Source organism: Vicugna pacos, chromosome 6 (assembly GCF_048564905.1).
Source record: "Vicugna pacos chromosome 6, VicPac4, whole genome shotgun sequence".
NCBI lineage: Eukaryota > Metazoa > Chordata > Mammalia > Artiodactyla > Camelidae > Vicugna > Vicugna pacos.
This window is the reverse complement of record NC_132992.1, coordinates 33,473,803-33,742,928: the sequence shown is the minus strand read 5'-3', so window position 1 is coordinate 33,742,928 and position 269,126 is coordinate 33,473,803. Positions and strand designations below refer to the sequence as shown.

The 269,126-nt window shown below is 49.4% G+C and overlaps 23 protein-coding genes, 3 long non-coding RNA genes and 2 other non-coding genes across 51 annotated transcripts; 16 read left to right on the top strand and 12 right to left on the bottom strand.

Moving 5' to 3' along the window:
• The first annotated feature begins 7,230 nt into the window (after positions 1–7,230).
• RABGGTA (Rab geranylgeranyltransferase subunit alpha) lies at positions 7,231–13,670 on the top strand. 2 transcript variants are annotated; one of them, XM_031678882.2, is made up of 17 exons: positions 7,231–7,932; positions 8,248–8,302; positions 8,478–8,588; positions 8,938–9,062; positions 9,249–9,436; positions 9,695–9,898; positions 10,206–10,289; positions 10,378–10,460; positions 10,550–10,651; positions 10,755–10,860; positions 10,956–11,007; positions 11,176–11,264; positions 11,406–11,494; positions 11,578–11,694; positions 12,307–12,420; positions 12,689–12,776; positions 13,441–13,670. In XM_031678882.2, the coding sequence occupies exons 2-17, from the start codon at positions 8,300–8,302 to the stop codon at positions 13,587–13,589; spliced, it is 1,704 nt and encodes a 567-aa protein (XP_031534742.1). In that variant the 5' UTR covers positions 7,231–7,932; positions 8,248–8,299; the 3' UTR covers positions 13,590–13,670. The 2 variants fall into 2 exon arrangements, with proteins under 2 accessions (XP_031534742.1, XP_015105846.1); XM_015250360.3 differs by lacking the exon at positions 7,231–7,932 and adding an exon at positions 7,943–8,099.
• A 2,387-nt stretch (positions 13,671–16,057) lies between these two features.
• On the top strand, positions 16,058–29,251 carry TGM1 (transglutaminase 1). Its single transcript, XM_006217288.4, has 15 exons — positions 16,058–16,188; positions 16,893–17,222; positions 17,371–17,559; positions 18,540–18,788; positions 19,185–19,303; positions 19,410–19,517; positions 19,914–20,088; positions 20,463–20,601; positions 20,732–20,835; positions 22,904–22,992; positions 23,486–23,639; positions 23,739–24,020; positions 24,151–24,311; positions 24,677–24,813; positions 28,865–29,251. The coding sequence occupies exons 1-15, from the start codon at positions 16,164–16,166 to the stop codon at positions 29,088–29,090; spliced, it is 2,487 nt and encodes an 828-aa protein (XP_006217350.2). The 5' UTR covers positions 16,058–16,163; the 3' UTR covers positions 29,091–29,251.
• Positions 29,252–36,714: 7,463 nt separating this feature from the next.
• TINF2 (TERF1 interacting nuclear factor 2) lies at positions 36,715–41,809 on the top strand. 4 transcript variants are annotated; one of them, XM_031678875.2, is made up of 9 exons: positions 36,715–37,243; positions 37,386–37,490; positions 37,610–37,711; positions 37,791–37,898; positions 37,994–38,090; positions 38,255–38,717; positions 38,804–38,871; positions 38,979–39,070; positions 41,536–41,809. In XM_031678875.2, the coding sequence occupies exons 1-9, from the start codon at positions 37,052–37,054 to the stop codon at positions 41,620–41,622; spliced, it is 1,314 nt and encodes a 437-aa protein (XP_031534735.1). In that variant the 5' UTR covers positions 36,715–37,051; the 3' UTR covers positions 41,623–41,809. The 4 variants fall into 4 exon arrangements, with proteins under 4 accessions (XP_031534735.1, XP_031534736.1, XP_006217349.1 ...); XM_031678876.2 differs by lacking the exon at positions 41,536–41,809 and adding an exon at positions 39,201–39,494 and having other exon boundaries at positions 38,255–38,462; XM_006217287.4 differs by lacking the exon at positions 41,536–41,809 and adding an exon at positions 39,201–39,494.
• Positions 39,892–46,474, bottom strand: GMPR2 (guanosine monophosphate reductase 2). 4 transcript variants are annotated; one of them, XM_006217284.4, is made up of 10 exons: positions 46,247–46,474; positions 45,741–45,861; positions 45,481–45,600; positions 43,258–43,341; positions 42,946–43,119; positions 42,002–42,083; positions 41,804–41,910; positions 41,569–41,611; positions 40,738–40,897; positions 39,892–40,531 (listed from the first exon to the last, which is right to left on the bottom strand). In XM_006217284.4, the coding sequence occupies exons 2-10, from the start codon at positions 45,825–45,827 to the stop codon at positions 40,342–40,344; spliced, it is 1,047 nt and encodes a 348-aa protein (XP_006217346.1). In that variant the 5' UTR covers positions 45,828–45,861; positions 46,247–46,474; the 3' UTR covers positions 39,892–40,341. The 4 variants fall into 4 exon arrangements, with proteins under 4 accessions (XP_006217346.1, XP_015105850.1, XP_072818957.1 ...); XM_015250364.3 differs by having other exon boundaries at positions 46,298–46,467; XM_072962856.1 differs by lacking the exon at positions 46,247–46,474 and adding an exon at positions 46,016–46,224.
• Positions 46,475–46,617: 143 nt separating this feature from the next.
• On the top strand, positions 46,618–55,864 carry NEDD8 (NEDD8 ubiquitin like modifier). The gene is made up of 4 exons (XM_006217282.4): positions 46,618–46,840; positions 54,594–54,641; positions 54,810–54,892; positions 55,495–55,864. Exons 1-4 carry the CDS (start codon positions 46,823–46,825, stop codon positions 55,589–55,591), a joined length of 246 nt encoding a protein of 81 aa, XP_006217344.1. The 5' UTR covers positions 46,618–46,822; the 3' UTR covers positions 55,592–55,864.
• A 134-nt stretch (positions 55,865–55,998) lies between these two features.
• MDP1 (magnesium dependent phosphatase 1) lies at positions 55,999–58,083 on the top strand. 3 transcript variants are annotated; one of them, XM_006217280.4, is made up of 6 exons: positions 55,999–56,717; positions 56,830–56,890; positions 56,962–57,072; positions 57,411–57,518; positions 57,614–57,699; positions 57,874–58,083. In XM_006217280.4, exons 1-6 carry the CDS (start codon positions 56,681–56,683, stop codon positions 57,963–57,965), a joined length of 495 nt encoding a protein of 164 aa, XP_006217342.1. In that variant the 5' UTR covers positions 55,999–56,680; the 3' UTR covers positions 57,966–58,083. The 3 variants fall into 3 exon arrangements, with proteins under 3 accessions (XP_006217342.1, XP_015105854.3, XP_072818960.1); XM_015250368.3 differs by having other exon boundaries at positions 57,614–57,709; XM_072962859.1 differs by lacking the exon at positions 57,411–57,518 and having other exon boundaries at positions 57,614–57,709.
• A 272-nt stretch (positions 58,084–58,355) lies between these two features.
• CHMP4A (charged multivesicular body protein 4A) lies at positions 58,356–61,977 on the top strand. Its single transcript, XM_006217277.4, has 6 exons — positions 58,356–58,631; positions 60,011–60,160; positions 60,247–60,424; positions 60,834–60,948; positions 61,118–61,253; positions 61,675–61,977. The coding sequence occupies exons 1-6, from the start codon at positions 58,601–58,603 to the stop codon at positions 61,731–61,733; spliced, it is 669 nt and encodes a 222-aa protein (XP_006217339.2). The 5' UTR covers positions 58,356–58,600; the 3' UTR covers positions 61,734–61,977.
• Positions 61,978–62,872: 895 nt separating this feature from the next.
• On the bottom strand, positions 62,873–65,479 carry TSSK4 (testis specific serine kinase 4). Of its 4 annotated transcripts, none has more exons than XM_072962858.1 (4): positions 64,923–65,479; positions 64,365–64,579; positions 63,609–63,972; positions 62,873–63,229 (listed from the first exon to the last, which is right to left on the bottom strand). In XM_072962858.1, the coding sequence occupies exons 1-4, from the start codon at positions 65,145–65,147 to the stop codon at positions 63,197–63,199; spliced, it is 837 nt and encodes a 278-aa protein (XP_072818959.1). In that variant the 5' UTR covers positions 65,148–65,479; the 3' UTR covers positions 62,873–63,196. The 4 variants fall into 4 exon arrangements, with proteins under 4 accessions (XP_072818959.1, XP_031534740.1, XP_031534739.1 ...); XM_031678880.2 differs by having other exon boundaries at positions 63,609–63,990; positions 64,923–65,473; XM_031678879.2 differs by having other exon boundaries at positions 62,873–63,156; positions 64,923–65,472.
• Positions 65,480–67,130: 1,651 nt separating this feature from the next.
• On the top strand, positions 67,131–72,882 carry TM9SF1 (transmembrane 9 superfamily member 1). Of its 4 annotated transcripts, none has more exons than XM_015250356.3 (6): positions 67,131–67,559; positions 68,226–68,599; positions 69,366–69,987; positions 70,284–70,469; positions 71,376–71,649; positions 72,220–72,882. In XM_015250356.3, exons 2-6 carry the CDS (start codon positions 68,243–68,245, stop codon positions 72,611–72,613), a joined length of 1,833 nt encoding a protein of 610 aa, XP_015105842.1. In that variant the 5' UTR covers positions 67,131–67,559; positions 68,226–68,242; the 3' UTR covers positions 72,614–72,882. The 4 variants fall into 4 exon arrangements, with proteins under 4 accessions (XP_015105842.1, XP_015105839.1, XP_015105841.1 ...); XM_015250353.2 differs by lacking the exon at positions 67,131–67,559 and adding an exon at positions 67,699–67,977; XM_015250355.3 differs by lacking the exon at positions 67,131–67,559 and adding an exon at positions 67,700–67,938 and having other exon boundaries at positions 68,211–68,599.
• A 133-nt stretch (positions 72,883–73,015) lies between these two features.
• Positions 73,016–81,609, top strand: IPO4 (importin 4). Its single transcript, XM_006217279.4, has 30 exons — positions 73,016–73,301; positions 73,384–73,470; positions 73,599–73,678; positions 73,756–73,797; positions 74,232–74,361; positions 74,450–74,629; positions 74,877–74,942; positions 75,048–75,149; positions 75,236–75,319; positions 75,577–75,741; positions 75,841–75,894; positions 76,036–76,145; positions 76,443–76,551; positions 76,712–76,841; positions 77,030–77,143; positions 77,239–77,352; positions 77,581–77,701; positions 77,836–77,947; positions 78,058–78,173; positions 78,288–78,365; positions 78,442–78,499; positions 78,601–78,706; positions 78,795–78,988; positions 79,135–79,176; positions 79,562–79,687; positions 79,769–79,977; positions 80,084–80,216; positions 80,306–80,410; positions 81,082–81,151; positions 81,275–81,609. Exons 1-30 carry the CDS (start codon positions 73,233–73,235, stop codon positions 81,403–81,405), a joined length of 3,237 nt encoding a protein of 1,078 aa, XP_006217341.2. The 5' UTR covers positions 73,016–73,232; the 3' UTR covers positions 81,406–81,609.
• REC8 (REC8 meiotic recombination protein) lies at positions 81,579–87,842 on the bottom strand. The gene is made up of 20 exons (XM_072962855.1): positions 87,529–87,842; positions 87,201–87,337; positions 87,031–87,099; positions 86,765–86,907; positions 86,604–86,679; positions 86,375–86,495; positions 85,272–85,356; positions 84,862–84,941; positions 84,531–84,627; positions 84,329–84,401; positions 84,154–84,245; positions 83,972–84,021; positions 83,491–83,634; positions 83,140–83,206; positions 82,885–83,036; positions 82,676–82,721; positions 82,344–82,410; positions 82,098–82,229; positions 81,920–82,026; positions 81,579–81,814 (listed from the first exon to the last, which is right to left on the bottom strand). Exons 2-20 carry the CDS (start codon positions 87,254–87,256, stop codon positions 81,723–81,725), a joined length of 1,749 nt encoding a protein of 582 aa, XP_072818956.1. The 5' UTR covers positions 87,257–87,337; positions 87,529–87,842; the 3' UTR covers positions 81,579–81,722.
• Positions 87,843–87,931: 89 nt separating this feature from the next.
• Positions 87,932–96,600, top strand: LOC140696866 (uncharacterized). The gene is made up of 3 exons (XR_012073456.1): positions 87,932–88,114; positions 91,512–91,616; positions 96,205–96,600. It is a non-coding gene; the product is annotated as an uncharacterized lncRNA (long non-coding RNA).
• IRF9 (interferon regulatory factor 9) lies at positions 92,540–97,731 on the bottom strand. Of its 2 annotated transcripts, XR_012073452.1 has the most exons (10): positions 97,201–97,731; positions 96,291–96,471; positions 95,791–95,974; positions 95,414–95,544; positions 95,234–95,327; positions 95,059–95,130; positions 94,093–94,434; positions 93,801–93,982; positions 93,097–93,212; positions 92,939–92,960 (listed from the first exon to the last, which is right to left on the bottom strand). XR_012073452.1 is itself a non-coding variant. In XM_006217275.4 (9 exons), the coding sequence occupies exons 2-9, from the start codon at positions 96,468–96,470 to the stop codon at positions 92,835–92,837; spliced, it is 1,245 nt and encodes a 414-aa protein (XP_006217337.1). In that variant the 5' UTR covers position 96,471; positions 97,201–97,731; the 3' UTR covers positions 92,540–92,834. The 2 variants fall into 2 exon arrangements, 1 of the variants encoding a protein (XP_006217337.1); XM_006217275.4 differs by lacking the exon at positions 93,801–93,982 and having other exon boundaries at positions 92,540–92,960.
• A 138-nt stretch (positions 97,732–97,869) lies between these two features.
• Positions 97,870–107,555, bottom strand: RNF31 (ring finger protein 31). Its single transcript, XM_006217274.4, has 21 exons — positions 107,166–107,555; positions 106,935–107,081; positions 106,631–106,786; positions 106,367–106,426; positions 106,186–106,261; positions 105,777–105,954; positions 104,906–105,293; positions 104,443–104,733; positions 103,939–104,187; positions 103,642–103,827; positions 103,326–103,532; positions 101,749–101,922; positions 101,567–101,665; positions 101,401–101,490; positions 100,209–100,323; positions 99,988–100,106; positions 99,611–99,724; positions 99,423–99,480; positions 98,599–98,695; positions 98,123–98,291; positions 97,870–98,012 (listed from the first exon to the last, which is right to left on the bottom strand). Exons 1-21 carry the CDS (start codon positions 107,355–107,357, stop codon positions 97,959–97,961), a joined length of 3,219 nt encoding a protein of 1,072 aa, XP_006217336.1. The 5' UTR covers positions 107,358–107,555; the 3' UTR covers positions 97,870–97,958.
• A 745-nt stretch (positions 107,556–108,300) lies between these two features.
• PSME2 (proteasome activator subunit 2) lies at positions 108,301–111,600 on the top strand. The gene is made up of 11 exons (XM_006217273.4): positions 108,301–108,451; positions 108,761–108,793; positions 109,221–109,283; positions 109,524–109,610; positions 109,715–109,745; positions 109,832–109,929; positions 110,499–110,567; positions 110,702–110,769; positions 110,934–110,988; positions 111,295–111,381; positions 111,471–111,600. The coding sequence occupies exons 1-11, from the start codon at positions 108,404–108,406 to the stop codon at positions 111,549–111,551; spliced, it is 720 nt and encodes a 239-aa protein (XP_006217335.1). The 5' UTR covers positions 108,301–108,403; the 3' UTR covers positions 111,552–111,600.
• A 533-nt stretch (positions 111,601–112,133) lies between these two features.
• Positions 112,134–115,143, top strand: EMC9 (ER membrane protein complex subunit 9). The gene is made up of 5 exons (XM_006217272.4): positions 112,134–113,191; positions 113,321–113,397; positions 114,492–114,561; positions 114,651–114,745; positions 114,908–115,143. The coding sequence occupies exons 1-5, from the start codon at positions 112,970–112,972 to the stop codon at positions 115,086–115,088; spliced, it is 645 nt and encodes a 214-aa protein (XP_006217334.3). The 5' UTR covers positions 112,134–112,969; the 3' UTR covers positions 115,089–115,143.
• Positions 115,143–117,928, bottom strand: PSME1 (proteasome activator subunit 1). Its single transcript, XM_006217269.4, has 11 exons — positions 117,727–117,928; positions 117,118–117,150; positions 116,907–116,969; positions 116,679–116,789; positions 116,545–116,590; positions 116,334–116,431; positions 116,015–116,083; positions 115,863–115,930; positions 115,695–115,749; positions 115,535–115,621; positions 115,143–115,361 (listed from the first exon to the last, which is right to left on the bottom strand). Exons 1-11 carry the CDS (start codon positions 117,763–117,765, stop codon positions 115,281–115,283), a joined length of 750 nt encoding a protein of 249 aa, XP_006217331.1. The 5' UTR covers positions 117,766–117,928; the 3' UTR covers positions 115,143–115,280.
• Positions 117,929–120,158: 2,230 nt separating this feature from the next.
• Positions 120,159–123,586, bottom strand: FITM1 (fat storage inducing transmembrane protein 1). Its single transcript, XM_006217268.4, has 2 exons — positions 121,185–123,586; positions 120,159–120,798 (listed from the first exon to the last, which is right to left on the bottom strand). Exons 1-2 carry the CDS (start codon positions 121,448–121,450, stop codon positions 120,186–120,188), a joined length of 879 nt encoding a protein of 292 aa, XP_006217330.1. The 5' UTR covers positions 121,451–123,586; the 3' UTR covers positions 120,159–120,185.
• Positions 123,587–123,741: 155 nt separating this feature from the next.
• Positions 123,742–131,894, bottom strand: DCAF11 (DDB1 and CUL4 associated factor 11). Of its 5 annotated transcripts, none has more exons than XM_072962854.1 (15): positions 131,733–131,894; positions 130,904–131,110; positions 129,919–130,046; positions 129,568–129,692; positions 129,227–129,291; positions 128,815–128,915; positions 128,439–128,585; positions 128,174–128,228; positions 127,749–127,817; positions 127,333–127,390; positions 127,049–127,234; positions 126,460–126,613; positions 125,876–126,028; positions 124,688–124,794; positions 123,742–124,592 (listed from the first exon to the last, which is right to left on the bottom strand). In XM_072962854.1, exons 2-15 carry the CDS (start codon positions 131,056–131,058, stop codon positions 124,458–124,460), a joined length of 1,638 nt encoding a protein of 545 aa, XP_072818955.1. In that variant the 5' UTR covers positions 131,059–131,110; positions 131,733–131,894; the 3' UTR covers positions 123,742–124,457. The 5 variants fall into 5 exon arrangements, with proteins under 5 accessions (XP_072818955.1, XP_006217324.1, XP_015105888.1 ...); XM_006217262.4 differs by having other exon boundaries at positions 129,568–129,695; positions 130,904–131,271; positions 131,381–131,893; XM_015250402.3 differs by having other exon boundaries at positions 129,568–129,695; positions 130,904–131,271; positions 131,733–131,893.
• Positions 131,895–138,292: 6,398 nt separating this feature from the next.
• PCK2 (phosphoenolpyruvate carboxykinase 2, mitochondrial) lies at positions 138,293–146,719 on the bottom strand. The gene is made up of 10 exons (XM_031678871.2): positions 146,511–146,719; positions 144,014–144,259; positions 143,402–143,586; positions 143,112–143,315; positions 142,566–142,753; positions 142,080–142,242; positions 141,590–141,808; positions 139,564–139,701; positions 139,162–139,257; positions 138,293–138,919 (listed from the first exon to the last, which is right to left on the bottom strand). The coding sequence occupies exons 1-10, from the start codon at positions 146,537–146,539 to the stop codon at positions 138,465–138,467; spliced, it is 1,923 nt and encodes a 640-aa protein (XP_031534731.2). The 5' UTR covers positions 146,540–146,719; the 3' UTR covers positions 138,293–138,464.
• A 4,835-nt stretch (positions 146,720–151,554) lies between these two features.
• Positions 151,555–159,219, top strand: NRL (neural retina leucine zipper). Its single transcript, XM_072963956.1, has 3 exons — positions 151,555–151,711; positions 156,509–156,916; positions 157,837–159,219. Exons 2-3 carry the CDS (start codon positions 156,536–156,538, stop codon positions 158,239–158,241), a joined length of 786 nt encoding a protein of 261 aa, XP_072820057.1. The 5' UTR covers positions 151,555–151,711; positions 156,509–156,535; the 3' UTR covers positions 158,242–159,219.
• A 1,761-nt stretch (positions 159,220–160,980) lies between these two features.
• CPNE6 (copine 6) lies at positions 160,981–166,435 on the bottom strand. Its single transcript, XM_015250410.2, has 16 exons — positions 166,253–166,435; positions 165,651–165,830; positions 165,242–165,316; positions 165,011–165,085; positions 164,769–164,852; positions 164,588–164,677; positions 164,129–164,233; positions 163,801–163,887; positions 163,490–163,549; positions 162,762–162,895; positions 162,631–162,685; positions 162,487–162,538; positions 162,020–162,153; positions 161,656–161,892; positions 161,282–161,456; positions 160,981–161,176 (listed from the first exon to the last, which is right to left on the bottom strand). The coding sequence occupies exons 1-15, from the start codon at positions 166,418–166,420 to the stop codon at positions 161,319–161,321; spliced, it is 1,674 nt and encodes a 557-aa protein (XP_015105896.2). The 5' UTR covers positions 166,421–166,435; the 3' UTR covers positions 160,981–161,176; positions 161,282–161,318.
• A 3,181-nt stretch (positions 166,436–169,616) lies between these two features.
• Positions 169,617–186,381, bottom strand: CARMIL3 (capping protein regulator and myosin 1 linker 3). Its single transcript, XM_072962852.1, has 40 exons — positions 186,243–186,381; positions 184,696–184,790; positions 184,341–184,391; positions 184,178–184,237; positions 183,977–184,092; positions 183,663–183,760; positions 183,353–183,423; positions 183,178–183,251; positions 182,863–182,938; positions 182,697–182,785; positions 182,151–182,245; positions 181,837–181,923; positions 181,518–181,627; positions 181,298–181,375; positions 180,687–180,763; positions 180,503–180,607; positions 180,338–180,407; positions 179,785–179,866; positions 179,561–179,657; positions 179,361–179,415; positions 179,109–179,281; positions 178,785–178,853; positions 178,469–178,562; positions 178,280–178,378; positions 177,717–177,845; positions 177,425–177,538; positions 176,803–176,978; positions 175,910–175,997; positions 175,631–175,768; positions 175,283–175,346; positions 174,957–175,165; positions 174,448–174,548; positions 173,532–173,847; positions 173,048–173,176; positions 172,358–172,424; positions 172,168–172,257; positions 170,611–170,729; positions 170,344–170,524; positions 170,073–170,183; positions 169,617–169,947 (listed from the first exon to the last, which is right to left on the bottom strand). Exons 1-40 carry the CDS (start codon positions 186,280–186,282, stop codon positions 169,922–169,924), a joined length of 4,119 nt encoding a protein of 1,372 aa, XP_072818953.1. The 5' UTR covers positions 186,283–186,381; the 3' UTR covers positions 169,617–169,921.
• Positions 185,822–187,298, top strand: LOC140696863 (uncharacterized). The gene is made up of 2 exons (XR_012073448.1): positions 185,822–186,030; positions 186,250–187,298. It is a non-coding gene; the product is annotated as an uncharacterized lncRNA (long non-coding RNA).
• On the bottom strand, positions 187,297–198,925 carry LOC102535883 (dehydrogenase/reductase SDR family member 4). 3 transcript variants are annotated; one of them, XM_006217254.4, is made up of 8 exons: positions 198,562–198,921; positions 196,604–196,781; positions 192,360–192,461; positions 190,255–190,325; positions 190,109–190,160; positions 189,677–189,811; positions 189,188–189,243; positions 187,297–187,680 (listed from the first exon to the last, which is right to left on the bottom strand). In XM_006217254.4, the coding sequence occupies exons 1-8, from the start codon at positions 198,690–198,692 to the stop codon at positions 187,566–187,568; spliced, it is 840 nt and encodes a 279-aa protein (XP_006217316.1). In that variant the 5' UTR covers positions 198,693–198,921; the 3' UTR covers positions 187,297–187,565. The 3 variants fall into 3 exon arrangements, with proteins under 3 accessions (XP_006217316.1, XP_072818954.1, XP_006217320.1); XM_072962853.1 differs by lacking the exons at positions 190,109–190,160; positions 190,255–190,325 and having other exon boundaries at positions 198,562–198,923; XM_006217258.4 differs by lacking the exons at positions 189,677–189,811; positions 190,255–190,325 and having other exon boundaries at positions 187,491–187,680; positions 198,562–198,925.
• On the top strand, positions 190,342–197,429 carry LOC116280911 (uncharacterized). Of its 2 annotated transcripts, none has more exons than XR_012073449.1 (3): positions 190,342–190,866; positions 194,442–194,519; positions 197,108–197,429. It is a non-coding gene; the product is annotated as an uncharacterized lncRNA (long non-coding RNA). The 2 variants fall into 2 exon arrangements; XR_012073450.1 differs by lacking the exon at positions 197,108–197,429 and adding an exon at positions 194,616–196,651.
• Positions 198,926–221,942: 23,017 nt separating the features above from the next.
• Positions 221,943–222,015, top strand: TRNAD-AUC (transfer RNA aspartic acid (anticodon AUC)). Its single transcript has one exon. It is a non-coding gene; the product is annotated as a tRNA-Asp (tRNA).
• Positions 222,016–258,466: 36,451 nt separating this feature from the next.
• TRNAS-AGA (transfer RNA serine (anticodon AGA)) lies at positions 258,467–258,539 on the top strand. The gene has a single exon. It is a non-coding gene; the product is annotated as a tRNA-Ser (tRNA).
• Positions 258,540–269,126: the final 10,587 nt, after the last annotated feature.

The window sequence follows — 269,126 nt, the reverse complement described above, 5'->3', positions numbered from 1 at the left end:
TGCCAGGCAGCAAGCTTCTTGGCCATGTTCCCATCCCCACCAGTGCTCTGGGCAATTTTAAGGCAACATTGTCAACTTCACCAACTACCATGCAGTACCTGGCTCCCGTAAAAGAGACTAAGTCTGGCTCAAGAAGTTTTTCCAGCTTTTCAGCCCCATTTCCTGATTGTTTATCCTACATCTCTTCCCCCAGAGATGCCAGCCTGAGTCAGCACACACCACTCCCTGGGAGAGAATGGATACGCTATCGCAGGGACTTTCCCTCTAAGGCTCTGTCTTCTGGGCCCAGCCTTAAGGCCCTGCCCTTCCATCTCACTGGCCAGTCTCATCCCTCCTCTTCTCCAGCTATGGGTACGTAGTGACACTGCTGACCATCAAGGAATTTCCCCAGCCTGGCAGAAGGAACTAGGAAGCAAGGAGGAGGAAAAAAAAGTCTAAGCACTTAGAACAAGCATCAGGGACCCTAGGACCCTACAGAAGTGGTGACTGTAGAGGATCTTTTTGGGCTTTGAGTCATTCTGGGCCCCTGGTCTATCCCAGGGGTCGGATTCATTTATAACTTTGGGGAACATTCTGGTCCTTGAATGTTCTCTACCACATTCTCACAAAATTGTTGGCCAACACATGCTTGATTACCTTCCATGATAGAGAGCTCACCACCACTCATTTAGGCCCATTCCACCTTCAGACAGCTTTAATTATAGGAAAGTCTTCCCTCATAACCAGTCTACATCCACTCACTGGTCTTTGTTCTTTGGATCAAGATTAATGGAATCAATATAGCTTCTGTTCCAACCAGCAGCCCTTTAAGAGTTTAAAGACCACTATCATCTGTCCCTTAAGTCCTCTCCCCCAGTTCAACATTTCCATGTCCTCTGGTCAAGGACTCTCCTCACCATCTTGATTTCTCCCTCTGGACCTCGTAGTTTGTCTTTGTCCCTCTTAAAGTGGACCACATACTCCTAAAAGTTCTAACCATCACAGATCTGGGGCCTATGTACCCCATCATTCTGGGTCCTAAAGTTCTCTCATGCAGTTCAAAGTCATGTCAGTGCTTCTGGCAAGCAAATCTCGGGGTCGACTCCTACCAACCCTGTGCCAACCAGAACCTCTCCGTCTGCACACACTGGTGTTATTCCATCTCCCATACATCGTGCTTTTGTGCAGAGGATAATTTGGGGACCAAAAACTCAGACTCTACTTCTGTCCCTGTTCACTGCCATCCGGTCAAGTCTGGGCCCTCAGATTACATTTAGATCCAGGTTCCCATCATTCAGCATTCCTCCCAGCTACATGTTAGCTACCTTCAATTATGAGACTAGGACTATGTGCTCATCCAACATGTCACTGAAAAGTGCCACCACTAGGGACTTCCCTCCAAGTTGACAAACACACATTAACCACCATTATTCAGAGATGAATGTCCTACCAGTTACCACTATATCTACTATCCTATCATCCCATCCACAGTTAACCATTTTGTCTCTAAACCTATCCTGAGATGGAGCTGGACAGATGCAAAAGCGCTGTGATAATCACTGGGAAACCTGGTTTCCAGCCCTGGCTCTGCCACTGATGTGTATGTGATTTCACATCACCACATATCTCTGGGCCTCTGGGAAATGAGCAGGGACCAGATGATCTGTCAAGCCTTCCCTGGCTCTGATGTCCTGTTCTGAGGTGGTCAGGGTTAGAGAAAGGGTCATGAAGCAGGGGACGAGGAGGGTCCATGTTGCAAGAGCTAAGAAGTGGGCACTTCTGCTCATGTGTGGGGAAGCTTCGACCCTGCCCTTCCTGCTGCATGGCAGGTGCCAGGCTCAGCTCTTCCCCTTGCAACTCCATTTCCACAACTGAAACTGAGCTTCAGACTTCCCAACATTTGGTTTTCTCTCCAGTGTCTGGGTGCGCCCAGATGTCTAATTGCTGCTCACTCGATACCCTGTGGATCTACAGCCCCAAGATGATCCAGACCGTCATGTCTGAGTTCCCTTTAGTGCAACTCCATCCCCAGACAGCCCCCCAGCACACCCACTCCAGCTTCCCAAAGTCTTGTGGCACTTCCACACGCCTCTCTCTGTCCCCCAGCCTTGGCATTTGCTGCAGCAGAGCACAGTGGGCAAGCCAGGCGGAGGGAAAACGAGTAACAGTATCCTCCGGAATCCACAGCCAGCGGGGGAAACCAGGCTCTATTGCTTACAAGCCCTGTGACTTTGGGAAGAGTCTCAGCTTCTTGGTATCATGGCTGTAAAGCATTTAGTCATTAGCAATATTGGCTTCAAGGTCATAGAACCTCTCTTCATCGTCTGTTTCTTCCTTCGCTCTCCCATTGAGGCTTCTTTCCCCCACATCCTCAGTCCTGCCCTCACCATGGCTCTACTAAAGCTTGTTTGTAGGTCCCTCATCTCCTCCTCCTGGAGTCCCCATTCCCTGCTGGGTGAACTACTGCCGGGGCATCCTGTGCCCACGCTGACATCTTCTACCTTGACCTCTCAACCCCTCTCCAGGCAAGTATTTCTTGCTGCCTTTGGGACCTCTCCACATCAAACCAAACACATCAGAAATAGCCCTTTCCCTTCTCATATAACCCTGCTCCCTCCACCCATGTTCCAAGACCTCTGTGGACACCACAAGTTCTCAAGTCTCGCAGCTTTACAACCTGCTGGTCTGTGTCAAAGTCATTTTTCTTCCTGCATCTCAGTCCCACCTGTGACCAAGCCCAGTTTATTGTTTCTCAGAAATAGCCCTACTTTCACCCCGGCTCCGCACCCCACCCCCTTCCCTAGCAAGGCTGTGGGGCCATGGATCTGGATTTCAGGTTCTACCTAAATATCCCTGAGGATATCCCTGTATTTCTGGAACCTGTTCCCCATGCCTGTGGCTGGGAGTTAAAAATAGGAGCTCAAAGCTGTAACTCATGATTTGCATACTTCTAGTATACCTGTTACCCTGCATTGACAAGTTTCATAGGAAGAACAAAAGGAAGCATCAGTGTAAGGGAAAATATTGCAAATCATTACAAACCACCAGCTCTAGAACAAATTCCTCTTGACCTTAGTCTGGGTCAGGTGCCTCTTCTGTGGGTCTCATGGGCCCCTGCCTGACTCAAGTGTACATGGCGACATGTCTGTCTCACCCACGAGACCTGTCCTGCCAATGCAGCCCCTAACCCTGTGACTATTTACATTTAAATAAATTTAAGTTCATTAAAATTTTTTTCCTCAGTTGTACTAGCCAGCCTTTCAAGCGCTCAGAAGCCACATGGGGCTAGTGGTGACTGTACTGGATGGTGCAGATATTGAGTATTTCCACATCGCACAACGTTCTAGTCTAGCATAGGGCTACACTAGACTCTCAGCTCTAGGAAGACAGAGACAAAGTCTTTCTGGTCCCTTACCATATCCCTGGCATTCAGCACACTCTCAGGTCTGGTTCTGATGCTAAGTAAATATCGAAAGATTGAATGCACGTACTTCCACACTCTGCACAATTCCAGCCCTAGCTCTGGTATCGCCTCACTCTCCCAGTCCCCAGATCCCAGGCCACGCTTTGACTGGGGCCCTAACCCAGTACTCGTGGTCTCTTCCCTCTCTCCGAACCGTCTCTGGTCTGTGACTGGCTCAGGGTCCTAGAGGCACTGTGTGTGTGTGTGTGCATGTGTGCGTGTGTGCGCATGTGTGCGTGTGTGCGTGTGTGTGTGTTGGGGAGTGAGAGTAGAGAACGATCGGCCCGGGAAGAGGTGGTCAGCATTAAGAAACACCAAGGTTCCAGACGTCAGGAAGCTCAAGTTCAAGCCTCTGGCAATGGCCACTCCACCTCTGCAATGGGCAGACACCCAGGGTGTGGCTTGAATTCTGGTGAAACCGAGTGAAGGGCCCATCACGCAGAAAACCAAACTCTGACATTGGGTGTTTGCAGCAAAATGTTAATCGCAGGTCACCAAGCAAGGGAGTGGGAGAAAAGCCTCAGATCAACTCCAATTTGGTCTTTCAATTTGAGGGTTTTTAAAGAGGAAGAACAAAAAAAGCTGGGATTAGTCATCATCTTGTGACATTTGTGACCTTTCTTAATTGTAGTTTCGGGAGACAGAATATCTCTGGTTTCTACTCTGGCCAGGAGGTCCATGACTTGGGGGGGTCTGTTAGCTCTTCTTGCCCTGGAGAAACAGCCCGAGTTTGTCCATGAATGATGCTATCTATAATAGCGGTTTTAGTACATTAATAATGTCATAGACAACAGCAATCTTAGTCATCTGACTCTGGTTGATCGGTGTTCAGTTAGCACAGGACTGAGGTCAGAGGGCACGAGAAAGGCAATAAAGTTTTGGATAGAGATTAATCATGAACTTGGCGAGGGAATTTGATTTTAGGGGGACTGAGTTTCACTGGCTGTGTTCCCTCTCAGCTGTGTGACCTTGAGCAAGGCACTTAACCTCTGTGAACCCTCTGTCGGCACTGTTTCCTCATTGTCAAATAATCATACTTCACAGCGGTACTGAGTATATCAGATAAGATATCTGGGCCTCAGTTGGTCCTCAGTTATCGCTTATTCTTTTCTCTACGTACAAGGCAGCAAGAGGGGAGGGTACAGCGTAAGTGGTAGAGCACAAGCTCAGCACGCCCAAGGTCCTGGGCTCAATCCTCAGTACCTTCTCTAGAAATAAATAAATAAATAAAACCTGAATTACCTTCCCTCCCCCCCCCCCCAAAAGTAAACCTAAAAATAAGGCAGTAAAATCTCTTTCTCAAACGTTAATTCAGATCGTGGCCCTCAGGCACCTGCACAGATCCCACTTACCCTACACAGGAGGCCAAAAAGAACTCCTGACAGCTCCTTTTGCCTTAAAGCAAGAGGGCTGTCACTGGCTCCACTGCCCTTATCTCCAAAGGCACCTGGTTCATTTTCTGTCTGCCAGCCAGCTAAGTCTGTTTGGCTTTCTCTCCCCCACCTTCCTGTCACAGCACACATCTGAAATGCCCTTCCTGCCCTCCTTCCAAAACCAGGCCCCGCCCTCTTGGAAGCAGATTTGAGACTCACTTCCTCTCTTAAACCTGCTTGACTCAAACTTCCCAGTTTCAAGATTGTTAATCACTAAAAAATATGTCATGCCGATTTCAGCCTTCCTCCACCCTTGTTGATTGTGATGTAAGACTGTACCTGGCAAATCTGCACCTGTGGGCACCTGTGTTCCCAGGAATCTGGGTGCTCATGTGAGTGGTTACAGAGCAGGAAGCAAGAGCAGATGGTAACCAAAAAAAAAGCAGCTGATGAGGTGGAGGGAGGGCTGGACCAGATCACACACATGTCTCTTTTGGCCACTTACTACATGGGTGGTGCTTACCAAGTTACTTAGCCTTTCTGAGCCTCCATTTCCTGGCATATTTGTCAAGAAAATTAAAAAATTACCACTATTACTATTTACTGAGCACTTATTCAGTGCAGGCAGTGTCCTAAGCACTTCACATAGATTATTTTTCTTTTAAAAAAAGTTTTAATTTTTTTTTAAATGGAGGTACTGGGGATTGAACTCAGGACCTCATGCATGCTAAGCATGCGCTCTACCACTAAGCTATATCCCTCCCCCCATGTAGATTTTTAAACTGAATCTTCACTTCAACCATAGCAGGTAGGTAACATTATTTTTCCTATGCTATTGTTGAAGAAGTTGAGATACAGAAGAAACTCAACACAAAGGTTAGGTACTTTGCCCCAGGTCACACAGCTAATAAATGGCAAAGTCAGGATGGCCACCCAGGCAGTCCGACCGCAGAGTCCATGTTCTTAACCAGTCTGCTTACTGATTCCCACATGTAATCCTGTGTGTGTGCAAAGCTCTTGACACAGTGCCTGGAACAAAGATAACCATCAACCAGCGTGGCTCGTTCCTCACTGGGACTGCGAGTACTGATGGCCAGGACAAGTGTCTCTTTTTCCCTGTAACTTGTTACAGAGCCTAGGAAAGGATAGAATACAGAGTGGGCACTTTACACATATTTCCAGCCTGATAAAGCTATGGAAGAAATATAAAGAGTTTAAAGCCATATTTTCCTACCTAGATATGTGTATTAAACATACACATGCCACATGGACACACACTTCTCACAAATATATCACAGACACTCACTCACACATACACATTCAGTGGCCACTTTGAACCCATGAAGGCTCCATCAGGAAAACTTCCTAAACTGGTCCAAGCCTCACAATCTCTCCCATCCCTGAATGCCAACAGCACTCACCATTAGGCCCAGCCAAGCCAGCCCTCACTATGTGGTGTTTTATTCATTCATTTAAAGAACTACCCAATAACTACTAAGAACCAGGGCCACGTATTGGAGAAGCAGCACCAAAAAGAATTTTTTTTAAGTTCCTGTCCTCCAGGAACTTCGACTCTCCTAGGAGATGCTGACATACAAACCAAGACTTACAGTAGGCACAGGGGAAGATGTTTTGTCATTGACAGCACATATGAAGGTCTTTTAAATCAGACTGAGGCATTTGGGAGAGCTTCGTGGAGGTGACACTGGAGTTAAATTTTAAAGATGAACAGGAGTTACTCTGGCAAAGGAGAGGGTGTGGAGGAAGGAGAGTAAAGAAGAGAGAACAGGTTAACATGCTCGGGAAACTGCGAATGCTGTACCAGTTGTAATGAAGAGTTTTTAATGGGGACAGGCAGGACAAGAGGCCAGAGCGGTAGGCAGGGCCCATGTGCCAAAAGTCCTGATGGGCTAACCTGAAAGATTAAAAGTCTTACCTAAAAAGCTGTCGGGAACTATGGAAGGGTTTTTGGCAGACATACATCATCAAATCTGCATTTCAGAAAGATTGATTCAGCAGCAGAGAGATGAACCGATGAAAGAGGAGACAGGTTGGAGACGGGAACTTTGAAAAGACTTTCAACAATCACGGGAATAAACTGAAATTCTTAGTGCAGTAGGAATGGAGAGGGTATTTAAGAGCTATTAAGGAAAAGTGGGGAGGCCACCCATTCAAATAGGAAGCATAAAAGACTAAAGCTTAGACTGGAAGGAGGCAAGACAATGATACCTTTTGACTTTTAGAGTCTGAGGTGTCTCTGCGGCACCCAGGTGATACCTATTAGGCTTGTGAACGTGTGTGTGTATACATTTTTTTCCATTATTAAAGTCTGCAAGACATCTGGGCTGGAGATACAAGTTTGAGTGTCATCAGCTTAGAGGCAGCAATTAAAACCATGAGTGTGGATGAAGTCACCGAGAGAAAGTGTGGGCCGGAAGGTCGGTGAGCCCAGGACAGAGCTCTGGGAGCTCCTACTTCAAGCAGTTGAACGCCTGGATATGTGAACATTCTCCAGGAGCAATGTGTGCAGTGGGAAAAAGTGAGGAAAGGACCCTGGTGATCACCAACATTTAGGGGAGGAGAAGGTGAACAGACAAGAAGAGAGGGGCAAAGGTGCGGGAGGAGAAGCCAGGACAGGGTATCAAGTCAAGGGAAGTCAGCTGCATCAAATGCTGCAGAGGTCAATGAAGATAAGGACAGGAAATTCCATCCGTTACATTTGGCAACTGAGAGGTGGCCACTGCGGCCACAGTGAGGTCACTGGAGCGGTGAGGGCGTGGGTTTCTGGCTGTTGGAGAAAACTTTTCAGCTGAATCGCAGTTTGAGTAGCTGACAGGAATTTCGGTCCGCGTTGCTTTCCTGGAGCACCATAGTCGCGCGTGCGTACTCTTACGCACCGCACCGGAGGGCTAACAGGGACTTGGCGTTTCCGGACGGCGCGCGCAGAGACCCCGCGCACGCGCCTCCGGAGCCCACCGGCTCCGCCGTGGGCCTTTCCCTAGGCCTGCAGAGGGCGCTGAGTCTCGGAGAGCCAGGGCGTGACGCCGCTCTAGTCAGCGCCCGGGCTCGGTGGTGGGCGCTGCAGCTTCGCGTCCCGCACGCCGCCTCCCAGTACAGGTGGGTCCGCCCGCGGGGGGCGGCAGTGCTTGGGAGCCGCGGGGCGGGAGGGCAGCGGCAGCCTCTGGGCGCGGGATGGTCCCCATCACCTAAGTGCCCCGGCTCGGGTCTGGCCCCGGCGGATCGGGCTGTGGGCGGGCCCGCACGGGTGCAAGTTCCCAGTCCGGGTGGGTGCCTTCTGGACGTGCAGTGCCTATCCCAGGACCCCTTAACACCCCAGGGGTCTCCGCCCTAGCTCGCTTGCGGCTTCCTGGGAACAGCTGGGGGCGGTGCTACCAGAGGCGGGGCTCCCATGATTGACACTTCTTTCCCCAGGTTTCACGGGCGCCACTGGACCCCTCCCCTGCCCTGAACCTGAGCCAGCACCATGGTGAGAACCCTGAACCTAGCCCCTCACCTCCGCATGCCCATGCTCATGCCCTTGCTCTTTCCCCGCGTGGCTTTGCCTTCACTGCCCGATGTCAACCTGGGGCTCCTCAGTCGGGGTTCGGTGTGTCTGCCCCTACAAAGCAGCCTGCACTCTTCCAACCCGACCATCCCTGTAGCACGGACGCCTGAAGGTGAAGACATCGGAAGAGCAAGCGGAAGCCAAGAGGCTAGAGCGGGAACAGAAGCTGAAGCTATACCAGTCAGCCACCCAGACTGTCTTCCGGAAGGTGGGGCCCTCAGAGGTAGCCCCTTCCTGCAGTGGGCCCCTTAGTGTAGCACTGAGGCCAAGAGCTGGGCACTATAGTCAGACTGCCTGGATATGTATCTGGGTTCTATAATTTACTAGCTGCATGTCCTTGGGCAAATTACTGAATCTCTTTGGGCCTCAGTTTGCCCATCTGTAAAATGGGACTGATAATTGCACTTACTATATAGGGCTATTGTGAGAATACATGTAAACCTATAAAGTTTATATAGTTTGTATAGTATCTATTTTATAATATGGCATTCACAGATTTACTTATCCCTATAGTGGGAGAATGATATGATCTTTGACCCTGCTATCTGCCTTCTCAGCGCCAGGCTGGAGAGCTGGATGAGTCAGTGCTGGAACTGACAAGCCAGATTCTGGGAGCCAACCCTGACTTTGCTACCCTCTGGAACTGTCGACGAGAGGTGCTCCAGCAGCTGGAGGCCCAGAAGTATGTAGGGGTTCAGGGGCCCAGGGAAGATGGCCCTGGCCCTGCCCTACCTCGGTCCAGGGGTAGAGGAAGAATGAGGCAACCAGGGGCATAGGCAGAAGCTAGTGGAGGGCTGGGTGCAGAAAGTCAGGGTGAGCTGAGATTGGATGTTGGAGGGCCCTGACCCCCATTCCCCTCTGGGTGAAGGTCTCCCGAGGAGTTGGCTGCACTGGTGAAGGCAGAACTGGGCTTCCTGGAGAGCTGTCTGAGGGTGAACCCCAAGTCTTATGGCACTTGGCACCACCGCTGCTGGCTGCTGGGCCGCCTGCCAGAACCCAACTGGACCCGGGAGCTGGAGCTGTGTGCCCGCTTCCTCGAAGTTGATGAACGGAACTGTACGTGCCTGCAGATTCTGTCCCTACCGACGCTCACCTGCCCCACACCCTGGTACAGGGTGTCAGTAGGGCCCAGAGTGGGGAGGGATGGCTAGGACCAGCCCACTGAGCTAATGGCACAAGGGATGGTGGAGCCAAATGCATCCTCCATGGAGTGCACAGAGGTGTTTCTTGGAATCTCCAAGGGAACTCCAGGGGTACTAGCTAGGGAGCTCTTCTTGCCCTGCTTCTGAAATGTGGTGTTCCCCACCCTCCTAGTCCACTGCTGGGACTACCGGCGGTTTGTAGCTGCACAGGCAGCTGTGCTCCCTGCAGAGGAGCTCGCCTTCACTGACAGCCTCATCACCCGAAACTTCTCCAACTACTCCTCCTGGCATTACCGCTCCTGCCTCTTGCCCCAGCTGCACCCCCAGCCAGACTCTGGACCCCAGGGGCGCCTCCCTGAGGATGTGCTGCTCAAAGGTAAACAGGGCCAGGGGGTGCTGGGGAGGGCTCTGCAGCCCTGATGCCTAGCCCTGTTCCTGAATCTGCTACTTGGGTTTATCAAGTACATACTTGGCTCTGAGGGTGCATAAGATCCAGCCCCTGGCTGCGGAGAGCTCAAGTGTCCAATGGGGAAGATAAGACTAACACATGCAGCCCCTGTGCAAGGCCAGTACATAAGTGAAACTGAAGGCTGGAGGTGCTCAGAGGACAGGGTGGGATGTTGGGGAAGCCAGGAGCCCACCAGGGTCCTAACCACAGCCACATGCCTCCTTGTCCCCTGCAGAGCTGGAGCTGGTGCAGAATGCCTTCTTCACTGACCCTAATGATCAGAGTGCCTGGTTCTACCATCGCTGGCTCCTGGGACGAGGTGAGCACAGGGGGAAGAGGCTGGGTGATTAGGATTTGGAAGGAATGGAAGACTATTTAAGGAGACCTGAGGCTGTGTCTCCCTCCAGCTGATCCCCAGGATGCCCTGCGCTGCCTGCACGTGAGCCGGGACGAGGCCTGTCTGACTGTCTCCTTCTCTCGGCCCCTCCTAGTGAGTCCTGCAGCTTTTGCTGGAGAGCATCATGGACTGTGGGCCCAGTGCTGTTGGAGTGACGGGTCTCCCTTTGTCCCTTTTGTCAGGTGGGCTCCAGGACTGACACCTTGCTGCTCATGGTTGATGAGTCACCCCTGGCTGTAGAATGGAGGACCCCAGATGGCAGGAACCGGCCTAGCCATGTCTGGGTATCCCAGGATTGGTGGGGCAAAGTGGGGGCTGGGGCAGGGCTGAGGTGGGGAGTCAGAAAAGTGGTGCAGGCCAGGTATTTCCTTGACCGTATGCTTCCAGCTCTGTGACCTGCCCGCTGCCTCCCTCAATGACCAGTTGCCCCAACACACATTTCGTGTCATTTGGACAGCAGGCAATGCCCAGAAGGAGTGTGTGCTCTTGAAAGGTGACACAGCCTGCGTCCTCCACCCCTTGCAGCAGCCCCCCATCCCTCTGTTCTTCTCATGGGCGTCCCCTCCTACCATCTACTCTTTCTCTCAGGCCGCCAAGAATGCTGGTGCCGGGACTCGGCCACAGATGAACAGCTCTTCAGGTGACGATGACATGGAAGCCTACAGACAGGGGGAGGGACTCTGCACTCTGGGCATCAGGCATCTGGGGTGGGAGGCTGGGGGCTTGAGCAGGTGGTCTCAGACTGGATACTGGGGATGACCAGTACCCTAGGACTGTGGGCATCATCCCCTCCCCCCGCCCCCCCCAGGTGTGAACTGTCGGTGGAGAAGTCCACAGTGCTACAGTCCGAGCTTGAATCCTGTAAGGAGCTGCAGGAGCTGGAGCCTGAGAATAAATGTGAGGCCCGTCCCCTAGCTCCTGCTTTTCTCAGGAGGCCCCTTCCTAGGAGGTCCCCTTGGGGAGATCAGAAAGGGTCTCCAGAGGATGGGAGCAGAAAAAGATCCAAGAGAGTCCATCCTTTTCTCACTCTCTTCTCAGGGTGCCTGCTCACCATCATCTTGCTGATGCGGGCGCTGGACCCCCTGCTGTATGAGAAGGAGACACTGCAGTACTTCCAGACCCTCAAGGCAAGTAGGATCTGGGGGAGCCAGCAAGGGGGAGGCCTGGAGGGCAGCTGACACACATTCCCTGTCTGCCCAATCCCTGCCAGGCTGTGGACCCAATGCGGGCAGCGTACTTGGATGACCTGCGCAGCAAGTTCCTGCTGGAGAACAGTGTGCTCAAGATGGAGTATGCGGAGGTGCGCGTGCTGCACCTGGGTCACAAGGTAGGGACTGCGCATGCGCCTTCCCTCACCCCACTGGCTTACCCTCCCTCTTTCTTTTGATCTGGGTGGCCTTTCTATCTGCTCCCTGGGCTTCAGCCGAGGGTCACATCATGTCCTCAGCTTTGCCTTCAGTCTCAGGTGCCCCGCTGAACATTTCTTCCTCCACTCCTTCCCTTGCTTCTCTCCCTGGAGCTGGCCACATCATCTAAAGCCTGAATAGTTTTCCAGAGATTTTTGAATCAATCTCCCCCAATCAGTCTTCCCCACACATTAGTTTTATCATGTCCCTGCTGCCCACCTTTATTCCTACCAAACCGATCCCTCAGATTCACCAGGCCCACTCCTGCCCATGTCTGTGTTTATCCCAGCGCCCTCCTTTATCCCCTGTACCTGCCCCACTCCCTCCACTCCCCGGCCCACCCCAGCCCCAGCACTCACATCCGTCGGAGCATGTACTGCCATGGGTTGTCAGGTAAGCTTCCCACCTGCTCCGTCCTCTCCTCAGCTGGGGTCCCCTAGGGCCTGTGTGGGGCACGCCGGGCAAGTGCCGGATAAGCAGTGCCTGAGGACTTTCTCCCAGGGCTCACTGGGTATCTCCTCCTGCCTCCTCAGGATCTGACGATGCTCTGCCATCTGGAACAGCTGCTCTTGGTCACTCACCTCGACCTGTCGCACAATCGTCTCCGAGCCCTGCCCCCTGCCCTGGCAGCCCTGCGCTGCCTTGAGGTAACGCACTCACTTCTCTGTCAGTGCCCTGGGGGGTCCTTTCCCCTTCCTCCACCTCAGCAGTCTACTCACCCTACAAAGAGATGTCTGGGTCCTTTCAGCCCCAACAGATGACCCCTGCCTTCCTGTCCTCTGTCATCCCACCTGACCCCAGGAGCCCTTCCATGCACTGTAAGCTGATCATGCTGGGTTCCCCAGTTGCTTGTACCAATCCCAGGCTGACAGCTGCATGCCCTGTCCTGTCTTCCCTACCCTTCCTGATCCCCAGGTGCTGCAGGCCAATGATAATGCTATCGAGTCCCTGGATGGTGTCACTAACCTGCCCCGGCTGCAGGAGCTCTTTTTGTGCAATAACCGTATCCTTCCTTTTGGGGGCCTTTCAGACAGCAGGTAGAGCGAGGTGCCACACCAGGAAGGGACAGGCAGCCAGCAGGGTGGGTGTGCTCCTTGGCGGGGGGAGGGGGCTCTGGCTGGCTAAACTGATGAGAGAGGAGAGCCTGGGGCTATATGGGGCTAGCGTTGACTTGGGCTAGGAGAGTTTTGCAGGATGGAAGTAAATGACTTCCTCAACCAGAGTTCACAAACCGGCAGCCTGCAGATGTTCTTGAGTACCACATCGTATTTTTTTAAATCAGGAAGTTTCATATTTTAAAAAAATTTAGAATTCTGATTCTTATTAAAAACTGAAAGTTAAAGCACCCTTTGGTCTAATTTCCATTTGGCAACCCTTGGCCGTTGAGTCATGGGTGCCTCTGCAGCCAGGGCTAGCTTCCCCCTTGACCAGAGTCTCCATTACTCCTTCTGGTACTGCATCCAGCAGGCCTCCTGTGCTTCCTGCCTGGGGTCCCCGCGGCAAGTGTTTGCAGACTAGAGCCTTACACCTTCCGGAGAAGCAGACAAGGTGCCCATCAACCAGGCTGCCGGGCACCAGTCCCCGTTCTTGAGGGAAAACAGTGATGGCTATACAGGAGCAGACAGGTCTGGGGGATCCCGCTGAGCTTTCCTTGACTCCTGCCCAAGGCCTCCCGCAGCCTGCCGTGCTCCAGCCTCTTGCCTCCTGCCCCAAGCTGGTCCTCCTCAACCTGCAGGGCAACCCCCTGTGCCAAGCAGCGGGCGTCTCGGAGCAGCTGGGCGAGCTGCTGCCTTCAGTTAGCAGCATCCTCACCTAAGACACCCTGCCCCCACCCTTGCCCTTTAACTTATTGGAACTGAATAAACAACGAAGTGGCCCCCAAAGGCTGCTAAGCTGCTCCCGCCACCACTGTTACTACTGCCACCTGGAAAAGAAAGGGAGAGAGTTAGGGTGTGTTGGACCCCCTCTACTTTTATTTTATGCTTAATCCTGCTATTCCCTATCATGGAGAACCAAAGCCTCAGTGTCTGGGGCAGAATCCGGACAAGGACTGGATTTGGGACTACCTTCCGGTTTGGGCCTGGCTGAGTCTAGGTTTCAGGCTGGGATCAGGTTGGGTTCAGGTTCTGGTTGGAGCTGGACTACAGAGCAGCTGTAAACATGTCCAACTGGAAGGGCTCATGAAGGTCTCTCCCGTGACCCCTACCCCTTCCAGATGCCCTCTCTGCCCTGGCTCTCCTTCCCCACAGCTGAGAAGGCTGTTCCCAGGAGGAATGGGCCAGGGCGCCCCGACTCCGCCTTCTTATAACAACACTATTAGTCCCCCGTGAATCGCCTCCTCTGGTCAAAGAGCCCTTGAAAATACTTAATCCCACTTGATCCTCACAAGCTTTCCGGGCTGAGATGACTAGGCCCATTGTACTGATGAGGAAACGGCTGTGGAGACGCGCCCAAGGTTGCTGGGCCTGAGTGCTGGGGCCAAAGCTGTCTCTGCACCTTAGTCTGGGATTCCAGACTCACGTTCTTGCTTCTGGGTTGGGCAGAGCCTGGCCTCAGCTTCCGTGGGACTGAAATGTTGTCTTTTCCCATGGTGCCCCCTCCAACACACACACACACACACACACATACACACACACACGTTGTCTTTTCCCATGGTGCCCCCTCCAACACACACACACACACACACACACACACACACACACACCCCTTGTCCTTCTTGGAAAGCCCTGAGGCACTTAAGCCTCCTGGAGGGAGGAAAAGGGAGTGGCTCAGGGGTGAGAGCACTGAGTCAAACCTGGCTGGGTTGGGGTAAATTTGAAAGACTGATGGAAACGAGAGGGAGAGAGTGTGACAAGGCATTTTCCTGGTGTCTTGAGAATCTGCCTGGGCCCACGTGTGCTCACACACATACAGACTCTCAGGGCCCTGCCCCTTCCTGTATCCATAGTGATACACAAACAGTCCCTAGATGAAGCCCTTTGGCTGACCTGTCTCTTACCTGCCTGGGATTTTGATTTCCGCTAGTGCATCCTCTGAGTGTGTTGGAGGTAGGGGAAGGGTCTGGGGCTTAGACCTGGACTGGAAAAGGTCAGCAAGGGTGTGGAGGGCTTCCTACCAGGTCCTGGAGCCTCTGTCCCCACTCCCCAAGGCACCTTCCTGCCGGATGCATCACCAAACTCAGCCTCTCTTCCAGTCAGCTTCCTTGTGTCTTCTTGCCAACCCTGTTTTCACTGTCTTCTCTTCAGTGGCTGATGGGCAGAGCTGGGACAACAGTGGGATGGAGAGAAGAGTCACCAAGAACAGGGTCCCAGCCTTCCTGAAGATGCCTGACCTCCTCTGCCTTGGGGTTCTCTTGATGGCTTCCCCAGTGTTTCTCCCAGTGTCAGGGTGGAGTCGGGGCTGGTGCCCTGAGCCAGTTGGTCAGGATTCCCAGGAAGAATTGCAGGTTGGAGAACTCTGCAGTCCAGCTGACTCTTGGAGAAGCGGGTACTCTACAGCCTGGGGAGGTGGTCTTAGTTCCCACCTGAGCATTAGAGCATAGGTGGGAGGTAGGAAACGAGATTGTTCCTACTCTGATCCCTGCCCACACACACCCGGGCCAGTCCCAAACTTGGAGGGATACAGGAAGCAGGGGGCCAGCTCACTCATGCAGGGAACTGTGGAGTAGCTAGAGGAATGAGGGACAGCTGGGTGGTGGGGTAGGAGGATCTGGAAGAGCCGGCAGGCCAGGGGCTGGCTGGTGGAGCCAGTCTGAGGGCCTGGCTGCTGATGTCACCAGTCTGTAGCTTGGGATCCCAGGACCTCCCTGGGCAGGACAAGTCCCAGAACCAGGCCCATGGGCAGTTTCATAGGGCTGAACCTGGCCTGGGCTGCGCCAGAGCCTGGCAACCGGGGCCAATGAGACAGAAGCAAGCAGCCTGAACTTGGGAACAGAGGGTCTGCTGGATAGGGGTGTGGGCGGATGGGGCAGCCTGCCCCATTGCCCTTGGAACTTCTCTACCCAGGCCAGTCTGGGAGGGATCAGCATGGTTTGGGGTTCCTCAGGCCTTCCAGCTTCAGCTGTGACAGACCCCCGACCCTGACCCCGCCCTCTCCGGAGCCCAGGCCCCACCCCGCCTCCAATCGGTTCCTCATTCCTCGAAAGGGGAAAGAGGGGTGCAGCCCAACCTCATTTCCCGCCCCTACCTCTAGACACTGCCCCCAGAGGTTAGGCCTCCTCCCTTAGAGGGAGATGGAGCAACCTCGCTTCCCCCTTCTTAACAGCAGCTTGGCCCCGCCCTACCCCTCATAAACCAGTTACTGGCCCGCCCCACACCTTCCATTCTTGCGGCGGCGTCTGTCCCGTTCCTATCAGTCCCGACCTGTTCCACCCCGGCTGCGGGACTCAGAGATGCCGTCGCCAACACCTCTATCAGGTGAGGTGCTGAGCCCGGGCGGTGCGGTCTGGGGGCCTCTCGCGCGCCGAGGCCCAGCCCCAGCAAGGTGGGGTGTGGGCTAGCTCTAGTCTGTCAGCCCGAGAGGCTGCCCCCAACGCTGAGACTCCACGGCCTGAAGCCCGGCTCCTGGCACCTCCGCACCCCGCCCCTCCTCTCAGCTCCTCTTGGGTCTTTGACCTGACGTGGGGAATGCCAGGACTCCAAGTCACCAATGTTACTCACCTGTCTTCTGCAAGGAGCCTTGGATGGGAGATCGCTGCTAAGAAATGGGTCCTTGATGTGGCTGGCTCTGGACCTCTAGACGGAGGAGCCAGCAGGTGGAGGGAGCAGGCCCGGGATGGTCTGTGCTACTAGATCTTGAGGCTGTGACAAGCGTCCATTCGTTTCCTGGGATGGGTCCTTGAACAGGTTTCTTGATTGGGCATCTGGTTTGGTGGAAGTGATGGTAAGCGGGGAAGACTCTTCTCTATAATGTGGAAGTTTCTCAGGTGAGTCTGAGAGGAGTCTTTGGGAAAGGTGTCTGGATAGATCTGAGGGACTCCCAGGGTCAAGATCATATCGTCGCGGTCATCAGGCTGGGACTGAATCAGCTCTCTGGATGGAGAGTTTCTGAGTTAGCTGACTGGTGCATCCTAGGTAAAGGAGGTCTGAACAGGTGATGAGACCCTCCCTGCGCTTTCCAGGCACAATGGACAGTCCTCGTTCGGATGTGGGCCGCTGGGGCGGAAACCCCTGGCAGCCCCCCACCACACCTTCTCCAGAGCCAGAGCCAGAGCCAGAGCCAGACAGACGTTCACGCCGAGGGGGCCGTTCCTTCTGGGCTCGCTGCTGTGCCTGCTGCTCGTGCCGGAATGCAGCAGATGATGACTGGGGGCCTGAGCACCGTGGGTCTGGCTCCAGGGGTCGAGGATCCAGCTCTGGGGGCCGAAGACCTGACTCCCGGGGCACAGACTCCCGCCAGCCTGGCTCCCGGGGCAGTGCTGTGAATGCAGCTGGAGATGGCACCATCCGAGGTGAGGCCTGCCTGTCCACATGATCTGAGAGCCAGAAGGCCTTAATGGGGCCTGAGACTCATTCTGGCATCTCTGGGGCCTGGGAGGCTAATGATGGGGGCCTGGACTCCTCATGAGGTTTCACTGATCTAGAACTCTGGCCTGGCAGAGGGTATGCTGGTGGTGACTGGTGTGGATCTCCTGAGTTCACGTTCGGACCAGAACCGCCGAGAGCACCACACAGATGAATTCGAGTACGATGAGCTGATTATCCGCCGTGGGCAGGTTTTCCACATGGTCCTCCTCCTGTCTCGACCCTATGAGTCCTCTGATCGTGTCACCCTGGAGCTGCTCATCGGTCAGTGGGACCTGCAGTGGGAGGGGTGAAGGCCCTCAGCAGGGTGGGGTGGGGGGCACTGCTAACAAGGCCCCCAGCCCAGGTATTAGGGTCAAAGGGCCATCTTTAGGCTCCGCCCTTACCCTACTCTGTGCTCTGCCAGACAAGGCAGGTGTGAGCATGTAAGTGTGTCCCCAGGGGTGCCTCAGGGAGGGTCTTGATGTCCCCATTTTCCGAAACTTGCCCTCTTCAAGCCTCCAGGGGCATCTGTCTCAAAATACTTTTTCTTTAGGTGTTTGCTACAGCATCTCCTTGGGTGTTGCTGCCTCTGCGTGTCTTTCTCCTTTCTGGGTCTTCCCTCCTTCCCCAGGGAGTGGCTCTACTCTCTGTCCAACTCTGTCTCCCTCTCTCTGTCCCCATGGCTCAGGGCAGGTGCCTCCCTCACCGCATTGCTCGGTGGCCATTGGCTACCTAGGCTGGTGATTATGCTGCTGCCGGGGGCGGGCGACTCCTCTTACCCTTTTATTAGGGCCTAGCCTTGCCCACCCAGCCTCTAATTTCCCAGGTACCCCCACCACCTCCAGCAGGGATGCCCAGGGCTCTAGAAGCTACTGCCCCAGGGAACAGGCAGGGTGGGCCTTCAGGATGTGAACTGCCCTTTCCAGGGGCAACTGGACTGAGCCAGGGTGGCTCTGCTCCTCCAGCCCAGGTGCTGGGACAGGCAGGCAGAGGGTGACGGTGACCTGGTCTCTTCTACCCACCTCTGAGTTCAGTGTCAGGGGAACAGGTTTGGGATGTTCGGCTGGAACTCTGCCCTGACATGTGGGCAAGCATCGGGTGGGGACAGCTGCTCTCAGAGATTTGCCCAGGCGATGGCCCAACTCAGGGACACTACACGCACTGGCTCGTACACATCCTGGGTGGGGCTGGGAGAAGTCCAAGTCTCCATCCCCTGTCCTCGGAGAGGCCTCACCAGCTAATCACTGCTTTCCCCACTCCAGGAAACAACCCCGAAGTGGGCAAGGGCACCCATGTGATCATCCCAGTGGGCAAGGGGGGCAGTGGAGGTTGGAAGGCCCAGGTGACCAAGTCCAGTGGGAATAATCTGAACCTACGGGTCCACACCTCCCCCAACGCCATCATCGGCAAGTTTCAATTCACGGTCCGCACACACTCAGAGGCTGGCGAGTTCCAGTTGCCCTTTGACCCCCGAAATGAAATCTACATCCTCTTCAATCCCTGGTGCCCAGGTGAGCCGACTGGAGTCAGGAGCAGGGCATGGACAGGAGGGGAGGGGAGGGCAGGTCAGGTTTTCCTTTCCTTGGATCCAGCTATGTGCCTGGGTACTTGGCCTGAGGAGAAGCCAGCCTCCCATTTTCCAGGTGAGGGGACCTAGATCCAATGTAGAAAGGTGACCAGCTCAAGGTCACACAGCCTTACCTTTCCTGGTGAAGAGCCTTGGTTATAGCCACCATCCTCCCACATCTCTGTTACGCTCGCTGCATCCTTCCTGGGAGCAGTGCTGTCAGGCCAGAGGCGTCCCTGCTCTTCCTAAGTGATCATGAGTCCTTTAGAATTGACCCAGGGGCAGGTGAGACCCAGGGAGGGGGCTGGAGAGACCAGGCATATATGTTTTGGGGGCACAGAGGACATCGTGTATGTGGACCATGAGGACTGGCGGCAGGAGTACGTGCTTAATGAGTCTGGGAGAATTTACTATGGGACCGAAGCACAGATTGGCGAGCGGACGTGGAACTACGGACAGGTACAGCTGGCCAAGCCTTGTGCACCCAGGGGCACTAGAGGCAGGTGGGGTGGGGCTGGGGAGTGGGTGCTGGTCTAGGGGTCACCTCTGCCCTTTCTCCCTCCAGTTTGACCATGGGGTGCTGGATGCCTGCCTGTACATCCTGGACCGACGGGGCATGCCATATGGAGGCCGTGGGGACCCAGTCAGTGTCTCCCGGGTCATCTCTGCCATGGTGAGCACCCTTGTATCTCTGAGCCCTATTGTGTGTCTGTCCCCTGCCCTTTCTGATTCTTCCAGGACCCCAGCCCTGTCCCGGCCCTTGCCAAGGGTATTGTGGGAAGGGGTCTCACTCCTCTTCCCTCCCATGCCTGCCCCTCACCATGTCCTTTCTGGCTCCTGTCCCAGCTCTTGTGGAATGTAGGGCCAAACCCAAAATTTGGCACACCCATCATTCACATTCCGATGTCAGACCAGGGTGGGGGGGCAGAAGGCTCTGGGAGGAATGGGCGGGGCTCAGGCTGTCACTGGATCCTGAAGTATTTAGGAGTGAGGGGTGGTTCCAGGGACCCACATGGGGGGTTCTGAGCCTCACCCCCGACTCTGCCTCATCCCATCCTGTCCTGGGCAGGTGAACTCCTTGGATGACAATGGGGTCCTGATTGGGAACTGGTCTGGCGATTACTCCCGTGGCACCAATCCATCGGCGTGGGTGGGCAGTGTGGAGATCCTACTCAGCTACCTACGTACCGGCTACTCTGTCCCCTATGGCCAGTGCTGGGTCTTCGCCGGTGTGACTACCACAGGTAGTGGGAGGACGGGACAGGAATGACCTGGGCCCTCTGAGAAGGAGGGAGGGAAGGCAGGCTCCACCTTCAGGAGCCCAGCCTAATGGTGGCTACAGTGCAGGGGCAGGCGGGGGTGGATGGTAGGCAGGCCTTCATTATCAGTAATTAGTGTTAACGACCAAGAGAGGCCTAAAGGAGAGGAGGGAGAAGGGACAGACAGGGACAAGGCCAGGCAGGTGACCCTGGCTTCCTCCTGACCCTTGTGACCCTTGACCCAGCTTGGCAACCCCAGTTGCCCTTGTCTCCCTATTATTCCTGACCTGATGCCTCACCTGCCCCCCCACCCCTGCCCTGGTCCCAGGCCCTGAACCCCAACCCTGGTTCCCCCACAGTGCTACGCTGCCTGGGCCTGGCCACCCGCACTGTCACCAACTTCAACTCCGCACATGACACAGACACATCCCTCACCATGGACATCTACTTTGACGAGAACATGAAGCCACTCGAGCACCTGAACCATGATTCCGTTTGGTGAGGCTGGGGCTGGGGCTGAGCTGCCCGTTCCTGCTGAGGACCGATGACCTGAGACGTGGATGCCGGGGGGAGGCTGGGGAGGCCCTGGGTGGGCTGCTCAGGGAGCCCTCCGTCCATGCCCATCCAGGAACTTCCACGTGTGGAATGACTGTTGGATGAAGAGGCCAGATCTGCCTTCAGGCTTCGACGGGTGGCAGGTCGTGGACGCCACACCCCAGGAGACCAGCAGCGGTGAGACGGGGCCCTGCTTGGCTCCTGGACCCCAATCGGGGCCCCTCCCCCTCTCCCCAGCCTGCGTAACAAACCCCAGTGTCCTGGATGGGGCAATCACCATGTGGCCCTTCAATTACTTTCACTTTTCTGCAGAACTCTTTGCCTAAATTTTATTTATTTGTAATGGTTACAATACTTAGATGGTTGAAAAATCCAAAGATTCAAGAAAATTCAGTGAGAGGTTTCCCTCCTTCTAGAAATACACTATTCCTGCTTACTTTTTTATTTGCATGTCCTGGAGATAATTAATGAAGGATACATATATATATATATATTTTTAAGTCATTATTAGAAGACCTGCTTAAAAGGAAAAAAAATGAATTGACTAATTGTATAGAATTGCATAACATAAAATATAAAAGTTCCCCATTTTCTCTCAGGAGGTTTCTGTTTTGTGTTGTTTTAAGGAAATTTCTGCATCCTACCCCAGACCTGACACATCAGACATTCTGGGAAGAGATTCCAGGAATCTGTATTTTTGAAAGTTCCCCTGGTGATGCTGCAGATCAGCTGGGTTTGGGACTTTCTCTCATGCACAGAGCATTAAGTCAGCAGCAGAGCAAACCCAGCTCCTGACTCCTTCTCTTTTTGACACGTATTCTCACTTTCACCAAGTTCCTCTCATGTCTGTTCCATTGCTCACCATGAGTTACAGGTACAGCATAGAAAACAATCAGGGTTAAATGGATTTAAGGGAGAAAACGGCTTCTATAACCCAGCGCGGCCCGAAGAAACAATCACTGATGGCATAACTTGGAGTCTCCTTTCCGCGATACACGTTTCTGCAAAAATTAGACCCCTTGCACCATCTCTTCTCTAACGGGTCCCTCATCCCCTTCCCACCTTAACACTCAGGGCCCGGGCAGCCCGGCATGCCCCTCCGGCGCCCTCCCCCCACCTTTTCCCCTCTCCCTGGGTCAGATGGCCCTCCCCTAGCCCACATTCTTCCTCTGGTCTCTGGCCAGACCACTCCCTCTTAATCATCTCTGTGAACAGTACCCCCTGAGCTGTGCAACCCCACAATGCCTGCAGAGCTGGAGCAGCCTGGCACAGGGCACCAGGAGACCTGAGTTCCGGTCCCCGCTCTTGGAGGTGGTGGGCTGGGCAGTATGCAGGGTTTCTGAGCCAGCCAGACCCGGGCCAGAGTCTAGCCTGATCACTTCTTAGACAAGTCCCCTTAGACAAATTCTCTGCACCTTTGGGCTTTGGTGTCCTTATTTGTAATATGAGATGATATTCCATGTAGGATGGTTGGGAAGTTCCGATGAGAAGTCAGATTAGACTGGCAGCAGGGCTGGAACAAAGTAGCTGTGCAGCAAACGTTAGCGCTTTCTACCCTCTCTGTATCCGACTGCCTTGTGCGGTCTTTGCACCTGCTTTGCCTTGCCGAGCCTGTTGCCCATTTGTAAAAGGAGACTGTAGTGTGAGGTGTTTTCTCAAATTCTTTCTTGTTGGATGGCCCTCACTTTCTGTTCTGGGTCCTCTCCTGCCAAGCCTCCTCCCTGTCAGCCTGTCTCCTCCAGAAAACCCTCCTGAGCACGAGGAGGACAGACTCTGTTTCCCACCAGCCCCCTCTCCCACCTCCCCACAGAGAGGACACAGGGGGCTGCAGAGCTAAGGGGTTCTGGATCTTCCTAGAACAGTGACCATGAGGTCATTGCTCTCCCAGCCAGCCAGCAGAGCCACTGAGGACTCTGGGTTTGTCTTGATGTACGATGAGGGGGTGGTCTTGACCTCTGGGGGCCACAGACAGCCAGCATCCAGCTTCAGCCAGTGGAGGAAGTGTGCCAGTGATTTGGATTAACAAGGCAGGCTTGTCCCCATGGTTGTCCCTGTCCCGCCATCCCAGCCAGTGACTGAGGCCACATAGAACTGTGCTGTCCTTTGTTTGCCTTCCCTGAGTTGGACTGGGTAGGTGCTGACTCTGGGCAGTGGACACGGGGCCTGGATTGGGGGGCCCCGGATCTGAGGGTCCCCCCTCAGTCTCCTTGGCTCTCTCACCTCCATGATGCCCTCACTCCCCTAGGCATCTTCTGCTGCGGCCCCTGCTCTGTGCAGTCCATCAAGAACGGCCTGGTCTACATGAAGTATGACACGCCCTTCATTTTTGCCGAGGTGAGGGCTGCGCTCCAGGGGCCTTCGTGGGCAGCCTGGGGAGACCAGGGCACTGGTGTCAGTCCTGGGTTCTCGGGTCCCACCTTCATCACTGACTGACTAGCTGTGTGACCTTGAGCAAGTCACTTAGTTTCCCCATCTGTAAAAGGGAGTTAATAATGGCTGCCATACTTCCTGTACTCAGGATCAAAAGAAATAATGGGAATGAAACTGCTTTATAAGTCATAAAGTCAGAGAATGAGCATAAGGGATTACTGTTATTAATGTAGAATACATGGCACAGAGCCTCCCAGACCAGCTTTTTCCTGCTCTCTGGCCTGTCTGGCTCAAGCTTGGAAAGTCTCCCACTTTGACTCTGCCAGGCAGCTCCCAACCTTTGGATCTAGCCCTGCCTGCAGCTCCTAGGTTCAGGGGAGGGCAGCTGGGGGTCAGGCCCACACTCAGACCCTCTGGCTCACTCATTCCGGGCTCACCCCCAACACTCCCCCAACAGGTGAACAGTGACAAGGTTTACTGGCAGCGGCAGGATGACGGCAGCTTCAAGATTGTGTATGTGGAGGAGAAGGCCATTGGCACACTCATCATCACCAAGGCCATTGGCTCCAACATGCGGGAAGACATCACCCACATCTATAAGCACCCAGAAGGTACTGTCTCCCCAACCCGGCCAGCTCAGGACACACCAAGCATTCCTGCTGAGTGCTCACCCACCCAGCTGTAACCTCACCCTTGACCCTCAACCCCAGGCTCAGATGCAGAGCGGAAGGCAGTGGAGACAGCAGCCGCCCATGGCAGCAAACCCAATGTGTACGCCTCCCGGGACTCGGCCGAGGATGTGTCCGTGCAGGTGGAGGCACAGGACGCGGTGATGGGCCAGGACCTGACGGTCAGTGTGGTGCTGACCAACCGCGGCAGCAGCCGCCGCACTGTGAAGCTGCACCTCTACCTCTCTGTCACCTTCTACACCGGCGTCACTGGGTCCGTTTTCAAGGAGAGCAAGAAGGAAGTGGTGCTGGCGCCAGGGGCCTGTAAGTGCTCCTTTTTGAGCCCTAACCCCCACCCCACCGTGGCTGGGCACCTCGGGGCTGGGGACATGGAAACCCTGGGAGGCTGTGTCTGGGGATGCAGCCTCAGTGATGCCATGCCTTTCCTCCCCAGCGGAGCGGGTGGCCATGCCCGTGGCCTACAAGGAGTACCGGCCCCACCTCGTGGACCAGGGGGCCATGCTGCTCAACATCTCAGGCCACGTCAAGGAGAACGGGCAGGTGCTGGCCAAGCAGCACACCTTCCGTCTGCGCACCCCGGACCTCTCCCTCACGGTAGTGCAGCTGGCTGGGGCCGGGGAAAATCAGAGAGCCAGGGGAGCGGGGTCGGGCACTCTGCTGGGAGCGGGCTGGCCAGATGAGCAGTGGCAGGAGGAGGTCAGGGACTGGCTCTGGGCTCTTGGGCTTCAGTTTCCTCATCTGTAAAACTCAGATCTCCTATCCCTGATTCTGTGGTGGCTTCAGCTTGGGGGTGGGTTGGAATTTCCTCTCTGGCTTTGGGGGAACCCTCTCTCAGGGGCAGAAATGTGGGGTCCAGGAGGTCTTGGTCCTAAGGAGTTCTCCCTCTCTGGTGGAGTGTCCAGTCTTCTGAGTCTGGCCAGGGTCTCTGATGTGGGGGTGGGGACTTCTTTTTTTCTCAGTTATTGGGAGCAGCCGTGGTGGGCCAGGAGTGCGAGGTACAGATTGTCTTCAAGAACCCCCTGCCTGTCACCCTCACCAATGTTGTCTTCCGGCTCGAGGGCTCCGGGTTGCAGAGACCCAAGGTCCTCAATGTTGGGTGAGTCCATCCTCTCCTGCTCTTGCCACCACCCTTGCCCGCCTCCCGGGCTACATGAGTCCCAGATTTGCTTCCTCTCTCGGTCAGGACGGTAAGCAAAGCAGCCTGGCGCCAGCTGGCAACACCTCCTGACTCAGTTCAGTCCAGCTGGTGTTTAGGAAGACTTGCTGCAGGCAGCGCTGTGTGGTGTCCCCACCCTGCCTCACTGGCTCATTAGGTAGCTAAAACCTCACATAGGAATCACTAGCAACTCATCACTAATGTTGCCCAGCTCTCAGGAGTTGAGCAGGCACTTTCAGGAATATTAGCTCATTTGGAGATCATAAGAACCCTTTAAAGAACATTAGAGGTCATTATGTGATTAGCTTCAAGTCCCAGCTCTATCCACTCACCAGCCATGTGCCCTGGGGCAAGTGACTGATTTCTGTGTCTCAATTTTCTCACCTGTAAAGTGGGGATAACAAAAATGCCGGGCTCTGAGGGTCACTGTGAGAGTCAGAGGATAGTGTGCTTAGTATGATACTCAGCACAGCATCAGTTGTTGCCAACTCTGTTGGCAGCTGTTCCCCCTTTCCAGATGGGGCAGCTGGTAGCCACAGCTCACAGGGTCTCACAGCTCCTAAGGGGCCATGGTAAGCGCCAGGCAAAGGCTCTCAGGCTTGTTGCTGGGGCAGTGCCGTGAGGGCTGAGCAGCAGCTCTGGAGGGGAGGGCCCTCACCCAAACTGCCTGGGCCTGGTCCCAAGTCAGGCAAGGCTCTCTGCCCAGCAAGTGCCCAGCAAGTGCCCACAGACCTACACATGAGGGCACAGCACAGAGGGAGAGCAGAGGAGGCTAGAGGCTGACTTTGAGATCAGCTCTCTGGGGACAGGGGTCAGCATTTTCTTTGTTCGACGCAGAGTTCGACACAGAGCACCCGAGGGAAACCAAGGGCACGTGTAGAGGGCTGGGTGGGGGATGCAGAGGGTCCCTGCCCATCCCTCTGCCCACACACAGTACCCTCTGCCTGTTGGGGGCCACCCCTTTCACCAGTAGGCCAAAGCTGGAAAGGTTGCTATCCCGATCTTTGCCCCAGCCTGTTCCCCTGGAAGATGTAACATGTCCCAAAGGAACGCACTCCTCATGTCAGCCTACAAGGGTCTCTGGCAGCTTTGAGGGTAGAGGTTGAGACTCCCAGGCAGCTCGCCTGCTGGTGTCTCCCAGATGACAGAGGGAGGTGCCCGTGTCCTGTGGGATCTCCAGAGCTGGACTCCCCTAACTCAGCAGCCCCACCAGGTCTTTGATTCTTGCCACCGCCAGGGAGTAAGGAAAGGACCACCATGCCGAGTGCTGGAGACCCGGACCCTCTCTTCAGCTGTGGGGCTTGTGTGAGTCTCCCTCCACGTAAGGCCCCAGTCTTCCCACCGGTAAGAGGGCTGGATGATGGTTTCGCAAGGCATGTCCTCCTTGGACGTTCTGTGGCATCTCAGCTGCTGTGAGCCCAGGCGGGGGCCTCCAGGACAACTGAGAGTCCTGAGGAGAGGTCCCCGAGCTGCTGGTTTGGATACATTAGATTCCAAGATGGGCGTTTCCTTTGCTATCATTTGCACATCAAAGGCTGTGGTATGGAACTGCATTATAGCATAAGGTGTGCCACCCAGCCTGGTGACTGGCCACTTAATAAACATTCCAGAACGTACTCCTCCAGATGGCTGTTGTCACTACCAAAGCAATCAGCAGGGGAAGCTGGAAGCCTGCTCCAAACACTTCTCGGGAATTTCCCCTGGAGCCTAAGTCACATTCTCTAGAATGTCTTAGGGTGGCCTTAAGGGGGTGGATGTGACTTTGGAGAAACAGCCTCAGGTCGTTGAGAACTAACATTAATTAATAAGATAAGTGAATAAGATGGATGACAATGCCCTTTCCAGTCAGAAATGAAACTTGGCTGTAAAGGAGGGACGGTGACGAGTGTGTGTGCTGCCTGAGTACGTGACTGGGTGTACGTGATGTGTGTGTGGTTTTAAATGGCTCTGAAAGAAAATCTGAGAGGGGTTTTTAAAAATGTTCAACATGGTTGAGTATGTCTGTAATTGAAGTACAATACTAATGTGGACATCTGAGTTCTGGTGTCCTTGTCAGGGAGCTGGTTTTATTACCTGTACATTGTTGCAGGCAGCTTCCAGTCTTAGAAAATGACGTGCTCAGCTTAAACTCGCAAACTGGGGTGTGGCAAAGGTCTCACCGGACACGAAGACCAGGGTAGGGAGAGATCTTGACATCCTTAGCTGGAAACTGGAAAGAAACTTCTCTTGGAAATAATCTTACAAATAAAGGCTCGGCTCTGAAATAGTACAGCTCAGTTAGAGTACAGGTTAAATAGACTTTTGAAGCCTGGTCTGAACCTAAACAACCTTCAACTTTGTATCTATGGAAAAGTGGACACAGATTAAAGACACAAATTGGTAAGCAGGCAGAGTATAGCCTACCAGTTACGTTGTAGACTTAATTTCAAGTTGTATATTATGACAGGAAGTTTAGAAATTGAGTCTGTAACTTAATCAGTAAGCTACGTATATCTATCTCCCTGCCTCCCCTGCTTCCCTTCTTCACAGAGCTTGGAGGCACCGTCAAGACCATCTTCCACTTTACATCAGAAAGTGAGGATCAGAGATGACCAGTAACTTGTCCTAAACCACACAGCTAACCGAGGTGGAAGGGGTAGAGAGTGGTCCAGGGATGCCCCTTGGAAGCAGGCTCCAAGCTACGTGCTTTGCCCCAAGGAGAGCTCATCCTCAGTGTTGGGGTGTTAGCTCAGTCCCTTGAAGGACTGAGGTGTTTGCAAGAGACTGTGGCTTCTGAGGGTGTCCCCAGTGCAGGCTCCATTGGGCAGGGTGTCAGAGGTAAGGGTTTCAGGCAGAGGCTGAAAAGAACAGATGCTGACAGGTGTGAGCAGGTGCAAATGAATGCAATCATAGCCAGGGTATAAATGCACATGCAGACTGCTGGTGGAGCTCAGAGAAAGGTGAGATTAATTTTCCTGAGGGAAGGAGGAACTCCAGGGAGCCCTTGCTGAGGAGGCAGCCCAGGGGCAAAGCATGAAAATGGAAGTGAGTTCAGGGAAGGAAGGGAGTTCAGTGGGACTGGTGGATAGGGGAGTGGTGGCGGAATGAGGTCGCGCAGGCAGGCAGGCAGGCAGGGTGAGTCAGAATGAGCCTGTGTGGCAGGTTAGAGAGCTACAGTTTCATCTGTCTCATAAGCACCAAGGAGGCCAAGCCCTTGAAGGGTTCAGTTCACCTCTGAGTGGTTGAAAAATAGAATGGAAAAATGAGATGGGAGGCAAGGAGTCTGGTTAGAAGGCTGGTGAAATTGTGGTTCCCAGAGGGGTGATCTGGGACTAGCTTTTCAGAGATCCATGGGAAGGAAGAAAATAAAGACACTGTAGTGTGCGCACACGTGTGTGTGTGTCCACCAGCACGTGTATGCTTCTCCCCCTCCCACACACACACATGTATATCAATCTAAAGATGCCAATTGCCTGTTCTTGGGATGGACTTTACTTTTTTTTTTCCTTGAGATAACATCCTGAAAGATGATGATTGTAGCAGAGGATAATTAATTTTCTTCCACTCTCTTTCTTAGCAAACCTGAAAGTATTTGGCAATACCATGTCAAGCCCCAAAGTCTCATTTTGAAGTTTCCTTGTTCTTGGAAGTCCTACAGGGGATGCGATGACCTGGTTGGGGCAGGAGTGTTGGCAATGGAGAGGAGGGGGAGGCAGTGCCGCACGCAGTCTTTGTCCAGATGTTTGTGAGAGCAGGGAGGGAGGAATCATGGATGAAGAGATTTCCAGCTCCGGCAGCTGGGTGGGTGGCCGCTGATCTGGCCTTGTGGAGGCGGCTTGGGGGTTCAGGCTGTGTCCAGGTTGGTAGGTCGTGGGTGTGGAGATTACAGCTGAGCCCAGAGATGCCTGAAGGGCTCCACCTTCTGCTCCTTCCTTCCTGGCTGCCCCATCAGTCCTTCCTCCCGACTCCACCTCCTGTCACCCCAGGCCCATGACCCTATCTCTGCCCACAGGGACATTGGGGGCCACGAGACAGTGACGCTGCGCCAGACATTCGTGCCAGTGCGACCAGGCCCCCGCCAGCTCATCGCCAGCTTGGACAGCCCACAGCTCTCCCAAGTGCACGGGGTCATCCAGGTGGACGTGGCTCCGGCCGCTGGAGGTGGGGGCTTCTCAGATGCTGGAGGCGACAGTCACTCAGGAGAGACCATCCCTATGGCATCTCGAGGCGGGGCTTAGCCCTGGGCCAGGAGCAATGGGACTGGAGTCAGATGAGCAAGGACACTGCCTCAAGACAGGGGACCGCAGCAGAGCTGCTTCCCGGGGGCTCAGGAGGGAGGACCTCACCTGGGGAGGAGCTGACCTCTCTTGCACAGATGCAAATAAACTTTTTTAATGAAGCTGCTGTTCTGTCCATCTGCCATATGCCAGGCCAAGGGGTGTGGCCCCACGGCCTGTCTTGGGGATGCATGTGGCACTTCTGATGCCCCTGGTTGTGAGAAGTGTGGCTGGCAGGTCAGTGATGGTACCGCTCAGCAGCTCTTGAGATGAGGTGTCAGGATGGCCTCCAGGGCTCACCGGACCAGTCTTCCCTGACCCCAGGGCGCTTCTACTGACCAAAGCCCTTTTGAAGCCCCCGGGGGTTGAGTGAGACTGCCCCCTCCATGGCACCCCTTGTGGGAGAGAAGGACCCAAATTCCCCTGTGACACATGTTTGAGGTAGAAATAGGCTGGAGTTCTCTCTGAGCAGCAAAAGCCACTTTCTGGTATTTAACTTCAAATATCCTTGTCTGGGGATTTTTACAAAAGTCATACCTGTTCAGTATTGAGAATTAAGAAAATACATAAAATTGTAAAGATGAGAATAACAATAATGCTCAACGACCACCAGGTGCAGAAAGTAACTGTTAACGTTGTGTTTCACATGCTGCTTTTCTCCCCCATGTAACCCACAGTGAGCATTTTCCCACAGCACTGACCATTCCTTGAAAACATCATGTTTAGAGACTGAATGATAGACTTGGCTTCCCAGCCACCCTCCTGGTCCTCCTGCATCTCTGACTGCCCTTCTCAGTCTCCAGGGCTGGTGCCTCTGCCTCTGCTTAACCTGGGGGTGTTGGGGTGACTCAGGCCTTCGCCCCAAGTGCTCTTTCATCCAGCTATACCCTGCCCAGGTGAGCTCTGCCAGTCTTGTGGTTTTAAGGATCCTTCATTCCCAAAATTGTAGGTTTTTCTTGAACCTCAAACTTGTATATTTACAGCCTTCTTAATATCTCTGTGGGATGTCTCCTAGACAGCCCAGGTGTAACACGTGCAAGTCACACTGTCCTCCCGCCGGCACCTCCTCCTGCAGCCTCCTTTACATCAGTAAATGGCAACTCCATCTTTTCAGTTTTTTTCCAAACTCCTGGAGTCATCCTCGACTTCTTTCTTTCTCTCACATCCCACGTTCAATCTGTCAGCAAATCTCGATGGTTCTGTCTCCCATTCCTCAGTGTCCAGAGTCTGACCACTCCTCATCACCCCTAGGGCTGCCAGGCTGCCAGAGCTGCCTTCATTTCTCAGCTGGACCGTGGCACCCACTTCCTAGTCATTTCCCCGCTTCTGCTCTTGCCCTTTGATACCCTGTTCTTCACACGTGAGTCAGATGAGCAGGTGGACCAGATCGTGTCAGCCCTCTGCTCCAAACCTGCCACTGGCTTCCTCCTAAGTCAAAATCTTTACAGTCTTCTGTGACTCTGCCTCACCTCCGCTTCCCCCCCGGGTCAGTCCATGCAGCTCACTGGCCCCTTCCTAGCTGGACAGCGCCAGGCACACTCCTGCTCCAGCGTCTCTGCAAGGCTGCCCTCGCCTGAGGAGTTCTTCCCCATGTGGCTCTCCTTAGCTCCTTCAAGTCTTAGCTTAAGTGCCATCACCTTTAGGCTTCTCTGCCATCCCATTTTAAAATTGCAACACCTTCCATGTTTCCTATGCCCCCTTATTCTTTATTTTTCTCCTTAGCACATGTTACTATCTAACATTCTATATATTGAATTCCATGTACCATTTGTTTATTATCAAATCTTCTCTACCAGTACTGCCCCATCCAAGTCCAAGGTACCATCCTCCCCCACTTGGAGTGAAGCCCCAGTCTCCTCACTAGCCTCCCTGCCCTGTCTATTCTCAATTTGGCAGCCAGAGGAATGTTTTTAAATGTCAGTCAGATCATGTCACCAATCTGCTCACCACCCCTCACCCTCCTCCCAGTGGCTCCTCTCCTCTCGCAGAAAAACAGCCACTGCTGCTTCACCTTTCTTCTTGTTTCTTTTGCACTTTGTTTGTTTTGGGGGGAGGTAGTTAGGTTTTCTTGTTTATTTATTTCTTTATGGAAGTACTGGGGATTGAACACAGGACTTCACACATGCTAAGCATGCACTCTACCGCTTGAGCTATACCCTCCCCCCTCTTCTTATTTCTTGAAGCCTCCACCTCAGGGCCTTTGGACTTGCCATTTTCCCTGCCTGGCTCCCCCTTCTCCTGATAGCCACGTGGTTGGCACTCTCCCCTCCTTTGAGATTTATCCTCAAATATCACTGTCTTAATGGGACCTTTTCCAGCCGTGTTATTTTATTGAAGTCTAGTTGATTTACAATGTTGTGTTAATTTCTGGTGTACAGCACAGTGATTCAGTCATACATATAGATATATATTCTTTTTCATATTCTTTTTCATAATAGATTTTAACAAGATACTGAATGTAGCTCCCTGTGCTATACAGTAGGACCTTGTTGTTTATCTGTTTTACATATAGTGGTGTGTATCTGCTAATCCCAAACTCCTGATTTATCCCTCCTCCGTCTTTCCCCTTTGGTAACCGTAAGTTTGTTTTCTATGTCTGTGAGTCTTTCTGTTTTGTAAAAAAATTCACTTGTATCATTTTTTTTAGATTCCATATATTAGTGATGTCATATGATATTTGTCTTTCTCTGCCTGACTGACTTCACTTAGTATGATCATCTCTAGGCCCATCCATGTTATTGCAAATAACATTGTTTCATTCTTTTTAGCGGCTGAGTAGTATGGCCATCCTATTTTAAACTGCAGCCCACTTCTCTCTTCATGACCACTTTTCCCTGTTTTATTTTTCTCCATAACACTTAGCCACATTCAACATATTAAATATTTTAACACTACATTGATTTATGGTGTCTCCCTTCCCCCACAAGAGCAGTGATTTTTGTCTGTTTTGGTCTCTGGTGTATGTTCACAATTTAGTGCATAGAAATGCTTACTAAATATTTTCTGAGTGAGGAAGAATTTGGCACTAATCTATTTACATATAATAATGCCTGTCATCTTCAAACAACCTCCTAAGGTAGAGTGTGCTGTAATGCCCCCTCTACAGATACAGAAACTGGGGAAAGGAGCTAAGTAAGCTGTCCAAAAATCATTGAGCAGTCTAGAAATGGATTAAAATAGGGCTATATTCTATCTTAGACTGAAAGCCGCCCCACAGAGCTCTGAATTCTACCCCTAAATTCATCCTCCTGAGTTTTTCCCATTTCATTGTTACTATAATGGCCCAGTTGTTCCAGCCAAAAACCTACAAGTCACCCTTGATTCCTCCCTTTCCTCTCCTCGAATATTCACTCCATCAGCAATTGTTATCAGTTCTACGTCCGAAATATATCTGAATCTGTCATCCTCTCCACTTGACACTGTCAAGGTGCTCCCTCCCTGCAGAACAGCCATAGCCTCCTGGTGTGTTTCCACTCTCATTACTGAATAATCTAATTTTTACACAGCCAGTGAGCTTTCTAAACTCTAAATGAAATCCTGGTACTCTCCTGCTTAAAATTTTGTATAACCGGATGAGACTGAAACCGAACCCAAAGTCAGCCATTCACCGCCTGAAAAGCCAATACTCAAGAGACAAGTGTTGGTGGGGAAGGAAAGGCCGCTTTACTCAGGAGGCCAGCAACCTGGGAAGATGCACTAATATCCCCAAGCCATCTCCAAGCTGCCAGTTAGAGGACAAAAGTTTTAAAGGAAAGTTTTGCTGGTGTACAGGCAGGGGCTACATGCAGAACAGCACAGTCAGCTCCTATAATCATCTCGAGAAATGGTCATGCAGTGGTCTGATCAGCATCATATTGATTGCTTTATGCGCAGTTAATCTTCTCCTCCAGGGTCCATCTGCTCCCACCTCAAGTTGAGTCCCTGGAATTCTTAAGCAAGCAAGACTAATTCTCTCCTGGTCAATTAGTCATTGTCCAAATAGTTCTAAGACATGCCAGAGGCAGCAGGGAAGGAAAATACATGTAAATTTTAAAATCTGTGCTGCTCAAGATGGAGCAGCTTATGCTATGGCTACATTTCCAATGCTTTCCCATCACCCTTGGAACAATCCAAAGTCCTACCTTCATCCGTCTGGCCCTGCAGCCCTCTCCAATCTCACTCCACCACGTGCCCCTGGCCCTGCTGCCTCGGCCCCACAGTCCTTCTGCTTCTCAAATCCACCAACCTTCTACCTAAGACTTGGCATCTGCTCTTCCTTCTGGAGGAGCACTCTTCCCCCAGGTGGAATGGCTGGTCTCAGCTCAGATGTCGCCTCCCAACAGAGCTCTTCCCTGTCCATCAGTCTGATTACTCTGTTGCCTCCAGTCTGTTTAGCATATCAACCTATTTTATTTCATATCCCATCTAGCGTTAATCGTTTAACACCAGAGTGGTTTTTTTTTAAATTAAACTCTGTCTATTTTCTCTAAAATATAACCTCCATAAGAGCTGAGACCTTATCTGTCTTGTTCACACCTGTGACCCAGGACCTAGAACAGGGCCCGGCACCGAGCTGCACAAGAAATGTTTGCTACTTATAAATTTAAAAGCAACAATTACAAGATGTAACTTATAATTGTTCTTTGAACTTACGGAGCAAACTCTGTTTGTTGTACTGTATTTTTAATAAAAGTGAACAAATGACATAATTTATTTGATTAAACTCTCACTCCCGGAAATATGTCTTCCCAATGTTTTGCTACTCTAAATAGAGCTGTGATAAATATCCTTGTACAAACACATAAATCTTTGTGCTCATTTTAAATTATTTCCTTATGATAACCCCCCTGAGAGAGAATTATTCTGTAAAGGGGACTGAGCATGTTTAAGGTGGCTGATGCATTTTGTTAAATTAGTTTCCAGAAAGGCTGAGCAATAACACAACAGTACCTCTTTTTATTGAACTCCCAGGAGACAACGTGAGAGCTTAAGATTTCTAACAACTTTGTAACTTGCTTCACACTTGTTCATTTTACCCTAGTCTCCTGTAGGTATCAGAGCTCAAAAACGCTTGAAATCCTCAAAAAAGAAAAACAAAACAACAATAACAATAAGGAGTAGCCAGGAGTGCCCGATGTTCTGAGTTCCAACCACTAGTCTTCTTGAAACTTTGAGCTGAAGAAGGCTTGCAAGACAAGGGGCTCCTGGGGCAGGAGACAGAGGACTAACAAAGGAGCTGTTCATGTCAGCCATGAACATATGAACCAGAAGCTGGATTAGTCACCAGTAACATAATATGTACGAGAAAGAAGTAAGCCCTTCCCTCCAGGGTCTTCCACTCAGTGCGAGTGACAGACATGTACACATTGAAAATACAGTAGATGTATACGTAGTATTTACTAGGAGCCAGGCACTGTTCCAAGTGCTTTATATTTACTAATTCATTTAATCCTTATAACAACATTACAAGATAGATTCTGGGGGTAGGTGGTGTAGCTCAGTGGTAGAGTGTGTGCTTGGCATTCACAAGGTCCTGGGTTCAATCCCCAGGGCCTCTGTTAAGGGAAATAAATTAAATTAAAACTTTTTAAAGTATTTAAAAAAAACAAGATAAATTCTGCCTGACCATGGTGTCAATAAAAGATGGACAGGATGCTATGGGGCCTGAGAAGAGAACCATGAGGGGCTTCATGGAGGTGGTTACTAGATGAGCCACAAAAGATGAAAGAAAGTCTAGTCCAAGAGGCAAGAAGGACCGAGGAATGCGCAAGGCACGAAGTATGAGACAACACAATGTATTTGGAAAATGCAAGGAGTTTGAAGAGGATGGCCACAGAGGTGCATGATAAGTGCAAAGTGGCATGGAATGTGGATGAAGATGTAAACTTAGCCAGATCATTAGAAATCCTTTGGCCATATTTTGGAGTTTGGGCATTCTTTTGAAGGTAAGAAGGAACTTTCAGTTAGGGATGATATGATCAGTTTTGCATTTCACATTTGCTTATGATGAAGGCAGTATGGAAAAGAAATTAAGAGTTGGGCTGGAGGTGGGGAAACTAGAGTTTTCTCAACGTGAGAAACAGGGAAACTGAAATAGGATAGAGGCAGTGAGAATGATAAAAAGGGGGTAGGTTTGAAGGTTCTATAAGAAGTAGAATTGATTAGACTTGGTGAGGAATTAGATTTGGAAAGGAGGGAGGACAGTTACCGGCAGTGATCTGGGTTTCTGACTCACGGTCACAGAAGAAAGGTGCCAAGCACAGAAACACAGAGCCCAGGAGAAAGAGAATTAAAAATGAAAAATAGCTTCCAATTTTCAGTCTAGCATGTAAGAAGCTTGAAAGTTCTCATTCCTGTCTTCACAATTAAGAAGAAAGATGAACAGAAAATCAAAAAGCAAGAGAAAATCTTGAACAGAGCCTGGGGGCAGTAGGGTGGGAGAGGGGACATCTTACCTACAGAGGAGCAAGGATAAGAATTACATTGGATTTCTCTTCAGAAACCATGCAAGAAGAAAGTGTAGTGAAATGTTTGATGTGTTGAGGGAAAAAAGTCTACCACCCTAGACTTCTATATCCAGCAAAATTATCTTTCAAAAGGAGTAGTATTTTCTCAGACAAACAAAAATCGAGGGAATGTGTCACCAGGAGAGATAACTTGCAAGATATGTGAAAAGAAATTCTTCAGAAAGAAGGAAAATGACATAGGTCAGAAACTCAGATCTACGCAAAGGTAGAACTTTAGGGAAAGAATAAATAAAGGTAATATAAAAAGGGAAGATAACTAGATTTCCATCCATGTCCGATTTGGGTACTTTGGGACCTCCAACTAGATGTTCCCTGGGCAGTTTAATGTATGAATCACCTCAGAAGGCGGATGTTGGGTGGAGACAGGAGCCATTCTCTCTAAGAAAAGGAATGGCCCAAGGAAAGGGTAGTTTCACTAAAGCTCTGTAAGGTAGTCAGAGTAGATAATTCAATCAACAGAAAACATACAGTGTGTCAGGTTCTGTACTTGGCAATGGAAATGGGAGACACCGGGAAGGGTGACAAGTGAAACAGTCAATTACATTAGGAGGCTGACTGGAGTAAGCAGTCAACAGAAATTCGAAAAAGGAAATCTTTTTATTAATTTAAGAACTACATGATTTTTTTTAAAAGATAAACACATAAGAGCACAAAAAATTACCCACAGTATCACCACGCAGAGAAAACCAGGTTAACAATCTGACGTATCTTTCCAGACTTTTAAAATTTTTTAAAGGCGAGCGCCCTCTCCTGTTTTGTAAAAGGAACAGTTGAATCCTTACTGGAAGCGGCGCGCCGCCTGGTTTGGGAGTTGGGATTTAAGAAACCGTTATTTGAGGGTGAAGACGAAGGAGAGGGGAGTGGCATGAACCTCGCTTTATGACCCAGACTGGGAAGTATGAGAAGGACGTGACTTTTCCGCAGGCCGCGGAGACATCCAGCGGCGGAGGGTCTCCGCCGCCCAGGAGCCGTCGGAAGCGCAGGGCAAGGAGGGCGGGGCGGCAGCGGCGCCGGATCTGCCGGGGCGTGGCCTTGTGACGCGACGTCACGCTTCCCCTGTCTGGAGGCCCATTGGTTCTCCACTCCCAGCCTTTTCCGGAGTAGGGAAACCGGTCGCAGGGCTGGAAGTAACGTAGCCTTCGGATTCGAGACAGCGGCGGCACTAAGGCAGAGCGGCCTGGTGCCAGTGGAGCTGTCCGTCTTCTTCATTCAGCCTCCAGCCCGAGGTGGAGAAAACCCCTAGAATTCTGGCGGCCTATGGGAGGGCGCAGAGTCGGGTCGCGAAGTATCCAGCGCAGACAGAAATAGCGGAGCCACTGAGGGCCACCGAAAGCCCCGCCCCTAGGAGGAGTCGGGAGGCCTCCGGGTGGAGGTAGGAACCCAAAGGGACGGCCCTTGGGGTTGAGCCCGCCGGCCATGGCCACGCCTCCGGAGGCCGGTCCCGCAGCTCTGCGGTTCGTAGCCGCTGCCAGCTGGCAAGTCGTGCGCGGACGCTGCGTGGAGCATTTTCCGCGAGTGTTGGAGTTTCTACGATCCCTGCGTGCTGCTGCTCCTGGCTTGGTTCGCTACCGGCACCATGAACGTCTGTGTATGGGCCTAAAGGCCAAGGTATTGGAGTCAGTAGGACCTGGTAGAGGGGAAAGGGGCGGGATGCGAGGACCAGTCCTGGACCGACCGCTTGGGCGTGGGAGTCGTTGGAAAAGGGCAGCTTGCCCCGACATGGGGATTCTGAGCTCAGTATCCTTCACAGCTGGTGGTGGATCTGGTCCTGCAGGGCCGGCCTTGGGCCCAGGTTCTGAATGCCCTGCATCACCACTTCCCGGAGTCTGGACCTGTAGTGCGGGACCCCAAAGCTGTGAGTAGTCCCTGGAACAAGCCCTACCTCGGTTAACATTTGGTGCAACAGAATTGCTCCTTCTCTCGGTCACTGGATCCTGGTTCCCTGAACTTCTTTGCCTTCCTTACCCTCAACAGACGAAGCAGGATCTGAAGAAGATCTCAGAGGCCCAGAAAACCTTTTGTCAGCAGGTGGAGCAGCTTGCAGAAGCCCCCATTGATTTGGCTTTGAAGCTACAGGTGAGACTGGCTGGTTTGGAAGCTATGGTGTAGCTGTTTTCGTTAGTCCTCTTCTGACCTGTTTCTTTCCCTCTTGCAGGAACTTGAACAAGAGTATGGGGAACCCTTTCTGGCTGCCATGGAAAAGCTGTTTTTTGAATACTTGTGTCAGCTGGAAAAAGCACTGCCAACACTGCAGGCACAGCAGGTTTTTGAGGACAAAACACACATAAGGGCAGAATTGGGGTAGGGGGTGGCATGTATCAAAAACCGTGGTCTTCACGCCTTTGTCCCTGTCCACAGCTTCAGGATGTGCTGAGTTGGATGCAGCCTGGAGTTTCCATCACTTCTTCTTTTGCCCTGAGCCAGTATGGCGTGGACATGGGGTGGCCACTTCCAGGTACCAGGACTGTCTAGGAGAGCTAGGAATTTGGGGGGTGGAGTATTTAGCCTGACACCTTTTGAAACAGCCCATTTGGAAGGGTTACATGGGCCTGAGGCACAAGAAAGCAGACTGAGTTGATGTGTTAATACCTTTATAAGGAGCTTTGCTTTCTTTTTCAGCGCGCTCTGCTCCTGATTCAAGGAACATGACAGGGCCCAGGGAGCAGAGTCCTCCTCAGCAACAAAGAACAGCATGCCAGGATCATCTGACAAAAGCCAGACCTAGCCTACACCTTCCTCAGGGACCAGCCTCAAGGAAGCAGCCGGAAACTGTGACTGGCCACCAGTTCAATCTGGCCCCTCTCGGCCGGCGAAGAGTCCAGTCCCGGTGGGCATCCACTAGCAGAGGCCGTAAGGAGCGCCCCACCGTCATGTTGTTCCCCTTTAGGAATCTGGGTTCACCAGCCCAGGTCTTGTCTAAGCCTGAGAACAGGGAAGAACATGGGACACACACAGCACATCCAGCAGGGGCTGTGGGCACAAGAGCAGCCTCCGCTGCAAAGTCTAAGAGTCCATCCAAGACCCTGGGGGGAAGGGAGCTGAAGGAGAACCCAGTTGATTTGTCTGCCTCGGAGCAAAAGGAGTGAGTAGAAGAGCTGCTTCTCGCTACTAGCAGCACGTGCCCTGCCTGCTCTCCTTTCACCCTGTCTTTGCTTATTCCCACCGCAGGAACTGCTTGGATTGCCCCATAGACCCTCTGAGGTTGTCATTATCACCACCTAGGGCCAGGAAGCCAGGTAGGTATCCTGAGTCAGGACTGGGTCAGACAGCCTCATCTCTTGGGGACTCCTGGGGGTCTGTGTTCACCTAGAGGAGTGCTTGGACTCTGGTTTCCTCCCTGCAGTGTGTCCTCCATCTCTCTGCAACTCTGACATTACCATAGGGGACTTGGTTTTGGACTCCGATGAGGATGAAAATGGCCAAAGGGAAGGAAGGGTAAGTAGGAAGGAATGGAAAACTGGGGAAGCGGATGAGCAAAACAAGACAGAAATGCACATGCTCCAGAATACAAGGGCCCAGGGCATGTTTCAATGATGCTAAGTTCTCCCTGCTCACTTCTCTGCAGGATTCTTTGGGAAACTATCAGAAGACAAAGTTTGACACCCTGATCCCCACCTTCTGTGAATACTTGCCTCCTTCTGGCCCCAGTGCCATATCTGTCCCTTTCTGTGACCACGTAGACAGTTCTGGGCTCCTGTGATAGGACTGGAGCGCCCGTGGCATTCTGCCTGTCTTCCTTCCTCCTCAGCTCTGCACGCAGTTCAGGAGGAATCAAGTGGAAGCCCAGGCTTGGGCTGCCTGACCACACTGCTAAAATTATTTTGTAATGCTTGATAATTAAATCTTGGATTTGTTAAAACACTGTCTTGGTGTGAAGGAGGGGACCAGAGGCTTCTGTAAGGTGAGTGTAGGTCATTGCTTAGGAACAGAACCGGCCACTCCAGGGCTGGAAGAATCTTTTTGCCATTTCCTTCCTTTCGAAAGTGTCGTTCAGACATGCCCAAAAGGGTTACCAGGACTGAGAGTCTGGAAGAGAAATTTCCTTTTGCTATTCTGAAAATATGACGTGTGTCCTGATGCCAGAATACACTTTGGGAATTCTCATGCTGCCAGGGTACCTGGAGGTGGTGGCACAGAATGGAGATATTTCATGGGGAAAGTCCTCACTGTCCTTGACTCCACTGGGTCAATGCCAACTCCACTTGCCCTGGAGCAGCAGCCAGATGCAAGCCTTGTGCAAAAAACTCCAGAATCTATAGGCATTGGGATCTCGCTTTATTGAGGTATTTTAAATATGTAAACACTTCTGAGCTTGGTAGCTATTCAAAGATCCTGTTTAATAAAATCTGATTAACAAAACATGATTCCAAAAGCCTACCTCTTTCAGACCAGGGCCAAACAGAACAATTACGTATGAATTAGCATCTTTTCCTCTTAATAATCTTCAGGATGCTGGGTCCCCAGATTCCCATTTGATTACCTTACTTCATTTTTCCCAGCCTCCCTTCCTTGCTTCCTCCCAGGGAGTGCCCTGGGCATTTTGCGTGTGCAGACAGAGAATTACAGAATTACTGCCGGAGCCCTCGGGAGAGAGAGAGGATATGAAGTGACCGAGTAATAGCCATAGAAGCCAGGATGGGGCAGGGGCCCACTTGGCAGCCCTGTGGTGGGGTGCTGGCACCCTGGGAGGGCAGAACTGCTGGGGTCTAGCTCTCGTCACTGAAGATCGGATTCACCTGCTGGGTGACACGGATGAAGGTAGTTCTCCGGCTCAGCTCCTTCAGCTTAGCTGCTCCCACGTAGGTACATGTGGAGCGGATGCCTCCAAGAATGTCTCGAATGGTATGTTCCACCTCCCCTTTAAAGGGCACCTCCACTGTCTTTCCCTCCGAGGCCCTTCGAGGAGGAAAAGCTTTCTTACCTTTCCCTTCTGGATTCCTTAAGCCCAGTGACTCTTCCCCAGTCTCTAGCATTTAGCCCAGTTCACTACTTTTCTTCTGAGACCTGTACCATCCATCTTTCAGTAGCCATGACTTCTGTCCCCACCCTACTTGGAAAGTCACGCTTTCCAGGAACCCTCAGCTTCTGGCCTCCACACCTACCTGTACTCAGCCACACCCCCAGCATACTTCTTCATGGCCATTTCAGAACTCATTCCGTAGAAGAGCTTGTACTTCTTGCCATCTCTCTCGATGAGCTCGCCACCTGACTCACTGTGCCCAGCCAGCATGCCACCCAGCATCACGAAGTCAGCCCCTGCCCCTGCCGGCACCAACCAGAGGGGAGAGAGATGAACCTGGCTCCTGTGCCCACATGCTCACCCTGCGAAGCAGCTTACACCAAATTCTCAGGCATGATGATTCCTGCACCTTCCTGTTTCCCTAGCTGACCCACAACCCAGTGCACAGGCCCGCTCTGCCCAAGCCTCTATTCCTCAATGGGCCTGACTTTTCCAAGAATTTAGAAAGAGCCTCTGGAGATGCCCTGCCTGGCTTCTGCTCTCCTTTTTGCTGCTTTCACCATTGTTTTGTCGCCTCTTTTTGTACCGTGCCCAGAGGCTCACTTCAAGTGTCCCAAGAGCAAAGGTCTCCAGCTTTAGTGTGAGCAAAGATCACCTAGGAAGCTGTGGAAGTGCAGATGTGCAGCCCCCTCCCGGAGCCAGTTTCTGTGGGTCTGGGTGGGGCTCAGGCATCTGCATCGCCCAGCAGTGCAAGGACGGTGCGGATGGTCCTAGCCCACACTTGGAGAGTCTGTATCAGAGTCTTGGGATTTCCCTGCTGGCTTGCCCCAGGTGACACCACAGGCTTCTGAGTTACTAGTCATAAAAGAATCTGAACAGCTTTCTTGGCCTTTCCTAGCCTGATCCCAGACCCTCAGAGGTGACTTGTCCTCTTCTACAGGATCCTCCTTCCATGTCCTCCCGACGTCCTTACCAAAAGCCTTGGCCACATCCCCGGGACAGCTGCAGCCTCCATCCTGCAAAGTAAGGAGCACTATGAAGAGACAGCGTGGATCTCCCAAGCTCTCTAAACAGTGTCCCAGTGGCCCACCTCAAAGCTGACAGGAACCCAGGAATCCTGATTCACCTCTACCAGAGCCTCTGGACCTGGCAGAAAACCCAGCTGTTTGGCAGACTCATAAACCCTGCACCCTGCCGTGGGGCCTTACAGAAATGATATGGCCTTTGAGGCCATGAGCAGCATCTGCACACTCCATCACTGCACTCAGCTGTGGATACCCCACTCCAGTCTTCTTCCGGGTGGTACACACAGAACCTGAGAAGAACATGACAAGGATGAGAAGGACGTTCTCCATGGTGTTTGCCACTGAAGGGGGTAGCCAGTGGTCCCCGATGAACCAGCTTACCTGGTCCAATCCCCACCTTGATGATGTCAGCCCCGGAGAGGATCAGCTCTTCCACCATCTCTCCTGTTACCACGTTTCCTGCCTGGGACAGCACCATCAAAACAGAGTGTTCTTAGGGTCAGAAACAGAGGAGGTGCAGTGCTTCCAACATTATTACAAAGAAAGGTACCTGGCTTCCCTCTACTGGGCCCTCTGAGGGCTTTTAGACAAGCCACTTCAAAGGACTCTGCTTCCCAAGCTGAGGTAAGAGGGTGAGTGGCCAGTGTCACTGTCATACTAGGGTAAAGCTGGGGTTCAGCTGGACTGAGCTCACATCTGATTTACAGTAGATTTCTCACCCCGTCCCTGCCAGAAGACCCAGACACATCCTGTACTTAAGCTGTTATGTCATGAAACCTCTGGCTTCAGGAAAAGGGGAAAGACATGGTAATGAAGGCTGAATGAATACCATCTACACAGTTATATTTGCTGTTGATGGGCAGAACAGAGACCCCCTAAATGCTGTGAAGAGAATGAGGCCTTGGCATCACTCCCCTAAGCTTGTAAAAATAAATAAATAAATAAATAAATAAATAAATAAACAAACAAACAAACATCATTTCATGCAACCCATTTAATATGACTGTAGTATCTGTCCATTTCTGTGGGCAGATGTCTGTGTACCAGAGGTATGTGCAATGCATAAGTGTTCCATTGTGGATTGGTGAATGATGTCGGGTGCTGGATTTAGAAAGTGCTGGATGTCTCAGGGGTCAGAGAAAACTGCACTGGTCAATAAATATTTAAAGTATGGAACCATGGATGACTACCCAGTGATAGGAATTAAGTGGACTAGGAAAATCGTAATATAGCAGAGGAGACACGTACTGATGTAACAACATGAATTGGCAAGAAAGAGTGGAGGAAGGAGAGGGATGGACCAACTCCAGGTAACAGAAACGTACCATGATGGTGTGTTCAGGGAAGCGCTTCCGCACATCCTTTACAAATTCAACAAAGTGTTCGGAATAGCCATTGGCCACATCCAGGCATATGTATTTCACCTGGGGAATAGCTTCCAGGATCTGTTCCAGCTGCTCAAAGTCCGAAGAGCCTGTGCCTGAGCTGGCAGCCAGATGCTGTGAGAGAAACAAGACCATCGGCATGTCAGAAGTGACCTGGCTAAGTAGCCAATGGGGGTGGGGAGTAAGGGTTGGTCCCCAGGAAGCTGAGCAAAGATTCCTGGAAGACTGGGATAAGGAAGGGATCAGTGTTACCTCAAGACAGTCAGGATTCTGGCTAGCAAACTCTTTCCACTGCTCAAGGCTGTAGTGTTTATGGACAGCAGTGAAGAGGGAGAACTGGGGAGAAGAAAGAGCCATTAAAAAGGAGAGAACATTGTCAGAGTCTCTTTTTCCAGAAATACACCATTATACTATTCTACCTGAGGGATGAAAGGACTGAAATCTGGAAAGAGCAACTTGAAGAAGTCAGTGGTTGAGCTGGGATTTCAGTTTAACCACTATTCTCTCTACAAACCCAGCAGGGCTTTTTACTGTAAGCTAGTACTTGTCAAACAATCCCACCAAAGTACTAAGTAATCTGGATTGGATTTTACCTGCCAGCCCGTACAGTGCTTCTGACTTAAAAGGTGACAAGGGCAAGCCGTTGGTACAGTGGGACAGACAGTAGACGAGAAAGAACCGTGAAAAGGCTGGACGGAGCCAGTGTCTGCCTGCAAGGTCTTGGCCCCTCCTCCTATGGTAACCTAGTACTGAACTAACCTATTTTTGGTTTCTTCTGATCCATTTACCAGCAGTAATTCAGTGAGTCTAAATGCTCACAAAATCACACAGGGTAAGGCCTTAAGATTAACAGAGCCATTAAGGTGCTACCCTTTCTCCATCTCCACTGGAGTAAAAGACACATTTTCTTGAGACAGGACCAACCTGAAAAGTCTATCTCATTCCTTCTATTTCAGTCAGCCAAGTTCAAGGATATCATGACTCACCAGACTTGTACTCCCTAGCTCAGCAAATTATAGGCAACATCCCATTTGAGAAAGGCATCCAAAGGCCGCTGTGAATGCTGGCGCTTGTGCTTTAAAAGTACAGACATGCAAACGGACAAGAGACAGCAGTTGACTGCGACAGCACAAATCTTGGAACTAATGAGAAATCCAAGGGAGTCACATATCAGCCAGCAGTAAGGAAGTGCAAATGCTGTACTCAGAGGTCATCACCAACACTACCTTGCTAAAGCCAGTACTGAATTCTGCTTTCTCAGCCACATTCTGCCATCAGCATGCTGATAGACAAAGAAGAATCACTCTAGGAGGTCAGCAGACCTTGCAGATATAGCAGCACAGGGTGGCATGATAAGCATATCCAATTACACACCAAGCTAGAGATCTAGAAAAAGATCCTTGTTGGCATCCAACCTTTTAATTATTACTGTGAGACTTGGCTCTATCTCTAAAATCGGATTTCTTCAGCACTCATCAGCAGTAATGAAAAGCCAGTCTAAACATAAAGCATCAAGACAGTCCCAGCAAGGTCCGTATATTACAGGGCATCTGTTAACACTGAAGTCAGATTCACCATTCTTTTAGTGGACAGGCCAGGTGGGCAATGGGCAACAACAGGATTCCTAAGCAGTTGATAGACGGCAGGAGAAACACAGTACTACAGCTGCATAACTATAAACCTTAGAAAAATGACAGCAGACATTCCACAGACTTACAGCAATCAAAAATAGAGAAAGGGAGACGCAGTCCAGAAGACAAACAGAGCCACAATTAGCAGCAGACTCCATCAATCAGGGCTACATGGATTAACCAGAAGAGTGTATAAGTTCTCAGGATGCCCAAAGTAACTATCTACCTTCTCAGCTACAAATACAGAGGTAGGTAACCTTACAGGAGCAGTATCTTCCATTCTGAAAGTGAACAATAACCTGTATTTAAGAAACACACATTCCATTTGGGGCACATACCTGAACCTCCCAGGGACCTAGGACTTAAAGAAGAGGAAGATTTTATTAAAAAAAAAAAAAGCATGAAAGAAAATAAGCTGCTTCTCTCCAGGATCTTCTAGTTAGGAAGTTTTGAGGGCTCAAACTGTATTTAGTTTCTGGATTAAAACAGTGAATACTTAGTATCCTAACAATGGTGTAAAGAGGGATGCATGTGATTTGGAGAGGGTGACCTGGGTGGTGGGAAAAGTTGGCAGGATATATTACTGCTGGACAGGAGAAAAGGGAAAGTTTTGTACATGTATTTGAAAAATGAGGGCAAAACTTAGCTTTGAATCTCACTAACTTAGATGGCCTTTTGACGTTATTAGGTAAAGGGGTTTTAGTACTGCAGAAAACAGTTAATTGGAGCATCCTGACTATTGACTGCCAGGGTGGACCTGGGGTGGGGGTGGGGATGCACATACCTCTGCAGTCAGCCATCAAAACTGGACACCACTGAGGAAATGACATGAGGGAAGTCCTACCTTACAGAGAACCTTGGCCATCTCAAAGGTGCCCACTGTATCCATATTGGCGGCAATGATGGGGATCCCAGTGTACATCTGCTTTGAATTCCGAAATGAAAAGGATCTTGTGAGATCCACCTGCAGATATGAACAGGAAACTGAGTATTTCATTCACCCAAAAAACAAGTATTGTAGGAGGGCAAGAGCCAGGAATTTTCCCAGAACTGGCCCACCAGGAGCTTGGGATCAAGAAAGAACAACTAAGGAAGCAGGCTCACCTCACTTCGAGACTTAAGGGTACTGCGTTTGGGCCTCAACAGGACATCCTTGAAGTCCAGTTTGACGTCATTGTCGATGTGAGGCATGGCAGGGACCTTGGGGTAGCAACGAATCTGAGGGCTGGAAGGTAGGAAAAGCCAGGAAAGGGTAGCTTAATCAATCTCTCCTTTGGCCTTAATACCACGTTAGGACTGGCGGCAGGGCCCATCCCTTGCTTAAGTTTCGGAAGATTGGGGCATTCATCGGCCGAGGCACAGTCTCTCAAAACGGTCACCTCGGACTCGTCCCGTAGTTTCAGTTACTCTTGGTGTCTCCATCCTAGGTACTATTTGTTGGGAAGAAGAATTGGGATGGGATCCTGAGTGACCCTAAAAAGGTGCATTCGTTACCCCATTACTCTTGTTTTCCCGCCCCTGCAAAGGGCAGTTTGGGGGTAAGAGGCAGATTTGAGAACGGGAAGGAATGGTGGGGTCCCATAACCAGCTTCCGGGATAGGGGTACTCACTTCCTGTCGCCGTAGTCCAGGTGGCAGTTGACCGAAGCTCCTCTTACTTACCAGCTAGCCTCGCGGAGACCCGCTGAGCCTTGTGGGCCACGCTAACAGGTTCCGCTAATTGCAGGAGAGAACGATTAACCGAGGAATTCTAGCTTCGGTAGCGGTCTTGCGAGGCCTTCTGGGTAACAGAGTTCACACACTGAGGATGCCATTGGATCCGAGGGGCAGGAGACTACAACTCCCAGGGTGGGATGCGCGGAGCTGCCCCTGGCATGATGGGAGAAGTAGTTCGTTCCACTAGCCCCGGCTCGCTAGGGACTCTCAGAATCGCAGAGGCGTCAACTCTGCTGTAACTAAACGGACCTCCTCCTCCTCCTTTTTTTTCCCCCTTTTTTTACGACGCCAGCGAAACGAAACGCCTTTCGGGAACCCAGAGAAAAGAAGAGGGGCGCGGGGAAGGAGGTGGAGCCAGACAGTGACCCGGAAGCAGAAGTGACTCACAGGCGGAGTGCTGGGAAGCGGGATCGGCGACCGCAGCGGTAGAAGCAGCAATTTATCTGTGTGCAGCCCCAAACTGAGAAGAAGATGCTAATTAAAGTGAAGGTGGGAGCACCTCCAGCCTTGCCAAGACGCAGTGGTACTAGGCTGGCCGCTGTGCCTTAAGGGAGAAGCGGGGAAGGGAAACCACGCCTTTCCCGAACCTGGAGGGGGCTGACAGCCTCGGGGCTCCGCGCGAGGGGTGATGGGAAGTAGGGGGGCCCGAGAGGGCTTTGAGAGCTGGGGGCTGGCCCAGCTAGACGACCCCGGGGTCTCTGATGTTCCTGCTTTCACTCTAGGACCGTGGCATGACCCAGAAGGAGGCCGCCTTTGTCCGGGGTCTCGCTGTATTCGAACCCTCGCGGTCATAAAGAAGGCCTAGCAGCGGCTTGACCTCCTCTTTCGGATTCTTAGAATAAGCCCTGTTTCTCCATCCTTCATGCCCAGGTTACCTGCTTCTCCCAGCCTCTAACGTAGGCTCCTGCGAGCACGGCACAAAAACATTAGCCTAGGGAACTGGGGGCTTCTCAGGGACTAGACTGTGAGCTTTTGCTAGTTGTCGCCAAGGCGTAGTATCTCAGCCGGCCTTCAGGAAACCAAAGCTGGGATTGTGTTCAGTCAGCACCTGACTTTCTGAGCCATCATCCTGGACCAGCCTCACTTCCTTGACTGAGGCAGGTTAGTTATCAGTGCCCTGGTACTTGATACTAGCAGTGAAGTTTCCTTCATCTCCATCTGAACTCCCCTGGTTCTTCACCAGTTCCCAACCCATATTAGTCTTGTCTGCTGTTTCCTCCTTTGTACCTTCAGACAGAGAGAGAAAAACTAACAGTTGATGCAGTGCAACATGAGTGTACTTCTTTTTTTTTTTACTGCTAATTAAGTCTGTTGTTATTTCATCAGCTTTTTAGTATATTTACCATGTATAATAGCTGTTAACCTCTTCAGTCCTTCTGAGCTACCTCTTAGCTAAGGAAAGATCAAGCAGCATGTTACAGGTCATTGTTTTCGAATTTTGAGTAGTGACTATAAAAGATCACTAACGTAAAATCAGTTTAATAAGCCAATGGGCCAGACGCAACAACAACAAAAAAAGAAAGATAAAATATAAATATCAGGATATACTTCTGGGTAAGGGTACTGTTTTGTGAAATTTTTATTTTTGTTTTTATGTGTATTACATACATATATATGTTATTAGTTCATATGTATTTCTCAATGTGGGTCACTGTCCAAGAAGTCTGAGAAATCTTAGCAGATGAATGCTTTTATCTTTTAGATACATATGGGTTCTCATATCCTTTTAGTCTAAAGAAGGGGTTATTACTATACTTGTGTTCTGTGTTTCGTAAACATTTTAAAAAATCTTAACCTACACACAAAATTTTTACCTCATGATCCTGTACAAACACAAAATAACTGTGTGTTATGTTCCGGTATTTTGAATTCTATTCCTAGTTAATTTCATAACCCACTGATGGGTTGAGACCTGCAGTTTAAGAAAATACCTGTGTTCTAGTTGGCTTCTCAACTTAGACATGAGTAAGAATCACCTAGGGATCTTGTTAAAATGCTGATTCTAATTCAGTGGTCTGGGTTGGAACCTGAGATTCTGCATTTCTAACATGCTCCCAAGTGATGCTGATCTTGCTTATCTGGAGACTACACTTTGAGTAGCAAGGTTCTACTTTCTTTGAATCCATTTTTATTTAGTACTTGTCTAAAACTGTCAGTCTCCTTGCCCAAAACACTTCTCTTTCCATTTTCAAATGGGTTTCTCGGTCCATCTTTCTTTTTCTGTATGTTCAACACTCTTGAAAGCAATTAGCTGGCTGTGAATTACTTAACAATTGATATTTTTTTTTAGCAGGGTTTCTTTGTGAATTATTCATTCTTCAAATGTTATTCTCCGTGTAGCTGGCTTGTTCCCTATCTCCTTCTGCAGTCCTTTGTGACTAAATCCCTTGTCAACTAAAGAAAAAACACACAACATGAGAGGTGTGAATTCAGTTTTATTTGGGAACTTACTGAGAACTATAGCTTAGGAGACAGCCTCTTACATAGCTTTGAGGAATTACTCCAAAGAGGTTAGTGGGGGAGGTCAGCATATCAATCAAGCACATATCTCGGTAGAAGGTTCCTGCTAGTCAAGAGGAACAGACATCTTAGTTAATGGTTTTAGTGCTTCTCTGAGTATGGGAAGATACAAGAATTTGGGTTTATAAAATTTTTTCCTAAAAATATCTAACTATTTAAGGCCTGTTCTGCCAATTTTCCCAGAGCACAGAGTGCCTTATTCATCAGCTCCACCCTGAGCTCCTTCAGGCTGGGTTGAAGGTCAGTGACTGCAGTAGCTAATGACTTAATTCTTGTAGAACCAGATGGGAAGTGACATTCTTTAGTTGGCACTCTCCTGATTCAAATCTTCTCTTGATACCTCATCTCTCTCTCTCTTTCTAAAATTAAATACATCATCTTCTATCTTAAGCCCTCTTTCCAAAGCTCATCTCATACATTGATCACATCAGTCTACCAGGTATCTGGAACCCAGTTCTTTATAGAGTCGTTATTCTCGTATAGAACCTAATTTTTCTTCCAATACTGATACCTCATTATGCTTGATTTTCTTTCCATTCCAGTTACTCTTATTCTCGTCTGGGGTCTCATTGACTTATGTCTTTATTTCTCTGGGATACCTGCAACAAGGTCTTCCTTCCACCCTACCCTCCTAGAGTTTTGAGTCTACACCAAGACATGGTATGCAAAATCAGAGTGTACATGTCTTCTTTAAAGTTCTTTTTCATCGTATTACTCCCTAACCTCAGATCCTACATTGATATCCTCTTAGCAAATTACTTGGGGCAACTGTCTTTACCATCTAAGCCCCAGTTTTCTCATTCATGCTTTTTTAAACAAAATAAAACACAAAATTCTTAAAGGTTTAGTTCAAGGAGTCTTTAATAACAGTATACACCCGTGTAACCACAGGATCTAGAGCATTTTCACCCCTACCCTTTGAAAGTTCCATAGGTTAGTTTTAGAATTTCATAAAAATGGAATTGTAGAATATATAATTTCTCGGTCTGGCTTCTTTCACTCAGCATTATGTCTGTTGTTGCATCTGTAATTCCTTCTCAATACCTAGTAACATTGCATTAGATGACTGTATCACATACTTATATTTGTTTATCCATTCTCGTATTGATGGACATTTGGGTTGTTCCCACTTTCTGGCTATTATGAATAGCCACAATGTTCTGTGATCATTGTCTTTTTGTGGGCTTATGTTTTCTTTTCCTTTGGATAAATACCTAGGAATGGAATTACTGGGTCACATGGTAGATATATGTAACTTTAAAAGAAACTGCCAAACAGTTCTCCAAAAGGTTGTACCATTTTACATTCCCACCTGCAGATGAGTGAGCATTCCAGCTGCTTTGCACTCATTTTTATTTTAGCTATTATAGTGGGTATGGAAAGTTATCTCATTCAGGTTTAAATTAATCACTATCGATGTTCCCTCACCGCAGCACTTTATCATTGCACCTTGTATTTGGACAATAATATTCAGTGTGGCATTTCCTTGTATATTTTTTTTTCTATTAATTGTATGTATTGTCTCCTGGTTGCAAATCTTCACTTGAAAAAGATTTTTGGCAAAGACTGGATCACTTAAATTCTTTTATATCGCTTCCCATGCCTAAAGCGGAATGTCGTGCTTAGGTTCTTCGTAGAGTAGCTTTGAATGTACCCCCGGGTCTCAGTGACCAGGTTTGAGGGAAGAAACCCAGTGTGACATGATCTTTTAAAATTGACTATAAAGCATATCTTTGAAAATTGTTCAGTTATTTTAAAACAAATTTAATTTAATAAACATATACAACAGCAGAGAGAAGAAATAATGCACCCTCTAGTTGAAAGAACTACATCTTGTGGCCAGTCTTTTTCTATTTATACTCGCCAACTTTCCTTACCTGATGTTTTAAGAAACAAATCCCAGATGGCATAGCATATGTTATTTGTATATATTTTAGTATTTACCTGTAAAAAAGAACTTCTTTTTCTAATGTAACTACAATTATTACACCTGAAAAATTAACAGTGGTTTCTCACTATTGTTGTCTCATTTGTGTTTTACAATTGAAATTTCCAGCTAGGATCCATACATTGCAGTTGGTTGATAAGTATTTTAGGCCTTTTTAAATCTGTAATTCCCCATTACCCCCTTTTTCTCATGTTGAATAATCTAGGTTGTTAGTCCATTATAGTTTCCTGTAGTTTGGATTTTAATGATTATATCCCCATGTTGTCTTTTAATATATTCCTCTTTCCTCTGTATTTCCTGTCAGTTGTTCATAAGATCTAGAGGCTTGATTAGTCTTTTATGTCTGTTCATGAGTGAGAATAATTCATAAGCTGTGTCGTGATATGTACTTCTGTCAGGTCGTTTTGCCTTCTGTGATGTTAATCATGGCCTAGATCCGTTATTTCCCCCTCTTTGGAGGTTACAGAATTGAGGGTATTCTAATTTTAGTGTTGCTTCATTTATTAGCTGGAATGCTTGAGCAGCGTCCAGTACGGTGGCCATTAGCCCACATGAGCTATCGAGCACTTGAAATGAGGCAAGTGAGACTGAGGAATTGAAATTTTATTTCAGTTATTTATCTTATCTGTATTTAATTTTAACTAAGTTAAATCTAAGAACTGAAACTTTATTCAGTTATTGGGAAACTTTTTAACTTGTTTGGAACAAGTTGGAAATGTAAATCTACTTTTTCAACTGTAAATTCTGAAATTTAAATACAGATCAAGTATTTCAGATGAAAACCTGACAGCTGAATTGAGGTGCGCTGTATGAAATACACACAAGATTTTGAAGATTTGGTCAGAAAAAAAGAACATAGAATATATTAATTTTTATATTGGTTACATGTTGAAGTGATAATATTTTGACTATATTGGGTTTAAGAATATTAAAATTAATTTTACCTTTTAAAAATGTGGCTCTTAGACTATGTAGTATTGTATGTGTGCCTTTCATTAAGTGTCTGTCGCTAATGGTCAGTGCTGCTTTACAGAGTTGTTTCCTTTTACTCTCGTCAAGGACATTGTTTAAAATTTTTTTTCTCATTTCAATATATTCATGGTATTAATGGAAAATACAGAAAAGCACAAAGAAAATAATTAAATCACCCATAACCTCAGAACTCAAGGTAAAAGCACTGATGTCTATGTCCTTTCAAACTTTCTTGAAAGCATATAAATACATGTGTGTGTTGTTTTTTGTTTTGTTTACAAAGTTGGAATTCTACTGTTATTCTAAACATTATTTGAGGATTGTGATTTTCCCTGTGTGTTTGTACCATAATTTATTTAACCCTGAATTGTTTGATATTTAGATTGTGTTTCTAGTTGTTCAGTTTCAAAAGGCTGCAGTGACCATTCATTCATAGGTATATTTTTGGACATAGAATTGTTTTCCCAGAGGTGTTGTTGCTGGGATATGCCAGATCGCTCTCTGGATACATACATGGGTTTCTACAGGCAGTTTCAGAAACAAAGGGCCAGTCGTAGAGTTTTAGATTTTATAGACCAGTAATTTTTTTTAAACGTCCTAGGGTCCAAGCATCTGACTCTTACGAGAGCAGTTCTAGGCCTTCTCTTAGAGTCTTCGGTGCTCTTTTTAAATTTTTATTATTAAATTAGAAGCAATATTTGCAAATATTCATGTGATAAAGGAATATATTTTTACTAGAAATTTAAATAGAGAGTTAGCTTTGATAAACCCTCCCCTTAGTCCTACTTCCTCTCTCAAGGATAATCACAGTTTTAGGAGATTAGTGTACTTTTAACCCTTTCTTCTATACTTGTATGCATGTGGGTATCTACATACAGAAAATAGTACATATTCATACATTCTTTAGATCTTTCCATGTTAGTGTGTAAACTGTTGCATAATAAATAGGTCATTCTATGGATATACCATAGTTTAATAGGTTTTTATTAATAGGCGTTAAGCTATTTCTAATGTTTTGCTTTTAGGAAACCTCACATGTTCCTCTTTGTATATGTGCTCAAATTTCAAGTTTTCCTCCAGCTTAGTTACCTAAAAATAGAATTGTCTAGTTATAGAATCTTTGCTTTTAAAGTATTAAGAACAAGAAGGTGAAATAATTTGTGGACAACATGGAATTGCATACTTTTCGTTTTGTCAGTTAAGAGCCTTAAAAAAATACCATATATTGTCACTGTCATTTCATAAAAGGACATTTTCACGCCTGAATATAGTTTCATGAAAATCTCCCTGCTGTCGTCGTTTTTCTCATTTTACCACAGACTATTGAAAATTTTCACACAGACCAGCTTGGGTTGGGATGGAAACTTGAGAATCACTGTTGTAATTCATTCTTTTGCGTCCAAACAGATTAATCTATAGGAATTACTCATGCATTTTTTTTTAATATCCTTAGTACTGAACCAGTTTTGTGGTTGAGAAATTAGGTCCTACTTTTCTTCATGCTGGTCTTTGTAAATAGCATAAGTAGAAACCAAATATTATTTTGTGAGTCTTCCATGGACACGTACTCCTAAGATGTATTGGGTCCAATAATACTGGGTCTCATTTCGAGATCAGCCAGACTCGGGCAATACTGAGGAGAATGCTAAATAAAACCTCAGGTTCTGGGGCCAGAGAGTCTGTGTTTGGACCCATACTCTCCTTTTGACTTCATTGGTATGCTTTTTAACTTGTCCAAGCCCCATTTTCCTCATCTGTGAGTGGTGATAGTAGCACATAGCTCATAAATACTCGCAGGATTAAATGGATTGACGCGTGTAAGACACTGCATAGTTTCGGACTCCTGGGAAGTGTTCAGGCAATGTTGGCTGTGATCATAATATGATCACTGGTGTACTTAGCCCTTCCACAGATATTTATTGACTACTTATATGTCAAACGCTGTGCTTAGTGTTTAGATTAGGGAGATGAACAGTCTCTGTCCTTTAGGAAGTTGGAGTGTAGGTTGGAGAGTTTGACACTTAAACAACTAGCTGTAATAGGTATTAAAGTGCACTGGGGACAAGTCATCAATCTTAAAGGGTCTCTTGAAGGTTTGAGAAAGAGTGAAGGAGGGCATGACAACAGGAAAAAGAGCAGAAGCACCATGCATTTGTGGTCTGGATAACTGCAGACTGTGGATGGAGCTTTTAGGAGCAAAGATGGATGGGAGATTAGATTGGATGAAGCACAACATGAGTGTAAGTATTGTGTTTGGATATCAGCAGCTCTTAGCCTATGGAAGAAGTCAGGAAGACCAGAGCTGCAACTTAGGATTTAGGTAGAAGTCTGGAGAAGATATGGGAGAATAGAATGTTGAATTTTAACATTACTTAAAAAGCTGGTCAGAGGTGATCTCTAGTGTCCTTGAGAATTCTTTGAATTATCTGAATGTTAATTTCTAGCATTGGTACATAAAGCAAGGTCCTTCTCACCTAAAGGAATAGTTTCCTCAGGACAACTCTCATTGCTGTCTTATTCAAAGGCATTACAGTATTCTCATAGATTCTAGTGGGATGGAGGTAAATGACCTGTGAGATTAAGAAGGTCACGTGGTTCACAGAATCTTGCCCTTTCAAAGTTGTCCACAAGCTAAAAATGTCTGAAACTGGGTATGGTCACTTCTGACACCTCAGATCAGCTTTGCTGAGAATGTGCATTTCTCAGAAGATAGTGGATCCCCAGAGACTAGGCCAGGATGTTTTACCTAGGAGAGAAATTGTGTATCGGGCCATAGGACTCATGAAACCCTTGCCGTTTCAGACGCTGACTGGCAAGGAGATTGAGATTGACATTGAACCCACAGACAAGGTAATGTACGCCCAGTACCTCTCCATGCCTGTCTCCCTACGTGAACATTTGTTTGGATGTGCTGATGAACTTAGACCTTTAGCTCTCATGCCATCTGCACAGTTCTTGTTCTTTCCATTTCCACGGTCCTACCCACTTAGCAGCCCCTGACTCCTTGTACCTCTAAAGGTGGAGCGAATCAAGGAGCGCGTGGAGGAGAAAGAGGGAATCCCGCCACAGCAGCAGCGGCTTATCTACAGTGGTAAACAGATGTGAGTTTGGAATGGGAATAAGGGCGTGACAATCTTACGTGCTGCCAATGAGGATCTAGATGCTGGAGGTGGAGCAGGCCTGCCTCTTTTTTGTTACCTCAGACTCTTTGGCGATTTGAGGATGCTTAGGAGCCCCTTCTCAGAATAAGATTTTTGCAGACATAAACTAAAATGCATAGAATTACAAAAGAAACAAATTATATTGAAATAGAGTTATCAAACTACTAAAAAAGGAAATCTGTGATATAATAATCTATGTGCTTCTTCATTAATACATTGAGATCCAATGGTGGGTATAACAACTACTATACTTCCGAAATATTTTCAGGATGCCTACAAATAGTTGTGATATGATATTAAAATACCTAATTTCTGTTGTTAACAGGTTACCCATATTGCTAACACCAGTGCAGGTTTTTGCCTGTGTTCAAAATTGAAAGAAATAACCAAATTTCAGCTAGGTGTTAGTAAAAAGTAAAAGTGTAATTTTTTTTTCTCATCTGAGTTCATAAATCCCCAGAGAGATCCATGAAACCCAGGTTAAGAACCCTACTTAGATTATATTTCTAATGCTTTTTTTTTTTTTTTGCCTCTTCCTGCAGGAACGATGAAAAGACAGCAGCTGATTACAAGATACTAGGTGGTTCAGTCCTCCACCTGGTGTTGGCTCTGAGAGGAGGAGGTGGTCTTAGGCAGTGATGGACCCCCCTCCATTTTACCTTCTTACCCTGTCGCTCATAATGAGGCATCATATATCCTCGCACTCTGTGGGACACCAGAGCCACTGCCCCCTCTCCTGGATGCCCAGTCGTGTGTGTCAGTTGGTGGGAGACTGTGAGGACCCCAGGATGCAGTGTTCCTAGCCCAAAGGGCCCTTGCTGGCTGTTGGGTTTTAGTTTGCAGTCCTGTGTGCTTCCCTCTCTTATGGCTATGTCCCTGGTTGTCAATAAAATATTTCCTGGCTTCCTGGAATCTTTCTTCCATTGTACAAATGTGACTGAAATCAAAATGGACCCAGGCACACACAGTTACACCAGGCTGAAGGAGTAGGACTGTGGAAGGAAATGTGCCCCTAGAGGGGTTATCAGACTCTAAGAAAGCCTACTCTCTGACTGACTCCAGAGCTAACTGTTGGCCTTTCTTCCCAACCCCGTATTAAGTGACTTCATGTTGGTAGCTTAAAATTGGCCATGGTAGAAATATAAGTCAACAAACAGTACAGATCAGTCCTTCTCCCCAAATTGGCTGTTACATATCTATCAGCGTATTACTGACATGGATGGTAGAAACTAGGGGAGTGAATTCTCTCCCATTGTGACCCTACTGGGCATTTGAGCCTGGTTCAAGAAAGGCCTCAAGGACTTTGCAGGCACTACATTCTTTTATGGCTGGAATATTGCTGAGGGCTCTGGGTTCTATACTTTGGTGGAGAGGCTGATAAGGAGAAAGGTGGAGTGAGGAGTGACAAGCTATGATGGGTCACTTTAGGTCTCAGTTGGTGAGATAAAATGAGAGGCCGGTGCCAGAAGAAAGGCCTTCCCTTCCTTGGCTTCTCTAGTTCAGTAGAAGCTGGTCAGGCGCGGCAGGGTGGAGAAGTAAGGGAAGATCACTTGGAGAGATTGAGGACCGCTGTGGTCCTGTGAGCTGTCCTTCCCCTCTCCACCACCAGAAGGCGCTCTTGCGCGGTCTCCAGAACCATCGCACCAATCCCACTTGGCGACGCTCTAGTCGCCGCTTCTCTAAGGACGGCGGGGCGGCCTCGGTGCGCGCATCCTGTGGGTGCGGGTTATGGCGCGGCTCCCGAAGCTCGCGGTCTTCGATCTGGGTGAGGGACCGCATTGGGGAATGTCGTAGGACGCTCTCTTTCCAACCCCCAGTTGCTGCTCTCGAGAACGTGCGCCCTCCCAGACTGAGCCCTCCCCCCCTTCCTCTCGCAGATTACACGCTCTGGCCGTTCTGGGTGGACACGCATGTGGACCCCCCGTTCCACAAGAGGAGGTGAGGCAGGGCTGGGGAGGCCGGGCCAGGCAGGGTCCCGCGGAAGCTGAGCGCACTCTCGCCCTCTCCAGTGATGGAACTGTACGCGACAGGCGGGGGCAGACGGTCCGGCTGTACCCGGAGGTGCCTGAGGTCCTGGAACGGTTGCAGGGCTTGGGTGTACCCGTCGCGGCCGCCTCACGGTAAGAAGAGAGACTGAAAGTACTGTCAGTCTAATGCTGAGATATGTGTGCATGAGGAGGCTTCCCGTGTAACCCCTTGGCTACAAAAATTTAGGAGGTACAAATTTGCAGGTATTTGCATATTTTTCGAATGGTACCCTCCCCTGTGCCTTTTGTTTATCAAACATTGGCTCAGTGCCACCTGGGTCAGACGCGAAGGATATGGAATTGAATAAGGGCCGAGGATGCCTACCCATCCCAGAAAAACAGCAAGTTGATTTCCCCCTGGTTAAATGTACATTCACTTCCAGCCCTGGCCTTCCGCTCTCCTGATCCCATCTTACTACACCTTTTTGCAGGACAGGTGAGGTTGAAGGGGCCAATCAGCTATTGGAGCTCTTTGACCTTGTCAGATACTTTGTTCATCGGGAAATCTATCCAGGCAGCAAGATCACACACTTCGAGAGGTAGGCGGCGATAAGAGTAGAAACAGGGAGAAAGAAGAACAGAAAGGCTGGAGGAGCTAAGAAGCCAGCGTGGTCACCCGTCCTGTCTTGCACAGGTTGCAGCGGAAGACTGGAGTTCCTCTCTCCCAGATGATCTTCTTTGATGATGAGAGGCGGAATATTGTAGACGTCAGCAAACTGGGTACTGAGTGGTGAGGACAGCCATTTGGGGAGTGAGGAGAAAAGGCTCCTAAGAGGGAAGGGGTTAGGTAGATATGTACAGGATGGAGAGTTTGCATGCCCGTGACACCCCAAAAAGGTGAGAGCGATCATGGGGATCCCTGAAGGCCTAATGAAATGTGGCTTTTCTTTCTAGGTGTTACTTGCATTCATGTCCAGAACGGAATGAACCTTCAGATCCTAACCCAAGGATTAGAGACATTTGCAAAGGCCCAAGCTGGACCCTGAAGCCCAATCTTGTGAATGAACCTCATTTGAGGCATAGAACCGCAGGAACACCAGGAGGGCATTTTCAGGTGCATTTGTAAATTATTAAAGTGAATTTCTGTGTGACAGAAGAGATCTAGCCAGTGTGGGTTGTTTCTGCTTTTTTTAGACTGTGACCTGGGGTGGGCGACTGGGAGGTTCCTGGACCGGAGTGTGACGCGTTAGACCGCATCAGGTCCTGCCTTATGAACTTGTGGCAAACCCAAGAACATGATCGCTTTGTACCCATCCATCCCCACCCCTCTCCGGAGCTCTGTCAAGGGCGTGAAGAACTCTTCCACTGGCCCCAAGCAGTGGGCTGCATTACCCGGCACATTAACCTCCAGGAAACAAAGACTTTGTTTTGGGGTGGGGGTTGGGCGGCCCTTTATGTCGTGGGAAACCCAGCTGCCGCTTTAAGAGGAGCACGTGGCTTTGAGGCTGGTGTCTCACACGTGATAGCAGTGGCCTCGCTAGCGCTAGTTGATGATGTCGCCGCGGTGCCCAAGGAGGGATTGGCCGAGGCGGGTCTCGAAGTCGTGAGCCCCGCCCTCCCGGGAGCGAGGCGGAAGCGCGCGGGCGGCCGTGGGGCGGAGGCGGGAGAGGCGAGGGTCGCGATGAGTGGTCTCGGCCGACTCTTCGGGAGGGGTGAGCTCGGGCGAGACCGGTCACCGGGAGGTGCTGGCCGCAGGGGGCGGGGAGAGACCTGGGAGATGCTGTCCCGCAAACCCCGAAGGCCCAGCGAGGCCTTGTCCCGGGCCAGGAGGCGCCGCCTTGTCAGGCTCCGTCTGCCTTCTTTCCCCCACCCTCGAGGGGAGAGTTCGAGGCCCCGGAGGGGAGGAGAGTGGAGGGCGTGGCGACTGTGCTGGCTCCCACTGTTTAGACTTGAGGGGCGAGTTTCTGGCATCCAGCCCTGTCCAGAATACTGGTGCTTACTTTATCCTGGACCACAGGCAATCCCAGCTGGCAATCTTCTGACAATCTGCCTACGTGGTGGGGGAAGACAAGCAAAGTTGGCATTTGCAGTGTAGTGTAGCAACTCCATGATGGAGAGTCTCCTAAAAACCAGGGGCACACTGAACATGCAGGCGTGGCCGGTGATGATCCAAAAAGCTAGAAGTATGCCAGGTTGGGCATTGAGGTGCTCCGTGCAGAGGTAGCTGTGCAAAACAGAGGCAGGAAAAAGTGTGGTGTATTTACGAAAATGAGAAGTTCTGGCTGCCTTGTGAGTGAGTGTGAGTGTGTGCCTGTGTACAGGTGTGTGTGTGCATGTGCGTGTGCATGTACTGAAAGAAGAGGGAACTAGAAGTGTGGATGGAGAGGTAAACAGGGCCAGGTCTGAAGGACCTTGTGTGTCTTGTTAAAGTTTTTTTTTTTTTTAATTTTATCCTGTAGGCAATGGAAAGTATGGAAGGAGTTTAAGCAGGCAAGGACCATCAGATTTTTGTTTTTAAATAAGTCTGTTAGAAGTACAGAAGATGAATGAAAAAATTGAGATCAGATTTTTTTTTCTCTAGCCCCCTGTACTTTGTTCAGTTTGAGCCTGTGGAATCAAGACCTTGAATATCTCCTAGGATAGCAAGTGGAACGGTGATTATAAAAGTGACTGAACTCTGGTGAGGGACATGATCGTGAAGAGGTTATGTATGTGTGGGTGCAGGCAGTATATGTGAAGTCTTTATACCTTCTACTCAGTTTGCTGTGAACCAAAAAAAAAAAAAAGAATAAAAAAAAAGATGGGGAATGACTTGAAAGGTAGGCTGAAATAGCAAAAGAATACTGGCTTTGGAAGTCATACTGCCACTCTTCAATTCCTGTGCAATCTCTTACTGGTTGTGGTTTTAGACAAAAATGTTAACATCTTTGTGCCTGTTTTCACATTTGTAAAGTGGAGATGGTATATTCATTGTTGAAAGTCATTTGGGGGTTAATAATAACAGTCAAGTGCATAGCATGTACTATGCGCTCAGTGATTGCTGGCTAATATTTTTCCTTCATACAATGTGGGCTGCTCCACTGGACTCCAGGGAAAAAGGAGAAGGGGCCAACCCCTGAAGAAGCAATACAGAAACTGAAGGAGACGGAGAAGATACTGATCAAGAAACAGGAGTTTCTGGAGCAGAAGATTCAGCAGGAGCTACAAACCGCCAAGAAGCATGGGACCAAGAATAAGAGAGGTAATGGGGGAGAGGCACCAATTGGGAGGGCCCAGGTGGGAAGCAGGGGCGTCTGGCTCTGATGTTCAGGGTGTGGACTGGGTCAGCTGCCCTACAGGCTTTGCGGAGAAAGAAAAGGTTGGAACAGCAGCTGGCACAAACCGACGGGACATTATCCACCCTGGAGTTTCAGCGTGAGGCCATTGAGAATGCTACCACCAATGCAGAAGTGCTTCGTACCATGGAGCTTGCTGCCCGAGGCATGAAGAAGGCCTACCAGGACATGTGGGTATGGGGGGACGGGAGGAGGGGGCCCGGGCACTGGGGAGAGTAGCTTGTGGTACTTTGAATCCTAAAACCTCTTCTAATGTGAATTTACAGTAGAGATGCCTGTGATGCCTAGACCTCTGTCAGCCTCCTTGCTTGTTGCAAGACGATCTCTGCTGGCTGGGGCATTCTAGGGAGGAAAGATGATTTTCCTCATTTTGAAAGATCCTTCAGTGAAGAGAGATCAGCCTGTCCTCTTGTCATCTTTTAGCCCAGACTTGCCTCTTTATACCTTTCCAGAGATCTCTTACCTGGTAGCCATGGATTTATCAGTCTGAAGCCACAGGCAGGAGAGGCTTCATTCGTGTGAGATGAAAAGGTCGGGGGCGTTGTTACCTGATTTCTGGGCTATGTATCCTGTTCTCAGGGACATTGACAAGGTGGATGAACTGATGGCTGACATCACAGAACAACAGGAGGTGGCCCAGCAGATCTCAGATGCCATTTCTCGGCCCGTGGGCTTTGGAGATGATGTGGATGAGGTGACTGGGAGTGAGGGGATCAGGGAGTACTGGAGAAGGCATGGGACCAGCCAGAAGGAATGCCCGAGAGAATTGTGGGGCAAGTTGGGGGGTACTCCAAAAGTAGTACGTTTTTGGAAGTAGAATTTTCCTTTCTCCTTCTTGAATGGTCTTGTCGTCCCATATCCAGGATGAACTGTTGGAGGAGCTAGAGGAACTGGAGCAGGAGGAATTGGCCCGAGAGTTGTTACATGTGGGCGACAAGGAGGAAGAACCCCCAGTCACGCTGCCCAGTGTACCCTCCACACACCTGCCTGCAGTGCCAGGTACCTGAGGCTGTTCTGTCATCTCAAGGACTTCAGAGGTTGGGACAGATATGGGGAAAAGTTATTTCTCATCCATCCTGCCTCAGAGGATCCAGGCAGAGAGAGTGGCTGCTAGAGTTGCACAGGGTTGTTGACTGCATAAGGGCACCTGACTGAAGGGTAATGGGGACTGAAATCAGGTCTGCGCTCCACTCAGCAAGCTGTATTCCCTGGTTTAGGGCTGCAAATGGTGGGAGAAAGAGGCCCCTTCCGATTTGCGCAAAGGTGCTGTGGGGATCAGGAGCAGCCCAGCAAGGCCACACCCTTAGGTTCTTTGCCAGGAGAGAGAATTCCACCAGCTCTGAGCCTTAGAGCAGGGAGTGGTTGGAAGTTGCTGAGCCTTAACACTTCTTTCTTTCTCTGGGTGTCCTTGTCCCCAAAGCTCCCAAAGCGGATGAAGATGAAGAAGCACTAAAGCAGTTGGCCGAGTGGGTGTCCTGATGAGTCTGGGCTTGTCTACCCGATGCTGCCTTTGTTGTTCGCTTTTCCTTAAGTGCCAAGTGCTCAGCTAGAGGAACGTGAACATGGCCTGGTTGGGAGGTCCTCCTGGGGGTGGTGGCGTGACCCTGCCTGAGAAAAGGGTCCTTGGCTCAACTCTGAAGAGGGATCTTGGTGTGGGAGGAGCCCCGGCTCCCTTGGCTAGCAGTTACAATGCCTCGTTCCCAATAAAACTGGGCAGATGGAACCCCAGTGCTTATACTGCCTTGTGTGCACCTGAAACTTGTCCCCTGGTCCTTGGAGCTTCATTTCAAGAAATGAATAATAATGGGAGTGATGAAGGGGAGATGGAGCAGAGTTTCCAACATGTTAACCCGCATGTTCCAGGCAGATACTGCTCCAACTTCCAAGGCAGTTTCTCCTAGAGTTGTCTAGTGCCGAGGGTCAGGAAACTGCCATCTGCTACTCATTCTAGAACCGTGTGGAGCTGTCCCTGAGTCTTTCCTCATCACTTCCCCCGAACTGGGCCTCTGCCAAGAGAGCCCCGTGATTTACCGCCCATTTTCATTTTACAAAGCCCCTTTTCAAGGACAGGGAAGGAGAATACAGAGATAAGGGGGCAAGTAGCTTTCCTTTATCCAAAACACACAGTTAATAGGCTTGGTTTGAACTGTCACTTCTGTGTGTAGGAGCTGTAACGAGAGGGGCCATGATTCACTGGGATGGTTTCAGTAGTGGTTAAGGTGGTATTTGGAGGAGGAAGGAACTGAGATATTGCATACATCCGGATACTCATTTCTTAAAAAACAAAGTGTCATCTCTTTGAACCACAGACAGGCAGAGCTGTGACCAAACAAAGCAACCAGGGCCTCTGCCCCACTGCTTGAACATTTAGAGTGCACAGAGATATAATGAGCATGTACTCGGCAAGGATAACAAAGCTTCCCCAAAGCAGGTGTTCATCTGAGCACACCTTCCCGCCTCCCCAACAAGCCACATGTGAGCTACACTGAATTACCCTGTTGATTTAACGGCTGTCAAGATGACTGGTTACAGGCTCTGGGCAGAAATCCACCTCCTACCCTCAACAGTGTTCCCTGCTAAGCTTCCTCTGAGGAAAGAATGTCTTTGACTCCACCTGATGAAACTAAACAGAATTAGATTTATTTTTGGTATAAAAGATTTTTAGCCCCAGACCCTCCTGCTGTGCTCTCCTCTCAACCCCCTCCTCCCTCAGCCACTTTCATGTATTGATTTCCAAGGACTGGTGATGATTAGTGGTGCTGGGGGGCTGACACATGGCCTCGAGCAGCCTGATCTCATGGGTGGGTTGCTCAGGCTGGAACTTGAGAACCCAGGGATCCTTGATGATGTCCAGGATGGTGGCACGCTTGCTGGCTTGGCGTAGGGTCTGGAGGACCAGGTTCTAGGGCAGGGGAGAGAGAGGTCTTGGCTGAGCTGGCCCCTCATTGTGCCACACAGGCAATGAGCAGCTGGACCTAAGAAAGAAGCAGGATAGCCCATCACACCACTCTGGTGAAAGGGAGGGTGGCCCTGATTTGACCCTTAAAAGCCTCCTGTCTGCTCAGAAAGCTAACACCTTGAGGGGTAAGGGGAGGAGGAGTTCCCTGCGGGGAATCCTTGCAGGATTTCCCTTCTGGCCTAAACAGGTAGAGGCTGAAACCTGCTTATCACTCACATCCAAGGTGGGAGCCCAGGGGTTGGCCCTAAAGCCCTCCCCGCTATTCTAAGGGAGAGTGAGGGTGTGAGATGGCTCTGGTAGGGGGAGAGCCTTCCCCAGGGTTGGGAGGTCTAGGTTGGGCATTTCCTCCCCGTAGGTCACCCATGAGGCCTCAGCCCCCCTGGGGGAGCCCGCACCTTGCATTCCTGGGAGATGGGGTAGTTGGGTGGAAAAGTGACCTCCTTCTGAGTCTCTTTCAGCAGCTTCTTCAGATTGGTGTCATCAAAGGGCAGATGGGCGACCACTAGAGTGTAGAGGATGACGCCCATGCTCCAGGTGTCAGACAGGAAAGGGTTGTAGGGCAGGCCTAGCAAGATCTCCGGGCACGCGTAAGCAAAGCTGCCACAGTAGGTCTGGCTGAGGTGGCTAAAGCAGTTCAATTGGCGGTAGGAAGGGCTACTCCGCACAGGCTGGTTAGAAGGCACCATCTTGGCGAAGCCAAAGTCCGATATCTTCACATTCTCCTGCTTGTCCAGCAGCAGGTTCTCCAACTTTAAGTCCCTACCAGCAGCAGAAAGGCTGGGGGTCAGGAGAGGGCTTAGTATTAGACCGGGAGCTGAAGGGCCAGAGATGAAAGGCAAAGAGGGAGAGACAGGCCATTATGAGGACAGGAGCAGAGGGAAGAAAGCCTTGGAGTTGTGAGCAGAACCCAAAGAGGAGAGAGGATGGTACCTGAGGACCACTAGGTGCTCACCATTGCTTTTTGCAAAGGGCTCTGCACACAGTGGGCACTTAATAAGTGTTCTTGACCAGATGATTAAAATAAAGTGGATGAATAGGCCTAGATACTGAGGAGAGAGGTCAGGGAGGAAAAAAGAGAGCAGAAAATGGGAGATATGCATAAAACCCCTTTGAGAGCCCAGAGGCCCGTGTCCAGGTGGCAGCGCCCTCACCGGTGCACGATGCTTTTGCTGTGCAGGTAGGCGATGGCCAGGGTCATCTGGGAGAACCACTTGCCAGCAAGGGGCTCAGAGCAGGCCCCATAGCGTTGGATCCACTCAAGGACATCACCACCCTGAGCCAACTCCAGAATGATGTACACTCGGGATGTGGTCTCGATGGCCTGATAGAAGTTGATGAGGTTCTTGTGCCGCAGGACCTTCATCACCTGGCCCCGGGAGAGGGACCCATCAAAGCCAGGAAGGGAGAACCCTGACTGCGCTCCCAGCCCTCTCCTACTCACTCACTGCTACCTTCTTAGAACTTTGCAACAGGATCAAACCCCAGAGGGCTGGTAGCCTAGGGACAAATCTTATGCTTTGCTCTTTTCCTTTCTGAGGGCCTGGAGGTGAGGTGGAAGGAGGCTGAATTTACATCAAGTAATTTTCCTTATTGCCCAATGAGTCATTCAGTTATGGTTTGGGGGTTTCCGGCTCCACCCTCTTCTAACCCCTTTCTGAAAAGCCTTAAGCAGCTTGGTTCCAGTTCCCTCCTCTAGCCCCCTTTCCCACCTGTATCTCACGGGGCAGGAACTTGTTAAGGTAGTCATCAGAGGCCTTCTTCTTTGAGATCATCTTGACAGCCACCATGACCTTCTGCTTTGTGTAGTAAGCCTCATACACCGTCCCATAGGAGCCATTGCCAATGACCTTGCCTACTTCGTAACCATACTCCTCCATGACAGAGCGGTAGGTCGAGGTGGTTGGTGCTGCTTCCAAGGTGTCTCCCTTCCCCATGGTGTTGGGCTTGCTGAGAGCAGGGAGCTCTGCTACTTAAAAGCCTCTTGTCTGCTCCGAAAGCCAACGCCTTGAGCTGCTGAAGGCTAGGGTACCAAAGTGAAGTTAGTCTTCAGAAGCTCGCCTGTGTAAGTCACACAAGTCTAGGATGCTGGGCTCAGCTCTCCACTAGGAACTTGGAGGGGGAAGAAGGGAGAAGCAGTTCTTTCTGTCTTTACTGGCTGTTGTTACTTCTTTCTCCTCTTGGTTACGGAACTCCCCAAGGTCCTATGTTCTGACACATCATAATTCACCTTCTATCCACCACTGGCCACAAGGCTTGAGAAGGAAGTGCAATTTGGAACATATTCATTGCTGGAGGCACCTCTGTAATCCGGTGAGACTCCCTCCATGGATCTGGTCCATTTCAACTAGTCACATTTATTGAGCACCTACTCTGTGCCAGGCAGTGTACTGAGTCCTGGAAGAAGGTAACCAATAAGGCCAGTAGATCCCCTGTGCTGCTAGCATTTAAAATCCAGCACGAGACATCTGAGTGTGAGCATATTACTGAGAACTGCAAGGTACTGTATGTACTCATGGTTAAATTTTGGTTTGCATCAAAATTAGAGCTTGTTAAAAAAATACTGATGCCCAGTGACCTCCTTCCCCAAGATCCTAATTTGGTGGGACCCAGGTATCTGTATTTTTAACAAGTTTCTGACTGAATCTGATGCACACCAAGATTTAAGAACCACTGTTGCCAGTTTGTGAATATAACAAAAAGGAGGAGACTCACAGATAGAGAGAACAAACCAGTGGTTACCGGTGGGGATGAGAGGAGAGGGGCAGTATAGGGTTGGGAGAGTGGGAGGTACAAACTTCCGTGTAAGACAGGCAAAGGATGTATTGTACAACATGAGGAATATAGTGAGTATTTTGTAATAGCTGTAAATGGAAAGCGACCTTTTTAAATTTGTACTAAAAGTTAAAAAAAAAAAAAGAATCACTGTTGCAGGAAATAGGGCACCTTTAAGATTAAAAAAAAAAGAAAAAAAAATCCTTGCAGCTGCAGTGTATAACATGGATCCAAGGGAAGAGGTGACCCAGAGACTAGCAATGTGGATGCCACGGTAATTTAGGTGAGGGGATGGGGCCTGAACCAAGGCAGCATGGAGGGCAATTTGGAGGATAATCGAGACAAAAGCAGAGGAGTCTTGGTGGCACTGAACTTATGGGGGGAGGGGGTTGTTAACTGTGAAAGAGGCCCAGATTTCTGGCTTTAATGACCAGATGGTTGTCACTTAAAAGTCTCCTCCAAAGCCATTTTCTAAGTTACTTTTCTAATTACAAAACTCATTGATTTTCTAAAAACTCAACCCTGTACTTCCTGGAATCTCACCCCCTCCTCCAGGGAGGAGGGTTGGGTCAGAGAGGGCTGAAGTGAATAAATGAAGGACATTTCAGGCCAGAAGCCACTTGTGATTTTCCACTTTCTTTACCAGGGAAGAGGGAACCTTAAGTCAGGTTCCTTACATGTTGCTTCCAAGTGGCCAAAGGAAGTCAATGCGCCAAGGGCTGATCTCCAGGGGAACTCCCCTAATAGCAGATCCCCTTAAAACAGCTGAGACAGATCAGGGTGAACTTTTCCAGAATAATCTGCAATACAAATTAAGAGATGCCCAAACACATACACACAGATAAATAAGAATAAAAACATAGAGACCAAAGCGTGTCAGGATTTTTTTTTTTTACCTGCATTTAACAATAACAGTGTCAGTCTGATCAACTCACGGGGTAAAAGAGCGAACACCCCATCTCCTTGCGTTCCTCTGCACCAGACCTGGCCCAGGCTTGCCTCTACCGCCGGACACAGACGGTCGTTATACGGTCAGGGAGGGCTCCAGTAGAGCCTTGGGAAAATAATTTCATTTACATATTTGGTTTTTGGCGGGAGGCCATTCATGATGGTTGGCAGAGCAACAGGGAGGTGAGATCCAGACTCTGTCCTAGCACAGCGACGCCCAAAGCCTCACCCCCGCCCGGGTTGGGGGCCTTGAACCGCCTCTCCGGGCTCGGCCTCGGCAGTCGGTGGCGAGTCCCATTGGTTCAGCCGGCAAACGTTTGCGGCGTCCTCTAGGTGTGGGCGCAGCCCCCGCCCGGGCTCCGTGTCCTGGGCAGTCACTGGGCGCGCGCAGCGGGCACTGCTCTCAGACATCCAACTGCAACCTCCCCGGGGACGGGCGGCTGGACCGGCGCCGACTCTTACCCAAAAAAGGGAGTTCGTGTCCTCGCAGCCAGGCCTCTAACGCAGCCCCTCTCGGGGCAACCCGAGCGTCGGAGCGGCCAAGGCCGCGGGGGAGTGGCCCTCTCTAGGCTCCAGGAGAGGAGCTTTCCGCCGAGCTGAGGGCCCGGCGGGTGAAGGCGGAAGTGGTAAGACTGACGTGTCCTGAGCTGCCCTAGCGATCGCCGGGAGGGCCCCCCGCGGGGCGAAGGGCGAGCCTCGCCTCGCGGCGTCTTCAGAGTTGGGCCAGGCCTCCAGTGGTAGAAAGCTCTTCAGGGAGCACTGAAGGGAGCCGGGCGCGGTGTCTTGCGGCGTGACCGCAGCCGCTGCGATCAGGCACCACGGTGGCCAGCCCTCGGGAGGTCGGTCGTCAGGTCCTCTCCAGGTCCCAAGCTAGCGCGCCGCTCTGAGGGAGACCCCGGCAGGAGTGCAAGGGCGGCTACGGGGCCGCAGAGGCCGCTGGCGCCTCCTCGGCCAGCCCTTCCCGGGCGGAGAGCACCTCGGGGTTGCCGCGGGAAGGTGCCGGAGGTGCGAGGCCGCGTGGAGTTGCCATGGAAACGAGCTGGGGTGCACGGGGAGGCCCCGGGCTGGCGGGCTGCCGGAGGGGGGAACCCTAGGTTGAGAGGACTAGAGCAGAGGGGGAGCCCATTGTTCGGGCTAGAGAGATGGTGTGGTGTGGCAGTGGGGAGGTGGCCTCAGGGAGGATCTGAAAGGCCAAGGGGAGGCATTGGAGCCATCAGGCTTCAGTTCGAAGGACCTGACCTGGGGTGTCATTTGATCCCTGGTTCCCATAACCTCAGAACTCCCCCAAACAGGTTCCGCCGCGTTAAGGATGACAGTTCTAGGGCACCCTCGAAGTTGGAGCTGCCAGTGGTTACCACTCCTGCTGCTGCTGCTGCTGCTGCTGCTGGGCACAGGACGTGAGCCAGGGGTGGAAGGTGTGACACACTACAAGGCCGGCGACCCTGTCATTCTATATGTCAACAAAGTGGGACCTTATCACAACCCTCAGGAGACTTACCACTACTATCAGCTTCCAGTTTGCAGCCCTGAGAAGATACGCCACAAAAGCCTTAGCCTGGGTGAAGTTCTGGATGGGGATCGGATGGCTGAGTCTTTGTATGAGATCCGCTTTCGGGAGAATGTGGAGAAGAGAATTCTGTGCCACATGCAGCTCAGTCCTGCACAGGTCAGCCTCTCCACGTTGACTAGAATTAGCCCTCCCTCCCAGGGACTAGTAACAGTGCCTTACGTTTATAGTTTTCAAAGCAACTTTATGGAAGTGATATGATTTGATTCTAACTACAACCCCATGTGGCAGGCAGGGCAGATAGTATTGTTCGCATTCAGTTGTTAAACGTACTTGCTCAGAAGTAACTTTTCCAAGACATGAATAGTAAATTGCACAGCTGATAGTAGAGCCCAGGGCTCTTGACTCCAAGCTTGTCCGTTGGTAATGAGGTGCCACTCCTACATAGTCATTTTTTTCCATTCCTACCTCTTGGCTCATGTTTAACTGGCTCCTTTACAGTCTACCTAATTTTCCCAGTGATGCTTTTTTCTTCAGTGATTCCCATCTTAGGGCACTTTTCCTTAGTCTACTTCAGAACTTCTTACACCTTGCCTCTCTTTTTGTAGGCCTTAACCCTGTCAAGTCATACTTGCTTATTTCGGAGAATCCCAGCATACTAGGGTCTAACCCACTGGTTCTCAACAGGGGGCAGTTTTGTCTCCCAAGAGACTTTTGGCAATGTCTGGGGATATTTTTGTTCTATTAGGGGGTGCTACTGACATCTAGTGAGAAGCCAGGGGTGGAGCATCTGACAATGCACAGGACAGTCCCCCACAAGTTATCCAGCCCAAAATGTCAGTAGTGCTGAGGTTGAAACCCTTCTCTAATCCAGTGGCTGGGGAGGCCTGGCGAGGCCTGTCTGACTCCTGACTTGTTTTTGTAGGTGGAACAGCTGCGCCAGGCCATTGAAGAACTCTACTACTTTGAATTTGTGGTGGATGACTTGCCAATCCGGGGCTTTGTGGGCTACATGGAGGAGAGTGGCTTCCTGCCTCACAGCCACAAGATAGGACTCTGGACCCATTTGGACTTCCACTTAGAATTCCATGGAGATCGAATTATATTTGCCAATGTCTCAGTGCGGGATGTCAAGCCCCACAGTTTAGATGGGTTACGACCTGATGAGTTCCTAGGCCTCACCCACACCTACAGCGTGCGCTGGTCTGAGACTTCAGTCGAGCGTCGGAGTGACAGGCGCCGTGGTGACGACGGTGGTTTCTTTCCCCGAACACTGGAAATCCACTGGTTGTCCATCATCAATTCCATGGTGCTTGTGTTTTTACTGGTGGGCTTTGTGGCTGTCATTCTCATGCGTGTGCTTCGGAATGACCTGGCTCGGTACAACTTGGATGAGGAGACAACCTCTGGAGGGTCTGGTGATGACTTTGACCAAGGTGACAATGGCTGGAAAATTATCCATACAGATGTCTTCCGCTTCCCTCCATACCGTGGTCTGCTCTGTGCTGTGCTTGGTGTGGGTGCCCAGTTCCTGGCCCTTGGCACTGGTGAGGTGATAAAAATTAATCTGGGATTTCTCTCAAGGGGTACAACTAAGTAGGTGGTTTGTTCAGAAAAGATATGCTGATCTTGTCGTCTGTCCAAGGTGAGGGGCAGACCTAAGGGGTGGGATGGCTCTAGCAAGGATGAGTATATTTCTGTTGTGGGCTTTCTGGACAACAGAATTGGGGGATATTGTTTTGCTGGAGGCCCTGGGTCTGGGAGAAAAGCGGCTGATTCTTCTGAAATTGCCAGAAGAGGGACAGGGGAGACCTAACATGGGCTTTCCACTACCACCCTGCAGGCATTATTGTCATGGCGCTGCTGGGCATGTTCAATGTGCACCGTCACGGGGCCATTAACTCAGCAGCCATCTTGTTGTATGCCCTGACTTGCTGCATCTCTGGCTACGTGTCCAGCCACTTCTACCGGCAGATCGGAGGCGAGCGTTGGGTGTGGAACATCATTCTCACCACCAGTCTCTTCTCTGGTGAGGACTGCCCTTGCCCTAGTGGGCCGATTCAGGGACTTAGAACACGTCGTGGAACCTGAGATAGAGTCAGATTAAGGCAATGAAAATAGACAAAAGAAACAATAAGAAAACCATTGAAAAGACAGAAATGCATTTTTTGCATAAACATTATTAAGCCCTTACTATGTGCTAGGCAATGTGATACACACTTGACATGCTTTCATCTCGTTTAATCTTCACACTGACTGTAGGAAGCAGGTAATATTGTCCCCATTTTACAGATGAGGAAGTTGAACTTCAGACTGGTTAGGTAACTTGCGTGAGATTATACTCCTAAAAAGCAGCAAATGAGGTTTCAGACTAGGCAGTCAAACTCTAGAGCCTCTATTCTCAACCATTACACTGAAGTAACACTCTTGAATTTATTTTTTGACACTCCTTTTTCTTTTGCCCCCTAGCTTTTTTTATTTTGGAAGTGGGCTACCTGACTCTAGTCTTTCAAGCCAGCTTGTCCTTTCAAAGGCAGTAGTAGTTTGTAATCTGAACCTTTTGTGTTTCCAACCCCAAATGTCTTCTATTCCATCACATTTATGTTTGAACCAGGGCTTTCTGAAAACGGCCTTAATTCAAAGGAATGTCTCACACTAGGAATCTCCAATGCTATAGCAGGACAGGCCCTTGGAGGCAGGTGGATTTGCGTCACTCTTAGGTCATTATGTAACGACTTGCTTGACCCTTAATAATGATAATGGATAGGCGAGGAGATTTCGGTAAGCCAAGGAACAAGGAACGAGACACGGAAGGGTGGAGTTGGCCTGGGAGCAGGATGTTTCATTCCTCACCCCTTTAGGTCCAGTCTGATTAAGTGCGTCCAGGCATGTAGCTCCCAGTGCTGACCCTCCCTCTGGGGGCCCATCCCTGCAGTGCCTTTCTTCCTCACGTGGAGTGTGGTGAACTCCGTGCATTGGGCCAATGGTTCAACACAGGCTCTGCCAGCCACCACCATCCTGCTGCTTCTGACGGTTTGGCTGCTGGTCGGCTTTCCCCTCACTGTCATTGGAGGCATCTTCGGGAAGAACAACGCTAGTCCCTTTGACGCACCTTGTCGCACCAAGAACATCGCCCGGGAGATTCCGCCCCAGCCCTGGTACAAGTCTACTCTCGTCCACATGACTGTTGGAGGCTTCCTGCCTTTCAGGTATCCTCTCTTTACTCCATGGCATCACTTTCATGTTCCTGACCTTAACTTTTCCCTTCCGTGCTCACCCTGTACCCTAACACAATGTCAGAGATAATCCCTGGTTCAGCTGTACCATTAAGAGATCACTAAGTGGTTCCTCCTTTCTCCAAGCAGGACTGAGCTTGAATCAGTTCAAGTATCAGGTGTCTCACTTGTAAAGCTCTCCAGAGACACTGCTGCTTTCACCGTCTTCCTGGTTTCTGAATTTAGCAACACCATGTGGGGCCTGAAGCTCATTTGATTACTCAGTCTGTTAAGTACCTCTTAGTGCCAGGCAAATACAGTGGAAAATAAAACAGACAAGATCCCTGCTCTCAACTTTCCAAAGAAGATGTTCTTGAAGTGAGAGCAGCTAATCATAGGTAAAAGAATTCCCATCAAGCCAGGAACTCCAGGGCAGGGAGTAGAATGGGCCCACTTTCCACAGTGATGCAGTAACATGGAGGGGTGGTGGCTGGATTTTGGCCTGACCACTGTGCTGGCAACGCACAGCCCTTTAATGCTGTGTATCGTGTCTTCTCTTCACAGTGCCATCTCTGTGGAGCTCTACTACATCTTTGCCACAGTATGGGGTCGGGAGCAGTACACTTTGTATGGCATCCTCTTCTTCGTCTTCGCCATCCTGCTGAGTGTGGGGGCTTGCATCTCCATCGCACTCACCTACTTCCAGTTGTCTGGCGAGGATTACCGCTGGTGGTGGCGATCTGTACTGAGTGTTGGCTCCACTGGGCTCTTCATCTTCTTCTATTCAGTTTTCTACTATGCTCGGCGCTCCAACATGTCAGGGGCAGTCCAGACAGTAGAGTTCTTTGGCTACTCCTTACTCACTGGATATGTCTTCTTCCTCATGCTGGGCACCATCTCCTTTTTTTCTTCCCTAAAGTTCATCCGTTATATCTATGTTAACCTCAAGATGGACTGAGTTTTGAATGGCAAAACTATTGTTCTTGTCTCCCTTTCTTTACGCCCCATTGATCTCTTACCACATCTCTTCTGATTGAGTGACGGAGTTGTGTGATGGCTTTGTTGCCTTCCCCTTTGCCCTTTGGGCCTTCCTTCCCCAGAGAGGGCCTGGAAATTACAAATCTCTATTATATAAGGAGTATATATTTCAACTTTTTAAGTTGCCTTTAGCTTGGGTCCTGATTTTTCTTTTTACAATACCAAAATAAAATTTATTAAGAAAAAGGATCCTGTATTTGGAGGGTTTGGTCTGGATATAGGAACTCGTGTCCTGTCGTTAAGGGCACTGTCCCATAGTAATCCGGGTCCGCCGCGGAATGTACGGAACTCGAACTCTCCCCGGAGCTTGGGAACTGTCGGCTCTGGGAACCTGTATTACCGGGGCTCTGTTTCCGCGGCTCACCCGGAGCTCAGCCCAACGGAAATAGCCGGGCCCGAGCTCGGTGTGAAGCGAGTTGAATCACCCTGGCGACGGGAGAGGCGCGGAGCAACGCCCTTTCCGCCGGAAGTGGGTTACAGAACCTCCACGTGCTGTCCCTCCCCCTTCCCGGCCCCATAGCGGCGGCTCCGCTGCTGCCATGGAGCCCGCCGGCCTGGAAAAGATCCTGCGGGAGCTGCTGCTGCCGGACACCGAGCGCATCCGCCGGGTACGGGGCAAGCGGGAACGGGCCGGAGTGAACGGGGGGTGTTGCGAGAAAGGCTTGACACTGACCCCCCAGCCTCCCCCAGGCCACCGAGCAGCTCCAGACCGCTCTTCGAGACCCCGCCGCCCTGCCCGCGCTCTGCGACCTTTTGGCCTCAGCGGGCGACCCTCAGGTGAAGCTCCTGCCCCTTGCCACTGAGTGTCCCATAGTACGCCATTGGTCAGGCCCCATTTCCTGCCCCCGGCGGCCCACTCACCACCTTCCTGCCCTGACCCTCACATGCCCGGTTCCTTATCCCAGATCCGCCAGTTCGCGGCTGTGCTGACCCGCAGACGACTGAGCACCTGCTGGCGGCGGCTGGCGGCGGAGCAACGGGAGAGGTGGGCTGGGCCAGGGGCGGGGCGGGGCCAGGCTGAGGCGGCTCTTGGGTACCAAACGTCTGCCACCTGTGTTCCAGCATCAAGTCCCTGGTCCTGACGGTCCTCCAGGGAGAGACAGAGTAAGTGCCTACCTGCTTCCTCTCCGGGTCCTAACTGGCTCCAGACTGATACCTTCCCGGGGTTTCTGCCTTTTTCAGCGCCAGGCTGGGACTTGGGGATCAGGGGCTTCAGTTCTAGATCAAGAGTGGAGGAAGAATTCTCAGGCTGTGTTAAAGACTAAAGTTCTTGAGAGTGGGCTGTGATGGTCTCCCAAACCCAAGTCAGAAGAATGGGAGTGAAATTGAGTATGAGCGAGGTCAGAACTTACCAGATTGCACAACCACGATGCTGCTAGTTTCCCTCTGAGCTGCTGTTTTATGTGTCCCAACTTGGCAGAGACCCTCTGCCCACACCTGGAGGTTTCTCTCCTGGCCATCCAACAGAGGTAGGGCCATCGTGTGCAGGGGAGGGTACTGGAGGGTGATTGGGGGTGGGGAATCTCTCCTGTTCGCAGGCATTCTGTGAGACTTAGCCTGGCCCAGCTCTCAGCCACCATTTTTCGAAAGGAAGGCCTGGAGGCCTGGCCTCAGCTCATGCAGCTTCTTCAGCACAGTACACACAGCCCCCACATCCCAGAGAGAGAGGTACTATCACATGGTTGGTGGGAGGAAGGGATCTGGAAGCTGAACAGACCATATAAGCTTCTCTCTCTCAACCCCAACTCCTGGGCAGATGGGGCTTTTGCTGCTAAGTGTGCTGGTGACCTCCCGGCCCGAGGCCTTCCGACCACACCACCGGGAGCTTCTTCGGCTTCTGAATGAGACCCTTGGTGAGGTGGGCTCTCCTGGGCTCCTCTTTTATTCCCTGCGCACCCTGACCACCATGGCCCCTTACCTCGGCACTGACGATGTGGTGAGCTATGGGCCCTCACCTTCCCTGGCTCCCTGTCCTTGGGCTTTCATGTCCTCACCCTTGCAGGATGCAGAGCTATTTCAGACACTTTCTCTGCTTGTCCTGCCTAGCAATTGCGAGGGGAACCTGTGGGTGGCTGTGTGTGGGCTCCTCCAATGTCCAGGCTTCAAGAAAGCTGCCAGTTTCTGGAGCTTGGGATTAGGTTACATCGTACTCTCTGTGATTCAGCTCATTCTGTGTCCTCCAGCCTCTTGCTCGAATGTTGGTGCCTAAGCTCATCGTGGCTGTGCAGAGTCTGATCCCTGTAGATGAGGTGAGGACATTTGGATAGGATCTCTGTTGGAGGGAAAGTACAGAAGCAATCAGCTTGGTCCACTGAAGAAGAGGATAGTAACCCTATGACTTTCCTGTCTGGCAGGCAAAGGCCTGTGAGGCCGTGGAGGCCCTGGATGAATTGCTGGAGTCAGAGGTGCCTATCATCACCTCCCACCTGTCAGAGGTCCTCACATTCTGCCTGGAGGTGAGCCCAGGGTCGGCACCATCCCTGCTGCTTGTTCTACTGGGAGTTTCCTTGTCTATTTCTGAGTCTCACTGGTCTCTGGGCAGGTGGCTAGAAACGTGGCCCTGAGCGATGCAGTACGTGTGCGTATTCTCTGCTGCCTCACTTTCTTGGTTAAAGTCAAGAGCAAGGTGAGTGCCCTCTGACGCCCATCACCCCATCCCCATCTCTGTCCTTTATCTCACTCCCGGGGCTTTCTGTCCATCTCAGGGTGTCTAAAGTACCATAGCCAAGATGTTCAAGACTTGATCTGGACTCAGCCCAGCCCTTGGCTGGGGGATTGGGAATCTCCTGCTGGACCCCCTGTGGCCTGAATGGCTGGATTTTTTAATGTGAATCCATCTTGGGAGCAGATTCTCAGGGACCCCATTCTGCCCTCCCTCTTCAGGCCTTACTGAAAAATCGTCTCCTGCCACCCTTGCTGCACACCCTCTTCCCCATTATGGCTGCCGAGCCCCCACTGGGCCAGCTGGATCCTGAGGACCAGGATTCGGAGGAGGAAGAGCTGGAGATTGGGCTGGTGGGGGAGACACCCAAGCACTTTGCTGTACAGGTGGGATGTGGGAGAGGGTCTGGGGACAGGGTGTTAGGTGGTTAGGGGAGGTTGAGGGGCAGAGGTGGAGTTCAGCAAAGTCTCCCTGTTCTTTTACAGGTCGTGGACATGTTGGCACTCCATTTGCCCCCTGAGAAGCTCTGTCCCCTGCTGGTAAGTGTGACTCTTACCCCTAGGTTTGCGTAGTCTCCTGAGGCTGAGGATGTTTGTGTCCTGGTAGGTGTGGAGGCCTGTTGCTGCAGGACCAGGCAGGCTCGTGCTGGGGTTTCAGGAGAGCACCATCTCCTTTCTTAGATGCCCATGCTGGAAGAGGCCTTGAGGAGTGAGAGCCCCTACCAACGAAAGGCTGGCCTCCTGGTGCTGGCGGTGCTGTCTGATGGAGCTGGTGACCACATCAGACAGAGGTATTTATTCCCCTGTCCTGGAGTGAGGATGGGCCGTGGGGAGGGGGACCACACCACCCACAGCAGTGCTGGTCTGTTTGTTGTTCAAGCCTAATTATCAATAGCATCTTCTTGCTGCTCTCATACGCATCCTGGCTTAGAAGATTAATGGCTACCCCAGCTATAGGGACCAGTGAGTGGTGCTCACCATCTGGTGACAGAAAGCTGGGTTTTCCTAGGGGAAACGGGAGAATAGCTTGGCCTAGGGCTCTTAGATCCTGCCTGTCAGTCTGCATCTTCTTGTCCCGCCCCATCCAGGCTGCTGCCCCCACTGCTGCAGGTTGTGTGCAAGAGCCTGGAGGATCCGTCGCAAGTTGTACGCAATGCTGCACTGTTCGCTCTGGGCCAGTTCTCAGAGAACCTACAGGTCAGCAAGGCCAAATGTGGGCAGCCACCATTTCAGAGTTCCCGCCTGTCCCAGGGACCAGCCCCCCAGCTTCATCTTCTCAGGCATCCCTGCTGCCCTCAACACTTTGGCGTGTGCCCTGCAGTTGAGCTGACTCAGGCCCCCTTTTTCCTTCCCCCAGCCCCACATCAGCAGCTACTCCGGTGAGGTGATGCCACTGCTCCTCGCCTACCTGAGGTCAGTGCCTCCCGGGCACACGCACCACCTGGCCAAGGCCTGCTATGCCCTAGAGAATTTCGTGGAGAATCTAGGTAGTAATGACATTTGGGGGTACGAGGGATGGGACGGGGCTGTAGTCCTGGCTGAAGGGGGCAGGATGTGCTGTTCCTGGAACCACTGCCTGTGGTGGGGAGTGGGATGTGGTGGGCCCGCAAGGAGGGTCAGCCTGCAGGCAAGTAGGAGACCTAGGTTGGTTGTTAGTGAGCGCCCTTTCCCATAGGACCTAAAGTGCAGCCCTACCTTCCGGAGCTCATGGAGTGTATGCTGCAGCCTCTAAGGGAACCCAGCAGCTCTCGGGCCAAGGAGCTGGCTGTGAGCGCCCTGGGGGCCATTGGTGAGTTGGAGGCGGGAGCATGGGGTTCATCTGGCACCTATGGCATGTGATCCTTGCTCACCCTCCAGCTCTGATTCTGTCCTGCTGCCCCTCAGCCACAGCTGCCCAGGGCTCCATGCTGCCCTACTTCCCCACCATTTTGGAGCACCTGCGGGAGTTCCTGCTGACAGGCCACGAGGACCTTCAGCCTGTGCGGATCCAGAGCTTGGGTGAGTGAGGAGCTCCCAGGTGGGCTTCCCAGTGCCAGGGAAGGGCAGATGCCCAGAGAAGATCGCCCCTGAGCAGCACAGGTGTCTTCCTCCCCTCCACACCGTAGCTAGGAGTAGGAGTGGTTTCTGAACTCACCCCAGCTGCCACCTCTGGTCCCCTGGGCCTTGGCTTGACTCACCTCTGGCCTAGCTTCACATTGCTGTGCTAACCAAGCCCCTCCCCCACAGAGACGCTTGGGGTGCTGGCGCGAGCAGTGGGGGAGCCCATGAGGCCCCTGGCTGAGGAATGCTGCCAGCTGGGGCTGGGCCTGTGCGACCAGGTAGACGACCCTGACTTGCGGCGGTGCACGTGAGTGAGCCCTCACCCTGCTGTGCCCCTCCCCCACCCGAGTCCTCTGGTTCTGAACCAGGGGTTCTCCGGGCTCCCCACTCCTGTCTGGATACTGCCGACAGGATGGTAGAGCTTCCACCTGCCTCCGCCAGGTACAGCCTGTTTGCAGCCTTATCGGGGCTGATGGGTGAGAGCCTGGCGCCCCACCTGCCACAAATCACCGCACTCATGCTGTCGTCACTGCGTTCCACTGAGGGCGTTGTGGTGAGCCGAGAGCAGATGGGCCCAGCGAGACTGGGGAGGCCAGCCCTGGGATGGGGTCTCTCTCCTGGGCCCAGCTGAGCCAGACTCCCTGCTGTGCCTCTCCTGTCCAGCCTCAGTATGATGGAAGCAGCGCCTTCCTCCTGTTTGACGACGAGAGCGATGGGGAGGAAGAGGAGGAGCTCATGGACGAGGATGAGGAGGAGGAGGAGGACTCAGAGATCTCAGGGTGCGGAGGGGTGTCTGCCGTTCTGGTCGGAGGAATCCTGGTTTAGATGATGGCCCAGGGTCAGCTGTGCTCCTACTGGTACCCGATCATTGCTGTATCCCCTCTTTACTCCAGGTATAGCGTGGAAAATGCCTTCTTCGATGAGAAGGAAGACACCTGTGCTGCCTTGGGAGAGATCTCTGTGAACGCCAGGTGAGCCTTGGGCTATCCCCGGCACTGGGAGCCCCTGCTAGGAACCCCTTCCCCATGGCCCTGTGTCTGTCTACAGTGTGGCCTTCCTTCCCTACATGGAGACTGTCTTTGAAGAAGTGTTTAGACTATTGGAGGTGAGTGGGCTGGTGGGCGGAGGGGTGGGGGTCAGAGGGCTAGGGGCCCTGTGTTCGCCCTGTACCCAGCAGGCACATCCTGCCCCCTCCTCGTGCTGCAGTGCCCTCACCTGAATGTGCGGAAGGCAGCCCATGAGGCCCTGGGTCAGTTCTGCTGTGCGCTGTACAAAGCCTGTCAAAGCTGCCCCTCGGAACCCAACACTGCTGGTGAGAAGCGGGTGCTGGGGCCTCTGGAAGCAGAGGGGTTGGGGAGGGGGCAGGGCCTGGTCAGAGCTTCAGCTGATCATGTCCCCAGCTCTGCAGGCCGCCCTGGCCCGGGTGGTGCCGTCCTACCTGCAGGCAGTGCACGGGGAGCGGGAGCGCCAGGTGGTGATGGCCGTTCTGGAGGCCCTGACGGTGGTGCTGCGTGGCTGTGGGAGCCTCACGCTGCAGCCCCCTGGGCGTCTGGCTGAGCTCTGCAGTGTGCTCAAGGCTGTGCTGCAGAGGAAGGTGAGCGGGGCTTGCAGGGTGAAGAGTTGGCCCAGGCCCAGGTGGGGATAGCCAGAGGTGACCTATCTGGCTTCCCCCTTCCTCTACCCCTGGGAAGGAAAAGGGGCAGGAGAGCCCAGGCTGAGCTGAGCTCCCCCTCCCCGCAGACAGCCTGTCAGGACACCGATGAGGAAGACGAGGAAGACCAGGTAAGAGCTGTGGGTGCGAACTGGGACCAGATAGTCTCCACAGGGCAGGGCAGACCGTGTGCTTGGGCTTGGCCTGGGGGTACTAGGGCTGCTGAAAGATTGATCAGTGGCTTTGGATGACCAATGCTGCTCTTCCTAAATTAGTAGGGGTTTAAGGAAGGCTTCCTGGAGGTGGGGATTCAGGGCAGGCTTGGACTGATAAGTGAGAGTGAGAGGACCTAGAGAAAAATCTGGGCTGCAAACAAGCCCAGCCTGGGAGGGGCTGATCCTGTCAACCAGGGGCAGCCCCCAGGGGGACCACCTGTGGCAGTGGAGGAGCATGGTGAGAGGTGCTCCCAGTCTCAGAGCTGGCCCTGGTACTCCAGCTCCCAACCTGGCCCCACAGGCTGAATATGATGCCATGTTGCTCGAGCACGCTGGTGAGGCCATCCCCGCACTGGCAGCTGCAGCGGGGGGAGATGCCTTTGCCCCTTTCTTTGCCGGCTTCCTGCCATTATTGCTCTGCAAGATGGTGAGTGCTCTGTCCCCTGGCTTTGAACCCCATGTGCCCTGCACCCAGCCCTAGGCTGACATGCACTCCTCCCCCCACCAGAAACAGGGCTGCACAGTAGCTGAGAAGTCCTTTGCAGTGGGGATGCTGGCGGAGTCCATTCAGAGCCTGGGTGCTGCCTCGGCTCAGTTTGTGTCCCGACTGCTTCCTGTGCTGTTGAGCAGCGCCCGGGAGGCAGACCCCGAAGTGCGGAGCAATGCCATCTTTGGGCTGGGTGTGCTGGTGGAGCACGGAGGCCGCCCCGCCCAGGAGTATCCTCAGCTTGCAGGAAGGAGCCAGGGTTGGGTAGGGTGGCTGTCCCTGGGACTTGGGATGGGAAAGTTCTTTCCATGTGCCTGTTCCTTGACTGGGGACCAGACACTTCCCCAAGCTGCTGGGGCTCCTGCTGCCCCTCCTGGCGCGGGAGCGCCATGATCGTGTCCGTGACAACATCTGTGGGGCACTCGCCCGCCTGCTGATGGCCAGTCCCACAAGGAAACCAGAGCCCCAGGTGAGGGGTCGGGGCATCAGGCAGGGCCGGGAACCCGAGGAGGGCGTGAAACGCGCAGGGCTAGGGGCCAAAGTCATGTCTGCGTCCAGGTGCTGGCTGCCCTGTTGCACGCCCTGCCACTGAAGGAGGACTTGGAGGAGTGGGTCACTATAGGGCACCTCTTCAGCTTCCTGTACCAGAGCAGCCCTGACCAGGTAACGCCGATGCTGGGGCCCTTGGAGTTGGCATTGGTTAAAGCTGCTCTTTGCTTTCTCATTGGTCTGCAAGGCGTGGTAGCCAGGCCTGTAATGGGAGAGGAGGGGCTTCCTCTCGACACGTAGCATTTTTCCTCTGAGAGGCTCTGTCTTCCCTGGCCACTTCTGAGCCAGAAGTCACAGCTTTCCTGGGCTGATTGCCTAGATCAGGACTCTTTCAGATTGTGCTCCACGGAGCCTGTGGACTCTGGCCACCACACCATCTATTTGAATCAGAGCAGCTCTGCTTTCTAAATGAGATTTGTCTGCACCAAGTGACTAGCTTTGGACTCATGCCCCAGTGTTCCTGTTTCCATCACCTCTGTCTTGCACCTTTGGAAACTACTGTGTTGGTGGAGCTCCTGGGTGTGTGGGTTTCTTTTGGTCTTGAGGCCAGGATTTCAGGTGTCTTTGGTCACAATCCCACCCTCTCAAAAAAAAGGAAAGAAAAAAGGACTATTTCCACCCCATTTCATGGGTCCTTCTCATGTTTCACAGTTCAGGATGTCTGAATCAGTATTAGGCTCAGATGGCCCCACTGGGAGACTGCCTCTCCTGGGCTCCTACCACCTAGCCCAGTGCTGGGGCCCAGCAGTGCTTCTGCCCCTGAGCTGGCCCTTCTTTTCCCACAGGTTGTAGATGTGGCTCCCGAGCTCTTGCGCATTTACAGCCTCATTCTGGCCGAGAACAAGATCCCACCAGGTGAGGGTGGCAGTCATGGGAGGGTTGTGGGGAGAGGGGAGGAGCAGGGCTCAGAGGGCCTGGGGCAGCTAGGAGTCGGGAGCCAGCCCTCCCCAGGTTTCTCCCTCTTCACTCTCCACCCAGACACCAAGGCGGCACTGCTGCTTCTCCTGACGTTCTTGGCCAAACAGCACACCGACAGCTTCCATTCGGCACTGGGTTCCCTGCCTGGCGACAAGGCCCAGGAGCTCCAGGCCGTCCTGGGCCTCACCTAGACTACAGGCTGCAGCTGGGCCAGAGAGGACAGAGCCCACCCAGGCCCAGCTCTCAGCCCAGCTCCAGCTCATGCCTTACCAAAGATTCTGAGCCTGGGCCTCCTACCCACTTGGAGTCTCAGCCCTACTCACTGCCTTGTGCTGTGGGACAATACAGTGTCACGACACCAGACTGTAATAAAGGCAGTTTATTTTCTGCTTGAACAGTAGCTCTGAGAACAGGAAGGACAGAGATGCCTGTTCATAATGAGGCAGGCAGGGCCTAGTGAGGCAGGACCTAGTTTTACGCAGTTTCCTGACCGCTTTGTAAATGAGCTCTAACCGCTGTGGAATCGGGGTCCCGGCTGGATCAGGAGGCGCCCGTATGGCTTCTCTTGTTTCACACGAAGGATCTCCTGTGCAGCAAGCACTGGTGAAGAGGGGAAGAGAGGGCTGGTGAGAGGGAGTCCCGGTGGCAGTCTCTGGCCAGTGTGTCCGCTCCCCAGCCCCGCATGGGCACACGAGCCCAGCTCACCCAGCAGCATGTAGAAGACTCGGGCGGCCATCCTGCGGGGGCTGAGAGGTGGCACTAGGCTGCTGAAGTCGGGCTCTCTGTTGGCCTGCAGCTCCAGTGCCACTGCCCTGTGGAGATCAAGGACCATTGGCCAAGGCTCCGGCCCAGGCCACCCACTGCGGCCCACCCTCCCTGGTACCTGTGCACGGCCTCCAGCGAGAGCAGCTCAGGCTCCAGTGGCAGCGGCACAGGCATCTCCACAGGCACCTCAGGGAGTTCAGGCACTGCGGGCAACACGGGGGGCTCCAGCTGCTCCACCTCAGCCCAGGCCCTAGGACATGGCAGTGAGGTACAGCAGGGCAAGGGCGGCTGTGAGGGTGATGAGGGCCCACCCCTTCAGCCACCTCCCCCACCTGGCCAGGCTTGCGGGCCAGGTCCTGCTTACCACCGCTCTTCTGGGGGGACGAGGCTGACGCGGGCCCTCTCCTCCTCAGCCGCTTCTAGGGAGATCTCTGTCCAAGGGGAGAGGGAGGTCCTGAGTGGGTTTCTCTGCATCTAGGCAGTCAGGCCCTAGGGGCCACCTGGTCAAACTGGGTGCCAGAGCTGTGCAGTGACTTGTTAAAAGCACCAGGGGCAGGGGATGGGTTGATGGGGATTACTGAAGACACTCAGTCTGTGCTCTCTTGCGTTAAAACGCTTTGATGAGAGCTGTTAGCAGTTGGGGACCGGTTCCCTGGGATCGTGCTGGCCTCCACCATCCCTTCTCCAGGTGCTTACCTGACACCATGAGGGGCCCACTGGGCTCCAGGGCCTCCCTCAGGGCCTGGGGATGAGAGAAAGAGAACTAAGACCCCAAGCTTCCATGAGCACGGGGGGCGGGGTTCGAGCAGCCCTGCTCAGTCCTGGTGCTCGCGTGGAAAGAAGCAGCAGCCCTGGAGCCTGGCAGAGCAGATGGTCTTTTCGGGAAGCAGTGAAGATACAGTTACCTCAATATCACTTGGAGTTTCAGCCTTTCTCCTTTCCTCCTCGGCTGCGGCCTCCTCTTCGGCCTCCTCGGGCGGCCTTCGCCTGAGTGCTCTTGGGGGTGGCTGGGCAGAGTGGGTCCAGAAAGCCAGCAGCTCTGGGGGCAGCAGGGCAGCTGAGGGTAGCAGGCAGCAGGGAGAGGGTTTGAGGCGTGAGGAACACCAACAGCGAGGAACAGGTTCAGAGGATCCCACACACCAGCTCCCACCACTCCTCACGGTGAGTCGGGGTTTGGAACAGCTCGGCAGGGCTTATGATCATCCTCTCAGGAGGCTGCACCTTCGGCTACATGGTGGGGAAGGCCAAAAGCCCAGTTAGGAAGGAGCCATTGCCCCTTCCTCACCTGCAAAGTCTTGTTCCAAGGCCTTTGGCCTTCCAATTCTCAGGCTCCTGTCCTTGCCCACTCTGCTTATTGCTAAAGGGACGACTCAGCCAGTCCCTTGGATGTGATAGGCAGGGTCACAAAGTGGTGTGTGGGCAAACCCCCACCATGTGCACTCTGGAGACTGTTTAGAAGGCCCAGCATGCACCTGCCTCCCTCTGTCCCCCCGAGCCTGGGCTGCACTCACACACTCCCAGCAGTGGGCTCTGGTTTGCAGTTGTTCCTGGAATTTCTCCCGGGAGATCTGGGTCTCCTTGTCCCAGAATAACAGCCGGCGGCGGCGGCGAGCAGGTGGGGCCCCTGGAGGTGGGGGGCCTGGGGGCCTCCTCCGCTGAATGAGGAGGGGAGGCAGGGGGCAAGGCTACCCTTTACTCCTTTTCCTGTTGTTCTTGTGGACTGCAAACAGGCCCCACACTCCCGCCCCTAGAGGTGCCCTGGGAGAGGGCTTGGGTGGGGCCTCCGGGAGCGGGTGCAGCTCCCGCCCTGAATGAGGTGTCCATCTGGGAAGTGCAGGCTGGATAGAATGGGGCATGGGCAGGGGCACCTTTTACTCCTTGGCACAAAGGCCTGTGGAAGCTAGTGGTGGCCTTGGGCTTAGGGAAACTAAAAATCGGTGAGCAGCTCTGGGAGGGGAGGGCCAAGAGAAGGCGGCTTGGAAGGGTACTCACCTCTGGGCTTGGTGGGGCTGGCAGACGCAACTCCCGCGGGGGGGTCACCTCTGCAACAACACTCAAGGTCCTGGTTCTGCCCCACAGCCTTTACTCTCAAAGCCACCCAGGCAAGAAGCTAGAGGGTCCTTTCTTCAGCAAGTTGGACCCCCAGGAAGGACCCAGGCATAGCGGATACTCACCAGGAAGTGGGGCCCTGGGCTCCCAGACTGGCAGCTTCGGCTCCTCGGGGACCGGGACCCGGCCTGGAAGTAGCTCCGCTGCCGCCTCCACCCTGAGGGGAAGTGGGCAAGCAAAATGAAGACACTCCGCCTCCCAGCAGTGACCCGTACCTGGTCTGGGGGTTCCTGCCCTTACTCTGCAAGAGCTAGAGGTGAGGGCGGGGGAACTGCGATCTCCTCCTCTGGGGCCCGGGGCTCCTCCTTGGCCTCTGCAGAGAGAGGATCAGGGCTCAGAACACAGAAGAGAAGAGATGGGAGCATGGCCCAGGCCCAGACTGCCCGTGCGGAGGCCTGACCATCCAGCGCTGGGTAGGCCCTACCTTCCCGGATAGGCCTACCCAGCCGACGACGTTCCTCTAACAAGATGGCTTCGTCTTCCTCAGCAATCAGCAGGTCCAAGTCTCGGCGGCTGATCTCTGGGAGGTCTTTTTCACCCTGTCAGAAGAGGAAGAAAAAGGAGAAGGGGCTCAATTCCACTTCTGTTTGAGAGGCACATGCCACAAGGCCGGGCTGGGCCAAGGGAGCCCAGGGGTGCTTGGGGCCAGGGGCAGGGGTGGGGGAATGGAGGCAGAGAAGGCAGGACTCCGGGGGCAGAGAGAAGTAGATGCAGGGGGGCTGGGCCACCAGAAGCAAGACCTGGGCCTTGGTCTCTGCAGGGGGACAGCTCACCTCGATTTGCAGCATACGTATGGGTTCCTCCTCCAGGATCGTGATGGCTTCAGGAGACACCACAGTGACCGGAATCCTGTCTGCAAGGGCAGGGAAGTCACACCAGCCCCTCTGCTTCTTTCTGAGTTCCCACACCCATGTGGTAAGGCGAAAGCATGGACTCTGGAGTCAGCTCAATCTAGGTTCTTAGTCAGGCCCTGGCAAACTGACCCAGGATACATTGCTTAACCACTATGGGCTGCACTTTCCTCATCTGTAAAATGGGAAGGACTCCAGTTGCACAGGACTCATGTGAGACAGTTATGCAGTTATACACACACGGCCTGGCAGCTGAGAGAAGCTCAAAGGCAGTTATTTCTTTAGCTCTTGGCTCTTCGCCTCTCACCAGAAGGACGGCTCTCTCTGCTCACCTGGCTTCCTGGGCTCTGTAGGGACTTCAGGAGGAATCTCCTCAAGAACTCTCTCTGGGGTCACAGCCTCTAAGAGGTGTCGAATCTTTGGGAAGGGATTGGGGACAAGAGATAGGGTTCAGCTTCAGCCCCCGAATTCCCCGCTTTCATAGCCCTAGTCAGACAGCGGACAGTGATACCCCTAAATGCCCGATTCTGTGGCACTGACACTGGTATGCAGTGAACCCACTCACTATCTCGTTTCCTTTCCTCCTTTTCCTGCCCCCACCCAATTATCTAGTCTGTGTCAACTTGTCTGTGAAAGAAGTACTACATCCTTATGTCAGGTGTTGTGGGGGACAGAGGGAACAGGAAATGTTCTTGATCTTAAGGAGTGTATGGTCTAGTGGAGAGATGAGTAGTATATGACCCCAGCCAGAGTCAACACTAAGGATAAAACATGACCCAAGTGATGTGCTGAGTTCCAGAACAACATTTGATTCTGGCTAAGAGCGGGATAAAGGCTTCATGGGAAAGGGTAGCATTTGAGTGAAGTCTGTAAAAGAATGAGGAGTGATCATTAAGGGCTAGGGAAATAGCTCAAACAGAAAAGTAAATGTGGTATCTTTGGGACATAGGGGCCAGACTGGTGTTTGGGAGCCAAAGATGCCCAGGGGATGCGCTGAGAGGATGTCTGGGGATGGCTCCCTCTGGGCCAGGACACAGAGAGCCTTAAATGCTAGCATTTTGTTTGCAGTGAGGAACCACTGGCAACATCTTTGAAGAAAGGGGGTAACACTGTCTAAGCTGTAGTGGTATTAGAAATAGATGGACAAGAACATGGGTAAGGAAACCTGGTGCTGAGAGACACCAGGGTCTGGATTAGGGCCTCAACTGTGGGAATAGTGTGGAGAAGAGTGGCGACAAGAGCTGCCTCTAGGTTGGTCCTGAATAGGGACATGCAGCAGGCTTGTCTGGATGGGTCCCCCATGACAGTTGGCCTGCGCCAACTCCTATGGGGCAGAGCTGTAGCAGGTGCCCGCCCTTCCCTGAACAACTGGCACGTGAACAGCACACCCCTCTGCAGTGTCCACTCATCAGGTGTCCCAGGGAATGAGACCTACCTGAGGGATATTGAAGGGACTGGGGAGTCTGGGATCCACAGACATCATCCCAAAAAAAGGGTCTGGAGCTTCTTCCAGAGTCTCCATCATGGCCAGGTGGTTAGGAAGCAGCAGGCTGGGTCTGAGGGAGAATGTGAGCTGTCAAGTACTGAGGTCGAGATGGGCTGAGGTCAAGCAGGAAGGCTCCCTGCCAAAGGCTGGATGGTTCCAGTCCCCAGAGGATACTCACAGTTCAGTCTCCACCATATCAATGCGAATCTGCAGCTGGGCCCGGTGCAGGCGCTCCAGGATGTGCTGGATGTCCTCTGAGGGCAGGGAGGGTAAGGTAGAGCGCCAGCCCAGGCCAGGGACCCTCCGCTCTGCCCTGCCTCGAAGCCTTCCCAGCCTTACCTACGAGGTACTGGCATTGTTGGAAGTAGACCCGGATGATGCCAATTTGGAGTTGGGCTGACAGATAAAGGGAGAAGCGGGGCCTTGGCAGACCGGGCAGCGGGGGCTCCACTCGAACCAGCACATAATTGAGGATTTCCTCGCTGGGGAAACAGCAGGCCCTGAACACCTACTGCGTCAAGGACCAGCCCCACAGCCCAGCCCAGCCCAATCCATCCCCTGACCTACCCTGGCCCCAGGCCACTCCTCCCTTCCCTGTGCCTTACCAGGTCTTCACCACATTCACCTTCAGGTATTCGCGCTTCACCAACCGGCTGCCGCGCGTGGCTGCCAGCCTGGAGGGAGGAAGTGGGGTGAGGATGGAGAGGGGAGCCCTTCCGCTGGGATCCCTGGGTGCCCCTCCTGGCTTGCCCATCCTGGCCCGGCCGGCCCTTACCAGATGGTGGCGAAGCAGCCGGTGTGGCGCTGGAGCACGTTGGGATAGTAGAACATGGTCCCTCTGGGCTTTCACTTGTCTCCACCACTCTTGGATCTCAGTCCGACGAAGCCTTCAGGGCACGGGATTTCCTAATACTGACAGAGAGAAGGATGCAGCGGAGCGGGTGGACCCATAGAATGCCAAACAAATGAACCGATAAACAATGGGTGGATAAATGATTAAGGGAATAAGTAAATGGAGATGTAGCCTGGATACACAGGAGTTGGGACACCGTCTCCGTCAGCCCTGAGCTGGTTCACGCAATGCCCGGGTGCTTTGAACTTACTGGAGGTTGCCGGGTTGAGTTTCAAGTCGGAGATGCAGAGCTTCACGCTGGGAGGCCTGCACTGCGATCCAGTTCAGGTCCCCGCGGAGAACAGGTGTCCTCCTCAGAGATGCTGGGCTCCTGGCCTTTGCACAGCTTTGGCTCCTGCCGTCGCGGGCGGGTCCCACTCCAGCAGAGCTAGATCCTACTGCAGGGAGAGAGTGCCCGGGGGGCTCTGCGCCTCGCTCTTCATTAGATAGGAGCAGCCAATGAGGAACAGGGCTCAGCTGGGGGGCGCTCGTTCCAGGCGCGCCAAGTAGCAGGCCTGTGTTCTAGGCAATAGGGGTCTCCCGAGGCAGGCAGCGAACCAATGGGAAGAACCCTGCGTGGCCGGGGGGCCATTGTGAGGTGTCCTGACCAATAGGCTCTCGTCCTCGCCTCGGTAACAGCGGGTCCTCGGAGGCGCTTCTCTGCAGACCAATGAGCGGGGAGCAAACCCCAGGCTTCCCCTGCAGTGAGCCTGGTAACAGGGGCGCTTCAACTACCCCGGGAGGTCGGGTCATCCTGGGGACAACCTCCAGGCCCTCTTCTGGGCGCCTGACCTGAGGTTAGACCTTGTTCTCCGCCCCCACCCCCACCTCGAATCCCACCGAGTAGCGATTGATCCGCCTTTGCGCCCAGACTAGGGCTTAGAGTGAGCTGTGGAGATAGAAACCGTGGGAGGCGGCCTTGGAGCCGTCACAGACTGATGCGGAGTAAGTCAGATCTCATAGGAAGCAGTGACAGGACTTGCCGGGTCATTTTCTAAACCTGAACAATTTAGGTTGTGGGCATTTCTCACCTGGCTGTTTCCCAGTTGTGAATGTTCTCCTGGCTGAAACAGACTTTTGCTTTGTTGGGCGCAGAGCATACTTCTCAGCATACAAAAGCCGTTTGTCTCAAACATTTCTTTGTACAGCATAAGTTGTATGGTTGCAGTCACAAATATCCTGAATTTCCCCATGCCTCCTGCCTTTGCACAGCCATTTCTCTGGCCTAGAATGTCCTTCCTAGCCTCGACTCCAGGGCGTGCTTTGCCTCTTTAAGACTCAGCTCTTCACATCATACACAAAAATAAACTCAAAATGACTTAAAAACTTAAATGTAAGACAGGACACCATAAAACTCCTAGAAGAAAACATGGGCAAAACATTACCTGACATAAATCTTAGCAATACTTCCTTAGATCAGTCTCCTAAGGCAAAAGAAATAAAAGCAAAAATAAACAGGTAGGACTTAATCAAACTTACAAGCTTTTGCACAGCAAAGGAAACCCCCAAAATGAAAAGGCAGCCTACAGACTGAGAGGTTTTGCAATGATGCAACCAACAAGGGTTTAACTTCCAAAATATACATGCAGCTCTTACAACTCAATATCAAAAAAACAAAAAAACTCTATCAAAAAATGGGCAGAAAATTTAAATAGACGTTTCTCCAAAGATGTACAGATGGCCAACAGGCACATGAAAAGATGCTCAACATTGCTAATTATTAGAGAAATGCCAGTCAAAACTACAATGAGGTATCACCTCATATCAGTAGACTGGCCATCAAAAAAATCTACAAGTACTGCAATTTAAAAAACAATAAACTTTTTTTAAAAAGTAAAATTTAATGTTAGTCTACAAATAATAAATGCTAGAGAGGGTGTGGAGAAAAGGAAACCCTCCTATACTGTTGGTGCGAATGTAAATTGGTACAGCCACTATGGAAAATAGTACGGAGGTTTCTTAAAAAACTAAAAATAGATTTACCATATGATCCAGCAATCCCCCTCCTGGGTATATATGCAGAAAAGACAAAAACTAATTCAAAAAGATACATGCACCTCAATGTTCATAGCAGCACTATTTCCAGTAGCCAAGACATGAAAGCAACCTAAGTGTCCATCAACAGATGAATGGATAAAGAATATGTGGCATATTGACACACACACACACATACACAAACACACATACACACACTGGAATATTACTCAGCCACAAAAAATGAAATCCCATCCATTTACAGCAACATGGACGGACCCAGAGATTATCATACTAAGTGAAGTAAGTCAGACAAAGATGAACATTGTATATCACTTAAATGTGGAATCTAAAAAAATAATACAAATGAACTTATAAAATAAGAACTGACTCAAAGACATAGAAAACAAACTAATGGTTACCAGGGGAAAGAGAGTGAGGGAGGGATAAACTGGGAGTATAGGATTAACAGATACACACCACTACATGTAAAATAGATAACCAAGGATTTACTGTATAGCACAAGGAAATATATTCAATATCTTGCAATAACCTATAATGGAAAAGAATCTGAAAAAGACTCTATATACATATATATGTATATATATACTGGAAATTAAGACACTATTGTAAAATTTTGTTTTTGTTTTTTTTGGTTAGGGTTAGGGTTAGGTGATAGGGTTAGTTTTAGGGTTAGGGGTTAGGGTTAGGTTAAGGGTTAGGTTTAAGGTCAGTTAGGGTTAGGGGTTAGGGTTAGAGTTAAGGGATAGGGTTATGTTTAGGGGTAAGGGTTTAGGTTAGGTTCAGTTTTAGGGTTATGGTTAGGCCTCAGGATAGGTTTAAGGTAGGGTTAGGGTTAGGGTTAGGGCCAAGTCTTCACAATATTGTAAATCAACAGTAGTTCAGTTAAAAAAAAAAAACTCAGCACTTTTTACAGCTGAGCTGACCCTATTTTATTTTGTTTTTTCAATCTAAGAACTCTTGACACTTGGGTCCATTAGTGCCTGAAACTTAGCTCCGCAAATATTTGTCAAATGAAGTGCAATTGCCCTAAATTTATAATCACAGAGTATCAAATCTGAAAGGTATTTCCAAACCTAGTCCAAGCTTTGCCTTTACAGATGAGAAAACAGGGGCCTGTATAGACCGTTTCTCCCAGACCACACACTAGGCTGTCCTAGTCACAGCCTGGTTGGGAACTCTGCTCTCTTGAATCCGTGTTCCCTGTCCCTATTCCACAGAGCTTGGCTAAATTGACTTCCACATGATACTTACAAGTTGTTTCAATCACTGTATGTATATTGTCAATGTTCGTAAGCGTTCACATTGGGGCACAAACATGATAAAGTAGGGGCACCTACCTTCAGGGTGCTTAGAACCTAGTTTAAGAGATAAGGGATACAGCAATTTGTTCATCCATTCATTCATCCAAGTATTTATTACATGCCTACTATGCGCCAGGCACTCCTTCAGGCAATGCAGATATAGCAATGAACAAAACAAGTCTCTGTTCTCATGGATTAGGGAAGGAGCGGTGATAAGTAGACAACTAGAAATTTGGGAAGTGGTGATTAGTGCTATGAAGAAAGATGAGGCCACATAGGAGAACAGAGAAAGTGGGGAGGGCTGCTATTTAGGTCGGGTGCTCAGGGGAAGCCCTCTCTGAAGACAGGAGGCAAGTCATGTGCTTACCTGAAGGACAAGTGTTTTAGAAAAAAAAAACCAGCAGATGCAAAGGTCCTGAGGCAGAAATGTGTTCAGTGGGTTCAGGAAGCCTGGAGCAAAACAACTGAGAATGGCAAGGGGTGAGGTTAGAAATGAAAACAGGGGCTACAATGGAGGCCTAGAGGCCATTGTAAGGATTGGAGCTTTTACCCTGAGGAAATTGAAAGCTAATGGAGGGTTTTGAGCAGAAGGGTGACATGATGAGATTTATGTGTTAAAAAGATTCCTTTTGCAGAAAAGAAGATGTGGAAGGAAGCAGAAAGAAGAGATGAGAGATGGTGGTGGTTAAACCAGTGTTGGTGAGGGGAGCAGAAATAAGTGGTCAGATTATGGGTAGATTTTGCAGAAATCTACCCTTTGATAGGATTTGCAGATGGTTTGATGTGGGGGTATGAGAGAAAATGGAAGTAAAGGAGGTCCGAAGAAGGTCCCAGAGGGATCTCAGCAAATCAAGGGCACAAGACTCAGTACCCGATTTCTTCACTGCTAGTGCAGATGCCTGTTGGGCTCTTGGCTCTTCAGGAAGACGATGGACAAGACTGAAGACAACGAAGGTCCAAGGAGGCAGGAAGTCTCGAAAGCAGCGCTGCACTTTGCCAGGTGAGATAGTAAGAAGTTCCTCAAGAATTTGGGCATCTAGATTTGATCATGTAGGTGAACCACACAAAGCTTATAAAAGTGACATGACAGAATGGAGCTGGTCAGACAGGCCCCTTCTCCAGTTTGCTGTCATGTACAGAACGGGGGAAGCCGGAGGCTGTGGCAGTCAGGTAGGTGGTGGATTGGTCTGGTGGAGCGGAGTGTAGGGAGGCGGGATGACAGGCGGCCTTGTGAAGGACTTCCAGCGTGGTAGCAGGATAAACACAGGGTAAGGGAGAGAAGGGTCGGTTGCTTTGGACCCTGGGATCTCAACAGACAGCGTACTGATGACGTGGCCGTCTAGGCCAGGCCGTCTGTTGTGGGGCTCATGTAGACTGAGGAGACCAATTTGGGAGTAGCCTTCAACTGGGGTGACACTGCTCCACATGCTGGGAGAAGGAACACCAGGACCCAGTCTGCCATGGGCACAGGAGACCGGGCCGCTCCTCCCTCTGATTTCCCTCCAGGCTCCAGGGCCTGTAGCTCACAGTTTCAGGTCGACCTTAAGTTCTCCTGTTCATTGACACCTCCAGGCCAGAGTCCAACGCTAGGTGAAATCAGAAGCCTCCAGCCAAGGACGGTGGAGCCAGATTTTTCCATGTGCAGGTGGCTACAGTGGCTGTAGGCTCAGTGCCCCTCTTGGTGGCTGACCCCAACCTTCTCCCTAATCCTGGCTGCCTAGAGGGTATAGAGAGCCAGGCCCAGAACCCAAAGATCCCAGACAGCTTCCCGGCCAGGACCTGCGGTGGGAGGAGAGGAAAGGGGCCCAGAGTCATTGGCAGCAGAGAGTCTGAGTACTCTGCTCTCAGGATATAAACCGTCTCCATCATCTCCCTGTGACCCTGCTGCCTTCTGCTCACAACAAATCTGATTCTGACTCCTTTTTCAATAAAATTTTATTTTAAATCCTTAGTAAAGAACTAAGAAGGAAATATAAAGTGCTAGGTTTTGGAATTTGGGGTAGAGGGAAAGGCCCCCTCAGTTCCTCAGAGACAAAAAGGGTATATCTCAAAATTAAAAAAAAAAATACATACACACACACACACACAAATACAAGGATCCATGGGTTCCCAACAACCAGGCTCCATAAGGAGTTCAACGACAAAATCAACACAGACAGCCAATGAGAATGATCACGATGGGAGGCAGCTGGTCGACTGCGTGGAGGTTGGGGCTCTCTCAGAGGAGGTAGGAGGAACAGAGAGGGGAGGAGGAGAGGGGGTCCTCCAGGCTCTGCAGCAGGGACAGGGTAGCTGCCTGCTCCTCAGGAGTCTCTAGTAAATGTCGGGCAAAGGCCTGCTCCATCTGTGTGAAGAGGGGGGGAGAGGGGCTTGTGAGCACTATGACCAGGAGCTCCTTCCTGGGGGTCCTTCCCCAGGAGGCCCCTTCTCCTCCTGGACACCCCGTGCGGGCAGGCTAGTCTTGCCCTGCCCCGACTCACCTGCACTGTGATGAGACTCTGTGGGGTGTGGTTGGGGCCGGGGCTCTCCTCCCAAAAATTCAGTGTCACCTGGAACTTAGGTGGGGGACCCAGGCCCTGCAAGTATCTGGCCAGGTCTGAAAGAGAAAAGGTCAAGAGTTAGAAGGAAAGAAAAGAGAGAGGGCCCCAGGCAGGGAGGGTGGAGGGAAGAACCCAGAGTGGAGAAAGAGGAGGGAATGGGGCCACTCGGAGAGCCAGGCCAGGGCAGAAGCTGCAGGCTGGCGAGGCTGCTGCCTTGTGCCAGGAGATGTGCTAGGAGCTAAGCTGCTGCTCACCGGCAGATAAACAGGAAAACAAGGGGCCCCTTTAAGAGGCAGCTGACCATCAAACAACCTGAACTGCTCTCTGCTGGGAGAGCTTAGTCAGTGCTTGAGCAGCCCTGGCTGCTAACACAGCTGTGCCACACCTTTGTCGCCTGCTCACACCCTCCCTACACTAGGCACCCTTTGGCCCTGGGGACACACGTGCTCTGGGTCTCCTGGCCTCCATTCCCAAGGTCCGATTGAGAGCAGAATGGAGGCAGGAAGTGGAATTCCAGGCCTGGATGGGAGGGGGCAACCTGGGGGGCACCTGAGCAGTGGGCCGGGGTCTGTGCTGTGTGCTAGCTCTCTCAAACCTGTGAATGGTTGTGTGTGAGTATCTGGAGGGGGGACCATGAGGCGCACCTTCCCATGATTATACTGTTTGCTTCCACGTGGTGGTGCTCCCGAGGTGGGACACTCGTGCTGGGTTCCACCTGGGCCTCATCTTCCGTGGCCTTGGCTGAGGAAGAGGGCTGCCAGGGCTGAGCACAGGGATGTGCACCTCACAAGTGCAGGGATGCCATGCCTGGACTGTGATGGAGGATCTGCTCCAACACAGGGAGGAGGGAGCGCAGGGTGGTGGCTGGGCCCACGGTCCAGGGTGGGGAACAGACGTAGGGGTGGGGGCTCCCGTGCTGGGCTGGAGCAGCCTCACCTCTGCAGAAGTAGGTGGTTCTGAAGAGCTCCACACACTCGTTGCTGGGCAGCAGGTGCGGGCCTGGACCAGGTGGAGCCTGGGGTGCATTCCAGGAGATGGGGATGGGGCAAAGTCGCTGCACGAAGAGGCCCCGGGAGTTGCTGGCCACCAGGACCCCTCTCTTAAGCTGGCTCAGCAGGCGCTGGGTGGGCTCTTGTGGGCCGGGTTTGGGAAATATCACCTGCTCCATGCCACACTGGGAGCCTGAGGGCTCAGCCACGAGGCGGCAGTCCAGGCTCTGCACCTGGGCCTCACCCACCACGCGCCCACTATAGATGAAGGTGAGCAGCAGCGAGTAGTCTGAGGACAGAGAAAGGCCAGCTGCACCCGTATCCCTCCCCAGGGGTCCACTGGTCAGTGTGAAACCCTGGGGAATTGAAAAGGAGCTCCTTGCAAATCCAATGTCCTCATTTTGCTGGTGAGAAATGTGAGGTCCAGAGAAGGAAACCATGTGAGGGAGGGCTGGGGAGGACATGGTAGGCTGGGGTAGCAGCTACACTTCCTGAGATTAGAGAAGGCTCCTGCCCCCTCTATCCTCACCCCACAACTCTCCTCAGCAGGGGAGCTTCCTGTCAGACCTTCTCATCACTCAGGAGAGGAGCTAATCTACAGATTCCCACTGAGGCCTCGGGGCTTAATGCACTGGGTCTTAACGGTTTACAAGAAGGTCCCAGAGATCGGGACTCTACTTAACCCACAGAATCAATGTCTCAAAGTGGATTCCCAGGGAACAGAGTACATAGGGGCTGTTTCTAAGAAGCAAGCTGTTTGTAGTCTGGCCGGATGCACTGCCTGGAAACCAGTGCCTCTGGGTAAGGTGGGCCCAGTTTGCTGCAAGCTCTGACTGATTAGATAATGCTCACATAGCCACAGGAAATGACATGGGGGGATGAGGAGCAGGGATGAGTCACAAACACCAAGTACCTGAATCTGGAGGGGGCAGAAGCTCCAGGGACACCTGATCTCCTTGGAAAGGGGCCTCAGCTGTGTCCCTGCCTGGAAGTGGAACAGAGGCACTGGTCATTCAGAGTGGACTGGGGAGTCCCAGGACCAGAGGGTGTGGCACGGGGGATGACACAAGAGGCAGGGCAGTTGGTACCTTCCTGAGGCTCAGGGCTGCTGCTGCTGCTGCCGCTCCCGCTGCTGCTCCCGAAGTCTGAATGGCTTGCTCCCCCATTGGTCTCCACCAACTCCTGCAGACAATTTCTATCGTTGGCTCACCTCTCCCCCAGTTACTGTCCTGCCATCATACTCTCCCAGTTTCCTCCCCAGCTCTCACGTTTTTGAGGGGGTCCTGGAGCAAGGAGGGGCTGAGTGTACAGTTCTTCCTAGTAACCTCATCCTCCTCCCTCTCAGAGGACATGGAACTGTGGTGTCGCTTTGATGGTGATTTCTGGGTCACTGGCTGAGCTGTGGAATATTGACAGGGAAAGAAAGGGCCAGAGCCTTAAGTGGGCACAGAGGGAAGTGAAGAGATAGAAGACAGTGAAAGGAGGGGCAGAACTGGGCAGGGGAACCTGAGCTTCCCAAGGACAGGGCAGAACTCTGACCGAGGGGCCTGGAGGGAGGCCCACCATCCTCCTGGGAAGCCCACATATCCATCCTTCCGCCTCCATTTGCTTATCCTAGGAGTAGGGGGGCAAAGGGGACACCCACCGGCGAGGGTTCCTGGTGGTACCAGCCGATACACCTTGTAGGGCTCAGCCCCATCCCTATGGCCATTCTCAGGAACCTCCTCAAACTCAGGGCTCTTGTTGAGGGCACAGCGCAGACGAGTCTTCCAGGTAGCAGGGCCTTCCGTGTCCCCCTCCTTGTACTTTCCCTTAAATATCGCCCAGGCCTAGGAAACAGTAAAGGAAGTAGAAGCATGTACAGACCCCTGCAGACCCTCTACGGGGTGGCATCATGGATGGGCAGCCTGAGCACTTGCATAGAAGCCTGTGCTAGGTTTATGCTTGGCTGTTGCTGGCTTGACATCCTTACTAAGCTTTGCATTTACGTTTTGCACTGGGCTCTGACAACTATGCAGCTAGTTCTACCCTCCAACCCCCCCCTTTATCTGAAACCCAGGAGGACGCAAGCCCTTGAGGGTGAGAGCACCCGTGTGGTGTATACTCCATCCCTCACTCCGAGGGGCTGGTTTCCAGGCCTTTCACCTTGAAGAAGGCGGCATCCTGATCCTCCCGGAAGTCCTGCTTGCCTGCATGCTTCCAGGGAATCCGGAACATGGTCTTGGCCTCATCATCCCAGCACACTCCTGGAAACTGCCCGCTTTCCACTTGTTCCACTACCCAGTTCCGGAGCTTTCGGGTGCAGCGTGCCCGGCCTGATGCCATCCTGGAAATAAGAACAGCAGGAAGCGTCCACAGGACTGATACTTTGGGAAGAGGGAGACCCTGGTCATGGGGGTTGGATTCTGGCAAGGGCCCCCAGAGATCCCATCCATCTCAAAAATCTGAGGCTGAATTGTTTCATTTTTATCACTAGGCATTACCCAAAAAAAAATCTTTTGTAACTTTCTAGGCTGTGACATCTGGAAGGAAATCTTGAGCATCGGTCTTAATCTTAAGACTTTTCAGGAATCTATGGTTTGAAAGAGAACTCCTCTGGTGTCCTGCTCCTGGTGAGAGAGCAGCAAGATCCCCAAGCATTTGCAAAGGCAGTAGCTGCTTCTCAGATGCCTTATCAACCCTCTTCATCCATTGCCCCCCCAACCTATCCTTTGATCCCCCACAACCCATCCTTCCTCTGCTAGTTTCAGGGGTACATAGGGCAGGGAGCTGAGGGCAGGGGCAGAGCTGTGGCGGAAGTGGGCAGGGCCAGAAGGCAAGAGAACAGTCAGGGGAATCAGGCAGGGCCTTCTTCCCTAAACAACCCGGTAGCAGGTCCCCCTGGTCTTTGCCTATAGAGCTTGGGATACTGATCAGTCTTTTACTCAGGCCAAACTTCCAGCTTCCTAGCCTTCTGTCTACTCCTCAGCGTAGCAAAGAAGCCCCCACCCACCACCTTCAATCCAGCTGGGCTTTCCACACTGAGACCCTGACACCTATTTTTGGTTAATCTTACCTGAACCTCTCTGCAGACTGTCCCAGGGCTCAGCCAACCTCAGCTCAACTCCTGGCAAGTCAGCTTCCGGATCTCTCCGCCCCTTTCTACAGTCCCCACCCTAAGTTTCAGTTCTCTTCCAGGGAGGGCCTTTTCCCCGAAATCACGTGGTCTCTGAGTTGCAAGACAACTGGCTGCCACCAGAGGGAAGCAGCATCTGAGAATCTTACTGTTGGAAACCTGCTGTCAGTCTGGAGGGCCCTTCCTACCTCAGGATCATTCCCCTTCCTCCCTCAAGATACTCCTTGCTTGTATCCAACCATCTCTAACATTGCTGCTTCCCCAGGGAGGCCACAGTGTCCTGCAGTCTGCTCTGTGGTCTCTGGATAGCTCTGTACCACATGTGCATCTGTGTTCCCCTACAGTGCCTGCTTGTTACCTAGCTATGTGACCCCAAATAGCTGAATTCAATGAAAAATATAAGAGAGGTAGGGAAGGAAAAAGCCCAGGCCAGGTGGCTGTATGGGGCCATCCTATGTTGGCCATCCCCAGTGTCAATTCCTTCCTGGCCTGAGTCTAGAGAGGGTCAGGTGGTGGGCTACATGGGGCCCTTTCAGCAAAGCTCTGTTTAGCCTGCTCTTTCCCTGGTGCCCTCAGTGGGATCAGGAAGGAAGAAGGACCACCAAGAAGCCTGGGCAAGGAAATGCCTCTTTATTGGTGCAGGAGCTGTTCCTGAGGGAGTCAGAGCACGGGACCCTCAATGGGACCCCTGCCCTCAGCTACTTCCTCCTGCGGGGGATACTCTGTCCCAAGGGCACCTCTTCTTTCAGCTTCTGCAGAATGAGAGAGAAGATAATGATACTGGAAGCCCGGGGCTCAGACACAGGCTGAACAAGGGACTTCCACAGTGTGGGGTCAGAGGTGAGGCTGGGGAAGGCTTTACCTGTAACAAGCGGGCGTGGTAGGTGGGGGCATCCTCTCCAGCCAGCGGCTGTGGGCGCACATGCAGGTAGCGCTCGGCGGCTGTCTCCAGCTCCTCCACCTCATACAGGGTGGCTGGGTCCAGTGAGTGGGCATTGATGAGGCTTACAAGATACTCTTTGTAGTGTGCCCTAGGGAGAAGAGTGGGTGAAATATTTGTTCTTCTGTTCAGCTGATATTAACTGAGTGTGCCCAGCACTGTGCTGGGTACTAGCATACTTGGATGAACAAGACTGACACCCCTCACCTGATGTTCTTGCAGGCACCTGCCAACCTGTGCACTCTGCCTGCTACTACCTTTCCAAGCCTTGGCCTAGAGCCCCCCCCCCCACTCCTCGCAGGACCTACTGCTCCCAGAGACCCACCTTTCTTCCTGGGTGTACCCCCAGTGCTCCTGTCCTCCCCAACACCATGCTCCCCTCCCTGCCTGGCACTCACTGGCAGAGGCCGGCATAACCAGCTGGAGTCTCCTTGCCACAGGCTTCATCCCGGAACCCATTGGGAACCTCCTTCTGCTCCATCACTCGGCAGCCACCTAGCGATAAGGGAAGGAAAGGACCCTTTGTCAGGAAGGGGCCACTGACCACAGAGCCCCAGGGAAGCTGGGTTATAGATGGAGGCAGACGGAGCAGTCTTTAGAGAGGGAACTGAGGACAGAAGCCCCTGCTCTAACAGTGATGAATGGCATGGGGAAGAGATATGCTATCATGCAGACCCCTCCTGATACAGAAGCAGGGACCTTGCTGTCCCTGCTTTTAGCCAAGCTAACTTTTGGCCCATAATCACATATTCCCTTGAGACAGCTCTCTTGGTTGTGATTTAGCTCTTGTAAGGTTAACTCATTCTGTGAAGGTCTTAATCTATGTAGATGGTAAGAAGTGGGCTAGCTTAGAATCATGTATAATACCTTTCTGCTGCCCTCATGAACCTAAAACAGTGTAGCTAGCAAGTCTCATCAAGTAGTCACTGAGTTAACTAATAAATGATTATCCTTTGGAAATAGGAAAATAAAATTAGCATTGAGGTGCCAGGTGCTTTACTGTGGCCTTATATAAAATAACATGGCTGCAAGGTAGATATGACCCTGGCTTTACAGAGGAAGAAACAAGCCTGGGGAGGCTGACTTGCTGAAGGGCACAAGCCAGCACAGGATGGGCTCTGAGCCCTGGTCCAACTCTAGACCCAAGCCTCCCCTTCACCCACCATACAGAGGGAGCCTAGCCCACCCTCTTGCCTTCTCCAAGGCCTGCCCCGACACTAACCTCCAGGTACTGCCCGCGCCCCTGCTGGGGGCTCTGTGTTGAACATGACGTTATTGTCCTGAGGAGGGCAGAAGGATGGGCATTAGATTCTCCTGATGCCAGCCGGCTGGTTTTCCCAGCATCCGGCCTTTCCCTTCTAGCCACCCTGCACCCTGCCTCCTCTCCTGGGCAACTTGCAAATCCATGACCTGCAGCAGCTTCTGGAGCCGGAGAGCAGACCAGTCCCTCAGGTAGAAGAGACAGTCTCGGGGGTGGTGGCCGTGCAGGGACTTCTTCACCCTGCAGTTGGGGTCTGGACATTTCTGGTGGAAACCCAGATGGGAGAGCAGCAGTTAGTTGGAAAATATTGGGGTCCTGGTCTCTCAGGAACCCCTGCATGAGGCATTTAGGGGGGAGATGGAGACATTCGAGGGCCTGGAGCAAGCCGAAGGGGAGAGGGGACATAGAGAGGTGCTTTACCCAACACTGTTCTCTCCCTCTGGGCTGTTCCTCAATGGCCTCTGCCCCCACACCAGACAGCAGTCCCCACCCTGCTATACCTCCCATCCCTGGTCTCTGGGCTCACATTCTTGGCATAAAAGGTGTTGTAGCAGCCACTGCAGAACTGGTGGCGACACTGGGTGCAGTGAAAGTGCATGCAGCCTCCTCGGGCCAGTGCATACGAGAACTTGCACTTGGGGCAGTCTGCAAGGGACAGCAGGTCAGGGCCAGGGCTGCCACTGCTCCTTAGGCCCTCAGGAAGAGAGCCACTGGCAATGAGAGATTACTGGGCAGACAGAATCTTACCTATGCCATTTTCCTGAAGGTACATGGCCAGGCCCTGGGCCTGGTATTCCGGGTCATTGGTGCGTTTCCAGTTCTGGAAATCTTCACAGCTCCGGCCTCGGTGCTGCTCCTCCCACTGCCAGAAGGAAGCAAGCTTCTTATGAAAGCCCCATCCCAGGCACTTCTTGCTGGCCCCTCCTCTCAGGGGCAGTGGTCCCTGGCTTAGTTTACGGCACTGCCATCCACCATTTGCTCGAATCCCAAACTGAGGGGCCAGCCTTTCTCTCCTCTCCTCACACCACACATATTCAGCAGCAAGTCTCCATTTCCACCACCCAAGCCGAGCTCAACCCTTTTCTTCACCTCTACTGTGATCACCTCACTCTGGGCCAGGCCAGGGCTCGCCTTGGTTACTCGCCTCAACCTCTAGTCTCTGTGCCTCCACTCCTGCTCCCCTATGGTCCAGCCTCCACCATGCAGCCAGTGTGCCTCTGAATGTGTATATCAAGCAGCCTGAAAGGCCCTGGGAGTGTTCCAGCTTGGAGGTTTTGTGGTAAGGTCTCAGGTGCCCATTTTAGTATTGTGTTTCACAAGACAGATGCAACCTTTTTGGTATCAAATGCTGAACTTTTTAAAAAGTAAATTAGAGCGTTCACCCTTTGCTTAGCCTTAGAATGAAAGGCCAATCCCTTCCTTGTTTGGCCTCAAGGCCTCTCCTGATCTGGCAGCTAGCTCCTTTCCCACCGCCTGCCACTCTCACCCTGGCTCTCAAGGCTCCAGCCACACAAGGCTTTTTTCCTGACTTTGGCCTTTCCATGTGTTGTTCTTTCTGTCCCAAATACTCTCTGCATAGTTGGCTTCTTCTTAACTTTCAGGCTTGAGCTTAAACCAAACCGTTTTATAGAAGACTTATCTGACCTCTCTATTCTATGCACTAGGTAGGTCCATTCTGTGACTCCTAACTTCAGTTTCCTATTTGTTTTCTTCATAGAATTTATGGCTCGGTCTAATTATGCTCGGTCTCCCTCCCTCCCTCCCTCCCTCCATTCCCTCTTCCTCTCTTCCCTCCTCCTTCCCCCCCTCCCTCCCTGACTAGTCTGTAAGCTCTAGAGCCCACAGCATGCATCTGTTCTGTTCTCCAGAACGCCCCAACTCTAACACAGTACCTGCCAAGGGCTCAGCAGGTGTTTCCGAAAGGATGGATGTGCCTCACCTGGCGCTTACAGCGCACGCAGAAGGTCTGGTGACACTGGGGACATGTTGCCTCCAGCTGCTCACGCTCATATATGAAGCCAAAGGAGCACTGTGGGTGCAAGAGCATAAAGCTGTCTGAGGCCTGACCAGGCACCACTCCCTACCCCTGTGGTCAGGCCACTTACCCGGGCACACCACAAGAACTTGGGGTCCCGCATGAGCACACCTTCGGTCAGCTTCTTGTGGAACAGTGCATAGGCATCTGGCTCTAGGCTCTCTCGAAGCTGGGGACACGTTGCAGAAAGGGTGGGTGGGCAAGGTTCCCGTTCAAAGCCCAGGTCACCCTGAGTCCTAGGGACTGCAGTACCTGGATGTCGAGGGTGGAGAAGTAGCTGAGTAACTGCGTGTCATCAGTGAGGTCAGGGCGGCCACAGGCAGGGCACACCATGTCTGTGATGTGCTTCTCCTTCAAGGCGATGGTGAAGTGCTGGCGGAAGCAGTCGGGACAGATGGTGCACTCACAGGAGGTCAGGGCCTGCATCTGGTGAAGGGGAGCGGGGAGTCAGAAGCTATAACTGCTGCTGGGGAAGGGGCAGTAGCCGGTGTCTGCTGAGAAACCAGGGTCTAATTAACAATGGGGCAGGAATAGCAACCTCAAATGCCAACAAGTGCCAGGCAGGCAACCTAAATGTCTGAAGACCGTCAGATGGAAAAAACCAGACAATAGTGAGACCTAAGGTAAGTGGAAGAACGCCCTCTAAGGCCATCCACATTTAATTAAAAGCAAACACACAACATGCCTGAAATGACAAAACTACAGAGATGGAGAATGGACTAGTGGTTGCTATGTGACAGGAGGAAGGGAAGAAGGTTGCAACTATAAAGCAGTGGCACCAGGGGGTTCCCTTGTGGTATCTTGACTGTGGTGGTGGTTACATGAATCTATACATGGGAAAAAATTGCATAGAACTACACACATAGACGTTCATGCACAAAATGAACAAGGTCTGCAGGCAAGCTGACATTGTATCAATGTCTATTTCTTGGCCTTAATATTGCACTACGGTTAAGTAAGATGTCACCATAGGGAGAAGGTGGGTGAAAGGTACAGGACTCTACTATTTTTACGACTTCTTATGAATCTACAATTATTTTCAAATAAAGAGTAAAAACAAAAAACATACAGAGCTAGTCTAACTAAATTGGGCTGTATTTGGCCCAAGAACTGCCAATTCTGACCTAGGGTAAGTGGGGGATTAGGAGATAAAAGGGGCCTATTCCTACCAACTGAGTATTTGATGATGATATTAAAGAATAACTGTTAATCTTTTTTGGTGTGACAATGGTATTTGTGGCTATATTTTCAAAGAGTTTTATCTTATACAGATACATACTGAAATATTACAGATAAACTGTCTGATGTCTGAGATTTGCTTCAAAATAGTCCTCTGTGTATGTAGGTGAAATAAAGCTTGGCCATACAATTGATAATTGGTTGAATCCATGGTGGTGGGGCTTGGGGGGAGTGTGGAGGAGGGAATTTGTTTTGTTGTTTTCTTTTTGTTTTGTTTTGGAGGCAGGTAGGTAATTGGGATTTATTTATTTACTTACTTATTTAAATGGAGGTACTGGGGGATGAACCCAGGACATCATGCATACTAAGCATGCACTCTACCACTGAGCTATCTCCTACCCCACCAAGGAGGGAATCTGTCACACAGTTTTCTCTACTATTGCATATTTGAAATTTCCCATGATAGAACATTAAAAAAAAAGAGAGAGAGAGGAAAGTAGCCTATTCCTGCCCTTCCCTTCCCAGAAGCCTTCAGGGGGAAGTGGGCAACTACAGAGCAAAAGACAAGACCAGAGGTGGGGGCTGGGGTAGGGTGGGGGTCCAAAGGGAACAGAGCAATTCTAAGGCCAGGGGCAGTGGGGAGGGCTTACCCGGTTGCGGGGCAGGGCCCAGCTGCACACGGCACACTCCTGGGCGAGTAAGCGGCGCAGGAAGGCCCGGTCCTGGCTCTGTCTCACAGCTTCTACCACATCCCCCAATTCATAGTTCCTAGGTGTCTCCTGCAGCAGCGACAGCGCCAGCTCTGCCCGGCCCCAGCTAGGGAGGGCATGGACCGCCAAAAGCCGTCGGATCAGGCTCTGCAACGTGATTCAGGTGGCGAGGGAAGAAGTGGCTGTCAGCCCCAGGGATCCTACCATCGGCCTGCCCTCTGCCCCACTAAGTGGGCTTTTCACCTCCTACCAGCACCTGCTTATCTGGCCCATCCCAGGAAGGGGCGGGCTCAGGGCCACTGTCCCAGAGGCGCTGATGGAAAGGTTCTAGGCGCTGGCGCTGTAGCTCAGTCAGGGCCCGGGCCACGTCACCCCCATGTTGGAACAAAGCTTGAAGAGACCCCTCCTCAGGCCCAAAGCCCAGGGACTGGAGCTCCTGCACCTGTGAGTCGGGAGTGGCGAGGATGAGTGAAGAGGGAAAAAGCAAGTGTGTGAGAAGCTCTGAAATCCACAACCCTCAACCATGCCCCACCTCCAGGACAGCTGCTACTACCTTCCTCCTCCGGGCCCTCACACACTCTTCCACGGCTTCATCAAGATTGCCGTGACGGTCCAGCCAGGCTTTCCGGGCCTCCTGACAGGAAAAGGCACCCAGCTCTGGGTCTTGCTGTCCAGCCAGGTCAGCCACCATCTCCAGCACATAGGGCAGCTCTGAACGCAGCCACTGTAGGGGCACCTCAGTGCCTGAGTACTGCAGAGCCGAGAAGACCTCCTCTGGACTGGCACCTCCAGCTTCCCCTTCCTAAGGCACAGTCCCACCCAGAGGGCTCATCAGGAAGGGCACCTTCCACCCAGCCTTAGCCCGAACCAAAATGCTTACAGTGCTTGAGCTCAGACTATGGATCATGTGAGCAGTGCCCAGCAGGACACCTGTCATGGGAGAAGTGTTCAATAAGAGGCAGCTACTGCTAACAATGACAGGTTTCATGAGAACTTGTTTCAACCAAGTGCAGCCTCTCCACCCCACCCCCAGCTCGTGCCAGGCCCAAATCCTCACCCGGATCTTGATCACTAGCTGGAGACCTTCCTCCCGCATCTTGTCTTGGCGCTGCTTCTCAGGGTCCCCACAGGAACTGGGCAGAGGGCCACTGAAGCGTCGTGGAGGCCCTGGTTCGGGGAGTCGCTCTTCCAAAGAGCTGGCCTGGGGCCGGGGGGTGTGCTGTGCTGGGATGGGGCTGCTGGTCCGGTTGCACATAGCACACACCCAGCCAGGGCCCGAGTTGCAGAAGGTACAGTGAATACAGTACCACACTGGAGTCTGGGCAGAAGAGAGCAAAGTATCCCCCTGCTGGGAAGGCAGAAAGAATTATCCCACTGAAGGCTGGCTGAGGCTCAAGATGGAAATATAAGAAGCTGGGGCGAAGATATCAGGGGACTGAAGGAAAACGGGATGAGGAAGTAGAGAATGACTTGTTGTAGCGAGTGCAAATAAAGAGCTGGGAAGGCCAGGAACAGGTTACCTGAAGGGGCTGCAGGCAAACACCAGCATCCTGAGAATCCACCACCAAGCTAGGAGGCTGAGCCAGCCGAGGTCGCTCACATATGGCACACAGCACAGCTGCCGCCTCATTTTCAAAGGTGCAGCTCTGACAGGCCCAGTGACCCCGGGCAAGCTCAGGTTCTAGGCCCCCAGCTCCTCGAGGACCCTCGACCCCCAGTCCCAACCCCTTACAGCCTCGGGGCCGATCACAGGCCACACAGAGTACTGCCCCAGGTTCATTTAATATGGCACAGGAGGAACAGTGCCAGGGCAGATGGGCACTTGCAGGATCAGGGGAAGAAAGAGAGCTGTCTCCCAGGGCCAGCAGGGAGGCTGACTGAGGCCGTGGCGGAGCTGAGGCAGGTAAGCTGTAACAGAAAACCAGACATGGCCTGCTGAGGGGGGCCCCTGTCCCTGGTGCGTGGGTCCCTTCCCTCATTCCCTGCATGACAACATATGGCTCTGGCCTTTGCACATGTTGTTCTGTCTGGAAGACTCCCATACCCAGAGCCTGTTCGACATTTACATGACAGCTTCAAGTTCATATCTGGCTGGTAAATATCCCTAACATAGGGCCTGAGTCTTACTAGATGCTTAAAATACTGATAATTGATTGAGCTGATCCTTCTGACTAGGTTGCATCCTCCTACTATCTATTTGCACACCATAATAATCTATCTTGCTGTGATTGCTACTTGCTTGATACATATGTCTATGATGTCCCAGAGGGCAGTAACTGGCTGCTTGCCCTCTATGAAACGTTTTCAGCACAGAATCCAGCACACAGTAGATCGTTAAGCAATATTAAGTTCTCTCAATTTTGCTCTCACCTAGAAAAGAAGGCCTCTCACCTGGGAGTCAGGTGGGTGACCCGGGGGACCCCAGGCAGAGTCTGGCGGAGGTGGTGGGCACGGTCTGGGTGTCCATGGAACAGACGATCACAGGTTGGGCACAAGGCCTGTTTACAGGCTGAGCAGTGCAGTGTGCCTGGGGCAGAACCACAGAGGAAGCAGGGACCAGGAGTGGGGCCTGGAGAACAGGACAGGAAGAATAGAACATCTTTCTGAAAAAGATCAGGTTACATCTAAATCTGCTGTGTCGGGGGCCAAATCACAGATTACTTTCCAGCATATCTTTTCAACCCAAGGAAACACTTTTAATCTCTTTTTAAAAAGAAAGGAAGATAACCAAGAAGATAGAGGACATTTCCATTAAATAATCTACTAGTACCCCCTTCCCCCCATTACAGGCCAATAATACCTTGGACAGGGGGTATGGTGAGGTGGCCAGGAGCAATCTCTCTCAGTAAGGGGGCAAACTCTGAGAGCTGCAGTGTCTGAGGAAAAAGGGCAGGGACTAAGCAAGGGCTTGCGGACACAGGCCCACCTGTCCCCTTTGTTCACCAGTCCCTTGAGCTGAGCCCCATCCCTGCCTTTCTTACATCATCTTCAACCTTGTCTGTCAGCAGCTGCTCCAGTGCGTGTGGTTTTGGATGAATATTCTGCAAACAAGAGTCCCCGCTTAGAGCCCTAGAACAAAGCCCTGGTCCCCCAACATTCTCAGGGAGAAAAGTACAAGGAGTTCCCAAGTTACTGTCGGGACTACGTCCATGGTTTGGCAGCATGGGGGTCCCCAGACTGGCTTTGTTATTAGGCTGGGCTCCCCAGCCCTGGTGCTTAAGTCCTCAAAACTAGAAGTACCTCACCTGTAAAAGCAGGCTGAGCTCTGTCCGAAGCAGCAGTACTTCCAGTGTGACGGCAGCGACCTGATGCTCATCTGGCTCCTCCTGCCCCTCAGGGAAGCTCAACCCATCTGGCTGTTCCTCTGTGTAGCCATATAATCGCAGAACATCCCGGCCCCCCTGCCACACATTCAAACCAGTCACTGAAGTGGGCCCCCTTCTCAATAGGGCTTGACCCCTCCCGATTCAGCACAGCCTCCAGCCCTTTCTAGCCAACCCCTATCCCAGGCTAAGTCCCCTTCTGCCATAAGGGGCCCAGGGGCTTCACCTGCACAGAATCCACTGTACTGCGAAAAACAGGGTTATTAAACTTAACCCCACGCCAGTACCGGGGCCGCTGAGGGCTGAGGAGGTTGCGACCGTATTTCTCCAGGATGTTCAGGGCCGTGGAGAGGATGTTGAGGTAGTTTTGGGGCTGGAAGCAGTCAGAGAACAGAGAGAGAACTGTGAGCCCCGGCCTGGCCTCAGGTCCTCTGTCCCCCTCCCGAGCAGGCCTCACCTCCCTATGAGCGTTGCAGCGGACCAGACGTGCAGCGTCCAGCTGCATGTAGCGGGCTGCTGGCGGCAGAGAAGTGACCAGTAGAGGCCGGAGCTGCTCTAGCGAAAACGTCTGCCCGGAATCCCTTCTCAAGGCGCTCGCCAACTCCTCGCGGGCTGCCAGGAAGGCCCGCTCCTCCTCCTCCCCCGGCATCCTGAGACAGGAGTCAGCCCCAGCCCACTGCCCGCTGGGACCCCGCGCAGACTGTGCGCGGCCCAAGCGTCGCCCCGAGCGCTGGGGTCTGGCTTCGCAACCCGACTCGGTTGTCGCGGACGACCCAGGTCACTCAAGCCACTGTCACTCTTCGGCCCCGGGCCCCACGCCAGGGTTAGCGGGAACAGGAAGTACTAGGAAAGAGGGCGGGATTGCGACCCAGTTTCAGCGGAAAAGGAGGGGGTTAAGCTTAAAGAAGGGCGGGGGGGTCAAGAAGGTAGGGGCGTGGTCAGGGGGTCCCAGCCAATGAGAAGGGTAAATAGCCTCTGGCTCCTCCCCCAGAGTATCTAGGCTTTACGCTCTGTTCTAGCTCTTTTCCCTTCCTTCGTCCAGGCTGATACCACCTCTTTACGGATAGCCCCAGGTTTGGGGTTTTTTAAATTTACCTCAAAGCCCTCCTCTACCCGAACCCCACTGGGGAAATCCCACTCAGCTGGGGACTCAACTCTCGCCGGCCTGAGCCCCACCGAGGCCCTTCTCCAGTCGGTCTTGAAGGCAGGGATCTCTCCGGGAGGAAACCCCCGCGCCAGCTCCCTTCCACATCCTGCTACTCTTCCACTCTGATCCTTGTCTGCTCTCTCACTGCAAATGAGCCTTCCGGGTGGGGGGGCCCACCACTGAACAACCCCCTTCCCACTCTCCCACCCCTCTCACCCCAACCCTCGACATCCCCTGGACGGTCCTCGCCCCTCCCTGTAAGCCCCGCCTCTTCCCCAAGGGGCAGCCCCTGTTCAGTCTAAGCGGTCCACTTATCGTAGCCCCTCCCCCGGACAGCCCCTGGGCTTGTGACCGAGTCAGCACCGCCTCTCTTAGTCACACAGGCGGAGAATGGCTGAGGGGCTCCCAACGGTTTGCAGCCTGTCACGGGGAGGGGGAAAAGAAGGAAGAGGGCGGGGTTGAGGGGGGCGGGCCTGGACGTGGTGAGCGAAAGCGAAAGCCCAGGCGGCGAACGGGAAGACCGGCGATCTAGCAGCAACTGGAGCAGCATGGCCAAACCTTGTGGGGTGCGCCTGAGCGGGGAAGCCCGCAAACAGGTAATGGGGGACCAGGAGGCCAGGAAGGGGCCGGGGAGCCCTCCGGAATGGAGGCCAAACTGTGTACTCCAGAGGACCAAGGCCGTGCCAGACCAATCTCCCAATCTCTTTAAGTGCTTTCACTTCTGCCTGGGAACTCTCAGATTCCTGCCCTCTGGCCAGTCTCTGCACTGAGCATGGTCTTTCAGGGAAATCCGGCTTGTGGTAGGAAAGGCCTGACCGAAGTTGGAGGGCATCCCACTGGGAGTGGGATCTTACTCTGGACAACTGAGACCCTTAACCAACATCCGGGTACTGTTCTCTGTGCAGGTGGATGTCTTCAGGCAAAATCTTTTCCAGGAGGTAAGTCTTCTGGATTCTAGCGATTTGACCCAGAATCTAAGATCAGTACTGGAGGGTTGCAACTTCTCAGAATGACCCCCAAACCCACCTTCCACCAGGGCTCTTCGCTTATCCAAACCTCCACCCAAGATAAACTAATTACTGATCTCTACCTTTACTTTGATTAATACTTTTCCCCACTTCCACCACTTCCTCTCCCCTCTTTTGGTGTGGAGGGAAAAGCTGTGGCCTCAAAGCAGTAATACTGCAGATCAAACCTTGGTGCTGCCGCTCCCCAGCTTGGGCAAGTCCCTTCACTTTTCAGGGCTTCAGTTTCCTCATTTGTAAGTGTTGGATTCAATGATTTCCAAGGGCCCTTCCAGTCCCACTTCCCAGACATCTCATCGAGGGTCTTCTGTGATTCCCACCCTTGCAATGTAACCCACAGGCTGAGGAATTCCTCTACAGATTCTTGCCTCAGAAAATCATATACCTGAATCAGCTCTTGCAGGTGAGTAGTGTGGACCCCTCCGGCCCATCCCACGGCTTCTCTCCTCTACATCCACCCTCTCTAGCTAACAGCTGGGCCCAGAATGCCGAGAACAGTTTCGCATGGTGGCCTGGGAACAGCTGGATAGTGTGAGGCCTGAGCCTAGGTTGGGAGGCAGAGGGCGGGTGGGCTGTATGGAGGAATGTGAGCTTGGGATGAGGGGAAGATGCTAGGCAGCCTCTGACAGTGAGGTCTGTGCAGGAGGACTCCCTCAATGTGACTGACCTGACTTCTCTCCGGGGCCCACTGGACATCCCCATCCCAGACCCTCCACCCAAGGATGATGAGGTGAGGCACCCAGGGTGTGGGGCTCCAACTCTAAACCTAGTGTTGATGATGGTCTTTCAACTTCCATGACTCGTCTAAAGCTACTCTCCCCCTTTTTGTCTTAGATGGAAACGGATAAACAGGAGAAGAAAGAAGGTAAGAGAGGAAGGGGTGGATGGGGAAAGGGAAATGGCACATTAACTGATGGATGAGAAGAGGTCTAAATTCCTTCTTTCCCACAGTCCCTAAGTGCGGCTTCCTTCCTGGGAATGAGAAGGTCCTGGCCCTGCTTGCTCTGATTAAGCCAGAAGTCTGGACTCTCAAAGAAAAATGCATTCTGGTAAGCCTGGGAATTGGGGGAAATAGAGAAGACAAGCAAGGCCAGGCCCTGGTCTCTTTCAGAGATGCAAGTCCTTCATTCAGGAATCTGTTCCCAAAATAGGAATCTTCCTTCAGTGCCTTGGGGGTAGATGCCTTTTGTTCTCCTCTTTCTGTTAGACCTCTGGTATCACAGTGGTGTTCCCCAAATCAGACTGTGCTGCATCCATCTCCATAACCTTAGAACCTACTGCTGTACTGGGTACACACTGCAGTGAGCTGGTTTAAGGGCTTGGGCCCTAAAGGGAGACTGCCTTGGTTCAAAGCCTGACTCTAACACTTAACCTAACTGGTTACCTTGCATGAGTCACTTAGACATTCTGTGACTCAGTTTTTTTCATCTGTTAAGTGGATATAGTAATAATATATACCTTGAAAGGTTGCAGTGAAGATTAAATGAGATATATAATACATGGCAGAGTGCTTGGCACATAATCAGTACTCAGAGAAATGTAGCTATTATTAGGAAACCTCGTAATAAGAACCAAGAGAGTTCATTGAATGGTTCCTACATGATCTCTCTTTATGTAGGTGATCACATGGATCCAGCATCTGATCCCCAAAATTGAGGATGGAAATGACTTTGGGGTAGCAATCCAGGTAAGAAAGGGTGAGTGAGGATATTGAGAGCAGGGAGAGACTTGGGGAGTGAGGAACTAGACATGAACTGGGTAGGGGGAGGGAGACATGAGTGAAAGAGGGAGGAGATGAAGTGTTTACTCTCGTCACCACAGGAAAAGGTTCTGGAGAGGGTAAATGCAGTCAAGACCAAAGTGGAAGCCTTCCAGACAACCATTTCCAAGTAAGGGCAGCTGGAGGGCCAGCACAGGAGTCTGCAGTGACATTTCTTTGGGATTCCCAAAGCTGGGCACTCCCATTGGGATGATGGAGGCACTTTGGGAAGGGTCTGAGGGAGTATCTCTCTCTAATCTCCATACCTGTGGTTCCTCCCCTTGCCTCCTGCAGGTACTTCTCAGAACGTGGGGATGCTGTGGCCAAGGCTTCTAAGGAGACCCATGTAGTGAGTAGATAGTCCACCAGCCTTCTAGCTAAGGCTGGCTGGGGGTGGGGTGAGGAAGGGGGGTTAGAGGTTCTCTTTATCTTGTTTATGACCTTCCCAATGTGGAGAATATTAAGCCAAAAGTATTGCCTAGGAAAACTGATTTGGGCTTCAAAAACCTTGACCCCTTTCTCTGATCTTGTGGGATCCCATTTCTTGGTGCTGAGAAAAACTGATTCCTCAAGTTACCTATTCCCTATATGAGGAAACCAGACTAATGTCCCAACCTCCCATGGGGCTGACTCAGCTTTGCCTCCCACATCCCAGATGGATTACCGGGCCCTGGTGCACGAGCGAGATGAGGCAGCCTATGGGGAGCTCAGGGCCATGGTGCTGGACCTGAGGGCCTTCTATGTGAGTCTGGAATAAACCCCTAAGGGAGGTGGGTGAGGAGTGCAGGGGAAAGGCCAGAACCTGACTGTTGCCCTTTGGCCTTCTTCCAGGCTGAGCTTTACCATATTATCAGCAGCAACCTAGAGAAAATTGTCAACCCAAAGGGTGAAGAGAAGCCATCTATGTACTGAGCCCAGGGTTAGAAGGGAAATAAATGACCTATATACTTTGTGTGGATTACCTCTGGTGTATGTCATTCATTCAGAAAGCATTTATAGGGGGTGGGAATATAGCTCAGTGGTAGAGTGCATGCTTGGTGTGTACGAGGTTCTGGGTTCCAGTGCTCCATTGGCAGGGGCGGGGTGGGGGGATCATTTACTAGTGTCACCTATGTCCAGACACTAAATGTGAATGTGGTGTTGGGGAAGGGGAGGGGTGCCAGGAAGACAAGGATGAACAGGTCCATCCTGTTCTTAAGAAGTCATCCTAAAGAACAGGGTGGAAACTGTTACATGCCATAACAGTCATGAAGATACCTGCATTTGGGGATTTCACAAGATTATTTCCATCTGGGAGTTCTCATGAGTGCTTCCTCTAAGAGGTGGCATTTGGGTCAACCCCTTAAAGGAATAATCAGGCTTTGGATAGATAGGGGGAAAGGTCTGCAGCTGAAGTCAGGGGATGAAGAAAGGAACAACCTTTGCCATCAGCTCAGAGCATGCCTCAAAGGAGAATGAGGTTTCATTGGGAGAATTATGGGTGAATGGTTGGACTCCTCGAGGGCTGGGAGGGGAAAAAATGCTCTCAAGGCATTACGGTGAAGGAAATTATACCACAGAACATTGTGGGAAGGATGGGTCTATAAAATTCTTTTTGACCTTGACCCCCGTTCCTCAGCCAATGCCATCTTTATTTCTGTAGCTATTACACGGAGGAAATCAAGGGCCAGATAACCTGTAGTCGCCAAAGTAACACGACTCATTAGTAAGCGGCAGAGCCGCTCTAGAGTACAAATCCACTCCTTCTATAGCAGGAACCAGGCTACACGCCCACGTTCGAAGCTCCACTCGGAGACGCGGGACGCGGGGCACGGGCTCCACACAGCTGGCTCAGTCGGGCGGGCGGCACAGGTGACAGGCGCAGCCATCCTGCAATGAAGAGCCGAAGTGGGGTATCGTAGCCAATCAGCGTGCGGGCAGCTTTCTTTAGTTTACAGTTGAGGGTTCTTTCCAGTCCGCTGGAGACAAAGGCGGGGCAAGCTGGATGCGGCTGGTGATTGGACAAAACGAGACCCTCTAAGCCTATCAAAGAGCACTGCGTGGGCGGGACTGAGGAAGCCTGTCCCACTTGGAGTCTTTGGTTGTGTGTCCCGCAGGCAGGCGCAGCTCTGCGGACGCCGCTGGAGGGCGGAGGGGAGGCGGAGTTCGGCGCTGCAGCCTGCAATCCCGGCCGGCTGCATTCCGGACCGAGTGGGGGCCAGGCGCCGGGCTGAGGTCTGCCGGAGCCAGCGGGCTACCTTTGAGCCGAGTCAGCGTCACCGTCGAACCTAAGTGAGGGGGCACAGGGAAGAGCCCAAGAGGGCTCTGGGGCTCTGGAGGGGGCTTCGTGGATGCGAGCTGGGGCCCTGCTCGCCATGGGGGAGGTGGAGATCTCTGCCCAGGCCTACGTGAAGATGAGCCTGCACGCCGCCCGGTACCCGCACGCTGCTGTCAACGGGCTATTGCTGGCGCCGGCGCCGCGGTCGGGAGAATGCCTGTGCCTCACCGACTGTGTGCCCCTATTCCACAGCCACCTGGCCCTGTCTGTCATGCTGGAGGTCGCTCTCAACCAGGTGCCGCCTCTGGACGCCCATTGACCATCGCGAACCCCCCTAATACCCCTAGCCCAAGCCCATCCCTGGCCTCTTGGCAATAGTGCGCACCCACAGGGCGGGTTACTGATGGCCCCTTTCCCATGGCAGGTGGATGTGTGGGGCTCCCAGGCCGGGCTGGTAGTGGCTGGGTACTACCATGCCAATGCAGCTTTGGACGATCAGAGGTGAGTGGGGTAGCCAGAGGCAGAAGGCTAAGGGTTATTGGGGGTGGGGTGGGGTCAAGAGAACCCCTTTTGGTCATTCCTTCCATCTTTCCTTCATCGAAAGCTTAGGAGTAGGCACTGCACACCAGGCACTAGGATGGGTACTGCAGTGAGGAAATACAAAGAAACATACTTTCCTGGAGGAGCTGCCATGGTAGTGGGAAGGACAAATGTGTTTCAATAAGGACAGGCTGACACTTGCTTTAAATGAGTTGTCCCCCAAGTGCTGAAAGAACACAGACGAAGTCCAACCAGCAACTTATCAAAAAGGGAGTTTCTTTTTACATATACAGTTGACCATTGAACGACAAGGGTTTGAACTGTGGGGGGCCACTAATAAGCAGAATTTTTTTTCCAGAGTGGGATCCGCAGCGGTTGAATCTCTGTGTGGAATCCAGAATAGGGAGGGCCCAACTGTAAAGTTATCTGTGGATTTTCAACTGCTGGAGGGTCTGTGCCCTAACCTCTTTGTTGTTCAAGGGTCAACTGTATATAGAAAAAGTTATCTACTTATATAGTAATCATGTATCTGGATCAAATCATACTGTTCTGTAATTTGCTTTTCCCTCCTTAATAAATATCTGACATCTTTCCATCTCTACACCAATATCTACCTTACCCTAATACTTATATAGTATGAATATGGATGTACCTTAATTTATTTAATGCCTTACATTAAACATTGAGGTTGTTTCCAATTTTTTTGGTGATTACATACACTGTTCTATTATTACAATAAATTCTTTGTAAGTAGAAATTCTAGATAAGCATACATATAGTATACAGTATAAATCTGAGTGGTTATGCCAAATTACTCTCTAAAAAGACCATCTTAGATTTTCACTCTCACCAGCTTTGTCTGAGCACCTGTTTCCCACAGCACTCAAGCATCAAGCAGCCATGCACAAAACATCAAGCAGGCCTGATGCACCTAGGCCAGCTACACAGAAAGGCCATCGCTGGGTCCATGTCTATGGGATCTGGGATGCCCAGCTCAGATGGATGTGGTCTGCTCACAGTAGGCTCCTCACTCCTCTGATCTTCCCTCTACACAGCCCTGGGCCCTTGGCCTTGAAAATCGCTGGGCGGATTGCAGAATTCTTCCCTGATGCAGTACTTATTATGGTGAGGCTTGGGTTTCAGAGTGGGGAGTTGGAAAGGAAGTAGGAAGGGGCATCCCTGAAACTCTCAACTGCCCTTCCCTGTCCACACAGTTGGATAATCAGAAACTGGTGCCCCAGCCTCACGTGCCCCCAGTTATCGTCCTAGAGAACCATGGTCTCCGCTGGGTCCCCAAGGACAAGAACTTGTGAGTGCCCCACTCCCTCTACCTCTTCTTGGAAGCCCACAGCTCCTGGGCCTCCTCTGTCCTTGGTTCTGCCCCAAGGGTCCTTCTCTGGACCCTAACCTCTGCCAATTGTCTGGCCCCACTGCCTGTTGGGTTTGACCTCCATGGGGGTTATTATTTCAGAGTGATGTGGAGGGACTGGGAAGAGTCACGGCAGATGGTAGGAGCATTACTGGAGGGCCGGGCCCACCAGCACCTTGTGGACTTTGACTGCCACCTTGATGACATCCGGGAAGACTGGACCAACCAGCAGCTCAATGCCCAAATCACCCAGTGGGTTGGTCCCACCAATGAAAATACCTGAGCCAGGGCCAGCGGGGAGGCTCAGGATCCAATAAAGAGACTTGGGTTGTTGGGCAGTGGTATGACTATATTTATTGTGCCCGGGAGACAAGGTGAGGGAGAAACCTCAACAGGCAGAAGGTGGGGCAAGTCTGGAGTCCCCTGTGAAAGTCTGGAAGGTCTCTGCTGGACCCATCACAGAATGAGGAGGCTTTCAATAGATCATCCCCTTTGTTTCTCCCCTGGGCTTCTTGAGCTTCTCAAAGTTCTTCAGGATGATGTCATATAACACAGCCTATGGGGCCAGGGAGGAGTGAGGGTCAGCTGCAGGCCCCCAGTGGCACTGTGCCCCATTTCTAGCCTTGTGGAGAGGTTGAGCTTTGTTACCCTTCACCCCCAGCCTGCAGGGTCAGGGAGTAGGTGGCCTGGGAAAGCTGCTTCTGCCCACCCCTGCCCTCGCCTCCTCACATAAGCGTTGCGGATCTCCATGACCATCAGCCGGATGTCCCGGTACTCTGCCTCATCCAACTCATGTACCAGCTGCCGATAATCACCCTGCGGGAGACGCGGGTCAGGCCTGACCAAATGTGTCCCTCCTCCCACACACCCTGACCTGGGCCTCACCTACCACATGAGGCTGCTTAGCTGCTTTGGCCACGGCATCACCCCGCTCAGAGAAATACCTGTGGGAAGTAGAAGGGTGTGGAGTGGGAGGAGGAGGGAGCCTAGGCCCCTATACCAGTCAAAGGCAGAGTGTGCATGCTGGTGCAGGTGGGCAGTCACTGCAGTCACTCACTTGGAGATCTGAGTGTGGAAGCCTTCAAGCTTGGTGTGAAGGCTGGTCATCAGCTCAAACACCTTCTCCTAGGGAAAGAAAGCAAGACGGGAAGTGGAAAGCAGCATGGACTGGAGAGGTAAGGCAGGGAGAAGAGTTGGGCAGCCACTCACCTGGACAGCCACTCCAAAATTATTCCCATCCTCAATCCGAGGTATCTGCAGCTGCAACCAGGTGGTGACCTGGTAGGAGGGAATGGCAGCAAAGCCCCATCAGCCCCTAACCCAATTCCCAGATTCCTGTCCTCCTTTGTTTCCCTGCCCACAGTGGGTGTATGCCAGCTCCATCCTGCACCCCAGGGCCTGGAATTCTGGCTTCGCTTGCTGTGCCCTCTCCTGCTAAGACCTGGCAGGTGCCATGCCCTAACTGGCAGGGGTGAAGGAGGACAGAGGGTTCGGTCTGAAGCCTGGGGATGGAAGTAGGAGGGCTCACCAGGTTGAGCTGCTCAATGACATCCTTAATCTCAGGCTTCAGCCGCTGCAGGAGGACCACGATCTTCTCATTGCAGTTCACTGGGCCACAGGGTGGACCTAGGAAGTGGGCACTGGGTCAGTCACATGGTGGGGACTGTGAGGGGCAGGGAAGAGGCATCCTTAGGAGATTCTGGGAGGTGAGACTCAAGTCCCTTCCACCATAGTCATACCTTTGTCTTCATCTTCCCCTTTCTTCTTTTCATCCTTGTCTTCCTTCTGCAGGGAGAGGGGTGCTCTTGGGAGTCAGCCCTAAGGCTGATTTTCCCCAGGGTTGGGTCCCTCCTCCCACTTCTTCCTGACTTGCCTCCTGCTGTTTCTTCCGCTCCTCCTTCTCTTTCTCCTTGACTGGATCGGGCACTGGGATGTCCAGAGGGGCCTTCAGATTGCTCAGGTTGAATTCATTGAGAGCTGGCTCCTGGTGCAGGGTGGGAGAAGGGCTGGAGGCAGGGGCGAAATCTCACCTCCTCACTCTCATGGCTCCCCAGACTCTACCCTTGCCCCCTACTCTCTATTCCCTGCCCAGTCCCAGTACCTTTAAAAATGCATCCAACTCAGAAATCTTCTTGGGAAAATAGTTCCCAAGCAGGTTCTCTGTCTGTTGTGAAGTAGGGGTGGGAGGAGGATGGGGGTCAGAATCAAGTGTCTTTTTCCAAGGCAGCGACCCAGGGCTTGCCACTGCCCAGCAAGGAAGGGCTGAACAGTGGGACAGGGTAGAGATGGAGTGGTGACCGGGCAGGTCTTACCTTAGTACACAGGTCTTCCCGGAACACATCCACCTGCGGGACACAGGCAGCCCTTCAGACACCTGGCTTTATGGCCAGTTCATTCGAGGACCCTTTGGGTTGTGGAGGGCCTGACCTGGGGAAGGTTGGAGTGGACCCCGTGGGGCAGGATTTGGGGAACGAGAATATTCGTGGTGGTGAAGGGCGAGGGGTTCAAGTGGGAACAGATCCCTCGGGTCTCCTGGACTGTGAGGAGGGATGTAAGAGAGACGCAGCGACTGGGGCAGGGTCGGAGTGCCCTGTGGAGCGGCGGGCCCCCCCATGGTGGCAGGGCCGGGAGTCTCCCCGTCTGTGTGTGGGCCCGGCGCCGGGCCAGCGGACTTCCCCTCCACGCCAGCGCTCCGCTTCACCTCACCCCGCTGAACCTCGGCCGCCTCGCCTCTCTCTCCCCGCAGGCAGACCTGGCTGGGCTCCCCGGGCTCAGGTGCTCTGGGCACAGGGGCTCACGAGGAACTCCGACGACTGACCCCGACTCGGGTCCGGGGGCTGGGGGGGGCGGGTCTAGGACGCCTTCAGCCTTTCCCAGCCACGCCTCCCTGATAAGCCCTTCCTCGAACCCGCGGCGCTCACCTTGGCTTGGGCTTCAGGCTGGACCCTGAGCGTGGCCATGGCCGGGGCGGGGGCCTAGCGCCGCACGCGGAGCGAGGAGTGGGCACCGGGAAGAGAAAGCGAAAGTAGCGCTCGCGCCCTGCACAGCCTTCCTGGGTAGTGGGAGTGGAGGCACTGGAGGAGGCGGGGACAGACCGGGGAGAGGTGAGGGGCGGAGGGGCGGAGGGGCGCGAGGAGGCGGCCCAGCCGGGGCTCCCTCTAGAGCCCGAGAGGCGCGTTTCCATCGCCCCGCCTCCCCCTCCCCACCTCGCCACCTCTGCCAGTCTCTCCACTCCCCGCCTGCCGACCCCGCCCACCCCGCCACCCCTTCCCCGCTCTGCTCTCGACGCCCCGCCTACCCCGCCTTCTTTCCTTTCCAGGTTTCCCCGCACTAGACTTCTTGCTCTCCCCCGCCAAGCTGTCACTCCCGCCCCCCGCCAGTGCCTGCCTCAGGGCTCCTCGCCTCCCATCTCTCCATCCCCCTGACTGCCCTCTGGCTCTTATCTTTACCTGTTCGGCGTGGGACAGTGACAAGCTTTATCTGGTTCTCTTCCTTCTTTTCTCGGTGGTGTAGCCAGACCTGGCCTCCCTTTGCCCTGCCAGCGTGGACCCCTGGGTCCACGGGCCCATGTAGTGACACTCAGACTCCAGCACCACCCCATCACGGGCCCTAGGCAGCTCTCTTCTGACCCTTGAGGATTCCATTCTTTTGTAATCCACTCTCCACACAGCAGTGGGATTCCACCTTTCTCTTGCTCAAAACTTTCTCAGCTTCCTGTTGACCTTAGAACGAAATCCAGAGGACTTTCCTGACCCAAAAGGCCTGCCTGGCTCCTGTTCCCCTTGCAGTTCACTTTCCACTGCTTTCATTTTACTTACATATACCTGGGCTTTCCATTTGTACTCAAACCTGTCAGTGTCACGTTATTCGTGCTTCAGGACTTTTGCTCTCACTAATCCCTTTGCCTGACACACCCTTCTGCTGCCTCAGAACGTCATTCTGTTCTCAGCTTAAATGTCACTTCTTCAGGGAGAACTCTATCTTCCTTATAAAGTAACTCCCTCCAAGTCTGTTAGAAAGCAGTCTGTTTTAGTACCTTCACAGCTCTCTCTCTGATATTAGCCAGTTTATTTTTTGAGGATAGCGTGGTTTAGATCAGGGGTTGGTTTAGATCAGGGGTTGGTTTAGATCAGGGTCTTTTCTGTAAAAGATCAGATAGTAAATATTTTATGCTTTGTGGGCTATACAGTGCCTATAGCAACTACTCAACTCTACCATTGCAGCAGGTTAACAGCTATACCTAAATGAATTAGTATGGCTGGTTCCTATAAAACTTTATGGACACTGGCACTTGAATTTCATGTCATGAAATATTCTTCACAACAGGGACCTACTGTATAGCACAGGGAACTATATTCAATTTCTTGTAATAACATATAATGGAAAATAATCTGAAAAGAAAAAATATGTATGTATATATATGTGTAACTGAATCACTTTGCTGTATACCTGAAACTAACTTTGTAAATCAACACTTCAGTAAAAAATTTTAAAAATATACTCTTTGATTTTTTTTCAACCATTAAAAAATGTGAAACCATTTCTTAGCTCTCAGGCCATACAAACACTGGCCACATGAGGGCTGTCGTTTGCTGATCCCTGATTTAGAGCACAGACCATGGACCCATACTGCCTGGGTTAATTCTGGCTCTGATATTTACTAGCTGTGAAAAAGTTACTTAACCTGTGTACCTCTGTTTTCACAATTGTACGATGGGAACACTACCAAAGCTACCTCACAGTGTTGTTGTTGTGAGGGCTAAATAATGTGAATTTATATAAAGAACTTAGAGACACTTAGAATGGTGCCAGGCACAGAATAAGCACAATATAAGTGTTTGCTATTTTTGTGAGTTTATCGTCTCCCTCCCCTAGTAGCCCATGAGTCCCAAATGGCAGAAACTGTCTTACCACATGGCATGGAACTATGCTTGGCTCAATGAACATCAGTTAAAGAGCACACATAGAGCCCCCTACAGGAAGACAGGGTAGGAAGGGTCCCTAAGTAGGGTGCCTCTAAGGATGGCAGAGGAGAGATTCAGTGGTGGAGGCAGGAAAACCAGATCAATCAGGCTGGAGATGGAGCATCTACTCAGCAGGAATGCCGCCCATACCTAAGGGCACTGTTACCTGCCCTAGCGGTGCTGGTCCTTGACATCAGAACCCCAGATAGCTTGAAGTCTGCAAGGACTAGGAGACTGAAAGGGTAGCTGGAGGGAAAGCGACCAAGTACAAGGACACTCAAGGTCAGTGACAGCAAGGAATGGCTGAGGAATCCTGGTGACAACCAGACTCTCTTTTCATCCTTCCCACCCTTTGCAGGTCCACCAACCAAATGATGAGCGGAGCTAGAGCCAGGCCTGATGTGCCTTTATTTCTTTCAGTTATGCTTGTGGCTGGAGTGGGGGCGAGGGAAGAGCCCATGGCCCGGGCTCCCTGGAGACCAGGGCTGATGATACCAGCTGCCGTAGGTAAGGTACCAGGCAAAGGTGCCCACGGCGGCGCCCACCACCTTGTGAGTGTACTGGTGGAAATAGATGACGGTACAGAGCAGCAAGAAGTTCCAGAGGCCCAGCAGCAGCACGTTGAGCAGGAAGACGAGGCGCAGGGGCGCACCGGCCGGCAGCCCGTGGGCCAGGTACTTGGCGAACACTGCCGCCTCCTCAGCCATGAGGAGGCAGCAGAAGGTGAGCAGGAAGGTGTGGGAGGAGACGGTATAGCCCCGCCACTGGTGGCCGGCTGCCAGGCAGCTGCGGCGGTCAGGCAGCTCGTGGAGCAGCAGGCCCTGGGGCAGAGGCTCAAAGCAGGAGCCGGTCAGGTCCTCGATGAGCAAGAAGGCCCGGCCGGCCCCCCGCCACACAGCTGCCCCCACCACCAGCCGGCTCAGGTGCCGGGCAGTCACTGCCACACGCCGTGTAGCCAGGAACACCACCAGCAAGACGAAGCCCCCCAGGAAGGTGCATGTCCAGCCCCACGCCGAATTTACAAACTTTCTGTAGGCAGAGAAGAGGGAAGGCTTCTGAGACCCTCTGAGCCCCATCTCCCCACCCTGCTCTGTGTTCCCATCTGGACTTGCCTCTGGTCCCAAATAGCAGCACTGGTTCTCTGTTTCCTGTGCCCTCGACCCACCCAGCCCCCATCCACTTTAACTTGGCCATCTCCTTAGAGGCTCATTCAGCCTTCTAGGGTCCATATTTTCTCTTTGGCCCTGCTCCTGTACCCCCATGACTCTGTTCCCCTCCCCCCTCTGACCTTCTCCTCAACCTCCTAGCGTATTTTTAGTGTCCTGGACTGGCAGGAGGACAGAAACCTGGAAGAGGGAGCTGGGATCCTACAGCCCAGGGAGCCGCTAGGCGCCCACAGCCTCGAATGGACTCACATGTTGAAGAAGTTGCCGTGGCTGGCGAAGATGGTCCGAGGATTGACATGGAACTGCAGAAGGGGCCCGAAGATGACCACTGCTGCCAACCAGGCGTGGTAGAGGCGCCGTAAGCAGGGGCTGCCCAGGAGGCGGGCGGCCTGTTCACTTCCAAAGTACAGCAAGGCAGAGGCCACCCAGAGCAGCACCTTAACCAAGCAGCCCAGCAGTGCCCGGATCCGGGCCCCGGCCCTGGGCCCTGCCCCCACCACCGGCCCCCTCTCCATGTTCCCTCCCCTCCCCACTAACGGCTTGTTCTGCTGGGCAGCTGAGGAGGGGCTGATGGCCCCCCCCCACCAGACAAGGACAGGCAGTGACAGGTGTGGCAGACACAGGGCAGAGCCCTGTTGGCAGCTGGCAGGCGAGGGAGAGGGGCGGGGGGCAGTAAGGGGCCAGGGCAGAGGACTGCCACGTCAACAGGGTTCTTGCCTCGGGTATGTGTCCTGACAGCAGCCTGTGTCCTCCCTTATTAGTCCTGTGTCCTCTTGACCCTCTAGGTCTCTGTCCCCAGCTCAGACCATGTTCTAGTTCATGTTTCAGGGCCACGCCTGCTGTTCAGGATTGTTTTTGTCCACAGCCTGCTTGGGTTTGCCTGTCTCTGGTAAGCCAAAGTCACCCCCACCCAACCCAGGTTGGACTCTCAATGCCCCAAAGATCAGGTTTACACCCAGGTGACAGGAAGCGGAGGAGACTCCAGAAGGAAAACCCCCAGCCTGGAGTCCATCGAAACCTTAGGTTTTGTGTCCCCAGTTTCCCTAGGCCTTAGCTGCATGTAAGACTTGGCCTCCCAGCCTGACCGCTGGGGCTGGAGCCATAGGGTGGCGAGCAACCTATCCAAGAGAAGTCCCTGTTACTCAGTAATTGCTTTGAGATCCCTTTTTGTCTTCCTCCCTCATTCCTCAAAACTGGTGGGGGGATTTCAGAGCACAGTGGAGGCCCAAGAAGTAGTGAAAGGAATGAGCAAAAAAAGGACACTTGGGTTCTGGGCCCAACTCTGTGGCTTTGGGAAAATCAATTAACCCTCCCTGGTCCTCAGTGCCCTCATCTGCAAACCGAGGGATGAACCCATCAGGCTCCTTCCAGGTCCTACAGCCCATACCTTGACATGGACCCTATACGAGATCTATAGAAGCCCTCACACATTTTCAAGTGGACACAAAATTTTTCATTGTAATTTAAATAGCTGCAAAGGACATAATTTCCAGTGTATTGTATATACTGACATTTCCAAAATAAAGCTATTTATATCACTCTTTTAAATATATCCATAGAATCTAAACACAAGTGATTCTATACTTCACCATCATCTATTTAAAAAACACGTGACAAGATCTTAATAGTCAGAAATTATGTTTCCATCCTACTTTCCCAGAGAATTTATTCTAATGTTTTTATGCCTGAAAGTCTTTTATTGATTATACTTCTCTGCAAAAAATATACAAATCTGAAACAATTTTTACACATTTCCTGTGATCATAAAGCCCTAAAAGTGAAATTTTTTCTCTTCCAGATTGAATTTTCATATATTGTTAGTAGTACAAATTTTAAAATTGTTAATAGTACAAAATGTATAATTAGTACAACAAACATTTCACACAGTTTGATAATTAATAATAAACTAAAATTGTATTGGAAATACATCTCTTAATGAGAAGAACAGTTGGTCCTTGGGGCCTTAATTAAATGAGGCTTTGAGGACACTAATAATTTTAATTTGCCTTTACCTTTGGCACCCTGGAGGTAATACAGTTCTGGGTAAGATGGGTGGCATCTCTAGGGTGAAGAAAAGGGCTGGTGGGGAAGGAGATCTGGCCTGACAGTGTCACACAGGTAGATCAGCTGAAGGAAAGAGAGCACATGGAGGCTGGGCATCTGGACTATTCTTTTAAAATGACCTGTTTCACTGTTAAAATGGGTACATCTTTTAACCCTATGCAGTGTCTTTAAAACCCCCTGGAGGTGTGTATCCTGGTTTGAAAACTGCCTTAGAGATAATGGGGAATTGAGCAGCATGTGAACTCAAGCTCCCCTACTGCCCACACCATGGGTCTGCTCCATAGTGCCTGACCTCTGCACATCTCCATGTCCCTACCTATTAAAAAAAAAAAAAAAGGGTGGCTGTGAGGGTGGATGAGCTCCTAGCTGTGGAATGCCTGGACAGGGCCTGCATCAGTGCCCACTTGGTTCTCTTTGGCTCTGGGCTACTTCTCAGGGTAGACTGGACCTGCTCCAGGGCAGAGCTGAGGCGGGTGTTCCAGGATCTAATCTAAAACGTGCTTATTTCCTGCTATCTTGAGTTCTACTTGCTGGCAAGTTTCTGAGGTTGGTGAGGGACTAACTGCCTGTTGCTAAGCTCAGTTAACAAATGATGTTGGTATTTCCCTTCATCTTGGGGCATCAAAGCTGTATTTTCTCCCATACAGGAGCATATCTGAAGGCTCTGTTGAAACTATTTTCTTGAAGTGACAGGATAAAAGACTTCAGACAGGAAAAAGAGAGAGATAGGCAGACACTGAACCAGGTTCCCACAGAGAGTTTATTGAGGGAGCCAAAGCCAGTGAGAGGACGAAGGAGTCCTACCTCACCATCCCTCCTTGAAGCTGCTGGCTTTGATGGGATGGAACACTCTGGGACGGATGGGCTGTGCTGTGTGGGGCCACATGGAGCCTCTCACACCACAGCTTGTCCTACCCCAAAGACCCAGATGCAAGAGAGAGAAGACGTAATTCCCACCCCAGGAGGGTGCTGAGGACACACCTTACCCATCCCACCCTCCCCTGAGGGGCTAGAGCTCTAGCCATTAGGACCTAAAGACCAGAACACCTGGCCCTCTGATTGGCAGGTCTAATCCTCAACGTGAAGGCCTGGCTTTGGGCCGGCCGGCTCACTTCAGACCCGGCCCCAGGCATCTACTCTAGGAGCTTACACTTGACACCCAAACATGATTAAAAACACTCAGGGCAGCTCTCCTGCTGACAAAGGCCACACCCCAGATAATGGCAGTCCTGCCAGACTCAGGCCAGAGATAGCCACCCAAACCCAAGCTGGGTGTCAACACGTGAGGAGACCACTCTGCCCCCAGGGGAGGATCTCCCAGGGCTCCTGAAGCCTGGGCTTCTGTTTCTCCCCATCCACTGCCAGTGACTCCCCAAAGATCCCCCAGAAGGGAGAAAGGGAGGAGGAGGCGGAGAGCTTGTCAAGAGGCTCACCCATGAATGGGGCTGGAGGTCAGATCTACTGGGGCGAGGAAAAGGCTGCAGAGGGGTGGGGCACTGAGGCAGGGGTGCTAGGGTGTTCCTCAGACTCTGGCATGTCATCCTGGAAGTACTCAGCCTGGCGGTACTGCCACAGACGCAGGTGGCCATCCCACTGCAGGGAAGAAGGGGGCAAGTAGTCAGGGGCACTGCCCCCTCCCAGGTCCATCTCCCAGACACACACTGTCCCCCCGACCCCAGCATCCTCACCGAACTGCTAACAATCTTCTCCTCAAAGGGGTGCCAGCTGACGTCACGCACACAGGCCTTGTGGTTGGTCAGCTTCTTCACGATGTGGCCACTCAGGAGGTTGTACACTGTCCAGGAAAGGCCAGAGTGGAGAGGGGCTGCCAGAAGACCTGTGAGCTACCCCTCACCTCTCCCTGCACAGCACCAGTTACCCGCCCCCCAGGCAACTTCCCACTTGTCCAGGGAAGCAAAGCCCACACCCGAGGATGGTGTTACTTCTCAGTTTCTTTTCCCTACCTCGGGTTGAGGGTATGGTCTAGCAGAGCTTGGGTGTCTCTGGCCCTTAGCTAAATTTCACAAGATCTATAGTTAAGAAAATGCAACGTGGCTTTAGTTTTTAGAAGCAATTTTTGAAAAGCCCACGAGCTATGGAAGGCACCACAAAAGAGAACAAAAGGCTGTCTACACAGACGTGTGAACCTGCTGTCCCTTATCTGCATGTGGGTGCACCTTCCTCTCTCCCTGGATGGGCTCCATCTGAGGCCTCCCTGAGCGTGGAACTGTCTTAGACTCCTTTGACCTGTGGCTGTGTTTGTGTTTCTTTTCGTGCAGTCACCCTGCTTCAGTGGCTGTACAACACCCTGTACTAAATGCTGTGTCTTTGTGTGTTATTCTTTTTGTCTCTGTTTCCACCTACCTTTCATCTGCAATCTCTTCCCTCAACTGGCTAAAAAACAGAGCTGAATATATTTTTGGTAATTGATTATATTCACTGACTAGAATTCTAGGCTCCTTTTCTTAATTTAAAATGTTGACGGAGATGGGGTGGGTATAGCTCAGTGGTAGAGCACATGCTTAGCATGCATGAGGTCCTGGGTTCAAGTCCCAGTATCTCCATTTAAAATAGTAGTAGTAGTAGTAGTAGTAGTAGTAGTAGTAGTAGTAGTAGTAGCAGTAATAATAATAATAATAATAATAATAATAATAATAATAATAATAATAATAATAATAAATAATAAAAAATTTTTTTTCTTTAAATCTGTTGATGAGTAGAATGTTTTCTATTTCTCTGGTTAAGCCTCTCTTGCCCCAGGCTAAATTAAATTTCACTTGTAGGTGTCACTGGGTTTTTTTAAGGTGGTCACTGGTGGGGAGCCAGAGAAACCTTCCTGCCCCTCCTGAGGCCCCCAGTTCTGACACAATCCTTACCGACCACTTTGCCGGTGGAGCAGCCACTGTAGATGAACTGCTGGCCGGTGCTATGGGCGGGGGAGAATCGGCAGCGGATGAGGGTGTGCAGCACCCCGTGGCCCCGGTAGGTCATCAAGGAACTGTCCCCTGGGAGCTTCAGCTTCCGCCAGGCTGCGTAGGGATGCAGGGCGAGCCCTAGGTTAGGGAGTCTGAATTCTCCGTATCACCGGTCCTTAGCAAAGATCAATGCTCACGGACAATCACCTTTCCAATTCCCAACTGGTGGCTCTTTCCCCTCCCAACAGTCAGCTGATATTCACCAACAGAGCTCTGCTGGTTGTTAAGACCCTGAAATACTTTTGTACTCCTTGGTTCTGAGTGATCCCCAGCCTGTGCACTGGGAACCCCTGGCTCTCCCACAGTTCAGCAAACACAGTTATCAAAAGCTTGGCAAGGGAGTGTCAGGGGAGGTCTCCAGAACTTGGCTCCAGGCTACGGCCCCATCCACTGTGCCCATGCCAAGCCTGACCAGGGCTTAAATATTTTAGCTACCACCCCCGGCCCTGCACTCTCAGGATCTCAGGTTCTACTTCCACTCTCACCTTTTTTGGGCACCTGCTGCCAGCGGTAGTCCCAGTTTTGCTGTGTGGCAGCCTGGCGCGAGGCTTCCATGCCTTCCCGGCTAGAAAAGCGCCGTATATCCCAGAGCTTGATGGTCTGGTCCTTGGAGTTGGAGATGAGATACCGGGCATCACCCTGTGAATCCCAAGATGGATAATGAAGCATCGGAGCTTGCAAATGTTGGTGTCTGTCAGTCCAGCTCCCTTTCCCCAGCTGACAGGTAAGAACACCAATCCTTTAACTTTCTTCATCCAAACGGGCCTCGCCACAGACTCTGCCCTTGGCAGAGTTTCCCTTTCTTTGCCCAGGGTGCTGGCTGGACTCCTTGTCTATCCTGGATCAGACTGTCTTCTACTTTTCTTGTACAGAAAGCCCCGTTCTGCTTCTGGAGGAGTGGCAGATACCAATGGATCTCATGTTTCCTGGCTTAAGCCCCTTCCCTAATCTCCACCTCTTGCAAACCTTGGCTAATGAGGAGCCTGGTGAGTTCCCACACCCATCCACTTTGATGCCCTCCTGGAGAACCAGAACCTCAATAGCCTGGCTGTGTGGTCCTGCCTCCAGGCCCACCTTGCTGTCAATGAAGGTGATGCCGTCCTGGTGTCCAGCCAGTGCGCCCACGGGCTTGGGGTCATCCTCCCGCATAGTGCGTCGATCCCACACTTTGCAGATGGCGTCGTCACCACCAGAGAACAGGATTTGGGAGCTTATGTCAGCAAAGGCCACTGCGTTCACATCATCCTCATGGGACTCAATCTAGGGGAGAAAGAAGCCAGGATGCCTATGATCTCTTTCTAGGTCTTCCAATAGGCCAAGGGCCAGGAGGCAGAGGCTTGAAGTCTCGGAAGCAATACCTGAAGGGTACGCCGGTTCTGTTCTCGATCAAAGACATACAGGCAGCCATCATTGGCCCTGAAAGGGAGGGGATAAAAAGGGCTCTGGAGCCAACACCAAGAGGACCAAGGCTGTATGTGTGCTGGGGAAGCTGAAGAGAAGCCCTGAGGAGGGGCAAGCCCTTGTTCCTTCTTATACAGAAGATGGGAGAAGGGTCAGCTGTGTTTGCCAGGAGGTTTGAGACCTCCCATCTTATGCTGGGTGAAGGGTGAACAAGAGGTGAAGCAACTCATAAACCCGGACCCTGGAGAAAGCCTGGGTGTTCTCCACAGTCGCCTGGGTACAGGTGTCCAGTGCAGCCTCTGTAGCAGCAGAGCTGGTCTCTGAGAGGACTCCAGTCCCATTAAGTGAGGCAGAAATCCCCACAAACACTCACCCTCCGAGGACTTCTCGTCCATCTGAAGAGACAGCGATGGAGAAGACAGCAAAGCGTCTCTCATCTGGCCTGAAAAGAGCAAAGGAGGAGCTGTGTGAAATGGACTTCTTTCAGCCATTGTAAACTGACACAAAATCTGATGAGGGCCATGAGGCACACTTCCAAGGGGACGAGAAGTCCAGCCAGCACACACCAGAACGTGGAGCACCTCACTCAGAACCTGGGAAGAATCCTGCAGCTGTCTATTTTACCCTGGTCCTCTGGCTGGCTGACAGGATGGGTGATTCCCTCCCAGGAATCCACAGAGAAACTTGCAACCAGTGTACTTTTCCCTCTAAGTGGAAGTTCGGGTTTAAGAGGTTTGCTCCCGGAGAGCCTTCCTTGAGAAGATTCTGATGAGTCTGACCAGGAAGGGAATCCAGTACCTTAGATCCAGGGCAGTGTGTGTGTCTCCCTCCCCGTAGATGTTGCAGATATGAACTAAGAGAAGCAAGAGAAACAAGAATCTTTCAGGGTTGGGGTAGGAAGAATGGGAGAGAAGCTAGGGAGGGGAATGAAACACAGGGCAAGGATGTCAGACCATGGGAGTGACCTTCCTAGGAGAAGGCATGGAGAACTGGCACAGAGATAGGTGTTTGGAGATCTCAGGTCTCAGGCTGGAGAAACAGTGGAGGTCTGGGGCATACTCACTATAATCAGACCAGCTGGAGTAAAGGAAATGGTTCCCATCAGGGGTGAAGGCCACATCCAAGACGCTCCAGCCTACATCCCGGGCCTTGATGCTCTTGAATTTACGAAAGCGGCCATACCGGCAGTCATACAGTCGGATTGTCTGGTCTGTGTAAGTGGGGATCAGGCAGAATTAGGGAACACCCTCCTGGAATCCTCCCTAACAAAGATCTCTCTCACTTGGTGTATCTGTGGAATCATCCCTTGATCGTGGGAAATTGTTCTGGCTAAGCAGCCCTATGCCAGGGTCTGAGCTCCCTGGGTCTGAGGCTTTCCAGCCTCAGCCACGGGGTGCGTCTCTTGTTCTAGGGCAGTGTGTAGGACAAAGATCTGTTACCTTGGCAAGCAGACATGAAGATTTGACCATCTTTGCTGTAGATGCCACAGAAAGCCTTCTGAGAGTAGGTATCAGTGAAGGCCAGATCGTTGGGCAAGAAGCTGGGGAAGCAGAGGGAAAATGAGGGTAAAGGGAGCTCAGAATGGGAGTGTCCCAGCTAGCAGAATCCTAACAGAACTGGACATGAGTTCAAGGGCATTCTTCCCTTTGGCTCTGGGTACAATCCCCTTTCTTTCATTCCTTCTATTGTCCTCTCAATGCCATACTTTTCCACTTCGTTTACTTTCAAAGCCTCAACCCCATTTAATCTAACCTTAATATCCCTGTGGACCCTTTAATGCTGATCCTTTCAAAGTTTAGGAGATGAGACCTAACTGGCCCATGGAATCTCTCCACCAAACTCCATACTCACTGAGACATCACTCGAGATCGTTCTCCAAGGGAGAAGCTTCCCCGGTGGCAGAGGCCCCGTTCTCTCTAAAAGAAGAGATTGGGGAATATTGCTAGCAGAAACAGGGCCACTTAGGCCACAACCAAGCCCCCTCCTCCAAAGATACTGCTCTCAATACAGAAACCAACATCGCACACAGCTGTATATCCCACCAAACTCTGATGAAGGCTGGCTAAAAGCTCTCCAGTTCCAGCTCTTGAGGCCTTCTAGGAAAGTTTACTTCCCTCTCCTCTGGGACTGGCAGAGCTTCTGGCTACATTGATAGGCTTGCTGCCGGGCTGGCTGGAAGCAGAGAGGCCTACCTGGTGCAGCATTTGAGGAAAGCTGTGCTCCCGGGCCATCCGCCTAAGTCCTAGCCGCCCTGTGGCCAATTCCACTTGTGTCTTGATCTCATTGCATTCCAGCTCCCGGGTGTCGGGGGTTGCATCTACTGTGAGTACCAAAGACAAGTTTCATCCTAGGTCTTCCGGTCCCAGAGGACAGTTAGCAGAGCTGTGCTCAGCCCACTCGATGTGGCTGATTATACCAGCGTGGCAAAAACTCCCTCATTCCCTGAGTTATCTCATCTTCTTTCAGTTTTGGCCAAAATAATTTTTAAAAAAGGTTATCTAACGAAAGTCTTCTGACGTTAGGATCTCTGCCTTTCCTCTTACCGGGTGGGTTGTATCGGTCTCCAAGACGACCGTCCCAGGCACTGTCATGCTCTTCCTCCGAGTCCGAGAGGGCCTGGATGAGTTGTAAATTTGCTGCACCTCCTCCCTGCACCAACCTCACTTGGCCTCTGTGGAGAGACCCCCCCCCCACCATGATAAAGGGGAGGAACACTTCCCCGAACCAACCAAATTCAGAGTCAGTGGCTATCTAGTTCTTAGACCTGGTCCTCAAACCCTCATACTGTCCCCATTTTGAGGTTTGAAGCTGACTAGACCTTGGCTGTTATTTTCAGCCTGCTATTAAGGCACACTAGGAAACTCATTCTCTTACAGTGGGAGTAGAAAACCCCAACATTGCATGATGTTGACCAACCTACTAAGTTGACTCCCCAGAGAGCTAAAAATTCTGAGCTTCTGCCCAAGGAGTGCAGCATAGAACATGGTATCCTGAAGGGATCCCCAAGGAGCCACAGCTAAGAACCAAAGCCAGCTGTATCCCTTTCCAGTCAATTCCTGATGATCACTTCCCTCAAAGCATTCTTTCCTCAAGAATAGGATTAGAGTAAGGTTAATTTAAACTTGTTTTTCCAGTAAATCCACATGGCCCCATATCATGTATTAATAACTTCACTAAAGTTCAACACTCACCTCCCCAACTCTTCTCTGCACCCCTCACATCACTCCTTTCCCACCACAGCCCCGCTCTTTTTTTTTTTAACTTACTTAGAAAATAGGTTATATTTGTGTAGTCATAGCTAGAGAGACTCCCCTGAACGTCGCCTCAAACACAAGAGGGTCTTGCTGACCCTCCCTAGGCAAGAACGACTCTTACTGGGTACAAAGCTGAGTGCCCTGAGTGTCCAGCTCAAACAGAACAGCTGTGCTGGGCTAATCCCCTTCCCTATTCTCTGTAACTTCCCTGACAGGAGCTGGGATCAAGGGACTGTGGTGGCGCCTGGTGGGGACACACCAGAGGGTAAGTTACCTGCGTAGGAGATAGGCCAGTACCTGGGCCAGATCCACATCTTCATCCTCCTCTTCCTCTTCCTCACTCCTACGCAGGCCAGCCCCTCTTCGGGGCAAGCCCTCAGGGGGGTCTCCGGACCCAGTTCCTGCGCTGCTGCTGTTCCGTGATCCCATCTTCTGGTCACAGCATCCTTAAGTCCTGTGCAGGGACTCCTCCTGTCACCGCCTTGGGTTTAGTGAAAGCAAAGCCTGCTCTAGAAATACCAAAGTCTCCTGAGATACATGGGTAGCTATCTCTAGGAGGGCGACCCTTTCTAGGGACCGAGATCCCTTCTCCTTAGCCTGTAACAACTCCCAAGGCTGCAGGGACACAAACCTTTCTCAATCCTGTGAAGAAAAAAAAAAAAAAAGGCGGAGTGAAGCCTAAGAGGCTACGCTAGCCCAGTTGTGAGAATCCTTTGAAGAGGAATTTCTCAGTTTTCTACCTCAAACTCACCTACCAAAGTCCCCGGGATGGGGGTGGATTCCCAGGTACCTCTCCGGCCGACCAATCAAAACCCCTCGCGGAAGAAAGGACCTCATTAACTTATCTCACCTGACCAATCAGAGGCCTTAGGTCTCAAAGACCCCCGACGCCCCCTTTACTGACCAATCAGAGCACTCCCTTGCGAAAGCCGGCGGCAGGGACAACCAATGAGGTTAAAATTCGGCCTAACACCCCCTCCTTCCTTGCCTCACGCCCACGTGGTGTGCCGGGGGTGTGTACGCTGTGGGGTGAGAAGCAGGGAGGAAGCCGAGAAGCACCTCCCACAAAGCTGGCGGTTACCGCCCCGCGCGAGACCACCCACCAGCCAGGAGTGGTCGCAGGACCCGCAGCGGCGCGAAGCCTTGTTTACACGGACGGCAGCCGCGGCGTCGGCCAACCGCTCCTTCGTCACGCGCCTCCTTCGTCACATCTCCGGGCTCCGCGGCCGGCGGACAGCGGACATCACGTGACGCCCTGACGGCCCCGCCCCCTTGGCCCGCTCACTGGACAGTTTAGCACGGTGATTGACAGATGGGCGGGATAAAGTGCGCGAGGGGTGTAAGGGGAGGAGAAAGAGCGCGACACAGGAGGGGCGTTCGCTCCTTATTGGGAGGGGTAAGTGGGGAACGTCTGCTTCCTGAATCAGAGACAACGGAACTAGATTTACTGGGTGAGGGGCGGGGCTTAGAAAATAAGTTGGTGCTTTGCTGACGAGAAGTGTCTTAGCAAGGGGTACAATTTGCTGTCGGTCCCTTGTGTCCATTTGGCTGTGCACTTTTCAGACGGTCTCTAAGGGTCTCTTTCTTCCCCTTGTCCCTCACCCGGCTCCAGCCTCCTTCGTGTAGCTGGCTGCAGCTCTAGTCGGCCCTGCCCTAAGGGGTACCTGGCGCCTTTGGAGTGTGTTCACGTCACATTTGGGAACCCAGGGCTTCACACCCTCCCTTCCGGGTTTAGCTTCCGGAAGCCTTGTTCTTGTGGGGATGGTCCTTTCTAGACCTCTTAGCCGCTTTGGCAACTTTTTAGATGACCCCTGGCTTCCCTCCGCGGTCTTTGCAGACGCTCCCTAGTGCACCCGTGGGTCTCCACAGGCCTTTCCTCTTCTTCAGTCCCCCTCTGACGCCTTTGGGCCCTCGAGCATTTGCGGACCTTCCTTGGCCCCTCTGTCCCTGAGGTTCCTCTCCGCCCGGGGCCGCCGGTCCAGAGTGTGCACGCGCGTCGCCTCCTACCCTCTCCTCTGGGTTTATGAGTAACCCGGCTGAGTCCAAGGCCGGGACTTTTGTACCTCGGGATCCTCGCCCAGGCTGGAGTGGGGGTGGGAGTGTGTGGCTCCAGTGACCATGCAGGGCGGAAAGGCCCCGGGTCCAAGCTAAACTTCAGCGCCCCCAGCCCGCAGTCTCCCTAAGTGCTTCGATCTGTCCCCGCCCAGAGCCCCCTGAGGACAGAAAAGGGAGCGGGGGCCCTTAGTCTCCCCGGGCTCTCCTTCTGGGGTTCACTCTCCTTGGGAGGGCGAGGGTGTGGTCAATCCTTCGGGTGTTGCCTCCTGGTTTCTGGAGCGCTAGACTTGAACTTATCCACAGTCACCAACCAGGGCCGGCTTCATGGGTGTGCGACCTGTACAGTCGAACCCACACTTAAGTGTTCTGCTGTCAGCGTTTGAAATTCTTTAAAATCTTTGAAAAAGCACCCCACATTTCCCCTTTCTCTGGGCTCTACTAATTATATAGCAGATTCTGCCAGTCACCCATCTCCTATTGCCAGATTACTTACTATCTGTGACCTATAATAATATATACTGAGACCTTAGGATTCTGTGGTTTCTGGGTTGGCCAGGTTGGAAAATCTGGAATCATTTTCAAAATGATCTTTCCCTCTTCTTTGTCCTTTAAATTCAGTTCTTCAAGTCCTATGGATTCTTAGCTGTAGTTGAGGTTGCTTTCAGGGTCACCACTCCAAATTAAATTTTCACTATTTCATGCCTCTCTAGTTGATCTACTGCAGTGTTCTTTAACAGCTTAAGAACCTACAACTGGTTCACCATCGTTGTTTCAAATACAGACTTCCAAACCTGATTCTCTGTTTTTTACTGGTGTTATTTTTTTGTTGTTGTTACTTCTGCCAAGCAAATATGGCCATCAATTCTTGCTTGTTTCCATGTCTGTACCTTCCCAGGAGAGTTTATCTAGGGGAAACTTTGCCTCTACCAATCAGACTCCCTTCCTCATGAGCCACTGGTGTCACTTCTAGGAATCGAGCTCTGACCTGTATGCTAAGTCTAGCATAAACGTTTATGTTCAGCAGAGCAATTACTGATAGAAGTAAAACACTGGAAACAAAATAGATCCAAACACTGCAACAGTATGGGATTGGTTAAATAAATTATGATCCATATGGTAGACACAGAAATACCAGGTAGCCATTAAAATGAGGTAGTCTAATTTTATGCCATGGGAAATTGTGCAAGTTACATTTTTAGTTTAAAATGTGGTGTTGGAGGCAAAAAAACAATATGGTTTCAATTTTGCATTAAAAATATTAAAATACCTAGGCTCATTATATCATTAAACAAATAATAAAATGGAGAAGTGCTTGTATAAACTACTGGCAAAGATACAGCTAAACAGAGTATTATGGTTAAAAAAATTCGACCACCTGAGGTCCACAGAAAACAAAAACTTCTGTTAAACTCATCTCCTTAATAAATCATTTTTATGGTGTCTAGATTAAAAATTTTTTAAAAATTTTTTAATTAGTTTGATTGATTGATTAAATTGATCGATTTAATAGAGGTACTGGGAATTGAACCCAGGACCTCATGCATGCTAGGCATGCACTCTACCACTGAGTTATATCTTCCCCCCAATAATGTATTTTAAAATTACCTCTTTCCTCTTCTCCTCCTTAGCTTGCAAATCCTTTTAACTTACAAATCCAGTTTAAAACTTAAAATGTAAATGCAACCCTTTGAAATATGGAACTGTACATTACTGAATAAAACATTTAAAAGTCATGGTTAAATGTTAAAAAGAAAAATCTGAGGTTTTATGATCAAAATGAGTCTTCATATCAAATCAAATGCCAAAGAATTGTAGATGAAAAATGTCACCTGCCTTATCAGTAAACAAAGGATATTGCCACCATCAAGCCATCAGCCAAGCCACTGCAGCAGTCTGGACTGTGCACCTTGAGGGGATTCAGATTGCAGAAAAGCAGGATACTGGCCCTAGATAGATAAGGTGCATATCAAAGGACTGATTTCAAAAGTCCAGGCTCTTGTATCTTCTCATACATATAAGAGCGCTAAATTCATTAACTTGAGATGTCTGTTTTTTCTTTAATTAACAGTAATCTTTTGATGTTCCAACTACCAGATTTTTGTTACAAAAACTGCTATGTATCCTGGCTCCTCCCTTACCTCTTCAGAGCAGTTCCTAAGAGCTATCTGAGAGGCTGCCTCTGGGCTTAAGTCCTCAGCAAGTCCACTTTTAGGTTATACTTTTTGTTGTTGTTGTTGTTCAGTCAGCAGAATGTAGGATTTCATCTCATGATCCACTGATAGATTTTTGTATGTAAAAGATTTTTAAGCCTATGCACTTGGTTATATCACTTGTGACTTACAATATTTAAAAAAATATATAAGCATTTATATGTTAGGCTATACTGTGTGTTCTATGGAAAGAAAATGGTATTACTTTAAAAATAATGTTAAGTCACTTTGATCAACTTTATAGGCCTTCCCTCTCATGATTTTGAAATTTGGCATGTTATTTGCTGACAGTTTGTTAAGTGCTTTTCATTTGGGCACTCTTCACCCTCCCCAGCTACACTTAAAGCCACTTGAAGCCACAGAGAGGTTTTCTACCTTTAGCACCCATTTTAGGACTGGTTCTAGTAATTGCTGTGTAAATGTCAGCTAGTTGACTTCCTGTCTGACCTGATTTGGGCTGTTTCCTGATTATTAACATCTCCACCAGAGGGCGGGCTGGGCTTGGGAGGAGAGAAGGAAAGCAAATTTTTCTTTCTCTGGGTAACCCTGTCCTCCCTCTCCCCAGTCCCAGCTCCCAGCCTGGTGACTGCACAGAGCTCCTGGGACACATGTATAGCTCTGGGCAACACAAAGGAGTGTTTTGTTTCCCAAAGTGACCAATGACATGAGTTTATGCATTATCTTTTTGTAGCATTCTCTGTGTAGAAGGAAAGGGGGAAATATGTTAATTTGCTCAGGACTTAAAATAAAATGTGTTGACTATAAAGCAATCGAGTAATTATGGGATTTCTAATATTCTTGTGGCCTGTGTCCTTGAGAACCAGAATTTTTTGTGTGGCAGAGAGGAGGTACAGAAGTGATACAGAGGTTAAAAACCTTGTAGCCCTGAGTTTGAATAGGAACTATCAGTATGAATTCATGAGGTATTTTATCTCCCTATCCCTATCCACTGAAAAGATCTAGAAACAATCTAGTAGCAATAAACACTTCTACCACCTGGATCTTAAAATATCATTTCCCAGGGGAAGAAACCAGAGCTTGGAGACAATGGCTGATTCCAGGTCTGGGGCAGGAAATGTACAAGATGAACATGGAACAACTTACCATACTAGAGAGCAAAGAAGCCAGCAAACATGATCAGAGTAATGGCAAAAGGACTCAGGAGCCAAGCTCTTATGGCCAAAAATGGGTTAATTTGAGCATTAATAGAAGGTATATTTAAATCCATGAGTTCATAACAGGTTGTGTGTGTGTGTAACCTTTTTGAAGGATGATACAAAACCAGATTATTATTTTGAAGATGATAAAAGAATCAAGCAGTTACCTTGCTGTTCCTATATAAACTGTACCTCAGGGTAATGAAATAGAAGATAAAAGAAGTGTTCCTTTGTAAAAGTATTCCAACTATTATGACAGATTTTGAACAGAGCTGTTTTGAAATCCCTAATAAATGAATGAATCTAGGCACTGAGCAACAAAGCCTGGATTCTTCAATGGTTAAATTGAAGGAAAAGAAAGGAATGGAAGAGGAGCCTGTAGATTGAAAGAGACTTAAAAGGCATATGGAATTTTTTTAAATGGGCAGGCCTAAACTGTAATGTTTAGGGATCTGGATTTTGGTAATAAAACTCCAAAAAGAAAAAAAAAAAGCAAGGATGTTATTGTCATGAACCATAGTGTCCATTTACACCAGGAAGGGCTGTGATGAAGATGAAGAACGTGGCCAGGGTGGGTGGAAGGGCTTTTGGTATTTGGCAAAATTCTGTTTCTTTCTCTGGGTGATGTTTTCAAGGGTATTTGCTGTATATTAGTTTATTAAGCTATGTTTTTGTTTTGTACGATTTTCTGTATCTGTTTTATTTTAAAATAAAATGGTTTATGCTGTACACCAGAAATTAGCACAACATTCTAAATCAAGGGGGAGCAGTGATAGCTGAGTGGTAGAGTGTGTGCTTAGCATGCATGAGGTCATGCGTTTGATCCCCAGTACTGCCATTAAATAAATAAATCTAATTTCCTCCCCCAACAAAAAGAAATTAAATCAACTATATTCAATAAAAAAGGCATTACATCAACTCAAATAAATAAATTAAAAGTTAACTAAAATTTGTTAACTATATTGTATCATTTATTTGGAGGTGTAGGACATGCACCGTTATTTTATTCTAATTGATAAAATCATTTTTAAGGCTGACACTTCCTATCACTGTGCATTTAGGTACCAGAGAGGTGCCTGGAACCCCGGTTCCTTGCCTCTTTCCTGGAAGGACTTATTCTCAAACCTGTTTTCTTTCTCCCCTAAATTTTATTTACATTGCTCATTTCCCTCTTAAACTGTAGAGTCAGCAACATATAATACTTGCTTACGGGGCCTACTCTAATCAAAACAGAATGGAAAGGTGAGAGCAGCTAACATATTCAATGTTTATTTCTTGCCAGGCATAGTGCTGAGTGCCTGGCTCCAATGATTCTTTTAATCCTCACAACACTTAGATGTAGGCACATCCCCATTTTACAGCTGAAGAAACTGAGAGGCACCCCTGGCCAGAGACTACTAGGTGCCTAACATCCATATTATGCTGCTTCTGATCATATTGTTTCAGTTACCACATGCTGTTTATAAAGCTGAAGCTCTGTATTTATAAATGCAATGGGCTCCATTGCTAACTGTCTTTTAGGATGTGAACCACTCTGACCTTCAGATTCTTTCCTGCTCTTACGCATTGTAGCTCGTTATTGGCTGTTTTCTATGAGAACACTTGGTGTTTCCTCCTCCAGTGTTTTCTTTTGAGGGAATTTTTTTTTATTTACATTTTTAAAATGATAATTTTAATTTTATTTGTTAAAATTTGTTCTCATTTTCTGGGTATAGACTTCACTGTACCCATCTCAGTTTATACATTCACTCAGCCTGATCCAGATCACAGGTGAAGTTATTCTCAGCTGATGCCCCTGAACAGTGCCTGGCACACAGAAGTGTTAGCTGCCTTGATACTGAGCTATGTTTTCATGCATTCTTTGCGAGTCTCAATTTCAGGTCAGGCAGGAGGGAAAACAGGTCGAGAATTGACAGTGGAGCCGCTTCACTGGAGAGTGGGGTCGGTTATACTGGCTTCTGCATCTCTGATGGGAGATTGGGAATTTTAGACCTACAAGCTGTACTGAGCAGCTCACAGAGGCCCCACCTTTTAAAGATCTCAGAACAGGAGTAGATACTTCCTTCTCCAAGCAATTTCTACTTATGTGGCCCAGTGGTCGAGCTGCCTCTTACCACCAGGCTGTGCCAGGCTGGGCTGCACTGGGCCACCAGCTGCTTGGAAGGGCTGGAAGAAGATTGTGAAATTGGTGTCAGAGGGAAGCCTGGGATGGTAGGCAGGAAAAGAAAACAGCACAGATGTTATAAACAAGCATCTCTTATTATTGGACAGCATGTGGGGAGAGGTCTGTGGCCGAGTCTCATGGCAAGCTGCTCATATTTTCTGCAAGCCTGGTGGCTCGCTTATTCTGGGGTGTGGGGGTGGGATGCTGTGCTCTCTCACTAGGCAGGAGCCCCAGGCTGGGAGCCTCAGGTCACATTTTGTGCACACGTCCCTCCAGGGCCTCCAGCTCAGCCAACACCTCTTTGGGCAGATCCTGGTTGACCTGCTCTGTCAGGTAGCTCCGAATGTCACGAACTTCCTGTTCCCAGAAGTCCTTGGGGAGTGAGAAGAGCTGGGTGGTGTCTATGGCTCCCAGGCCGCTGAGATCCAAGGCACCTTCCTTTGGCACCAGCCCGATGGGCGTCTCTCGGGCACTGTCCTCCCCTTCTAGCCTCCGGCAGATCCAGTCTAGCACCCGAGCATTCTCTCCAAAGCCTGGCCACAGGAAGCGGCCTGCCTCGTCACGCCGGAACCAGTTGACATGGAAGATGCGGGGCAGCTGGACCCCCTTGCGCCCTTCCATGCTCAGCCAGTGTTCAAGGTAGCGCCCAAAGTTGTAGCCGAAAAAGGGCCGCATGGCAAATGGGTCATGCATGATGACCTTCCCTGGGGAGGAGAGCAGGATGGGTAAGGAATCTTCCTCCTTACTGGAGAAGAGAGAGGCACCCTGCCTCCAGCCAGAGGAAGTTGTGAAATGTTGGCAGTTCTGGAATAGCCTCGAGGCAGGGTGAAGAGAAGGGAATGGGGGAAGGAAACATGGGAAGCGGTGGGTAGGAGGAAGGTCTGGCTCAGGAAGGGAGAGAAGAGGTGATGCTGGCACAAAGAAAAGGGGCAGGGAGGGAGCTTACCTTTGTGTTCAGCTGCAGCAGTGGACTCTGAGCGCATGGCACTGCCCACAAACACGCCGTGGCGCCAGCTGACGGCCTCGTAAACCAGGGGGACTCCTGGGACACCACACACACAATCACAGGCAGCTCGTATCTTTGCACCCTCACTCCATCCCTTCTGGTGACTTTGACTCCTACACTCTCTCTCTCTCTCCCCTAGGACCTCAACTGTCGCCTTTTCAAACCCCATGCCTCCCCACCATGCCCTAATTTTGCATTCTCCAGGGGAGTGCTCTAGAGGCAGACAGCTGTAGTTGGCGATCTAGCCTGACGCTCTCTGAGCTTCAAGTACAAGGGGGAGGTGGGCTCTGATAGAGAGCCAGACCCTTTACCCAGAAGGCATGGAGCCCACATGAGGTTTACCTTTGGGTCTGCGACCTCCAAAGATGATGGCGTCAATGGGAACACCCTCCGGGGCCTCCCAGGCTGGATCTATGATGGGGCACTGGCGAGCCGGGGCACAAAAGCGAGAGTTGGGATGTGCACAGGGCTCCTTGTCACCTGGCAGAGGAAATACCATCACTATCACTCCCAAGGGCATGTGCATCCCCCAAAGACACAAACATTTGCAGGTACCCTTGCACAATTTCTTTTTGCCTCATCGGCTCCCTGCAATCTCAGGTTGGAGGTTGATAAGGAGCAAGGGGAAGGGAGCCAGGACATCACCCCCAAAGATCAGGTTATTTATCCATGATGGTGCTATCGGCTGAGCTGTGGGAGAAGAGTGGGAGAATTGGGGTTTAGCAGGACACCAATGTTTATGCCGAGCCACATGGCATTGACCAGTGCTCAAGGGAATGGGGTTAGATTTTGGCATACGATTATAATAGAAAATTTCCCCCAGAAATGCTTCTTTTAATTTACAGGATGATTATTTAAATAAATACTCAAACCTAAAGCAAAAATGGAAGACTGTCAGGTCAGTTTTTCAGATAATTGACTTTCCATCAGCAAATGCGGGAGACAATCTCCTGAGTTATCAAAATGCAAAGGGGAATCGATTTGAAAGCTAGCAGGATTTTGGTGATTTCCCTTGGTCGGCTCAGACCCTGCTGGAGTGAAAGGGCTTGAAGAACTCAGACTAGAAGATAACCTGGGCAGGTGTAACCTGAGGAGCCCAGGTCATTTGGCCTCTTCAGGTGCCCTGGAGAGGGGTTGGGACCAGTCATTGGCAGATGTGTAAAGGACCATCATGGGGGCCCTGAATGGACACGGAGCTTTCTCTGCTCGAGGTTGCTGGTCAGACCTGGGGGGCAAGGAAGTCACAGAGCCAGGGCCCCCAGCTCCTGCCTCCACTCTCACATAAGAGCCATCTCTAATGCTTCTCTCTTGCATTTCCATCTGCCCCCAATAATACCCTGGCACAGGGTATTATTCTGAGAATTGAAGCTGGGCACAATATGCCCCAGTTATACCCCTGAATCCAGAGATGATGAAAGGGTTGGGGAACTAGCCTGTGGGGAAATATGAAAGTTTCTTGGATTTCTCAGTCGGGTGGGGAGGCTGAGAAGGGCTTAATGATGGTGTTAGAGAAAATGAAGGGTGATTAGATGCAGAGGGTGACTGCTAGGCCAGCCTGGAAGATTTGAATGTGGGCTTCAGTGACCACAGGCCACCCTCCCCTGCCACACTCTTCTTTGTCCAGCTTCCCCCGCCTCCCATAGGCCTCGGCAATCTGACTGCCAAAGGCCACTGAAAGCTGAAGGTCCAGAGTGCAGGGCTAGGGGAGGGGGCAGGGCTGCAGGGCTCCAGAGGGTAATGACAGGGTTGAGAAACTAGCTTCTAAGAGAGGCTAAAGAGCTGGTCTGATTTCATCTGGAAGGATTGGGGTACATGTGTTGGAGGGACAGGGGAAGAGTGAGGGCAATAATACTGACCTTTAGACAATGGTTATTATACGGGGGGATGGTGGGGGCCAAGTGGCAGAGGGAGGGGCAGGCTTCTTCCTTCCTAATGGGTCAAACTTTATGGATGTGCTTTGAGCCCAATTCCTTCTATAATAATTTCTAAGACAGCCCTCCCCCTTTAAAAATATCCAACTTATATTGAGAATTTAGTCTGTATTTCGCACTGTGTTGAACCCTTTGCATGCATTATTTAATTTAACCCTCCAACACCTTACGGGATAGGTACTGTAATAACTCTCCCCATTCAACTCATGGGGACTCTGAAGCTCAGGAGGTTGAGCGACCCAGCCAGGACACAGAGCCAGTACTTGGTGGAGTTGGGACGTGAACTGAAATCTTGCCTGGGGTTGGAAACTGAAGATTCGTAACTCCTTGTGCCTCCTGGAGGTCCTGGGAGATGGCGGCAGGTTGCAGAGGAGGCTTTTATATCATCAAGGTGCTGAGCCCTGGGGGCTGTGTCATGATTCCCTCACCCCACATACCAGGTTTCCAGGGTTTGCCCAGCCAGGAGGTCACGGTGACACCAGGTGGAAGAGGCAGGTCAATGCCCTCCCAATACACGCCGCCATCACTGGTCTCAGCCACGTTAGTGAAAAGAGTGTTACTCTGGATTGTGGCCATGGCATTGGGGTTGGTGGTGGCAGAGGTGCCAGGTGCCACTCCAAAAAAGCCATTCTCAGGGTTGATGGCCCGGAGGCGACCTGTTGGGAGGAGAAGTGAAAGAAAGGAAGGACTGACCAGGAAGAGTTGAGAGGTTAAGTTGCAGAAGGTCCTGCTCTGTCCCTTCCTTCCCTGAGCTGGACCCTAGATCTGCTGGGGAAGGGCTTTACACTTTCAAGGTGAACGGGCTGCTGGGAGGAGCAGTTGTTCAGGAAAAGCTTGTTACTGACAAAGTTCACCATGAGCAGAGGAGGGGAGACTCCTATGCTCTGGTAAGAACCAGAATCGAAAGTACAATCCGAGGCTTCTCACCATCACTGTCAAACCTCATCCAGGCGATGTCATCCCCAACACACTCCACTTTCCAGCCTGGCAGTGCCGGCCGCATCATGGCCAGGTTCGTCTTGCCACAGGCACTGGGGAAGGCGGCTGCCACATAACGCTTCTTCCCCGCGGGGTTGGTAATACCCAGGATCTGCGAGTTGGGGAGAGAGGGAACAAAGAGAAGGTCATGGGAGGTCAAACATGGTCTGGATGGGAAGGAAAGCTAGGGGTCAAGAGGGAGGACCGGTGTTTATTCACTAAATAGGGGCACTGCCTTGCCACAGGGCCTGGGGTGGTGGCAAGGTGAAGCCCCCCAACATTCAGCAGCCTTGGGCCAAAGCTTTGGGCATTTGGTCAGAGTCCCTGGCCACTGGTCTGGCACCTGGCAGTGGAGATGCAAGGCTGAGGCTGACTGGCCAGGCCCCGCCCCTGCCCTGCTCCCCAAAGCTGCCCAGATCCTCACCAGGCCCTCACCAGCATGTGCTCCGCCAGCCAGCCCTCATCCCGGGCCAGCCGAGAGGCGATGCGAAGGGCAAAGCACTTCTTGCCCAGCAGGGAGTTGCCACCATAACCGCTGCCGAAGGAGACGATCTCCCGTTGGTCGGGCACATGGCCAATCAGGGTTTTCTCTGGGTTGCATGGCCACTGGCTCACCGGCTCCCCTGGGGACAAGGGGTCATGGGGCTAACAACAGGGGTATCAGGCACTGGGGTATCAGGGGCTGGAGGGGGGCAGGAGTTGGCAAGAGAACCACCTGGGAGCAGTGGTGGTGCCAGTGGGTGGCTAAAGCCCTCCACCTCATAATATCCATCAGTTTTCATGCCCCTATTCTTGGAAGTGGATAACTGAGTCTTCTCAACCTTATGCAAATGGCTCCGCCAACACAGCTTGACCCCCAGCCCACTGATACCCAAGATCTTGAGAAATAGGTATCTCACCCATCAGGGTGGGTAGGATTTGGGGTTCCCTCTGAATCTAAGAAGGCCTTTGTGTCCTCCCCTGGGCCGAGCAGGCACTCACCTTGCCCAGTGAGGGGCTGGCCCACGGAGTGCAGACACTTGACAAAATCACCATCTCCCAGAGCCTGCAACACGGGCGTCCCCAACCGGGTCATAATGCGCATGCTCGCCACCACGTAGGCTGAGTCCGTGAGCTGCACTCCGATGCGGGACAGTGGGGAGCCCACGGGACCCATGCTGAATGGAAGCACATACATGGTCCGGCCTGTGACGGAAAATGCTACCTGGATGAAGGATTCCAACCCATTCAGACCTTTGGGGCCCCTGCCTCTGGGTCCCCGCCCTGGTTACCCTGCATGCAGCCCGGAAACCTCTCATCCACAGCTTGCTGGAACTCAGCTGGGGACATCCAGTTGCCCAGCTGCCCACGGGCCCCACCAGCCGGGAGGGGCACCGTGTCCCGTTGAGAAGGAGTTACAATCACCGTCTTGCTCTCTACTCGTGCCACATCCTTGGGGTCTGTACGGGCCAGCCAGCTAGGGGAGAGCGGATACCAAGAAGATATTGGCCAGCAGATCTCCCTCATCCCCAGACCCACTCTTTCAAGTCCAACTTTGACCCTAGGTCTTCTGTTGACCTTATTTTTCCCCCATCCATTTGCATCCCATCTTGAGGGGTAGTTCCCTTGGCCCCAGCCCTCTAAAGGAATTTTGCCTCAGCAAAAACTCTGAACTTGTGAGTTAAAAAAGACAAAAGCAAAAGCTTTTATTTGCATCAGCTCTTCACTTAACATGAAAATATAGACCAATCCCAAGAATTCCTGATTGTTTCCCCCGAAGTGCCCATTCTTGCGCATTCCATAGGGATGCTCTACTTAAATTTGATTTTTGTCTTGGTGAACCCAAAGAGGCCTCAGTTCATGCAGCTGCCCCCATCTTGCAGGTTGCTGAGCTCAAGGCTTACCAGTTGTTGTACTTGGGGAGCTTTCGGATGAGTCCCTGCTGTTCCAGCAGGGTCAGTATGGCAGTGTTCTCAGCCTCGGTCCCATCACAGATGTGGATGCCCTCTGGTTGGCAGAGGCGGGCACTGTGTTCCACAAAGTCTCGAACCTTAGCAGGCACCTGGCCCATATCTCCACTGAGGACTCGCAGGGTCTGGACGCTGCGCCATGATGACCAGCCCCAGGGGCTCAGCCCATGCCAGCTAAGCCTATGAGAGGAGAAACAGAGGTAATGGGCCAGGTGTTCTCGTGAAAGCTGGGCTGTAGGAAACGTGCTAAAGCAGGTCTGGGTGCAGGTACCACGAAGAGGTAAGAATAGGTGTGGGGTGTGGGTTCAGGCCACGTGCATCTTGTGGCCCTTATGAGGCTTAGTGAGGGTGTCTCCTGATTAGGAGGGGACGGATATTACCAAATGAGCATAAAGGCACATACTTGGCTGCATGGAAGTGCTTGTATAGGCATGCTAATATTATTGCAGGCTTAGCCTATGCCCGTGTTTAACTGTGTCTGGCCAATGTTTGGAAGTGAACAGGTGCCCTATGGCCCAAATGTCAATAAATGGTGCCTAGGTGATAGATTCATGTATCTGATGTTTGAAGCTCTCATCCCTGTTCTTTCTCAAGTATAGTTTTTATAAGTTAAAAAGGCAGATGTTTTAATAACCTATAATGGAAAAGAATCTGAAAATCTAAACTGAATCATTTTGCTGTATACCTGAAACTAACACAACATTGTAAATCAACTATACTTCAATAACAAAAAAAGGGGGCAGCTGTTTTTATTCTTTTCTTCTGGTGTGCATGCTGTGAGCCTGTGAAAGCCTCAAGCAAAGGACCTGGTCTTTGAGATGGTAAGTCTCAGGTTTCTAGATTAGGGCCCTTGTACAGAGAGTGGGTGACTGGATGTGGGGGTTCCAGGCATTGAATCTGCAGCTGCCCCCTTGAGCCAATAAGGATTGCATAAAATGTTGCCATGGGGTAGGTATTTTTGAACTGTGTGGAAGGCTTACTATTGGGGAATGTCACTGGCTGGGGTTCATGCCCCAGTCTGTAGGAGAGCAGGGTCTCTATAGTCTGTCCCTTTATACTCCTAGGAGAGGGAAAGGTAGGGTCTGCTCTGATTGGCCTGGACCTGGGGTGGAGTGGCCTAGAGAGAGCAAAGGCCAAGAGAGGGAAGTTGCCCTCCTCCTATGTCAGGGCCTCGCCCACCAAACTGTGCCCCACACGCCCGGGGCTGCATGACTCTGTCCCTCCCTGGCTCTTTTTCCTGGAGAACACATGCTTAGAGAGCTTGGCTGTTGGTGGCAGGGTGGACCATCAGCCTGCAGGATGCTCAACTCAGAGGGAGTAAGCCTGGGGAAGAGGGGAAGCTCAGGCCATAGATGTGGGAGCAGGAGCCTGGCTGGAGGGGGAACTGGGGTGGCTTCCCCTGGGTAGAGCAGGGTAGAAGTCCAATATGGCCCTGGGGCAGAGGAAGAAGGCTCCTGGGACCTGGGTCTGTTCCTGCCTGGGAAAGAATTTCCCCTCTAGAATTAATTTTAAAGGCACACAGTCTTGGGGAGAACTTCTCTCCGTGGGGGAGACGGGCTCAGGGAGTCTCTTGCGAAGTTCCCTCATTCTCCTTCAGTCCCCTGAGTGGGACCTTCTCCTTTTTGTCTGCTCCAGTGACCCCCACAAGGGCTGGCCAAGTGGAACCAGCTGTGGGAGAGACGGGGGTTCCCTCAGACTCTGGGACCAAAGCTGAGGAAAAGGGAGGCCACAGAGGGAAGACAGGAAGCTGTGAAAAGGAGAGGGCAGACAAGCAGCGCCTAGGGGCTCCCATCCTGTCAGGGGACAAAGCCAGCCTTATGAGAATAAAGGCAACCTAGCCCCCACCTCCACCTTGCCTCCCTCCCTTCCCCGCGGGGGCCCAGGTCCCTGGTCCCTCTGGCGGCCCCCGGGGCTTCCCGCCAGGTCCCAGTTGGCCAGGTTCCAGTCAGGGGAAACCAGGGAAAGGCTGTTTACCTTCTACCTTCTTTAGGGAGCTCTGAGCTCCATCCCCAGGGGCTCGTGCACCCTTGACCCCAGGGCCCTACTGCTCCTCACCGGAACCTGGGGCACGAGGGGGTTACATCTGTAAAGCAAAGGAGGAGACACGGAGACTGGGCCCAGCGGGGACGAGCAAGGAGGGGGAAGGAAGTTCTGAGAGTGGCAGATAGAGACGGTGTGGTCAGGGACCAGCACAACAGGGAGAGGGAGGAGGGGACAGAAACAGAGAGACCTGGGGCAGCTGAGGTCGCCCTGATCTCCGGCGAGACGCACGACCCGAGAGGCAGGGGATCCAGACACACTCGCCCCCTGCCCACCTCCTCCTCGGGTGGGAAACCAGGTGGGGGCGGGCGAGCAGGAGAGTGCAACTGGCAGCCCCGAAGGGTGAGCGCGTCGAAAGGTGAGGGTCCGCCCCGGACTGGGGGTCACTCACCGCAGGCCGGGGCGGTACACAGCAGCCATGGCACCTGGGCGAGGGCTGCGGGGTGGCCACGAGAAGGAACGGAGCCGGGGAGATGTGGAAGGCGGGGAAGGAGGGAGCGTGGCGCAGCCAGCCGGAGCTCAGGCTAGGCGGGAGGCGCTTAAAAAGGAGGCGGGCGGGCACAGGGGCGGGACCTAGCAGGGCCGGCAGGACCGGCAGGACCCTCTCTCCGCCCTGGGGTTCCTGCCCCAGGTCCGCCCAGCCGCCGCCCCACCCCCTGCGTCCTAGCCCCCAAACCCCTGTCTCCCATTGGAGGACTGGGTCCTCTCCTAGGTTCCCCCTCCCCGAGGCCCCTCCCCGAGGCCCCGCCCCACCGCTCCGCCTCGTCCCCTGCACATGATGTAACTTCGAGGACTCTTGCTCCTGGAGACAGCGACTGACATGGGGTGGCAAACAGGCTAGGAACTAGGCGCAAAGCCAGGGCCTGGTTATTGCCTTTCCCCTTCTTCCTGGGGCCTGAGTACTGTGAGCCCAGGCCCTTCTGTTTCCCAGGGCCCAGTGCTAAGGTCCCCTGAGTTCCCAACCCCAAATCCTTGTTTCTTCTCCTCGTGATGAAGGCTATTTTCTGCCTTACCGTGAAGTGGTGGTGTCTCTCCACCCTAAAATGTCTTCTTTGGGCCTCTGCTGTGGTCATTCTCTCCATATTCCCCTGAAGAAGTCATCTGCCCCACTCAACCACCACCTTAAAGTCCTCAGGTAATTTCTCAAGTTATGTCTCCATCCAGACATCTCTCTTAAGCTGAACACCACTGGTGTCACCCCAAATGCTATAGCATCTCAGACTCAACATGGCTATGGTATGCATTGGCCCAGCATCTGCTTCCCATTTCTGGTAATCTCACCCTGATGTTTCTTTGGGGAACCACCTCCTCAGTCTGTGTGGTTGTGTGGGTCTCCTGGGGTAGGCTCTCAGCTTGGCCAATTTGTGCGTTCTTCACTCTGGCCATGGCTATTGGGAATATTCAGGATTGGGCATGAGGTCCCTCTCTGGGGCTTTTTCCGTCAACTTTCAAAATGAGCTCTCTTTCTGCGGGGGTTGCTGGGCTGGTAGAATGTAAATCTGATGCTGCTGGGTGTCAGCTTGGCCCTGCAAAGCAGGAACCTGCCTGAGACGGAAGTCAGACTAGAGGAAGCCACCAGAGGGATTTGAGAGTGACAGATGCCTGATTCTGGGTATAGGAGTCAATAAATTTCTTCTTTTGCTGAAGCTAATTTTAAGTGAATTTCTGCCATTGGTAACAGAAACAATCCCACTTCTCAGATTTCTCAGAGTTCTGTGCTGGAACGTAACGAGACAAGGAGAGCTGGCCTCCAGCCTTGGGCTTGCTGCTGGCCCTCATCTCTTCCACCCAGGCTCCTTCCTGGGCTCAACTTCATGTGTATGTATTTGGGACTCTTCTCTCTAGTCCCTACATCCAGACTCTGTCCATATCTACTCTACTGCAAACAGCTGCCTCTTTGGTCACCATCTGGGCCTAAAGATGTGCACACTAGTGTCATCATGTTCCACCTATCGAAGGTCATCATTTCTTCTGTGATCCCGCACCTGCTCTCAAGTTTCCCTATCTCAGCAAATGGCACCACTATCTAGCCAGTTGTCCCAGAGGAACCCGAATCTCTAGACTATTCCTTTCTTATCTTCCATAGACAATCAGACACTAGGACCTTTGGATTTGTACTTCACAATTAGCTCTTAAATTGGTGTCTGACCCAATGGCCACTGCCATAGTTCAGGGCTTAGCTCTCACTTGGCTTCAGGCAATAGCTTCCAAGAAACCTCTTGGCTTCCCACCTCTCCAAATGCCACCCCCTCTCCCTCCCACAAAGCTATTCTCCAAACTTTGCACATAAGTTCACTTTGGAAAATTCAGAGAAAGGGATAATGTTTATCGTGTGGACATTAAGTGCCAGGCTCTGAGCCAGCAGCTTTACACACATAATCTCTTTCAGTTTCACAAAAGCGCCATTTTACCAACGTGGACACTGTGGCTTAGAGGTGCTCAAAGTCACACAGCTGGTCAGCAGGAGAAGTGGACTCTGAATCCAAGTCTTTCTGACTCTAATTACCAATGTTTTTTTCCCCTCTGCAATCCTATGCTGTTTCCTTGATTTATCATTAAGAAAAAAATTAGATCATATCACTCTGAGTCTTAAAATTCCTTCAGGGCTTCCTATCATATGTGGCAACTGATGTCCTTCATAATCTGGCTCCTACTTACCCCATGGTGTCACCCCCACTCGCCTACTTGCTGCCTTCTCTCCTACATACCAAACTCTGCAGTTTCCAGAGAACTTCTGTAATCTTTTTTGCCCTTCAGATTTAAATCAAACATTACCTCCTATGTGAAAGTCAGAGTGCCCCTTAGAATTAACAGCTGTCTCATCTGTGTCAGTTCTATACTGTGTATATACCTATAGTTTTGAATTAATCACACTTTATTATAGTTGTTTTTGTATCTCTGTGATCTTCACTAGTTTGTTAGCTACTTGGGAAAAGGACCCCAATTTTAGTCTTCTTTTTATTCTAGCTCCTAGCAGCCTCTGGCCATTAATAGGTACTTATTCAACATTGGTTGAATGAAAGAATGAATGAATCCCTCATTTCTAATCCATCCCCTCCGTTTCTTCCTTAACTTTAGGCAGACTGAGCAAGGGGCTCTGTGAGGGTTTCCTTGCACTGCTGATTCCCTTTATGTTCCCCATAGTTTTGTTTAGATCCCTGGCCCTCCTCGCAGCCTGGCCCACCTAGCTGGCCCAGTGTCAGAGACACACCACCAGGGGGCAGGGTGTGACCAGCCTTGCCTAGGTCTGCATTTTCACCTCCCCAAGGGCCTCTGGGTCCTGTCCTTGGATGTCTCACAGACCTCCTGGGGTGGATATCGTGGTGCGCTGCCCAGATGCCCCCTTCAGGATCTTGATGCTGATTGAAACTGAGCAGAACCCTGTGGGACCCTCCCAGGTACAAATCCTTTCCATGTCCCCCGTTTCTTGTTTCTTGTTTGTTAGAAAAGGCTTCAGCCTCCTAGACCTCCCCTGGGGCACAAAGGGCAGATTCAGTTAGTAATCAGGGAGGGGAGGCAAGGCAGAAACAAGGGAGGAACAGTCAAGAAACAACAGTGCAGCTATAAAGCAGGGTCCTGGTTCCTCCTCAAGGGATCTACATCACGGTATCTTTGAGTTCTTCTGCAGGAACTAAGGCCCCCACCCAGTGGAGGATGGCAACTTCAGGCTGAACACAAGATTCCTAGAACACTGTCTTGTGACCTCACCAACCAATCAGAAGAAACTCACATGCCCTGCAGCCTCATCCCACATTTTGCCTATAAAAACTTCTCCTTGAAAACCATTGGGGAGTTTGGGGTCTTTGAGCACAAGCCACCTGTTCTCTTTGCTTGGCCCTGCTTACCTTTCTCTGCTTCAAACTCTGACGTTTTGGTTTGTTTGGCCTCACTGTGTTTCAGGTACATGAACTTGCATTCAGTAAGAGGGGCAGGGTGTGACCAGTTCACCCAGGTCTGCATTTTCTCCTCCCCATGGCCCTCTGGGTCTGGGCCTGGAATGTCTTGCAGACCCTCTGCAGTGGATGCTGTGACCGCAGATTCCCCTTCATGATCACAGCACTCGTGGTCCCAGCGGCTGAGTTTGGCTGCTGATGGCTCACAGCTAAGCACTTCCCTGAGCACCACCTGGAGCTGAAGGGCGTTGTCTTGCCAAAGGCAGCCCCCCTTTCCCGGGCAGTTTGTATCCAATGACAGGTTGATGCAGGAGTCCAAAGGCCTGGCCCCTTTCCCCCATTTGGGACACTCTGAAGGTCCATCCCAGCTCCAGAGCTTCTATGGGGTTAGCGGAAGCCTCTGTTTCAGCTGTAATGCTTTTCAGTTCTTCCTTCTGCAGAGTCCTGCTTCTCTCACTGACTTTGAAAACCCCCCTCAACAAACCACCCATACAAGTGTACAAGTTATCCTCTCGGAGTTTGTTTCCGGCTTAAGATATCTTCCCATCTCAACTTGGATACTGCATTAAGCCCCTAATCTGACTCTGATTCCATTTTGGCCCTCCTCACTAGATCCAAAGTGGTGTCTTCAAACACAATCTGATAATTCCATATCCCTGCTGAAAATCCTTCAGTAGCTTCTCCCTGCTCTCAGAGTAGACCCCACATCCTAAACTTGGCCTCTGAGGCTCTGCATGACCTGGCCCCTGCTAACTTTACCACCCTCACCTATCGCCTTTCTTCCCGCTTTCCTTGGTTTCTACTCTCTGGCTATGTTGGTCTTTTTTTCAGTTTTGTGAAGACATCTACCGCTTCCCTGCCCAGAGCCTTTGCGTATGATTCCTGTGGCTTGGAATCCTCATCTTCTCCATACCTCCAGGCATGGTCACTTCTTACTCCCCTGACCAATCTCCATTTAATGTAACTTCCTTAGGCAAGCTGTCGCTGCAATGCCACCCTCTCCCCTGCCCCCACATTAGATGAGGTCTTCATGAAATAAAGTCTCACAGCACCCTGCCCCTCTCCTTCAAAGACCCATCTCTTATAATGGTCTGTTTTTCGGTCTCCACGGGACACTCAACTAAGAGCATCGAGGGGGCGCAGAGAGGCAAGGGGCAGGGACGGGCTGTGGCTTGCCTCGCAGTGGACCACCCGCCTGCTCCCAAGATCCAACTACGAGCTTTTTAACTGCAGCAACTTTAATATACACTATTGGAGCTGGAAAAAAAAAAAATAATGGTCTGTTTTTATGTGAGCCCATCCCTAATATATGTAGGGCCTGGGGCAAGAGCACAAATAGAGGCTTACAAACCTTATGTTTAAGTATTTAAAATGTATGACTCAAGCTAACAAACTATTAAATAATACATGTTCTATTCTTCTACCTTGACAAATACACACATAATGGTCTGGAATTTGGTTCAAGCTTGGATTCAGATTTGGATTTTATTTGGAATCCTCAGGATTCCACAGCAGAATGTGGTGATGCAGGGAGTGGCAGCTTTCAGCCACGGGCCCTCGGACCCACGTCTTTTCCCCCCTCTGACACCACCTTCTGCTCTGAGGAGTCTCATGTGTATGCATATAGACCTTCTTGTCTACACATCCCAATTCTGTGCACAGCCTCCTGAAGACAGCCACGCTAAGGACGGCCAAGGATGTAAGGATGTGTATGTATATAAGTAGTGTGATCTACCCTTGGGAGGGAAAACCCAGGAGAGAGGTCCAAGTGGACCTTAGGAGTAGGCTAGGGAGGCCTTCGGACAGGGAATTCCTACATGTCTGGAGTGTGGTGTAGAAGGGGATTGGAGTGCAGGCAGAGGAGGCTGGCACTCCACACTCCAAGGGACACAGCCAGCTGGCCAGAGTGGAGCCTTCCAAAGCACAGGGCCCAGGGCAGGGGCCATGTTTCTGTTTCATCAATCTATAAGCTCCATGAAGACAGAGCTGGTGTCAGTCTGATTTAATAAGGTGTCCCTAGTGCCTAGCATAGTGTCTAGTACAGAGTTGGTGTTTAATAAATACTTGTCAAATGAATATACGAGGTAGACCAGGAAGAAGTTTGAGAATTTGGATCCATCAGTGAAGATCTAGATACCAGAAGTCAGAACTAGGGATGAGAATGGGTCTTACAGGGCTGCAAAAATTGGGGTACAGGACAGAGGAGATGGGGAGCAGAATCCTGGATTATCAACTCTGTCTCCCCTCCTCTCCTTCCTCTTTGTTTTCTACCGCACTTCTCTAGGCTATTTGCCTGCCTGGCCCTCTCTCCCCATGATCCAACATCCCTCTGTCCGTATCTTTCTACCTTTTTGTCCTTTGTCCGCTGCTCTTTCTCTGTGGCCTGATCATCTGCCTGTTCCTCTGTATTTGTTTCTAGTTCTCAGTCCCCAGTCTTACTTTCTTCTGTCCCTTCTTCTACCACATTTGCTCTTCTAATCCCTTCCTCCCATCACCCCTTACTCCCTTCTTGGTCCCCTCCCAGAAGCCTTCCCCTCTCTCTTAGCTCCCTATGGGCTTTTGCCTGTCTCTTCCATGTGCCTATGTCCCTCTGTCTCCTTCAGTCCAAATCCCTGGGGACCCCCTGACTAGTTCTGCCTTCTCCCCCAGGTCTACACCTACTGCCTCCTTAGCTAAGTCTTCTTGCCTACCTTTCTCTGTTCTGTCTTCCCCAGAGTCCACCTGGTTTCATCTTTTTCATCCCCATTTCCCTGTCCCCAGATGTCCATGGGCCAGTCAGTCTCAGTGTGCCTCCCCTCTCCTGCCAAGAGAACCCATTAACCACTTCCTGGGTCCCCATGATGCTGCAGTCTCTCCTCTCTGTGCCCTTGGTCCTTTCCTCTGGCCCAGCCCTCACCTCCTAGACTCCTTTCCCTGGTCAGTGGCGCCTAGTCTGAGCCCCAAGCGGCTCAGCTCCCCTGAGCTTGTTTAGTCTGACTCCTTGAGCCCGTTAGCAGCTTAGCCCTCCCACCTCTCCTCTGAGCGCTCCAGTAAACAAGAGGATCAGCGCAGACCTGACAGCTGCTGGGGGGCAGGTGTCTGGCTAGACCAGACCAGGCCTGTGAAAGGGGTGGCAGTCAACGCTTGTTACTCTTTCTTCAACCAGGGAAATTCTGGGATCTCTTTCCTGGGTATTTACCTTAGAACTACATTCTGTGGGCATGTGTATGGGGTTCCCGGTCTCCATGATCCACAGTCCCATTTTGTGGCCTTGTTCTCAGGCCTTGGGGTTTTTGATTCTTCTGCCAAAACAGCACTAGATCCAGGCAATCATACAGAGAAGCCTTTCCACTTGAATAATGACAATGGTCTCCTCTGTACAAAATGGAGGCTAGGTGTGGGAAGAGAGATAGCCTCAGATCTAGATTTTTTTTTTAAGGAGGTACTAGGGATTGAACCCAGAACCTCACACATACTAAACACACTCTCTACCGTTAAGCTATACCCCACTCCCCTCACATCTCCTTATATGTGTGTAGAGAGCATGGTAGGAGAGAGTACATGGATTACCCCCCACCCATCGACAAAGGAAGCTGAGTTGACTATAGGCACTCTGTAGACCAGGGGTCCTCCAACTTTAGTGTTCATCAAAAATGCTTGGAGGGCTTATTAAAACTCAGATATTGGAGGTCCCACCCCCAGAGTGACTGATGCAGTAGGACTGAAGTAAGGCTGGGGAATTTGCATTTCTAGCACGTTCCAAGGTGATGCTGCTGGTCTGGGGACCACAGTTTGAGGGCCACTGTCTTAGATCAACTGAATCTACTAACTCTTCAACTAACACATAAGGCTAGGACCAGGTTAATTTCTGCAACTGATGCTCCTTGGGGCTGATGGACATCCAAGTCTCTCTCTGAATTGGGAAAGAGGACCTGTTAACCTCATGAGAGTGTTTGGATGTCCTTAGAAGGTAAGGGAATAGCTTTTAACTCCTGGAGTTCTATTCTAGTACAGACCTTATTTAAACAGCTTCAGACAGGTTTAAACATCTCCTTGGCTAATTCCTAGTATCCCTGTTCCAACTTCTACTCGGGGATGATAGCTCTAAGAGGTGTTAGGGGATTAGGCTGAAAATGTAGGTCATCCCCCAGCCATCTGGGAACCAGAATGAGTGAGAGAGGAAAAGAGAGGGACAGAGACACACACAAGGAAAAGGTGAGGGGAAGCAGAGGGCATATGAGGGCAGGTACAAAAGTGTCTCGGATGGATTGGTGGTGATTGGATTTCAGTGTCCCGAGGTGGCTTGGAAGCAAGGGTTCCTCATTCACCCTTCTGCTCCTGAGCTGGCCTGCCTGTCCCGGGGCCGGGCCATCCAGTTCTCAGCCTCTCCCATTCTTGCTGACCCAAGAGGCCAGGTTAAAGTGGGCTTGGGAGAACTTGTACTCCCCCAAAACACTGACAAGGCGCTGCAGAGCCTTGGAGGGTAAGGGCTCTGGGAGCTTGTCTGGCCCTCTTTTCCAGTCCCGGGCTTTCAGTCACCAGTGGCTGAGGGTTGTGTCTACATGAGGGTGACAGTGGGGACACAATGAGTCAGATAATCAGGGAGGAGCTTTGTTGGGGAAGATGCCCTGTTCCCTTCCTTGAGAACCGCATACTTGTCCTCTCCTTTCACTACCCTCAAACCTGTCAATGAGATATGCAAATGATCCCCTTACCTCATTGGCTGGAGGCCTGAGAACCACAGATGACCTCAGAGAGCTGGCCCTTTAAGAGTGCCGAGTGGGCTCTGTGCCCATAGCCCCTTGTTCTGAACACAGAGGCACCAGGCCCTGCTCGATGGGGCCTCCAGTCTCTGGGGAAGCTGTGCCTGCCTGGCTCTGACACGGACACATCATCTCTGCTATCCCTAAAGTGAGTATGTCTGAGGCCTATCTGGGTGCCGGGCCTCTTACCTAGAGCTCCTTCCTTCCACACCTGCTGTCTGCTTTCTGGTGTCTGTCTTCAGGAATTTTCACACTTCTGCCCCTGCTGTACTCCCACCCTGACTGGCTTTCTGTCTCTCACTGCTATCACATCAGGAAGATAAACAGCCCTCCTCACTTATCTCTTCATCCAATTCTTTCTGGACACCTCTCTCTGTGTCTCACCATCTCTTCCCTGCCAAAGATCAGTCCCTTCTAACTGTGTTTTTGTTCTCATCCCCTCTGTCCTCTCAAGAGTGAGGGGCACAATAGATAGGGCGATAACCTTTCCCTGGGACTGGAAGAGAGGCCTTGCCCTTCTCCTTGCCTCTCTGGGCAGAACCTGGGGGCCTGAGATGTGGTTGGAAAGTGGACTACCCAGTCTTGGGGCATCAAGATGGAGCCAACTCTAAACCCTGGGGATGAGCACCTCCTGCCTTGCCCCACCTGGGGCTGTTAGAACTGGGAGTTGGGCTCCAGCCTGGGACTCCCAAGCTGGGAAGGATCCCCAAGGTCACCCAGCCAGAGGTTTCTCTAGAGGGCACATGCTCCACAGTTGATAACAGGAAGGAGAGTTCCTGAGTGACATAAGTTTGGGACACTGCTGAAGTGGTTTACTGAAGGACCTCCAGAGAACTATGCTGCTGTGCTTTGTGAATTTGCAAGAGGTGGGGATGGGAGGCAGCATTTGTCAAAATTATCTGAGCACAGACCCCCCTCCTTGCATATTTCTCAGACTTCGTGTTTCACAGAACATGCTTTGGGATATGTTAATGTCTAACTACCTTCCTTGAACAGAAGAGGAAATGTGGTCAGGAAGGGGAAAGTGATCTGCTCAAGTTCACACAATGTGGCAGGTCCTGGATAGAAGGAGGAAAACTAGTTTTGGTTGGTTCCCCTTGGAGACACTGACTTTGGAGAAAATGGCGGAGGATGGTCACCACTCAGTCCTGATTTTTCTAGAACGGATTCTGGGACCTTCCTTTTTTCCTTTCCTTTCTCTTTTCCTAGAAAAGATTGATTAATCCACAGAATGAATGTGCACTGAGGGTCTTTGTGCAAGGCATTGGCATAGAATGTTATACCTCTCCATCTACTTCTGAGAGATAGAGAGGTGTAACAGTATGTTATCTACGTATATTAAAATTCACAGCATATGTGCCTTCCCATTGCCCTGAAATATACACATACTGTGTCACAGTTAATTAAGCCATGTTTTTTAATTGCTTGGAAAAGGAATGATGCCTCTTGAGATGACAGAGCCGCTCAGCAGTTTCCAGCACTAGAGTTGGAAGTACTGCCATATTCTTCTTATTTTTTGTAGATCCCAGAGGCACCAGGGGGCCAGAGGCTGTGCTGTCCTCTTCCTCATTCAGACCTTTAAGTTGCTTGCCCCCTGGTCAGGAGCCCCTGCCATCTGAGAAGTTGTCCCTCAGCATCACCCCGGCTTTCCAGAACTCTGGCTCCAGGGCACTTGGGCTTTGGGGGAAGCAGGTATTGGTGAAGGAGGCTGGCAGGCAGCCTCCCGTGGTCCAACCCTCTCCTCTTTTTCACAGGTGCACCCCTCCCATTCCAGCCCCAGAATGGCACTCCCTCCCAGTCCCCTGGCCATGGAATATGTCAATGACTTTGACTTGATGAAGTTTGAGGTGAAGAGGGAACCCTCTGAGGGGCGATCTGGCCCCGCCACAGCCTCACTGGGCTCCACACCCTACAGCTCAGTGCCTCCTTCACCTACCTTCAGTGATCCAGGCATGGTGGGGGCCACCGACAGCAGCCGGCCAGGCCTGGAGGAGCTGTACTGGCTGGCCACACTGCAGCAGCAGCTGGGGGCTGGGGAGGCACTGGGGCTGAGTCCTGAGGAGGCCGTGGAGCTGCTGCAGGGTCAGGGCCCTGTCCCTGTTGAGGGCTCCCACACCTACTATCCAGGGAGCCCAGAGGAGACAGGAGCCCAACATACCCAGGTGAGTGATCAGTGAGCTGATCTGAGGCAGCGCAGGTGAAGGAGGCGGCCAGCCCAGAGAGGAAGGAGAGTCCCTGGAGAGGGTTCTGACTGGGAAAGGGCCAGAGTTCAGGAGAAGGGAAGAAGGGCCTTGAAAAGATATCAGATAGAGAAAACTATGTTCTGGCCCCTCCTTTTTTTCCCCCAAGTGGAGAGAAATGAGTAGGCTGAACCAGGAGGGAGGGGGAGAAGATAAGGTTAGAAAGGGGAGAGTTGAGACTTAAAGGGCGTCAGGAACGGTTGATTACTGGGTGGTAAATAGATAGTCTGTGGAAACCGGGGAAAGGATTGTGCGTGGAATGGAGCGAAGTTGAGACTGTGGGAACCAGGATGAGGTTAGCCTTTTCAAGACTCCGTGCTTCCCCAGCCCTCAACCTTCTCAGAAAGGATTGGGACTCATCCTATTAGTTATAGACACAGATGGGGGTGTTGAGGGCATTAAGATGTAATCCAAATCCTTTGAGGGTCACAGGGTTGCGGCCTTCAGGACAGAGGAGCGAGGTGCGTCGGAGGGTCAGGGTCTGTTGGGCCCGGGCCCACTGGACGCATGTGGGCCTGGAGCGGGTGCTGAGGACCGCGCAGGGCGGCGCGGGTTTCAGGCGCGCGATTGGCTCGCCCGACAGTGGTTAGGAGACGGGTACGGGGATACGTGTCCCAGGGCAGGGACCCGTGGCGGAGGTGGGGGTGGGGCAGGGGAGGGCGTGTTGGGACCTGGGGCGGGATCTAGACCGCCGGTTAGATTCTGGGGAAGGCGAGCGTTCAGGTACAGGTGGCAGCCGGAGGCGGAGCCTTCCCGAGGGCGGGGCCAGAGGGCAACGCGACACTAGCGTGGAGTCCCCAAGATGCCGGCGCTGACCGGGGCCCTGCCCGTTCCCTCTGCAGCTGGCGGAGCGGTTTTCGGACGCGGCGCTGGTGTCGATGTCTGTGCGGGAGCTAAACCGACAGCTGCGGGGCTGCGGGCGCGACGAGGCTCTGCGGCTGAAGCAGAGGCGCCGCACGCTGAAGAACCGCGGGTACGCGCAGGCCTGTCGCTCCAAGCGGCTGCAGCAGCGGCGCGGGCTGGAGGCCGAGCGCGCCCGCCTGGCCGCCCAGCTGGACGCGCTGCGGGCCGAGGTGGCCCGCCTGGCCAGGGAGCGCGACCTCTACAAGGCTCGCTGTGACCGGCTGGCCCCGAGCGGCTCGGAGCCAGAGGCCATTCCCACTTCTTCTGAGCCGCTGGCCGCGGAGTGGTGGAGTCGGTGGGCGGGCGGGGCACCCCACCCCGGAGGCGGCTGTACCATTCACTAGATGGTTACTGAGCCCTTTCTGGTGCTAGACACTCCTTTGGATGACCACACAACTATCCCCCAATTTCCTGGACCCTCAAGGCATACTCCGGGGTTAGATGCTGGTCATTTTCTGGGAAAGGGGGTCCCGTCCCCTCACACAGGATGTGCACAGAAACCTTCCACCTTCTGCCCCATTCTACATGACCAGGACACTGAAATCCGCAGGAGTCAGTGCCAGGCACTGCGCGTATGGGGGCGATGGAAGGGAGCGTGGATGATGGCTGGGTGACACAGTGAATGGGAGGTGAGGGAGTGGCGCAGCTCCTCCCTCAGTTTAGATTTTAATTCAAGGTTTTCAACCTGTAGTGCATTAAGGTGGTAATTAGCAATGAGGCTGTGTTTTCATTCCAAGACTTGTAGCCTCCCCATTTTAGGACTACTGCATTTTCATTTCAATTCCCATTATCAAGGCAGACCAGGAGCTCTATTCAAGAGGCTCTCTTCCTGTCCAACTCAGTGGCCTCCAGGGCCCAACGCAACAAGACCTGTGGTGGGTGTGGGCTCAGAGAGAACACCGAACAGGAGTCTAAAGACCTGGGCCCTAGTCTCAGCTCTGCCACAGGATGCCTCTGTCACCTTGAGCAAACCATTTACTCCCTGGCTTGATTGCCTCATCTAATCCTCATTTAGATTGGATGACTTCTGACACTTTTTCAGTTCTCGCATCTCAGGGTGGGATCCCTAATGGTCTCCCCAAGAAGCCCCCAATTGCAGCTCCAGCTTCCTGACTGCAGCCTAGGCGGTGGATGAACCCATGCACTGGTCCTCTGTTGCTCCCTCCATGCTGCCTTGGCCTCCAGACCTGCACAGGGTGCCCCTGCTACCTCCTGCCTCTCTGCGGGCTGAGGTGAGACTTTCCCTAGTATGACAAGGAGCTGAGAGAATGCAGCTTTTGTGAATTAAACTTGAAGTCCAGGCAGAACTCTATGCTACTGGCTAGATGTTCTTGCAATTTAAGAAGTGTTCATTCTTGTTCATTCTTTACCCTTATTCCAGGCCTGTGTGTGGGGGTGGGGAGAGAAGAGAGAGAGACTGGATAGCCCCCACTTAGGCTGAGTGGAACCTCTCAGTTTTGGAAGCACAATGAAAATGGGGTGGAAGGGAGGGGACTGGGCCAGATGGTGCCTCCTCCTCCCACCTCCACTGCAAAGGAGCCCAGGAGCAGTAGTGACCGGGCCAGGCCTGCCTATGGCTATCTTGAGGGCTCACAGTTGCCATGGGAACCCAGGCTTCCAGTTCAGCAGCCTATGGAGAGAGTGGGCAGGGGCTCTGGGCAGAGTAGAGGCACGGGGCTGAGAGCAGTTACCTCAGCAGCCACTGTCATAGGTCCTCTAAGGGACATAATAAATGAGGAGAAGCAATTGGGTGTGGGGGGAGAGGCTCCCATATGTCTCTCTTCCTTTCTGCTCCCTCTACCCGCCCCCTCCCCAGCTGTCTTTTCCCATGCCCGTTCTTGTTCCCTCCTCCCCCTCCCCTAGCCAAGCTCGTCCCTCCTCCACTCAGGGAGTCCTCTCCTCCATCTCCCCAGGATTTCTTTTTCTTCTCCTCTCCCTTTCCCACCACTGGCCATCCTCTTTGGCTCTGGCTCCTCTCTCTGGCACCTTTAGCCTCTCCTCCAACCCTTTCCACATGAATCACATCATTGAAGGAGAGGCTGGGGCTGGGAAGGTCCCTCCAGGAGCCCAATTCTTCTTCCCTCTCTCTGACAGCTCCCCGATCCTCACCTGCTCTCTGGAGTTGTGATCCAGACCCACTACTGTACCCACCTTTCTTAACTGGTTGAGGCCCTGCATACACACAGGCAGAGACACACCCATCCACAGGCACCTACACCTGTACCCACAACTGGGCCATGTTTACACACACTCAAGTCACATGATGAGGGTCACATAGATACACCTCCAACAGAAGTTGCACACTTATGATTAAGACAGGGGGCCTTTTAGTCAGATGGGCCTGGGCTCAAGTTCCAGGGCTACCAGTTCTTCTTTAATCACGGGTGAGCTTCAGTCAAGCCTCATTTGCTTTGTTAAAAAAATGGGGAAAATAATGGTAATTACCTACTAAGAGTGGATATGTTTAAAGCACTAAGCACAAAGCTTCACACATGCTAAACGGTAATGCTTGCTCTTGTTAATGCTGTTAAGAGTACACAGCTGGGCTTCCTGAACCACTAAAGCCACACTCCTAGAGAGTCAGGGATATGTAGTGCATGAACATGCATGCAGGCATGCGTGCACACACACACACGCATACACACATACACACCAGGAAAACCAGGCTGCACAGACCTTAGATACCCACTCTGTATTCATAATTCACTAGGAGACCTGCTGTCCCCCTTCAGTTCCACCCTCCCCACCCCTTCTCAGCCCGCCCCACAGCTGTGTGGGGGCTGGAGTTCAGCCCCTTTGGAGACAGCTTAAGAGGGCATCAACTTGCCCCCTTGACAGCCACTTATTACCCCTCCATCTCTGGTAATTAACCCCCAGGGAGCCTGGGCCTCCTGGGGTTGGGAGGTGAGGGTAGGAACTCCTCAGATCTCATTGGCACACGGTTGCGGTGAAACTGCAGAGACATCAGGCAGCCTGGGGAGCTCTGGCCCAGAATTGGAAACGTGCTGGTCCTCATATCTTAATGGTGTGTGTGGGGTGCTATGAACCACCCAGTGGGCATCTGAGGCATGATGGATAGAGGCTGAGGTGCTAGGAGTGGTTCCCTTTATTAATGGTCAGAAAGTCAGGATCACTGAAGAAAGTCACTGAGGGGCCACAAGGCCGAGAGGCTGAGGGGCCTGGAGAGATGGGGCAGGGCTCACCACTCACTCAGGGGGCTCAGCTGGTCCAAGAGGGAGAGGCACTGGTCACTTGAATCACAAGGGTCAGAGCAGGCACCTGCGAGAGTGCGGGAGAGTCATAAGCACCCTCATCTACACTACATCCAGTTGAGACAGACTCTACCAAGCCCCCCCTTGCATCCCCTAGTGTCCCAGGACTCACCCAGAGGCCGAGGGAATGTTGGCCCAGTGGGTGGCAGTCACAGGCTAGGGCTGGGGGTCGTGGCGGGTGTGCAGGGCCTGGGAGCCCCAGGGCTGATGCCCTGGCTGGCGTAGTACTCCACCACCTGCCGTGGCACCTCGGCCAGGACGCATTTAGCTAGCGCAGAGGGTGCCGCCTGGGTTGAGGGTGGGGACATGGTTAGGCGCGGGAGAGTGGAGGAGCTGGAGGGGGTCAGGTGAGGGGCGGGGCTTCGAGTGCCAGCTGGGCTCCGGAGCCCTACACGGTGCACCAATTGGGTGGGAGAGACAGGTCAGATTTGGGGGGCAGGAGGAGCTGAGGCGTCCTTCAGCCTGAAGGGGGCCCCGGGCACTCACATCCTTGAAGTCCCGGAAGGGCACAAACTGGACGATGTCGCGGGCCGCGGGCACGCCTTGGGGACAGCGCAAAGGGCCATCGTCGCCGTCCAGCAGCCGCATGTCAGAGAAGTCGGCATTGCCCACGCCCACGATGATGATGGACATGGGCAGGCGGGAGGCCCGCACGATGGCGGCGCGGGTCTCGGCCATGTCGCTCACCACGCCATCTGTGAGCACCAGCAGCACCGAGTATTTCTGAGAGTAGGTAGAGGGGGAGCGAGGGTCAGCTCTGGGTCCTTGGTACCCGCCCCCAGCCCGGACCCTGGCCCTGGCCCCACCCAAGGACACCCAGGTTGTCTCTGCTTCATGTCTGGATCCTCACCGTGGCTTGGCCAGTGCTCTGCTCCCTCTGGGCTGGCCCTGCCACGCGGTTGATGATGGGGGCCACATTGGTGGGACCATAGAGCTGAATCTGGGGCAGGCAACGGCGGTAGGAGGTGATGACCCCTGAGATCTCTATGGGCAAAGAGGTGAGGAAGGCAGAGATGAGCAGGGAGCCCTTCCTGACACCCCTTAAAGCAAGGAGGGGCTTCCCTGTACCAGGACTGCCCTGCTACCAGGTTCTTCACTAAGTAGGAGAGTTGGACAGTCCAGGTGCAGGGGGATTTGGGTGGGCAGATGCTGGGCCAGGAGCTGGAAGTCTTCCCAAACGAAGGCGGGCGTTGAATGGGTGAAGGGGCAGGGAGCTGGGCCTATGGAATGGAGTCTGTGCTCCTGCATGGGGTGCACAGGGGTGGGCCGCAAGCTGTATTGGAGGGAGGCGGGGCTGGTGGGGATCTCCTCCCTTACCTTCACATTCAGGATTTTCCGGGTCAAAGTTGATAGCAAAGTCATGGGACACCTGTGAGGGTAAGAGGAGGCCAGCCAGGGGATGTCTTTTCTTCTGGTCTGATTCTCCCACCACCTCCTCTCTTCCCCTGGCACCCAGCCTACCTCGAAGTTGGGGGGGATTCGAGCCCCAAAGCCGAACGCTGGGAACCGCTTGTCACTAAGGAGAAGAAAAATGTGTGGAGGTTCATTGGGCAAGGCCTCCCTGCCTGTGCCCCACCCTCACCTCCTCCTACCTGTCATAGTCCTGGCAGATGCCTCCCACTGCACGCAGGGCCTGCAGGTAGTGGTTGGGCTGGCGGGAGCTGAGGCAGTGCAGGGACTGACTGCTTCTCGGGTCCCCATTGGAGGCGGTGAAGTCAATGGCCACCTGGTGGGGATGGGGAAAGGATTATGTTGCATCTGTGAGAGCCAACAGAGAGGCAAGGCCAGAGCTAGGATCTGTAGGGAGAACCAAGGTGAATCTGAGCAAGCCCACAGGTTGCCTCATCACAAGGTCGGGTGAGGGGAGCAATCTGACCAGATTAACAAGTTTGATTACCTGACTTTTTGTGTCAGCGCAATGTATATTTTTTTGTCCTGTTATTAACTTGCAAGCCCCAGTAATGGCCAATTATTTGTACAGCAGCAAAAGTAAATTGAAGATACTGGCTAAGGCTGGATTGATTGTACACTTCTATGCTATATTGCAAAATCCAATATCTGTTCTTTGGTGGTTATGTAAAAGGCCTGAAGAATTACTATCTAGTGTGCAATCTGTGATAACTGAATATTCCTTGTATATCTGTCTCTGATGCAAAAAGGTAAAGTAACACAATTACAATACATAATTAAATGCAGGGGGAAAAAAAAAGCTAAGGCTCACAGGAAGTCCAAGTAGGGGCAGTGGGGATTCCGGGCTCCTTCTGTTCACCATGGGCCAACCCCTCCCTTTTGGCCACGTCCCCATCCCCTGGGCCTTTACCGTGAAGCTTATCTGGCAGCCACCCATGATGTAATCCAGGAAGGTGTGCACCTTCTCCACCTGGTGGGAGGTGAGAGGTAAGATGGAGGGATGGTGCCTTGAGGAGGGAGCCGGGTGGGGCTTCTGGCGGGTAGAATGGAGGGGAAATGGAGGGACCAGAGATTTTGAGGTTAAAGTTGGTGGTGGATAGGGAAAGGGTGCTCAGTTCCCAGAAGCAGAGAAACTGATCTTTAAAATGAGGGCAGGGTTGAATCTGAGGTTGCCATGGGGGTCAGGGTGGGGCGGGGCTTGAGGCCAACAGTGGGATTTACCGTGCACTGTGCCAGCACTACGGTCCCCGAGCTCTTGTAATTCTTCTTCTTGTCCCGGTACTTGGGATTGATACAGTCCCACTGCATCTAGACCCCACACACCCCACAAGCCCAGGGTCACATCCCAGGACCCCTCCTCCCCCTTCCAGCAGCAGAGCCTCCCAGAGCAAGACCCCCATGGCTCAGTCTTTAGGCTGAGTCTAGGGGGTTCCCACCCTATCTCCGTCCCATTACAGGTGAAGGACTCCTCAGCATTACCCTTGGGGTTCTCCCAGAGATCTGGGTGGGATGCTGGGGATAGGGGTTGGGTGTGGGATCTTTGTGACACCTCCTGCCCGGGGTTTGCTGTCCCTTCCTGCATCTCCTGGAAGGTGCTGGTGAACTCGCCGATGAAGTCGTGTTTCCCGCTGGAGTCATAGTCATACACCAGGAACTGAAGGCAAGGGAGGTGGGGGTCAGAGTCAGGGAGGCTTTGAAGTGGTTCCTGGGGGCAGGAGAGGGGACTCAGGGAGGTAGGGGCCTGATGGTCGCTAGGCCCAAACAGATGTCCTCGACCTGCCCAAAGAGGCCACCTACTGAACTTCATTCTTTGGCTCAGTCTGGCAGGGACTTTGGCCTCTGACAGAAGGCACACATGTAGGAAACTGGAGCTGTGACTAGGTTCTTTACCCTACGGTGGGAAGGGGGATCACATAGGGGAGAGGAAGGGGCTTGCCACACGCAGGGGGACGGTCTCAGACAGATGTGGGATGCTCTAACAGGCTGCCCTCACTTGTGGGGGCTTCACCTTGAGAGGCCGGTTGACATCGCAGCTGCACAGGGAGTGCAGCGACAGACGGAACGGCTCCCAGCTGGGGTTCAGATTGTTCTTCACCACCTTGGAGAGGCACCAGAGAGCTGGTCACCTCCAATCTGGGTTCCCCTCCTCTGCCCTTCCTCCCTCCTTCCCCATAGTTCCAGGCACCAACCTCCGTTCTCCAGACCAGCTGGTCGCTCTGGTCCTCGTTGGTCTTATAGATCTCCATGAAAGGGTCAGACTTGCTGAACAGATCCTGAGGACACAGGAGAAAGGACCCATGAGCCTCGTGAGGTCTGCAGGGGAGGCGGCTAACACTGAGAAGGGAGCAGGATTGGGACCTGGCATTTGTCCCAAGTCGGGGGCTAGGCACCCTCACAGGGGAGGTGGGAGCCTGATTTCTGGGGTTCTAACCTTGTTATCCAGCTTGTGGGCTCTGAAGGTGAGTTGCACATAGTCATTGGTGCCAGATACCTCTTCGGCCACGATCTGCAAGGGGACACAAGTGGCAGGACTCTCCCCACCCCACCCCCACAAGGCCCTTTCCCTTGGGGGGGGCCATCCCTGGGCATGATGTCACCACAGATGTCCATGCAGGGATATTGAATGCCCTGCCCAAGGGTGAGGACAGGTGACCTTGCCTACCGTGATGGTGGACTTGCCCGCATTCTTCCCATTCTTCAGCAGCAGCGGCTTAGTGACCTTGGTCTGTGACACAATCTGGGGATGGAGGTAGAGGGACACCCAGCTGTGATGCCCCCACCTGCTTTGGTACAAAGGACAAGGTAATAAGTGCCCTTTGAGTGTTCACAGGGGCTATACTTGGGCTAGAATTGGCCTTAATTTCCACAGCAACCTTAAGAAGTAGGCACTGTGACCCTCATCGTTCAGATGAGGAAACAGACTCAGAGTTTAAATATCTAGCCCAAGGCTGCACAGCCAGTGAATGACAGCGATAGGGTCGAAGCCCCGACCTAGCTAGCTCCAGAGTTCTTGCTCTGTCTCCTTTTGGCTTCCAGAGGCATGGGGATGGGGGCGGGGTGGGAGTGTAGACCTGGCCCAAGGTGCACTCTGTTGAGCCGAGGAAGGTGTCGTTGCGGGGGCTGGTGGCTCCATCCTCTGCATCAAACACGTGGAACTGCAGAGGCTGCTTCTCCTCAAAGAAATACTCGAGGGCCAGCACCCGGGAGAAGACAGGGCTGGAGCAGGAGCGCAACACCTCTGTGCGCTCCACCTGCGGCAGGAGGGGAGCAGGTTGCTGGGCTGTTTGGCTCTGCCTTGGACCACTCTGCTCTTGCCAGCTTTCCTCAGGCTCCTGCACCCCCAGTGACTAGCTCTTCCCTCCCTGGGCTGAACCCTGAGCTCAGGTGCTGCCAGCCCCCTCCTGACCATCTGTCCTCTGGGGCCCCCACATTTGAGAGCTGTGCCATGGCCTTTGGGGGCGATCTCAGGATCCAATGGGACTCTGTGGGCTTTAGAAGCTGTTGAAATGGTTTGTGTCGGTAATGATGGCACACCCATCTCCAGGGTTACCCACACAGCTTTGAAGAGGCTGCTGGGAGTCCTCATGGTCCCCCATGAGGCTTTCACTGCCCCCACCCAGCCTACTCCCTCCCAGGCCCAGGGGTTAGTGAAGGAGAGCCCAGCCTCTCTCACCTCCACCCACTGCTCATCGGAGTGGAGCTTGAGCAGCACACAGGGGTGGGGCTTGGTGAGCGTGTCTCGGTCTAGGAGGCCGTGGCAGGACACTCGCAGCTCCACTCTCGAGGCCCCCAGCGTCATGGCTGGGGGCTCAGGCACCCATGCCATCTCAGGGTCCGACATGTCACTGTGGGGACAGAGCAGATGGCCTGGACACTGGAAGGGGACTACCTGTCAGGAGAGAGGGTCTGTCTCTGGACCCCAAGCACTTGCCCTGCTTCCTGAGGCCCTGGCATCCCGTGGACTGGCTTCGCTCTGACCCTGGAGCTCTGCGCCAGGGAGAGTGGAGGACACGAGCCTCCCACTCCTGCACAGCTCAGTGCTCCTGTCATCCCTGCTGACCTAGTATGTGTGGATGGGGCTGGAGAGGGCTGTACGGCTGGGGGGTTCCTGGCAGCCTTGGCTCCCAGACCATCGATTGATCCACATTTTCTGCTATCTCAGCATCTTCTGCTATTTCCCGGCTGATGTTTGAGCCAGCGCTGCACTCAGCCTTGGCTCAAGGGAGCTGAACTGGGGCAAGGGGGTGGGGAAGGGGGTGGAGGGGCCCCTGGAAGTCTGAAGAGGTCAGGAATGGAGACTGTGGTGGGCAGAAGGAGGCAGGTGGGAAGGTGCCCTGCAGCGCTGTCCCCGTCTACCTCCTCTGACTCACCTTCTGGTTGGCTGATAGAAAAGGGGAGGTGGTGGGCTTGCAGAGTTAGAAGCAGAGCCTGGTCGCTGATGAAATCTGTTCCCGGTTCCTGGCAGTGGCTCTCACTATGACAACTCTGGTTTCCCTCCCCACCTCCCCTGTTCTCACACTTCTTGGCAACACTGGCACTGTCTCTTAGCGACAGGATTTTTGGGGAGCTGCAGCCCCCTCCATGCTGCCCGTGGGATGCACGCATGCCACCCTCCCCCAAGCGGTGGTAACAAGCCTCGGGCAGCAGCAGGCAGGGGTCCACTGCCCCAAGTTCATGGCCGGTCCGTTCATCTATCTGTGTCTGCCCACATCTCAGGGTGAGGCTGTCTGATCCTGTGTCGTGCTTCCCCAGAGTGTGTGTGTCTGAATGCCCCCACTCCTGTGTCTGTCCCCTAGTTGGGTGTCCGTCTCCAGGAGGGTATGACAGTTCCCGTACCTCCCTCAGAACCCGGACCCTTCCCTGGCTGGGTACCCCCTCCCCGCATCATGTGCCTTTCTGGATGAGTGAGGGAGGGTCTGGGTTGGGGGGATTCTGCCTTCTGACCACAAGTCTCCCAGCTCTCACAGGTCCCCTGAGCTGGGTGGGGGCATGTGATTGTGAGGATATCGGGCAGGACTGGTGACCTCTCTGGAGGCTGGGGGAGATGTTGTTATGGAGACTGGGCCAGGCTGGGCTGGGCTGGGGCTGGGCTAGGGAGGAAGGGGTGCTCACCTGGGCTCTAGTCGGGGGCTCCTCTCTCCGGCTCTCTGCCCCTGGCCCTGACTCCTTTGCTGCTCCAGCCGCTGGCGCTGGCTCCGGCTCCGGCTCCGGCTCTGCTGCTATTTATGGGGCCTGGATGGGGAGGGGTGGGGGGGCCGCAGCACCAGCTCCCCCTTCATAGACCAGTTAGGAGGGAGAAGAGGGGAGGGGCAGGGCCACTGCTTAGGAGGGAGCCACAGAGCCGGGGGAGGAGGGCAGGCTAGGGATGGCTCAGAGGCTGGACCCCTGCAGACACAGTGACACACATCTTCCCCTTCATGCCACACCCACACCCAGCATCACTGAGATGCACACATTGCGGTGGTGCGTGCGCACACACACTTTCATGCCGGGAAATGATGGAGACACATGCACCCACGGCTCACAGGCTCACACATATCTTGACACGTGCAGGTGCCAGCACATAAACTCACTGTGACACCATGACAGTTACAGCCCTACGGATACACACAGGGAAACACACCCAGTCTCACAACACTCTCCATTCCGCATTTGTTAAGGACATTTGCAGTCACGTGTAAAAGAACACTGGGCTACACTTGTCACACACACATATATTCACTCACTCACTAGAACCAACCCGAATACAACAGAATGGAGATCTTCACGTGCTCTTTAAAAACCATCATGTACCTCACTGATCCTCATAGGTTTGAGACTTCAAACTTCCCTAATCACCTTTTAACAGAGAGATCCAAGGAAATGGACACAATGGCTTAACGGCACACAGTGTCACATCCTGAAGACAGGGGCTTCCCAGAGTGAAGATGTGCTGAAGAACTGGTTTCCGAGGTACCTTCCGGGTGCCCATGACTGACCCCTCCACCCCAGATTCAACCCATATGGTGACATCTTTGTGGGAGGGGCTGTGCCACACACAGATCTGGAGGAAACAAGACATTAGTCATTCCCTAGTGAGACTAGGAGAAGTAAGAAGTTGCCCAGGGAGCTGCACATCACATGTGAAGGCATTTGGGTACATGGTGAGTACGCAAGGCGGGGGGGGGGGTCACCAAGACATCTTCACCCTCCATCCCTGAAGCTGCTCGTGTATTAAGGTAGCAGCCATTTATTGAGCATCTCCTGGGTGCCAGGCACTGTGCCAGGGGCTGGGGCTACACAGGTGATTAAGACACAGCTCCTGCCCCTGGGGCAGGTGCGTGTATATAGAACAAAAGCCTCACAGAGATGATCAGCCAATACACAGGTGAGGTATGACAGGGGTAAAGTATGGACCTTTTCAGGATTTGGTGGGCCACAAAGAGGAAGGACTCAATTTGGATGAATCGAGGGAAGCATCAGGAAGGGCTTCACCGAGGAAGAGGCGCTTGGGCGGAGACCTGAATGCAGAGCTAGGATTTGTTAGTATATCAATGGGAAACCATTAACTTGAGTCATTGATCTCCTGCCATAGGCACTTCTGCTCACCTGCAGGCTACCCTGCTGTTGAGATTTCTGACTATTGATGGTGCCCCCAGGATGACACAACACCATTTAATTCCACCATTAGTGAGCCTGCCTGTGCGTAACACCCCCCCCCACACACACACAGTGGTCCCCAATCTCCTCCTGGTATACTGAGATCTTCCCAATCCCTCAGCACCCCCTAAAGCCAGACACACACTTGTGTTGGTTTCTGCCATTTTGGCCCCTTCTCCAGCGAGCTCAGCTCACATCCTGCACGCAACACCCACCCTGCTCTTCTCAGACCCCTCCTGTCCAGCAGCTCTCTGGTTTTTCCTGCTTCTCCCCTCAGAGCCCCAGCCCCATCCCTGGGGGGTGTTTCCCACTTTTCCCCACTATGGGGGTTTGAGGGAAGGGGAGCAGCAGCTGGGGAGTGGGAGCAGTGAACAGGGAAGACAGCAGAGACTCAGGCAGGCAGTGATTTTGTTTTTTTATTCTATACAAGTGGAGAGAGAGCCCCTGGGGATAGAGGGACAGATCCGCCCTCCCAGGAGAGGAGACGGCCCCCACTCCTAAGCTCTGCAGAGGGAGCAAGGCATTGAGAGCCTCCGTCTCTCCAGGTTGCTCCCTCCCTTCCTGTCCCCCGCCTCCTGTCCCCCGTGCCTCATCCTGCCATCCTGTGGGACAAGGGCTGGCAGAGGGGCCTGGAGGGGTGGGGGTCCGAGTCCTTGTGAGGCACATGTCGAGAGGAGGGCTGGGGAGGGTGCCGCAGCAGCTGTCAGTCTGTTCCTGGCTCACTGGTTCCTGCTGGGGATAGATCCAGGGAGCCCTGTTTCCTGGGCAGGGAGAGCCAGCCGCCCCGCTGGGGGCTGCTCTGTCAGCTGAATGAGTGGGAAGGGGGATCACCCTCTTGCCCACCCCTGTGGCACCTGTGGGGTCAGGGGGCCGTCTTCTATCAGGCTCCAGCTTGTCACAGGACTGTGCCCGCCGTGTCCTCTTGGGCTTCAGGGGGGCGGTCCGGCGGCCCGGATCCGGGGGCCCTGAAATGACAATCAAGGTAGGCCTGGCAAATGAGCGGGGCTCACAGGCTGGGTACTCAACCAGGCTGTGACTCCTGGCTGTCTGTCACTCATCCTGTGCCTAATGTGCGCAGCAAGGCCCCAGATGTGCCCCGCGCCCCACTCCTGCCAGGTGGCAGACCTTGGACCTCAGGCTCCTCTTGGTCCTGTTGTGAGCCCAGCCTCTGGCGGGGTTTGTTCATTCCTGGGGCTGCACCCCCAGCCTCAGTCTCCTCCTGGCCCCCTGGTTCCTGGGGAGGGCGACGGCCCCTGGGCACAGCCACTGGCTTGGGGGGCCGTGGGGCTAAAGGGGTGTCCTGCAGCTGGCAGAAGAAGGAAGATGCTGGGTCAGTTAGTTAGCCCTTAGGCCTTGTCACAGTGTCTTCCCCACAGCCCTGCTGGCCCTCACCTTGGCATTCCTAGTGGAAACTGTCCTCTCTGGGAATACGGCCCCATCTTTCTCTTCCTCCCCATCTTGGCAGGCTGGGCTGGGGCTCTGGCAGCTGTGGTTGGGGGCGCTCTCCTCAGCTGGGGAATGGGAAGAGAGGAGAAACTGCAGGAAAAGGCATTCTTGCATAACCCTCCCTGGCCCCTGAAGCTGCAGAGGCCAGGGCTCTCCCCCTCCACACCCATTTGCTCCTGTCTCTGCCTTGGCTGTCCCCTTCTGATCCCACTGTTTCCTTTGCCCTTGGTCCCCAGTATCCTCCTGAGCCTGTCACCTCTGGAGGGGGCCTGGTCAGGCTGAGCCTCTTGGAGAGCAGGGACAGAGCCAGGGCCTGCCTGGGCCTGCTGGGTTGAAGGGTATGGCTGCAGCCTGGCATTCCTGGGACTCTCTGCCATTCTGATTTAGATGGTGAATCTGGAGGAGAGGTGCTTGGCGCCCTCACCCCACCCCCACCACCCCGCCTCTGTGGCTTTAAACAACCTGAGCCTGAGAATGTGCCACATGGAAGGGGTTGTCTGCATGTGTGTCTGTAACTGTGAGGTGCAGGGGAGGAAGATGTGGAAGGCGCCGGCCGGAGGTGTGTGCATTGGGAGACCTGACTACTGTGATCTCCTCAGTGAAGGATGGAGCCCCGCTTCAGGTGTCCTAACTAGTTAGTGTGTGAGATGGGATAATCAGAGAAGACGCCTGCAGCGCTGGGTAGGCCTTGTAGGATGGGGCAGGAGCACAGGCATTGCCAAGCCCCGGGCCAGCCCCGCTCTGCACCGAGTCCTTATGCCCTAGCTGTGCGGTGAGGGTGGAGGAGGGAAGGGAGTGTCTACCTCTCTGGGGAAATTTGTCCCTGTCAGTCTTGGTGGAAGATCACATTCCAGGCCTGTGGAAACTGAGGCTGATGCCAAGCTGACCAGCTTTCCTTTAGCAGCTCCCTAAGTGAAAGGTGCTCTGAACCCAGCAGAGAGGACGCGTCTTACTCTGATCCCTGTCATCCATTATTCCGGAAGGTAAAGGACTTATTTGAGGTCAATACCACGGGTGGTGGCTGAGGACTAACACCTGGGGTTTCTGACCACAAAGGCGAGGTTCTTGCCTCTTCTAGGTGGCATTTTCAGAGTGAATGGAGGATGGTGAACTCTTTTTGGAGGAGACTGGAATGTTTGAGGTGGGCCTGGCATGGCTAATACTGCCCACCCTTTCCCCAGCTGGGGTGCAGAGAGAGGCCTTCTTTACAGAGGCACCACTCTGCTGATGGCCCCTGACCCAGAGAATTCCCCAGAAGCATTCACAAAGCATTGTTCCTGTGTGCTAAGCCTGGCAAAGCCACTTTTGTTCTGCGGGACCTCTCTTTGGATTAAGTTGTTTCTTTTGGGTGCAGCTTTGTAAATATCCTGAAGCAGTTTCACTGTGTTGACTTCTTACAGCCCCACCTGGGTTGTAAATTCCCCAGTGCAGGGTCATGGCTTCAGTCTCTTTGGACACACCCTGGGCCTTCAGAGCTGCTGCCTGAGAAGAGGCTCTCCATACCTATGTGCCACGTGGCCTCTGCTCGGCGCATGGCACTGAAGCTCGGCTTGGTGCTTTGGGGTGGTGGTGGGGGCTTCCAGGCTCCAGGGCCTGGAGTGGAGGTAGGGGGAAAGGGGAAAAGGGAAAAGGCATGTTAGGAGAGGTCTGGACAGAGGAGTCAAAGGAAGGAAGTGAGGGCAACCATTCTTACCTGCATCATCTGAAGAGCGCCGTTTCTGCCAAGCCTGGACGCTGCCCTCCAGGTCTGGGCCTGTGCCCTGAAAGGACAGCTGAGTCAGGTCATAAAAAAAGTCCTCTCTGTGTGGGGACTGCAGTTAGCAAGGGGCTTCTGCTCTAGCATCTCATATCATTAGTCCCTAGACACTTGGACCCTTTTTCCCAAAAGAGTGGCACCCATACCACCCCTAGGGGCATGAGAAATGGTTTACCCGAATGAACATACTGTTATTTAATAGTTCTGTGTTTATTTTATGTGGGGTAGCAAAGACATGACTAGCACAGCCAGCCTGTGGTTTTGAAGATGCTTCGGTCCAGTCTAAGTTTAAAAAGGTGAGTTGACTTAAATAAAAATACTATGTAAATGATGCCGTGGTATGTGGAGAAGTTCAAAAGCAGTCATAAAGGTGGTAATCGAGTCACCTGAGTTTAGGAAACAGCTCTAGAGGTAAGTGTTTTTAGGACACCCACTTTACAAGGAAGCAGAAGCTCCAGAAGGTTAAGTGACTTGTCTGGCAAGTGTGGGGACAGGACTGCAGCTCACATCGTCTAACGCCAGAGCATAACTCTCTCTCCTGGTCGACCCGCTGCAGGGCCGCGGGAAGGAAAGCGTGGTGGGCAGGGACCCACAGGACCCTCAGTTCACTGCCGTGCCTCCCCTCACCTCTTGTTTCCCGTCGAAGCTCCAACCCTTGGCTCTTCCTAATCCAGGAAGGGCAACGCCGTGGACCCTTGGCTGCTGTGCTGTCCCAGGGGTCTGGCCGCCCTCCCCAGGCTCCGCCCCCTCGGTGCCCTGGAACAAGGTTTCAGGTTTGGAAGCAGGTCCTGATGAAGAAGGGGCTCCGCAGGCAGCAAGGGATGGGGAGTGCCCCCCCAGCCCTTCCCTCTTCCCTGGGGGAAGTCCTACCCAAACCCTCTGAGGAGTCTTTCCGCTGCCCTCATGTGCATGCTGGACTCCAGCATGCTCTGCTCTGGGTGGGCAGGCTTAGCACAAGGAGCTCTCAAGAAGCGGGGATTTGGGATGACAAAGTTCCCCTGAACCCCAAGTCCTAGCATTCTCCCATCAATGGCCTGGGGTGGGGTGGGTGGATGGGCTATGTGTGGGACAGCAAACCAGGAGGACCTGCCCCCCCCGCCGCCTCACTTACCGTCTTCCTGTGGAAGGAAGGCCCCTGGCCCCCGCCAAATGCAGGGAGGAGGCCACTCTCCTCCTCCGGGCTCCAGCAGGGGGAGGAGTTATTGCCGAGGCTGGGGGGATCTGGGCTGGGGGGACTCTCCTGAGTCGGGGGTGGGGGCGGGGGTGGAGGGAGGAGGAGGCCGGTAGTGGGGGACCCTGGCCCCCTGTCCCCCTTGAAGCTCCGAGGCCGGCGAAAGTGAAACAGGCCTCGGCGCCTCTTCTTCTGGAGCGGAGGAAGTGGCGGCTCCAAGAGGCCTGGCCGCAGGGTCCTCAGAGTCCGGGGGTAGCTGGGCAGGGTCGGGGTGAGTTAGTGACAAAGCCGTGGGGAGATGCCAATGCCAGATGCTGAGGGTGTTCAGGGCCCAGGGTGGTGCTGGTGATAGGCCAGTCCTGGCTCAGGAACCTCCTCTCCCTCCTCTCTTATTTAGTCTTTCCTGCCACTGTGTAACCCTTTCTACTTATTCTCAGGGAATGGTGTCCTCACCTTCCCTGTCATAACCCTCCAGCAGCCTCTTTCCTCCCAAGCAGCCCTCCCCCATCTCCTTTCAGCCTCTCCAAGTGATCCAGTTCCTTCTGGGGAGTCAGTGCAGGACAGTGACAGAACATATCCTCCAGGTCTAACCATCATCCCATCCCAGGGCCTGTTGTCCCCCTACCCCATTCCACTGGAGTGGTTCACTCTGGCTCCATTCCTTCTAGCTGTCCTGAAGAGATTCAGAGAACATGGGAGCTACGGGCTGGGTGGGGAAGAATGAGAAAGTGGGGGAAGATCCCAGAGGCTTTGGGGCACTGCCATTGGAGGGGCCTCCAGGGGAGCTGAGTGGACACAGGAGCCCTTCCAGGGCCTTAGGGCCTGCTGAAATTGGGGATGTCCCTAGGCGTCACACCTGGAGCTCTCGTCCATGACCCTTCGGCTGAAGAAGTCCTCCAGCCCCTCATCCAGACGGGTGGCCATCCCATTCTCCTGACGAGTCCCAGGTACTGGCACCTGCTGGAAGAAAAGTCCTGTGGGATATATCATCTAGGGGAGGAACACTCCCCTCCATCCCCCACCCCCCATGCACTCAGGGCCTTCCCCTTTGAACTTGGACTTGCCTCTTCTTGACCCCATGGAAACTTAGACTTCAAGCCACCTGGGCATTTCCTAAGCTTGGCAGCTCTTGACTTTCTCACCAAAATGAGAACTGCCAACCGTCCATCAGGCAGAGATTTCCAGTCTGTGACAAGGTCTAGCTCCATCCAATCTGGATAATCCTTCTCCAGTTCCATGGCCTGCCTGGGCTCCTGCCTGATCCCCTAAGGTTAGTACCTTTGGTATTGGTATCCCAAAGCTAGAAACCCTGGCTCTGGCACTGCTAAGTGAAGTCAGTCCTCTTGTGAGGCCTTAGGGACTCACGCTAGGCCGACCAGGTCCTGGAGGGGTGGTCCTGGGGGGCCGGGGCCTCCCTTGTGTTTGATGCCTTAGTTTATAGCCATGAGTGGGCAGCTCGGATAGACCTTCCCAGGAGCCACTAGCTGTGGGCTGACTGCTTCCAAGTCCTGAGAACCAGCCAGGGGGGATCCCCAGGCTCCCCAGCTGGCTTTCCATGTCCTGAGGGCTCCCACCTGTGGGGACAGCAGTGTTAGAGGGATTAGCAGGAGGGGCAAGGAGAAAGCAGGCTGCCAAGAGGGAGAAAAGAGAAAGGGAAATGGGGGCATTAGCATAGAGACTGGAAGACTCACTAATGAAGGCAGACACCGGCCGGATCTTGCGGCAGCGTTTCTGTTTTTTGATGGCCATGGTGTCCTACAGGGATGGAGATGAATGGTGGGGCCAGGTGGCAAGTCCCAGGAGCCTCACCTGGAGCCTCCCATTCCTCATAAAGCCTTCTCTTTAGAGTCCATCCTGCCTCCCTGTCCTCAGGTGGTCGAGGCACTGGGAGGAGGGAAGAGGCTGGGTGGGATCAGGATGAAGGGATGAGACCCAGTTAGGAGAAGAGAGTGGAGTCCGGGGAATTGGAATGGGATGGGGTTTTGCAGGTTGAGGGACAGGACCTAGGTTAAGGGTCGGAGTGGGCAGGGGGTGCTCACGATGTTGGTCCCAAGTTCATCATCTGTGGTCTCCTCATGGTCATGGTTCCGGCCTCGGCCCCGGGAAGACAGATCTTGTCCTTGGCCTGGCCCCCCTGGTGGATCTGATAGCGTCCTTAGCTGGGCCAGGTGTCGGGCCTGGGGAAGGACAGGTATGAACAGGATCCCAAAGAAGCTGCCTGCCTCCCAGGACCTTGATGGGGAGAGGTGGTGGAGGGAGATGGGGTGATGTGAGGTGGAGGGCATGCCAGGGGCCTGGCTGGGGCTCAGGAGCCTTACCAGGCTCTTGTGGGAGTGGTACAGCTCCTGCAGGATCTCGTCCACTATGGAGTTAGTTAAGTAGGTGACAACTGAGAGCTTCACTTCACTGTGGGCATAGGTGGGGCTGCTCAGCTCCCTGCTCCCACCCCTGAGCCTTGGCCCCACCCTCCCTCAGAATCCCGAGGGAGTGGGCCAGCGGCCCTGGCTGCCCTCAGACAACACCACTGCTGCAGGAAGCCCCTTGGGTCTACTCCCCAGTTCTACCCGCTGCCTCTCCAGCCTAGGTGGGTGTGGATGGGGAGAGTAGACAAAGAGGAGCTGAGGAGGAGGAGGAGCAGGGGGCTCTGGGTCGGGCCCCTGGAGCTCCAGTGGAACAGGGCGAGGTAAACTGGACTGCTGAGTGAACTCTGCTGGTCTCTGTTGGAAGAGCAGAAACCAATACTTTGGGATCCTGGCTGCTTCATGGGTTTCTGTAATAATTTTCCTTTGCTTTGGTGAGTGGTGGCACCCAGACTGGAATGAAAGAGCTCTAGGGGCCATGGAAACTTGGGGGGGAGAGACAGTGCAGTCCATGCACCCCTATTCACGTCATTTTTCTTCGTCCGTGCCTCTGAGGAAGCTGTGCTGTTTCTAGGGGTCAATTCCTGGGGTATGTGTGCAGCTACACGGGTGTCTCTGTGTGTGTGTATACATCTGTGTACACTGCCCGGGTTCCTAAACCCTAGCTCAGCATTTAGACTTCTAGGGCAAAGACCAGTCAGACCCTAAATAGCAAGGCTGCAGTTGGTTAAAGATTCATCCCTTGTAATGGAGATTGTGTCATTCATTATTCATTTCTGATAGCTGGGCCCCAAGTCCCTAGGTGCTCCCAGCCAAGTCCAGCCCACCCCAGCCCCACCCCTGCCTCTCACTCCAGCTTGTTCTGAATGTCCTGCCCCGCCTGCTCCAGCAGTGCCCCTCGGATGAAGTTCCGGGGCACAGTGACACGCTCCGCCACGTTGCTCAGCATCTTGTTGTGCCCCTCGGCCACCCGCATGGCCACGGGGCATAACTCCTGTGTTAGGCTGACCATGGACTCCAGGATCACCTAGTGTGGGGGGAAGTGAGGCCAGAGCCCCAAGGAGGGCAGGGTCAGGGCTGGCAGCATAGTGGAACAGACTCCAGCCTGTCTATTCCAGCTCCCCTGAGACTGAGGGGCTCGCCAAGGTCATGGGGCTGGCTAGCAGCAGAGTCTGGACACTCAGGCTTCCCCCATTCTGGTCAGTGTCCCTTCCATCCTACTACATGGCCATGTGGGCAGGGGCGAGTCAGTCCAAAGATCAGAGTCTAGAGGGAGAGGTCAGAGTTTGAGGGCTAAGATTGAAGCTAGCAGCAAAAATCCAAACCCAGTTTTCTAGCAATGCCTTCGGCACAATGTGGGTGTAGGTGGTCTCAAGTCTGCATTTCCTTTTTGCCCACAGGAATCTCCCCAAGCTGACCTTGGCCCTCAGCTTAGGGCCTTGGTCAGCCCTTGGCTCCCTCCCCAGGACTTGCCTGTAGCTCCTTGTCCACAGCCTTGGACACCTCACTGGCTACTGACTCCAGCCTCTGCCGCACAGGCCCATCGTTGGCCAGCATGTGGCCCAGCTCATAGAGGCTGGGAAACAGCTGGAAGGAAGGGGTTCTGGTCAGAAGGCCAGAATCAGGCCTCGCTAGGTCCCTGGGAGCCCTGGGCGGTGGCAGGGGGCAGATGCATGGCGCAGGGCCTGGCCACTCCTGGGTTGATATGCTGGCCTTCTTGGGCTCTCCAGGCTGTGAGGGGAGAGTGGGGCTGTGAAGGGCTCACCGCCCGGGAATTCTTGGCATCCTTGATGAGGTCCCGAGCATAGAGCAGCTCATCCTGCACAGGCTCCAGGGGGCACAGCCTCAGGGCCCGAACCTCCTCCTGCACCCGTCCACACAGCCGCTGCAGCATCTGTAGCACAGGTGGCAGGAAGGTCAGGGGACCGCTGAATCTTCACTTTCCCAGGTAGGCCCCCAGGTGCCCCGTTTCTGGGCCCCTTTGTGCAGTGCTACTGGTGCCGGTGCTGACAGGGGTAATAGTGATGTCTCCGGAGGGCCTGTTCCCTCTTCCTCTTGGGGTGTCCTTCTTGAATGCTCAGTGGAGCTCCCACAGGCCTGTGCATCCCTTGTCTGGGACCCTCTGATGTCTGTCTACATGTTCTCTCATATTTGGGGTTCACATTCAGCATGTCCTGTCTTTTTGCTCTCCTACGTGCTCAACCTGGTTGTGGACGCCACACGATGATTCTTCCATGCCCTCTCCCCGCCCCGCCCTGTGCTCCATCATATCACACCCAGGCCCTGCATGCCCCACACGTGCCCCGTGTCCCAGAGGGAAACGTTTACTTGCTCGGCGCTGCTGGTCACCAGGCCCTGCTGCAGCCTGAAGGCCTGTTCCTGGGGGCACGTCTGGGAGTGGTTGTTCCTCACCAAGCACCACTGGATCTGGAGAGGAAGGTGGGTGGGGTTGGGGTCAGGGCCAGGGGATGTGGGCTGGTCCCTGCCCCTCGCGTTCCACCCCGCTCAGACCACCACCTTCTGCCAGACATCCTCGGTGCGCTCCGGGGCACTGCGGTAGGCTTGGGAGATGTCGCTCACAGGGAAGGACATGAAACGCAGCGTGTGGTTGCTGTGGGACAGAGCAGCACAGCTGCGTGGGAAGAGGTGGGCAGGAGAGGCCCCCGTTCCCCAAACCCCTCCTCTGGCTGACCATTTCCCTCTCCTGTGGTTCTTCCTAACATTTCTATACAATTAGGTCAAGAGGGCTGGGGTGGGGCTGGTGTATCTCAGGCCTGGTCCAGGTACAGAGAGGCTGGGGGCTTGGGTCAGGGCAGAGCCCTGGTCTACTCACCTCTCCAAGGCCCTTGCAATATCCAGAAAGCCCAGGGCAGACGTATTGTTCCGATCCCATAGGATAGTTCTGGGGAGAGGGTCAGCACCAACTTGTTACCCCTCCGTCTGGATCTCTCTTAGGGGGCAGGGACACACCCCTGGAGGGCCTTCCCTCCTTTCCTGGGTAATGAGGCTGACTGCAACATGGCTCTGGGACTGAGGGTCTCCTGAAAACTGGGGAACAGAGCAGCGACACAGCAGGGAGGGCGCCTGTGTGTGTGTGTGTAGGGGGGCTGGGGCGGGGCTGGGACTCCAGGCCAGAGGGTCCAGATGTGGGCCCCACCTGAGGGAGGAGTTTATCTGCAGAGCCTTAGACAGCATCTTGGCCCCAATGTCCTCCATGCCATTGCCGCTCAGGTCCACTTTAGCCAGGCAGGTGTTGCTGCCCAGGGCGTTGATGAGGATGCTGGTGCGAAGCTTCAGCCGGGAGTCCGCCACTGACAGGGACTGCAAGGACTGCGTGCACAAGCGGGGGGTTGGGCGCAGTCCCTGCAGCCCCGTCCCCTCAGGCGCCCTCCTGAACCCAGGCACTCACACAGTCCTCTTCCTGGATCAGCTGCACCAGCTTGTGGAGGATCTCCTCCAGGGTCCTGTGGGGAGTTGGGGCTCAGAGTAGGAGGGGAGGGGGCTGGGGTCTTGCTATTAGAGCAGCAGGCAGCCAGAGGTAATATAGTCAGCCAGAAGGATAGGTGGATGATGGAATGAGGGTCTGTGGATCTAGGGAGGGGGTCTCACTTGGCCTTGACGTTGAAGTTCTTGCCCAGGAACAGGTGCTTGAGGGACTTGTTCTTGCCAAGGGCGGGCACCAGTGTCAGAAGGTCCGAGTCAAACCCTGGCCAGTAGATGGGAGAGGCGTGGCCATGAGGCCTGAGGCCCACTGGAGTCTCCTTAGAACTTCTCCCCCACGTTCCAGGCCCCTGTCGCCATCTAGTCCCAGGAAGGGAAGTGCCCCCACTTACCATTGTCAGACAGATCCAGGCTGCCCACACAGGTGACAGCCCCCAGCTGCTCCTGCAAAGCCTGGGCTCCAGCTGAGCGGAGCTGCAGGGATGTGGTGGGGGTGGGGCGGGGGAGGCAGGGGTCAGGGTAGAGGATAGGGCACCTTTAATGCTTAGAGATAAGAGTAGTCAGGCCAGGATTCAAGGTCATACTGGGTCTCAGGTTTAAAATCAGAAGGACCCTTCTTTACACCAGATCCTTCCCAAGGGCTCTCTCCCCTCCCTTCAGCCAGAAAAATTTCCAGGCTGCTGCTCCAGACACAGCTTGTTCCTGCCCTCTAGTGGGAAAGCCTGGTATCTCCCACCCCAGAGCATTAAAGGAGGAGATATCCAGAGCCTGAAAATGACCTCTGGAAAGAGGGCTGCAGACCAGAGACTGAGAAGGGAAAGTGGGGATGTGGTCAGTTTGGGGCAGCGGTTGCAGAGGGGAAGTGCAGAGCCAAGATGGAGCCAGAGCTGGACTTAGGTCAGAGAAATGGAGGGTGGGGTGATGGGTGGAGGTCAGAGGGCTCACCTCACAGCTACTGAGGTCCAGGTGCAGATCGCTGAGGTGACTGTTGAGGGAAAGGCCCTGGAGCAGCGCCCTGTGGGAGGAAGGTCAGCAGGCCCACCTTTACCCCTCACCCCCCTTCTCCCAAGGATCCCCCTCGGACGCCCCCCAACCCTGCACCCACCCGACCTGAGGGCCTCCAAGGGCAGCCTCGTGGCTGACAGGTTGACGTGGCTCAGGGTGTAGGCGCTGCTAAAGAACTGCTTGAAGGCCGGTGGGGCCTCCCGGCCCTTCCTGCAGAGATGCCTGGGGTCAGCAAGGGAAGGGGCGCCCACAGCCTGTCCCACCCCTCCCTGCACCCCTGAGCTCCCACCTGTGGGAGCAGCTGTTGCGTGCCAGGTTGAGGTAGGTGAGGTGGGAGCAGCAGCCGTGGAGCAGGGCACCCAGAAGCTGTGGGGAGAGACCCAGTGTGTCTCACGGGGCTGGTACGGACTCCCTCCTCCCTCCCCATCAAGGACCTGGCACTTCACCCTCTGCAGTCAGTCTGTGCCAGCCCCACTATCTTAGCCTCTTCAAGCCTCAGTGTTCCCTCTATGCAAAGTAGGTTGTCTGCTCCCACCGGCCTGGCCCCCAGCAGTATGGAGTGGTTCACAGGCAGTGGATGGGTACAGCCAGGACCATCACAGACTCATAAGGTGCCTTGTTCAAGTTAAGGAAGGAGTCCTTTCCTCCTTGTGGACTCAGCCCTGCACCTGGGTTCACGGCCTGGGAATGGGTTGGAGCTGGCTTTTAGGCACAACCTTGGGCAGCACCGGGATAAAGTGCCATGAAGGTGTGAGCTCTGGCGTTGCTTTGTAATTCGGTTGGACCTCAAGCTATTCACCAGTGCTGCCCACTTCTGTACTCAAGGAGCGGGTGAGGCAGAGGCCCACTCTGGCTTCCCCAAATCACCGCAGGCCAGCTCCCCCATTGCCAACCCCTCACCAAGTCGATGGCGCAGTCAGTCCCCGCCAGGTCCAGGTGCACCAGGGCATTGGGCTGGGCCAGGAAGCTGTAGAGGGCCTGGGAAGGAAGGACAGAGGGGCTGCAGGGGGAAGGGTGGCAGACCCCCTCCCCTCACTGGGGCTAAGGGCAGAGACTTCACGCCCTGAAGCCTGAGCTTGCTTCTGCAGACAGGGGCTTGAGGCTACATTCATGGACTCACATTGGCTTCATCAGTGGCGAGCAGCCCAGGGTTCTTGCTCAGGTCCAGGTATCGAAGGGAGCTGGCAAAGGCCGGGTTGGCCCCGAAGGTCTGGCCCAGCGCCTGGAGCCCTGAGCACAGCGGGCACTGGGCTGGGTTGGCCCCCATCCCCATTTCTTTCCCTTGTACACAGCTCTTCCCCGCTCCCGACACGTGGCTTCTTTCCCTTCCTTGGTCCCTGGGATGCTGTGTGAGTGTGTGACTGTATCTCTAGGGCTCCACAGCCAGCAGCACTGGGGGAGGGGAAGAGTCAGAGGTCGGGGGGTCCTGGGGAAAGTACCTCGAGGGGAAATGGCAGTCTTGGCCAGGCACAGTTTGGTGAGGCCAGTGGGGAAGCAGAGGAGCTGCTGGCTCAGACTGAAGAAACCTGGGGAGTGGAGACAGAAATGGGCCCACTGAGAGGTGGGGGTTGCGGACAGGTGGTGCAGAGTCAGACTGGGGGCTTGAGTGGAGTACGGGCCTGGGGTCAAGGATGGCGGTGTTGGGGCAGGGGCTGTCATAGGTCAGAGAGCTCCTATTCAGACCCAGGTTGGACTCTGGGCTGGGAAAGGGGTCTGCATTGAGGTGTGGGTAGGATTCAGGGCTGGGGCTCACCCTTGTCCTCGATGGGGTTGTGGGACAGAGTGAGGGCATGCAGCACACAGCTCCCGTTCTCCCCAAACACCCCGGCCAGCTTCTGGACAAAGTCCCTTCAGGGAAGGGGAGGAAGGATGTGTTTGTCCCAGCCCCTGGGCTGCCCCTCCTCCTCCACCTGCCTGCCTGGCTGGGGCTGCAGTGGCCAGAGGCCCCCACAGGTGGGAAGCAGCTTGGGACCTGCCAGGGAGCTTCTCATCACTCTGGAGTACCTGGGAAGTTGTGCTGAGACAAAGCCCAGCTTCAGGTCCTTGAGGCTGGAGCAGCACACTCTGCTCAGTGGCTGATGGCAGGAGGGGGTGGGGCAGACTGGGGAAGGCCATGGAGCTGGGGGTCAAGAGGCTCAGGTGTGACTTGCTTTGTGCCCTCTTTGGGCCTCAGCCTCCCCTTCTGTAAAGTGAGGAGCTGGGTGAAATAGTTCAGAGGCCCACATCATGCTCTAAGGTTCTGGGGACCCTAAGACTACATCAAGGGAGTACCACTGCCCAAGGAGGAGGCTGGCCTCACGTCTTAAGCCCAGCGTTGTCCAGCACCAGCTCCTCGAGGCTCCCTGACTTGCTCAGGGTGTGTAGCACCTGTTCTAGCACTTCAGAGCCCTGAGAACAGAGGGGGTCATGTGTTCAGAGCCAGAGAGGGCACAATTCTCCCCTCCCCCCACCCCTCTAGACCCTACCAGCCGCAGGTCCTTGCAGTAGAGTTTGGTGAACCATTGGTTATAGGCCAGGGCTGCCACCATTAGGGCCAAGTCTCTGGGGGGTGGGGAGAAGAAGAGGGCAGGAAAGCAGTGAGCAGGTGGCTGGGGCAGGAAAGAAGAAACAAGGGATGGGGTGGTTGGGCTGGGGAGAGCCTGAATAGGTAGAAGGCAGTGGGGGGTGGGGAGTGAGAGACAGAGCTGGGGCTGTGGATGGGACCAGAAGGGAGAGGCTAGAAGGGCCAGGGTTGGACTGATACTGGGCTGGGGGGTCGAGTCTCTACCCCATCTGCTTACCGGCTCTCCAAGTGGCTGAAATCCAAAAGATTGAACTCCCGGTTATCCTCAGCATGATAGATGGTGTCCACATCCTTGGAGAGATGGAACTGGCTCACACCTGCTCCCGTCTGCCTCCTCTGCCCACTCCCTCCAGGTCCCACCTGCCCTCAGGCTAGGTCCCTGACCAACGCACCCATTGCACCTCCTCACGACAGTGCAGCCCATTGTAGTCACACAGGGCAGCGTAGGTCTCGGAGAAGCCACCTGTGGGGCAGGAGATGGGCTGACTCCTTGAGAGGGAAGGGCATGGGGAACAGGCTTGGAGTTCAAGGACAGGTCAAGGTCATTTTATGTGCCAGGGTCCTGGGTTCCTGCTACATCATGAACCTCTGAGGTGTGGGAACTGTGGAGTCTCAGGGCAGGCAAAGCCTCCTACAGAGAGGACTCTGAGCAAGGGGCAGGGTGGTGTAGGCCCCACGTTCCTCAAGTCTGCCCCTACTCACCGCAGACACTGTGAGTGGTGGATGTGGAAGTCTCAGAGTTGGGGGACGTGTCTCGAGGCCCTTCTGGGGTGTCTGCATTTCCACGTCGGATTAGACTCCTGGAAAGCAAACAAATCCATCCCAAGAGGGGTGGAATGACGCTCTCAATTCTTCCCCTGTTATAGCTTCTGGATCCCCAGGAAAGGCAGGAGTGGGGACATGAGAGCTCTTCTCCTTGGTGTCCTGGGGGCCCAGGTCCAGGGGAAGGAGAGAGGGAAGGAAGGGAGGTCTCCTTGTTGCCTAACCCTTTGAGAGACTCCTCCTTTGCCACTCACCCAGGGCCAGGGCAGACCTTGGAGAGGGCAGAGCTCACGTGTCGTGTCACCTGGTCCACGCTCTCAGCCGACGGCAGCCGCATGCTCACCATGCCGCGCTCCGTCTCCACTAGGATCTGGGGGTGGGGGAGCAGCAGGGCCTCAGATGCCAACTCCCTCCTGCTGCTGGCCCAGCAGTGGGGCCCAAGCCCTGGTGCTCACCTGGTTCTGACTGAGTGTGTTGAAGGCGCGGATCTCCAGGACATTGAAGGAGCTCTCCACCTGGGGGGAGGGGGCATGGGGATGCCCAGCTCATGGTCAGGGCCTGGCTTCCAGGCTAGGGGGGAGCATGCCAGGTGCTCTCCCGCTCATCAAACCAACTCACCTTGGCTGGGACCTTCAAGGGAAAGAGGTGGAGGCGCCAGGAGGTCAGGGCCTTCAGAGAGAGGGAAAGAGTGTCAGCAGCAAATGGCAGCTTCCTGGGCCCTCATCACCCTACCCTCCGTTAGCCCCTTCAGCCTGTGAGCACCCCCTGCCAGCTGGCCTTCTGCTGTAGAAGTCCCCCCTCTCATGCCCTGCCCGGGGCTCCTGATCATCCACTCAGTCCAGACTTACCCTCCCTCAGGCTGTGTTTCCTCAGCTGTCCCCCACCTCTGCCTCCCCCACCCCCCAGGCTCCTTGCCCTCATCAGCTCAGGTGTCCTCGATCCCCTCTCCCTTCCCCAAGCCCAGTGCCCTCACCAGCACTCTGTCCTCGAACTTCTTGGGCTTCGTCTCCAGTTTCACGCGATGCTGTTGCAGCACTGCCCCTTGGCTCAGGCACCTCCGGATGCTGTCTGCAGGTGGGCAGTGGGCTGCTCAGAGCTCCCCTTACCCTGGCCACCCCCCCCCCACCTACCCAAGGGTCTCCAGGGGCAGGTCAGAGGGGAGGAGAGAGAATCAGAGAGAGAGACACAGAAGGACAGGGACCGAGACTTTTCCTTCTTGGGTGACTTGTCTCTTCCTATTAGAGCAGCAGAGGGGTGTGGAGAAAACTCCAGCTCCTGATGTCCCTAAATCAGGGGACAGTAGCTGAGTGACACTGTGGGAGAGTGTGAAAGATTTTCCCAACCTGTGCACTCCAGCAGCCATCAACACATACACAGTGAGTCAGTGTGTGGGGGTGTCCCTTTGACTATGTTCTATGTGGTCCGGGTGTGAGTGTCTGCCTTCTACTACGCATGAAAAGAAGATGCCAGGGAGCCCGTGTGTGGCATTGGTGGGGATGGGTAAGTGTGAATGAGTATGCTGTGCTTGCAGTTGTGAAAGGGGCACAGAGCCAGACAGTCCTGGTGTGGGTGGGGGTAGGGGGGGTAGTAAGGAGTTAGTGTTTAAAGGAGTCCCAAACCCATCTGCTGGCAGAACCATCCAGATATCCTTGTGTGTGTGCACACAATTTCTGTAAAGATGTGTACACCTATCTCGTGATTGTGCTTGTGTGTGTGTGTGTGGTGTGGGAAATCGCGACGGTGCAGCATGCCTCTGAGTATCCTTGAGCGTCCTGGTCTCTGCGTGGGCTAGCCTGTGCTCCCGCCTCTGGGGGTCAGGGTTGTGGCAGTACTGGGGAGTTGAGCCTTGGTTTGGACTGAGTCTGAGAACCACGCAAACAGGAGAGCCCTTGAGGTGTGGGTGTGGGGTAGGGAGAAGAGGGCAGGCTAGGACAGGACTGTGCTAGGTAAGCTACAGAGACCCTGCTCTTGCTTTTAGCTCCAATCCAGGCCGTCTTCCCTGACTCCCTTCTTTGCCCCACTGGCCTGGGCACAGCCTGGCTGCTAGAAGGGCTCCGGACGCCGGAGCCAGTTCCGGGGCGGGGCCCGGAGGAGGGAGGGTGTTGAGCCCAGAGGCGTCAGGACCTGGGGCAGCTCCCATCACCCGGCGGGGCGGGCCTGGCCCCGCCCGGCAGGGAAACGGGGACTCTCCGGAGGGGACACTGGATGCTTCGCCGATGGGTGGGCCAGGATCGCTGAGAGTCAGCCCCGGGGAGCATAAGGGGACTGCACCTGCCACTGAAGATCGGGACAGGAGGCTCTGGGACAGGTACGTCCTAACGGGGTGAGGCTAGCGGGGCAACGGAGGATGCTCTGGGGACAGCGATGCCCTGAGCTGGGATGCAGGGGCAGGGGGCTGCCTTGGAACCGGGATGCATGAGGGGCGGGAGGCACCGGGACTAGGGTGTACCGCGCGGAGGAACGCACTGGGTCTGGGAGGCTCCCGGACGGGGCGTCCCGGAGACCACCGCAGCCTCGTACCTTGCAGCTCGCGGGTGAGCTCCGCGCTGGACTTGGCCATGGCGGCCGTTGCTGCCGCTGTTGCTGCAGAGGAGCCGCCGCCGCCGCCGCCGCCGGGGAGCCGCGGCACATGCTAGACCCGGCTCCGGCAGGGCCCGGGCGCTGAGCGCTGCAGCAGCCGCGGAGCCCGCTCCAGTCAGGGGCGGCTGCGCGAGCGCTCCTCCCCCCAGCCTCTGAGCGCCGGGTCTCCCGCCCCGCCCGGAGAAGTGCCGGACTGAGCATGCGCGCCGCGCCTCCCAGCCGCGTGAGACCCCGCGCGCGCTCGCGCCCACCCCTCCCGCCGGCTCCCGCGTGCGACGCCCTGTGCGTGTCTCCTGGAGCCTGGGCCATCTCCCGGGTAGGGGGCAGCGTCCCCACTTTCCGTGTCACCTACCCCTCAGGCACTGTGAGCAGAACCCATTTCTTTTGTTTGTGGGCCTGGGTACCCCTCGCCGGGTCACCCTTGCAAGGCTCCTCCCTTTTCACTGCTTGCTCGGGACCGTCCAGTTTGTCCTCGCTGACCCGCGAAGGAAGGAACTCGCGGCCGAGGGCAATGTCGGGAGAGGACCTGGCAGAATCTGGGGGAGTTCGTCCTTCCTTTCCCGCTTGCCCAGCCTCGGGGATCCCTGCGGCGTCCTTGGCACCATCCCTGCGGGTGTGAGGCCGAGAGTAGCACCTGGGAATTCCCTTGCCACCTCCTTCCAGCTGGCAGCTCTGCAAACACCTCCACCCCTTTGCATTACGCTTAGGTCCTGGAGACAGGGAGGAGGGTCAGGAAGATCCAGACTTAGGATCTCGGGGGATCTTAGAGGGATCCAGTCCACTCAATGCTCTCTGCTGGGGTACCACATCTATGCACCCTACACTGAAAAAAACCACACTGATTCAAAGCAATATGATCATTTGCATTTTTATTTGCACCTCATTTGCAGCAAGTTCTTAATTTTCAACCCTGTTTCATCTACTCCTGATTCCTTCTCTCTCATCGCCCTCAATTCCCTGATGCCCAGAAAAAAAAAAATTAGTTGGTTTCGACAAGGCAGACTCCGCCCTCACAGCAGGCCTGTCCTGTGCTCTCAGGGGAAGCCTTTATCCAAGACTACAGCAACTGTGGGAATCCTCATAAGACCACACCTTGACCGCAGAGAACACTGGATCTTTTTACACGGCAGAATTGACTTTGGGGAGTATGGTGTAAGGTGAGCAGTATGCTAGGCAGAGGTGGGAAAGGCCAGTTGATGAATACTGGAACAGGACCCAGGAGTTGGAGCCCAATCTCTGCCCTGGTGGATGCTCTCCAGGTTCTCAGAGGCGGGAAGGGGCCCCTCCACCCACCACCACCGTCTCCCCAGTGATGTAGCTGGCGTCTTCAGAGCACAGGAAAGACACGATGCCTGCACAGTCTTCGGGCTTGCCTAACCTGGCAGGAGGGGAAACAAGGAAGAGACTAAAAGTCAAACAGGGAATGAAATTTGCTTAATCAGAAAGTATCAGATGATTTTTCAGGACTAGTGTACAAGCTACTGCCTATCAAATAGCATTACCACGAGGATAAGCTGTTATTTATAATCTAGTATAAACATAAATACTTTGCAAAAAACACTACATATTATATTCATACAATATAGAAATGCTTTGTTTTTCAGAGAATTCAGGACATCAAAATCCAAAGTTATACATGATAAACTGGTGAGTAGCTATTTCATTCTCCAAAGAATCTGCTTGACATGTATGCATACTATTCAAGTGTCAGGGAGTCTGTGAGACAGTCAATGGTTTGTTTCAAATGATTCCATTTGTACAGCTTCAATTCAGAGACAACTTTTCCAGGAATCTATTTTTGTCCCTTAAAGTCAGGTTCATTTTGTGAGATTTTCTAATTCTCAGTGTTCGTACCAGTGATGGCATAGTTAGGGAACACTTTAACCTGACTGCCATGGAATGCTCTAGAGGTGGGTAGAGTGGGCACCTCAAACCTAGAAGGCCTGGATTAGTGGGTCTCCCTCCAAACTGCACACGGTAGTCATCCCGGAGGCTTCACTTCTCCCCTCAGCACTGCCCCATACCCTCCAAAAGATGTCCAGGTCCTACCCTGGACCAATTGAAAAAGAATTTCCGGGAGTGGGGCCTGAGCATCTGTGGTTTCATAAGCGCTCCAGCTGATTCTAATGTGCATCCAAGACTGAGAAGCACGGAGATCGATCATTAGTTGGGGGTCTAGGATTCCCCAACTTATTAATGAGTTGTGAACTAGGCCTGCAGCTCATGCTTGACATCAGAATGGCTTTGGGAGCCCTTGTTGGGGTCTCCCTTCTTAAGGAGGCATTGCTGACATATGTCCTTGAGGGGACAAGGTGGAGGAGCTAAAGACAAGAGAGTTCCCAGTAGCCAGAAGCTGGAGGAAGGCAGGGAACTTAGAGAAGGAAAGGGAGCCAGACGAAGGTGCTTGAACAGTTCAGCCCACCCTTTGGAGAAGAAGCTAGTTTTCTTAGGCAAGGGGGGTTTGGGGACTTAGTAAAGCTCTTCATTCCATTTCTTTGGATTGTAGGATCATTAGCCTGAGCGTTGGAAACATGACTCTTTATTCAAGGGGACTAAAAAAGCATGTTTTGGTTTTGGTTTTTGTCCCTCATGGCTGGGATGCCCAGAGGTGGAGGCAGACACCCAGGTGGAGAGAAGAGTCAGGGTCTCCCCCAGGGCTCTGCTCTGCTAACCCTGGATGCCTCTGCATTTAGTTTTGGCAATGGAAGCAGACTCCCTGCTCCCTCACTGTAGTGCTGCAGTGTTTGCGAACTTGTGAGGTCTATGTGTTTGAAGTAGAGGAGAGCATGCCTGTGTTGTCTGTGGGCCCGAGAGACGGTGAGCTGTGAGCTGTGAGAGACCAGCCCTTTCGTTATCCCTCCCGGCCCTCCCCTGTGAAGCCTTACCTTCTGATCTGCATGAATTCTTTTATGCTCTCCTCTCTTTCCTTGCCCATCCACAACTGCAGGAAAAAGAGAAATCTCTTCCTGTGAGGGACAGTGTGGGGAGAAACTGCCTGCCCTCTGTGGGGAGGAAGGATGGAGAGCCGCCCACTTCACTCCCTGGTCCTTCCCAGCTCCCAGCCTCTGTCCACCGCCCTCTTCTGCTTCATTCTCTTCAGGTTCTAAGGAGGCATTTTGCTGGGTGGCCCCAGGTCTCATCCACTTAAGGAGATATGAAATGGCCTGAGTCAAGTCTGAATTCCCCAGTTTCACTGTGCACCTCAAGAAAGGGTCATGTGGGGGTCTAGTCTGGACACGTATGCAGCGTGGATGTGGAAAAGCCCAGGGAGGGGGGCGGAAGTGGTTGGGAGCTCAGGACCCAGGTGCTGGGCTTCCCCATCTGAGAAGGTACCCCTTAGGGTCCCAGCGGGAAGCAGGCCTCCCCTCTCTCACCAACTGGCTGAAGCTAGTCTTGATGAGTCCAGGTGCCAGGCAGTTCACCCTAATGTTCCTTTGGGCCAGCTCTCTGGCCAGGTTCTTGGTGAGGCCCAGCAGCGCTGTTTTACTAACATTGTAAGCTCCCAGGCCCTGGGTAAAGGAGAGAATGGGTTAGTCTTTTCAACTCCAGTTCATTCTTGGTTCTTAACAAGATATAAAGGGCAACAGATAATAGAGTATCTCTTGGAAGGGAGGGTCCCAGTGAGAAAACTGTCTTGTGATGAAACCTCCCTTGGTTAGGGGTTGTGGAGGCAAGGCCTCTATTTTGGGGGAAGGTACTTGGTGGTGTGATTTCCCAAAGGGGACACAAACTTCTTAGGGTGACCGGAAGGGCGGGAGGTACAAGATAGAGGAAGGGATGAAAGTAGCAGAGAAGGAGGTTCTTACAGGAAATGGGCTGTAGGCGGCTATGGAGGCCACGATCACCACTGAGCCACCTCTGGAAAAAGAACAGAATGACCCTCTTCCCAGTGGAGACCCTTCCCCTCAGCCCACAGGGGCCCCTTACACCCAAGCTCCCTCTCACTGTGTACCCTCGTTTCTCCATCTCTGGCACCACTGCCTTTGTCAGCAGGGCCGTGGCCTTCACGTTAATGTCCAGAATCTGAAATGGAGGGAAGAGCAGGAACAGCATGAGGGGAGGGAGCTGGAGAAGGCAGGGCGATGGGGAGGTGCAGTGGGGGTCATAGGCTTCTCTTCATAGGGCCAGTGGAGGTCTTAGAGATGGTTTACCTGACCTTACGAGTGAAGAAACCAAGGCCCGGGGAGAGGTGGCTTTCCCCAGCTTATTCGGCTAGAAGATGACACATTAGGTTTCAAGGGAGAGAGAACGGAGCCTGGTTCCTTTTGTTTCCTAACCAGCTAAGTATGATTTGGCCCAGAATGGACCCGAATGCCCAGGGCTGCCTTGATTTTGAGCTGGATTTTCTGCATGTCTTCCAACTAGGGAGAGCCTGGAACTGGGCTGGCTGGCTGCCTGGATCTGCCCCAGAGCAGGCCGTGTTTCTCAGAAAAAACATGGCCTGACCTCAGGCCCTTGGGGTTGTTCCAGCACTTTTCTGGCTTCTGAGTTTAGGGAGCAAGATGCTCTCGGCCCTCCAGGATGGACTGTCTGGCTGGACATTTATTGACAAGTGGAATCGAGAGTAAGTATTTTTGGGAGAGCTCGGATACAGTCTACAATCAAAACCCCACATCCATAGTTTAAAACAAATGCATGACCCTTGATTACATTGCTCTAGGTACTGCTGGGAGAGTCCCCTCCTACACTTCCCATGCAACTTCTTATTTTGGAAAATTTCACTCTTACAGAAAAGTGGAAATAGAATGACAATGAATATCTAGATAGCCTTTACCTGCATCCGCCAGTTGTTCACATTTTGTTGCATTTGCCCTATGTATGTATGCAGATTTTCCTTCCCCTTTGAAGGTGAGTTGCAGACATTCTAATGCTTTAGCCCTAAATATTCTAGCATTATTTCCAAAGAATAAGGACATTCTTACACACCACCGTCTATCATTACACCCAAGGAACCTACCATTGATAAAGATTTTACTGTCCATAATATAATTTCCCCAATTGTCCCCCAAATGTCCTTATTTTAAAAGTCCAAGGTTCAATCAAGGATCAACCATTGCCTTTAGATTTGATAGACTGTGATATTTAAAAAAAGCCAAGTAAAAAGAAAAATGACTTGGTTTATAACTGATTTTCACGTGGTCTCTATTCAACCTCCTCATGAAAGATGTTTCTCTGCTTTAAAGAATATCAATCAGGAACTGACTCATTGAAGAGCATTTTGGCACTTTGGTCTCTCTGTCTGTGAAACACTGATAAACGAACTAGAATATTTTAGTATCTTTAAACTTTAGCGTCGAGAAATTATTGATGACATCAGGGTAAAAAAGCAAAACTATGGGAGATCATAAAAAATTGAGCATTTCCAAATCATGTAGGAATATTAACCTTAGTAAAAAAGACAAATATTTTAATTAAGGCCTTATAATTAAAGAATGTAGGTGTGTGAAATATATTATAAATGTAAAGTAATTATACACCCTCACACAAAAACCAGTATTCTGGCCCCTGAACAGCTGGATGTCAGATTTTCTTGACATAAGAGTTACAAAGAAAAGAGAGCAGGTCTTTTTCAAAGGCTGTATATTATAAAGTGGCAACTTAGCGCATTTCACCAGAACTGATATTTCACTTAACTAGCAGTTATTAAAGTTTTCCAACTAATGAAAGATCATTCTTTTTTGGCAGCTGAAAAGAGGAGGGATGGTGTATAAGTCTGAGTGTCTTAGTTATGGGCATATTAGCTGCCATGTCTGCTGGAAATAAATCAGGAAGAGCCTGGATAAGCCCGCTGCAGGAAGAGAGCTGGGGGAGGGAGGCAAAGAAACAAGGAGAAAACGAAGAAGACAGAACTGAGGAGAAGCAGAAATGAAAGAGAAGGGCAGGGACAGAGGAAGCCAGCCCTCCCCTGATTCCCCCTTTACCAGGTGCACTCCAGGTGTGTGGCAAATTGCAAGGATTCCTCACATTTACACTGTACTTGACAAATGCATTCTCAAAGCAGACTGGGTGTGTGCTGTCTTCTGAGGCCTGCCCCCTGATACTTCCATCCCCTCTCACCTTGTCCCACACCTCCTCGGTGACATCCATTATGTTTCCAAAGACAGGGTTGACGGCAGCATTGGAGATCAGGATGTCCACGCCCCCATGAAGGTTCACAGCCTAGAGAGGAGTAAGGTCTGAATTAGGGCTGCGTGGCCGGAAAGAGGGGGTGTGCATTTATCAATGTCGATAATGAACTCCTTCTTAGGAACAGTTGTCAAAATGACCTCTTTTCCTTAAAACACTTTTTCTCCAAAGGTACCCGAAGTTCTGCTGCTAAAACATTTAAAGTCATCTAATTTCTTTTGCAGTCTTTTCTTGCTGCCCCTGCTTTTTCTAAGGCTGTCACTGACCCTTAGCTCTTTAGACTTTCCCTTTTGGGAGCACCTTTATTCTCATGGCTTCAGGTCTCACCTCAAAATCCATTTCTAGACCCTTCCTCTTTTCACACTGAGTCCCGGCCCCATTTCTCCAAATGCTTACTGTCAAGTTCTCCTTGAATGAGTTACCATTATCTCAAACTCAGCCTGTCCACATGTACCTGAATGGAGAAATGAGTTTAAATAGACCCATAGAAAATTGCTACTGGGAGGGGCCTTTGAGATCATCTACCCCAAAGTCATTATGAAGGTGACAAAACTGAGGTCCAGGGAAGTTAATTTCTCAAGGTCATATGGCCCAGTAATGATCCATTAGGGCCGACTAAGAACAGGAGGCCTGGTCATTCAGTATTTGGAAGAAGTGAAGTGATTTGCCCAGGGCACAAGGCTAGTTAGTGGTGGCAGAACTTACTTTCCAACCCAGAGCTAATATAAGGGTCCTCAAGAGAGAGTCAGGGCCACTATTGAGACAGGAGGGACGGGGCAGGGCACAACCATTAAAAGAATGACACAGCAACTGAGGATAGGTCAACTGTTAAGAACCAAGATGGTGGAAGATTCCACTTCCAGTAGACCTTGAGGCTCATGGCACACAGGTGCCATGACAGCACCCAGGCTGAAGGAAAAAGGCCAAAAAGTAGGCGGGGCCCAGTTCCTGGAAACCCTCTCCCTTTCCCCAACATAGCTGGAATAATCCTTTCCTTCATTAGCATATGAAATCACCCAGACCATAAAAGCTAATCACCCGCATACCTCGTGGCCACTCTCCCTTCTGAGTGAGACAGACCACGTTCTGTCTATGGAGTGTGTATCTCTCTAAATACACTTGCTTTCACTTCACTCTGGCTTGCTTTTGGATTCTTTAATGTGCAAAGCCAAGGATGCTCACTTGATGGGGAGTGTCCCAGGGACTTGCCATCCTCTTGTGTCCCATTTTCCTGCAACACTATGAAACTGACTACCCAGGAGAGCCATGATGGAGGAGACTTAAAGCAGCTCCACACTCAGTGAGGATGTCATTTTCTCCCCTCCTCCACCTGCTTTTTTTTGGGGGGGGGGGTACCTGGAGGTATGGAAGATTCAAGGCAGAAACTGGGATTAAGCTGGGAAAACTAAGAAAGGCAACATCTCACCTCCTTAATACATTGTAAGTAGGTGGTGAAGGCATGTGCTGGAGTAATGAGTAGCCAAACAGAACCTGCCAACAATACACTCCACCCTGAAACCAGACTTCACATTTGCCCAGAACTGGCAATTTTGATGCCTTGGGCAAGCAACAGTAAATGGGCCTTCCATCAACTTTGTGCTTCGCGATTTGGCACACAGAGGGGTGTTATTAACAATGCGTACCATCTGCTAGCTCCCGTTTTTTAACTAATTATTCTTGCTAACTAGGTGCTAAGCTCAGTTGCTTCCACACTACTGAGGGAATGCCTGGGCTATCAACATGTAAATTTAAGAAAATTTAAAATCACATAATCTCTTAAAACCTGTATCAATACTGTCTTGCACTCTCTAAATTTTAGTGTCCCAGCACAAAGCCCCAGACACCCGCCTTGGCTCTAAGTCTCACGGAATTCTGATGCGGAAAGTGCAGAATGCATTAGAAAGCGAAGTGTGCTGGGCTCCGTGCATGTGTCTTTGGGGGTGGGAAGATGGTGGACCGCAGCCGAACCACCTGGAGCCCTTTTCCACTGCTGCCGTCCCCTTCTCTTTCTAGGCCTAAGCGCGTGGAGAGGAGAGAAGACTGGCTTTGGACTGAACAGAGACAGAGAACCATGGAAGATTAATGGCAAAGGTACTCTGACCATCCAGGTGTCTTCTAAGTCTTGCTCTAGATTGCGTGATTGCTACCCTAAAGTAGTTAAGAGTTGCTTGCTCTGTGTTCTGACAGGTCTATTTTTAAGAAAAAGTAGAATCCAGTGGAGCAGCGGCTAATCTGGTTCTGGCTCACGATGCCTTTGGCAAGCTTCGAAGTGCAGATTAGGAGGCCACTGGGGAGTAACCATCCTCAGGGCAGCAGCTTTCCTCATCACAGGGTAACAGCTGGCAAGAGGCAGAACACATCTCAAACTGCTAACAAGTATCCTATCATTCACCACTGACACTAGTCATTCAAACTACCTGAGGGTCATTTTTGATTCATCGCTGTACTTCCCATTTCCTGGCATCAGGTTAGGGAAAAAAAAAATCTTGGTTGGTTCCCACTAAATGTCTCTTGGGCCTTCCTGTTCTGGTCCTACAACACTGCTCTAGACCTAAGTGACAGCATCAGCTTCCTCGCTGATGTCGTTGGCTTGGAATCTTCTTTAGTCCAATACAACCTTCCTACCAGTGCTAGCTTATCTTTCTCAATAACCATTTTCATCTCGCTCAAAACCTCACATGGTTCCTTATTTCCTCCAAGAACGTGTCTAAACTCCTTTGGAAGGCCGCGGAGGCCCCTGTCCCCCATCCGTCCTACCTGGAACATTTCCCACCAGCGCTCCGGCACCTGCGCTCTCTGCTGAGGCTTCACAGCGCTCTCCTCTCCCCTTCCGTCCCTCCTTGGCTGTCTGCTCATTTTGCAGGGTCATCCGGAATCCTGGCCCTATGCCATCTGCCCAGTCCCACCTACTCCTCAAGGTCTAGCTCAGACCCCACTTCTGGGCCAGGGCTGCAGGATGGATGAAGTGGAACTGGTGAGGGACCAGAGGTCATTTTTCTGGCAGGATTTTGACATTAAGTAGCTACACACATTTCCATGTAGCTTATTAGTCGGCCCAGGATCCCAGATGGCTCTCTTCATTCTGAGGATCAAGGTCTCAGTCTCAGGCACTGTGCAGCAGCCTGTGCCAGGCAAGGTGACTTTCTTGGAGCCAGTGCACATTTGAGCCTCTGCCAAATAGTTCCCTACAAATGGAATAACCTTATGCTGTCGTCTATTACCACTGTCTACCATCATTTCACGTCCTCCTTGTCTAAGACGATTACTCCAATTATTTCCGCCACTTTCCATTCTGTTAGCACAATCTTTTACTTCTCATTCTTGGCTAGCTTCTCCCTTCCACTCCAAGACATAAAGTGTGTGCCCTGAGCCTAGGGAGAGCAGCCTCCTTTGCCAGATGTTCATATTTTCTTGTGCAGCTGGAAGGCTGGTGCCAAGTACCAACTCTGACACTGGCTTAGACACTTTCTTTGAGACTAAAGTCCTCGTGGGCACCCAAGGCCTGACCTGATGGGGAAATGCTAACGGGGAAATAGCCGGTAGTCTGTAGGCAGCTTGGCAAGTCTGGGTTGGCTCACAGCTCTTCTCTTACTAGCTTGTGGGACAGTGGGCGGTTGCTCCAGCTTTCTGAACCAGTCTCACTATTCAGGGAGAATAGTCCTTGCCTTGCTTGGGCTGTTGTCAGGTTTAGAGATAGCCCGAGTAAGGCTTGGAACAAAGTTAATGGCACACAGCAGGTGGTTGAAACATGGTGGGCTACCTTGTGTCGGTTCCCAGGGACTTGACTTTATAAACTGAAGAATAAGGGATTGATGGTTTATTAGCTCACAAGTGGGAATACCTATTTTGCGATTGTATTTAGATTGGAAATTACTGGAGAACTAGGACCAGATTTTTTTCTTTGTGGGGGGGGGTGGTGCTCCAAAGGATGATGCAGGGTTGAAGTATTATAGTGGTTTTTGATTCTCTGACTGATACGGGATGATTCTTGAAAGCAGAACACAAAGACACACAATAAGAATATGCTAGTGGACCGGTGTGGGTATGCAGAATGCACTGTTATGTTTTAGTTAACAGTGCTGGCTTGGCTTACACTCCTGTTGTCCAGGAAAGCCAGCTCAGGCTGGCTGCCTTCTGCCACCTCCTGGCTCTGTGCCCATACCCTTGCTGCTCACCGTGGCCACCAGCCGCTCTCGGTCCTCCGTCTTCCCCACGTGGCACACGGTGCCTGTCACGCTCAGCCCCTCCCCCTGCAGTGCTGCCACTGCCCGGTCCACGTTCTCCTGCTTCCGGCTGCTGACCACCACGTGGGCCCCATCCTGAGCCAGACGCCGGGCGATGGCCAAGCCGATCCTATGGGCATAGAGAGAGAGAGGAATGTCAAGTCCAGAACAGGAAGAGAGGGTGAGCATGAGCTCCTGAGTCAGACTGCCCGGGCTTTGAATTCCAGCTCTCTCTCTTCCTGTAGGACTGAAAGAGAATTAATAAGATGGCCATACTTAGGCTAACAGATTGCTTATTCTTATGCTTGTCCTTAAAATGGTCAACTAACCTGACTGACCGGTTGCTATTCACAGCTCCAGGCCCATTGTTAAAATAAAGTTATTAATTTTACTGTTTCTGCTTTATGCCAGTAATCGAAAGTAGTAATCATGCTTGGTCTCTGAGTCATTCTCCAGGGAGAAAGTCACCGGACTGTAACCTCACAAAATAGCCTGAATTACCAAGAAGACCACGCCTTGGGTGCTTATAAGATAAAGAGATCAAAAGAGCGACAACCACTAGCATCTACAGAACTGGTTACCTGGAGACACCATGACACCACTCGAGTCTTATGAGAAGAAAATGATTCTGTTGATTGTTATAGATGATTAATTGTTTGGGCTATGGTTATATAATCACCCTGCCCCATCCCCAAGGTGGGTTCACAGTTTTGAAGGCACTAGCCTGCTGTGAGTCCCCTTTGCCCAGCAAAGTAATAAAGTTATCTCCTTTCTTCTATGCCCGAAGACTCTGTCTCTGAGTTTCATTTCGGCTTGTCAGGGATGGGGGCCAATCTTTCAGCAACAGGACCTCCATGCGTTAGACAGGATTGATGGCACAGCCATTACCACACAGATAGACGTGGTTAGCACATTTTTGGTACTTGTTTACTTATTTTTCTTATGGTTTTGGTCCTCAGGGTAAATTCCCAGGCAGTGACATCACCTTCCACAGGTGTCACCAAGGATCACAGGCCCCATACACTATGGGGACCAAGAGGAGAGAGATGAACTAGGGGTGTAGCAGAGGCTACTTCCATGATTGGAGGGCCTCACTCAGAAAAGCTCATATCCCCAAATAGCTTCCTTACTAGTGTACATCATTTCAATATTCTATTGTTAGTTACATTTTGGGGGTACATGTGAAACTATGGGTCTCCAGTTACAAATGTAGATTTTTTACATACTCCCCTGGGAGAAAGACTTACACATTTTGCACTTGTTAGCCATTAGCATTGCCCTTCCATTTATATTCTAGATTTGTGAAGAGCTGGCATCTAGCAAAGTTCTGTGGGAATGAGGCACAGGGTAGACAGCAGAGACAGTGAGAAACAGTCTGGGTAAGGGAGGCTAAAAGGTACTAAATTAACCCAAAACCTGGACACATGGGTCTTGTGTCCCCTCTAGGTAAGGGGTGCAGTTCTGCAAGACTTGTGGGGGCAGGTGCCAAAATGGGGTGTCTGGAATATTTCCACAGTCAGAGGAGGCAGTGGATGGGATTTTAAAAATCTGACTGTGTTGGATTTCTGGTCTGGTTTACCCAGACCCTAGATAGGCTGGGTCCCACACCCAGCTGAGGCTGGGTCTTGGCTGACTGGGGCAGCCCAGAACCCTGGGAGATTTGATGGGCGGGGGCAGCACCCAAGTGGCGTGGCTGAGCCAGAGGCAGCAGGGACAAAAGCACTGGCAATGGAGGGGCCAGGCTCAGGGGTTTCTGAGGGGCTGCAGGCCCACCACGTGGTTCCTTTCTTTCTGGGCAGGATTCTGGCCACGTGTGAGGCCTGAGGACGGGGCAGAGGAGACCAAGGACAAGGGGTTAGTAATTGTTTGCAGACAGTGGGGGCCTCCGAGACACCGGCCTGGGCACTCACCCATCAGTGGAGGCCGTGACTAGGGCCACCTTATTCTCAAGCGGGTTCCGGCGCGCCACCCCGGAGCTGGCCATCCGCACCGATTTCCACGTCCGGGCACAAGCACTCAGCACCAGCCCCGCCTTCTGCATGGCGCCGGCCGGGCTCAGGGTTCTCCACCGCGCAGGGGTGGGGTCAGCAGAGTAGGGCAAGGGGCAGGGCGAGGGGCGTGCCGCCACCCCGCCCCGCTGCGCGTTCCCCTCCCGGCTCGGCTCGTTGCTCGGCTCCCTGCTCCCCGCTCCTCTCCCCTCCGGCTCCCTGCCCCCCCACCAGCCGGAGGTCTGGTCGGCTCGTCCCCCTCGGCACCGGCCCGTTGCGCCGGGAGCCAGTTGTGGCCGCGGGCGCCCCCTGCCGGCTGTGACCGCGGCGCCCCGGCCTCCCCAGCCTGTGTGGGACGGTGCTGTAGGTTCAGGTTTCCAGTAGGGCTGCCCCCATCTCCGGGAACCCGCAGAATCCCCTGTCCCCCCACCCCTCCTTCTACATCTGCTTGCCCACTTCTTTTCTTGGGGGAGAGAAGACTTTGAGTAGGTTGCTTTTACTTTCCAGACGTCAAGATGGACTTCGTTTTCCATGAAATTTCAGGTCTACCTATGTAACAAGCCACAGAAGGGCGAATATTTTGAAATTGCCCTTGGGCGTGAGGCCCGTGGTCCCCACGGAATCCACCACGTGAGGGTCTCAGGTGAGGGTGGAGGAGCCTAAGAGATGTTTTGGGGAGCAGCTGGGCTAGGCCGGCACTGCCCTTCACTCTGGCTCAAGATCTCCTCCATTCCCACAGGCCTGGAGGGCAGACTCCCACCACCAGTGGGAACCAGTGTGTGGAGATAAAGATCCTGACTGATCTCTTATACCCTCCATCCCAAGAGGACATCTCCTTTTTCAGGCCTGAGTGGTGGCAGGGAGGCTAGAGTGTCCCCCAGTCAGTGGTAGAAATATGGAGAACTCAGGAGCACTCAAGTTCTCCGTAATCACTATGTCCCCAGGTCTTAGCCTCCATCCTAGTTCAAAAATATTGGTTGGATATAAAAGCACTTTATAAACTGTAAACTACTAAACACCTAGTAATTATTGCCACCTTAGAGTAATTATTATTGCCGCCATAGGCCAGGCTCTTCGTCTCTAAACTGAGGATGCTGGAGTAGATGATGGATAAGGTCCTCTCCAGCTATAAATTCTGCATCCAAGGCTTCAGCCTCTACTTCTGCCAAGTGGACTGAAATGATCTCCCTCCTGGGTTTCTGGGAGAATTAATAAATCTAGATGGCTTATGGTATACTGTAGAAAGGCCCCACCAGACCTAGTGCCAGCCTGAACTGGTTTAACCCAGTGGTCTCCAAATGCTGGACTGAGAAGTTATGCTGATCTCTGGCAAAGTTTTCACTAGTTCAAGGCAAAAAGAGAAAAATAAAGACAACATAGTCAGTTTCATAAAGCTAAGCGTATTTAACTTTACAGATAGTCCTTTATTCTAGGGCATGCTATTGCTCCTTTTTTTTTTTTTTTTTTTTTGGTGCTAATCTTTTTGTTAAGAGAAGATGATGGAAGCAGATGGGTAGGTTGAGAAAAGTGTTGTTCGTGAAATCACCCGTCTGGCAACTCGATGTCAGTCCCTACAATTAGGAGAGAGAATCCTGGTCTGTGAAATTCAGTTCTGGGAATCGCTGTTTAATAAAATTCAGACTTGCTAAAGATTCATTTAGTGTATGTGTAGGACAGCTGAGAAGCTAAAAAGGATTTCAGCATTCAGAAGGGGGTGTATGAATAGTGAGTGATAGAACAAGCATGCACTGGATTTATAGTTTATTTCTCAAATGAGATGTTACAGCTGCAGGACTCAGCACATCCCGATGAGATAAGAAAGCTTGAGTCTAAATTTCCCCATGTCTGGGGAAAACTGACTCTCTGACTGGTGCCCCTCAGTCTGAACCTCATGAATTATTGACAACAGAGGCTGGATAGCATGACACTCTTCCTCCTGACCGGCTCAAAGCTAATGCACTGTGGGAACCCTTCCCAGTGTTCCCCACCTGTGTGCGGGGCTGGGGGAGGGGATGTAGAAGGACCCAAGCAGAGCCTCTCTGGCTTTTGGTTCAAAGGGACAGGCCTGCAGGGCCTATCTGATCTCTCTTCACCCCCTGCCCAGAGGTGGGCAGCGGGATCCAGGGGCTGAGTTTTGGGGTAGGGAGGCTGAGGGAGACCACACCCCCAAGAGCAAAGGGTTTTGGGAAAAGAGAATTCTGGCCTGAGAGCTCTTGAACATTTCATGACCCCTCCTTGTCTGGACAGCGTCAATATTTGGTCTCCAGCACCATTTCTTTTGAGAGAGCACAGGGGGCATTAGGGAAGGCATCTGTGAATGGAAAAGGCTAGAAGGAAGGCAAGAAGTGTGGGAGTCTCTAGTTCCCACTCCAGGCTGGCTTATTGGAGATGGGGGTAGGAAATCTTTGGGGGAAATACATATGCATGTAGAAGTCTTTTCGAAATGGAAACTTTAATAGGTAATGGAATTGTTCTTGCATGGAGGTGGTACCATCTGCGGTGTTTGTGGAAAGGCCTCCATGATTGAGGACTAGACTCCCATCTTCTTCAAGGGCCGAGTGCAGTGTGGAGGGAAAGTCACCTGAGATGGAATTTAGGTCTTGCATTTTGCAGTGGCCATTCCGCATTGGTCATTGACTCATGCATCACTGACACAAGTCAGGATTGGTTGGTGTGGGAGGGCTGTGTGATAATAGTGAATTTTATTGAACACTTACTAAGCACCAGGGACTCTTGGCTGCTTTTTATAAATTTTATTGAAGACGTCTAAGCCAGTGAGGTAGGCAGTTTTATTTCCATATGTGAAATCAGAGTGAGTCATGACAACCTGACCTATTGTCAATGTTGAATAGCTACACTTAATTTTTCTGACATTGTTGGAGAATGACAGTTTTCTGGGAAATTAATTTTCTCTGAAGTGGAATTTTACTTTCAGCATCAGTGCATTTTTGTGTAATCATTAAAGTATCCTTTAAATTACAAAAAATACATTTTTATGATTTTTAAAAGAGACAGAGGGTTACAAAGTGAAAAGTAAAAAAGTCACTGAACCCTATGCTTCTTCTACTTGCTTCCCATATAGCTCTTGGTCTTATATATCCTTCCAGAAGCTTCCTATGCATTTATATGCATTTTTCCCTTAAAAATGTTTCCCATGAATGGAATGACACTATACATACTGTCCTATAAATTGCTTGAGTCTTTTCTTTCTTCCTTTTCCCCATTTCTCTCTTTCATTTTTTTCTTTAGTAGTTGATTTACAATGTTGTGTTACTTTCTGCTGTACAGCATAGTGACTCATTTATATATATATATATATGTATAACTATAATACATATATATATATACATATATATATATGTATATTCTTTTCGTATTCTTTTTCATTATAGGTTATTGCAAGATATTGAATGTAGTTCCCTGTGCTATACATTAGGATCTTGTTGTTTTCTTTCTTTTATTTTTATTTTTGGTGTTTTTGGGGGGAGGGAGGTAATTAGTTTTATTTATTTTATTTTATATTTAGAGGAGGTACTGGGGATTGAACCCAGGACCTTGTGCATGGGAAGCATGTACTCTACCACGTGAGCTATCCCCTCCCCGTGTTTTGTTTTGTTTCTTAAAATACTTTCTTGGAGACTGTTCTGAGTGGTACACAATAGATCTACTTTATTCTCTGTCTCCCTTTTAAAAATAGCTGTACAGTATTCTATTATGTAGATATTCCATAACTTTAGTTAGTCTCCTACTGATGAACGTTTAAGTAGCTTCCACTGTTTTGCTGTTTCAAACAACGCTACAATGAACAACCTTGGATGTATGTATATTTTGTATTGGTGTAAGTACATTTGTATCCTGGGTCAAATGTTTTAAATTGATGGCTATGGTCAAATGACCTTAAGAAAGATATAATGAGTTTTGATGGATTTGTTTTTCTACAGTGAATTTACCTGCTGCCCTACCCTCTTCTACATCGTATGTAGAATGGTTTAAACTTTGGTGGGTGGTATAAGTGTGACAAGAGGCAGCATGCCTTAGCCTCAGTGGCTGGGAACCAGTGGGGACTGGTGGGTTCCCTTGACCTGCAGCTTGCAGACCTAAGGCTCATTCAATTTCATCATATTTGGCATTGACAAGGCCAGCCCCATGTTGCCAAATCTTAGGAATTTTAAACAGAAGGTAGTGATCTGGATTTTACTATGAAATATTTGATTCATAAATGTTGGCAACAAATTTACTGAAAAAACCCCCCGCAAAACAACCAAAACAACAAAACAAAATGAAAACAGTGACTGTGTCTGTAGGTGCCAGGGACTGACCTGGTCTTCGCCTATTTCCATGTGATGGCGTATTAATTTTGTGAGGTACTGCTCTATCTAGAATCTCATAACTCTGTCATAGAGCTTATTCAATTTCTGGTTTTTCAGTTTTTAACTGATTGCCCTGTATTTAGGCAGTTGTTCACAAACTCTATTCAGAAGTCATCCACTCAGTGTGTGTACAGGTTCTTTTCAGAAACGCTGTACAAAGGTTCTCTCTCTCTCTCTTTTTTTTTTTGGTCTGGGGTAGGTAGTTAGGTTTATTTATTTACTTTTGATGGAGGTACTGGGAATTGAACCCAGGACCTCCTGCATTCTAAGCATGCACTGTACCACTGAGCTATCCCCTCCCACCAGCAGGCAAAGATTCTTATAAGACAGGCATCAGTTTCTCTTGTTCCTCCTGCCCAGGACTGCTTTCTTCTGCTGTACTTGAAAAGGGGTGCTAATGGGGAAGGGTGTTTATTTATTTTCAAGGAGCAGTTGGTTTCATCTTGGGCCTCCGTGCTCTCTGCTCTCGTCCCTCCTGGGAACTCCAGGATTCTAGCCCTTGCGTGGTTTCAAATGGCTGCTGGGACACAGGCTTAGGGGCAAGGGCAGATGAGGAAGGCCACATTTCCGCAGCTGCCTTACCCTCTTTCCCTCACAGTGCCATTGCACCAAGAAATTCATGAAGAGTTGGGGGTAGAGTGAGTTACAATTGCAAACTAAAGAATGTCGCTCACCATTCAGCTCTACAAGGATTGAGTCATTAGCCACTGAAGTTCCTGGCCCTTAAGGAGTTCAGGGTGGGGATTAGGAATGAGGCACTCTGTGCTCTGGGAAATATGGAAGAACAGCCCTTCAGATAGTTAAATATTTTCAAGAGAAAATTTTAGGAATGCGATTTCTTGCATCTTCTCATACCTAGAAAAACACTGAAGTCAACAAGACATGGAAACAACCCAAATGTCCATCAACAGATGACTCGATAAAGAAGATGTACATATATGCAATGGAACACTACTCAGCCCTAAAAAAAGAATAAAATAATGCCATTTGCAGCAATGCGGATGGACCTGAAGATCATTATTCTAAGTGAAGTGGGCCAAAAAGAGAAAGAAAAATGCCATATGACATCACTTATATAAGGAATCTAAAAATAATAAGGACAAAAATGAACTACTATTTATTTTTAATTTAGATGATTGATTTCTTGAATACGTGTAAACAAATTTGCCTGGCCATTATGATTGGAGAAACACATTCTGCTGATTCTTATTTTGTAGTTGGCTTTATTCCTTTGATAACTATGTAAGTTTAAAAAGCTAAAGCTCTAATCTGTTCTTAGAAATAATGATCAGTACAGATATGTAAACTAAAAAAAAGTACAGTGTACTGTATATTTGTATTTACATGCAATATGTGTATGTGCATTCAAACTGTAGTAATTTTACCTAATAAATCTGAAAAAGAAAAAAAAAAAAAGAAAAACACCAAAGTCATGAATGGAGACATATTTTCCTCTCCTCATGACTAGCAGCAACCTTCTACCGAGACGTGTAGTTGGTTGCACGTACTCCCTTCACCAAAATCACATATACACTGACCTCCCCGGAATCTTTTCAGAGCAGTTCCTCAGAGCTGTCTGAGAGGCTGTCTCCTGGGATATAGTTTTCAGTAAACTCCAAATAAAGCTGAACTTACAGCTCTCGCATTGTGCATTTTTTTAGGAGGACAAATCCCCCAAACAGGACTCCTAATAGGATTTCACACTGGATCTTTTATGGGCACAACCAGATTCCTAGCCCTGTTCTCAAAATCCTGGTTTCCTGCACCTCCTCCCTCAGAGACAGTCCCTGTGGCAGACGTGGAGATGCAGGTAACAGCTCAGATCCACCTTCTAGAAAGGACCCGCTTTGGCTGCTGGGAGTCTGATTAGCTGTCACCTCCAGCTGACAGTTAACACCTTCTGAGGGTGGCCAAGCTAGTGACTGAGCAGGACATAGTACAAGGACCTCACCATTTCTGCCTAACATGGGGCTCCTCTCAGGAGCATCTTTGCTCTGGGGCTTCCTGTAGGGCTGGCGTTGGTCAGATCTGCATCTTGGGGTCCAACAGCTCCTCCTTTTTTTTTTTTTTCCTAGTGCACATTAACTGCCTTTATTTAATTATAATAATTACAGTTGATGGTGCAAAATTACCTTATATCCCCCCAAAATTAGATCTATAATAGGGAAAATCTGTTTAAAAAACAAAAACAAACTTAAGAAAATGGCGAGAAATCAGAAATTATGATGCCCCAAATGCTTAAATCAGAAAAATTACTAGTTTCAAATTAAGGTCTTTGAATTTTTTATGACTCCCCTTTCTTAACCCTGCTTCCTCCCTTTTTCTTTTACAGTGTTATTGTAACTAAACCCTCTGGGCTCCTAACTCCAACCAGGCATCTGCTTTGCTGGGGACTCACTGACAGTCTCTTTTCTTCAGAATCTTTTAAACACAAGAACCCCCCTCCCAACACACAGCGGGTGTTCTCCCTGAGGATCTGTCCTTTCCCCCCCAAATCAGAGCATCAGGACACTGTACAATGTCAAGGTCACTCTGTAGCTGCAGTTCCTGCCAGTTAGTGTTTTATGATGGGGGCTTGAGCAGAAAATGGCAGAGTGGGCTTTGACAGTCTCAGGACAGCACAAGCATGCGAGGCCAGCGCTGGGGCTCTGCGTGTTTTCCTTGAGACCTCTCTGCTGGTATGAGATGAAATGTTCCCTCACCCCTCCAAAGGTATTTTAGTTTTCTGTGAATTTTTGGATCCAGGGAGCGCGCGCGCGCGCGCGCACACACACACACACCACTCACCCACACTCCTTCCAAGAACCAACAGCAATTCTGAGGGACAATGGCGATCTAAAGCCACAAAAGAAAGCAAACCATTTCCCTGGAGGTGCCAGCCCGCCCCAGGGTGGAGATAATATTTACCATTATTATGCAGAGCAGGTTCAGGCGCCCTGTCCTGGTTTCAGAACAGCATCAGAGGCCTTAGGTATGAAATGAGTGAGGCCTGTCACGAGCCTTGCCAAAACGACAGAGCGGTCTGCTTCCGAGGGCTCTCTCTTTGTTGGGCCAGATCGAGTTCTTGAGCAGAAACTCACTCTTTTCTAATCTCTGCAGAGGAAGTGGGGCTAGTTTAAGAATTTATTATCCTCCTGCCTCAAGCAACCCCTCAGGAGCGAAGGGGGTGGGTGGGTTTGTCTTTCCGGTAACATATGCTTTGTTCACTCAGTTTAAATTTAATGACATAGGGATTGTTCTTACCCTTTGATGCTTGTGAAAAACCAGGAGATCATACAATACACACCTTCTGCATCTTGTTGTTTTTTTCCTTTTTAAACTTTTTATTTCAAAGTATTATAGCCTCACAGTAATTATGAACTCAAAAGTAGTACACAGAGTCCCCATGTACCCTTCTTTCCCCCGACTTCCCCATGGTGGCCTCTCACAGTGACGATATCTGTAGTATCATGTCAAGACCAGGACGCTGGCAGGGGTGCAACCCTGTTAACTAAAGACTTTATTCAGCGTTCATCATTTTTATGTTTGACACATTTGTGTGTGTCAGTGTACACACACTCTCTAGCTTGTTGCTATGTGTTTTGTGAGTGGGCCGGACAGATCCGCTTCATCCTTATTCCTTCTTTCATTTTCTGGATGGACAATCATTCATCGACCACACACTGAAGTCCACTTCAGTTATTTATTTTTTCTCTGATATTTAGGATGCTGCAATAGCATATTTGTACATTTAGGAGAACTTGTTTGTACCTGGCCAACGTAAATACTGAAAGCAATAGGGCAAAGGGTATGTGCCTTTGACATTTTGAGAGAAATTGCCAGCTGCCCTCCAGAAAAGCTGTGCCCTTTTCCCATCTTAGGGACTCTTCCTGAAAAGGCAGTTCTGTGTGATGGTGTCCATTTCATCACCCCCTCATAGCACTCAGTTTCACCAAACATTTTAATTTTTGCCAATCTGTGTAAAAGACGTATTTTTGATTTATATTTCTCTATTAAGATGATTAGTTTTTCATATGTTCGCAGGTATCTGTGTTTGTTTCATAAACTGCTTGTTTATGTCTTCTCTTCACTTCTGCTGCAGGAAAACGGGGCACGAGAGGGTGGTCATGTCTCAGGTCTCGGCTGAGCCTCTGGGACGTGCCCGGCAAAGTGAGTGTCCTTGGCTTGGTGCAGGAAGGAATTCAAGAGTGAGCCACAGGAGAGTGGAGGTACATTTATTCAGAGAGAGGCACACTCCATAGACAGAGTGCGGGCTGTCTCAGCAGGTGGGAGAGAGCGACAGAGGCCTAGGAGACACACATTCCACAGGCAGAATGCAGGCCATCTAGAGAGGTGAGAGGTGGTCCCAGAGCATGGGGTCGTTTAGGAAAGTGAGATCGGCCATGCAGCACTGTTAGTTTTTATGGGCTCCGTAACTTCATATGCTAACAAGTGGGAGGATTGTTCCAATTAATTTTGGGAAGGGGCTGGGATTCCCAGGAACCAGGCCATCACCCACTTTTTGACCTCTTATGGTCAACCTTGAAACTGTCTCAGCACCTGTGAGAGTGCCACTTAGCAGTTATTGCATTTCAATGAGTGTATATTAAGCTCAAAGTCTACTGGGAGTTGAATTTTCTGCCTTCTTGGTGCTAATTGCTGTGCCATTCTTTGAATGGTTGTGCCTCTGCCCCCTTCCCTCCTGTCTCACTTTTATTGGGTTGATTATTTATGTTAGGATTTATTCTTCTAAACTCTTTATGAAAGGAAGTTAACCATTTGACTGTCACGTGTGGCAAGTGTTTTTCCCAGTTTGACTTTTGAGTTTCTATTTTTTTAATGCCACCTAGATGTTTTAAATTTTTACAGAATCAAATTTATTTATCTTTTCTCTTATGGCATTTGAGTTACACATTATGCTGAAAAGGCCTTTCTTACTCCAAGAATGTAAGTAATTCACTCATGTTTTTGTGTAGTTATTCAGTGTAGGTTTGTGTGTGTGTGTGTGTGTGTGAAAATCTTTGGGCCATCTGATATTTGCCCTTTGTGGGAAGTGAGATAGAGATCCAGGTTAGTATTTTTCCCAAATGATTAATCAGTTATCTCCGCACTATCTGTGTTATCCCCCCCATGCCTTGATTATTTTTATTGTTCCCATGCGTATTTGGGCCTATTTCTGGATTCTATTTCATTCTATTGATTCGTCTATCTGTTCCCAAGTCAGGATTTTAATAAACATTGCAAAAAGGAAAAAGGAAAGTGGAATAAGTTCCATAAAATAATTTCAAACAGAACAGCATGGTGATTTAGAGGCGGGAGAGAGTAGTTTTAGTTGGGGTAGTCTGGAAAAGCTTCATGTAAGAGGGACACTTAAGATGAAGCTTGAAGGATGAGCATCATTAGTCAAAGGGAATAAAGAGCCAAGGCATGGAGGCAGGAGATGGTGAAAGTTTGGGTCGATGCCCCTTGTACCTGCGAAAAGGAGCCCACATTCCACTACTTGTGTTTTCATGTGCGCATGTCTTGAGTACAGTCAAGAGCACACAGAAATTTTTGTATTACTTTTTTGAGGCATTTTGAGGATATTCTTATTAATCGTAATAGCTACAAGCTGAGCATCTTCTCTTTGCTAGGGACATCTATGTCAATTCTGATTTTCATCACGATGAGCAAAGTTGATACTATTATTCCTATTTTAGGAATGAGGACACACCTCGAGCAGGTTGAATGACAGCTCATAAGTGGCTGCACTGAGATTCAAGTCTACGGCCAACAATTAAAAAACACGCAAACAAACCAAAATAGAATATACACAGTCGATCACTCGTGGTTAGGGTGTTTGTAGCAGGTGCTGCCCTATTTTCTGCTCGTGTCACCTGGGATCCTGTCCCCTTCTCTGTGCACACCAGCTGAATTCCAGTGCAAGTTCTTTCCCCCTAGCCAGCATGTGTAGGAGAACCAGAGGGGCCTTGGAATGTGTGTCCCTTCCTTCCCTCCACAGCCCTTGGCTGATGACTGATGGGGACGAAATACACAAACTCCAGCTCTAGCGTCCGCTCATTGATGACTTTGAGGTATGACCCGTAGTGCCTCCCAAGCCCTCTTTGAGAATGAATCAAAATTACCCTCTATGTGATGGCTTGATAATACACCCTTCCTGGTCCAACTTTCTCATTCCTCTCTTTTCCCTGGAAATATTTCCTAATAAATTACTTTCATATATGTCTTCCCCTAAGGCAGTATTGTTCAAGAAACTTCTGTTTCAGTTATGTGGAGGAGTGTGTTTGTCTCTATGTGTCTGGGGATTGGGTTGCCATTTAACATGTATTTCTTAGCCTGGAGCTAAGAAGTTTGAAAGCCACTGTCCTATACCACATTAAACTGTCTCTCTATTTGTGTATGGTTCACTGAGCTGGAAAGTTTCCTGGACGCCCCAGAATCAGAACCGCAGATCAGATTCTGGGTTTCATTGCCTGTTTGAGTACAGCGACTTAAAATATACTGAATAAGACTGTATTAGTCATGGGTCTAGAGAATGCCATCAACTTTGATACAATTGGTTAGGCTGTTCTTTGAACCCTGGGCAGTCAAGCCTGCCAAACAGCTTCCAAAGTCCAAATTTCCCTTTGTGAAGGTTGGTAAATGTGGTATAAAGTTCATGATGGTTGTTTATTAAATTTTTGCAAACTAGCAGGAACAGGAAGATCAAGTTTGCCTTGAAGCAGAGCCAGATGGTGTGCCTGAGCACGTGGCTGGGTAGACATCTCAGAGCTCTGGCCCTAGGCTTGGCTTGGATGGGGAGGGTAGGGGGGTTCAGAATTGCTCTGCATTTACACCCAAAGACAGTGCAGCTAAAGGAAGGGAAGGTAACACATCACAGTCTCCCTAATGACCGATGAGATCTAGCTAAGAGATCAGACAAGTCTCTGTCAGTCAGATCTGCAGAAATCCTGGAGCAGGAATCCATCAGAGGCAATGAGTGCAAGGCAGAGAGCACCAATTCCCAAAGGACAGCAGAGACAAGATCTGGAAGGCAGTGCAAAGGAAAGGGCAAGATACTCATCTTCCAGGGGAAGCCTAGGGATCCCTGCCATCATGGTGTCCTTTGAAGATCCTTACTGTCAGTACTTGATATAAGATTGGTTTTATAGTTAAAAAAATAACATAAATACATTGAAGTATGGAGATTCCTCAAGAGAATAAAAACAGACTTACCTTATGATCCAGCAATCCACTCCTTGGTAGATATCCAGAGGGAACTTTAATTTGAAAAGATACATGCACCCCAATGTTCACAGCAGCACTGTTTACAATAGCCAAGACATGGAAGCAACCTAAATGTACATCAGCAGAGGACTGGATAAAGAAGATGTGGTATATTTATACAATGGACTACTACTCAGCCATAAAAAGATAAAATAATGCCTCTTGCAGCAACATAGATGGACCTGGAGAGTGGCATTCTAAGTGAAGTAATCCAGAAAAGAGAAAGAAAAACACCATATGATATTACTTATATGTGGAATCTAAAAAAAAAAAAGACAAATGAACTTATTTATAAAACAGAAACAGACTCACAGACGTAGAAAACAAACTTATGGCACCAGAGGGGGAAGGAGGTGGGAAGGGATAAATTGGGAATCCAAGATTTACAGATACAAACTACTATGTATGAAATAGATAAACAACAAGGTCCTACTATATAGCACAGGGAACTATATTCAATATCTTGTAGTAGTCTATGGTGAAAAAGAATATGAAAATGAGTATATGTATGTACATGTATGACTGAAACATAATGCTGTATACCAGAAATTGACACAACATTATAAACTGGCTGTATTTCAATAAACAAATTAATACATTGAAAATCCAATGGAATGATTAAGCTCATCAAGTTTAGGATGAAGACGGCTGTGAGTTAAGAATTCATGGGGTCTCTAGTACTGTCCTGGGGAAGAGACATGCTTTCTGGTAGACGTGACATTCTGGTCACCCCAAAGATGTGCCACAGTGTGGGAGTGGGCACTCATCAGCTCAGTCAAGGTCTGGTTGAAGGGTCCTCAGCACCAGCCACCTCCCTCTCTCCTGATTCCATGTTTGTTCTGTGGCTTTCTGATTGTTAGTGCAGGTAGAAGGTACAGATCACGGACAACAAATTTCTTAGTACTGGAAGGACCTGTTCCCCACCAAAACTGAGTCCACTGGCTTTTGAGACTAAATCAATTTCGTGTAGTTGCGGGTGTGAGAGTCATTGCTGTATTCCCCTCAAGGTGTTGACTATCCAGACTATCCAAGCTCCTGGCTGACCAGTCCGAGGGCCACTCAGGGATCAGGATGCTGGGGGACCCCGCCAGAAACAGGCAGTCCAATCTCACAGACCCCAAGACCACAGAGGAGTGCCAGGCCCCTGCCTCATCCTGAGGCTGAGCTGAAGACCTTGGGGACAGGCAGTACCTGCCAGTGCCTAACTGGGAGTACCCAGCTCGGACTGCTGGGGAGACTCTGGAGTCCAGCAATAAAGGGGTGTTCACATGGGGGTGGATGAGAGAGACCTTTGACCCTCAGGAGCAGAGCTGGGTGGAAAGGAGATGGGGTTGGGGGAGGATCAAGTTTGTCTTCCATTTCTGTCTGGCCTGCTGTTCCTAGAAAGGTAGGGAATGTTTGGGCTGTGTCTCCAGGGGACGTTCTGCTCAATTTCAGTGGTGACGAGTTTGTCCCTCATTCAGGCTTCTCTGTCTAATGTCCAGGGTGGGGTGGGGTGGCTCCTATGAGACTTGGTTGGGTGGGATGTGGAGAGATTCTTGGTTTATAGTGCACAAGTATTCGATATTTTGAACCTTATTATATTCATACAGTACTTTCCCATAAACCTTACACTGCAACTGTTGCAAAGGTACACTATTTTTTTTCTTCTCCAAAGAAGAGTCTAATTAACCAACAGCGTGCTGATTAAGCATCTGCAGGAGAAGCACTGGGCTCCACACTGCAGGAGATTAAAGGTTTACAGCAGAAACCGAGTCCTTGCGTTCAAGCAATTTACAATGTAGCTGCAGAGAGATCCGACATGTCAGTGAAACACCTAGAAAACAACTGCTTAAAAAAGTGCTCAGCTAAGTGTTATTTCTTCACACCTCCTTCCCTTCCCCTCCCCTCCACTGTGTCTCCCCTGCAGTGAGGCTCTCCCGACCCCAGGTGGCAGAACTCTGGAGGCGCCGGGCAGGTAATGCGCGTCTCGGCTCCGTGCCCACCCCCCCGCCCCCGCCATGCTGTGGGATTTAGTCCCCTGCCTTCCCACGGGGCTCAGTGCTGGTGGCTGCGAGCAAGGGTTCATGTGGAGATAATTCCAGAAAATGGACCCTGCTAAGAGGATCCTGCAGGTGAAAATAAGTTTAATTCTTTGATCATCTGTTAAGATTGAATGGGTTTGTCATGGACATAGAAAACAAACTATGGTTATCAAAGGGGAAAAGGGGTGGGGAAGGATAAATTAGGAGTTTGGGATTAACAGATACACACTACTATATATAAAATAGATAACCCACAAGGACCTACTGTATAGCACAGGAAACTATATTCAATTTCTTGTAATAAGTTATTATGGAAAAGAATCTGAAAATAAATGTGTGTGTGTGTATAGAGTATGTATGTGTATAACTGAATCACTTTGCTATACCGCTGAAACTAACATTGTAAATTAACTACACTTCAAGAAAAAATAAGTTAAAAAACTGAATTTGGTTAGTTGAATGGGTCAGAAGGAAGACAAAAGGCCATCAGGAGACACAAGTGTGGACTTCTTGGTGGCTCCCCTGGTTGTTTTGCTGTGTTCTCTCACTATGCCTTTATACCCATATTGTTAAAATAAACACCCCCCACTTTTGGTAATGCTTATGTGTCAAATCATTCGTGTATGATCCTTTGAAATAGATGAAACAAAAGCATTACTAGAACCAGCTTGTGCTATTGGGCCAGTCTTTCTCAACAGGGTTTCCAAGAAAGAATTAAAGTCTATGGAATATTATTAGAGAGACTACTTTCTCAATACTCCCAAGGATGGTACATAGCAAGTACCATCCCAGAAGCATTAGAGATACAAGTTAATTCATTACATACACTACATGCCTTAGGGCTTAGCTCTGTCCTGGAACCCAGATTAAGAAGCGCTGCTCCTGGCCCATGTCCAAGGGTCTCAAGCAACAGCTGAACTCCCTCCTTTTCTTAGCCTGCCTCGGTTGCCACAGGTGACCCATAATAACTTCTTGAGTCATGAATTTTGATGATATAGATTAAGGGTAATTGGAGTTCGAAAGGGAGACCAGAGCCCTGTGGTGGGTAGGATGTTGAGTTATAATGTTATCAGATGTGCTAAGTGCTAATACTGACCTATTAGAAGACAGTGAGCTGGGAGGTAGGAGCGGACCCTCAAACTTTATTCTCTGTCCCCTTCCATACCAGGGAGCTCCTGCCAGGGTGCCAGGGTGGCTTGGAATGGCCGTGTATTTGAGTCATGCACAGAATGGAATTTTGGAACATCTCCACTTAAAGAACACACTTCAGTCTGTGTTAAGAACCTTGTCCCAGGGGGAGGGTATAGCTCAGTGGTAGAGCACATGCTTAGCATGCACAAGGTCCTGGGTTCAGTTCCCAGTGCCTCCATTAAAAAAAAATTAATAAAGAAGCCTAATTACTCCCTCACCCTGAAAAAAAAAGACTTTAAAGAAAGAAAAAGAAAACTTTAAAAAAGTGGAGATTATTTAAAAAAGAAGAAGAAGAAGAAAAAAGATGTCTGGACCTTGTTTCATTTTGACACCAACCTGGTAAAAATGTCTCCACTGGACCCTCCCCATGATTAAATCTCACATGTGCTCTGAAAACAACAAAAACAAACGCACTTCAGATCTGGTAAACTGTGACCTAAACGGCAAAAGTGAAGAAGGTATGCCTACCCCATCTGATGTATAAAGCTGGAGCTTTGATGATTTGGCGAGATGAGTCAAAGAGTTAAGTAAATCTGGAATTCTTTAGGACAGAGGAGTAGGTGGAGAGGATAAGGGAGCCCCAAGCTCAACCAGGCATGAGTAGAAACCTGCTGGGAAAAAAGGGCACAGGAGCTGGCTGGCCTGCCTGCCCTCCCTCCCCACCACACGGTGCTGGGCTGGGAGCAGGCCTGGGACCTACTAGGATGTTGGAGCTTAAATCTCTGGGAAGCCGTTTTCTCTGAGTTAGGCTTGGCTGGACATGGCCGGACTCCCATGCCTTGGAGGTTGCCAGGGTGACGACACAGTCCTCCAAGATTCTGGTTTCTCCCCTGTGTGGATCAGGCAGAGCCTAATTTTCTTGGACCCTTGCAGGTTGCCAGAATGACTCCATCTCTGCTTCTCTGCCACTACTAGGCCCTGAATCCTTCTTGAAACCCTTAACTTCCCTCTTTGACTTGGGACCCTTCCTTTCTTCCCTGCCGGATCCAAGAAGGGTGCGAGGTAGCATTAAAACTTGCCTTGTGGTAACCCTAGCTCATGGAGCCATCTCTTTGTGTTAAGACCCATTGACTTAGGGTTTCTAGTGTCACCTATAAAACTGTAAAATGTATTCTTATTCTAGGTTAGATGTCTCTGCTCTATGTTCTTATATACTCTCCTTTTGAAATACTTACCCTGCTCCTGATTGTATATTTAACATCTGAATTTTCCCTGATGGACTATGGGCTCCCTGAGACCTGGAACTGAGCCTACTTTGCCCACTGCCATATCCCTGTTGCCAAGTTCAACAAAATCATCCTGGGCATTTCAAAGAGGGAATTTAAAACAATGAATTGATTACACAAGAAATGCATAGAGGTGAGAAGCTAAATGCTACCATTACTGGGGCTTGAAGGACACAGGAGAGGGTTGGTGTCACCAGAGTCAGAGGCTGAGGCTGTCCCACGGTGGGAACTGCCAAAGACCCTGGATGGGGGGCTCATCTGATGAGGAGCTGGAACCACTGTAGGAAAATTATGCTCAAAACAGAGAGAGAGGGCCAGAAAAAAACATCTACCTTCTCCTTATTTGTCAGCCTCCAATCTCTTGCTAGTGCTTCCCATTGGCTTTTGCTGGAAGATAGTTGGCAAAGACAAACAGGAAACAGTTTTCAAGAGAAGGATAGGGAAGAGATTTGAGAGTAAACAGGCAATGACCGATACGGTATGAATGAGTAAATATTTGTGGCTTGCATGAATGACTAGGCATATAGACATGCATTAAATATTGGCTGAACAGTAATCTAAAGTTTCACAACCCTCCCATTCACAGCCTGTCAAAACAATTCCATGCCTCACTTCTCTGCTACTTATTGCCATGGATATCTGTTTGAGACATGAGTTTGGACGATGTAAACTAAGTGTAATTGAAGTTCAAAGGAGAGTCAAGAGCCCTGGGGTCAGCAGCTTCCTTCTGATTAACTTCATTCTGAAATACATGAATTAAAATTTTTTTCTTCTGCTGAGAGCACCCAAAATACTAGTAAAGATGCAGGCCATTTAACCTTACCCAGTTTGAAATCCAGCCTCGTTTTCTTGAGTTTCAAATCTAATAGCTTCCTGGTAGGCATGCCTCAAAATGACACAAGACATCATTTTTGAAGCAAAGACCTAGACTGTCCCACAGGTAGGCCCTTGGTTAGGGTTTCAGGTCACTGGTGCCTTTTTGGAGGCAGAGAAGGCTGCAGTTTCACCTTGTGTCCACCAGAGGGCTGCAGGGCCTCCCCTTCACAGAGTCCGGACTGGGCTGAGACTTGGTGCCTCATTTCTACCTTGGCTGCTTGTGGGGTCTACTCCTGGGTACCTGGTGTTGGAGTAGATCTGGGGGAGCAGAGGCTGTCCTGAGTCCAGGGGGGACAATTTCCTCTCCAGTTCCCTTATTTTCCCTTTTACTGGTTCATTTTATGTTTAGTAACAGTTGATTTGGAAAATTTACAAATCAAAGTAGACCTGCGCGCGCACACACACCATTTTGAAGGTGGGGTAGCCGGAAGTGGGGATAATTCTGGTTACATCAATTCATGCCTGATTCTGCAACTAAAATACTATTTAATGTAGAAATTCAGAGCTGGAAAAAGACCTTGGAGATAATTTAGCATCCCCCTCATTTATAAAGGAAACCAACACAGCCTTTGCTGCTTGCAAGATGCCTGGAGAGTTCAGAACCTTTAGGAATGTGGTTACTAAATAGAGTCATGAAGGGGTTTGTAGTAAGATTTCATTTCAACATTCCATCCTTGCGCCCCTTTTCTTAGGCCCAGCCTGAGCCTTAACAGCAGCACCAAAACACAAAAGAGGCATTTTTCCAGTTTTCTATTAAAAATGTTTTGCTCTCTGGTTTTAATCCCATCTTTGGTCCTTGGCGTCTTTCCAGATTCTATTGAACCAGAGGATAGAGAGATCTGACATGGTAGGAAAATTGTCCAGGAAGATGGTGGAGTGAGTAGAAACCCAATCAAACTCCTAATCACAAATTCTATCAAAATCAATCAGAAATTTTACTGAAGAATTTTCAGCAGTAGAGCAGAGATCAGTCACTAAGGTAACTTAAGGGAGGATGCATTAAACTGGAAAAATTTATGTGGGCTCTCTGAAAAAGTTTCACCACTCGAAACAAGACCAAAGAGTACACAGAAAACTATTTTAATTAATCTTGAAAAAGAGCAACCATAGAGGACCATACACAGAATTCAGAAAATGGCTGGAGCCTCTTTTCAAAGAAATAAAATGGACTCCACATCCTCTCAAGTGAGTGAAGGTCAGAATTGAAAAGAATGAAGGTAACGATCATGGCAAAAGATAGACTGAAAATGTGTCAGCTGCACAAAGCAGAAATGGCACTTAAATAAGCAACAGGAAAACTTCAGCAATATATCCAGAATTTTAAGAAACTGAAATAAGAAATGAAACATTTCACGGGGCAGATCTGGGGAATAGAGTTCAGCATTGCAATTTCTGAATAGTTAGGCTTCCCGAGTAAGCAACCCAAATAAAAGGCACTAAATCAATAATTAAAGATGCAATAATACATTTTCCCAGAGCCAAGAAGAGATCAGATTTGAAATGGAGGAGTGTCATAAGGTCCAATAGAACATGTATGAACATTTGAGGAGTGACCTGCTGTTTACAAAAGAGTTCTAATGTGATGATCATATGGTTTTTTTTTTTTGATTATATGGTTTTTCCCCTTCATTTTGTTAATCACTCTCATCTGTATTTTTAAAACTAGGTTTTTATTGAAGTATAGTCAGTTTACAGTGCTGTGTCAATTTCTGGTGCACAGCACAATACTTCAGTCATACATGAACATACATATATTCGTTTTCATATTCTTTTTAACCATAAATTACTACAGGATATTGAATATAGTTCCCTGTGCTGTACAGTATAAACTTGTTGTTTGTCTGTTTTATGTGTATTAGTTAGTATCTGCAAATCTTGAACTCCCAACTTATCTCTTTCCGCCCTCTTCCCCCCTGGTAACCGTAAGTCTGTGAGTCTGTTTCTCATCTGTCTTTTCTTTTGATCTTCACAACAACGTATGAGATGGACAGATACTATTATTCTCTCAGTTTGCTGATAGAAAATAACCTCCAAGAGCCTCAGTGATTTGCCCAAGGGGTGTAACTAGTAAGTGAAGAGCCCAAGTTCAAGTCTGGGTCTTGCTCTCCAAGTGGGAGCATCTTACACACATTTTAAACAATAAGGAAAATGCATTTGCAATAATAAGCAAAAAGAGAAGAGCACTTTTAAAAGAATGTCAATTAGAAAGACTGTTGCCTTCTCTAGTAACATAAAAAGAGCTTGGTGGATATGGAACTCTCTCCAAGAATCTGAAAGAAAGAGAGAGACAGAGAGACAGAAAAGGAGGGAGAGAAATGGAGAGCCCGTTCATTCTTGACCTCGCCCAGCTGCCCTTCATGTGGGATGCAACAAAGACTCTTCAAGGTCTTAGAAATGCAACCAGTCACTCACCTTATTCCAGCTGGCTCTGAGGATTGTTTCTAACTGAAGTCTGCATTAAACACAGAAACCTAAATAGATATGGTTGCAATTGGTGACCCTACATTGACACATCGCGATCACCTGGAACCGAAAACTACCCTAAAAAAAATAAAATCTGTGAAGTAACCCCCTCCCAATTGTAGACGTGTGCGTGTTGTGTACGTACGTATGTAAACTGTACACTGCTGTGAGTTGTGGAGATCCCAGGGTTATCTGAGCACGACTCTGAGCCTGGGCTTCTCTCTAAGCTGCCTGGCAACACGCCAGCTCTCAGACTCAGTGCCCCGCGGGACTGAGGCCTCGCAAAGTCTCCAAAGTCTGGAAACTGAGGCATCCCAGAGCAACCTGCTCGACAGTGGGCACCTAAGATTAGAACTGCTTGGTGTGCATATCAAAAGTGTCTAATCCCTGAAGGGATAGACTGGGATTTCAAAATTGTAGAATAGATAAACAAGATTACAACTGTATAGCACAGGGAAATATACACAAAATGTTATGATAATTCACAGAGAAAAAAATGTGACAATGAGTGTGTATATGTCCATGAATGACTGAAAAATTGTGCTGAACACTGGAATTTGACACAATATTGTAAAGTGATTATAAATCAATTAAAAATGTTTAAAAAAAAAGTCTAATCCCCCATGTAAGGCCACTTTTATACACATCTCATAAAACAGAGGGGTACTGGGGATGGGACAGGCGCTCCGCAGGTCTCCTCCACGGCACGTGACTTCCATTGGGCCCAGCACACCTCTCCAGGGAGGCAGGGACCTGGCCCTGCCGCCCCTGCCACTGTGAGTTCCACCTGCACCAAGGGACACTGGGTGGTGTCCATCTGAGCTCTTTACAGAACCGCTGTGCTGTCTTAGCTCAGGTCCTGAGGAAATAACTGATTTCGGAAAATGAGAGGACAAACTCTGTCTGGTGATCCTAGTATGGAAGTTCATTTCAGCTAGCAGAGGAGAGTTTACTGTTTCATATCATAGCACTTTTTTTTTTTGGCAGGGGAGATAATTAGGTTTGACTTACTTATCTTTTTAGTGGAGGTACTGGGGATTGAACCAAGGACCTCGTGCCAAACGTGCTCTACCACTGACCTATACCCTCTCCCCTCTAATGTATGTGTTTTAATTATTCCCACTACCATTTAACAAAGCCTTAGAGTTAAGTTGAAAGTCGCAGAAGGATTTTCTGAAGACCCTGTGTAGTAAGTTCCAGCCATGTCACCCCAGTCGCAGAAACTGAAAGACGGCTATTTAATTTTCTTACTATTTTCAAGGGGAATTTTTCTTTAGATTTCTTTCTCCCCAGGTCTCTCAAATAATGGAGATATATTTTCTCTCTAATGGCATGGAGAGGACCCCTCTTCTGCTGACTTTATTGATCTGGCTTGAGCTAATGGCAGTGGTTTGTTTGAAGTAGATTTTTGTATGTGCATGTTTGAGGTAAAATTTATGCCAAGAGACAGGTGGGATAGTTCTCCGGGTTCTTGCTGTGACCAAGAAGGTTTTTATCTTTTTTGTATTTCTGTTTCTTTTCTTTGGGAATGAAAATCACACTTAAAAATCTTAATTGGCTTTGTAGTTAGTCCAATTATTGGAGATCAAAAAAAAATCTCATCCATGACATTACTGAGTTTAATATGACCACATTTCTATAATTATAAAGACCAGTTGTATTTTTAAAACATTCGTTCTTGGTGAAAGCTAGAAATGATTATTAAAGCACTTTGACATTTTTTTTTTCTGGTAACCGCTACCTGAAAATACCTCTGAATATTGTCTGGAAGGGGAAATATTTTGGAAAAAAGTGAAAAGTTATGTGAGAAGGTATAGAAATCATATAGAAACAAAAAAGCGCCAAAATATATGAACAGAATACGTGTGTACATATGAGAATCTACATGCAGATATTCACACACATACGTAACCACATATATGTGTTATGTGCCATATACTTTTTTCCTTTTACTCTGCAATGGAGAATATTATTCTTGTCTTGTATACTCAGGAACACAACTAATAATGACATATTCCTGGTGATCCCCTAGAAATCTTGATAAGTTGACTGAGGGTAGGAACCTGTAGTTAAGCTTTGTCTTGGTGACACAAAATAAAGAAGGTGGCACAGGAAGCTGAGGGCAGGATCCACTAGCTCTGTGTCTACCCTGTGGTTCTTGCAAAGCCAGCCTAAGGCTGATGACAGCAGTGATGAGGGGCGTAAAACCTGCAGGTCAATCAGAATGAAACCTAGAGACTGAATTATCAAGAGCTCTACATCCAGTAGAACAAAGAAGAAAATGCTAGCTAACGCTTTCTTTTTCTTTTTACAACTTCTAAACATTTAAAACATTTTGTTTTTTATGGTTTTTTTTTTTTGAGGGGGAGAAATGATTAGAATGTCCAGGGTGGTAAAGAGACATTGACTAGAAAGGGACACAGGAAAAAACGGAATTGCTACGTGGCTGGTGGAGTTCTTCCAGCTCTATCTGTGCTAAAGACAGGGGACAATTGGGGGTTTTCCTCCTGGACAATTAACTACTACTGGAATCAGAAGCATTGCCCTGTGGATGACTTGGAATAGAGCTATTCTCGAGAATCATTTATAATGAGATTTTACTTCTAGTTATGAAAAATTTGATAACCAAATTTATAATACAAATGATGAAAAAGGCCAAAAAGCTTTACTGGCAGAATTTGTTACATGATGTATTAATCATAAATACTGGTAACTTTCTGATTCCTGTGCCCTGCTCCGGCATATTGAATGTGTACCTGGTGATCACTCTGGACTGAAATAGGCCGTATTAAGACAGCATTCTGGAAGAGGCATTTTTTTTTTCTCCTGCCCACTACTAACCTAAAGTTTTACTGTAGTCATTTCTAGAAAATGTTCAACAAAATTTCTAAGATGAATTGATTGCAGAGTCAAGTACAGACAGCCTCCAAGAGCCTGGAACAGAGTGAAGACCTGGAGGGCGTGAGTCTGGGGGGGCAAGTACAAGACAGTGCTGGCAAGGAAAAGAGTTTCCCTCACCCTTGTAGGCTCCTTTGGCTGGTCTAGTCATTGACAGAAGACAGATGAACAGGAGGAAAACAAATATTTATGGGAGCCTCACGGGAGGTCAAAGGCAGTGGTACAACAGCGACCAGGCTGAAGCAGGTCCATGTATTACAGGTTACACACCAGGCTCCCAGGTCACCTACCCCTATTGTGTGGATGCCTCCCTCTCAGTTTATACTGGGGCCTCAGGGCAGTGTCCCCTATGACCAGATGGCAGATGAGGAAGTAACTTGGTCCTGGTCAATGAGTAAATGATATGTTGGTGTGAGCACAAGATGGCCACTGTTGTGTTACTGCCCACTCCAGGGGGGCCCTGAAAGAGAAGGTTGATTTTTAGCTCGGAGCACCTATCATTCATCCAGAGGAAGAGGAGAAGAGATAAGAGTAAACATGCAGAAATGTGGTGAGAGCTTGTAGATGTTCTCTTCCATTGCCTCATTTGCTCAGGGAAAAAGGAAGTGAGGTCACCAGCTGAGAGTGAGGTGCTGGAGCTTTGAAAAGAGAAATCATGAAGCAGTCGTCAAGACAGGGGGAGAATAAATGGAGCTAGAGTATGATGCGGGACAGCATCAAGGCTCACACGACTGGTTAGTGATCATAGCACTGGACTGTGCATTTTATGATGCAAATCTGTAAAATAAGCTTTAACTACCTTTCTGATAAACTCAGATTGACTCTGAAGAAGTCATGTGCAATTTTAGGGGGAGGCTATAGCTCAGTGGTAGAGCACATGCTAAGCATGCATGAGGTCATGGGCTAGATCCTCAGTACCTCCATTAAATCAAACAAACAAACAAACAAACAAATAAACCTAATTACCCTCCCCCCCAAAAAAACCCACAAAAAGTATTTTTAAAAAGTGGGGAGGGTATAGCTCAGTGGTAGAGTGTATGCTTATCATGCACGAGGTCCTGGGTTCAATCCCCAGTACCTCCATTTACATAAATAAATATATAAATAAAACCCAATTACACCTCCCCCTCAAATTTTTTGAAAATGCAAGAAGTCATGTGAAATTTTTCTTCATGACTTTAATCAGTATATCTTGAAATTTCAGTGGTATTAGAAACCATTCTAAACAGTTTAGCTTCGTCTGTTCAAAGGTAATGTTTTTTTTCCTAGCTAATGGCACAACCTATGGATTGAGAGTTGAGAAGAGCTGAAAAGAATGCTTATGTTTAAATATTTGGAAATGCCAGTTTCAGCATTGACTGTTTTGTATTAACTCTATCTTCCCTTTGTCCCTGTAGAACTCTCCCATATGTGTTCCTTGATGAGACTTGAGGTGTGTGCAAAGGCGAGGTCCTTAAATAAAAATTGTTCACACATCCACTGCCTCATTCCACAATATATCTGAATTCAGAACAACACAACACAGGCTGAAACACTTAATTTTGAATACCAGGCTACATTCTTCACAAAATTAAGAATAAGCTAGAGAAAGATTAGAAGCCCTAAGGTATTTAAATATTAAATGGGGCATCCCAGAAACCAATGTCTAGAATAGTCTTTGTTGACAACTGGGAGATATTCTCACTCTGCGCCAATACACCATAGTGGAATAATATGACTTTCTCCCCTTTTTCGAGCTTGGTAAGGGGAGATAGGAAAGACGATTTTACATAACCTTGAACACAAGTAGTTTCTCAGGCAAGTAATTTTTTTAGAAAAGACCATATATGGAAGTTGAAGATCTGGAAAGATCTTGATTTCTTTTCAAAAAAAATTTATCGAAGTATATCTTACATGTAAAAATTAAGTATACAATTGAATGATTTCCGGTAATGTTGCCCAGGAGTGAAACAATCTCACTGAGACAGTCTTAGAACATTTTAATCTCTCCGGTAAGATCCCTCATGTCCTTCACAGTTAACCCCTACTCTTACCCCCAGCCCCAGGCTGGAGTGATCTTTCCAAGGTGAAGATCTGATCAAGTCCATCTCATTGCTAAAATTCAACAGCTCTCCATTGACTTCTATGATAAAGTTTAAATTCTTGGCTTCTCGTACTGGGATTTTGTTGATTTGTCCCTGATCTATCTCCCTAGCTTCATTTCCCTTAGCCTTCACACGCTCCTTTTACTAGAAACATAACAACTTTCTTGTATTTCTATGCTTGTATCTCCTCATTTTCTGGATTGTTCCTACTTTTCCTCAGGACTCAGCACAGGCATCGTCTCCTCTGGAGATAATCATGTCTGCAGGGAAGCCTTATTTGACTCACCTATTTGGTCTTTCCAACCAAACTGTATGTTTTAGCCCTATGCCTCCTCCCACACCCAATCAGGCTGATAGTACCTTAAGGCCAGAATTGATATTTTATACTTCTCCACGGTTAGATTTGGATTTATTGTTCAGAATTTTCTTTAAAAAAATTACATGTCTCTTCTCTGCAGATTCTTACGGCATTCTCGAGCTTCTTACGGCACTGTGAGGCTTGCATGTTGCGACCCGAAGAGTCAGAGCCTGAGATTTGGCTGGAGAAAGTGGGTGTGTGGTCTAGCTGATGCTCTCTGTTACATCAGCCTCTTTCTTCCTAAGGCGCTGTGTGTGTGGAGGGGTGTCCAACAGACTTTCTTTCTTTCTTTCCTTTTTTTTTTTTTGAGTGTTTGTTGTGTATCAAACTCAAATTCATTAGGTGTTTTCATCTTTATAAAAACCCATTGAAGTAAGTTATTCTGTCCTCATTTACACAGAAGGAAACCAGGTCATAGGGTAGTTAAATAACCTGTCCAACCACAGATAATCACTGTTCATCAGCACTGGGGTCTGTCTCCAAGTCCCTGGCTCTTAATATCTATCTATCTATATATATATCTTAGATGCATATCTTATATATGGACATGTTTTATGGATTCAGTGATGATTAAACATTGTGAATTTAAACTCAAATAATTTTGCATCCTGACCCAACACATCTACAACATAGGAGGGTGTATAAATGTGAGCTGAAGGTGAAAACCAGGGTAACTATGGGGCCTCCTTCCCTCTCCTGCCTACAGGTGGGCCTCTAAAAGCTCAGCCTGGGCTGCTGCCTAAAGGCTTGCTCGCCTACCCTTCTTCCTGGTGTCTGTTCCTAATTCCTTGGGACAGGATATACCTGTTCTTTTTCAAATATTGCATGTCTAAGTCTTATTAGCAAGATGCAGGCTTCCAGAGCCAGTTTTGGAGTCAAGCTTAAAGAAACAAAACCAATTCTTCTTTTTCAGGCAGTTTCTTACCAAAGTATGCCTAGTGTAATTTGGCTTTCCTGGCTGTGAGTCCATACATGCTTTTGAGAGGAAAAGTGATTTGCATCCTTGCAGGTTAACTGGCATTAGAACCTGGTCTTGCAAGAACTTGTTTATCTTTTTGATTATTTTATTCAGGACAAATTGTAACATGACTCAGATCATGAAGGTATAACTCAGTGTTCCTGTCCCAGGAAAAAAACAGTTTGTCCCGTCTTCAGGCAGAGGACTCCTAAGAATGCCATATAAAATTGTATATACATGTATATATATATATATTTTTTTAATTTTTCTTATAATTGCTTTCCTTTCCATGGTTCTTTTGGTTTTTTTAGGGGGAAGTAATTAGGTTTTTTAAAAAATAATAATTTATTTATTTTTAAATGGAGGTACTGGGGGATTGAACTCAGGACCTCTTGTATGCCAACCATGCACTGTATTTTTAGTTTTTTAAGGAATCTCCATACTATCCTCCATAGTGGCTGCACCAATTTACATTCGCACCAACAGTGTAGGAGGTTCCTTTTTCTCCACATCCTCTCCAGCATTTAGTATTTGTAAACTTTTTAATGATGGCTATTCTGACTGCTGTGAGGTAATACCTCACTGTAGTTTTGATTTGCATATCTCTAATAATTAGTGATATTGAGAATCTTTTCATATGCTTGTTGGCCATCTGGATGTCTTCTTTGGAGAAATTAATGACACCCTATTATGAAATGTCTCAGTTACTTGGGAAGATCCCTTCCCTGATGTGTCCAGGAAGCGTGAGGTGTGTTTTCTCAAGTCTCAGGACCAGCGTGGGCTGCTCACCGGGGGAGCTAAGAGTTCCCGTTAAGTGACTGGACCTAGCAGGCTCTGCTGGGATGCTGCTGTCCGGAACTGGCCCCAGTGGGGCTGCGATTCCTGCTGCCACCAGCACCCCCTTGTCTCTTGGTTTAAATTCTTTGTTCTGCCTTTAAGTTGTGACTGTCTCAACTACTCCCCTCCTCCCTCTTCACCTCAGACACTTTAATCAATCCTCTCAGAAAAGCGCTTAAACTTCCAAGTGACAAAATACAATTTAAAATATCTGTTCCCCAGAAGCCATAAAGGAACAGATTGATAAATTTGTGTAAAAAATTTAAAACTTCTGTTTGGCAAAAGACAAGACAGACTGTGAAAATGTAGTTGCAGAGCATATGATAAAATGGCTAATCGCCGTAATTTGCAAAATAACCCTCATGCAAATGAATGAAAGAAAGTAAAACAACTCAAAAGAAAATAGGCAAGTTGTGAGAACAGACAGTTCACAGGAAAAATATAAATGGTCTATAGAATTATGGATACATACTCATCTCACTTATGTTTAAAAACACGAAGATCAGAACATCGACAAGATACAATCTTTCAAATTTTAGATCGGTAAAAAATAAAAAGCTTCATAATATTCAGAGCTGGCAAAAGTCTGTGGAAATAGGTACTTTTAGATGTTTTTGATGGGATTTTATTTTGTTGCAACCTTTGGGAAAGCAATTTGACAACATCTATCAAACATTTAAGTGTATGTGTATTTTGACTGCTTCGATTGAGAAGTCACCAGTAGGGGTTTACATTGTGAATATGCTTGCTAAAATTTCCCATAAATCTATGAGCAAGAATGTTTGCAAGACATTGTTTAATAACAATTTGAAAAGCAAACTTGTTTAATAGTGAACAACTTAAAAAGTAATCTTAAATATCTATTTGTAGGAAAATTAAATTGGAGTATATCAATGTAATACAGCTGTTAATAAAGGAGATCCATTTGTAAGTGCTCAAAGGGAAAGGTGTCCAAAGTATATTCTGAAGCAAAGAGAACAAAATAGAGAACAATGTGATATACATAAAATTACATGTCCCTACGAACATATGTTAGTAAATGCATTCAGCATTTTCCTAGAAAATGTGCTACACACACAGACACACAGACACACAGACAGACACATTAAAAGCAGATGTGTGGAGAGAAAAGCCATGGAGGAAGAAAGATTATATTTTTCATTTCAAACCTTCCTATTCTTTTCCTTTTTTTTTTTTTTTGAGGTTTTCTTTCTTTTTTTTTTTTTTGAGGTTTTGAGGTTTTCCCTTTTTTTTTTTTTTTGAGGGAATTCTGGACATAGAGGATTGCGTTCATTATAGTCTTTGGTTCATGGCACTCATAGGTTTGGGTAGGACCCATTCTCCACTTTCATTTGCCTCTTTCCACCTTATAGAAAACCATCCTGTTCAGTGAATGTGTTTTGAGTTGTATGTGTTCTTGTAAGGTGTGTATTGTCTGTTGGGTGTGATGTATTAATTTATGTAAGTGGTGTATGCTAGAGATCTCATTCTTTTGTTCCTGCTTTCCCTCGGCATGATGCCTGTCGCTCTGGTACGTGTAACTGTTGCTTCTGACTGCTGCACGGTACTCCTCATCTTCCTGTCTACTTCTTGGTTAGACATCAGGGTCACCTCCAGCTCCTCACCACCACAAACAGTGGAATAAACATCTTTATAGATGTCTTCATCTGAATTTTTTTTTGAGAAATATATACAGAAGTGGGGCTTGCTGGTCATGAAATACAATGATCTACAACCAAGAACTGCCCGATTACTCTCCAGACTGCGCTCCCACCAACAGCATAAGACGTCTCTCTCTTCCTGAAGTCTCTGCCGACACTTGGTATTACTCAGCTTTATAATTTTTGCCAGCTGAATAAAATAATATTATTTTTAAAATTTGCTTTACTCTGATAGCTAAGGAGTTTGGGCGTCTCTTCTTCTCTGGCGTCTCTTGCCAGCCCTTTTGATTTCTCCTTCTGCAAATTGTCTGTTCATTTTCTTTGTCCATTTTTCCTCTGGGGTTCCTGATTTTTAATCTCTTCAGAGTTCCTTGTGAGATAGGAGGGAATAGGGCAGGGCACAACCACTGAAGGAGTGACAAAGCATTTGAGGACAGGACAAACTTGTAATCAACCCAGATGGTGAAAGTCTCAACTTCAGATAGACCTTGAGCCTCACGGCACACCCACAGGCACTGACAATTTCTGGGCTTTTGACCTTAAAATGTCAAAAAGTGGACTGGGCCCAATTCCTGGAAATCCTCACCTCTTCCCCCAAATAGTTGGAATAATCCTTCTACTCATTAGCATATGAAATTACTGAGCGCATAAAAACTAACAACTCTGTATTCTGTGGTCACGCTCTCTCTTGCCTTCTGAGAGGCCGCACTCTGTCTACGGAGTGTGTATCTCCCTGAAAAACTTTCACTTTACTCTTGAATTCATTCCTGCTCAAGACAAGAACTTATTTTCAGGCAACATTTGTACATGTTAGATATCAGTTTAAAAAAATTAGTTTTAAGTATAACAACTAACACTCAATTTGTCATCCATTTGTTAACTTTGATCATGATGCTCTTCATTGAACACATTTTCTTAATTTGATGCAATTTACTTAATCAGCTTTGATGCTATAATTTCTTCTTTTGCTGTTCGTCAGAAGTACTTCCTTGCCTCGTGTATCAGGAAGATGTTAACCCACAATATTTACCGTTAACTTACAATCTTTTGCCTAGAGGTCTTTGATCTCCCTGGAGCTCTCTTTGTATCCTCTAGAGACTAGGGATTCAGTTTTATTTTTCTCCGTCTAGTGAGCCAGTTTTTTCAACACCCTCTTTTAAACAGTGTGTTGTCTTTAAATTGTGATGCAATATTTGCTATATATCAAATTCTCATCTGTGGGTATCAGTTATTTCTCAGTTCTTTGTTCCATTGTCCATCTTTTTGTTCTTATGCCAATATCATACAGTATTTAAGTTTTTATCATAAAATATAACACAAGGGAAAATAAAACATAAATCTACCACTTACTGATTTAAAATGATCACCCAGGTAATTACCACTCAGGTTAGGAAAAGGACCACTGCCAACAACCCAGAAGCCCGGGTGTGTTGCGTATTAATTGCAATGCCTTTCTACTCTTCTTAAAAGTAGCTACCAATCCCAAAGTGACTACAGTTCTGATATTTATGATAATTAATTCACTGCTTAAAAAAATGTTTAATTCAGCATGTATCTATAACACTACACTTAAATTTTGCCTGTTTCTGAACTTTATATTAATAGGATAGTACAGTATGCATTAGTCTTTGTCTGGCTTATTTCACTCAACATTTGTGAGGTTCATCTGTGTTGTGTATAGCAGTAGCTTATTGCTTTTAGTTTCTATATAGTTTAGTTTCTGTGGCAGATGAAAGAAATGCCCTTAATTTTTCACTCCTCTCTGTACCCACATCTTTTGCAACGTGACTTGAAAACTCCTTTTGTGGACAGATGTAGTCTATTTTCTCTTCCCTTGAATCTGGTCTGGCATTGCGACTTGCTTTTGGCCAATGGAATGAGGTCAAAGTGACCATGTGCCAGTGATGAGTTCCGGCCTCCAGAGCCCTTGTGTGCTTCTGATCTATGTATTGGGACCTCTGCCCTTTCATGTGAATAAGCTCAGCCTAGCCAGCTGAAGCATAATAAATGGGGACCATAACTGAGTTAGTTTTGTTGTCTGAACTGAGGCCTGCGAAGTGGGAAAGAGTCTAGCCAAGATCAGCAAAACTGACCCACAGCTGATCACAGACATGTGAGGGAGCTCAGCTGAGACCAGAAGAACTTTCCAGCTTAGCTTGGCCTAAATTGCTGACCCACAGAACTGTGAGCTAAATAAAAGGTTGTTTTAAGTCACTAAGTTTCAGAGGTGGTTTGTTACATACAATAGATAGCCAACACCCATTTTATTGTATATCTGTTCCACAGTTTATCCATTCTACCATTGATAGAAATTTGGATTGTTTCCAATTTTTTGTTTTTATGAATTGTGTTGCTAGAAAACATTCTCATTGTACATCCTAGTGCATATGGGCATGCAGTTGTGTTGTGTGTATGTCCGGAATTAGAATTTTTAGTTCATAGAGTTGTGTGTCTTTAGCTTTAATAGCTAATGGTTAGCTGTTTTCAAAACAGTTGTATGAATTCACATCATCAGCATATGAAAGTTCCCATTGCTTCATATTCTGCATCAACATAAAGAGTTGATGAAACATTGAAAGATCAAAGGAAGGAAGAAAGAAAGACATTTTTAGTATTTGAGAATTGTGGGGGAAGTATCAATTATAATAACATGGAGTTAGTTGACTGTCACTGTTTGCCATACTAATGTATTGAAGAGAGAAAATGACAGGCTCATGTGAGACAACTACCAATTTAGGGCATAAGGAAATCAGACAGCCTCTTTGGCAATGTTTAAAGAGAACTCTAACTCCTGTAGTTGGAGGGCAGATCATGGTGAAAACCAGAGGTGGGAACTAATTGCAGAAGTAGTGGGCCTTATGAGAAGGATGAGTTGGTTGTCTCAGCAAATCTCTCACATCACAATCATGGTCTGACAGTAAAAGAGTCTGACCCTGAGCTCTGGGATAAGGACATCTGGGTGGATGTGCTTGAGAACCTTGAATCCTCTAAAGGTCTCTCTAAACTCTCTGGGCCTAAGGAGGAGGCCCTCATCTTCTATCTCCTCCTTCTTTGCTCAAGAATAGCAGTTTTTTTTAGCTAGAGATCATGCAGAGGACTCACAAGGTATATGCCTTGAAAGATGATACTTACCTTCTTCAAAGTTTATCTGAACCTCTCCCATGACTTCTAGGCCTTTAGTTAGGGTCAGATCTCAACATGGTCCAGTGGAAGAAATACAGGTGATGCTTCAAGAGTAGCATTATTCACCGAAAAAGTTGCAGTACTGGGATAATAATAAATAATACTGGTAGGAACTGGGAAAACATGTCTGGAGTGGATATTGAGGGTGTGAACTGGAGAGAGGTTGGATTATAAGGCTAAATAAGATAGAGTTTACTGATATGGTGACCAAGGATTAACATCTAGGCATGGACACCTGGGGCTAGTCCTACTGTGTTGTGTAGATGGCTCCTTGAGGCTTGGAAACAATGACAATAAAGAGAGTGGAGAAGCTGGAACTGCCTTAGAGTATTGAAGAAGTGGTCAAAAGCATTGGAGAAATGGGTGTTTTACAATGGGCTTATTACATAAGATTGAGAACCTATTGACTGATTATGGTCCCCTGAAGAACCTAGAAGACACTTGTTATACAAATGCAGTGAGGAACATGTTAGTGACAGTTGGGTGCGTCTACCAAGGACACTGAAATGATTCCACTAAACCTATGTCACATTTCCCACTCCTTTACGCCTGCTTCCTAGGATGATGTATCAAATACACTATTTGTAGCAAAGTTTAAAGAGTCTACTTTCAAGGGACCCAAACTAAGATAACTGGTACCAGGAGTGGCCCTAGCATGTAGACCTTCAGGATGGGATTCTAGAATACTCACTGATATCCAGGACCCCCTTGATGGTAGTAAGTGAGATAGTGAGGTGGATTCCCAAAGTTGACCGTGAGGTGAGAATTTATGTAAAAATTATTTATTAGGAAGTGCTTCCATTAAAAAAACACTAGGTGAAATAGAAACCAAGACACTCCTCTTTCCTTCTCTGAAGGACTCAAAGGGTCCCTTTCATTGTACATCCAGCTGCAACTGGGTCTAAGGATACCTCTTTGCAGGATGCCAAGAGACTTTGAGATCCTTCTCAGAATCTTCTGACTCTTCTACCTGTGATTTCCAGCCTGAATTAAGTGATGTTTGCTGGCGTTGCTTATGTGTTTTTCAGAACACTTGGAGATTTAGGTAGTTTCAAGAACAGTTTTATCCTACAAATAAAGTGTGAACTAGGGGTTCAGAAAAAAAATTGTGTGGACTGAATTAAGATTTTTGATATTGCTCATGTGTTTCTAGCTATAGTAGAATCAATATCTTCCTGGTGGGAAGAGTGATGCTAGTAAATGTTATTTATCTGATGATCAAAGGCTCTTAAAGAAGGAAATGGGGATGTAGAACAGACCAAAGTAGGATGTGTGGGGATGACAGAACTGTGTTATCATTTGAAGAGCTGTCATGAGGAAGAGAGCATTGACTTGATCAATGGTACTCCTTGCATAGCTATAAAACCAATGGGGAAGAGCTATGGGGAGATATTTTTCAGCTCAATTTAAGAAGGTATTTTCAAACACCCAGAACTATCCATAGATAAAATATACTGCCATAAGAAATAGTGAATTCCCTAATACTAGAGTTTTTGAGATAGAGGATGGAAGATCATTTTGCAAGCTATCGTGGAGGGAATTCAAACATCAAACAGAGATTAAAGTTCGATGATATTCCCAAACCTGAAATATGAGAATTCTTGTCCTTGATAAAAATAAAGGTGAACTTGCAGGAAAGCCAAGAGGACTGTCAACTGCCAAGGTAAGAGCAAAAGCCAGATGATTAAATACTTAGTGATGGGATGAGTCTAGTCATCGCTTGTAACCAAGTTATATTAGAAGAAAATGAGCTCCTATACTTGTAACAAGCCTTATTTATAATAAACTGTTTTGCTGAAATCCAACAGTTTGTGCTTCAATTGCATTTAAATGCAGTGACAATTTACTTAATGAGTCTTCTGGGAACAAATTGTTCTTAGAATCAAATTGGCCAAAGTAGAAAGGAAATTATTTACAGTACTGAGATGTTCCCTTTAAAGCTTAACAGGAGACAATATAGTATACCAAAACCCTAACATCTATGTGCAGTTGTGTAGGTCAGAGATATATCCATGTGTTTGCCATGTCTCTGAGTACAAATAAAGATAAACAGAGATTTAAAAAATTTGATAAGTCAGAAAAAGATATACTACTGTAGTCTACAGGGCCACATGTGGTACCTATTTAGAGAGTTAAGCCCTAGCTCTAAGCTCACTCTGAACATGTGTCCTCAAGAATCTCTTGGATAAATATCTACAGGAGAAATGGCTGGATTATAAGGTAGGTGTATATTTAACTTTCTAAGATTGGGGAACAATATTACACTCTTGATTATTGTAGTTTTAAAGTTAAGTCTTGAAATTCGGTAGCATTTGCTCTCCAACTTTGTTCTTTTTCAAAGTTGTTTTGGCAGTTCTCAGTCATTTGCATTTCCACATGAATTTTAGAATCAGTTTTTCAATTCCCAGAAAAAAGGCCCCCTGGGATTTTCTTTGGGATTGCATTGAATTTATAAATTAATTTGGAGAGAATTGACATCCTAACAATATTGAGCCTTCCAATCCATGAACAAGGTATATCTCTCTGTTTATTTAGGTCTTTTAAAATTTCTTTCGACAAAGTTTTGTAATTCTCAAAGGACACATCTTTTACATCTTTTGTGGGGGTATTAAATGCTGACTATAATTGTGGGTTTATCTACTTGCAGTTCTATCACTTTTTGCTTAATGTATTTGGAAGCAGTATTATTAGGTGCATAAACATTTAAGATTGTTATGAGCTTTATCATCATTAAATGACTTTCTTTATTCCTAGTAAAATTCTTTACTTTGATATCTACTTTGTTTGCTATTAATATAGCTCTATCTTTCTTTTGATTAATAACATGGTATATCTTTTCATTTTTTGCTTTTAACATATTTGTGTTTTTATATTTAAAATGCATTTCCTGTAGGCACCACATAGCTGGATATTGCTTTTTTAAAAAAAAATCCAATCTAATGGTTTTCAACTATTAATTGGAATGTTTAGACAAATTACCTTTGAATTTGGACTATAGGTATAATAACTTTGAAATGAATATTTCAAATGCAATTTGAATATGAACTGTGGATTCACAATAATATTGGGTAGATGTTAACATTTTCTTCAAATTCATAGACAACTTTTCACCCAGTTCACCTAAGGAATATTTAATGTGGATCAAGTTTTCCTGTTGTCTTCCTCCTGTAGATTGCTTAAGAGAAAGTGACATATCTTTTTGCTTTAACATTCCTATTTCTAGACTTCATAGGATGCACTCCTGTTTTCATTGTTTACTGCAACATCAATCATGCCCATGTCAAAAGAACTTCCTTGTACATTAAAGTTTCTCAAATTTGTGGATGAATTTTATGGATTACCCTTAATTTGTCCATTTCTTGATGATAGAGAGAGTGCCTCCCCTGTAACTTTCCAGTGAGGCATCTTTACGTCAGACTGCAGGCATGAGTAGCCCTAAGAAACATTCCTCTGGAGAGCTAATTCCATCTCTGGTGTGTAAATTCATGTCAACTTCAACCACACAAGTGACACTTTCCTGAATTGAGTGCATTGTTCTAGCTTTATCTTTAGGCTAGGATAAAGAAGTGAAGAAAATGGTGGGAAGAGGGTGGAGTCAAATTGGAAGGGAGGTTGCGTGGGGTAGAGAGAAGGCATAAAGAACACTGTGTGCAGATCAGTGGTATTGTGACATAGACATATGTATGGGCCACTTAATGCGTCTTAATGTGTCTTTGAGTTCATCTAACTCAGAGTTCACTGAGCTTCTTGGATGTTTATACTTGTATATTTAATTAAACTAAGAAAGTTTTAAACCATTATTTCTTCAAATACTCTCTCAGTCCCTTTCTCTCTCTTCTCCTTCTGGGACTCCCATGATCCATAAGTTAGTCCACTTGTAATGTCCCACTGGTTTTGTTCACTTTTCTTCAATCTTTTTCTTTCTGTTCTTCAGACTCTTTCATTGTCTTATCTTCAAGTTCACTGGTTTTTCTTCTGCCTACTCAAATCTGTCTTTGAATCCTTCTAGTGAAGTTTTCATTTCAATTATTGTAATTTTCAGCTCCAAGATTTCTTTCTAGTTTCTTTTTAGGTTTTCTGTCTCTTTATCAGTATTTTCATTTCATTCACCAGTGGTTTTCTTGACTTTGTTCACATCTTCCTTTAGTCTTTGAGCATCTTTAAGATAGTTATTTTAAGGTCTTTGTCTAGTAGATCTGCCATCTGTTTTTTTCAAAGACAGTTTCTGTTGATTTCTTCCCCTTTGAATGGGCCATACTTTGCTGTTTCTTTGTATGTCTTGTGTGGGTTTTTTTTTTTTCAGTTCAACTCTGGACATTTGAATGTAATAATGTGGTAACTCTGGAAATCAGATTCTCCCCTTTCCCAGGATTTGCTGATTTTTGTTTTATTGTTGCCTCTGTGCTGTCTTTGTGCTGGGGATCAGCCTGACGTTAAACTTAAGGTCCATTCGAATCTTTTCTGAGCCTTGGGCTTGCACAGTCACTTTCTAATTTCCCCTGTATATACAGTTGTTTTTGGATGTCCCAGTCTTTAATATTTGACTTCCAAAAGGGGAAAAAAGTAAAAACTGAACTGTAGGGGGAGGGTGCCAGCCTTTTAAATCCCCCCTCAAAAGTCACCTTCAGTCAGACAGGGAGGGGCTTTCAGTAGTGGGGGAGGTGCTATAACAATGATTGCCTGCCTCTTTGTCTGCACTTCTGTGATCAGAAGCAGCAATCAGCAGTCAGAACACAGATCCATGATATCTGGAGAATAAGATCCTTTTTGCTCACACTGGCTCCTGGAAGCTGTGTGCAAGCTCCTCCAGGAACACATGCACAGCAGCCTACCTACCGAGTGGTTAAGGGTAGGGGATGGGTAATTGCTACTATGCTAAGAACTGAAATTGACTGAAATTAACTGTAATTTACTATCCAAGTTTTCCCCTGGAAGTTGCAAATCTTCAACAGACTTCAGAGTTCCAAAATAGTTAGATCAGACAGATTCTGAGGATACAATTGTCTAGGTGCTTCCTATTCTGCCATCTTCCAAGATTCCTCTATGTGTATACAGTTTTTATAGGCTGAAGATACCTCCAGAAATCTTCTGTGAATTCAAGAACAAATGAAGAAATAGAGATTCAGAAAAGATATGAAGACAGCATTGTCGACCTTCAGGGTTTCTGGCATCCCATTCTCTGTCCCTGCTCTGTATCACCTTTTTAGGGTTACCTCCTCCTTAGCTTTTAAGTACTCAGTGCCATCTTGCTTACTATCCCCTTCCCCAATAACCTTAGTAAGGGTCTGATATTAATAATTTACATAAATTCTTGTTTTCCTTCACTTCTTTCCAAATTTGACAATCATTTTCCTTAACTAACTTTAAGCAACAACTATTCTGATTTCTAACTCTTTGTGCCTATCTAAGAGAAAGTAATCTGATTCCAAATATATGTGTTTATTGTAGATAATAATTGGCTTATTATTCTTTAGGGTGAATGATTTTCAGTCACGGTGTTGCTTCAATGAGACTTTTGCATTTTTAGCCTTTTATTTATAAATGTGAGATGAAAGGTTTTGTCTCCAACTTAGTTTGGATTGCACCCAAAGCAGGTCTTGAGGCCAAAATTTGGGTGTAAGTAGTTTCCTTGGGAGATCAACCAGGGGAGAATAGTGAGGGAGTGGGAAATGAGAGAGGGAAGGGAGAAGAGGCAATAAAGCGTTTAAGAGTAAGTTATCACTGTGGGCTAGTGCCCACTTCTGGGCACTCTCTGAGACACTGTGTAGAACACACTCCAGCATTGTTCCACCAAGTGGCAAACAGCAGGAGAGGGGTACTGATCCCCAACTACCATCCCTTATTAGGGTGGGCTGCTCTGCAGGCACTAACTGCTCCCATGTGCAGAGCACACAACTGGGACCAGAGAAAGCCCTTAGGAAGGCAGGCATAGGTGCTGGAGCTTGAAGCATTCAGTGTGTATGGGAATTGTCCACTAAGATGCTTGTGACTTCAGTGTGGGCCAAGGGGACGTGGACAGGATATACCCATAGGGTCTGCTACTGTCCCTGACTTTCAGGCACCAAGGGTCTAAATTCATTGCATGGGAGATAAAAGTTACTGCCCTGGCATATATCTGTAGAATGCTGAGTTGTATGAATGCAGGTAGACTAAATCTAGTCTCTTAGGATGGGGATCTGAGGAAGAATGAGAACCCTAAGAGCTGGTCTTTCCCTTCAGACACCTCCAGCTCCATTGTGGTCCTTTTCTGTTGTGCCAAAGCCTGGGGTTCAGTTCCTGCTCATGGAGTAGCTGTGTTATCAGAGCATTTTCCTTAAGTCGCTCTAAGTCTTGGCTTCCTCAACCATAGAATTAACTAGAGACATAAACATCAGGCTCACAGAGGTGTTTTGGAGATAATCTGTGTGAAAGCATTTACTAGTGGGCTCAAAATGCATTTTTTTCCTTTCCTATCTTTAGCTCCTTCCTTTTCCCCAAGACTCTCAAGCACATACTTATTTTCTGGCAAAGCTGACATTATTTTAGCTGGTTTAATGACCGTTTCATACCACAAGCCCTCTTTTCTGATATCCTTTATTATTTCTGGAAGTGAAGATTTTGAACTAGAGTGTCTATTTGGAGCACAGGCTCATCATGAACAGAAGTGTTGCAACACAGTGGCCTTGGAGCCACAGGGGCCTCCACATCCAGAGGCAAGCCTGCGCTCTGAGCTCATGCCCCTCAGAGGTGGTGAGTGGGTGGCCAGTCACCAGGATATTTTTGCCAGTGATGTAGCTGCGTCTGGAGAGCACAGGCAGGACAGCAGTCCCACACAGTCCTCAGGCCGCCTCACTCTGCTTGGAAAGAGGAGGTGGGGCTGAGAGTGATGCTGCCTCTCCATGAACCCTGGGCTCCTGTGGGACGCTGCCAAGTCGAGACCCCCATGGGGATGAGCGAAGGGCTACAAGTGGTGGTATGTGGGCTCTGCAGGGACTTTTACTTATCCTAGGGCCAGGTGGGTCATCAGATCTCAGAGAGAGGAATGGGTAACAGCCTGCAGAGTGATGCTTTTGATCTTTTATCCATCATGAAGGTTCTGGGGTCACATTAATCCAGATCTACAAAGGACACTGCCTCACTCATGACCCACCTCTGTATTTCATGGAGTCCCTTCATATGGTCCCAAAACACTAAGTCCTCAAATAGCTAAAGGAAAAGTCAAAAGGTTAGTACTTCTCTTACAGATGAAGTCACATGGGCTTCACATTATGCAGCCCTATGTCTTTGTGGAAGGGTTGCTGGGGGACACTTTGGGCTGGTCCCTCACAGAGGACTGAAGCTGAGATTCTGCTGCTGATCTCAAAGGCTGTGGATCCGAGCATCAAAATGAGAGTCCACAGACAAGCTGATGAATATGAGCCACCAGGCCAAGAATCTGTTTAAAATTCAGACTTTTAATAGTAACAAATAGAAGATTTTATTTGTGGGGGAAAAAAAAAAGGGAGTCCACAGGCCCAGGTCTGAGAGTCCTGGTTCCCATAGGGCATGAGCTGGCAGGAGAAGGCACCCTGGTGCTCAGCGGGGCAGGAGCAGGAGCTGTCCTTGGTCCTCACCACTTGGCTGAAGTGTGCATCAATGACTCCCGGCACCAGGCAGTTCACTAGATGTTCGGTGTCAGTTCATGGTTAGTTCCAGCATGGTTGCTTTACTGATGTTACAGGCCCTTAGTTTCTGTGAACAGAAAAGGAAGTAGATGGCATATATGGTAACTGGGGAGGAGAGTTTTAATTGGATTTCTAGGCCTGTGCCTAGAATTGCAGAGATCACTTGATAATGTCATTAAAACAGGGTAAAAGGCATTCACTTGTGTTCTTTCTGGAGAAGGAAGATCTGAGACACTCACTGATCAAATTTTATGTAGGTGTGCCTCACCTAGCAATAGCCTGCCCTGGGGTCTTCCTGGACCTCTCCATTTTCCTGGCAAGTGGGGCTGTGTCCTTTCTCCGAATCTAGAACCATAGAAGTTCATATTTACAGCTTCCAGGCGTACACCCCAACAGAGGAGACCAGAATGACAGAACCACAGAACTTCCTCTGGGAAGGGAAAACTGGTAAATCCAGATGGATCCACATATGAATGGGGCAAATACAGCTGGGACATGAACAGAAGTGGAAACTGAGGACCATGAAGGTGCACAAGGGGAGTTTAGGTCAGGATCAGAGCCCTCTCCTGCCTTTCTTCAGTCTGTCTCCTCTGTCTAAGAGCATCCAGAGGGCCAAACCCAACCCTTCATTTTCATGCCACACTTGAATGCTCAGTAGCCACTAAGGAGTACTAGTATGAGCGCTTTTATGAGATAAGGCCAAAATTTGCCTTCATTCTAGACTACTGATCTCTTTCTGGCTTGAGGGTGTTCTATACCAGGCATGCGTAGGAATAATATTAAAAGCACTTCCCAGTGGATCCTTTGGACACTCAAACCCAGATTTTTCCATAGTTATGGTTTTAAAATAACCACTCATCATGGACAGCAGCCACTCCTGGCCCTCTGCTTTCCCCATGTGGCAGACAGTCCCCATCACTCTCTGCCCCTCCCCCTGCAGGGATGCCACGGCCCAGTCCACGTTCTGCTGCTTCCAGCTGCTGACCACCACATGGGCCCCGTCCTGGGCCAGATGCTGGCTGATGGCAAAGCCGATCCTGGGAGCAGAAATGGAGAGCATGTGACAATTCAGTTTTGTGCCAAACCCCTCTCTCCAGGCTGGGCTTTCTTTCTCTGAGACCTTAGCCCCTTCCCCCACCATCTGGATTCTCTCCACAGCCCAGAGCTGATAAGCTTTCTCTCTACTTATGGGAAGATCAGAGGACTAGGAGTGATGGAATGAGTTAGGGCATGAGGCAGACAGCCCAAGGTCACTTGTCACTCCATGGACCCCCAATGAGGGGCACTCACCCACTGTGGACCCTGTAATCTGACTGACTGATGTCCTCCTGCTGTTGACTCTGCTGCTGGTGCTCCCCCAGGAGAGTGAGACTGCAAGAGGTAGGAGGCCTAGGCCACCGTCTTCAACATGCTGGCCTCTGTCTGGGTCACCTTCTTGATGAACTTGGCCTGCAGTGGTTTCTGATGGCGGTCATGACAGATCTATTAAGTAGCTTCCCACTTTCCCCTGCAAAGAGCCCTCTTTGCCAGCTGAGTTCAGCTACCTCTTTCTGCACCTGCTCATTATCCTCACATCCAGCCTCTGCCAGAATACTGCACCCTGTTCTTCAAGACTCCGCCCCAACCCTCATCCCCTGGCTCTGAGATTGGGACACAAATGGCACGCATCTGTGTTTTCTGAGTAACCGAAAATGGTTTGCTTTCTTTAATTGCTTATTCATATTGCTTGTGCTTTAAAAAATGTTCTTAAAACATTCCCTATGTCATAGTTTCCAAACTGTGTTTGGTCTATAAAGACTTTTTAAGAGCTAGGAAAGCCGAAGTGAGGTGGGGCTGCAGCTGCATTGCTTCTGTTCCTGTGCTTAATTAAGCAGGGCCGTGGGGCTGCTTGTTATTTGCGGTAGTGACTGCTCCTGGCTTCCATCCACCGTGTCTTGCCTGGGAGCCTGCTTGGCTGTAGCGCCATCCCCCATAAAACCTGTAAGGGTCCATAAGCGTCAGGCAAGTCCAGAGGCTGGAATGTTGCGTGAACCAGTCTACCTCACCCTGAAAGGCACGGTTCTAAGCTCAGGAGATGCCGCAGAGAACAAGAGGGCCCCAGGCCCTGCCCTCAAGGAGGGCACCTTCCAGAGGGGAGATGAGCAAAGAACTACACATCCTGCTGCAGACAGATAAGTGCTGGGAAGTAAAGTCAGGCAGGTCTGGTGCAGAAGGCACTGGCATGCAGCTTTTCAAGGGGTCAGAGAAGACTTCTGAGGAGGTGACTTCTGAGTGGAGTCAGTGGAGTCTGATGTGGATGGGAGAGTGAGCCTTGTGAGCGCTGGGACCTGAACTTGGTTGATGTGAAGACTAGTGTTCTCTTGTCTCTGTCACTGTCACACATGCAAAGGCAATCACAGTGCCACAGCAAGTAGTGGTCCCCGCTCTCTTGTCTATGAAGCTTCGGAAGGATTCTGAAAAACTAGTTCAGCCCTTATACATTGTTTTTCAAAAAAATTACATTGACTTAACTTTTTCACTTCATCTTTTTAAAGTGAAGGTACTATGGATTGAACCCAGGACTATGTGCATGCTTAACATGCACTCTACCTCTGAGCTACCTCCTTTCCCACCGTGACAGATTCTTGAGTTAATATCTACATTTAAATCACTGTTAAGGAAGTAATTTCTGGCATATTTGAAATATTCATATTTTGAAATAAAACTGTTATATAACTCTCTTAAACATATCCAATGGGACCTAAATACCTTAGCCATATGAAATGTGACCCAAGTAGTAACTCCCTTGGCAAGTCACTTCTGCCCAACCCTTCCCAATGCTGGCATCTTTTTTAAATTATTTTTTTTATTGTGGTAAAATACATGTAATATAAAATTTACCACAGTAAACTTTTTTTTTTTTGAGAAAGCAAAAGTGAGGATTTATTAAGTGATAGTGCAGTGCTCTCAAGGGGAGAGTGGACAGACTCAGGTGAGTAGCTGTGCTGAGCTTCTTTGGCAAGCTGGTTACATAGGGTGTAAAAAATGAATGGGTGGAATATTCAATGAGGAGGGAGGGGTTTGAGTAGTATTTCCTGATTTTCATCCCAGTTGCACCATCCTGAAAGGAGGAGGGATTTTTGTCCTTATTTAGCCTTGATCAGAAGTGTCATGTTGTCAGTGCATGATGGGTACTTCTTATCTGCAAGGCTAATTTTATCTTAATGAAGGCATAATGAGCAAAAGGACCACTGTAACCATTTTTAAGTGTACAGTTCTTTGACATTAAGTACATTCACATTGTTGTGTGACCATCACCACCATCCATCTTCAAAAGTTTTTAATCTTCCTGAACTGAAACTCTGTGCCCATTAAGTAGCAACTCCCTCCTCTCCTCTCTTCCCTCTGCATCTTATTGCTCTTAAAAAAGCATTTTGTAAAGTGTCAGAATCTTGTCCTGTGATGAAACGTTTGCCACAAGTTAAATAGACGTGATTTCCCGTTACGGAACTGATGGGCAACAACTTTGCTGGCATTCAGTCAACTTGCAGAAATGCCAGGTGTCCTGTCACCCAGCTCCATCCTTCCCTCTGCTGCTCATTAGCACCCTCTAAGGTGCTCCCTGCAGAGGGCTCACAGTTAAAAGGTGAGGCTGATTCCACTTTTCCATCTTTCTAGGGTGGCATTTGAAATCTCTGTTTAAGGGGAATCTGTTACTGCCTTGCCTACCTGTCATCTGCTGAGGGCAGCCTGGTGTGGTGGAAAGAATAATGGATAGTGAGTCAAGAGGTCTGATTTATTCACTTGTCCCCACCACTAATTAGATGTCTCCTTTTGTCTTAATCACCTACTTCTCAGGGCTGTAGTTCCCTAAATTATTAAGTAAAGAGTGGGATGAAACGTTTGATGAGCTTTAAAATTTGCAGGTCTGCTTTTCCCTGTGTGGGTCTCTTTCTTTTCAATCTCGAACGATACTCCTTCATTTTCTTAAACATGGTCTTTCACCGTATTTAACCTTATTATTTGCTCACTCCCCAACCCCTGCTTCAAAAAAAAAAAAAGTGAAAGCAGAGGACTTGCATACAGGCAATTTTGGGGGAATACTCTCAGGAGAAGGAGAGAAGAAGAGAGGAAAGTGAAACAGAGAGGGAGGGAAAGCCGACGCGAAGGTGTGATCTCCAGTCAGTCACCTCTGTGGGAGGCTGGGGTTTGAGCCACTGGGACCCTCCGAGAAGCCGGATGGAATGCACCTTGGACTCTCCACTCAAAGGTTGGGAGAGGGGAATCAGTTGTCCAACCAGCTCCCTCTCCCATTGGTTAAGGGTTTCCTAAGGCAGTCTTGTCCCTCACATTAACGATACACTGGGAAGAGAGCAAGAGACGCAGGGTGTGCCGAGGAAGGTGGTGTCAGTTTACACCTGCCTGAAGCTTATTACAGCAGCAATGGAAAGGGGGAAAGGGGAGCTGAGAGAACATGTCCAGTTCACTGGCCTTGGTAGTTATCTTCTTTATACTTCTTTTTTCCATTAAAAAATTGAATTCACATTATTTTGAAATATCTAAGTGTATTAAAAAGTAATAGATTCTTTAATATTTTTCTCCCATTTCTTAAAATTGGGTTCAAGCATTGAGAAATACCCCAGAGATTTTAGACACAGTGGCCATTGGCCAAGACTCTTATGTCATCATGACTAAACCCCAAAACTGCACTAGGTATCTCCTTTGGATGGTGCTCAGTTGAAAAAATATATGGTGAGGGCAAAAGGAAGACCCCCCCGTGGCTCTTTCTCCCATGTTACATGACCACCAGGATTCTAGAAAAGCTGCCTGACTCTATGAGACGTGGGGAGGCTCTGGCTTCCCCGGCAGCTGATCACAAACCAGGGAGCATAGGAGAGTTCACACCCCGTGGGTGTGAGTGACAGGAGATGGGAAGGAGCTGACAGATACAGTTCTTGTCCTTTCTGTCTCAGCCAGACTGTTGTGAGGCATTGGGATTCTCCTCAGCCTCTCCCAGACATCAGGCATGACTGAGCATCCAGATTCTTTCTTAGGAGGCTGCGGACAGCTCTGGAACATGCCCCTTTGAATTCTCTTGCCCTCCATCCCCCACTCACTGCCCTGTGTCCTTCACTTTTACAGCCTTGACCCTTAATAAGGTGTTACCGTGTCAGCTTTGCTTTGAGTTCTGATTTCTGAGGAACCCACCAAACATGGCACTCTAACTGGTGTTGGATTAGGGTTGGACCCTTAACATAAGGACAAAATACAGTCACAGCCTTCAAGTTCTGTCCTGCTCAGCTCTGGTCTATGAGTCTCAGATCGCCAGAAGAGTCAGGTACCAGATGGTCTGTGCTTCTGCACCCCAAAAGGCAGGGCCAGCAGTGGGAGCTCAGCCCAGACAGGGTCAGTATAGCTCAGGTCTCAGGGGTTTGCCTTCCTTCAGTGGAGACAGGGCCAGCAGGGGTCTCCTTCTGTCTTGGTTCTATTCCGGGCCAGCCCCACAGGTATAGCCTTCTAACCAAACTTAGCAGGGGATGAGATAACTAACCATGTTTTGTTTCTGACACAGGAAAAGCACAGCCAGGCTTGTATGTGAGGCAGGGGAGGGGAAGGAGTGAGTTGCTTCTTCTAAGCCAGAGCTCCCTGCCTCTAGAGTTGATCACAGCATCCTTGTGTCACAGGATTTTTCTCTCTGAATCACAGCAGGTAGCAGGTGGATTAGCATTTGCTCGCTGGTGGATTTGGATAGGGCAGTACAAAAGAGAACTTTGACGGTGCGGGGCCAGGACCCCAGGCATCCATGATCTCTTCTTGTTTTTGGCTCCGTCTGGCCTTAACTGGCTTCTCCATAAATCTGATTTGGAAACAGCTTAAGGTGTAATAACTTAAACAACTTCAGCCTTTCCCATCAGTTCAATTCAACAAATATTTATTATGTGACTTCTCTTTTTTATTTTTTATTTCGTTTTTTAAATTGAAGTAATGCTGATTTACAGTGTTTCAGGTATACAGCAAAGTGATTCAGTTATGCATATATATATAAATCTGTTCTTTTTCAGATTCTTTTCCATTATAGGTTATTACAAGATATTGACTATGGTTCCCCGGGCTATACAGGAAACCCTTGTTGGTTACCTATTTTATATATGTTAATCCCAAGGTGACTACTCTTTGATGACCCAGTCACACTCAGTACCCTAGGCTTAGATCACGCACAGTGCGTTTGTAAATGGTTGATGCGGCAGAAGAAATGAGGGAAGAGTGTGGCGGAGAGGAGACATCTGCAGGGTTCCCTTAGGGTGTGAAAGGCCTGGAGGAACAACAGTGAATCTGAAAGAGCTGGGGGGCTTGCGGCATGGTGATTTTATCATGTGTTTTCAACAGGAGGAATACACAGAATCCTGGCTCTGGGGCCCTCTTGGCTGCCTACCCCGCTCTCCTGCAGACAGCTTAAACTCAGAGCGTCCAGCTGCCTTCACCTCCCTCCTCTAAATCTCCTTTCTCTCCTGTGCTCATAATACCACCATCTCTGCCTTTAGACATCTGAGCATGCAGCAGAATAAGCCCCCTGCTACTGTGGATGCTTATATCTTGTATGGTGAATGGTCAACTTTTTGTATAATGATGTGGCTGTCCTGTGGGGTCATAGGTTCAGGCCATATCTTTCTGGTGTCACTGAAAACACAAGGTCTTGGGTATTATGTCAATCATCAGGCATGCTCTGGGCCCTACAAAGGGATGTCCCAGGGAGGACCTAGGCGGGGGCGGAGGGAACTCCTTTCTCTTTCCAGACCTTGATCTCTTGGTCCTGAGCTTTGAAGAGTCTAGTTATGCTCGAGGGTACTGCCAGGCTGAGGAAAAGATAGCCTGTGTCGAGTGGCAGTTGAGTGTGTGTGTCAGAGCCATATCTGAGACTTCCAGGCAGTTTAACATCTGAGAATGAAAGAGAAGCTGGCTGAATTATTAAGCCTCCACACCTGCCCAGCTTCATTTGCCCTAAGGATTCTGCCCATAGGGTCCATGAGGTTCTGTACTAATCCACGGGGATGGGCTTAGAAAGGGCTTTGATGGCATCCTGTGTGCCTTCTGCCCTTGATAGGGGTGTTTGGCTTAATTTACTCATACCAGACTGTCAAGTCGACATCATCCACACCCCTTTCTCCATTCCCTGCATCACAGCTCCATTTCCTAGGATCTCCTTCCTGTATTGGGTTAGAGTCTTCCAATGAACGGTATTCACAGGACATTTGGAAGGCAGAAGAGGAGTCAGTGTCTCCATTGGTGGTTGTAAACAGGTGCTTGGACATATGATAGACATATGATTTGCTGCAACTTCCAGCCCCCTCCTGAGAACCACCTGCTTTAGTGTTGCAGACAGCTGGGATTATTGTCAGCAGTTTTCCTAGGATCCACCCTGTCCTGATTCCATGAACCAGCAGCAGTTTCCATTCCATTTCCCCAGCCCTTCAAATCATGGTATAAGCTTCTAATTCCTTTCTCCTTGGAACACTGAAGTGCTTCCCCTTTACCAAGCGCGCTCTGCCTGCTACCACATTCCTGCAGCATCTCCCCGCCTCCTGCTGGTGGTCACAGTGGTGGCTGGGGGCAGTGCTCACTCCTATGAGTTATTAGTGTATCAGTATATTAGTATTAGATTTATTAGTATAATAGACCAGGCAGCTCCTGGATAATTCCTTCAGCTCTATGACCAGAGGTCCATGCTGTATGTATACCACAATCACTGCTGACGGAGCAGGACAAACAGGGTCAGTTTTTATTCCCTCTTCTCTTGTGATCTTCTTTCTTTATTGGAGTTCAGCGAGACTGAGCCACTGCCTTTAAGGTGGGCTGGTTGGCTAATGCACGTTCTGGCTGTAGCCTACGATTATGGCAGTGAATGACACTGAATAAAAGGGACAGATGTCCACTCCTCACCTCTGGGCCATCTGCGGACTGCTTCTTCAAGAAAAGAGATGTGAGTGTATATGTCATGGAGGAACTCTTATCCATTATCATGGACTCACATTTCCTTTTTTTTTTTTTTTAAGCACAACATCTGTAAGCCCTTGGGTAAGTTGGCCGTTGGGGCCAAAGGAAACGAAGGACAACTTGAGGGTGCAAGGTCTCAGTGCATGCCTGCCTCGTTCTGTGGTGAGGACCCTTGTAGCAGACACTGCCAGCGTCCCTCCCATTTCCCCTCAGCACCCACTGTTCCCGCAGACCGCAGCCTAAGGCAAGCACCTATGACTATGACCTGGCTTTGCTGGCCGGGGGACATTCAGCTTGTGAGTAGGGAGGGGGGCAGAAATGCCAGGGGAGTCCTCAACCAATGATGACTGGGAGCAGGTAGATAAATACCCCCATCTGCTTCACCTGCCCTTGGGGACAGCTCTGAGGCATATTCTGTGAGAGGTTTTCAGAAGGAGCTGGGCCCCGGTAGCCAGGGTTGTCAGATTTAGCAAGCAGAAATACAGGACACTCACTTAAATTTAATTTCAGATAAATAATGAATATTTGGGGGGTATAATTACATTCCTTACAATAATTTGGGACATATAAAAAACTCCTTGTTCTTTATCTGAAATTCAAATTTAACCAGGAGTCCTGTTTTTTATCTGGCAGAAGTAACAGTAGTCTAGAGCAATTACTTCCTCCTCAAGGCATGAGTCTTGGCTTCCTTCTGTCACTCACATCACCTTCACTTACTGGTGCTTCCTGGGACCACCTCTGACATGAACTGATTGCCTTCAATCCTACCCTTAAGAGTCTGATCAGATGGCTCCTTCCTGACCAGCGCTGTGGCTCTGGAAAGTCTCTGAAAGGAAAGCTTTGGGGATGCCTTGTATTGCTGGAGATCAACTTTCTGGCAGCAATTAGAATGGTGGCTTAAATTTTTAAAAGTCTGATTATAGAATAAAGTTATGTTTCTTGTAGACCTGTGTTTGTTGCCTGAGCTTCATATACGCTGCCTATGTGTTGGATTTTTGAATCATCATAAAAACCCTGTGGAGCAGGAAATGTTACTTGTCACATTTAGCCATGGGCATTTAAGGATACCAAGTGATTTGCCGAAGGTCATAGTTAGCAAGTGGCAAAGCAGGATTCAAACCCAAGCCATCTGCCCCGAGAACCTGTGATCTCATCCATGCCATTGACAGCCAAATGGGAAAAGACTCGAAGGTAGGAGGAGCCAGGTTAAGAGACAGTTTTAGCATCAACAAGTCTACAGGGGGAGAGGGTATGGCTCAGTGGTAGAGCACGTGCTTAGCATGCACAAGGTCTTGGGTTCAATCCCCAGCACATCAATTAAAATAAATAAATAAATCTAATTACCTCCCCCTGCCCAAACAAAACAAAACAAAACAAAACAAAAAAACCCCCCAAGTCTACAAATAATAAATGCTGGAGAAGATGTGGAGAAAAGAGAACCCTCCTACTCTCTTGGTGGAAATGTAAATTGGTGTAGCCACTACGGAGAACAGTATGGAGATTCTGTAAAAAGCTAAAAATAGACTTACCATATGATCCAGCAATCCCACTTTTGGGCACATATCCAGAGAAAAATATAATTTGAAAAGACACATGCACCTCAACATTCATAGCAGCACTGTTTACGATAACCAAGACATGGAAACAACCTAAATGCTGGATAAAGAAAGTGCAGTATAAATATACACAATGGAATACTACTCAGCCATAAAAAAGAATAAAATAATGCCATTTACAGCAACATGGATGGACCTGGAACTAGCCATTTTAAGAAAAGTGGGCTAGAAAGAGAAAGACAAATACCATGTGATATCACTTATATGTGGAACCTAAAAACTAGTACAAATGAACTGATTTACAAAACAGAAACAGACTCACAGACATAGAAAACAAACTTATGGTTACCAAAGGGGAAGAGGAGTAGGGATAAATTAGGTGTGTGGGATTAACGGATACACACAACCATATGTAAACTAGATAAACAACAAGGATTTACTGTATAGCACAGGGAACTATATTCAATATCTTATAATAACGTATAATTGAAAAGAATTGAAAAAAATATATATCTGAATTACTTCACTGTATACCTGAAACTAAATTGTGTATTATGATAAATCAACTATACTCCAATTAAAAAAGGAGAGAGAGAGAGACAGAGAATTTTAGTTCTACTACTGAAAGATGTTTAGGGTCTCCAATAAGTGGGGCAGCAGGGCTCCAGGGGTTTCTCAGGGTAGGGCTGTGGGGTTTGGTGACTGATTGGTTGTGAGAGTAACCGCCTGCTCAGCCCCATCTCTCCCCACATCTCCCCTGCCTTCTGCCGACACCCTACCCTCCAGCAGCACTGGCCTTATTTCTCATAATCAAAATTCTCCTACTCCCAAGACTGTGTATTCTGTTCCCTTGCCTAGAAGCCTCTTCGTGTTCCTCTTCCTTGCCTGTCTCACACTCGTTTTTCAAGCCTCATCTTTCAACTTATTATTTTTTTTATTGTAGCAAGATACACATAACCTAAAATTCACCATTGTAACCATTCTTAAAGTTCAGCGGCATTAAATACATTCACATTGTTGTTCCATCGTCATCACCATCCACCTCCAGAATTTTTTCATCTTCCTTAACGGAAACTTTGTACTCATTAAAAAATAACTCATTCTTCCTTCTTCCCAGTTTCTGGCAGCCATCGCTCTATTTTCTGTCTCTATGCATTTGTCCTTTTTTGATCGGCATAAATTCACTTGGCATAAAGTCTTCAAAGTTCATGCACGTTGTAGCATGTGTCAGAATTCCCTTCCTTTATTCCATTGTACGTACAGGCCACATTTTATTTACCCATTCATCCTTCTGTGCACGCTTGGGTTGCTTTTACCCTTTGGCTATCGTGAACAATCCTGCTGTAACCATGAGTGTATAAATAGCTCTTTGAGACATTGCTTTTAATTTTTTTCTAGTGTACACCCAGAGGTGGAATTGCTGGATCATACAGTAAATCTCTTGTTTAATTTTTGAGGAACCACCATATTTTTTTTCATAGCTGCTGCACTCTTTTTTATTCTAATTAGCAATGTACAGGGGTTCCAATTTCTCCATATCCATACCACCTCAGCTTATTTTTAATTTCCTTACAAAAGCTTGCTCTGACCCCCTTTGATTAAGTTAGCCAAACCCTCCCTCACACGTCTTCACTGAACTTATCATACTTGAAATTTAAATATTTATTTGTGTAAATATTTGTTTAATGTATGGCTCCCTGCTGAACTGCAAGAGCTATGTGGTCAGGGACCATGGTGCTTTGACTATAGTAGGTTTTTCCCAGTAACCAGCTCAGTGCCTGGCACGCCATAGGTTCTCAATGTTTCTTCCGGATAAATAAATGAATGAGATTTCTATTTGGGGAGAATGAGTGGAAGGTGATAGATTTAGACAATAGAAGTGTATAGTGAGTTAAATAGTATGGAGTAATCATCACAACCCCTTAACTGGTTATCTGGGTTCCTATCCCCACTCTGATCCTTCTTGTTTCAAATCCCCACCAGTCGTCTTGGTGTCTGACCTATGACAGGGCAGAGCAGTGTTTATAACAAGTAAAAAGAATCTGTAGAGAAAGAATATTTATTTAAAAGTGACCTCAAAGATACCCACCTGGAAATAAGTGTCTCTGGGGAGTCAAGGTGGGAATCTTGGGCATCCAGCATTCCCCAGGACATAAGAGTTTTCCACCTGGGGGTCACATCCATGCTTCCCCAAGAGCCCCTTTGTCTTCTAAGGACCAGGCAAGAGCAATGCAACAGTGTATGGTCCTGTTGGTCCTTCATTTTTTTTTCAATATGACATGACAGCCCACTTGGATTTAAATTGCTGTGTTTCTTTATAAGTATATTTTTCTATAGTGTCGATCAAGCACATCTGTCATCAAAAAACCTTGATGCTGGAAGAAATCTTGGAGACCATCTTTCTAACCTCTAAATTTTGAAGATCCTGAGCTCAGTGGGGTGAACTGCTTTGCCCACTGGTCCTCTAATCTAAGAGCAGAGAGGGTACCTTGATCCAGCTTCCTGACCCTCAGTCCAGGTATTTCTTTTTTCCAGGCTAACCCTTGGCTATCTCAAAGGAAAAATCTCCCTGGACAAAGTTAAACAGGCAAAGAAGTCTTTTGCAACAAGGTCTAGAGTCCAGAGCTCGGCTTGAGCCCTACCCTGTGCAAAGGGCAGGAAGTTTTAGGAGCTGGGATGGGGGTGCTATAGGCCATTGGCGTTTGTTAATTGGTCTTACCCAAAGGAAAAACAAACTTTATTGTATCTTCATGACATGACAGGAGGTAGTTTTACAGCTTGGAGTGAGGCGCCTACCAAAATTAAGCTCCTGTGCTCCCAGGGAAGCTGAGAGATAGGGGTGCTGTCTCCCTTGATGTGTATGTTTCAAAGAGATGGCTCCCTGGTCCTTGAAAAAGACATTCCTGGGTTGTAAAACTGGTCAAGATGCTTTTCAAAAAGATTTACATATCAAAGGGGCAGAGAAAGAATTTATAATTGTAGGTTTTGAAAAATAAAGCACTCTAAGGAAAGGAAAGTGAGGGACTGGAGTCAGGAAGAAGCCTGCCTAAAGTCTAGTCAAGCCAAGGGGACATTTAAGACTCTCTTGGTCAGACATCACAGTATCTACCTTACACCCACTCCAAGGCTGCCTCTTTTCTATGCCTTTCAACTCAGCTATAAACCGGCATATTTTGCCAATTTCCCAATAGCTCGTCCTGGGCCACCATGGAAGAACAACAGTGGCATGGCGCTGACTGTCCGCATCACTACCAACGTCACCTCTCATGTGGATTTCCCTCCCCCTTTCCCTCCCCACCTCATTTCCTTCACCTTTCCTTCTTTTTTTCCAAACCGAACTGTGTCCGGCTTTATAAAAGAAACTTTTCATAAACAGTCATGGTATTCCAGGCAGGACATGGGCAGACAATCGCTAACAGTATACAACACATTTCAGACTCTCTTTTTCAATGGACTACCAAAATCAGAAAACCACTATAAAACCCCATGAAGTCTTCATGTGATGCTCTGAACACAGAGTTTAGAGTGAGGGTTGACCTTTCATATTTAGCATGTTGTTTAACAGCCTTTCACAAGCCAACTCTGACTTTCAGGAAATGGAAATCACCCTTCTTTCCTTTTTAATAATCAACTCTCCGAATGACAGTCACAACCATCACTGTTTCCCATCCCTTAATTAATGTCCTTTGAGTCATGTGTAAGTGAGAGCCAAGCCTTTCCTGGTGAGGAGAGTATTTTTTTTGACCCCAGAAGGTTGGCATCTCCACCCAAGGGATCGTACGCTGAGGTAGAACTGCGGTGCCAGCTTTGTGGCCTGTTCTGCTCTGGAAGTCCTTTCCAGCCCCATCAGAGACGGTGAATCTTGGTGCACATGCTTGATTGTTCCTTCTCCTCTCGGGGATATCTATACATGGTGTTACATTTGTGTTACAAAACCAGCTTAAATCCCTGTACAAATGTCTCATTTATTTTTGTTCATTATTCTATCCAAGAGATTAGTTATTTTCCCCCCTGACATTTCCAAAGATTCTTTTCACTGAGACCTAGCACATAATAGATGCTAAATAAATACTGATTGGATGAATGGCTGAATGGCATTATTTGTAAAAATTCCAGTTACTTAACATTTCTAGGCCTGCACAGCTAAGAGTATGTTGGTCAGTCATTAAACACACATTTGTTTAATGTGTGAGTACTTATGCATTAATTACATATGTAAGTATGAGAAGGAAAGAAGGCGTATTACATCATTTATTTTATTTGATCAGTTAATTTATATAATTGAAGTATAGTTGATTTGCAATGTTGTTAGTTTCTACTGTACAGCAAGGTGATTCAGTTATACATATATAATATTCTTTATTATAATAGGTTATTACAAGTTATTGAATATAGCTCCCTGTGCTATACAGTAGGACTTTGTTGTTTATCTGTTTTATTTATAGTAGTTTATATCTGCTAATCCCAAACTCCTTAATTTATCCCTCCCCCTCTTCCCCTTTGGTTCACCTAAGTTTGTTTTCTATGTCTGTGAGTCTGTTTCTCTTTCATAAATAAGTTCATCATCAAGTTTTAGAGTCCACATATAAGTGACATCATATGTATTTGTCTTTCTCTGTCTGACTTACTTAATATGATAAATTCTAGGCCCATCCATGTTAGTGCAATTGGCATTATTTCATTCTTTTTTATCGCTGAGTAATATTCCATTGTATATATACCACATCTTCTTTATCCAATCATCTGTTGATGGACATTTGGGTTGTTTCCATGTCTGTATCATTTCTTTTAAATGTTTTCACTACAACAGTGTTTTAAAACTTTCTTCTCTTCCTACTCCTCCCTTTACCTCAACCCACAGTACATTTTTTATTATAACTCACTACATGTGCACGTGTGCGAACAAAACAAAAATTTCACAAAATGATTCTCACCCATGCTACAGTTTCAGTGTACTCTGATATTTTCTATTTTACTTCATTTCTTTAAAAATAAATATAAACTGAGACCTACTCTATAAGTTTTATGACCTATTACTAATTGAGATCTACAGTTTAAAAAACATTGCTCTTAAAGCTATTTTAAAAATAATAGTGGAAAAACTGCTTAAGATATTTAATAGAAAAGCCATTCCTGAGACTATTTAAAATTTGGAAAATATTAAATTCTAGAAAAGTAGTATGATGTTGGAATGGGTGAAGAAAAGGGAGATCACATCCATGACCTTTGGGGTCATAGGGTTCCAGACCCGAGGGCTTAAATTTGGGAAGGGGAAGAAAAAAGGGAGTAGAAGATACATGGCACAGATAGGAAATAGACTGAAATCCTGATAACTTCATCTGACAAATTCTGCTGAAAACAGTTGAGTAAACTCCTGAGTCAGGGAACTTAAAAACATCTAATTCCCAGATGGTATCACCAGCACACTGTGAAACAATATGTTCTTTTTAAATTAATTCCATTTCATTGATTTTTAATGACAAAATAATACATGAACACTTTCTTGTCATAAAAATTAGAATTATAGAGAAAAAATTTCCTCTTGACAGTTTTCTCCTCTCCTATCCCAGTGACTTTTCAAGAACTATTTTCAATTTGAATATACTTTCAGATCTTTCTAACGCCTTTGTGTTGGGCTGGAAAGGAAAATATACATGGACATATAGGAATATATTAAGAACTTCGCTGGTTTACAATGAGTGCTTTGCTCTGTAACTTGTTTTTTAGGTAACAATATGTGTGAAGACTTTTCTACATTAGTGCACAGAGATAGATCTCATTCTTTTAAATATAATTATTGACATGTTTGGTTTGGGTATACCATTTTATAAATTTGATTTTGCTTGTTCCCTCTGTTTCACTCCTGTTTCTTGCTGTGATGTTGTGGGACAAGAAGAAATATAAAGGAGCTCCGTGCTTTCTACATCCGGGTATGCACTGCCTTCCTGGACTCATTCAGTCCGGCCGTCTCCAGGTGCAGACCTTGGCTCATGAGGAACCCTTCTCCTCCCCTCATCCCACACCAGAATGGGTGGATACCTGTCAGCTGCATGGAGGGTATCTGCCAGCACATGAGGGCTGCAGCTGGGGTGGCTTCTCAGTCAGCAGGTGGGTAGCAAGCTTGGACAGCTGCATCATACCTCCTTCATCCAGTCCAAAAGAGTTTTGTCTCCATTTTCTTTAATTTAAACAATCTACTTTTCCCTAAAACCCTAGATTTCCAAACCTCCCACCCAATCCCCTCCTCAAAAGGCTTTGTTTTAAATTTGCAGGTAATTTGCACAGTAGACATCACAGGACCACAGCTCAGCTCCCAGAGCCTTATGTGGGATCAGAAATGGGGCGAAGGCAAACATTCTGATTACGTGACAGTCCTTTTTAGTCTGAGTCACACTTTTCCTCACTACTGCATCAAAATAGTTGAGTGATAAATAAATAAAAATAAACCTAATTGCCTCCCTCCCCCAAAAAATAAAAGTGAAAAAAAAAATAGTTGCGTGCATAGAACGTCAGGTTCTTTGTGTAAAATTGTGATGGCGAAGATGCTGGAAAGTGTGTCACTGACTTGATTTAGGTCAAAATGGGCTTCTGCTCAGATCATCAGAACTTACTGTACCCAACCAGGAAGGCTAGAAGTTAGAATGTTTATGATCCTGTTCAGACAGAAATAAAAAATGTAGAGTGTTGGTCTTCCTTGAACCTTTGACAAACAAGGCCTCTCCTGCAGTTAGATTTTGAATTCATGATGACTTAATCCCTGGGGGAGGGGAGAAGGGCTATTGCCTGCAAGGAGAGCTCTAGGGAGGTCTGTGAGAAACAGGAGACTACGGACAGCCTGAGTTCCTTCTTTCCCTGAAAGAGCCTTTCCCCAGGGGCCCCGATCAGGCTGAGAGGCCTGGGACAGGTTTCTGAGCGCTGGAGGCAGGAAGTCCCCACATATCTATTCTGGAAAGGCATTAGAGCCGGTAGTCAAAGAATCAGAGCTCAGGGAATGATTCCTGCTTTCACCAAGGTTCTGGATGAAGGAAGGAAGATGCAGGAAAGAAAAAGGAGAAAGAAAACAGACAAGCTGCTAATGAATCAACAGATTCCTGCATAACATTTTACCTCTCAGTTAAAGTGAAGTCATTGGACTCTTGTTTACTTGTTAGAAAATGATGACTCATCCAAGAATCCATTAGAAATGATCAGATTGGGCCATATTCCCTTGTGCTTTGTTGAGTGCAGACAGGCTAGGGAAACTGAGGCACCACTGGGTGGGAAGAGGCGTAGAAAGAATGAGAGAAAGCGCAAGCTCCCAGAAGTGACGCATACATCTAGAAAAGCACTCAGGATCAATGTGTGGCTTGAAAGTGAGTAGTTTCTCACTTTGATTCATAGGTTGCCACATTTTCAGAAACATTTTTGTGTCACATAACTAACAAAAAGATTCATGGAAGCTTAAGAAAAAAAAACCAAGAAAGGGTGTCTTTCTTGTTGCAGTACTACGGTTTTGCTGGAATGAGAGGAGAATTTTTGCTCACATGAACTATGAAGGAAGCTGGTTAGAAAGAAGCTAATTTTATCAGAAATTTATCATTGAGAATCATGAAACTGAATGTCAGGGGGTCTTTGCTCCTTAGGTTCCCCAGGGACAAGAGAGACAGAAAAAAACAAAATCAAGATATTTGCTTACTGATAAAGGACCTTTTTAAAATGTATGCACAAGTCTTCAAAGTTATTTATTGCAGGCTGCGTTAAACCTGTCCCTTAACAGTTATGAGAGTGTTCACACCAATGCTGAATCCAGCCCTTGGGTCTCGTTCCAGTGAGTCTGTCTCCAATCATCCAGGATCTGCAGCCTCTTTTAAGGCAGGATTCTGTACATCCGGAGGTCAGGTTCACTCAGGGAGCTAAGAACAAGGGTAAGAGACCAAGAAATGTGTATGTTAACATTTTCTGAAGAAATAGAACCTCTGTCTCTATCCCTATCTATCTGTCTATCTATTGGGAGAGGGAGAGAGATTTCAAGGGACTGGCTCAAGTGATTGTGGAGCTGTGGAGTCTGGTAAATCTAAAATCTGCTGTGCTGGACATCCAGGGAAGAACTGATGTTGCAGCACAAGTTCAAAGACAATCTGGAGGTAGAATTACCCCTTCTTTGGGGTCCCTCAGTCTATTTTCTCTTATAGCCTCAATTGATGGATGAGACCCATCCACATTGTGAAGGATAATCTGTGTGACTAAAAGTCTACTGATTTAAATGTCAATCTCAGGTTAAAAAATACCTTCCCAGCAACATCCAAATTCGTGTTTAACCAACTATCTGGGTACTGTGGCCCAAGTTGACACAAAAAATCAATAACTAGTTTGTGTTATTTAAGCTCTTTTGATTGCAAAGGACACCCTCACCCAAACTGGAACTCACCCCAGAACAAAGGCAGTTCTCAGGGATGGCGAGTCCTTTACCCACTCTCATGGTGGAGAATGTCCATTTGGTAGCAAGAGAGGGGTGGAGCAGAGATGCAGAGAAACAGAAGATACAGAGTTCTCTCAGGCAACGGTTCTCAACTGGAGGAACATGTCAGGATTGCTGGTGGAGCTTTATGAAGGTGGACATGCTCAGACCCCTCCTTAGACTTCCGGAATCACAGCCACACCCTATTTCTTGACGACACAATTCCCACTAGAGGCAGGTTATATTCCAACAGAAGAGACATCTGATTCAGGGACTGAGAGAAGTACATTCAGATACACTCACTGCAAATTGTTGGACTACAGAGATGAAGGGGAGGAAAAAAAGTAGTGAGAGGCGTTGGCAAGCACTAATAATTCCAAAGAAAGAGAGAAATACACAGATTAAAAGGAAAACTAACATAAGAATTGAAGATAATGGTAGAAATTCTGTAAATTATGTATAAGAGTCATACCTAGATGGGCTTTTTAATTGAAATATAGTTGATTTACGATGGTGTGTTTCCGGTGTACAGCAAAGTGATTCAGTTATACATATATATACATATTCTTTTCCATATTTTTATAGGTTATTACAAGATATTGAATATAGTCCCCTGTGCTATACAGTAGGACCTTGTTGTTTATCTATTTTATATACAGTAGTTTATATCTGCTAATCCCAAACTCCTAATTTATCCCTTCCAACCCTCCATCCCCCTGGTAACCATACATTTGTTTTCAATGTCTGTGAGTCTGTTTCTATTTTGTAAATAAGTTCATTTGCGGTATTTTTGTTTTAGATTCCACATATAACTGGTATCATATGGTATTTTTCTTTCTCTTTCTGGCTTACTTCACATAGTATGACAATCTCTAAGTCCATTCACTTTGCTGCAAATGACATTACTTCATTCTTTTGTATGGAATGTATTCCATTGTATATATACACCACATCTTTTTTATCCAGTCGTCTGTTGATGGACATTTAGGTTGCTTCTGTGTCTTGGCTATTGTAAACAGTGCTTCTATGAACATTGGAGTTCATGTACCTTTTCAAATTAGAGTTCCTTTCGGCTATATGCCAGGAGTGGGATCGCCAGATCATATGGTAAGTCTATTTTTAGTTTTTTAAGGAATCTCCATACTGTTTTCTATAGTGGCTGCACCAAATTACATTCACACCAAGAGTGTAGGAGGGTTCCCTTTTCTCCACACTCTCTCTCCAGCATTTATTGTTTATGGACTTTTTAATGATGGCCATTCTGACTGGTGTGAGGTAATACCTCATTGTAGTTTTAATTTTCATTTCTCTGATAATTAGTGATATTGGGAGGGGAATGAGGCAGGACATAAAGTTAGATCCTCTGGCTCTCAATGAGGTTGGAGGGCAGTTCTTAAAAGAAGGTCATAGGTGCTGACTCCTGGAAATGAAAGCCCACTTAGCCCCAGGGCATGCACAGAAAGCATAAAAAGAAAGCCAAGGGGAAAGATGTTTTGTTGAGCAAAGCACAGTATTGTCCTTTATAGTCCACCCTTTGTGTCATTCATATCCACTCAAGCTTCTCATTACGTTCGCTCTATCCTAGCAGTGGTAATTCAAGATGGTGGTTAGGCACCATTCATGTCGAAAACTTGAAAGAGGAGACTTAGTTGGGCAATCTATGTACCCACAACTGCAGTTGGTCCTGATGTTATAGCTGACATTCATCTACAACACATTCTAGCATTTCTGCGTGCCTAGGTGGCTTGGCATGCCTTTGTCAGGTATGGTTGGTAACAACTGCCCATTCACAATTAAGTCTGGGCATGGGAGCACCAGGAGATGCCTCAATGGTTCCCTCAGTTCCAGACATGTTTCTTCTTGTCCCTAAAATGTAGCAGCAACCTATATCCTCAAGATGATCAAGATCAGTTGTCCCTGCGAGTGTCTTAACTTCTTTCTTTGCCTGCTGGCCTGTGTACACGAGGAGAACACAATGACTAGGGAGCAACCAGTTTCAGTTTTTGCAGGCTTCAGGACTTGTAGACTTGCAGAAATTAAAGTCAGGGGCATAGGAAGCACAAATTACCCAAGTGAGTTGCTGGAAATGGCAGTAAAATGGACTGTTCTTACTTTGTGTCTGGATGCATGTGTTTTATCTATGGGGACACAGCATCATTGGTTTAAGATGTCCACTGCATCCTGAAAGATGGCATATTATCTCCACACTGGTGCCTTAGCATGCCTTCAAAAAACAGTTTCAATACTTTTTCAGATGAACAGCTTCTGGATAACCTAGCACGTGGTGGAACCAGTAGATCCTCTGGTCACGTGCCCATTGTCACAGTTTTTTTTGACATAAAGTGGGTTTTTTGACCTGGGGTAATATTATGTGGAATCCCTACTGGTAAATTAGACAGTCTGTGAGTCCTTGATTAATGGTGTTGGAAATGTGAGTAGAAAAGGCAAACATCTTACCTTACTTTCCTAATGTCAGTCAGCATCAGGATGAATTTCTGAATGAAGTGATCCAATATAATCAGTTTGCCAACCAGCTAAATGACTGGTTGATCTTCTCAACAGAAACAACAGAAGCCAGATGAACAGATACCTTCAAAGAGCCAAAAGAAAATAACTACCAACCTAGCAAACTTATACGGCAGGAATGAAGGCCCATAAAACAAGTCTCAAAGAGACTGAAATCATACGGACCATGATTTAGGTCCTCAGTTCAGTTGTGCTAGACTTCAACTAACAACTACAACAACCAAAGCTAGAAAATCTACATGTTTGCAATTAAGACATACACTTCTACATAACTCGTGTCAAAGAACAAATCATAATGGACATTTAGAAATATTTGATGGGGAGGGTATAGCTCAGTGGTAGAGTACATGCTTAGAATGCATGAGGTCCTGTGTTCAATCCCCATTACCTCCATTAAATACATACATACATACATACATAAACCTCTCCATACATACATAAATAAACTTAATTACTTCCCCCCAAAAGAATTTTAAAAAAAGAATTTAAAAATAATTAAAAAATAAAAATATTTGGAATTGAATAATAAAACAGTCCATATCAAAACCTGTGTAATGAAGTTTCTTAAACGGAAATTAATTAGTCTTGAATGCATCATTCACAAAGAACAGCTGAAAAATCAGTGAATGAAGCACCCATTTTAAGAAATTAGAAAAAGAACAGCAAAATAAACTCAAAGAAAGCAGATGAAAGGAAAGACTAAATCAAAGGGATTAGGAAAGTAAGAAACAAGCATAATGAGGAACAAAAACTCCAAAATTCAGTCTTCTGAAAAAGTTAATAAGACTGACACCTGACTGCCAGTAGGGAGAGGATGCAAATAACCAACATGAGGAATTAAAGAAGGATCTCTATTTATCCTGAAGATAATAAAAAGATAATAGAAGTATGTTATAAGTGATGCTGTGCCAATGAAATGAACAATTTAGATGAAATGCAAAAATTCCTAGAAAAATACAACTCACCAAAATTTATATCAGAAGAAATAGAAAAATATGTATAGCTCCATAACAATTTAAAAAAATGAATCCCATAAAGAAAACTCCAGACCTGTGAATTTTACCGAACAATTATGAAAAAACTAAAGCCAATCCTACACTGACTCTTCCAGAAAATAAAGACAGAACATTTTTCAAGCCACTCCATAAGGCCAGCATAAACTTTCATTACAAAATTTGAGAAGAATATTACAAAATATTTACAAATATTACAAAAAATTTACAAAAGTAAATTTCAGGCTGATGTCTCAGGCACATAGATGTAAAAATCCTAAACAAAATAGCAGGAAACCAAATCCAGCAATATATTTTTAAAACGTACATTACCAGTAAACTGAATTTAACATTAAGAAAACCACCAGTGTAATTCTTTACAAAGCATAATGAAGGACAAACACTAAACAGCTCAATAGATGCAAAAAAGGACAAAAACTGTATCTCAAAATATCCAGATAAAGGAAACCTTGTAATCAAACACATTATATTCCTGCAGCAAAAAACATGAGTATTCTCTTTGAGTAGACTATAAATAGACCTCCATCTGTTCATGTCAAGATTTGCTGCCAAATGGAAAACACAACTTTCTTTTTGGATTTCAGAGTAGTGGAGAAGGGATTACAGGCTTATATCAAAATAATAAAGAAAGACAGCAGATTGGCGATTCATAGAAACACACACTTAAGAAAAATAAAACCGTAACGCTAAGTTCTTGTTTTACAACAAAAAATTATGTTCATTGATGAGCTTAGTAACTTGCTAGAGATAAACCTATAGGAGGAGTTAGTTATATTTTTGAAGTTTATTTGAGTATTATTATTTTTTAATGGAGGTACTGGAGGTTGAACCCAGGACCTCATGCATGCTAAGCACACACTCTACCACTGAGCTATATATACGCTTCCCCATAGAGAAGTTAGTTGTAATCAAGGTTGTTTGGTGATCCTGGAATCAGATTTAACGGCTGATGTTGTTAAGGGACATAACCAGATACATCTTCTGTGACACAGTTGTCCCCCAGACTGGCTGCAGTCACCTTCTCCCAGAGATACACTGCCAGTACACACACGGATTCTAAGTTAGGAAACATGCTAATCTCAGTATTAGCTCAAGTGTGAGACCAGGAGCATAAATGAAGCAATAGGAAGAATCCATTACACTTTTGACCTTTTAAAATGCAAATCTGCTCGTGTCTTTTGTCTGCTTAAGGCGAAGTCACGTGCAGTGGCTTCTGGGCCACCCTCCCACCCAGAAGCTGAATCTGAGGCAAGGCAGGGCTTTCCTTCCTCTGTAGTTTTTTGAAGCATTTGAAGAAAAAAACTCTTAAAAATTCTGTTTGATATCTTAAAATATTTTACAATCATTCTTAATTTAAAGCTCCTGAATTAATTACAATTTGGGGCACTTCTTTTTAAGAAGATAAGCAGCATTGCCCTTTGGGTCCACACATCTTGTCGCTTCTCTTAACTTTTCCTGTTTTTAAGAACTGAGTCCCTCCCCATCCCTCATTATTTTTTCTCCTTGAGATTGCTTTATTTGCTTTTAGGCCTTACTGATTTCAATACTGAAAGCAAAATTAGTTACTTTTCTGATGGCGTCTGGAAGTTATTACACATTTTCTTCAGTAAAAATAACTATGCCAGGGTTCTAATTATAGCCTTGAGAATTGTATAGTGCTTCTTTGAGTACCTTTGGCATAAAGCTATTGGCTGAGTTTAGACAGGATGAAGTCTTTCTGCTGCCTTCCCACAAAAATGAAAACTAGATATGGTGTGTCACTTTTAAGTCACCTTTCCTCTCAGTCTTCAGGGGAAGATGCCACCCCGCTGTCTTCCGGCAACACTAGCGAGAGGCGGGAAATCGGGAGCTCAGCCTGAGGGCTTGCTCCTTTGATCACTACCCATATTTTCCTGCTTGGAAATGTGCCAGTTTATCTTTTCCTGTAGTTGAAAATGTTGAAGAAGCTGTGCCTCAGAATGTTTTGTGATCCTTACCTGTCCAGAGACTCTGTTGGTATGACTTTCAATCTGTGATCTTTTTTGCAGTTTTGGAGATTTTTTTCCCTTCTTTTTTTAAAAAATGAATTCTACTCCTTTTGTTCTTGTGTTATTCTTTTTTGTAACCTTGTGCGAATTGAGAGTTGATCTTTTTGTTGTATTTCTGTGTTGGCAACATTTCCCACAATGTTTTCATGTGCTTATTCATTCCTATCGAAAAATTTTGAAATGTTTTAACAAATGGTGAGATGCTACAGAATTGTAATGGATAAGCAAGAGACTTTATTTTAAAGATCATCTGTTAGTATTTGACTGGCAAAACCAGCAATCAGATGGGGTTAGGCCTAAACAATACTGTCCTCTTTCAATGGGCCCTCTAAGCTTACAGTTTCCTCTTCTTTGGTGAAGAAAGGTGGGGCACCTACAGTACAGCCCAGTGCAGAGTAGGAGGACAACTCACACAAGTACAGGGTTTTCAATAATTGTTCATGCATCTTGCCAAGTATGTCAAAGAGAGAGATTTATTTTAAGGATTTGATCCACGTGATTGTGAAATGTAGCAAGTCCAACATCTGATGGGGTAGGCCAGAAGGCTACAGATCCAGGGAAGAGCTGCAGTTTGAGTGCGAAGAATTCCCTCTCACTTGAGGAAGGACAGTTTTTGTTCTATCAAAGCCTTCAACTGATTTGACATGGCCCGCACATATTATGGAAGGTAATCTCAAAATCCACCAATTTAACTGTTAATCTCATCTAAAAAAACACTTTCAAAGAAATATCCAAAATAGTGTTTGACCAAATATCTGGACACCATGGCCCAGCCAAGTTGACACAGAAAATTAACCATTACAATCCCATCCTTTGTCAACTTGGCATCCATATGCATCTCCTTAAATCATACTTAATCTTTAAGTAAAGACAATGACAAGGTCATACTTCCACCTAACGTGGCATGACTATCCCTCGTACAGTTGAAAATGCACTAACTCTTTCCCCAGAAGAGGATGCAAAGTCCTTAGGTTATGTTTACTCTTCCTTTAATATCCTGTCACCTAAATACCATGATGTAAAGTCACTTCTGCTCTTTTGTTTACTCCCCTTGCCGTACAGGAAGAAAATGAAATAAAATGATCTGTCTCTTTTCCTACCAACACTCATCAAGTATATCCTATATAAAAGCAGAAGTTTTTCTTCTTCCATTCCTGGCAGAACTTTAAGTTTGGGGGACAACAAAGAAGAAAGAAAATAATAGGGGAAAAAAAGGATGGAAGAGAGGGAAGAAAGCAGTGGAGTGGTTCAGAAACCATTTGACCCTTCAAGAAGAGACTAAAATTGATGTCATCCAAAGAACAGGCACTTTTCTCTCTCCTTCATTCTTTACCCCTCCTTCATAACCCCAAGTTCATTTCTCTTCTTTCCCCAGCCCTCCTGTATGCTGGCATTGGTTCTCTTTTCACCATGAAGAGCATTCAGCTGGTGGCTATAATCAGGTGCCCAGTGAGTTCCTCTGGTATCACCCTCCTGTGAGGGAAGAAAGGGGTGGCAGGGGAGAAAACACCTTTCCTTGTCCTCTGACTCCTAAAGCATCTGCCTCCCTGCCTTCTGCAGCCAGCTGTCATTCGGGGAAGGCTGGTGCCAGCTGAGGAGTGAGGCAGTGCCAGACAGCGAGAATGTTTTTATATGCCTTCCTCTTTCAGAAAACATCCCTTAGGGTTTCTCTTTTTTTTCTCCACATCCTGTTTGCTGATTTTTTAAAGCATCAAAATTGACCTGAGTTTTCCATAGAAACCATACAGTGTTCTGCCTTCTTAGGATGGGAGATTAGGAGCTGGGACTCGGCATCATGGAGGTGAATACATGATCTTTTCCCAGGGAGAGACATGGGGTTATGTGCCCAGAGAGTTATGTGCTATAGACTGAATGCTTGCGCCTCCTCACCCCCCAATCCCTACCTTCCTGTGTGATGGTATCAGAAGGGGGCTTTTAGCAGGTAATTAAGGTTAGATAAGGTCATGAGGCTGGGGTCCTCGTGAATGAATTAGCACCTTGTAAGAATCACCAGAGAGCTTGCTTCCTCTCTCTGCCCTTCTGCCACCTGAAGACACAGCAAGAAAATGGCTATCTTTGAACCAGGAAGCAGGCCCTCACTAAATACTGAATTTTCTGGAGACTTGATCTTGGACTTCCCACTCCAGAACTGTGAGAAATAAATTTCTCCTGTTTATAAGCCACCCATTCTATGGTATTTTATTTATTTGGGGGGGTGTAATTAGGTTTATTTATTTAAAATTTTTTTTTGAATTGTACTGACGTACCCAGGACCTTGTGCATGCTAAGCACGCACACACTCTACCACTGAGCTACACCCTCCCTCTATGGCATTTTGTTATAGCTGCCCAAACAGCTAAAACTGCTTGCAAGTTCCATTAGGGCAGAGGCCATAACTCTTGTTCATCACTTTTACCTGGGATCCAGCACTGGCACAGAACAAGTGCTCAATTAATTCCTGTTAACAGACAAGCTCTAAGACCCATGAGAAGTTTTCTGAGAGGGAGCATAGAAAAGTGGGATCTGATGGCTGTAGTAACTGAGAAGAATTTCCTTGCAGATGGATTAGAATGAGCTACATCTGTGTGCAGTGATGTCTGACGTATAGAAATTTAGAGGTATGTCTATATTAGAAGTCTCCAGACGTCTATAATGCTATCAATGAAAGTTATTTCAAGCACTTATAAATTTAAAAATTTTAGGTTTATAGCACTGTACTAATATATTTTGTGTATAAAAAAGTTTAAACAAAAACATAAAAGTTTAAAATATGCAATAAAAATAAATATGAAAAAGAAGTTATAGTATTCCCTGCATTTTAATGGATGATTTTAAGTCTCCCCTGAGTTTCGTTAGCTCTTCCTGTTTTAAAAGAAAGTTCGCAGAGCTTCCGGTGAGGTGAGGGAGAGGCCACCATGAAATATACTGCAGGGCTACGGATGGTTCTGTAAAGTCTAACCCATACTCCAAGTGATCAAGACATTCTGGCTCACCTCTACTCTTAAAACGCACTTTTGTCATGGCTATAATGAAATATTTCATCTAATTACATGTTTATTCCTATTTCTGCTAGAAGGCTATGAGCATCTTTAAGAAGGTTGTTTTCTCTGATGTATCATCATCCTGTTCATCATATAATTTGTGGATGGTCAGCTTTTTTGGGCAGGATGCATTGTTAACTTTTGCTGCATAACATACCATCTCAAAACGTAGTGGCTTAACGCAGCAAACACTTATTATTTATCTCGGAGTTCTGTGTGTTGGCTAGGTTGGCAGTTCAGGTCTAGGCTGCCCTGGCTGGGGCTGGGTAATCTAAGATGACTCACAACCGACCTGCCAAATGACTACAGACATGCGGATGAGCCAGTGAAGATCAGCCAAGCACAGCCCAGATGAGCAGAATCGCCCGTCTATGCTGTAGATTCTTGAAAAATAAATAAAAAGTTGTTTTAAGTGACTGAGTTTGGGGATGGCTTGTTACACCACAGTAGCTAACTGATACAACTCTTATGATGGTTCCTGGGGGGTCAAGCAGGTACCATCATCACTGGAAAAGTACAGGCAAACCTCATTTTATTGTGCTTGGCTTTATTGTGCCTCACAGATATTGTCTTTTTTACAAACTGAAGGTTAATGGCAACCCTGCATTGAGCAAATCTATTGGCACGATTTTCCCAACAGAATTTGCTTATTTTGCATCTGTGTCATATTTTGGGAATTCTCACAAGATTTCAAACATTCTCAGTATTATTTTATTTGTTGTGGCAATCTGTGATCAGTGATCTTTGAGGTTACTGTTGAGAAAAGACTATGGCTTGCTGAAGGCTCAGATGATGGTTAGCATTTTTAGCAATAAAGTATTTTTAAATTAAGGTTATATATTGTGTTTTTTGACATAATGCTATCACACACTTAATGGACTACAGTATAGAGTAAACATAACTTTTACATGTACTGGAAAACTGAAAAATTTATGTGATTCTTGTGATATTCTCTTCATTGTGGTGGTCTGGAGTGGAACTCACAATATCCCTGAGACATGCCTGTAATCACATTGTCTGCCTAGAGACAGAGTCAGGTGCATGTCTTCAATTTGAAACTCTTCTTCCCAAAATGACAAAAATCTTAATTTGGTGATGCCTCTGGACTTTGCTCATAGGTCTTTTTTTGTTCATAGATATTATAATATATCATAGATATTATAATTTTTTATAATTTTTAATTTTTCTTTTGTTGCTGTCTCTGTTTTTTGATGTACCAAAGTTTAAATATTTATGAAGTCATGTCTTTTTTATGGAGTCTGTCTTTGCATATTTGTTTAGGAAGCTTTACCATCCTATGATCTGAGAAACATTTATTTACTTCTTAGTTTTTAATTTGAGTAGTTTTATGGCTTTTAATTCCATGTATTATAAAGTTGTTTTTAGGCTCATATATTTTAGGGTTGTTATATCTACTGAATAAATGAATCCCTTTTTCATTGTGAAATGATCCTTTTATCTCCTAAAATACCCTTTGGTTGCAAAGTCTATTTTGATATTAACATTGCCATGCCAGCTTTCTTCTGCTTCGTGTTTTCAATACATCTTTTGCTATTCTTTTGCTTTCAGTGTATCTGTGCCTTTGTATTTAAGTTGTGTCCTTTATAAACAGCATATAATTGGGTCTTTCTTTTTTTTTTTCAATCAATCTGACCACCTCTGCTTCTTAAATGGAGAGGTTAATGCCTATACATTTAATGTAATTATAGAAATGATTGGATTCAAGTCTACCATCTTACCATTTGGTTTCTATTTGTCCTCTGTTCTTTTCTCTGTTTCTGTCTTCTTTTGGGTTAGTGAAGTATTTTTTAAACTATTCAATTTTATCTCTTCTATTAGGTTTTAGGCAAAAAAAAAATTGCATTATGTTTTCAGCAGTTGCTACAGTGGTTACAATCTGCATTAATTTATTATAGTCTAACTTGATTTAATATTACACTATTTTACATGTAACATAAGAATCTTTCAAATGTATACTTTTATTTATTTCATCCTCCCATCTTTTGTGTAATTGGCACCATGTATTTTACTTCTACATAAATTATAAATCCCATGTTACATTATTCTTTTTTGCTTTAAGCAGTCAACTATTTTATAAAGAATTGAAGAAAAGTAAGAAAAAAGGTCTTTATATTTACCCACATATCTATAATTTCCAGTGATCATAATTTTTTCCTGTAGTGCTAAGTTTCCATCTGGTATCATTTGCCTTCCACCAGAATTATCTTAGAATTTGTTATAGTATAATTTTTCCAGTGATGACTTCTCTCAGCTTTCCACTCTTTGAATGTCTTCATTTCTCCTTCAATTTTGAAGGATGTTTTTACTTAATAGAATTGCAGGTTGATAGTTTTTTTATTGTTTTTTCTCTCAGCACTCTGAAAGGTTCGATTGTTTTCTGGCCTTTGTTATTTCTGATGAGAAATCAGTTCTAATTCTTATTATTGTTTCTTTGTACGTAATGTGTCCTTTTATCCCTGGCTGCTTTTAAAATTTTCTCTTGATCTTTGTTTTTCAGTAGTTTGATTATGATGTGCTTAGATGTGGTTTTCTTTGGAGTTATCCTGCTTCAGTTTCACCAAGCTTCTTGGATCTGTGACTCAATATTTTTCATCAAATTTGGAAAAAACTTTGTCTGTTATTTCTTCAAATATACTTTTTGCTCCAGTCTCTCTTCTCTCTCTGGGATTTCAGTTACGACTACTTAAGACTGTTCCTCAGGTCTTTAAAAGACTAGTGGGTTCTTTTTTTTTTCAATATTTTTTCTCTCTGTACTTCATCTTAGGTGATTTCTTTTTTCTTAAAATGTACTTATTATTGTATTATTTTATTTTGGTGGTGGGGAGATAATTAGGTTTATTCATTAAATTTTAGAGAAGTGCTGGGGATTGAACCCAGGACCTTGGGTATACAAAGCATTCACTCTACCACTTGAGCTATACCTTCCCCTGCAACCTTAGGTGATTTCTATTGACTTATCTTCAGGGTTATCAATCTGTTCCTTTGCATTGTTCAATCTGCTGTTGATCTCATCCAACAGATTTTTAAAATTTATATATCGTATTTTTCAGTTCTAACGTTCTATTTGGTTCTTTTTTAGGATTCCCAGTTTTAACCCATTATATTCATCTTTCCTTTAAGTCTTTTGGTATACTTTTATAGGCACATAAAAATTCTTGTCTGCTAATTCAGATATCCGGGTCATCTGTGGATCTATTTTTTCTAACATTTTTTATTGATTTATAATCATTTTACAATGTGGATCTATTTCTAATGACCACTTTTTTTTTTTAACTGCGTGTCACATATTCTTGCTTCTTCACATATCTGCTAACTTTTGTCCTCCAGTCTCCAGCCCCAAATAACACTATCCTGGACTTCAAAAAAAGGAATTGTCACCAAGCTGGAAAGTTTCTCTTGGTGTCCCTTCTTGAGGTTGTGCTTTCTCCCAACTCCACAGTGACAGCTGAAGCTACAAACCCTTCTTGCTACTGACTCTGGTCCCAAGAGGACAGGACTCTAGGAATGGGGCTGCGCATAGAGCCCACTGTGAGGTCAGCAATCCTGGTTCCTGATGCTGTTCAGGTCAAAACAGGGAGGGCCTGTCAAACCTCCTGGATCAGCTAGAGTAGATCTGATGGTAGTTTTGACCCATCTGGGAGTCTCCAGACTGGTCTGAGGAGAGCTGGGTAGCCGTGGAGTTCAGTCCTGGAGCTGAGAGATTTCCCTTTGGCACGTGGATTGAAGGGAGAACAAGGGAGCACAGATATTTATCACAGGGCTCTACAGGCATAAATCATCATAGAGTCTGAGGCAGGAGATGAATGGAGCTCCGAATTCTCCTCTTCTCCCCGTTGCTTGTTCCCAGACCTGAAAACTGTCCGTTTATGTACTCTGGATTGAGGGATTGCTTCCCGGGCTTCCATATACTGAAGTGGTCCGGATAGTGCCTGAGATTCACAGGGTAGAAGAAAAATATAAGATCCTATTTGACAAAACCAAACCAACCAACCAAACAAACAAACAAAAAACATAAAATCAGAAGTACGAATTTTTCCTTGAAGAAAGGAAGCCAGTTTTTCCCAGTGAAATGCTTGCTGGCCAGATGTGTTAGGTTAGAAATAACTCTCAACATTTACACATTTTTTTCTTGCACTGTATTTTCCTCTGAGCACCTGTATTTACAGAGAAAATAAAAATGCCTAGTATCCACAATGCTGGCTAGATTTTTTTGTGTTTGTTTTTACTTCTAACATTTACTATAAAGATACCTATGCTTCAGTTAGTTTTAAGGCTTGTGAGGAATGTTAATATAATAACACATGTTCTAAAACAATGACTATTGGGAAAAATAAATAAATATTCAAAATTGTATGAATTGATGTAAATGACTCAGCAGTAAGGCTTACCAAGCTTTTTCTATAGCTGCATTATCTAAAAAGCTATAAAAAGCTCAGTGCAAAGTCTGACTGTTTCAAATGAATGATTTCACTCTTCCTGCTGTAGGAGAGCTGTGTTGTTCTTTTTATTTTCAAATACAGTGATATCTGGCAGTTTTTCCTTCCAAAATCTAGTTGTGAGGCAGTGTTGTTTGTGAATTATACTTTCACAATGGAAAATGAAGCAACCTGGTTAGCATCACCAACTCCATCACCACCACAGCTCTGCGAGTTCTCTGCAGCCAGCCTACAGCCATAGCTCCTTGGGGAAGTAAGCCCATCCCCCTAAGAGTGAAGCATAATTGGCCCAAGTAAATCATGGTAATTCCATTAGCTAGTGATTTGCTTAGAGGTAACCCAGTGACCCAGTTCTGGCCAATAAGACATCAGGAAATATGCTGGGAAGCTCCGAGGAAAAATTTTCTTCCTGATTAAGCTTGGAGTTGGAGACATCATGTAA

What these genes read in the sequence shown, in the direction of transcription:
- IPO4 (XM_006217279.4), top strand. Translation starts at nt 73,233, where the DNA reads ATGGAGCCCGCCGGCCTGGAAAAGATCCTGCGGGAGCTGCTGCTGCCG. An exon ending in ACACCGAGCGCATCCGCCGG is followed by an intron (nt 73,302 to 73,383) that starts GTACGGGGCAAG and finishes AGCCTCCCCCAG; the next exon opens with GCCACCGAGCAGCTCCAGAC. An exon ending in AGGAAGACGAGGAAGACCAG is followed by an intron (nt 79,177 to 79,561) that starts GTAAGAGCTGTG and finishes CTGGCCCCACAG; the next exon opens with GCTGAATATGATGCCATGTT.
- TM9SF1 (XM_015250353.2), top strand. An exon ending in GTTCCTGGCCCTTGGCACTG is followed by an intron (nt 69,988 to 70,283) that starts GTGAGGTGATAA and finishes ACCACCCTGCAG; the next exon opens with GCATTATTGTCATGGCGCTG. An exon ending in GGAGGCTTCCTGCCTTTCAG is followed by an intron (nt 71,650 to 72,219) that starts GTATCCTCTCTT and finishes TTCTCTTCACAG; the next exon opens with TGCCATCTCTGTGGAGCTCT.
- GMPR2 (XM_006217284.4), bottom strand. Translation starts at nt 45,827, where the DNA reads ATGCCTCACATCGACAATGACGTCAAACTGGACTTCAAGGATGTCCTG. An exon ending in CCCTTAAGTCTCGAAGTGAG is followed by an intron (nt 45,601 to 45,740) that starts GTGAGCCTGCTT and finishes TCATATCTGCAG; the next exon opens with GTGGATCTCACAAGATCCTT. An exon ending in TCCCTGAACACACCATCATG is followed by an intron (nt 42,084 to 42,945) that starts GTACGTTTCTGT and finishes GTGCTGTCCCAG; the next exon opens with GCAGGAAACGTGGTAACAGG.
- LOC102535883 (XM_006217254.4), bottom strand. Translation starts at nt 198,692, where the DNA reads ATGCAGAAGGCGGGGCTGGTGCTGAGTGCTTGTGCCCGGACGTGGAAA. An exon ending in GTCACGGCCTCCACTGATGG is followed by an intron (nt 196,782 to 198,561) that starts GTGAGTGCCCAG and finishes CTATGCCCATAG; the next exon opens with GATCGGCTTGGCCATCGCCC. An exon ending in GAGAGCGGCTGGTGGCCACG is followed by an intron (nt 192,462 to 196,603) that starts GTGAGCAGCAAG and finishes ACTCCTCTCTAG; the next exon opens with GCTGTGAACCTTCATGGGGG.
- RABGGTA (XM_031678882.2), top strand. An exon ending in ACCGGCCTAGCCATGTCTGG is followed by an intron (nt 10,652 to 10,754) that starts GTATCCCAGGAT and finishes GTATGCTTCCAG; the next exon opens with CTCTGTGACCTGCCCGCTGC. An exon ending in GCTGGAGCCTGAGAATAAAT is followed by an intron (nt 11,265 to 11,405) that starts GTGAGGCCCGTC and finishes CTCTCTTCTCAG; the next exon opens with GGTGCCTGCTCACCATCATC.
- IRF9 (XM_006217275.4), bottom strand. Translation starts at nt 96,470, where the DNA reads ATGGCATCAGGCCGGGCACGCTGCACCCGAAAGCTCCGGAACTGGGTA. An exon ending in TCCAGGACCCCCTCAAAAAC is followed by an intron (nt 95,328 to 95,413) that starts GTGAGAGCTGGG and finishes AATTGTCTGCAG; the next exon opens with GAGTTGGTGGAGACCAATGG. An exon ending in AGAGTCTCATCACAGTGCAG is followed by an intron (nt 92,961 to 93,096) that starts GTGAGTCGGGGC and finishes CTCTTCACACAG; the next exon opens with ATGGAGCAGGCCTTTGCCCG.
- REC8 (XM_072962855.1), bottom strand. Translation starts at nt 87,256, where the DNA reads ATGTTCTACTATCCCAACGTGCTCCAGCGCCACACCGGCTGCTTCGCC. An exon ending in ACAATGCCAGTACCTCGTAG is followed by an intron (nt 86,680 to 86,764) that starts GTAAGGCTGGGA and finishes CCCTGCCCTCAG; the next exon opens with AGGACATCCAGCACATCCTG. An exon ending in GAGCCCACTGCTGGGAGTGT is followed by an intron (nt 83,207 to 83,490) that starts GTGAGTGCAGCC and finishes CCCACCATGTAG; the next exon opens with CCGAAGGTGCAGCCTCCTGA.
- PSME2 (XM_006217273.4), top strand. Translation starts at nt 108,404, where the DNA reads ATGGCCAAACCTTGTGGGGTGCGCCTGAGCGGGGAAGCCCGCAAACAG. An exon ending in GCGGGGAAGCCCGCAAACAG is followed by an intron (nt 108,452 to 108,760) that starts GTAATGGGGGAC and finishes TTCTCTGTGCAG; the next exon opens with GTGGATGTCTTCAGGCAAAA. An exon ending in TTCCAGACAACCATTTCCAA is followed by an intron (nt 110,770 to 110,933) that starts GTAAGGGCAGCT and finishes TGCCTCCTGCAG; the next exon opens with GTACTTCTCAGAACGTGGGG.
- NRL (XM_072963956.1), top strand. Translation starts at nt 156,536, where the DNA reads ATGGCACTCCCTCCCAGTCCCCTGGCCATGGAATATGTCAATGACTTT. An exon ending in CAGGAGCCCAACATACCCAG is followed by an intron (nt 156,917 to 157,836) that starts GTGAGTGATCAG and finishes TTCCCTCTGCAG; the next exon opens with CTGGCGGAGCGGTTTTCGGA.
- TSSK4 (XM_031678878.2), bottom strand. Translation starts at nt 65,147, where the DNA reads ATGGGGAAGGGAGACACCTTGGAAGCAGCACCAACCACCTCGACCTAC. An exon ending in TCCTGCCCCGTGAGATACAG is followed by an intron (nt 64,580 to 64,922) that starts GTGGGAAAGGGG and finishes TCCCGGGGCCAG; the next exon opens with GTGATGAAGGTCCTGCGGCA. An exon ending in AGCAAAAGCATCGTGCACCG is followed by an intron (nt 63,991 to 64,364) that starts GTGAGGGCGCTG and finishes CCTGACCCCCAG; the next exon opens with CCTTTCTGCTGCTGGTAGGG.
- CPNE6 (XM_015250410.2), bottom strand. Translation starts at nt 166,420, where the DNA reads ATGTCGGACCCTGAGATGGCATGGGTGCCTGAGCCCCCAGCCATGACG. An exon ending in TAGTGCTGGCACAGTGCACG is followed by an intron (nt 163,550 to 163,800) that starts GTAAATCCCACT and finishes ACCTCCCACCAG; the next exon opens with GTGGAGAAGGTGCACACCTT. An exon ending in AGAGCACTGGCCAAGCCACG is followed by an intron (nt 161,893 to 162,019) that starts GTGAGGATCCAG and finishes ACCTACTCTCAG; the next exon opens with AAATACTCGGTGCTGCTGGT.
- DCAF11 (XM_006217262.4), bottom strand. Translation starts at nt 131,058, where the DNA reads ATGGGATCACGGAACAGCAGCAGCGCAGGAACTGGGTCCGGAGACCCC. An exon ending in GGACGAGAAGTCCTCGGAGG is followed by an intron (nt 127,391 to 127,748) that starts GTGAGTGTTTGT and finishes CCTCCCTTTCAG; the next exon opens with GGCCAATGATGGCTGCCTGT. An exon ending in AGAACCGGCGTACCCTTCAG is followed by an intron (nt 127,235 to 127,332) that starts GTATTGCTTCCG and finishes TTTCTCCCCTAG; the next exon opens with ATTGAGTCCCATGAGGATGA.
- RNF31 (XM_006217274.4), bottom strand. Translation starts at nt 107,357, where the DNA reads ATGCCGGGGGAGGAGGAGGAGCGGGCCTTCCTGGCAGCCCGCGAGGAG. An exon ending in GTCACCCACCTGACTCCCAG is followed by an intron (nt 105,294 to 105,776) that starts GTGAGAGGCCTT and finishes TTTCTGTTACAG; the next exon opens with CTTACCTGCCTCAGCTCCGC. An exon ending in GGTTATGCCGGCCTCTGCCA is followed by an intron (nt 98,292 to 98,598) that starts GTGAGTGCCAGG and finishes TCTTCTCCCTAG; the next exon opens with GGCACACTACAAAGAGTATC.
- PCK2 (XM_031678871.2), bottom strand. Translation starts at nt 146,539, where the DNA reads ATGGCTGCTGTGTACCGCCCCGGCCTGCG. An exon ending in GTGTACCGCCCCGGCCTGCG is followed by an intron (nt 144,260 to 146,510) that starts GTGAGTGACCCC and finishes CTCCTCTCATAG; the next exon opens with GCTTAGCTGGCATGGGCTGA. An exon ending in GTTTCCGGGCTGCATGCAGG is followed by an intron (nt 143,316 to 143,401) that starts GTAACCAGGGCG and finishes TTTCCGTCACAG; the next exon opens with GCCGGACCATGTATGTGCTT.
- CHMP4A (XM_006217277.4), top strand. Translation starts at nt 58,601, where the DNA reads ATGAGTGGTCTCGGCCGACTCTTCGGGAGGG. An exon ending in TTGGAGATGATGTGGATGAG is followed by an intron (nt 60,949 to 61,117) that starts GTGACTGGGAGT and finishes TCCCATATCCAG; the next exon opens with GATGAACTGTTGGAGGAGCT. An exon ending in ACACCTGCCTGCAGTGCCAG is followed by an intron (nt 61,254 to 61,674) that starts GTACCTGAGGCT and finishes TTGTCCCCAAAG; the next exon opens with CTCCCAAAGCGGATGAAGAT.
- FITM1 (XM_006217268.4), bottom strand. Translation starts at nt 121,450, where the DNA reads ATGGAGAGGGGGCCGGTGGTGGGGGCAGGGCCCAGGGCCGGGGCCCGG. An exon ending in CACGGCAACTTCTTCAACAT is followed by an intron (nt 120,799 to 121,184) that starts GTGAGTCCATTC and finishes CTCTGCCTACAG; the next exon opens with AAAGTTTGTAAATTCGGCGT.
- MDP1 (XM_015250368.3), top strand. Translation starts at nt 56,681, where the DNA reads ATGGCGCGGCTCCCGAAGCTCGCGGTCTTCGATCTGG. An exon ending in CCCCCGTTCCACAAGAGGAG is followed by an intron (nt 56,891 to 56,961) that starts GTGAGGCAGGGC and finishes CGCCCTCTCCAG; the next exon opens with TGATGGAACTGTACGCGACA. An exon ending in CCCGTCGCGGCCGCCTCACG is followed by an intron (nt 57,073 to 57,410) that starts GTAAGAAGAGAG and finishes ACCTTTTTGCAG; the next exon opens with GACAGGTGAGGTTGAAGGGG.
- NEDD8 (XM_006217282.4), top strand. An exon ending in ACATTGAACCCACAGACAAG is followed by an intron (nt 54,642 to 54,809) that starts GTAATGTACGCC and finishes GTACCTCTAAAG; the next exon opens with GTGGAGCGAATCAAGGAGCG. An exon ending in ATCTACAGTGGTAAACAGAT is followed by an intron (nt 54,893 to 55,494) that starts GTGAGTTTGGAA and finishes CTCTTCCTGCAG; the next exon opens with GAACGATGAAAAGACAGCAG.
- CARMIL3 (XM_072962852.1), bottom strand. Translation starts at nt 186,282, where the DNA reads ATGGCCAAGTCCAGCGCGGAGCTCACCCGCGAGCTGCAAG. An exon ending in CCTGGATCTGTCTGACAATG is followed by an intron (nt 179,658 to 179,784) that starts GTAAGTGGGGGC and finishes TCTACTGGCCAG; the next exon opens with GGTTTGACTCGGACCTTCTG. An exon ending in ACCACTCCCACAAGAGCCTG is followed by an intron (nt 175,769 to 175,909) that starts GTAAGGCTCCTG and finishes GTCCTTCCCCAG; the next exon opens with GCCCGACACCTGGCCCAGCT.
- PSME1 (XM_006217269.4), bottom strand. Translation starts at nt 117,765, where the DNA reads ATGGCCACGCTCAGGGTCCAGCCTGAAGCCCAAGCCAAG. An exon ending in CAGCTAAGCAGCCTCATGTG is followed by an intron (nt 115,622 to 115,694) that starts GTAGGTGAGGCC and finishes CGTCTCCCGCAG; the next exon opens with GGTGATTATCGGCAGCTGGT. An exon ending in TGGAGATCCGCAACGCTTAT is followed by an intron (nt 115,362 to 115,534) that starts GTGAGGAGGCGA and finishes CTGGCCCCATAG; the next exon opens with GCTGTGTTATATGACATCAT.
- TINF2 (XM_006217287.4), top strand. Translation starts at nt 37,052, where the DNA reads ATGGCCACGCCTCCGGAGGCCGGTCCCGCAGCTCTGCGGTTCGTAGCC. An exon ending in CAACACTGCAGGCACAGCAG is followed by an intron (nt 37,899 to 37,993) that starts GTTTTTGAGGAC and finishes CCCTGTCCACAG; the next exon opens with CTTCAGGATGTGCTGAGTTG. An exon ending in TCTGCCTCGGAGCAAAAGGA is followed by an intron (nt 38,718 to 38,803) that starts GTGAGTAGAAGA and finishes TTCCCACCGCAG; the next exon opens with GAACTGCTTGGATTGCCCCA.
- TGM1 (XM_006217288.4), top strand. Translation starts at nt 16,164, where the DNA reads ATGCCGTCGCCAACACCTCTATCAG. An exon ending in CCCGGGTCATCTCTGCCATG is followed by an intron (nt 19,518 to 19,913) that starts GTGAGCACCCTT and finishes TGTCCTGGGCAG; the next exon opens with GTGAACTCCTTGGATGACAA. An exon ending in ACCCCAGGAGACCAGCAGCG is followed by an intron (nt 20,836 to 22,903) that starts GTGAGACGGGGC and finishes TCACTCCCCTAG; the next exon opens with GCATCTTCTGCTGCGGCCCC.
- EMC9 (XM_006217272.4), top strand. Translation starts at nt 112,970, where the DNA reads ATGCGAGCTGGGGCCCTGCTCGCCATGGGGGAGGTGGAGATCTCTGCC. An exon ending in CTGATGCAGTACTTATTATG is followed by an intron (nt 114,562 to 114,650) that starts GTGAGGCTTGGG and finishes CTGTCCACACAG; the next exon opens with TTGGATAATCAGAAACTGGT. An exon ending in GTCCCCAAGGACAAGAACTT is followed by an intron (nt 114,746 to 114,907) that starts GTGAGTGCCCCA and finishes TTATTATTTCAG; the next exon opens with AGTGATGTGGAGGGACTGGG.